At 37.9% G+C, this 288358-nt stretch overlaps 5 protein-coding genes across 10 annotated transcripts in view; 1 reads left to right on the top strand and 4 right to left on the bottom strand.

The window, feature by feature from the left end:
- Positions 1–13417: 13417 nt before the first annotated feature.
- Positions 13418–52982, bottom strand: ODR4 (odr-4 GPCR localization factor homolog). 3 transcript variants are annotated; one of them, XM_045982867.1, is made up of 14 exons: positions 52739–52982; positions 50151–50271; positions 47057–47194; positions 43869–43964; positions 41465–41571; positions 40058–40094; positions 39129–39269; positions 38021–38116; positions 37119–37184; positions 32791–32919; positions 32034–32124; positions 27195–27380; positions 16975–17085; positions 13418–15415 (listed from the first exon to the last, which is right to left on the bottom strand). In XM_045982867.1, the coding sequence occupies exons 2-14, from the start codon at positions 50247–50249 to the stop codon at positions 15348–15350; spliced, it is 1365 nt and encodes a 454-aa protein (XP_045838823.1). In that variant the 5' UTR covers positions 50250–50271; positions 52739–52982; the 3' UTR covers positions 13418–15347. The 3 variants fall into 3 exon arrangements, with proteins under 3 accessions (XP_045838823.1, XP_045838822.1, XP_045838824.1); XM_045982866.1 differs by having other exon boundaries at positions 32028–32124; XM_045982868.1 differs by lacking the exon at positions 16975–17085 and having other exon boundaries at positions 32028–32124.
- A 73-nt stretch (positions 52983–53055) lies between these two features.
- On the top strand, positions 53056–119640 carry TPR (translocated promoter region, nuclear basket protein). 3 transcript variants are annotated; one of them, XM_045982861.1, is made up of 52 exons: positions 53056–53156; positions 53509–53817; positions 55400–55504; positions 57919–57992; positions 59555–59651; positions 60738–60841; positions 61217–61381; positions 62067–62159; positions 62562–62642; positions 62722–62809; positions 63577–63717; positions 64135–64226; positions 64490–64687; positions 67178–67285; positions 68240–68466; positions 69293–69456; positions 70173–70306; positions 70393–70541; positions 71776–71938; positions 73404–73538; positions 74115–74255; positions 75179–75344; positions 76870–77036; positions 78001–78153; positions 78532–78648; positions 83659–83862; positions 83964–84148; positions 84556–84703; positions 88192–88329; positions 88633–88764; positions 90144–90274; positions 91831–92041; positions 93015–93158; positions 93487–93685; positions 94803–95008; positions 95212–95273; positions 97603–97811; positions 98561–98833; positions 99538–99686; positions 100475–100558; positions 103741–103941; positions 104992–105123; positions 105335–105425; positions 107464–107648; positions 109024–109092; positions 109207–109301; positions 112266–112372; positions 113539–113646; positions 113773–113929; positions 115871–115989; positions 118731–118826; positions 119441–119640. In XM_045982861.1, the coding sequence occupies exons 1-52, from the start codon at positions 53087–53089 to the stop codon at positions 119494–119496; spliced, it is 7332 nt and encodes a 2443-aa protein (XP_045838817.1). In that variant the 5' UTR covers positions 53056–53086; the 3' UTR covers positions 119497–119640. The 3 variants fall into 3 exon arrangements, with proteins under 3 accessions (XP_045838817.1, XP_045838818.1, XP_045838819.1); XM_045982862.1 differs by having other exon boundaries at positions 109210–109301; XM_045982863.1 differs by having other exon boundaries at positions 53057–53156; positions 113551–113646.
- Positions 119641–119649: 9 nt separating this feature from the next.
- On the bottom strand, positions 119650–136566 carry PRG4 (proteoglycan 4). 2 transcript variants are annotated; one of them, XM_045982864.1, is made up of 13 exons: positions 136477–136566; positions 133424–133546; positions 132030–132149; positions 129528–129674; positions 128850–128969; positions 126527–127389; positions 124249–126385; positions 123538–123615; positions 122476–122612; positions 121866–122022; positions 121206–121403; positions 120605–120730; positions 119650–119785 (listed from the first exon to the last, which is right to left on the bottom strand). In XM_045982864.1, the coding sequence occupies exons 1-13, from the start codon at positions 136547–136549 to the stop codon at positions 119688–119690; spliced, it is 4377 nt and encodes a 1458-aa protein (XP_045838820.1). In that variant the 5' UTR covers positions 136550–136566; the 3' UTR covers positions 119650–119687. The 2 variants fall into 2 exon arrangements, with proteins under 2 accessions (XP_045838820.1, XP_045838821.1); XM_045982865.1 differs by lacking the exons at positions 128850–128969; positions 129528–129674.
- A 26301-nt stretch (positions 136567–162867) lies between these two features.
- LOC123928282 (ATP synthase membrane subunit K, mitochondrial) lies at positions 162868–163231 on the bottom strand. Its single transcript, XM_045983366.1, has one exon. It carries the CDS (start codon positions 163157–163159, stop codon positions 162983–162985), a length of 177 nt encoding a protein of 58 aa, XP_045839322.1. The 5' UTR covers positions 163160–163231; the 3' UTR covers positions 162868–162982.
- A 68311-nt stretch (positions 163232–231542) lies between these two features.
- The window catches only part of HMCN1 (hemicentin 1), a 498146-nt gene continuing 441330 nt past the window's right edge, over positions 231543–288358 (bottom strand). The window contains exons 83-107 of the mRNA XM_045983171.1: positions 284838–285051; positions 282925–283059; positions 282334–282524; positions 280278–280359; positions 275856–276125; positions 274946–275116; positions 274650–274820; positions 268001–268171; positions 267673–267843; positions 266634–266804; positions 266293–266463; positions 263112–263261; positions 262682–262819; positions 261065–261186; positions 259637–259874; positions 254638–254700; positions 253265–253384; positions 251991–252125; positions 249368–249481; positions 248660–248785; positions 246761–246889; positions 244501–244851; positions 240859–240978; positions 234503–234629; positions 231543–232971 (exon numbers count right to left, since the gene is read on the bottom strand). Of these exons, the coding sequence (XP_045839127.1) occupies positions 232605–232971; positions 234503–234629; positions 240859–240978; positions 244501–244851; positions 246761–246889; positions 248660–248785; positions 249368–249481; positions 251991–252125; positions 253265–253384; positions 254638–254700; positions 259637–259874; positions 261065–261186; positions 262682–262819; positions 263112–263261; positions 266293–266463; positions 266634–266804; positions 267673–267843; positions 268001–268171; positions 274650–274820; positions 274946–275116; positions 275856–276125; positions 280278–280359; positions 282334–282524; positions 282925–283059; positions 284838–285051 (4218 nt within the window). The 3' untranslated portion in view covers positions 231543–232604. The remainder of the gene's footprint in view (positions 232972–234502; positions 234630–240858; positions 240979–244500; positions 244852–246760; positions 246890–248659; positions 248786–249367; positions 249482–251990; positions 252126–253264; positions 253385–254637; positions 254701–259636; positions 259875–261064; positions 261187–262681; positions 262820–263111; positions 263262–266292; positions 266464–266633; positions 266805–267672; positions 267844–268000; positions 268172–274649; positions 274821–274945; positions 275117–275855; positions 276126–280277; positions 280360–282333; positions 282525–282924; positions 283060–284837; positions 285052–288358) is intronic.

A 288358-nucleotide genomic window follows, 5' to 3' on the forward strand; every position in this document is an offset into this window, starting at 1 on the left:
AAGTCTTAAAACATATACCAGAAACCCTATTTCTAAGTTGATAAATTCTAGACATATCACAAAGAGGAAAAAGTGCTAGGAGAGAGACACACAGGATAATTACATATAAAATAAGAATTTTTTTTAAAAGTCCAACATCTTATCTCCCAGCAAACAATTGCTAACAAACTTATTAATCCTTTACAGAGTTCTCTGTTAGGGAATTACTGGACTCAAAAAGTTTTAGCAAGAAAACAGGATCCTTATATGAGATATTTTTAATGAAAACACTCCCGTTTTGTGGAATGTGGAATGACTCATTAGACTGATGTTAATTAATTAATGAGCTGGAAGTAAATACTTGGGCAAGGCAGTGAGGAATGATAGTGAAATGGGTTTCTCTAAAGAGAATAATATTTTAAGAATAAAATATAATATCTTCTCAATCACTACTCATTATAAACTACAATGTCATACAGCATTGTAGGGCAGGGGTAGAAGATAAAGCCAAACAGTGAAAGAAGTGGGTGGAGATAAAGCTAAACAGTGAAAGAAGATTCATCTATGGAAAAGAAGAATAAAAATGAGTGCTTTGAAAGATTCCTTCAATGAAAGCTTTTTTCTTGTATTAACCATGCATTAATTTAAAATAGAGAGCTAGCAAGATTAAGCAGGACTAAACCCAGGAATGTATTTAACCCATAATTGCCAAAACAAAAGTAACTAGGTGGCACCTGTGTAGAGTTTATGTGATGATAGCAACCATTCTCAAAATAAGCACTTGGTGACTAATGGATGCCAGAATGGAGCTTTGATGGTAACACTCAGCAGGAAGAGTCAAACAAAAGGCAGGATTTGACTAGAATATTTGAAACCCGCTGCTGCAGAAAACCTGGATCACAAACCCCCCTCCTGTAAACACTCATTCTGCTTTTATATTTGGCAGGAGGAGAGGAAGAGATCATTTTTGTCTCGGCAAAAGAATGAACTTTTAAATGTAAAGGTCTAAAATGTCATAACATGTCTCATAAGAAACCACCCAAATAATAACTGGAATAGACTTGAAAGAAGACAACAGTGTCAGTTGTAAAGTAGTATTAAAATAATGGGAAAATTTTAAGGAACAGTAAAATTATCTTGGTAAGTGTGAAGCTCATTCATTCATTTGTTCCTGAAATATTTATGGATAAGCTGCAATGTGCCATGTAGTGTTCTTGACCTTAGGAGCTTCAGGTAAAGAAAACAGACATTTAAATAAGAAATAGCTAATACCTGCATCTATGTTTATATCTATAACCATGTCTATATTTGTAGTGGTGGTTAGTATCTTGAGCACTGGTACCAGACTTCTGGGGTTAATTTTGTGATCTCGGGTAAGTTAGTTAACATCTCTGTACCTGTTTGCTCATCTGTGAAATAAGGATAACAATACCACATCCTCATAGGGCTGTGAAGAAAAAAATGAGTGAATCATGTAAACTACATAGAACAGTATTCAAATATTTGTTATTATTGTTATTATTACTAGTAGGTACCTATGAAGTAAAATGGTGTATCCAGTACCTAGATACAAGATCATAAAAATATGCTCCTCTAAATAGAAGCTAATTTATGAAGAAGGTGGGATGCAATTCATCTATCCCAAACACATGACTCAAATTCCTGAGTATAAGGATCTTATTAAAAGTTCTCTACATTTGGGGGCACTGAGCCATTGGGTGGCTCAGTGGGTTAAGCCTCTGCCTTTGGCTTAGGTCATGATCCCAGGGTCATGGGATCAAGCCCCACGTCAGGCTCTCTGCTCAGCAGGAAGCCTGCTTCCAGCTCTCTTTCTGCCTGCCTCTCTGCCTACTTGTGATCTCTCTCTGTCGAATAAATAAACAAAATCTTTAAAAAAAAAAAAAAGTTCTCTACATTTGAATTGAATGAAAGATATCCCAAAAAACTGCTATTTCAAATGGACTGTAGAGACAACAATAAATATAAATTTAATCAGTTCTAAAATATTACACACAAATGAGAAAGATACTTACAGAATTTTGAATTTTTTATATAAGATAATCATGACCATTTACTTAGTTGTTCAAATACATCCAGTAAACTTTAATCTTATGATGAAAGTTTGAGTTCTCCTTGTTTTACTACATTTATTTTCCACAAGTTTCGAGTATCTAATACATATGAGGAATTACATGTTAAATAATAGAAAGAGGGTGATAAAAATGAGTAAGATATAGTCATTTTTACTTTCCCAAAATTTTATAATCTAGGAGAGCACACACTCCTGAAGTTGAAAGACACGGGATCTTGTTTTTATTTTGTTTATGTATTACTGTTTTAGGTCTTATATTTCGGACGCAGCAGAGATTGGATTTCAGTGGCGAAATTATTCTCCATTCATGCCCCTCTAGTGAACTAACACACACTGTCTGTTCAGTTCTTCCTGTTATTTCACTATCAACTCCTTTTTTTGAAATCTTCAATCTCAATATACCACTCTTTGATGAAGGATAGCTGTCTATCCTTGGCTTTCAATGCACACGTTCTACAACACTTCCAGTTTCTCAACCAAACCTCTTTAACACTTTCTCCATTTTCATGGCTGATATTATATATAGTATAATGTTAAATAATATACAGTATCTCAGTTGATTCTCACAGTTGCTCTATGAGGTAGGCAGAGCAATGATTTTAATATGTCCTGTTCAAGGATGGAGACAATTTTTTTTTCAGCATTATTGAGGTGTAACTGACAAAATTGTAAGATGTCTAAAGTATATAACATGAGGACTGGATATACATATATACTGTGAAAGGATCTGTCCCCCCACACACACACATAGACTAAATGAGTTAATTAACCTAGATGATGGAGAAATTAAGGTGTTTATGGTTAGTTGACTTGTCTCAATTTACACAGCTAGTAAAATGTAGAGTCAGAACCTAACCTTGGGCCTCCAGATTCTAATGCCTATGCCCTTCTCATCACATTATACTTTTTACTTACCAGTCATCAATACAAAGCCAAATTTGGGATTGCCTAAAATTAGAAGATCTGTCTTAACATATTTCATGTTCATATGTCAATTCTCCAGGGGAAAAAAATTACCTGAAATCCAGATAAAGCTTCAGTAAGTCTCACAACTCCAAAATCAATATGGTGGCCATGGCTCTGATAGAGAGAACATGTTCTCTCTATGTATAAGTATGTATACATGTATATATGTATATATGTATGTATAAGTATGTATACATGTATATATGTATATATGTATACATATATATATGTATACATGTATACATGTATACATATACATATATACATATGTATATATGTATACATGTATACATGTATAAGTACATGTATAAACATGTACTTAGTTTATGTCTAAGTACATAAACTCGGTTTTCAATTGTGGGTTTTCCTTATTTGGGCAATAGCATTTAAAGAAAACATTAAATTTTATCTTCAGGTTCTTATCTATAACAAGTATCACAGTCTTTTTCTTTGTCTTTCAGGGCTTTTTTTTCATAGTATACAAGACAATGCTTCTAAAAAATCATTTTCATAAAACCAGGTGTTTTACCCTAGGCTATTTTATTTCTCAGAATGTCCACTCCCCACTCCAATCCCTAAGCACATACTATCTTGATTTAATCATGCTATCTCAAAAACAATAATAATTTTTAAGGTTGACATTTATTCATTGCTGACAAGACATAATTATCTCCTCTACAGGGTTCCTGTTCTAACAAATTAATGAACTTTCAACAGGCAATAATAAGAGCACATGAAATTGAACTTGCTAGGTAACTTGAATTACAAAGATGCAATACTAATAAATTGATTAAAACCCACAGAACTTTAGAAGCAGAAAACCATAGCTACACATTTACATTTATTAAAAATAAATACATTTTATTGATGCCATTTTGCCCATCACTTTTCATACTTTGAGCATTTAAAGAAAAAAAGGATTTACAAATTTTATTTTGTGGTTTTCACTTGAGTGGGGGAATAGAGAAAACTTTTAAACCACAATTTGACTTTTCCTGAGGAGAAATAGCACTGAATTCCTATTCATTTGAAACTAATTATTTTACTACTCTCCTCAGTTCCACAGTGAAAATTTAAAGTTGAAATTGTTCCAAATATAACAATAGTAACAAGAAACATAAATGACTTAAGTCCACTAATTAAAAGGCACATATTATCAATTTAGACCTTCAAAAAACCCAGATACTTGCTGTTCAGAATAGATACATTTAAAGTGTAAGGACACAGAAAAGTTGGAAGTAGAATGGTGGACATATACAGATAACTGAGATGAAAAAGATATAAAAATTATGAACAACTTAATGCCAACCAATTTGAAAACACACAAAATGGGAAATTTTCTAGAAAAATATAACTTACCAGAACTTAAGAAAAACGGAAGTCTGAATAATCCTGTAGAAGCAAAGAAACCAGAGAACTAGTTACAAAATATTACCCAGATCCAGATGTATTTATAAGTTAGCCCTATCAAACTGATGAGAAACTGATCATTTTAAATCGTCTTTTCCAGAGAGCAGAAAGAGAGAGAATAATCACCAACTGATTTAATTAAACTAAGGTAATCTTGATAGTGTAATTTTCCAAAATTAGAAAAACAGTAAATGAGAAAAGGAAATCACAGGCTAATGTTACTTATTCATTTGGATGCAAAAATTCTAAATAAGGTATTGGCAACTTGAATCCAACAGTGTATGTAAAAGGTAAAATATGACCCAGTTGAGTTTATCTCTGGGATATAAGACTGAATATTTGAAGTTCATTAACTGTAGACTATGCTCCTACCCTGGCCTTGCTATCTTTAGTTTCTGGCATCACTGCCTGGGCTGCTTCCCACCTTCAAGCCATATTGGTGCAGCTATCAAAATCTGTTGCAGTAGCAGTAACTATTGACTTAGTCTGAGTAAGTCCTCTGATCATCGGACCCAGAATCTCAGCTCCTCAAAATCACTGACATTAAATCTTAAAGGATAATTAACCTTGCATTCATTACAAGAAACATCCAAGAGGGGGAGGTCCCCCTATCTCTGCCCCTCTCACTACTGCGTGCCCGCTCCCAACTTGTCATTGCCATAATACTCCATCATAGCCACTTCCCTTCCTCTCTAAAAGCAGCTCACTTCCCTTTACTTTCTTTCTTTTTTAAAAATATTTTATTTATTTGACGGGGGTGGGGGGGTGGAAGGTCACAAGTAGGCAGAGAGGCAGGCAGGAAGCAGGCTCCCTGCTGAGCAGCGAGCCAAACACGGGTCTCAATCCCAGAACCCTGAGATCATGACCTGAACTGAAGGCAGAGGTTTTAACCCACTGAACCACCCAGGCGCCCTACTTTCAACTGTTCCCCAAACAGGCCTTCCATAGCTTCCATAACTGAAACCTCATTCTTCAAAGAAGGCATATCTTCCCTTCATCACTTTCAAGTGATTATTCTTTCAAAGACCCAAATATCATTCTTAGCACTCTCCTTTACTCTGGGTCATTATTACTACTTGCTTCTGTAAAAAAAAAAAAAAATCATATGTACTTTTAGAAAGGCTCATTCTATTTGTCTGTATCACTTTTCCTCCGTTCTTGTAACTGTCAACTGACCTTCTAATCATCCTCCCTCATTTATCAAAAACTAGATACTCTATTCACACAGCCTTCCTTTGTACTTCAAATTTTATCATGCTGGATGTTATCATTATTTTAGCAGACCATCCTCCCATAATCTGAACTTGCTTTTTGTTGACTTCCTCTTCTCTTGACCTTCAATAACTTACTTCACCTTAACCACTCATGTCATTTGCTATTATCTCTGTGTTTTTTCTTCCCAAATCACCATTCCAGGCATTTTTACTTATGATCACAATCATGTCTCCTTATTTACTTGTCAACTACTATAAAAATGTGGGTCTTTGATTTCTTCTATATTTCCACCACATTGGTCTTTTCACATTTCCAAATCATTAAAGCATTCTCTTGCTCTCTCTCTTTCCATTACATTTCTAACTCATTAAGGCATTCTCGTTCTTCTCTCTCCCCTTCTCCCCATTTCCATCTCTTCATTTCCTTTCATATTCAGCTTAGATTTCACGGTTCACCATTTAAATAATATTTTGACTAATATTCTTGCCAATATCCTAATTTTCTAGCTCTTCCTTGGTTTCAACTTCTCTTTTAGACAAGACCTACAAATCACTTGGAGAAGCCTACAAATCACTTTAAAAAAAAAATCTGAGAAGACAGACTACTGGGGGGAAATCACACAATTTCATTCATTTATTATTACTAACCTCAAATAAGATTGTACTGGTACACTGCCTGGTAATCCCAATTTCTTTGGTCAATTTGATCTCCCATTCTTGGCAACAATTCCTTGACATCTTCTTTATTCTCTTTCTTTCCTCTCAGCAGATGATCTTTCCAACTTCATAGAAATCTGAAGGCATCAGATAAGATAATCTTCAACTTTGCACTATCAAACCTTACACCAATTTTCTTCACCTTCTGAGCTATTATATTAGATGTTCCTTCTTTCAAGGCCAATAGCTACCTATGTTTTAGAGAGTATCCTCAGGAATCTTAAACTTGTTTTCTTGCTTCTGTGCAATCATTCCTCTTGCTTCTACATACTCAGTCACTCCCTTTCATTAATATATTCCCCCTTAATATGTATATGCCCCACCATTAGGTTTAGCATGTCACTTTTTGAAGCTCCCCTTAGTCTCTGAATTGTTAAAATGAAAATATTGTATAAGTTGTAAAGCTCTATATGAGAGTTAGTTTTATGTTATAATTTGAGCAAAGGAATTAAGGGACTTTACAATTTGTTGTTTCTTAATTAGAAGATCTAGACACACAGGTCAACTCTCCCTAATCATTAGCTATTATTTCAGTTATAATTTAGAATTAAAATTTAGAATATGTTTTCCATAGTGCTAACTTGAAAGCATAGGATTATTATTTTTTAAACATTGTTATTTTTGTTTAGATATAAATATTGCAGTTCATTGTCTTAGCTCTCTGACATTCAGAATTTAAATCATGGGTCAGGCATCTGGTGTACCTGTAACTAAATTGGATTTGACTAAAATAGAATGTAAGAGCTGATTAAACTACCTTCATACATTTCATTAAGTTCCTCTTCACAATTCTATAATAAACAAAAGGTCTCCTTAACAAACTGAACAAACTGAGTAAAAGTTCTTTTCTTAAAAGATCGAGACTTTTTCTACAGGTCTCTTTGGAATCAGAATTTCATAAGTTCCACAGAACAGCATAAAGTCTAGTTTCATTTGATGGTGCTAAGTATGTAAAATATTTACAGAATATTTTTACAAAGATGAAAAAAGAAGGAATAATCTATTTCTGATTATCTGATACTCAAATGTCTATTCTTCCTCTGTGTCATTGGATACAATACATAATAATGTGCACTTCATTTATATCCACCAAATTTGGATCCATTAAACAAATCTCTGCCATGTTCACACACAAGTTGTAAAAATCCACTGAGATAATGTGTGTGAAAACACTTTAGAAAAGGCAAAAGCAGAGACAAACTATTGTCATTTCTAATGCCACTTTTATCACTTGTCATTAGCCAATAAATCAAAACCTATTAAAGTATTAACTTACCTTTTAATAGGTTATGAGGTATATGAGAACTCATTGACTACCTTTAGTGACTATTATACTTCATATTTCTAATATAATTATTAGGTTAAAGTCAGAAATCAAGAATAATTTACTAAATATTTATTGTACATTGGCTAGTTTATACTTAGAAAAATATTTTAGGTAAAAGTCAAAGAACAAATACACATTTTAATAGAGCTTGATTATTCCCAACTGTGTTGGTAATATGGCAATGAACCTACTGTCCTTTGAGCATAATAGGTACAGGTAAAAGGGAAAGACATTTATTTACCCACAAATATGTCAAAACAGAAAGGAGACAGGGATGCTATTAGAAAAGGCAGATTGTGGTAAAATAATAAATTAATTATGTTTTTAGAGTAATAATAGTTAACTATTTCCCTAGAGAACTTTTTAAAATTCTCTTTCTCGTGTATTTGACATATACTACAGAATGTATGTGTAATAAATCTCCTGTGATGAATGCCATTAACTCCTTCCCTCACTGTATGTATGTGCTACTCCTCCATTAAGAGATGAGCCTCTTTCCCCTCTCCTATAGGATCTAATCTAGGCCTGTTTGCTTTGACCCAAAGAATACAGAGAAATGACCTTCTGGGATTTCTGAGCCCAGTCCTTTAAGAAGTAACAATTTTCCACTTCCTTTTTGAACACTGATTCTAGGGGTTCTTCCTTTTATAATTCAACCACCATGCTTGGAGAAGCCTAAGCCCTATGGAGAGGTTATATGGAGAATCAGCAGATAAATTGCCAACCATGTGGATGAACTATCTTGGATGTCACAGCCCTTAGGTAATTAAAATCCCAGGCAACATCATGTGGAACAGAAGAACCTTTCAGCTGAGCCCAGTCTATCCACAGAATCATAAATAAATAATAAATGATTAATTAAACCATTAATAAAATGATTAATGCCAATATGTTTTGAGATTTTTATGAAGAGATAACCAAAATAGAAACTGGTACCTAGAAATAAGAGTAGTACTGGACCAAAATCAAAACATGTAGCCTTAAATTTGGAACTGAGCAGTAAATGAAGGCTTTAGGGACTTCAGGAAACAGAGTTGGCTAAAACAATGAGGAAACTGTTATTGAAAGGCAACCCTTGTTATGAAAGGTACTTTCACTTGTAGTAATGTGAAAGGTAGAACTAATGAACTCCTGGAAATCACTAAGGGGAAGAAGTAACTGAATGAACTTGTATATCTGGCCAAGGAGACTTCCAGGAGATTTCCAAGGATTTTTCCAGGCAGAATACTAAAAATGACAAGTGATTTTTAGCTGGCAAGGATCAAATACAGAAAAAGAAAGATGAACAAGTAAGAAACTATTTTGTTTTGAAGCAAATGTTGTAGGAAATATAAGGACCTTGAGCACCTCTTCCAGCCAGCAAGAAATTCTCAAGGAGGAAATGACCTTTGGGCAATGGTCAACTCCAGAGAACTACAAGTAAAATATATAGCATCAGGTTAAGTTACAATCAAGGGTGCAACTGTAATAACTTTTAAGACATCAGAAATATTTAAGCCAGTGCCTCAAAGATCTCTCAGCTGACAAAAAAGACTTCTAAGAATCATATAAGCATGTATTATAGTCCACCCACTCAGTGAGCCAATTGGTACCTAAGATTCTTAAGGATGTTGTCCTTCAGCATCCTGACATTTAGCTCAAAGTAGAAGGAGAGGCCAGTCTCAGATTTGTAGGTTTGCCTTTTGTTGAATGGAGTGGATCATAATTTGATTCATAGAAAATATGCAATATTTTTAAAGGAATTACATAAGTTTGTTATAAAAAGAAGAGACCGTTCAAAATAAAAGAAAGGGTTCTGGTCCTTCAACCTTTGAAAATCAGGAAGCAAGTTGAGAAAGCTATTCAACTTCAAGCAAGCCATTCTCATGGAAAAGGACAACTCAGAGTAGAGTGAAATCTTAGATTTGACTTCTGGGCCAAGGGTTGAGAATTAGACTCTATGTATCATACACTCCCTGCTCCTAGAATCATGATGAATGAGAGGTTTGTGTCTCGTTAGAGTTCAGAATTGCTATGGACCATTTCCTGCTTTGCACCTCCCATTTTCCCTTTTCGAACAAGAAATCTATTGCCCATCTTGCTATTGTTTGCTAGATGAGTATGAGGAAGAAAACTTGTTTCTTTAGCTCACACATCTTCATATTGAGAAGAACTGCAGTAAAGGTGGCTCATATATACCTAAAATGGATTTAAATGATGAGATTATGAGCCTTGGATCTGAATCCGATGACATATTTGGATGCAACTTTAAGGTGTCTTTTGAGGGGGTGAATGCATTTTCCACATGTCAAGAACATGAACTGCTATTTGCAGATGGTATAATAATCTCCAACGATGGCTGCCATCAAGCCCTTTTCTTCTCATAAAAGCATACCCATTGAGAGGTAAAGGTCCCCCCCCCTTCATCTTTAATCTAGGCTGTTCCTATAGACTACTTTGACCAATACAATGTAGTGATGTTGAGATTTGTAAGCCAGGGCCTCAAGAGGACTCAAAGCTCCTATTTCTTTCTTCTTGGAATGCTCACACTTGGGATGTTACTTCTTGAATCCCAATTATCATGACAGGAAGAAGCCCAGCCACCCTGATGGAAAAAAACCCAAGTCACATGGAGGGGCCACACAGAGGAAAACTGAGGTATGATAGCTGGGTTCCCAGCTGACAGCATCAACTGCCAAACACGTGAGCTATTTTGGATGATTCAAACCCAATCAAGCTCCTAGAAAATTGTAGCTCTAGCCACCACCACGTGGAGAAAAAGCAAAATGATTCCTGTCAATTCAGAATTCTGGGGAGAAAAAATTAAATGGTTTTTTTAAAAAAGATTTTATTTATTTATTTTGAAACAGAGAACACATGGAAGACATAGAGAAAGCATGAGCGGAGGGGAGGGGAGGGGAGGAGCAGACTCCCAGCTGAGCAGGGAACCCAATGTGGGACTGGATCCCAGCACCCTGGGATCATGACCTGAACTGAAGGCAGACACTTAACTGACTGAGGCACACAGGGACCCTAAATGTTGTTGTTTTAGGTCAATTAAGTGTGGAGTGGTTTGTTAGCAGTAGACAACCAAAATAATACAAATGTTGATACCAATAAGTGAATAAAATGAAGATCAAGTAACCCATTTCAACTCAAGAACTAAAACATCACTAATAATGTTTCATCTATTCATTTGTTCCTTCTTGCCTTCCTGCTCTGCCATCAGTCCCATCAGAAATGGTAATACCATCCTGAATTTTGGTATCATTCCTTCTAAGAAAGTGTTATGTTTTCCTGTGTAATGTAGTTTAGATTTGCTTGTTTTCAAACTTTATAAAAGCTATCATACTGCATGTGGGCTCCTGAGACTTGCTTTCTCAGGTCATTCGTCCTTTTAAATAGAAGTACAAAGCCCACAGTCTGTCATTCTCTTGTCAATGAACATTTGAGTAGTTACAAACAGGGCTGCTTTGAAAACTCTCATGGATGTGCTCTTGGTCACCTATGGAAAAATTTCTCTAAGGTATGTATGTAGAAGCAAAATGGTCAGGTATTAGACTATGTAAATGGTTAAGTTCACAAGATAATGCCAAATTGCTTTCTATGGCAAACTGTGTTATCGGTTTATAACCCCACCTATAAATGTCTTTTCGATGCACACCTTCATTGATACTGTCATATTTCTTTATTTTTCAATCTATTAGATGTAAAATGTTATTCACTATGGTCTTAGTTGATCTTTTATGAGATTAAACACCTTTTCATGTGCTCAGTCACAGCCTCTTAAAATATCTGATTGGTCTTTTTTTTTTTTTTAAGATTTTAAAAAAAGATCGCAAGTAGGCAGAGAGGCAGGCACAGAGAGAGGAAGGGAAGCAGGCTCCCTGCCGAGCAGAGTGCCCAATGCGGGACTCGATCCCAGGACCCTGGGATCATGACCTGAGCCGAAGGCAGAGGCTTTAACCCACTGAGCCACCCAGGCGCCCCTCTGATTGGTCTTTTGCTTGTTATTTGTACAGTACAATGATGAATAGAAGTGGTGATAAAATAGGCATCCTTATTGAGTTCCTGGTTTTTAATGTATATATACAACTTAGTCTTGCTGCACTATCATTTTTGATAATGTTGCATTTAGCTTATCAATAGTGCTTTTGGTTTTTCACATCTGTTACTATGCATGATGAGTCTGTAACTTACTGAATATGTATGATTCTAGTATCAATAGACGTTATACTGGCTTCATTAGAGCTGAAGACTATTCCCTCATTACCTAGTCTTTGGAAGAATTTGTATGAAATGTTGAAATAGTATGGCCCTTGGAAAAGAAACATCTGTAGATGTGGGCTAGATGTTCTGTCAAAAAAAATACTATTCAACACTATTGAATAAGTCTATGTAGCTTGCCTATTTCTTCTTTGGACAATTGAAGGAAATTGCATTTTTCTAAACCTTGCTCTCTTTTGTCTAAGTTTTCAAATATATTAAGAAGTTCATCATTTTCAGCTCTGCTTTATCTATGGGTTAGGACTCCTTTTCAATCTTTTTTTCATCTACTTGTGCCTTGTGTTCTTCTTGTTCAATTATGTCAATTTTATTGTTGTCAGGAAAACAACCTTGACATTGTGACTTTTTGTTTTCTAATGCATTGATTTCTTCCCTTGCCTGTATCTCCTTGCTTCAACATCAGGTTACATATTTATGTTTTTTTTTCTTTAACTTAAACATTTAATTTCCTGTGGTACTACTACTGTTGCACAGCTCAGTTTTTCCAAATGTGGTACTTATAATTAGATTCTAAGTATTTATTTTTCTTCTTTTGTCCAGAAAGCCTTTAAAACTTGTAAATACATGATATTAAAAAATTCAACCTTTATTATTACTGACCTCTTATTTCTGATTATCCATTTAATAATGATTTTTAAAACTTTATTGTGATTTATTTCACACCTAGTACATGGTCAATTTTTGCTAATATAAAATGTTTAAGAATATTCTCTAATTGCTGATTATTTTAAATTTGCCCATTGAATCAATATTGTTGATTGCATTATCCAAATCTGTGTTTTCATTCACTCTTTGGCTTGGTTTATTTATCAATAATTGAGAACTGCTGAAATCTATCTTGTTCAGTTTGTTGGTTTAGTCTAATAATTTATACATTTTGAGGTCATTTTATAAAGTATATACAAATTTAAAATAGTTATACATTTCTAGTGAATTTATCCTTTTATCATTATTTAGGGTCCTTCTCCATCTTTAATACTACCACCATAAATCTAATTATGATTTAGTATCACTAAAGCTACACAAATTTTATTTGCCTGTGTGTTTTCATCTTTTAAAAAATCCAGCCTACACATAGCTCATTTTAAAAACCTAACCAATCTTTCATTGAACCGGGTTTAGTTTATTCATCTTTATTTTAATTAGCATTACTTGACCTGTTACTGTTTTCTTACTAATTTTGTTCCTCCCCCACTCCTAATTTTTGTGCCAAGTTACTGTCTTCCTGTTCCACTATTTTAAACTTCCCTTTGCAACGATTCATTCTATATCTATTATTTTAGCAGTTACTCTTGAGATTTTAATAACACATTTTAAGGTTAAATAGTATCTTAACCCACTTTCTGAATAATGAAAGCAAAACACAATTCTAATCATCCTTCTCCCATCTTAAAAACTACTATCCAGTTCTTCAAATATATCCTATTTTAGAAGTCCACATTCATGTTGCATAAAATGTTTATTTCATTTTACAGTTATATACAATTTTACTTCTTATAAACATTTAATTATGACTGTTTTATATTAATAACACTTTTGATTTACATGTTTATCATTGTATTTGTTCGCCAGTTCAATTTCAGATCATCCTTGTGGAAATATTTTTCCTTTTCGAAGATCATCCTTTTTGCACTTCCTTTATTGAAGTTCCGTTGATGGCAAAAATCTGTTTTTCATCTGAACATTTCAGTTTTGCTTGGCACAAATTCCAAGTTGATAATTAGCTTTTCCTCAGAATTTTGAAGGCAGTATTCCACCATTGTTTGGGTACATTATTGCTATTGAGAAGCCTACTAAGTACGTGACTGTCTTGCCTTCATTATCTTTTTCTTCCTTTGAATGCTTTTCAAATCTTGTGTCTGGTATCTTGCAGTCACGTTACTTTGGGTTTACGCATGGATTTGATCCATGTATGCTTGAAATATACAGTGCTTCCTGAAATTATGACTTCATGTTTTTCCAACAAATATGGAAAATAGTTATCTTCAAATATTGCCACTGCTCCATCCTCAATTCTTCCCTCCGAATACTTCTAGTCTTTGTAATTATCTCCATATCTCTAAATTTCTCTTAAATATCTATATTTTCTAGCACCTTGTTTCTCCCTGCTGTGCACGGGGTAATTCCTTTAGATCTCACTTCCAGTTTATTTATTGTCTCTTCAGTTAAGTCTAATATAATATTCAACATGTCCGAGGGTTTTTTTTTAAATTTCAAGTGACTTATTTTTCTTTTTTAGCAGTTGTTTTTTAGATTTGTCTGTCATTCCATCTTTCATCGATGTCAGTGATGAGACTTTAGAAAACTGAATTCAAAGTTTATTATTTCTATATGTTCTTTCTCAGGCTAGTTTCACTTTGCCCCTAGTTATCTCCAGTCTAGTCATAATATTGCTTTGTCTTAAGCCATGGAAATCTTGAGTCTACATCTTGCTTCTGCCAGGAGTTATAGGATACTATAAACTAAGTAGCCACTTCAATTGTCTTGGCTAGGACAGCATCTCAGATTCAGATTGATCTCCTTGTTTCTAGTCCAAGGCAAATGGCATATGAATGTATTGTAATTAGTATTTGCCATCTGAGCAACCACTGTCCACTTGCATGCTTAAAACAGTATTCGAATTCCCAACTCAAAATGTGTTCATCTTTGTGGGTGAGTAAAAATAGAGGTATGATTCTCAGAAACTTTCCCTACTTTCTTTGACCTAATTAATGCATTCAAAAATAGATTTTATTTAGGATTTTGTTGTTCTGCAGTACCTAGTATAATGCACTGTTAGAAGTAAAGTCTCATTAATTGTATTAAAACAGGTATGATATTCTAATCTGAGAAAACACATGATTTATGGTAATCCTTAATAATTCAAACCTTTCTGGAAAGGTTTTCTACCTTTGACCAGAACTTGATCAGTCTTTTGGAACTGAGTATACAATAGAAAAGTCCTAGAGTATAAACTTACCCAACAGGTTGTTGCCCCACTTTGTAGAAATTTCATTTATTCTAGGACTATGATATTCAGTCAACCCTGACTATTCACATTTTTAATATCCTGATCAATATGTGATCCAGATCAACAGGACTAAAATCTATGAAAATAAACCATCATTTTGAACATTTTTAAAAATAGATAATAAGGATATGTTACATGCAACTTCCATCTATATGCACGACTTTATTTTTGGAAGCCTGAGCCATCTATAATATAAGCAGGACTAAACAAGGCAGCTGGTGATTTCATTTTAGTCAGAAACCTAATAGGCATTATGGCAGCAGAGGTAGCTGCTCTGGTCTTAAATGCAGATGAACTGTTTGCAATCTTTATTATTCATAATGGTTGCTCAGTGTTCTCTGGTAGATCAGGAAGCTGTGTCTCACCCTAATCACTGAAGTAATGAAAGGAGATACCCGCAGCAAGGACTGCAACCGCAACTGCTGCAATCACACCTACAAGTAAAACAAACACAAAACAAATGGAAATGGGATGAGCAAAAGAAAGGCTTAACTGATCCTAGGCTCTGAAATGTAGGGAACCAATGGGTCTAAACAACAAGTTACACCTGCATAAACACATATGCTTACACACACATATGTATGTATTAAAAGCCAGCTAAGTCTTATGAGGAAAATACAGCAATAAGTTGAATAGATGGCAAAGGCTGGGCCGGTAATTATGTACTTTGCCACTTATCAAAACCTTAAAAAAAAAAAAGTATCTCTCTTACACACATGCACTCACACACATCTGAGAGGAAAACTCACACATACTTTTTTTTTTTTTTAAGATTTTGTTTATTTATTTGACAGAGGTCACAAGTAGGCAGAGAGGCAGGCAGAGAGAGAGGAAGGGGAGCCTGCTCCCTGCTGAGCAGAGAGCCTGATGCGGGGCTCGATCCCAGGACCCTGAGATCACAACCCGAGCCAAAGGCAGAGGCTTTAACCCACTGAGCCACCCAGGTGACCCTCACACATACTTTAAAAGGTTTCTATAAATATTCACACTGACATTACAGCTAGCTTAAACCAAAAGACAGTCCCAATGGGTGGTGGGTCTCAAACATGACAAGGCAAAGTCATTTATGTAACTATTCAAACTAAAAACTCAGAGTCCACCATTACAAAATCTAAGAATTAGTAAGTTTGTGTTGGTAACTTCTAGTTTTACTTATTTTTTCCTGATAATTTTAAGTTAACCAAAACAAACCCGACAGAGCACTCCAGACACAGACATACACATACATATGCACTTCAGTACCAAGAATTAAGGTAATTATCTGGTAAGTGCCAAGAAAGATCTTCTGACCTCTCTCAGTCAAAAGTCTTAATGCTTATAAAGCATTTCTCAAACTGGCACTCCACTGAACAGCTTACATTTTCTTTAACCAGTAAGTCTGAACAACGTTAAAGTGAATTGCCACGCTTCTTGGAGCCTTTAAAATTCAAAGCTCATTATGAATTTGCAGACTTGAATCTGACTTTTTTCATAGAACATGTATCAAAATCTTCTACAATAGCAGTTCTTCAAAGAACTTCAAAGAACACCAATCTGTAAGGTATTGGTCCAATTATAATAACTGATTCCTGAAACTCAGTTTTTCTTGCAAAAACACAAAAAGTTGGGGGCCTGGGTGGCTAAGTTGTTAGGCAACCAAATCTTGATTTTGGCTGAGGTTATGATCTCAGGTTTGTGAGATTGAGCCCTCTGTACTGGGCATGGAGCCTGCTTAAGATTCTCTCTCTCTCTCTGCTCCTTCCACCCTCCTCTAAAAGCAACCAAAAAAAAAAAAAGGAAGTGTCATGTTTGAGGGCAACTGCAATAATGCATTATTTATGAATCTTTCTATCTCTTCTATCTCCAGGGTCTAGCACTTTCCATAATACTCAATAAATACGGGTTTAATCTAGCACATCTAAGAAAGCAAAATGTAATGGAAATAATTTTAAAATAATGAGAAAACTCAAATCCAAATTACTATCTTTTCAATTTTATAAAAGATGTTAAATACCTATGTTTTGCTGAATTTTCAATATTACTGTAGCTTTAATTGGTTGTTTTGGTTGTTCATCATCTGTATTGTCCAATGAAGCTTCGGTATTCACAGAGTAACTCATACAAGCTACAAAAGGATAAAAATAATCAATCCTGAATAAAATGAGTTTTAAAAAAGAACATAAGGAACATATACAATGAGCTCCATTTTCCTTCAATTTGACTTTTTTACAACACAATTAATTTGCTCATTATCAAATGTAGGTGAATTAAACTTCATGGAATATATGTAGGTGAATAAATGGAATAAATGTAGGTAAATTAAATTTCATGGAACAATTTTTAAAGATACAGATGTAGTGAAAAGAAGGGCCATTTGTACCCCAATGTTTATTGCAGCAATGGCTACGGTCGCCAAACTGTGGAAAGAACCAAGATGCCCTTCAACGGATGAATGGATAAGGAAGATGTGGTCCATATACACAATGGAGTATTATGCCTCCATCAGAAAGGATGAATACCCAACTTTTGTAGCAACATGGACGGGACTGGAAGAAATTATGCTGAGCGAAATAAGTCAAGCAGAGAGAGTCAAGTATCATATGGTCTCACTTATTTGTGGAGCATAACAAATAACATGGAGGACATGGGGAGATGGAGAGGAGAGGGAGTTGAGGGAAACTGGAAGGGGAGATGAACCATGAGAGACTATGGACTCTGAAAAACAACCAGAGGGTTATGAAGGGGTGGCGGGGGGGAGGGTGTGGGGTGGGGTGGGAGGTTGAGGAACCAGGTGGTAGGTAATAGGGAGGGCACGTACTGCATGGAGCACTGGGTGTGATGCCAAAACAATGAACACTGTTATGCTGTAAATAAACAAATAAAAATAAATAAATTAATTTAAAAAAAAAAGAACAACAACAAAAAATACTGTATATAGTTTTATAACCGACTGTAACCAAAGAGCCAAAGAGCTAGTTCTGAATGATTCCCACAAATTATGGGAGATAATAACAAATATAGTAAACAAATAATAACAAATATAGTAGATAGATAATTATGGATAATATAGATAATATAATTAAAGACAATTATCAATAATAGCAAACACAGTAAACAAGTAATTTGTTTACCATATGGTAGTAAAAATAAACAGATACCAAAAACCAAACCAGATATGAGCAGGGTAACCTTCACTCTTAATTGGAATCAATTTCTATCATCCTTTTTGATGGCTTGACAATAATTTCAAATAATTATATATTAATATTAAAAGTGGGGATTAGCAACTGCCGTGTGGGCCAGACCTTATGTGCCCCATAAAGCCTAAAATATTTACCATTTGACCCTATACAGAAAAAGTTTGCTGATTGGCTCTAACCTGAAATTTGAAATATAGTAGTCCTCCCACTTATCTGCAGTTTCAGATACCTGCAGTCAATTGCAGTCCAGAAGCAGATGATCCCACTTCTGACACAGCATCAGAAGGTCAACAATGCCCTAATGCTACGTCACAATGCCTGTATCATTCACCTCATTTCATCTCATTATGAGAGATTTTATCATGTCACATCATCACAAGAGGGGTGAGTATAAATATAATCAGATATTTTGAGGGAAAGAACACATTCACATAACTTTTATCTACTGTATATTGTTATAAGTTCTATTTTATTTTTAAGTTTTTAATCTTTTTTTAATAATTTTTGTTTTTAATCTCCTACCATGCCTAATTTATAAATTAAATTTTATCACAAGTTCGCATATCTAGGAAAAAACATGGTATATAGAGAGTCACAGTATATAGAAAGGTACTATGCAGTTTCAGGCATCCATTGGGGTTCTTGGAATTTATCCTCTGAAAATAAGGGGGTCAACTGTATACAAGCAAAATATGATCATAAATTTGACCTTAAAACAACTCAATGTTAACCAAGACAACCACCTTATCTCATTTTACAGATGAAAAATAAAACCTGGAAAGTCAAGTTCATATTTGAGGGTCATGGGCAGCAGACTGAGAATTCAAATACAAGTTCTCTTTCTGTTTCATTATGCTGGCAATAATTTATGTAGATTAGTTTAGCTGAATTTATATAACGCGGATTAAAAGTGTTTGAACTAAAAACATCCTTAGATAGACCAGTGGATTTCACTTTTTTTTTTCCCTAAGTGCTAAAGAATCTGACAGAAAATCCCAGCATTGAATCAGAATTATGCTGGCTAAAGCAAGAACAGAGGGCTCCTTAAGCCATACTCCCTTCATTCCCTCAGAAGTGGTAATCAAATCCTGTTCTATAGAACTCTAGGGAGCTATCTGAAAGCATCTACTCCATGTTGATCCCTCTATTGACAGAGAAGAGAAGAGAACCACAGAGTGAGAGATAGTAAATGTTACCATTTAAATTCAAAGTAAAAGAGCTTATTGCTTGGATTTAAAATGTTCTTATAGAAATCTTTATATTTCAATATAACTTGCAAGTATGATACATAAACTTATTGAAACACATATCTGTGGTACCAAAATGGATAAAAGGAAAAAAAACGCCTAATTTTTATCAATTTCCCATGAATAAAAGTTTACTGTCATTTTCAGAAATCATCTTTAGTAACTACCTCATCAGAATCAGGGGTATGACCATTCCTTTTTCCCCTCTTCAAGCATATGATTAAAGTACTTTAAAAACAAATAAAACCCTCTGCTCTTTTTTTTCTCCCATATCACATTGGTCGCAAAGGCCAAATATTCTCATTATGAACTGTCTCTAGAACCATTTAGTCTTCTATATTTCCATTGTTTCTGTTTTCTTAAGGACTATAACACCTTAGTTCTAGATTACATTAGCCTACCAGCTTCATATTTCCCCTAACTTTATCTATAGATCAAAAAGTTGAATGAATAGTACAGTTTTATTTATGTTAACACATACATAATTTTGGTTTTTCTATTAGTAAATATCAGTACCAAAAAACTTTTTTGGAGGACACTAAAATCTTTATATCAGACAACAAATACAGATAAAAATAACGAGTGAAGCATGAATTACACTTATTTGCTACAGGATCTCTTTTTTTTTTAATTGAGTACTTGTATTTAAAGAGCACAAAAATGGTTTTATCATGATATATTACTTATACATTTAATATTGAATTGTTATATATACAAAAGTCATGCTCTAGTATGTCAAATGTTCTGTACAAGTAATTTACTTCTATAAAAAAGATATTTCATTGTTCTATTTTCATTTTTAATCTGTCATACAAAATCATATTGATTTGATACAAGTCAGATAATTTTACTGAAGCAGAGCATTTTTTCAAGGATGACTAAGACATTGTTATAACTATTTATTTATGTCTGTTTTTGGTGGGAGCTTCTGGAATTTCAATTCAAATCTCAGATGTGATGTCATTTTACTAGTGTCTGAAATTTAAATGCAAATAACATATGATTCAATAGGAAATTAGAACTTAAGCATTCCTTAAAACCAGGTAATTTTAACTTCAGACAAGCCCCAAATAAATCATGTAAGAAACTGTCAACAAAAGAGAAAACAAGAGCAATAATGAATGAATGCTAAATTGTAAATGGGTTCAATTTCATGATAGCTGATAGTTAGGCAAGACTATTTAGATGCTTAAAATACAATGTTAGGACTTGAACTCCTTAGTTGTCTTCTTCCCCATCCCTAAATACTGAAGTAGTGAAATTTCACTAAACTAAGTGATTTAGTCATAAAAATACATGTTCATTATTACTGCCCTTTCCTTTATAGTTAAATTATCAATGTTTAACCAAACAACAAAAATAAATTAGCTCTGATATCAAGACAGAATTGACAAAGATGAGTTTCACCAGATTTTAAAGTTGTGTCTTCAAATTTTTAGCTGATACTGTAGATAAAGTACATCTGAATTATTAACTTAATATCTACTAATATCTAGTAGGAGATGACTAATGCATCTAAGAAATTTTAAAACCATAGTTACCTCTCATCTTAAGTGAGTCATTTTGACAAATTGTTCTTCATCCCTTAAGTCATTTAAAAGTATGTTATTTTAAGGTACTTACCTGGCAAAATATGTATTTCAAACATAGCAACTACTTGGCAAGTATATTACAGAACAGAAATAATTAAACAACAATCAGCAGATAATAACATCAAATACTTAGAAAATAAGCCAGATTCTTATAACAAGTATAACCCTAAATGTATAGATACGAATTGATTTTAATTTTTGAACTTGAACATCTGAACTCCACCTTTTATAGGTTATTATATATGAAAACCCTAATTTCAAATATATAGGAAAATCTATACATACTATAAAATATTATTTTTATACTTTAATGTTAATATCTTTATTATAATTCAGAAAGTTCATTATTTAGAAGTTTTATAATACTAGTTAATATCACCTTACAGTTATGTATCTCTTTTTGTTTAGAAACTATTTTCCCTAATATTTGTACTAAATTCTCTTAACCTCAAGAGAAGCTGGGGTTCAGAGGGGACTTAAAGTTACACAGATGTAGGTAGCATACCTGGACTCAGTTAAAATACTATCTTCATAAAATCATGCATCTAATATTTTTGAATGAATAAATAAATATTAATTAACAATCCATTATTTTATTACTAACAAATAATACATTTTTGAGTAATTAATAAATGAGTAAAGAAGCGAATGAGGAAGTGAATATAATTCAAACAAATAGGATGTTATGAAAAATCACTTAATTTTTCTCTTAAAATGTGTTTTTACCCTAAAAAAATATGCTAATTACCAAATCATTCCTTCTAATTCAACAAATACTTGAAAAACAAAACTAATACAATTCTACACAAGTCATATGCTTGGTCAAAATACAACTGATGCCAGTGTTCAATTCCTGAAAAGCCTAGAGTTACTTTTACTATATTCATCCTTCAAAATGAACTCAAACGTCACCTGCTCTCAGAAACTTTCTCTAATCCCATATAAAGATAATCCCCATGCTAAACATTCTGATAATTCTGTTCATCCCTCTACTACAGAAATAATCACCTAATTTAGAGTAACCCATTTCTCTGTACTTCTCTCTATACTGTGAACTTCTTGAGTCAGGACTGTATATTTCATCTTTAGAACCCTAATGCTTAATACATAATAGGCAATCAAAAATAGTAATCAATCACTCAGATGGGATTTATATAAGTTTCAAAAACAGGGAAGAGTCCTTAAAGAAGCATACTTAACATAATGAAGTAGTATCTTCAATACATCATATAATACTAGAAAAATACATAATCTAGAGATCATAAGTTTGATACAGCATACATTCAAGTATATACACCTAAACTTTCCACAAATTGTTGTGCTGTTTCCTTTGTGTTTGTAATATTAAACTCTTCCTATTCAGTTTATCTAAGTCTACACTAGATTACCAGCATTAAAAAAAGACAGAAGATAATTTTAAAATATAGTGTGAAATATATAAATAAGTCCCAATGTTAAAAACTTAGAAAAATCAAAATCCAGAAAAAAGACTAATGAAGATTTATATATCATCTAGCATTAAAAAGTGGTTTTAAATACCTCAGTTACGAGCTCATACTAATATTTAACGTGGTACAGTGTAAATGATAAAGCTTACTGAAGGAAAGGTGCGAAACAGGATTAAAATATATTTAGTATACATATAAATGATAAAGACAATTATTAGAGAATAGCATTTAAAATTTTATAATAAAACCAACAAGTATATTACCTTGAATTATAAATAAGTCTTTTAATTATTTGCAAGGATATTTCAAAGAATTCCAAGAACCATTCAAAACTATGGAGCTTTTAATATATCTGGGATTATCCACTGAATACAGAGCATCGATTTATACAACAGACATCTATTTTTCAATTAAAGTGAAACATAATGCAGTAATAATTAATAATGAGAAAATGGAAACAGTTTGCTAAAACTGAAAATAGTAATGTTAAAATCTGGTTACTGTAGATTGTTATTGCTAACTATAGTCAAAATATTTTCTTCTCATTGAATAATTAACAAAATCACTGGAAACTAAGGTTTTAATCATTAATGTTAAGTTCTTACTTTTATGACCTTACAACGTGCTCTGCATAATTAACAGTGCATACATATTTTATCTTCCAAATCAGGAAAGGAAATTTCCTTTTTTTTTTTTTTTTTTTTCTTCCATTCATCTTTTTTTTTTTTCCCTTTTTATTAATTTTTTCAGCGTAACAGTATTCATTCTTTTTGCACAACACCCAGTGCTCCATGCAAAACGTGCCCTCCCCATCACCCACCACCTGTTCCCCCAACCTCCCACCCCTGACCCTTCAAAACCCTCAGGTTGTTTTTCAGAGTCCATAGTCTCTTATGGTTCGCCTCCCCTCCCCAATGTCCATAGCCCGCTCCCCCTCTCCCAATCCCACCTCCCCCCAGCAACCCCCAGTTTGTTTTGTGAGATTAAGAGTCATTTATGGTTTGTCTCCCTCCCAATCCCATCTTGTTTCATTTATTCTTCTCCTATCCCCCTAACCCCCCATGTTGCTTCTCCATGTCCTCATATCAGGGAGATCATATGATAGTTGTCTTTCTCCGATTGACTTATTTCACTAAGCATGATACGCTCTAGTTCCATCCACGTCGTCGCAGCAATGTCTACAATAGCCAGACTATGGAAAGAACCTAGATGTCCATCAACAGATGAATGGATCAAGAAGATGTGGTATATATACACAATGGAATACTATGCAGCCATCAAAAGAAATGAAATCTTGCCATTTGCGACGACGAGGAAATTTCCTTTTAAGGAAGGGAATGTGGTCTTTGATTTTTACCTATTACATTGCCTTGAACAGAGCAAACACTTAATAAATACGTAATAGACATACTAAATCCTATAAACTAAAATTAATATGTCTAGTGCTGCATATTGTAATGTTTTAAATGTTCTATGCCCCTTATAATGTTCTGAATTATATCACCATAGAGCTGTGACTATCATACCCTTTTTAAATGTTCATGTTCAGTTACAAACCTTAAAAACCTTGTATCTGGCTAGATGTAAACTTTACAATTTTTCAAGCACAAAATAAGTGACAGAAAGATGTACTATAATTTCCAAAAAATGATCTATTTAGTATGTATCAGTCAATTATTAACAAATATTTAAGAATACCTATCATGTTTGAGGTATGGAGCTCAGATAGAGAGATAAACATTTTAGGTATGTACTATCAAAAATCTGACAGGTGCTTGGGTGGCTCAGGCACTTAAGCTTCTGCCTTTAGCTCAGGGCATGGTCACAGTGTCCTGAGATGGAGCCCTGCACATTGGATTCCTTGCTCAGTGGGGAGCCTGCTTCTCCCTCTCCTCCCCACTCCTACTCTCTCTCTCCATATCTGTCACTATCTCTCAAATAAATAAACAAAATCTTAAAAAGAATATATAAAATCTAAATGAAATCTCTCTCTCCTTACACTTTTATATCCAATTTTTAAAGTAAGCTACAAAAATAATTAGTCAAAAAATTTAAAAAAGTAAAGTAAGTTGTGAATGGGTCAAGTTTTGTATACAGTGCTACCCTTTAATCTTTCATGAATGTAATACACACTAAAAGTGACAAGTAATTCAAAAAGAATATGAAAACCACCTATTATGATAACAGATCCAAGATTCTAGCCAAGAAGTGAGAAATTATACTGACAGAAGCAAGATGAAATTAAACCAGGATAATGTAACATCATTCATTTAAGTCAAAAAAATTTTTGAATGATGCAATGAAGATGGCCATGCTAAAATAAATATCTAGACCATGGAAGGTAGTAGTTCTATAGTCTGTGTTGAATAGGTCCCATTGAAAGAAATTGTTAGAAAAAAGCACAGACTCTAGAACCAAAGTGCTTAAGTTTAAATTCTAACTCTACCATTTACTAGCTGTGGAACCCAGGAAAAATTACTTGACCTTACTGAGACTCAATTCTCTCATCTGGAAAATGGGACTAAGAATAGTATCTATATCATAGGACTATTATAAGAATTGAATAATTTAGTATTTTTAAGGTTCTTAAAACAGTGCCTATATATAGCAGATTCTATATAAATAATAGCTAATAATATTATTAGAGTATTAGGTTGAATTCGGGGTAATGCCTTTCAAGAGAGACACACCAAAGTATATTTAAAGAAATAGTTTTTAATCTTTCTTAGGTCACCAATCTTTTAATAGTTATAGATCTTTATCCAGAAAAAATTATATCATTACTTTTAAGAGGTTTGTGGACCTCCTGAAAGCAAGCTATGATCCCAAAGGTTATGGGTAGCACAGTTTTAAAATTCCTAATCTATAAGAAGACAAACAAGGTGGTAAGAAAGAATGAGGTCTGGTAACTATAATAAAGAGACCAGTTAAAGGACTGTACAAATATTTGACTTCAACATACTTAGAGCATGATAGTTGTCCTCAAATTGAAAGCATGGCCTCAGTAAAAAAGTACTCAGCTCCAGATTACTGAATAAGGTGTTAGTTATAGGAAGGAAGACTAGTATTCAGAATAAGGAAGAATACAGTCTAAGTCCCCATCTCCTACGAATACAGATTTCAATGTTAAAAGAAAGAAAATCAACTAGATTAACTCTAATGATTTCACATAAAATTCATTCAGATTATCAACAACAGAATGGGTCAAGAACTATTGTTAGGCACTAGAGACAAAAGTGAAGAAAATAATCAAAAATCCCTATCCTGATGACTCTACATCTGGTTGGCAGAGATAGTGGGGCCACTCATCTGGGAAAACATTTTTCAGAAAGCAGCAAACATGTTTACCAGTTTACTTTCAAAGTATCTATCAGTTAGGGAATATACTATAGCTATCCCTTAAAAAATAATAGTTTTGGGGGCGCCTCAGTGGCTCAGTGGTTAAAGCCTCTGCCTTCGGCTCGGGTCATGATCCTGGGGTCCTGGGATTGAGCCCCGCATTGGGCTCTCTGCTCAGGAGGGAGCCTGTTTCCCCCCTCTCTCTCTGCCTGCCTCTCTGCCTACTTGTGATCTCTGTCAAATAAATAAAATGCTTAAAAATAATAATAATAATGTTTTTTTTAACACAGCTGCTGTTTTAACATTAGATCCTGAGCAATTTTAAATAAAGTATTTTTTTTCTTTAAAACAAGCTTACTGTTCCACAGCATAATTAACAATAACCTGGAGTTGTTGAAAAAAAAAACAAAAAAACAAACTCACTAGTGTCAAACTAACCTAAGATTTTACTGACAGACTTGATATTCGCCAACGAAATACTTACTTATTATTGTAACAAGAGTAGTCTGACTCAAATACTCTTATGGTGGGAGGCAGGAATTAGTTAAATCACAGAAGAATAATTAAGAAATCAGAAAAGACTTAAAAATTGCTATATTTAAATTTTATAAACTTCCATATTCAAAAACCTAAAGACTTTCTACTATGATATCAGAAATTTTAAATTTAATAAATAGATACACACTCAGTATTTACTGATACTTGCAAATAATTACTTTTAACCCATATTTATAAATGTTTCAGGAAGTCTGTCATCAACTTACACACTTATTTATGTATATGTTTTCATAACCTGCTCTCACTAGATACAAAACAAAAGGAAAGCAACGCAGAACAAAATAAAAGCAGCCTTCTAAAAAGAATGTAAGGTCAAATGTGAAAGTGATGGTTAGGAGGAGAAACTGTTACATAATTAGATAGTATGGCAAATCTATGCTCTATAAAAATAATCTTGATCTAATGTTTGGAACTGCCAATTTCAGCTTGGTATCCCAATTATATGAAGGGGTAAGAAAATAAAGCCCACTAGTATCGAAGAGATGTCTAATAAACTGTTTTAAAATGCTTAACCAAATGATTAATTAAGATAGTAATTTTAAGAAAACTTTCTTACAATAAAAGAAATACCGAAAAGCTATGCATTTCCACCTATTTAAAGCTGAACTTGTTTTATGAAGATCTACTTGCTAGGCTTAGAAAAACCTTAAGCAACTTAAAATTTTGGTAGAATTTTCCAGGAAAACACTGACTGTATGTTTCTATCTGCAGAAATTAAACAGACATATTTTTAAATGCCTCAAAAATATCAAAAAGAACTAATGTTAAAGAAATCTAAAGACAAACTAGATGCCTTAAAGGTCATCTAGCAAAAGTCTAATCAGGTTCTTAAGTAATATCATATAATTACCTGTGTTTATTTCCTCTGCAATTTCCAAATCTTCTATTTGAATCATATGATCTAACATCTCTATAAAATGGTCTCTCATTTCTTCGGCTGACTCATCACCAAATTTATAATCACATAACATTACAGTGGATCCCGGAATGGGGACGAAAACTCGGTGAGGGAGGATATGAAACTCTTTTTCAGAATCTAAAAGGAGAAGGAACATTATCAATATTTAGATAGGTCAGTAACTAGCATCCATGATATATTTGTATATGAGATAAATATTAATAAAAATAAAACCTAAAAGGCCTTTTCATGTCTTAACTGATCAGACACAGAATTGCTCTTGCTGAATTCTGCTTTACCTCAACAACCCTGGCCTCTGTAAGGGACTAAATGATACTCCTATAAAATATAAACTTAACCACTGCCTTCAATGTGAGGATATTGTTATTTATACATTATTTTTTCTTTCTTTAAGTTATATATTCTTGTATTATCCACTGTCCTATGAAGGAATACCCGGGAGAATTTTGTCCCTGGTCTCAGAAATTGTTGTTTTTCTCGTTTAACAGTAAAAGCACTGCATTTTATAAATATTTCTCTTCTTCATGCAAGTTTGGAGTCAAATTAGTGGCCCACCTATGTCAAATGTATAGGACAATTTAACAGCATTCCTTTTGCTCTAATCTTACTGCTGACTCCACCTTACAGATCGAGCCCCCTATATCAAGCATGTGTAAGACATCAAGATACAGGTTTTGTATACTACTCTTACTACTAACTCCATCCTGCTTTCTTTTTCATTTTCCGCTTGCCTTGTTCTTATTGCTAATATTTTTTATCTTGCTAAATTGTAATACCTTTCTGTAAACAGCCTTAAAGTATCCTTAGAAAACATAATCTGAAGCTAAATAAACAATAAATGTTTCATTCTTTGAATACTCACAAAATAAAATACAGTATTTCCCCCAACTTCTAACACTGTCATTGCTCTACATAAATACATAATTATTGTTTGGTTCAACACCATCATCCTATTGAACTATTAACAAAGAGACTTTGTGTAAAGAATCACCTCTTTCAGCAAAGGATATGATTAAGTTGCCAATGAAAAGATCAAGTAGAAAACTAGGGCTCACTTTAAAAGCAATCTACATTTCCTTGTCAAACTAGTGGTAGCTCTACACAATTACAAACAGAAGATGATGAAGAATGCCTTAAGTGTCACAGAAAATGCTATAACTTAAATTATGCACTCCTGTCAGATTCTGCTGTCATAGAACTGGGAGAAGAACTTTACTCTTTGACCAGACTGCCTCCTAGCTATAAAATTATATTACTGCAATTTTCACTGTAGCATGTACATTGTCCACCCACTGAAATTAGGAATGTATTATTTTACTTTGGCCTATAGTTTCTTAAAAAAGGTTAAGTTCAAAACTTTCAAAGATGGCTACAATATGTATATGTAATTGGCATGCAAAATTTTAAAACTACTTCAAAGTGCATTATTCTATTCTAGTTTTCCTGAAAAAGAAATAAATATGCTTGATATAAAATCAAATGTTAAAGCAGTGTTGTAATAATTTTACTCACTGAAAAAAAGAACTTATAATTTTCGAGTTAAAAAGGTAAATTAGCCATTTAGTAGCTAAATAAAATCAAGTTTTATGGTTGATCTGAGGTTAAAAATGAGAGGATCTTATAAAACAACAACAACAACAAAAAAAAAACTCCTCATAAAGCATTCTAAGAAACCTTTAGGAGTATTCCCACAGGAGAGCATCTAGTTAAACACTATCTGAGTAAGTTCAAAACAGAGAAAAAAATTCAAGGTAATGTAAGAATTGGTTTTTTACTGCTTAAGAACAGAATCCTAACTCATACTGGAGTATTATAGAAAATTGTGTAGAATAGTTGATATCGGAGTTGATTCTTGAAGGATAAATAGACATTTGTATGAAACAAAGAGAAGTGCCATCCAGGAAGCAAAATCATGACCAAAGGCGAAGAGGAATACAAATTATGTTCTCAGAGGACAAATGGATGGATGGATATGAATATAGGAATGGAAGAAGGTAAGAGTCCTCAATTTTCACAATGAGTAGGTTATCTGCTGAGAGTAAGTTGAGCAAGATTAAATGCAGGCTGAGAGAAGTTCTGGAATACTTAAGGGGAATCTGAGAAGGAGAAGACCATAGTAAGCTAAGGGATGATTGGACTTCTTACATTTTTATTGTCACTGGATAGCCAGAATTCAGACTATGTTTATTTTAAAGATTAGGAATATAAAGTTAATATGCCCTTTGCAGACTTCCTTAGGCATGCAAAAATACTCTAGTTCAGGTTAATTTCATGGCATACGTTCTACATTTTACCATATTACAAATCTATAAAATCTTACCAGTATAGAAGAAAGATGACCGAAGTAAAATAAAGACCAAATCTAGAATCTAACAATTTGGCATACATATGTTCAACTTCAAATTTTATGTTTGTTTGTATTATTACACTTGCAATTTATTCTTTTATCTTGATATCTTAAGATCAACTAACATGTTGCTGAAATAATTCTATTACTAAAGTTTAAAAATATATGTATTTATATTAGCTTTCTTTTTGAAATATAATGATACACTTCCCCAAAATTAAAGTTAGGAAATTTTAAAGACAACTATCAAGTAAGTCTCATGCTTTATCATCTCCAATATAATAGTAACTACCACTTAGTAACCATATAGCTTACCAATTTGTACTAGGGACTTTACAAACATCATCTTTTTAAATCTCACAACCTCAAAGAGTATCTACTGTAATCCCTGTTTTCTAGGTAAGACAATGGATACTTGGATAGATTAAATCATTGGTCTAAAGCGACCCTGCTAGTTGCAGGGTAGACGTAGAACCCAACCAAGTATGTTAGTAATTATTATTTTTTTTTAAGATTTTATTTATTTGACAGACAGAGATCACAAGCAGGCAGAGAGGAAGGCAGAGAAGAGAGGGGGAAGCAGGCTCCCTGCTGAGCAGAGAGGCCTATGTGGGGCTGGATCCCAGGACCCTGGGATCATGACCTGAGCTGAAGGCAGAGGCTTAACCCACTGAGCCACCCAGGTGCCCCATTCCAACAAACTACACTGACCATTCTCTTCACACAGGCCTCAAAGGCCACTCAACTACCAGTGAAAATTTTTATTTTAAAAAAAATTTTGGGTAACATTAGATGATAACCTTAATTTCTAATACATCAAATTTAATGTATAAGTATCACAACTGCTGTGAGAAGTAATTGTATTGCTTGAACTTCAGCAAAAATTTAAAAATACTAGCTCACTCAATATAAAATAATACCAAAACAGTCATATAATACCAGTTTACTAAGCACCATTAAATGGAACAGAGTATTGAACTAATGTGTGTAATAGGGGAGGTTTAGCACTAACAGTGAGTACAGTTCCATGTCTCTGAAAATCCTAAAATTCACAGTTCAGTTGTAGCACATACTGTTGCCCAGTAAGTGAAGTAATGTTTAGCACCACAAAGAGTTACCACATACGCAAAGTTAAGTAGTAAAAACAAGGCCACCCTGACATGAGGATGATAAGCTGAATGGGTGACTGACCAGGTTTTACATACTTCCCAAAACAAAAATCTCAATCTAATTGCTGCATGTAAGATTCAAATTCATGTCTTGGAAAAACTATATATTATTAGTAAATGCAGCTTCAGGGTTATATGTGAGTATAGGAAGGACAAAAGTTAAATCGGGCAATTATACTAATCTATCATGCTAGGAATATAAAAAAGATTATGATTAGTCCACCAAACCTAATATACTATCTATCAGTATAGGTAACAAGAAGTTAATTATACAGTTACATAGAGTTTTTCCTATTAACATAAAAATATTCCCTAATGTGTATGTTTCAATTATGTACATATTCAACTGTGAATTGCAAGTGCACTCAAACCTGACTGGTAGGAAGGCAGAGAAAAATGTGTAACTTCCAGAAGCACACTCAGTATTATAATTGTGTTTTTGAGTAAAAAAATTATTATTAATACAAATTATGGAAATGGTATAGTTTACACTTCTGAAAATGGAATAATATAAAAGCTTAAAACACCATAGCCCAGGCTTTTTAAAATCTAATAAAGTGTTAGAGTAATAGTGAGTACATAAATTTGTACTCAAAAAAATTTAGTATGAATAGAGAGATCAGTTCCATATATGCCATAATTAATAACTATTAACATTTATTATATAATACTTAAACTAATAAATATTTTTATTTTGAATAATTTTTTTTAAAATCTCAGATTTAATTAAAAATATTAGCTTTAAAATGTTAATAAAAGGGTGCCTGGATGGCTCAGTTTAAGTGGCTGCCTTTGGCTCACATCATGATCTCAAAGTCCTGAGATAGAGACCCACATCAGCCTCTCTCCCTGCTCAGTGGGAAGCCTGCTTCTCCCTCTGCTGCTCTCCCTGCTTGTACTCTCCTCTCTCCCTCAAATAAATAAAATCTTAAAAATAAAACAAAATAAAAATAAAATATTAACATAGTTTATCCATTCTGACAGAAATTTATGCAAAATTTTTTAAAAAAATCCTCCCTGAGACTGTTAAATGTTGACAAATTTGTTATTATACGGGGTTCCAAACATTTTTTTGGATGGCAATTGAAAAACTAAGAAAATTCATTCTCATTCACTAAGAAAAGTAAAGATGCCATATTGTCATAAAAGATAGATCTGGTAGTTACAAAAGATGATGTATCTATTATATTTTGACATCCTATTACTCTATCAATTGAATACACACAAAAAATGTTCTTAATTTTATACTCATAACTTTTTTTTCTGGTATTTCATTCAAAAGCAGATCTTCAAATAGCATTTCACAGCGATCTGCAACTGTATTCAATATATCTCTCTTCATTGCCTATGAAAAAACAAAACAAATTGCAGTAAGAAATAAAACCTGTTACTTTAGATTTACACTATTTTACTATCACCCTCCCCCAACATAATGGACTGTCCTATATAGTCATTCCATTTTTTAATATCCATTTATTTAATATGCTTATTAACCCATTAACAGTTTAATTGCAAATTTGCCTCACCTTCATTTAAATAATTAAAACCAAATAAATTAATGATATTTTCCATCTAAAGAAATACTGCTAGTGTTTCGAATTAGGAAATGTATAACCCCATAATAAAAGTGCCAGTCATCATTTTTAAAATTTCTGAATATCCAGATTATAGAATACTACCTAATAGTATTTCCAATGAATACTTTTCCTGTTATTTAAAAAGTTTAATTTCCTGCTAAAGGAATGATTTCAAATGCACTAATATATCACTATATATAATAAATTTGTATAACCATGAGTTTAACAAAGACATTTTTAAAACAGATATCCTACATATGAAAATCTTGGGACCAATTACATGGTATATTTGGACTAGCCAATAGATTGGGACTTGATTATCAGTTAAAATCAAATCCATAATTATGAAATCTGAGATTGAGAAAAATTTTAGGATTTTTGAATGTTACATTATCGTGTTTCTGTTTTCCATATACCAGTTATTCCTTTTGTACCTGCACAGCATCTTTAACCTTGGGTTTATTGCTATGGATATAGGCTCTGCATTTCACAGCACCCTTAAGGTTTACAGAGCCGCTGCAGATCTGGACTGTGGCTGTGGATCTGTGGTCTGAATTCAGAAGCTGAAAGACAAAATCTATTTAAGTTCTAATAGCCAACAATTAACTATATGAAACACTTAAACATTATATAAGCCACTTCATGAAGTGAGACAGAAATTTTTGACTGAAACAAGTGTTTGAAAATATTTCCCATAAATTATTAAAAGGCCTTCATATTCCTCCTTACTAAGTTATATATTATTTTCTGAGTATTTTAAATGTACTCTGAAGTTAAACACAACTATATCTGAATCTTTTCTCACTAACATGACCATCTGAAATATCATTACTTATTTAACATATTCACTAAAAATATATTATTTGCAGATTACTCATATACTGCTAAGAGGAAAATATGTATAAAGAAGACATATATATATATATATATTTGGTATATCATCTATCTAGTAGGAGATACAAGATATACAATATAAGATTTACACAAAATAACTGGAACACAGAAGTTGTGATAAACTTGGTAAAATGATAAGCAGTGTAAAGACACTCATTTATTTATACACCTTCGACACTTAACTCCCATAGGCTAAAAGTAATGCTATGTGTTCCCCAGCAGCAAAAAGGCAAGTCAACTGTGGTTGTCACCAGAAAATGACATTAGTGGTTGTAAGTAGTCACTTCCAACTTACAATCTCATTCTTCTGTAATCTACAAGGAGTGTTAATTCATGCTTGGTTTCAAGATGTTTCACAGATATTTTTAACCTTATTATTTTAATAAATGCCAAAACAAGGAGAGCATTAAAACAGTGAAAGTACTACTGGAAGCCTATAAAATCATTATGGAAACAAAAATTGTGATTTAAAAAAAAGATACCCCACAAATGAGACATGGCAAAAATAAAAATTCTAAGTATACCTAGAATAAATAGCGTCGATTCTGAACAAAACAAATCCTGCAACTTGTGAAGAGTGCTATATGTGCCTTTGCAATAAAGAATAATCAGGTAATGAAGAGGAAAAATGATGAAGAAACTGAAGGACTTAATCTGTAACTACTGAAAGCACATGAACAGTCAATGCCTAATGTAATTCAAGCAGAGCTAGTTTGTTTTGTGTGTGTGTGTTTTCAGGAATTTAAACTTAAACATAGTTTAAGTTCTTATTGGTAGAAAATTTGTCACAGACTGAATAGTTCAAAAGGTTCTAAATCTGTTTAAAAATGTCTTTCATCAAACCAAACAGCAGAGTGATAATGTTCATATTGTATCTAAAATAAGCTTTCTATGATACTTGTAGAGATCATCGATATATCAACAAGCTCAGGGTGGAGGAAGAGTACTTGACTTCCCTTGTTCACTATGCAGAATTTTATACTATTGATGAAACTATCCCATTTCGGAACATAATGCCCTAATTTATCTATTTAATATCTAACATATGTTTTATAGTATATAACACATTTATAATAATATATAATATAATATAATGTAATATAACATAACATACAATAGTGCCTTCATATATTAGGGCACTATTTTCCAAAAAGGACAAGACTATATATTACAGACTACACATACACACACCTACACATACACACATGAACACACAGAGAGTTTTCAAAAGATATAAGGATTAACTTACTCCTTTCTGGTAGAAATGTACCTGTGTTCTACAAAGGTCGATTCCTCTTGGTTTCTTTGGACTTAGGAACAAACTAGTTTACAAAGAGACTCTGGGAACCTAAATTGGTCATAAGTGGAGGAATTTCTGTGATGATGATATGGTATTTTGGAAAAGAAAAGATTCCTCTGGTTATGATGACCAAAAGAAACTTTACGTAAGCGGTAGCACTTGGGGTAGATCTTAAAGTACAGACAGGATTCTGACTGTCTGAAGGACAGAGAAAAGATGGCACTGCAAGACACATGGCTCAACGTTCATAGCAGCAAAGGCCAGTCGCCAAACTGTGGAAAGAGTCAAGATGTCCTTCAACAGACGAGTGGATAAAGAGGATATGGTCCACACATACAATGTAATATTATGCCTCCATCAGAAAGGATGAATACCCAACTTTTTATCAACATTGACAGGACTAGAGGAGATTATGCTGAGTGAAATAAGTCAAGCAGAGAGAGTAAATTATCATATGGTCTCACTTATTTGTGGAGCAGAAGGAATTAGACGGAGGACATTGGGAAAAGGAGAGGAGAAGGGAATTGGGGGAAATCAGAGGAGAGCTGAACCATGAGAGACTGTGGACTCTGAGAAACAAACTTAGGGTTTTGGAGGGGAGAGGGGTAGGGGTTTGGGTGAGCCTGATGGTGGGTATTAAGGAGGGCACGTATTACATGGAGCACTGAGTGTGATGCATAAACAATGAATCTTGGAACACTGAAAAAAATAAAGTTAAAAAAAAAAAGGACACATGGCTCAGAAAATCAACACAACTTTAAAGGCAGAGAAAGTAAACCTCTGAAACAGTAATTAAGAAATTAATGAGTAAGCAAAGCATGCTGAGGCTATGAAGAGTCTTGAATTAGACTCTTCTAACTAGTCAATATGGAGCACCTAAGGAATTTTAAACAAGGAGACTAACACAATCAGTGCCTAACCCTTATATATAGACAATAAACACTAAAAAAAAAAAAACCTAATAAGTAAATAACAAGTGAATGAATGCAAACTGTGATTCAGAAAGGATAATCTGAAGTTATATGCAGGATACATTAGAAATATAGAAGATATTCCAAGAGATATACAAAGGTATCAGGAGTTTCAGAAAAAGAATCACTTTGGACAAGAATGAATAGATAGAGACCAGTTAAGAGTTAGTTGTAATAATACAGGTAAAATAATAACATTGTAAGGCTAGTGGCTATAGTCCATAAGTAAAACAAAAGATGTACTTAACACTGCAAAGTAAGAATCAATAAGACTTGATGGAAGTTGAGGAGGAAAGTGACATCAAATATTTATTGACTACTTATTACATATTAGTCAGTTTAAAGTTTCCAGCTCGCTGACCAGTAGAACGATTGATAAAAAGATTTAGGGGCGCCTGGGTGGCTCAGTGGTTTAAGCCGCTGCCTTCGGCTCAGGTCATGATCTCAGGGTCCTGGGATCGAGTCCCACATCGGGCTCTCTGCTCGGCAGGGAGCCTGCTTCCCTCTCACTCTCTCTGCCTGCCTCTCTGCCTACTTATGATCTCTCTCTGTCAAATAAATAAATAAAATCTTAAAAAAAAAAGATTTGTACTGTATAATAATATTATCTCTCATATTATCTCTCATATTTATTATCTCTCATAATATCTCTATTTTCCCACAGTCTACACATCTACCAACTCCAATTTTACCACTAAAATAATTTTAAGTAAATTAAAAAACCAAGAAGTCATGTAAGCATATCTATTAAAAAGCATCTAGGTACAGGAATAGTTTTTTTTAAAACAAAGGACATATCTAAACTCAAAAGTACTGAGAAGAGAAATTGAGAACATAAAGTTGAATGGCATTAAGTCCAACGACAATTTAGTAAATACTCTATTGCTAAACACAGAGAAGGAAGAAATTAAAATATCCTCTTATGCAAATTATTGTTACGTCTATTTTACTCAGTTAAAAACATATACAATATTTGTATTATTTGAACAAGATATACAATAAAAAATATCCTGTTCTGCATGCATACTTTTGGGAATAATTAGTGGCTTTAACTTTTTATTATTCAAGATATCCAACTTCCAATTCTGAAAAGAAGAGATGTATAATTTAGAACAACCATATACAAATATAAAAATTGCTAATAATGTGTGATTTTTTACCAAATCAGAGGAGGTATAAATACACTTCAAAACTGAGTATATGACAACTCCTGGCACATCTGTGCACACATCTTTTTAAATCACTGGAACTAAAATTTGCTTATAAAACTTAACAACCCAAGGTATCACACACATATACATGTTCTTATGTATATATTATATATATACATGTTATATATATAAAATACACATATATTTTTAAATTGCTCTCTACTGGATGCTAAAACTTTAATAGCCTTGAGGCAAAAGACCAAAATAGGTTTTATTAAAATTAAAATAATGTTTCTTGTAAATAAATTTCCTAGAACCAGACATTTTTTACATGTCACATAAAATTCTTTGACTCTCTAATTATAAACATAAAAACCAAAACAATTTCATTGTGATTATTCTAAAAAATAACTTATTTTAGATAAGTAGTATTTTAAAACATTTACCAACTGTGTGAGCACTTTGACATCAAAAGAATGACTAGTTGCTTGAACATTTCCTCTAGATTTTTTCTGAAAAAATACAAAAGTTAAAAACTAGATTACTGAGACTGGAGTAGAATACAAAAGATAATTTTGGAACTATCCTACATATATTAAGTAACTTAGAGGAAAAAAATCTTATCACTTGTTTTATATTGGCTTTTTCTATAGATATGTTACTTTGTGTACTATCAATCAATGTGTACTCTCAAAAACCATTAATTTCCTACTTTTATTCCTCTAAAACAAGGGCTGGCAAATGGTGGCCTATAGGTCAAAGCCAGACTACCTCTAGTTTTTGTAAATAAAATTTTACAGAATACAATCAAAATCATTCATTTACATGTTATTTGTGGCTGCTTGTTGAATAATTGCTGGAGACCTTGTAGCCCACGAAGTCTAAAATATATACTATTTACTTTTTTACATAAAGTTCACTGACCCTCGCTCTAAAGGGAGAGATTACCAAAGCTCCTCTTCAGATATATCAAAGCTATTTTAGAAGCCAGTATAGATTCTTTCTATAAAATGGCCAAATTCAGTCTTTAAACTGCTATCAAAGTATAACATGTACCTTTAGTTTTAAGCAAGCAGTTTACAATTGGGAAATTAGAATTTAGATGACACTCCTTTTTTCAGATTTCAGGATTCCAATTAATTCAGAAATAATCTCCAATCATTTTCTGAAACAACATTTATTTGCCCTTTACTTTAAAAGACTTTAGGGGGCAGGCGGGGAAAAGACCTTAGAAATAAGAAGTAGATGGAAAAGGTTTTCAGGAAGGCAAGAACTAAAAAAAAGTCATCTTTTATTTTTCCTCAAGCACAAATAATTTCATTAGTAAGCTGATTTTCTCTCAACTCACCTGTCCTTCTAACAGATCACCATCTTCATCTTTAACTTGTCCATTAATCAAATAAACACCATTTTCTATTTGCTTGGCCCAGCGTGCAAGTCCATTCTCAAAAGGAACACAACATGGTTATCTTTCAAATATAATGTCATTTCAATTAATCTCCCACTTTTTTCCACCTAATATACTAAAATGTTAATGTGGTAATCAGTAATGTGGTATTTATTTCTTGAGTTAACATTTTGCCATTTTTTTTCCTTCATATATTTTTTTTCCTTCATGTATTTTTTAAAAATGCCCCCTTATAGTTGACTCACAATGTTACATTAGTCTCAGGTATAAAATATAGTGATCCAACTTATTTATACATTATGCTATACTCACAAGTCTAGTTACCATCTATCACCACACAACAGTATTATAATATCACTGACTATACTCCCTATGCTTGACTTTGTTCAGTCTCATAAACAACAAAAAAGTATATCCCCAAATTTTGGCAACTTAGCCATATTAAGTAATAGTTTTTCTAATCTTTATCCCAAATAACATTCATATCACACACTTAGGAGGCTTAATAACTACATGATCACAGTCAGATAAAATTCAATAATTCCCATTATATGAAAAATGAGAAAAGAGAAAGAATCTCAAGAATATATAAAGCAGTACTAAAGAGGAAAAAATAAGCAAGCTCCATTTGCTTCCATAGGAAAAAAGAAGAGAAATGAGATATGAATAAAAGAATGGTATAGAAATACAAGAGGGCTGGAAAGAATAAAATAAAACTAAAGACCAAGAGAGGAAAAAAAAAAAAGATCAAACAGTATACTTTTTATATAATTAAATTTTATGTAACTATATTTTACAATATACTTAACTACACGTTAATCAACAAATATTTATGGAGCACCTATTATGCTAAATATATTAGTAATATAATGCTGTCCTATCTCTAAATTTCTAATTTGGCTGGGGTAATACATTAGCCATCCATACTAATATCATTATAATTAGCATGCAATTTTTGAGAATTACAAAATGAATGGCGTAGACAACCAGAATAAAAGCAGATTATCTGTTCAGTGATCACTAAAGAAAATTCGTTTTGCCCTGATACCTTTGTATTTTTCTCCAGAGTATAGCTGACAGAAGTGGTAGACAGCGGGATGTGAATATTAACATGAACTATACACTCTAATGAAAGCCATGAAGTTGATAGTCCATTTTGATACTTCCAATCTGCTGGTTTTGCTGAACTCTTTAGCAGTGGGGAAGGTGGAAAAACATAAGATATGTGATTTAGGTAAAATACATGGATCAAAAAAATGTCATAAACTGTACAACCTAATAACTCATACAAACTGCTATCTAACATATTTGGCCAACTTCTTTCATCACAGGGCAACAGGTTAAAAGTAAATAGAAATAAATCATGCATTAAATTCACTATTCTTTAATACATTCCAGGCAGCCTTGGCAAATCCAACTCCCAGTGCTTTTCCCCCAGTGGAAAAGAATCAGATAATTCATGTAGAATTCTGACAAGTCCTCTGGTTCTCAGCTGCAATTTCAACAGTGTCAATTTGGAAGCTTCTGTGTGGAGCAAATAATCAACTGAGTGACTATCAGGTGCCAGATGTTCTCCTTTCTGTCCTATCCTTGCTAACACAATACTGCGAAGTTAGTTTTTCATATTGTTTTTAGACACCGTAGCAAAATTTTAGTCTGGATTCTTCTAGTAGGTAGCCTGCTTACTAGGCAATGTAACTACCAAAAGCCCAGATGCTTTTACTACCAGCCTCTCAGATATAATATTAAATGCATAAATAGGCAGAGAGGGCTTAAGAAAAATATTTGAACAATGAAAAAAAAAATTTCCTTGCTTGTAATGAAATTAATCATACTTCAAAATAAAAAGTACAGCTGGTTGTGGACATTGGTGGGAAGTGAAAAACCAAAAATTATTAAAACTAAATAACCTAATTTTATTTTAAAAATACTTTGTAATATGTAAATGTAAAATCTTTAAAAAGCAATTTTTCTTACCTTTGGATCACAGATATCATAAGTTCGACAAAATATTCTTTATGGATTAAGGACAGAAATAACCAAAAAAAGAGAAGTAATTCTTGATAATCAAAAGAAAATAAGCCATCAAAAAATAAAAATAAAGTACACACATCCAAGAGTTTTTTAAAATCATACTTCATATGCTAAAATATATACACATACATATCTACATGTACATTTACACAAATACATACACAACTTGTAAATAAGCATATATATATATTCACATTTTGTATAAACTAATATATATGTACACAAAAACCGCTCTGACTATAAAACTTGTGGTGCTTTAAACTATTCCCTATCGCTTAAAATCCTGCTAATCACAATGAATAGAATGGAAGCACTTGCAAAATTTTCCTCAAATACACATCCTCTGTAACAAATAGGACTGCTGGGAAGCCTGGGTGGCTCAGTTGGTTAAGCAGCTGCCTTTGGCTCAGGTCACGATCCCAGAGTCCTGGGATTGAGCCCTGCATTGGGCTCCCTGCTCGCGGACAGCCTGCTTCTCCCTCTCCCTCTGCCAGCTGCTCTGCCTACTTGTGCTCTCTATCTCTGTCAAATAAATAAATAAAACAAATAGGAGTGCTGTTTTGAATGCAGTCAAGTCTGAAAATGTTCACTGGGTCAAAGGCCCAGTGTACATAAAACTTTTAAATACCAAAGGAGTTACAAGCTCAGCTTCTGCAGGAATGATCAGTTTTTGAATTTTGTCTTTTCAAGCCCTAATTTACTGGTTCCTTGCACCACTTCACTCCCCTGGTGTGGCTTCTCCAGCTTAGGAGGTACTCTTGTCCCTGAAAGATGTAGAGAAAAGAACCCTAAGAAGGCTTTTAGTATCACTTGATCTTGGCTAAAGACATAAAAATTTCGTGGATGTCCTACACTGTTCAGCTCAGTTTGGAGGTGAACTACCCATTACTTTTAGTCATTATTTTGCCTAAGCTGTCAGTTGGGCATTGACCTCTCTGCAGAGGACCTACTGAACATTAAAAGATGGGGTAGTTGGCTGGTAAAGAGCTCAGAACCCCAGTCCTTGCCACATTTCTCAAACTCTATAACAATCCTAAAACATGATTAAAGCCATTGTTACGGGGCGCCTGGGTGACTCAGTGGGTTAAGCCTCTGCCTTCAGCTCAGGTCATGATCTCAGGGTCCTGGGATCAGGCCCCACATTGGGCTCTCTGCTCAGCAGGGAGCCTGCCTACTTCCCCCACCTGCCTGCCTCTCTGCCTACTTGTGATCTCTGTCAAATAAATTAATAAAATCTTAAAAAAAAAAAGTTAAAACATATGATATAAATTAATGTTTTGGGAAAAAAACTTGCAGAATATTATTTTGATATCATATACTTTAAAATATAAACTCCTAAATAAAAGATACTTTTTTGTGGAAGAACAAATGTAAAGTGTCACTCGTTCCGAGATCTCCTCTTCTGTGAAATTCCATAATCTCCTTTTATTCATAGATTTTTCCACAGCAAATACTAGCTGAAAGGGAACAAAACACACATCAACTTAATGCAAAAGAAGAGAACAAAAGTAAGTGCAGAAAAAGATAATTATAATGACTCTACGCTCCCAATGAGCTTTAAAATTCCATGATTCTATCATTAAATTTTGTTTTCTTCAAAACAAAGAGTGAAACTGATTATTGACCTTTTGGATTCCATTTTTAGGAATCTATAAAATTTGGGTTCCAAATATAAAAATATAAATCACTGTCATTTATCAACTGACATGAGGAATTAATTGGGGGTAATTAGCATTTAAGTTTAGAAGTGTAGAATAAAGACTTTTAATTAGAATGAGAAATGTGATTTTTAATCTACAAAAATGAAGCATGTCACCCATTTGGGATTTCTTATGAACTACCACGAAAGATGTAAGGCACTATGTAAGTACATATAAAATACAGTAGCAGCAAACTGAAAGTAAATCAGAAATAGGACATACATTAATGTCACAAGTAAGAATTATAGAAATGCATACTTGATAATGAGTAGAGGGGTCATAAATTTGACTCTACACTTCCTAATCATAATGTACACAGGGACAAGCCTAATCTGTTACCTAATTCACATGGTCCATAAACTGAACACAACTGATGAAAAGAGGCACAACTTTCTTGATAATGATATCAAAAGAAATTTCTTCAAAGGTGATAGTAGGTAATATAACAAAGTTCTCAACAATGACCTTATGGGTGACACTAGTTTTATAAGGTCACTTCTTACAAAGTTTCTCACTATAGGCAGGAGAAGTAAAGTCAGAAAACAGAAATTCAATAATGTCTTTAGAAATACAGCATTTCTTAGCATATAAGCCAAGCAGAGAGAGTCAATTATCATATGGTTTTGCTTATTTATGGAGCATAAGGAATAACACAGAGGACATGGGGAGATGGAGAGGAGAATAGAGTTGGGGGAAATTGGAGGGGGAGATGAACCATGAAAGACCGTGGACTCTGAAAAACAATCTGAGGGTTTTGGAGGGGCAGAGGGTGGGAGGTTGGGTAAGCCTGGTGGTGGGTATTATGGAGGGCACGTATTGCATGGAGCACTGGGTGTGGTGCATAAACAATGAATTCTGGAACACTGAAAAGAAATTTAAAAAATAAATAGGGGTGTCTGGGTGGCTAAGGGGTTAAATCCTCTGCCTTCAGCTCAGGTCATGATCCCAGGGTCCTGGGATGGAGCCCCACATCGGGCTCTCTGCTCAGCAGGAAGCCTGCTTCTGCCTCTCTCTCTGCCTGCTTCTATGCCCATTTGTGATCTGTCTGTCAAATAAATAAATAAAATCTTTTTAAATAAATAAATAAAAATTTTTTTAAAAACACCATCACAGGTCTAGAAATACAGCATTTCTAAAATCTTATTTGCTTGTTAGGAACAAAAATGATACAAAAGCAAAAGGAAAAGCAAAGAGGACTAACTGTATCTCTCTAGCACTGAGGCTACGTTCACCTGATTCAATCCAGTGCCAACCACAATAGGATGTACAACCAATGCGAGTAAAAACACATACATTTAGATGATATTTCAAAATGTCAAAGAAGATGAACAACTGTCAAAGATATGTTTATTTAAAATGGAAAAAACAGCAGAAATTTGAATAACTTGCCAGGGACAGGAATATTTCTATTTTCTTCCCTTTCTCCCTCAGGTACAAATTACAAAGATTTAATGTGGGACATTTGACAGGAAAGGTAATAAAACTGGAAGAAAATGTAGAAACTGTGATTCTTATTGGCTGCACACCAGAAAATTTTTTTTGGAGATTCTGTGGGGTTTTACACTTCTCAAGATTATAGGGTCCCCCCTCTCTTGGGTGGGAAAGAACTTTTAGAAGGCTCCTTTGGATACTGAGTACTGAAAGAGATGAAAGCTGCCTGAACAAAGTTTGCTTTAGATTTGGACTTAAGGGGAAACAGCTTGTAGACCTTCATATTTATTTACAGACGATGTTACCCAAGTTACTGATATGGGAATAAAAAAAAAGAGGTGACTAATGATAAATACTCTTCCCAGGAATACAGAATAAGTATCTGATTGTTTTACTCTCAGAATCGTGAGAAAATGGAACAGGTGTAGAATCACAAAATCTGTCAATTTCACAATACAGCAATCACATGGAACTAGAAGGAAGTTCTAGCAGAATACTGCTATTGTACAAGAAAAACTGTTAAACCACTATAATTTGTCTTGTAATAGTAAAAAATTATCTTTAAACTTAAAGCTGTTTAAAAATATATAGCTTTGATTAAAAATAGAATATTTCAGACTTACTCTACGCAGAGCATTTTGACAATCATTTCCCATTTCTAAAGTTGTAATGATAAATACTCCAAGAACTAAAAGTCCTCCTGGTAGCATTCTGGACACCTAAAAATAGAAATATAGTATCAGTTAAGATAAGCATTTGTCATTATATGCAATCTTTTGTGTTTGATAAGCTAAATATTAAATCAGCAAACACTCACTGGGTCCCAACTATATGCATAGCATTGAGGTGGGAGCTTTGAAAAATGGGTTAAAATATTGAGAAATGGTTGATAACCTGAGGAATGAGGCATCATTATATAAACAATCTTCCTAGAGTATCCTTAATTTTTTGCCTTTATAACTAAAGCCATTTAATACCATTAATAATGACAACTTTTACTCCTTTTTCATGAGATCATAGACTGAAATACCTTCTAACATTTTTTCAATGGCTTCTATTGTCACCTAAATAATAAATAAATTTATCTGCTATTGGTATTTCACTCTCCAAAATCTAGCTAATCTGATATTCAGGGCCTCACTTGGCATTATTTTCCCTGAAATACCATATACATATCTGGCTAACTCTATACCTTCATTCAGACTGCTCCCTCAGCCTACACTAACTTTCCCTTACCTTCTATGTGTCTGACCTCTATTGAATACTTCAAAGTCAGCTTGAGGAAGCTGCCTTCCCTGATACTTTTATCTCCCAACTCCCACAAGACTTTGGTGTAGTTTTCCCATGGAATTTATGATTACTTGTGTGCGACGGTCTGGAAGTTAAGGGAAGCCTGGGATTTAAAGAGAGGGGCTCTGACCTGAAAATCCATTGTTGCCTATTTTTTACATTTACTTCAATTTTTTATATCTATTTATTATATTGGGTATAAATGTTATTTCCAATTTTTCTTTAAAATAATATTGTAAAAATGCTAGTAAGGCTTTCTGTGTTCATGGGATTATTTGGTTAGAATCAATTGCTTTAAGTGGATTACTAGTTTATGAAATTATGCCTATTCTTAAGGTTTTTGACCCATATTACCAAATTGTCCTCCATAATATGTTATTTCTCTTCACATGATTGTGGCTAGTTCCTAATAACACATTAACCTCTTTCCACCATCTAAACTCAGAAATAAAGTGCTTTTTGTGTACGTACATAGCACAAACACACACAAAACTGATCAGAAAGTTAAATCTTCTTAGATACCATAATCTATACCCGAGTATATTTACATTGTGTCTCCTTGTGTTTCCCTTTAATTTCATTAATTCTATTCATTATAGTAGCACATATAAAGCAAAGCGTGACATATAAATATAGAACAAAGTTTCCATATTTAGCATGGGAATATGCATATTTTCAAAATCACCAACACATAAAAGTAGCCGTTTCTTTCTAGAGGCAAAAAAGTCAGTCTACTTTGTTATAAAAATTTTCTTTGTATGTGTACAGATATGACATACATCTCTCTATACGTATGTGTGTATATATGCTATATACATTTGTATAAGTATATAATTTTACGAGAAACAAAAAACAAAACCGGAGTCAAAATTATTTGACTGGGAATTTAAGTTTAAAATATTTAATATTTTCATTAGAAGGTGATATTAAAAATTTCTTAGATTCTTTTACTACACACCAACCCCCATCACAAACACATACACACCTACAGATAAACATGTGCCTCTCTGAAAAATTTAAAGTTGATGGGAGATGGAAATGATTACTTTTACCTTACTCTAACATTTCCTATTAGTTGACATAATTCATTCAATGACTACTTTTAAGCGCATTTACTCAGCATTCCCTCTTACTCACTCCCAAATCTGTTTCCTCCTATGAGAAGGCCAACACCATCTTCCTGGATCCAGGTTAGAAATCTCTGTCATCTTTAGCTACTTTCTCAAATGCTCCTCACTCCCAGTCTACTTGGTCCCTAAATCATCTACTAGCTCTGTGACCACAGTGTTTTGGCAATGAAATTTTAGCTCACTGCATTAGTTAATTCATTTATTCAATACTTTGGAGTTCTTGTAAACCATGGAAATAGTATGCGTGGCACTAAGGATATAGTCACAAACAAAACAGATGTGACCTATCCTCATGAAACTAAGTCTAGTATGGGCTCACATCATCTTTTTTTGAACTATTACAGTAAATGATGTTCAGTCTCTCTACCTTCCATTTACACAATATCAAGATATTGAAATTATTTTCTCAATTACTGATCAATCACATTAATTGCTTCTCAAGATAGGGAGCTCTGAGAGCCTACCACAGAGCTACTATCTATCAAAGAAATTCCTCACTTCTTAGGATGGCACTCCAAAACCATCTATAAAATGGCCCCTTCCAGCCTTCTCTCTAAATACATTCTTTTACATACCTGTGTTTCAATTGCTTGCTCTGCCCCAACTCCTTTCCTTAACTTTCATAACGTTGGGTCATTTATTCATACTGTCCTTTGCATGTTCAATGTGTTCTCTGACTTCTACTGACAGTCCTATTCATCTTACAAGTTCAGAAACTTCTGTGAAGCCATTTGATTCCAGCCATTGGCAGGTATTTAATTATTCAGCATCCTATATTCTTATAGCACTTTCCTACTTATATCCCATTTCTCTTGTGGTAATGTCTTTCACTTTGGTTACAACATACATTCTAAGGACATTAAAAAGAACCTAACCAAACCATCATTTTATTCTCTCAGTACCTATGTGGAGTATTTGAAACAATCTGACCAGCAACTTTATTATCAATAACAAGTATTATTTTAAAGAACACTTGGAAATAAGCTAAAGGACCAATAACAAAAAGAGATTTAAAAACATAAAGATTTTTAAACATAAAAAAGCATAAAGGTTAACAATCGAAAAGCACAGCATATAAAATCAAAGGCTTTCAAATCAGACTGCCTGGGTTCAAATCCCAGTTCCATCACTTATTATGTATTCTTGGGTGGGTTATTTGACCTCAAGTAAAAAATGCTTTTTAAAATTAGACACAAGTAGTCAACAAATGAAAAATATAATCATGGACGAAACAGAACAGAAAAATTCTTCTATCACTGATATACTATGCAAGTTTTGAAAACTTAAAAATAGTACTCTGAAGTCCTAGTCTAGTAACCTAAGGATGAAGTGCTTTTGTTTTGTTGGTCAATAAGCACAACTTAACCATATAAAAAAACAAATATGGTAACCTGGTTGGCATGTTCTGTGGCCCACTCTTCATCCAAATTATCCAACTTAGCTTTTTGTTGATGTTTGAGATTCTCATTTTGTTCCTCTTTGGGTGGCGTTCTAGTGGCAAGAATGATATAATCCTTTTGTGAAGAACACTTAAAAACAAATTAGAAAAGCTTATTAGAGTAACATCTTATTGAAGAGTATAAAGCTCTTGTGACATGCAAAAACAGTAATATTCACAGCAGCTTAAATTATTAATACTTATATTATAATGGAATCTATAAGAAAACCAAATCATTTCCCTCACACATCATTTACTTATACACTTAATATCACCTCCGTATTTGTTTGGGTATCTTCAATATGAATCATATAATGGTCCTTATAAACAGCTTACCGGATGAGTCAATGGACTGTACTATAACTAAAATATATTTGATCAATTTTCTAGTTATATTTATTTTCTAGATAATCTAACAGACTGAATTGTTCAGCACATATAAAAACTCAGTAAAATAAAGCAACAAAAGACCTGTGTTTCTTACTTCCATTGAAACAATGGTAGTAGGGAACCTGGATATGTGTGTCCACAGAAGAGCAATGGGGATGTGGGATATATAATTAAAGTGATATCAGATTAATGTTCCTCAGTTTTAATAGCACTTAAATGGTAACCAAAGGTGGGATATCTGAATATAAATTCAGGGAACTTTTAATGGCTCAGTCTCACTACAGTGAGAGTTTGCTATAAAGAAAAAGTAAAAATAAGGCAGATAAAACCAGTTATTGTGGGGCGCCTGGGTGGCTCAGTGGATTAAGCCGCTGCCTTCGGCTCAGGTCATGATCTCAGGGTCCTGGGATCGAGCCCCGCATCGGGCTCTCTGCTCCGTGGGGAGCCTGCTTCCTCCTCTCTCTCTGCCTGCCTCTCTGCCTACTTGTGATCTCTCTCTGTCAAATAAATAAATAAAATCTTTAAAAAACAAAAAAAACAAAAAAAAACAGTTATTGTGGGGTCATTCTCATACATGACCTGAAATCGCCACTATGAGTGTCACTCTGGACTAGAAAATAAAGGAAGAGAAATTATTTCTACAGAAGTTATTTCCAGAAAGTTATATTCAAATGCACACAAGAAAAGGCAGGTGCTGATTAAGCAAGCATGACTTTAAAAAGAAAATGACCCAGAGAGCAGGAAACAGGCAAGCTTGAGGGAAAGAAGAAAAAAGTGATGAACCCTGGAATAAAGAAGAAGAAACATACTGGAAGGGATGAAAAGGCAGAATAAGGAAATCATGGAAGGAAAACCCTAAATTGTGGGAGACTTGTTTGTAAGATGGTAGTTTTGCCAATTTCTAGAAACAGCCTATATAAGTAAGACAAGTTTGGAAGTGGGTATTTCTCCCTGATCTTTTATCTTTACTAAGATGCCTTTCTCTGAGACTCTTATTCCCTTAAACCTTTTCAAATAAAGGGAAATATAAAACCTTAAATAAAAAGTTGCTAACAAAAAGAACTCCATATTGGATGCAAGTAATGTCAATCAAAAAGTAGTTCAGGGAGACTACGTGGCTCAGTCAGCTGGGTGGCTGCCTTTGGCTCAGGTCATGATCGCAGGGATCCTGGGATCAAGGCCACTGTTGGGCTACCTCCTCAGTGGGGTGTCTGCTTCTCCCTTTCCCTCTGCCCCTCCCCCTGCTTATGCTCTGTCTCTCTTTCCCTAATAAATAAATTAAATCTTTTTTTAAAAAGTAGTTCAGATTATTACCAAGAGGGGTAGTTTGGCTGTCTAAGGAGAGGCCTCATAGTGTAGTGTTACCTGGGTGAATAGGACAGGGTATACGGTCCATCTTACAAGTTAAGAAATCACATTTGTGAAAACCCTGAGAATGACCTGGTCTCTCAGGGCTAGAATGACATTAACTAAGCTCATTCAGAATGATGCTGAAAATAAGAATACCATGAAGGGTATACACATGACTCTTCTTGATAGTACACTCTTTATAAGCAGATAACGTGTGGCTTCAAATTATAGGAGGAAGTAGCTTCAAAATCTGGGTAGAATCGGAACAAGAGAAGTTAATTATTCAATTTGAAGGTTGTAAGGCATTATGATAAAATATCCTGAAAGAAAACTGTCACAATAGAACTGTTTTTGCTACTAGGTATGAAAATCAAATCCTTGGGCCACAGTGTACTCTTCTCTAAATAGTGTTTAGGTGGCATAGCCAGTTTGTCCATGACTCTCCTTTTTTATTGCTTTCTACTGCTAACCTATCCTCCCTGCTGATTACATTTGTCTTCAATTATAATAAATCAGCAGGTGCTTATGCTTTTTAAAGTAACTGCCCAAATCTCTGTTCCATTTTGTACTGATTTTTAAGGATTAATTCCAAAAGGAAAATAACATTTGTTTTATTTGCAAATTTCTATTCCCTCTTCCTCTCTCCACTGAAACAACAAATAAAAAATTCAGTAAGATGAGTGATCACCATAGCATGTAACAAAAGACATGACCACTACTGCCACAAGACTGAGATAAAACAGTGGGAATAAAGTTGTCAAAAACTACTTTTGCAAAGAATTAGACAACGAGAAATTAATAAAGATTAGAAGAAAGTACAAAACCCTTGGAAAGACAATAAAATATGCATTATTTGATCAGTGAAATTCTAATTTTGGAGTTTTTTTTTTAATATTTTATTTATTTATGTGACAGACAGAGATCACAAGTAGGCAGAGAAGCAGGCAGAGAGAGAGAGAGAGGAGGAAGCAGGCTCCCTGCGGAGCAGAGAGCCCGATGCGGGGCTCGATCCCAGGACCCTGGGATCATGACCTGAGCCGAAGGCAGAGGCTTTAACCCACTGAGCCACCCAGGCGCCCCTAATTTTGGAGTTTCTACATTATGAGTTACGTTTACATTGTCAAAAGCAAATGTGTTCTGACTTAAGCAAACCTGGGCTAGGTTTGTCCTGCTTCTCCACATTTTTCCTCAAAGACCATTTTAAGTTCTTCTACATTCCATTCCTCCATTCCCTAACCTTGAGCACATTTTAACTCTAAATAAACAAGTAATTTGTTTTATCAATAAATGCACCAAAAGATACATACCTGTCCAATTAAAAGTCCTGAGACAAAAGTCTTTCCTTGAAGATTTATGTTTGAAAGATATTGGCCAACAGTCTCTTCTACAATGTAGGTTCTTCCCATTATCGGGAACTAATTCAATCTCCTAAATTACAAGAAAAAGATACACGCCATTTTTAGGTAAAAATATACTTTGCAATGTTTCTGTCATGGGGGTTATATGGCAACAGAAGTAGTACCATCCTGATTACCATCCCATGCCTTGCAGAGATTGCTTGTTAGGTAAGGTCTTCTTTCCTGCAAAGTTCAAATGTAGCTTCAGAATTCTCAACACAGTGCTGCTGGAAATGACTACCAATCAACTAGAGCTGCCTTAAAAGATAAAACTCACTTCCATTATCTAAGATAAATGGAGAGAATGCTAACCTACTAGTCAACACACCTAATTTATTTACTACTCCTTAGTTGTATCATTTTTGATAGTCTATTCCTGAGCCTTATTGTAATCATTTCTAAAACAGGAAAGAGGACAATTTCTGAACTGCTCTTAGGAGGGAGAGACCAAATTCATTTACTTAATAAGCATACTCTGAAGAATTACTGTGTACTAGAAATTGTGGCAAGTGGGATGGCACAAAGATTAGTAATACTTGACCTATGGCCTTGAGTAACTCACAGCACAATTAGAATTATGGAATTCGATAAGCAGCAGTGCAATAATAATGAACACTTACAGAGTTTTTTCCAAGTACTTTATATATGGTAACATCTGTATTGTTCAAAAAAAACTCCAGGAGGTAGGTACTATTATTATAAATCCTGTTTTATAGATGAAGAAACCAAAAGGAAGAAAAGAAACGTAACCTGCCTAAGCAACAAACCTGGTAAATGGCAAAGGTGGGACTTAAACTCAGGTGAGATTTAAACTCAGGTAGTCTCGCCCTAGAATCCATGCCCTTAAGTGCTATGTTCATGCGGAGGAATCATACCTCCTCTCTCAGTTAAACCTTTACAAAGGGTAGCTCCTGTTCTGCACTCCTGTGCTCGTTCTCTCTCTCCAGTTTGTAAACAACAGTTGCAGCATTTTGAATAGAAATAACAGTCATTTCAATGGTGCAAATAGTTTCAGTCTTATTTAGTACAACAAAGTCAAGGCAACTGCAGATGAGGTAGGGTGGTGTATCTGCCACTAGTAAAGTAAAGTGCCAATCACAATGATTTTGCATTACTCTAAAAGTGAAGCCCAGAGAACCGGTTCCAGTCTGAAATTGCCTACTGGATGGCGTTTTTTCAAAGACCGTGTTCAGTTTTGTCTCAAAATGCATTCAATTTCTTCCCAGCTCTTTTCCAACAACTGCAAGTAAATTTGGTTTGCACAAGAGTCATTTTTAGACTAAGTCTAGAACTGCTATCTAAATCATTACTGCCACTATAAATTTAAAGGTTTTCCACTTTTAATCGTGCCTTAACATATTAAACTTCCCTCTTCTTCGTCACGCTATTCCACTCCTTTTCCTCCTGCCTTAATAATTCTTAATTATTGAGAGAAAAAGGAGTGACAGTGACTCCAAAGTTAAATATAACTTCCCAATCTTACTTTTCCAAGGTGTCACCCAGTAATCATATCACTTTAATGTTTCTTCAAAACTTTAAAATACAGCCAACCATACTTTACAAAGGGCACTCCTAAAAACGTAGATCTTGCCTAAAACAGTTCAATTTATCCTGAAGCGTTGTGTGACGACAGAAGCTATGCAAGCTGTCCACGCATTGTGACTTGAGACAATTCGATCTCTTTGTACTCTGGTTTCCTAGTCTACAAAATAAAGAGTTTGAATCAGGCAAGTCTGAAAATCTATCTAGTTTTAGGACTGTGATTCCCAGTACAGGATATCTACATTTTCCAAAGAGCAGATCACTAATAGTGAGCCAAGGGCATAGTACAGTACTACGCATACCAGCAACCTTAATTAAAGTGCTTACATAAAATATTTTGGGGGGAAAATCAACTTGTCCTTAATAATATTCCCAAAAGGGCTGCTACGGTAGGAACTGAGGGGGGAGTGAATTGGGAAATGCTTTATTTTCACTGAAGACGTTAAGAATTCTTTCGGAAGAATAATTGAACATGAAATAATCTACAGATTCAGCCTAGAAGTCACAGAATCACAATCTGGAAACAAGCAGTTCTAGGACGGAGGCAAGGTGATAAGCGGTTTTTAAGAATGTGTTTTAAAACGTTTGTTACAACAGTGTTTCCACCTTGAAAATATAAGCATATGGTAGCACTCTCTACGGTAGTACCTTAAAACATAAAAACAAAGGCTACAAAGTCCTCCTGCATTACTTTAATTCCTCCCCCTGAAAAATGAAACAGGCTCCGTCAATTCCTGTTGGCTCGCTGTCACCCGCCCCGCCACATACAAAAGGCATCTAAGTGCGCCGCCTTAAAGTAAGTTCTGTCACAACTGGACTTGAATGTGGTACCCGAGGCTCTGCCCATGTTTCCTACACTCGGTTCCTTTTCTTCTTCCTTCAAGAGGAGGCTCTCTGAGCCCGAGCGCACACACTCAGCCCTCACAGACACGTATTACACCCGTAGGCTGACTCACCTGCGCTCAGAATGTGCCCGCGTGACAGACAAATCTGTCGAACCGTCAGTCCTTCTCAGAAGGGGACTAAGGTGCAAGTACTATCCTCCGAGGGCCAGATTCCCCTCGGGTCCAAATTCCACAGCCAATGAATTCATCAGAAAGCGACAAACTTCCCACACCTCACTTCCCACTTCAAACCCAGGGTCTCTGGAGTCGGGTGGCGCAGTCTGATGACGCACGCTGCCCCCCTTCCATCAACGCAGTACCTCAGCCAAAAGCGACTGCGGTCGCCACCCCGCCCCCTTCCGGGCGCCATTGAGAGCGTGGCGGTAGCCCGGCGACTGCCGTCCAGCCCCGCCCGGACCGATGCCCTCTAGTGGTTCAGTGTCTAGAAGCCGCCAAAGAGGACGACCCATGGCATCCCGGAGCTTTGACGGTAAGGCCGCCTTGCTTTTCCCGGAGGGATGGGAGTTGACGAGTACTCTGTGGCGCCACCTCGCGGACAGTGGTCGTGCTGCCGGGGGAGGAGACCGTGGGGGGCGGGGAGAAAAAAAGGAAGCTCAATGGGCGGTGCGCAATCAGGCTCACGGAAGGGGTTGAGAAAAACACTACGTTTCCCACAGGCCCGCGCGGCTTGAGGCGGGTGGCCTGGGAAACCGGAAATCAGACTGGGTCAGAGGCCGTGGCTGAACTCGGATTCCCAGGGTGCACAGCTTCCGGTGGCTGCGCGCGCATTTCGGGCGCGGGCGCGTTTGGTGCCGGCGCTAAAGCAGGACTCGATTTCCCAGGGTCCCGCCGCGGGAGCCTCCGGCGGGCAGGCGCACGCGAGCCACGGAGCGAGGTGGCTGAGGCGGCTGCCCAGGCTTCTGGGTCCTCTTGGTCTTCGCCTTTCTTCTCGGCTTCTGTTGCGCCGGCTGCTGGCCCCGCGGCCTCCGGCCCGATCGACATGGCGGCTGTGTTGCAGCAAGTCCTGGAGCGCACAGAGCTGAACAAGCTGCCGAAGTCCGTCCAGAACAAACTTGAGAAGTTCCTTGCTGACCAGCAATCCGAGATCGATGGCCTGAAGGGGCGGCATGAGAAATTTAAGGTGGAGAGTGGTAAGTGGCGACGCTCTTCCCGCTCTTGATGCTGGGCCCGACTCCTTAGCTATGGCTGGTCTTCTCCCCTTGGAGCTTGCTTTCTGCCTACGACTTCCCTGGTGGCATCACTTCCCCGGCCCCTTCGACCGCCCCGAGGCCTTCTTTTACCTAGTCTCACAGTTTGAAGGCGCCTTTTTGTTTGTTTTAAACGGAATTTACACTTCGTTCCGTTTTCTTCGTAATTACTGTGGTCTTACTGAGGGACACTTAATGTTCGGCCCGTAGAAATTGTGAAGATCTGGGTGTGTTTACTCCGGGCTAGCGGGAGTCTGCGACGCCTGTCTCTAAACTTGGAGTACCCTATCTTTATGTTGCTTTGCTGGTAATTTCCGCTCTCTTTTCTGCACACCTGCCTTCAGAGGTGTTTGTCTAATTGACCGCATCGCGCACTTAGTTCTGTTTTTCAGTCCGCGCTGTTTAGGTGACGAACTAGATGGTCAGATAAAAGAATAGGTGCCTAAGACAGCATTGGAAACACAGCGAACGTAAATGAGTTTGATCCATCGGATTTTACTCTAAAAGTTGGGGTTTAAAGACCCGTTGATAGGTACTTACAGTAGACTCTCAAATAAGAACGTTACCGACAATAGTAACTTGAATATCTGGTTAAGAAAGATTAAGATCATAGTAACTGCCGTTAGTGAAATACAAACTGTTATTTGTCCTGGTTTACCTGGGGCCAAGGAGGGTATGTTGCTGTTTTTGCTAAACTGATTGAAAATTCTGAATACCTTATCACTTCAAAAATGTAATTATCAAGCGGAATTGGTGTCAAAAAGTAATTCTCTGAATCCCAACACTGAAGATACAACGCTTCTGTTCATTAGCTTATACATAAATATCGACTGTCTTCTTTGTGCGTGATACTGTGCTGAACAGGACACACTCAGTCCCTCCTCTGTAAAGTTAACTCATTTTTTACAGAAGGTTAATTATTTTATGTTTTTAGGTATTTGAGTCTTTCAACAGAACCTTTTTTTTTTTCAGTTTTTTTTTTTAATTTTTAATTTTTTAGTAACATATAATGTATTATTAGCCCCAGGGACTCAGGTCTGTGAATCGCCAGGTTTACACACTTCACAGCACTCACCATAGCACATGCCTTCCCCAATGTCCATAACCCCCCCACCCTCGAGAGAACCTTTTAAAACAAAGCAGTTTTTAATCCTTTTTTTCTCCATTTAGTAAGGGTTGTTTTTGTATATGTGTCTGCTTTATGCTAAAATGTCTACTGATGTTTGGGGAAAATACAGAGATAAGTAGTAAGACATGTTGCCTACCTTGAAGAATTTCAGTCTTGTGGAACAAACATAGAAGTTGAAAAATCCCCTGTAGGTCTTTCTTTTGTTATGTTCATAGAAGTCAGTTGGGAATGTTAAAGTTCTTTCTGTGCTCTATTTATCTTTACTCAAATTCTCTTATTTGGAGTGCAATTCAAATACTGTGTCTTAAATACTAAAATCAACATTGTTAAAAATAAGTAGCATATTGACTGTGTGTACATGTGTGTTTGATTTTATTTTTTTCTCTGCTTCTGAAGAACAACAGTACTTTGAGATAGAGAAGAGGCTGTCCCACAGTCAGGAGAGACTTGTGAATGAAACCCGAGAGTGTCAAAGCTTGAGGCTTGACCTAGAGAAGCTCAGTAAGTATTTTTACATCCTTATTTTATTTTTGTAGTATGGAGATCTTTAGGCACTTTTTTGTATGCTTTGGAAACATTGATTTACTGTTTATGAAAATACTGATTGTTGTTGTTTTCATTTATAGTGGTATTTGGAGTTTTCACTTGATGGTAAAGACTTCATTAAGAACATAAGGTTTAATTAATGGTCAGCAGACCTGGGATCTAATTCTGAAAACCATAAAAGCTCTTTTGTTATATGTAAATCATGACATACAAAATGGCTGGAACCACCTGTCCATCTGCTTACATAACTGTACAGATCAAATGAGAGTTGTTTGAAAGCATTTTTAAAAGTCATAATGCATTATGCAACTGAAAATGTAATTAAGGAGAGAATTATTTTTAATTTGTTGAAGATTAAAGCCTATTAATTTCATTATTATGTTTGAACTATTATTTTTTTATAAGTATTTATGAATTCCAGGGTATTTCCTCTTTAACACCTATTTCTTGGGAAAGATGAGTATTTCTTTTTTCTTTTTTTTTTTTTTTTAAGATTTATTTATTTTTAGAGAAAGAGTGCAAGGGGCAGGGGAGAGAATTGTAAGCAGAGCTGAGCGTGGACCCTCACATGAGGCTCAGTCTCGCCACCCTAAGATCATGACCAGAGCTGAAAACAAGAGTCACATGCTTAACATGTTAACAGACTGTTCTCAGGTGCCCTGTGTAATTTCCTTTTTAATAAGTTTCTTATATCATTAATTGTAGAAGATACACAAGATCTTATTTAAAGGTCCTGGCATTTTTTGGGAAAATGATGTGTATTATGTACTTTGCTTATGATGGGAGAAAGCAAATGTCAGAAAAGATCTTTATAGAGTGGGGGCATAATATTTGTTATTAGTTATAACTGGATTTTTAATTTGATTGGGAACACAGGAAACTAATGAAAGAATGGTTAACATTTCAGCCTTTTTTCTTAACCAGGTCTGTGCCCATCAACTATTTAGGTCATAATGTTTTTCCAGCTAATTTTGAAGCACTTAGTTTTTCAAAATATATTATATGTATAATATGTATAATAATATATATACATAGGTAATGAGGGCATAAGTAACTTATGGAGTAGCTAGATCTGGTTCGTTATCTGTATATAGTTTTGCCTTGGCATAATAACTAGGTCTGTAGAGCTGAGGTGCTAAAGAATTTCAGGAAAATTACCATGATTATAGCTTCTTTTATGCAGTATGGAACAGGGAGGAGGAGGAGAAGATAAGGATAAACCTAGACACATATCTAGTATGCCTTTCTGGGGTATACAGTTATGTTTGTGTTTTTTCAGTTTATCATTCCAGATCTATAAGTTTGGAAAACGGTAAATAATACTAATGCAAAATAGAAAATTCAGACTAATTTAGCAGGGTTTTCCCCTATAATAAGCCAGTCGTTTAAATAGAACTAAAGATTGGAAGTAGTAGTAATATTTACTTATTAAATTGCCAGCACATAACAATAGGTGTGTTTCAGAAAGTATATTCTTCCTAGTTATCTGTATGCATTTAGCTGTGCAAGGGGAGGTAGACCATTATAAGTGGAGATTGTTGGGATTGATAGTTCAGTTTCAAGCATAATTTTTTTTCCTCCATGTTGAAGGCTCTTTTTAGAGCGATAAACAAGCTGAGTCACAATTATCCATTGTTGTTACTTACTTTGTATACATTTTATATAGTTTAAATTTATTTAGTCTGTTGATCTTGGTTTTGTTTTTATTCTTCTGTTTTACAAATATAATTCATTGTTATGATTGACTTAGAGGAGTCATTGAAAAATTATTGAGGTGATAATTGTATATGTTTTTTCCTACAAATGTTGGTTAGAATGATCACAAATAAGATTTTGGACACAGGAATAGCATATTTAAAAATCTGGTCTTGGGGCACCTGGGTGGCTCAGTCGGTTGGGCATCTGACTCTTTGTTTCAGCTCACATCTTGATCTCAGGGTCTTGAGTTTGATTCCTGTGTTGGGCTCCACACTGGACATAAAAAAAATAAGAGGGGTGCCTGGGTGGCTCAGTTGGTTAAGTGTCTGCCTTCAGATCAGGTCATGATCCCAGGGTCCTGAATTGAGCCCTGCATTAACCTCCCTGCTCATCAGGGAGCCTGCTTCTCCCTCTCCTTCTGCTGCTCCCACTGCTTCTGTAGGTGTGCTCTCTCTCTCAAATAAATAAAATCTTTTTTAGAAATATAAAAATTTGGGTTTAGGAGTATATTTGGCATATTCATGAATTTGGAATACTGTGTTCTGTAACTCAGCCTTTCTGAGACTCAGTTTCTTCATTTTAAAACATGTATATGGATGGCAGTTGGATGAAAACTGTCATTGTAGTTTTTAAGTTTAAGTGTGTATGTTCATAAAATTCCTTTTATCCAGACAATCAACTGAAGGCACTAACTGAGAAAAATAAAGAACTCGAAGTTGCTCAGGATCGCAATATTGCCATTCAGGTAAAAGTTATTCCTATGAGTAAAGCTAACTATAAACATGATACTTGAGGAAGTATTCTGTTTTGTGTTACTTAATAGGAAGGTGAAACATGTTCTATTAGGAGAAACTACTATCCAAAATGTATATATATAAATTCCTTAATTGGACCTTTAAATGTTTATTGAGTAGGTATTTCTTTTACTCATCAGAATATATTGGTACTTAATATAAAAAAAAACCTTGGTTTTAACGCTATAGCTATTAAGGTGGTGATTTTTTAAAAAATTCACATTGTAAGTGAAGTACTGTAAGTAGGAGAGATATTCATAGATTTGTTTATTTGTCCCCCACTCATCCACTTACCTACCTGTTATCCTTCCTCTCTTTTAGAAATTCTCTATTTAATACTTAATGTTGCTCAGGCATTATTTCAGCTATTGTGATTCATTTGGGTGAATGGATGAATCCATATCGGAAATCATTTCTTCAGAGTAGTGATAACATACTGGATGTGATCACAAGGATTGTTCGTTCACCCATTGGTTTAATGAAGTGATCATACTCAGCGATTCTCTAAATAGAACTTCAGACTCTTGCCATTGCTTTTTAGAAATTTGCGTTTGGAAAAACAAAACAAAAACTTGTATTTGATTTGAGATTAAAGGTACTTGATGTATAAAAGATACGTATAAGGGGAAAGTGGTAAACTTAATCCAATAGAAATTTAAAATTCTCTGCATAAAAAGAACTAAAACACAAACCACTAAAAGTATTTTTTCAATTAAAATATGACTGTTTGGATCCTTAATATATGGCTGCTTTCATACTTTTAAGAGAAATCATTCAAGGGGGAAATGGGCAAAGGAATTAAAAAAAAAATAGGAAGCTGCACAAATGGTCAGTGACAATATGAAATGTTGCTCTGCTTCAGTTGTGATCAGAAAAAGCAGATAAAACAATAAGGTAATTATTTTTCATCTCCCCATGTTAACGTTGATTTCTTTCTTGTCCTTTTTTAAGAATGATCTTCAGTTCTGGCATGAGTGGCTTGAGTTTGGCATTTATGAATCAAAGCATATTGATTGCCATTGTCTTGCTGCAAAGCAGTTTGAGAAAATATATTAAATAATAATATAATTAAATTATGTATTTCCTATGAAAATATATTAAATAATTTAATTAAATGGAATTAAATAATTCCATTTCTAAGTCTCTGTCTTGAAAAATAATTTGATGCAGTCTGTAAATACAGTGCCATCCATTAAAATTGCATTTTATGGCAGCAAAAAATTAAATTTAATGTCTTTTTACAAAGGCATGTTTAAGTAATGAGAACACTTCCAAGTGATAAATAGTAATGTGAGAAATTTTTTCATAAGCCTATGAAAAATAATTTTTAAAAATGTGAAATATCAATAATGTTGCGATTACAGGTAATTTTTAAATTTCTTGATGTATTAAGTTATAAGAGAAAGAAAGCCAACCATTCTTAAACTACAGCTAATGTTAAATAAAGTGACATTTCTGTGCTGGAACTTGAACACAGTTTTTCAATTTAAACATATTCTCCTTTATATGATAGAGCCAGTTTACAAGGACAAAAGAAGAATTAGAAGCTGAGAAAAGAGACTTAGTTAGAACCAATGAGAGACTATCTCAAGAACTTGAATATTTAACAGGTATGAAGAAGTACTTTAGCCTCTAACTCCGCTCTTTCTCTCTCTTCTAATAGTGCTAGGAATTAATCCCCAGTCCATTTCTGTTGCTGGTATTTGTTTGTCATAGCGCAGAATATAGTTCAATGTAATATCCTACTGTGTCTCACACTCATTTATCTTTAGATCATTATCAAGGTTTTAAAGAAGTGTCTAGATGAATATACACAAATGAAAAATACCTAAGAAGTTGTAATTTGGACCAAGATTTACATGTTAAGATACTTGCTACAATGTTATTTGTAATATCAAATTGGAAGCAGTTTAAGTGTTCAGTTGTAGAGGCTAACACAGACACACTTTTTGGTATAACTTGTCCATAAACATTCAATATGTATAAGAACCTGAAAGGAAATCTTGTATTTAAAAATATATACTGAAGGAGTTAGGCAGGAATATAAGCTAACTAATACAAGTAGGATGGATACAAAGTATATAGTATATGATGTAGTTGATATATTAAGGTTTACTTGACTCTTAAGCGGTGTAACGGAATCAAGTTCCCTTTGGTTCCTTTTATAAAATTTTTGAATATTTTTATTAATAGAATTTGCAGCTATTTATGTTGTTATATAGTAATATTCAATTAGATAACTACACTTTTCCAGCCTCAGTTAAGTTACTTCAGAGTATTTATTGGTGATATTGATCAGTTAGTGGTAGGAGTATAGTAAAAATTAAGCATGTAATATTCTGGCTGTTTTGAGTAGATGTTTATATGTATTACTGCTTTTTAACTTAACAGTGGCTATTTATGAAATTTTAATAGATCTATAGGTATATATCAGGAAAATTAATGTTAATTTGTATGTTTAGCTTAAGATACTGCACTTAAAAATAAAATAACCAGTATAATTTACATGTTGGGTTCAGTGCACATATTTGGCTTATCATTTGCTAAAATTAAATTTGTAACTAAGTATGACAAAAACAAATTAAGGAGAGCTACTTACCTTGTATTAAATGCTTGTATTTGTAGAGCTGCATCTTCAATGTTTGGTTCCTCTGAGCATTAGTCATTATTTTTAAATTCTTTTCTGGCTTTTCTAGAGGATTTTAAACGTCTGAATGAAAAACTTAAGGAAAGCAATACCATAAAGGGTGATCTGCAGTTAAAACTGGATGAACTTCAAGCTTCTGATGTTTCTGTTAAAGCAAGTAACAATTCCAAATGCACAAAATACAATTTTTGCTTAAAACTCACCTAAAGTAAATTTTTGCTTAAAACTGACCTAAATTAAATTTTAAGTATAAGCAAGTGATCTGTAAAGTGACTAAAAGCTGTGTTTTTGTTTTTGTTTAATGCCAGGGAAAGAGTTAAACCTTAAGACAATTTTAATTGAACTATTTGATTACGTGATATTTAAGCTTCTTATAATTCTTATCTGACCATCCATTTTCTGTTAAGAATGCATGCAAATGTTTATTTCTGTTAAGATTCTGCTTGTGTTCATTAGCTACAGGCAAAATCTTTTAACTGGCTGTATATTATCTTTAACTGTAAATGTTATGTTCTTGGATATCTTTAGTATCGAGAAAAACGCTTGGAGCAAGAAAAGGAGTTGTTACATAGTCAGAATACATGGCTGAATACAGAGTTAAAAACTAAAACTGATGAACTTCTGGCTCTTGGCAGAGAAAAAGGAAATGAGATTTTAGAGCTTAAATGTAATCTTGAAAACAAAAAAGAGGAGGTAAGTTAGTAAAATTGCATTTTCATTTTGGTTAAAACTTAAATTTGTGTACCAGCTTATTACAGATGTATTCCATGGCGAGGGGTGCCTGGGTGGCTTAGTCAGTTAAGCGTCTTAGTTCAGCTCAGGTCATGATCTTGGGGTCCTGGGGTTCCAGCCTCAAGACAGGCTCTGCGCTGCTTAGAGGGGAGTCTGCTTGTCCCTCTTTGTCTCCCTCTGCCACTCCCCAGCTCATGTTCACCCTCTCTGTTGCGCGCGTGCACTCTCTCTCTCTCAAATAACTAAATAAAAATCTTTAAAAAAAAAAAAAATAGTACTCCATGGTGTACCGAAGTAAATGTATTATATTAGAAACTTGGAAGACAGAATTCATAAACATTTGGCCTAGGAAATGAACCAATTGCATTTAAATAAATACTTTAAGATATTCTGTGATGAATTTTGATACTATCTACGGTCTTTTGATGTATCATTGAGATAAATTTAGAAGTGGTGGTAAATTTTGTTAGCTAAATCCAAATGTGCTGTTCCATAAGCCATTATTTTTCATTTTCTTAAATACACGTTTTATATGAAGCCCATTTTTGGGTGTAGGGCATTATTTTGCTTTCACTTGGCAGCTAAACTTTATATCTGATTTTAGTTAATATAACATTCTCTCTCTACCCAACTCTTCTATTTCTAGGTTTCTAGAATGGAAGAACAGATGAATGGCTTGAAAACATCAAATGAGAATCTTCAAAAACATGTGGAAGAGCTCTTGACCAAACTGAAAGAGGTGGAGATGACCACTTTAAAATTTCTCTTTTATAAAAATGTTAAAGCACTTAGGAGGCTATAATTTTTTGAATGATTTCATGTTTTGAACTGTTTTCTGGCACCTGTAAAATGGGTAGGACACTTTCATATGCTGTAGCTAAGCTGCCATTCAGGAATGGCAAGCACATGCTATATCTAAAGTACTGTCTGAAAATACGTATGGTTAACTTTAATATCATTGAAGTATTACACTCTAAGATAAAAATATCAGTAATACTTTATCGTTAAGGTAAGTCATCTTTATCCTGAAAGCTGATGTTAATTTTTTCTCTTTTAAAAATTGGATTTTTTTGTCTTAAATTTTGATAAGCATTCTAAATTCAATTCAGATGAGTCTGCTATAATTGGGTCTTTTTTGTAGGCCAAGGAACAGCAGGCCAGTATGGAAGAGAAATTCCACAACGAATTAAATGCTCACATAAAGCTCTCTAATCTATACAAGGTAAATGCCCAACCACACATTTTAGTGTCCTAATACTGCATTTTTGGATGTCCAGTAACTTTTTAAGATTAAATTTTAGAGTGCTGCTGATGACTCAGAGGCAAAGAGCAATGAACTGACCCGAGCGGTAGATGAACTACACAAGCTTTTGAAAGAAGCTGGAGAAGGTAAGATCTTTTTAATTATGAGAGGATTATTTTGTTTCTAGATCAAAGGTATTTTTTTCTTTACTTCTGTGTAGATTGTTAGAAGTTAGATTAATCTTATTAGAGACAAAATTTGGTATAAAAGAAAGAATCCTGGAATAAGAAACTTTGTGTTATATTTCCAACAGGTAGGATATTTGAAAATACAAATAGTTACTGTTTTTATAAGTTTTTTTGTCTTAAAATCTTATATATGGTCTGGTTTCTAAAAGGAACCTTTAATTCCATTTATGAAACATTGACTTTGATAAGTACATATGGGTTTATAGTTTGGATTTGCCTCACTTTTTTAGGTTAAAAACTGTATATTTTAAAGTCTTTGATTTTCACGTGTTCTTTTTAAATGTATTTGGTTTTGGGTTTCTTGAGGGTTTTGTTTTGTTGCTGGGGTAATATAAGTTGTTGATGTGATCTTTTCTAGTGATTTTTTGTATTCTAGACTAAAGATTGGAATAAATCCAAAGAGATACGTAGAGCCACTTTTTTACTTTGAGTTCCCTTATTTTCTCCATGGATAAGAGACATCAAAAAGAGAAATAGAGTCAGCAGGCCAGGACATTTCAGGAATTACAAGTAAAGCAAAACCTTTTGGAGGATAACTGGCAACTGTAGCCTGTCTAGAATTTAAAGTCTGCTGAAGGGAAGAGTAGTGACTATGCTGTTATATCTTAAAAATGCCAAGATTCTAATTTTATGTGTGGATATTCTGTCTTTAAAAATGTTTTTAGCCAATAAAGCAATACAAGATCATCTTTTAGAAGTGGAGGAATCTAAAGATCAAATGGAAAAAGAAATGCTTGACAAAATAGGGAAATTGGAGAAGGAATTAGAGAATGCAAATGACCTGCTTTCTGCCACAAAACGTAAAGGTATGGGTTAATAGATGTTTAATAATGACTTGAATGAAATACTACGACTTCCTACATAGTTCTCATTAATTTCCACTATTAGTATCTATCTATCTTATTGTGATACAGTAAACTCCATCTAGTTTTTTTGGTATAAAATTAATACCTATTCATATCTGTACTACATTGTCAAATATAAGTACCATTTGATCGCACATAATTGTGTGTCAATTCCCAGAACATTTTTAACTATTCCTACTGCATGATTTTTAGAATCGGATTATGTTACATGAAATTTGAAGTCGATTTTAAAATCTGCATAGGAATTCATATGTAATGCTTGGTAGGTGTCTCCCGTTTACTTGTCTTGGGAAAAATATTACTGGCTTTAATATGAAATACTACAGAAATATACTAGATTTCTCTGTGTTGACACAGGAGCCATACTATCTGAAGAAGAGCTTGCAGCCATGTCTCCTACTGCGGCAGCTGTAGCTAAGATAGTGAAACCGGGCATGAAATTAACTGAGGTAAGAATGATATTAAATCTTACTATTCTCCATCAGCAAAAGGAAGTTTGCCAAACTTTAATGCTCAGAAAAATTATTCTTAAAATCATCTAATGCTTAATGGATCATTCTAAGAAAAGTTTTCTTGGTTCCTGATTCTTGCTACAGATAGGAAACATTTCCATTTTATGTAAGTTCTATTGTATGTTTATTATGAAACTAGATTGATTATATGCTTCTGTTATTACGCTTAGATTTGAAACAGCCCCTTTTTCTCCTTTCAGCTATATAATGCTTATGTGGAAACTCAGGATCAGTTGCTTTTGGAGAAACTAGAGAATAAAAGAATTAATAAGTATCTGGATGAAATAGTGAAGGAAGTTGAAGCCAAAGCACCAATTTTAAAACGCCAACGTGAGGAGTATGAACGTGCACAGAAAGCTGTGGCAAGTTTATCTGTTAAGCTTGAACAAGCTATGAAGGTTGGTTCCATTCTTAAATTAGAACTATGGGAAAAATATATATGAGAAATTATTTAAGAGGTAATTTTTTCTTAGAATTTAGCTATTTAATGGGACACCTGGGTGACTCAGTTGGTTAAGTGTCCAAACTCAGTTTTGTCTCAGGTCATGATCCCAGAGTTGTGAGATCAAGTCCTGCATCAGGTCCCAGCTAGTGTGGAGCCTGCTTAAGATTCTCTCTTTCTCAGGGCGCCTGGGTGGCTCAGTGGGTTAAGCCTCTGCCTTTGGCTCAGGTCATGATCCCAGGGTCCTGGGATCAAGCCCCGCATCGGGCTTTCTGCTCGGCGGGGAGCCTGCTTCCTCCTTTCTCTCTCTGCCTGCCTCTCTGCCTACTTGTGATCTCTGTCTGTCAAATAAATAAAAATTAAAAAAAAAAAAATAAAGATTCTCTCTTTCTCTCCTTGCCTCCTTCCGCTTACCTGCACTTGCTCTCCCTTTCTTTCCCCTCTCTCTCTCAAAAAAATAAAGTATTTGAGTCAGAAAAGGCTATAAGGCTATTTATGCTTTTCAGTGATAGGGTAATTCTACATTATTAAACACCTGTAATCATGAAGTGTTCTTATTCAGCTAAAACTATGGGAGCCTTTTCAATTTTTTTAAGACATTAGAGATATTTTTGTAGTGGATGTTGAATAGCCAAATCTCCTTGGGCTATTCTTCAAATTAAAATAGCAACTCTCTTTGTAATAGAACTCTTGTAAATTTGTCATAGTCATTCTTTGTGGGACAGTTCTGATATTCTATCTAGAAATGGTAACATTGTTTGACCATAGGGAAGAATTCCTCTTTTGTAACATTTCACAATTTGGCAAACTTTTGTATACATTATTTTTTTACTCTTCCTTTGCAAATTTAAAGTACCAAGGATATTCATAAATATCTTATCTCTTAAGATTCCTTTTTATTAGATAATAATTTAAAAAGACTATATTGACGTAATTTTGCTTTTAGGGTACAACTTAATACTTATTTTCTGTGAACTCAAGATTTATTAAACAATTTTTATGAGAAAATTCAGTAACCTTTTGTATCTGCTCTTCTAAACTGATTAATTTTTTCCTCCTGGGAAAAAATAGTATAAATAAGTTGTATCCTTAATTGAAACTGAAAATTTTGGTATGGTTGCTATTACAATTCAGATGTCAGTTTAAATCTGGGTATATTATATCTAATGGTCTTTTTCTCCTGAATCATATGACACCTAACAGTCTTGCCTTGACAGACTATTGGTTTTAATATCTCCCCTCACCCCCCAACCCTGTGGTTTGAGAAGAGGTCCCTTGGGTATAATTAGATATCAAGTTTCTCACTGTTGAGAGTGTTTCTCCTAGAGCTTATTGTCTAAAGAAAACAGTGAAGTACAAGGGCTTTCAGGCTCAAATGATAATAGGTGTTCATTATGGAAAAAACCTAGTAAAATAATAAAAATCCCTTACATACTTTTGTCAAAACCAGCAAAGAATTTAGATAATTTCTGTATCTTCTTTATAGCAGAATCTTATGTCTGTGACGTACATCATGTGTCCTCTAGTCTAGATTCTTTGATGTTCAGATTTTTATAACCAAGTTATTTTACTTAGCATCTTAGTTAGCCCCATTTTGAACACTGCCATGTCTCATGAATATATGCCTCCTTCATTTTGTCACATACTTGTTTCTACTGAAATTGGCGTATGAATACCTTTAGGGCAGTGTACTCAAGACTTGAAACACCAGCATAAATATGAGCCATCTTTCACTTGGATAGTACTTAAGACATTATAATGTAAAAACAGCTCATTAAGAAGCAAAATTTGTATGAATTTGAGATAAAACCTAAGATTTCAAACATATTTTGTGTTTTTTATCAGTTTCTTTTAAACTGTGCCCCTAAATCCTTAGTGATACTGGGATGCAGAACTTACTAACAGAGGTTTGCATACAATGTATCCTTTTAACAGTCTTGTAACATTGGCTGCTGCTGTTTTAGAATAAATTCTGTTTCCTTTTTTATAAAATCAAGTCTTCCACATCTTACCCAACATTGTTTAACTTTGATGTTTATTTCTATGTAAATAGTGTAGTAATGATTGGCATTGTAATATAGTCCTTTATTTTCATCTCAGTAACGCAGCTTTTGAGAGTTACATTTTACATAAAGTGTTAATTTGGTGTGGCTGTAAGATTGTAATTTACAATTAATTTGGAGGCAAGTGGCAGATCCTCCATTGTTTGTATATAGTGATAAACAATGATGAGCAGTACTTGAGATATTAAGATAAGCAGTACTATGCGTTCATATTTGTGGGGAATTACTCTTTAATAACTACTGGATCATAAATAGAACGTTTTTAGTTTATCACTTGACTGTAGTATTTGGGCACTGTATATTTTTGTTATTTATATAAATGCTTCATTTGTATAGATTTTAGAAGGGTATGCAGAATTTTCACTTTAATTTACATTTTAAAGGAGATTCAGCGATTGCAGGAGGACACTGATAAAGCTAACAAACATTCATCTGTGCTTGAAAGAGACAATCAAAGGATGGAAATACAAATAAAAGATCTTTCACAACAGGTTAGAATTTTCTGTTTCTTTTCCTATTTTTTTCCTAAACAGACTGCCCAATAATGTTTAAATCTATTTGCAGGTATCTAAGATAGAACTACTGCATATGAAATTCTCATCACTTAGGACTATGACTGTAGCAGCATTGTAACCTAGTCATTGCTTTTTGTTTTCTCATAGGCCTTCCCTTTTTTTTTTTTTTTTTGTTAAGTATTTGATAAATTTTCAAATTGTAACTACTGGTTGTAATAAATGAAATAATTCAAGAATAAATAAAAGTCTTCTGTCCCCTGCCCAAATCCCAGAATATAACCAGTGTTAACAGACTGGTGTATATTCTCTCATGTCTTTCTTCACATATATATATATATATATACACACAGTGCATTCACGAAAATGTAAGCATCCTTTGTTTTTACTAAAATAAAACCATGCCTATAGATTACTCTGCCACTTTTTTTTCTTCAACTGAACAAGTCAGAAAATATAGAACTATTTTGTTCATATATTTTATCCTCGTTCTGGTATGTGGATTTACACATACATCACACATACATAAAAACTTCATATGAGTTGAATTAAATCTTTTTCATGCTGTCCTTCTGCCCCACAATATGCTACATACATAAGCATGCAAGTGCAAGCATATGCACACATAGGTATATATTTCTTCGTGTTTTATTTGGTCGTTGTTTTACAAAAATGGAGCCATACTTATAGAATCATGAATTGGTAGTTTTTTGAAAAGTACTAGCCTTTTTTATACACTTCAATAGAAATGAAAAATAATTTTTCCCATTAAAATTTTTCTGGGTGTTAATATCTGAAACAATATTTTTAAAATCATTTAATACTTACTGATGATATTCATAAAGTAATATTTTCACTTGTAAATTTCTGTTCTAAACATTTCCAGAATCAAAGTCAATACTGTTTGGTAACATATTAAAACTTTGTTTTTAGATTAGAGTGCTTTTGATGGAACTTGAAGAAGCAAGGGGTAATCATGTAATTCGTGATGAGGAAGTAAGCTCTGCTGATATAAGTAGTTCATCTGAAGTAATATCACAGCATCTAGTATCTTATAGAAATATTGAAGAACTCCAACAACAAAATCAACGTCTCTTAGTGGCCCTTAGAGAACTTGGGGAAACCAGAGAAAGAGAGGAACAAGAAACAACTTCATGCAAGTAAGCAATTGACTACCTTGATTTGTTTAGCCAATATTTCTTTTCTGTCCGTAATTGTGCTGTATACTGGGAATATAGTGACTTAGGAGGAAAAAAATTTTTACTCTCTGGGATCTCAATTTGTAGATATGATTGATAGTAAGAATAAAATAGGTAGGGGCGCCTGGGTGGCTCAGTCATTAAGCATCTGCCTTCAGCTCAGATCATGATCCCAGGGTCCTGGGATCAAGCCCCACACTGGGCTCCCTGCTCAGTGGGACGCCTGCTTCTCCCTCTCCCACTTCCCCTGCTTGTGTTCCCTCTCTCTGCTGTGTCTCTGTCAAATAAATAAAATCTTAAAAAAAAAAAAGAATAAAATAGATAAGTGTATAATAGTTCAGTGTGATTAGTGCTGTAACGGATAGAAGCCTATCATTAGGAGTATAGAGGTAGAGGACCTAGCCTGGATTTAAAGGAACAGATCAGGCTTTGTGGAGAAGATAATGTAGGAATTATCCAAGCATAGTAATAAATTTTTTCCAAAAAAGTGGTGCTAAGAAAGAGCAATGGCTATAAATGTAAGAAGACTGGGGTTTGGACTGAGTGGAATTGGTTTGATTTTTGCAAGTAGATTTTTCGGATAACTTCGGGGAGTACCTGAGTCCTGTGTGGTGAAGATTTTAAAAGTGGTTCTTAAAATACCGACAGAAGAAAGAAAGGATAAGAGAGGCAAAAATATTATTCTTAATATGATAGATGGTAAAGTGCTTATTGGTCAGTTGGTAATTTGAAATTACAACTGTGTTTCAGTCTGTCATGGGAAATACACTGATTTCTTTTTCTACAGAATTGCTGAGCTGCAGCTAAAACTTGAGAATGCCCTCACTGAATTAGAACAACTCCGTGAGTCACGACAACATCAAATGCAGCTTGTTGATTCCATAGTTCGTCAGCGTGACATGTACCGTATTTTGTTGTCACAAACAACAGGTGTTGCCATTCCTTTGCAAGGTAGGTTTTCATATATTATCTTAAAAAATTTTAAATAGTTTTTGGGAAAACAGGTGTTGCCATTCCTTTGCAAGGTAGGTTTTCATATATTATCTTAAAAAAATTTAAATAGTTTTTGGGAAATGTTTTTTAAATGTATATTATAGAATAGATTTGTAACATCATAGGCACTGTCCATTCTACTGAATGGTAACTTCAAATTGAACTACCATATATGGTTGATCATAACATCACCAGTTCTAAAACATAGTTATTTTAGGTATGACTAAAAAAGAAGAAATGCTGACCATTGTTGAAAAATGTGTATCTTAGAGTCTATGAATTGCTGTATCTATGTATTTTTAAGTATTATTGACATGCAGTATGCTGTTAATTTCAGGTGTACCTCATAGGGATTTGATATTTCCATACAACATGAAATGATTCCCACGATGTCTGGTTACCCTCTGTCACCATACAGAGTTATCACATTATCACTGATGATACTCCCATGCTGTACATTGCATTACATCTCTCTTTTAGTTAAGTTTTAACATTTCATCTGCGAATATTGTCTCTAACCAAAAACCAAATATAATTTTAATAGTTTATTTAGTAGATGCCTTCTCTCATGATCTCTGTAATCTTTCCATTTCACTTAAATAAGTCTAACTTGTTTATTTTGGTAGTGATATTGTGATGAGAAATGTTATATCATTCTGTTTACATTTCTGAAGCTTCAAGCTTAGATGATATTTCTCTTGCATCAACTCCAAAACGTTCAAGTACATCCCAGACTGCTTCCACTCCTGCTTCAGTATCTGTAATTGAGTCAGCAGAGGCCATAGAAGCCAAGGCTGCCCTTAAACAGGTGAGACTACATCATTACGACTTTATCTTGGATTAGATTCTTTGAGAACACAGGTTGTCATCTTTAATAATTTATCCAATATTTAGTTGCAGGAAATTTTTGAGAATTACAAAAAAGAAAAGGCAGATAATGAAAAAATACAAAATGAGCAGCTTGAAAAACTTCAGGATCAAATTACAGATTTGCGATCACAAAACACCAAAATTTCTACACAACTAGACTTTGCTTCTAAACGGTAAGTTTTCTGTTGTTCAAAAACTAATAGTCTAAATAAATAATCCAAACTTCAGTATTCAAATGAATCAAAGGATTAATTTGCAAGAGTGTTACTTATTTGTGGACCATACTCTAGGGTGAGAAGCTGTGGGGGTTTGTTTTTTTAATATTGGGTTATGATTCTCGGGCATTCCTAAGGAGTCCAGATAGTTATTTATTTAGAAAGTTGAAGTTGATGTGAGGAATGTTGCTAGTTTTCCTTCCTGAGATTGAAGGATGTATTGTTTTTATAGGACTTAATTATTTATAAATACATCAGAGAATGAGAGGTAGGTGAACAAATTTCATTCAGTCTTCTCTAGAAGAGAAGCAAATAGTAGATAGTTAATTTTGGGAAAATTGACTTTTTTGATCATTTATCAATGAATAATAGTAAATCTCATTTTATAGTCATTAGTAGATCCATTAAATACTTATTAGTTTAGCAGATTAGGACAAAATTTATCCTATATATACTACAGGATAAAAAACAATGTTTTTATAAGGTGTGGCAGGTAGTTTTCCTCCATACACTTCAACAATTTGATACCCCAAGTAAAAGCACCTTCTTTTTTCTATGCTGATAGCTGTAGCCAGCCATTTTGTAAGCTTTCAAGAAATGTAAGAAATTAAGAAGAAAGAGAGGCTAAAAGGATCTCCGGTGCTCCCTCTCTAACCATCCATAAATACCTTAAATCGCATACTGTATCATGGTGAATGTTTGATTTATCAACATTATATTGGCATTATTTTGAATGTGATTAAAGTTCTTATAAATGAACTAGCTTAAAAAGTTAATTCAGTGTGAAAGTAGAATTTAAAGATTTAAAGCTTATTCAGAGTTTAAATTTAACTGTTAAACTTGGAGGTGAAGGTTTTACATTATTATACAAACTACTCTTTTCCATATTGGCTTAAAAAATTTTTTTTGAAGATTTTATTTATTAGAGAAAGTGAGAGACAGAGCATGAGCAGAGGGGGAGGGATGGAGGGAGAGGAAGAAGCAGACTCCCTGCTAAGGATCCTGATGTGGGGCTCCATCCCAGGACCCTGGGATCATGACATGAGCCAAAGGCAGACACTTAACAGACTGAGCCAACCAGGCACCCCTCATATTGTTACTCATGTGAAATTAAGCTGTTGTGAAGTTCTTTAAGGAACTAACCTAGGATGTACTATTTTAGTTGCTTATAGAAATTTTTTTCTCTCATAAGTTATGAAATGCTACAAGATAACGTTGAAGGATATCGTCGAGAAATCACATCCCTACATGAGAGAAATCAGAAACTCACTGCAACAACTCAAAAGCAGGAACAGATCATCAATACAATGACACAGGATTTGAGAGGAGCAAATGAAAAGCTAGCTGTTGCAGAAGTGAGACCAATTTTCCTCATCTGACTTGCATTATAAATTTCATTTGACATTTGTTTTTTAGTTACTACTTTGATTTTACTGGTTGACATGATACAGATGTTGGAGAGGTTTGTGGATTTCAAGTCCTTATTACATAGTTTCCAGATATCCAGTTGTGCATCAATCCAGTGCTTATTTCTATCAAAACTAAACTGGGAAAAGTTTGATTTTTTGGATTAAGACTTCCTTACAAGTCTTTAATTTCATACTAAATTTGTAAGTTGCCGTTTCTCCAGTTACAGCAAAAACAAATGAATATTTCATTCATTTTTGCTCATTTCTGATAAAGGACAGTATAAAAATTTTATTAGCATTAAATTATATTTCTGAATTTCTACATGAATACAAATTCCTGTTAGAAATTGACAGTACTTTCAATTAAATACTAGATTTTTTTTTTAAGATTTTATTTATTTATTTGACAGATATAGGAGAGAGAGAGAGATCACAAGCAGGCAGAGAGGCAGGCAGAAGGAGAGGGGGAAGCAGGCTCCCTGCTGAGCAGAGAGCCAAATGTGGGGCTCGATCCCAGGACCCTGAGACCATGACCTGAGCCGAAGGCAGAGGCTTTAACCCACTGAGCCACTCAGGCACCCCTAAATACTGGATTTTTGATGAATTTTTATATAACATTTTACCTTCTTATAAAATTACCTCACAACTTTTCGGCCATTACTTATGAGCAAGGTGCAGTTTTCTCCCATTTTACCTGTGGAGAAACACTCAAAAGTTAAGTGATTTCCTGTTTAGGATAGCGAAAGATGGATTGGTTGGGACTTAAGCCTAGGTTTTCTAATTCTGTTGGCTACATTCTTTCATTGTTAATGTACTCGCACTCATTTGTGGGGAATGGAGGCATCACTTTTTCAAACTGTGGAGGAAGTTTTATGATTGTTTATGATTTATTATATAAATTTGAATACTTTGAAGATATTGATTTTTAGAGCAGCCTGCCAAATCTGAGAATCAGATTGTACTCTTTATGAGGAAAAAAAAGTTGGAATAAATTAGTCAGCACTCTCAAACAGGTACTTAGAAACCAAGCTAGGATTCAAAATGCATAATTTAGTAGTATGTAGGTATGACTATAGCAAAATTTTGCAATTTTGTTTCTTTTACTCTGACGTTTTAGTTTTTTTTGTTTGTTTTAATATCTGATTTGTTAAGAGCAGAGAAATCATAAATACTTGTGGTAATTACAAGATTTTTTTCCTTGATCTGTTGATAGTCCCAATAACTTTTGCTTCATATTTCAATACATGAAACTTCAAAGAGTTATAAATCCTTGTATAATGAAGAGATGACCTTGTCTCTAAATAACATTAAGAATACATAGTAATGAAGATTCTCTTTAATTTTATAATGGTATTATTGCATTTGACACGTATTTCCAGCATTTTTTTCTTTTACTTGTATTTGCCTCAAGGTAAGAGCAGAAAACTTGAAAAAGGAAAAGGAAATGCTTAAATTGTCAGAAGTCCGTCTTTCTCAGCAAAGAGAGTCTTTATTAGCTGAACAAAGAGGGCAAAACTTGCTGCTGACTAATCTGCAAACAATTCAGGTAACCAAATAATAACATCTCTAGAAAAAAGTTCTTGATGTTAAAATTAACATTGAATCCTCTGGGTTCTTAATTAGAAAAATTTTCTGTTACTTTTGTCATGCATTATGATGATAATTGAGTTTTGAGATTTATTAGGACATGTCAGTATTCTCAATAAAACCTTTAAACAGATGATTAAAACTGTGTTTGGCAGTTTTCATCCTCAGATCTATATTTACAGAGTCCTATGTAGTTTAATTATTTATTAAGATTAATTCTTTTAGAAATGCCTGGGTGGCTCAGTCGGTTGTGTTTGCCTTCACCTCAGGTCATGGTCCTGGGATCCTGGGACTCAGGGACTCAGGGATCATGACCTGAGCCAAAGGCAGATGCTTAACCGACTAAACCACCCAGGACCCCAAAACAGATATTGTAGTATGAAAAATGTCAAAAGACTCTTGGTAAATATTCTACATTTTAACTTCCTCATGTAGAAGTGGGTTGTAATCCTGTAATGCTATATAGCCTTTAATTTTCTTTGCATTGCTTTTTAACTTTTTCCTTAAATATAACCAAAAATTTTTTTTACCTTAGGGAATATTAGAGCGATCTGAAACAGAAACCAAACAAAGGCTTAGTAGCCAGATAGAAAAACTGGAACATGAGATATCTCATCTAAAGAAGAAGCTGGAAAATGAGGTGGAGCAAAGGCATACACTTACTAGAAATCTAGATGTGAGTCTAATTAGTATTACGAATATCTGTAAATTGTTTATTTCCAGACGTGAAGCTGGTATGTAGGTACACTGCCATCTCCGGTTGAATCATGGTTTTGGAGAGACTTCTTTCAAGCTGTTAAGTTTTTCTTGCCTTTGTGTGCCTAGTAATTTTGGGGTTCCATACATTGTAAGTTTTATCAGGTGCCAGATATTTTTATAATCCTGTAAATCCTGGGTTTTGTTCTGGGATGCAGTAATTGAAAATAGTTTGATTCTCTTGAGTGTTACTTTTTATGATTTATTAGGTAGGCCCAAAGCAACGCTCAGTCTATAACTAATTATTCTCTACTATTAAGCTGAGACCTTCCTGGATACTCGTCCCAATGTCCAATGAATTGTGTGTTTTCAGTCTGGCTGCTGGTAATGGGCATTATTCCTAACTCTCTGTGAGCACCAGACACTCTTCACTCTAGTCCCTTTGGGTGATTCTTAACCCTATCTAGGGTAATTTCACATGTATGCACTGATGACTATTTTGCTGAATATTCAAGAGGGATCCTCTGCAAATGTCGAGGGTACTCTACCTGTGCAGCTCTCTGTAGAAGTCTGTCTGAGGAATTTGAGCTAATTTATTCTTCCTGTACTCTGAGTTACATGTCCTCAATTCAAGGAGTCTGCTGGCCTCTGCCTTATTTCCCTTATTTCCCTGTGTTAAAGCCTGGACTTCTCTAAGTGAGGAAGCTAGGGAATTTGTGGGGCTTACTGCTTTTGTTTCCTGTCTCAGGTATCACACAATTTTTTTTTCCAGTTATTTCAGATTTGGTTTATATTATTCTATCTGGGCCAGAGTTTAAAGTATTATAAAAAGATAACATGAACCTCTGATTACTTAAGAACCTAAAGATAGTATTTGCAGGATTAATGTATTTTTCTTTTTAGGTTCAACTTTTAGATACAAAGAGACAGCTAGATACTGAGACAAATCTTCATCTTAACACAAAAGAACTATTAAAAAATGCTCAAAAGGAAATTGCTACATTGAAACAACATCTCAGTAATATGGAAGTACAGCTTGCTTCTCAGTCCTCACAGAGAACTGGTAAAGGTAAATCAATAATTAAGTAGGCTGATAGTAAACTACTTCCTCCCCCCCCCTTTTTTTAAGGATTTTATTTATTTGAGAGAGAGCAAGCTACAGAGAGAGAGTGAGGGAGTACCAGCAGGAGAGAGGGGCAGACAGAGAGGGAGAAGCAGACTGTTGAGCAGGGAACATCACTCGGGACTTGATCCCAGGACCTTGGGATTATGACCTAAGCCAAAGGCACCCCAGTAAAGTACTTTTTTAGGCTGACAACATACCTTGTAAATAGCCTATTTTTTGTGGATAGTAGCAAAAGAGAAAAAAAAACCTTTTATTCTCATGTAGTAAAGCTTAGTTTTAGGCTTAAATTAGTAAATTTGCAGACTTAAAAGATTCAGAATAGTTCTGTATGGCACCTGACCAAGGTATGCTCTAGTTTTCCAGTTGAACCATTTATTGATATTTTTAAAATGTTTCCTTTGAGGAGAGTTAATACTTAAATTCTTCATTCTTCCTTGTTAAAGCCATAAGGCTCATTTACAGAAAGAATTAATTTGTTTGGTCTCTCTCTTTTTTTTAAAGATTTTATTTATTTATTTATTTTTTCAACATAACAGTATTCATTGCTTTTGCACAACACCCAGTGCTCCATGCAGAACGTGCCCTCCCTATTACCCACCACCTGTTCCCCCATTATTTATTTATTTGACAGACAGAGATCACAAGTAGGGAGAGAGGCAGGCAGAGAGAGAGAGAGGAGGAAGCAGGCTCCCCGCCAAGCAGAGAACCTGATGCGGGGCTCGATCCCAGGACCCTGGGATCATGACCTGAGCGAAAGGCAGAGGCTTTAACCCACTGAGCCACCCAGGTGCCCCTGTTTGGTCTCTTTTAGAGTATTATTCATAATCACTGTTCATTGATAGTCTTAGTTTAAAGATTTGTTTCATTAGCGTATGCTTCTCTTTATGAATACACCATTTCAAATGCAAAGCCTTTAATCCAGGTAATCTTAAAAGAAGATATAGTATATATGTGTTTGTCTATGTATTTATGTGTACATAATATATAAAGATATAGTGGATATATAGTTTTTCAGTAGTCAGTAGTGCTTTCTTATAGATATATGATAACAAAACATCCTTTTCATTCTGCTATTTCTTCCTTTCCCATGGATTTTAGAATGAAAATTGGACTGAATGATTTAAGTGTTTAGTGTTTTAGAGTAAGCAGTGTTTGAATAATACATTAAAAGCCTGGTAGTATCTTCAAGTAGCTCTCTCAGTTTAGTCTAAATATTTAGTATTCTTCTCATTTAAATATCTTTTTAATATTTGTAATAGCAGATTTCAAATTTCAAATATTTGATATTTTGAAGAAGAAAGAACAATATCCTGGCAAAATATTTGGTATTTAGCATGGGTTGAAATACACTTTTAAGATAAATCCTTCCTCATTTGAGCCTTAATCCTAATTTCACTAATTCTTAGACAACAGTTATCTCTAATGTCATTTAAAATGTTAATTGTAAGAAAGCTCTTAAATCTTTTAGGTCAGCCTACCAGCAAAGAAGATGTGGATGATCTTCTGAGTCAGCTAAGGCAGGCAGAAGAGCAGGTGAATGATTTGAAGGAGAGACTCAAAACAAGTACTAGCAATGTGGAACAGTATCGCGCAATGGTTACTAGTTTAGAAGAATCTCTTAACAAGGAAAAACAGGTATATAAAATTTTTAAATTCATTTTGAATGCACTTAACATTTTTTTTTAATTAGGAGCTTGCTGTGGGTAAGCACTGTAGTAAATGTGAGTTCAAGTGACATCATTGTGTTTACCTCTTACACCTAAAAGTACTTATGTCTAATAAGCCAGATAAAACAAAACAAAACCCACAAAATTTATAAAACAAAGGAGAGTATAATTGCTGTAAGAAAGGTACAGATCAGATGTTAGTGTGAATGGGAAGGAAGTGGTCTCCTGCATTACTTCACAAGAGAGATGGCATTTGTTCACAGCCTTGAAAGACAGTATCATTTGGATATTCAAAGGAAAAAGACTATTCCATACAGTAGGAACCCTCAGCCAAGTAAAAAGACTTCAGATGAGGACAGGTTGGCTAACGTATTGACTCTGTGAAGTGAAATAAAGAGACATAGAATTATAAATATACCAAGTACCAGATTGGAAAGGTTTTGAACATCATATTAAATTGTATTCTGTTAGATTATTAAAAGCTCTTGATTTTTCTCATCATGTTATAATCAGAATTTGTTTTAATTAGATTAATGTGTAGATTGGAGGATAGTGTTTCAGTGGCTATTGTAGTAGTCTAGGGTCACAGTTTTAAAAGATTCTTTGGTGCTTAGCATCATGAAAATCAAGATATGTGGGGAAGAAAACCTTTCAGTGGAGAATGGAAAAATTTAGCGGCAAGTGGATATGAGGATTGAGAGAGAAATGGGGAAATGGAAATTTCACTTCAAAAGAAAAATGGCGAGTAGCCAAGTTAAGAGGTAACTTAAGATTTTAAATGCTGTTTTTAAACTCTTTGATCAGCATTGATGATTTTTTTAATACAAGGCAAATGTTAATTTTAGTACTTCTCAAATTTAATTTAGACTTAGAGAAGTTCTAATATTAAATGTATATAATTTTTGTATCCTATTATTTGGGTGTTCGTAAAGGTGACAGAAGAAGTACGTAAGAATATTGAAGTTCGTTTAAAAGAGTCAGCTGAGTTTCAGACACAGTTGGAAAAGAAGTTGATGGAAGTAGAGAAGGAAAAGCAGGAGCTTCAGGATGACAAGAGAAAAGCCATAGAGAGCATGGAACAACAGGTAAATTGGTTTATTGACCATATCGGTCCTTTGTGTATGTAAGGATTTGATTAGCTCATTAGTATCATCTCAGCAGATACTGATTGAACACATTTAATTATAGTTTCATGTGTTACTCTGCTCTTTAGGTCTGTATGTGTTTTCTTTTGAGAATTTTAGACTGCTTTATGGTAGTAGGTATCAGTGCTGCTTTTTAGAAGCCTCTGCCCCAGCATTGGTATTTTAGTGAATATAGACCTGTAAAGTTTGTGCAAATAATATCAAGTTATCTTTTAAATTTAGTAAGAAGTCCCTTTGGACTAGTTGGATATTTAAAATCTGTCTTTACTATAAAATAAGTTTGCAGTTAACTCTGCTTTTAATGTTCTTCTGGTTTAGTTATCTGAGTTAAAGAAAACACTCAACAGCGTTCAGAATGAAGTACAAGAAGCTCTTCAGAGAGCTGGCACAGCTTTAAATAATGAGCAGCAAGCCAGACGTGACTGTCAGGAGCAGGTAAGTGCTGATCTTGGAGCCATTTATTGATAAATGAGATTTGATCCAAGGGAATGGTTCTTGGAGTATACAAATACATCTTGGGGATGGGTGAACCTCACAGAAAGGCAAAGTTATTTACTCTCTTGTGGAACTTGGATGAAGATCAGCTGAAAAGTGAAGGCTAAAAGTAAATAGGGCAAGAATCACAAATCAGTCTTCACAAATGGGGAAAAATATAAAAATATGACTGAGAATAAAACTGAAATAGAATGGGAAAGGAATACAAGTAAGCAGATTAGTAATGTTCTCATTTTTAAGTTGGGTAATATATGAATAACCATTCATTTCATGACAGTTTTTTTGGGGGGGGGTGCAAAATTGTGGTCATCACATTTATTGCTTACTTGTATATAGTGTATATATGTGAGTGTGTGTGTGTGTGTGTGTACAAAGATTACTTTAAAAATTGAATATGAGGAAAGTACTTCAAAGTGATTAGACGAAAATGAATTATTCTTGGTTTATTGCCAAACGTAATAATGTTGGAAATTAAAATGAATGTATCCATAATTCAATATTAAAGTAAATTATTCTCATTTCCCTTTGTTGACTTCTGGTTTATATGCATGTGTGCATGTGTATTTTTACATATCTGAGTTATACTTAGCTTTTATTTCATAAAACCTTCTTCAGATTGCTACATGGTCTTCATAAGTTTTGTTTTGAACAGTTCTTTAATATTTCTTCTTTGGGGGGGCGCCTGGATGGCTCAGTTGGTTGAGTGACTGCCTTCGGCTCAGGTCATGATCCCAGAGTCCTGGGATCGAGTCCCACATCAGGCTCCCAGCTCCATGGGGAATCTGCTTCTCCCTCTGACCTCCCCTCTCATGCTCTTTCACTCTGTCTTTCTCTCAAATAAATAAAAAATTAAAAAAAAAATATTTCTTCTTTGTTTTTGTGGTGGAGGTTGTTTTTCTCCAATTTTTAAAAAAATTCCGGTAGGTTAACATACAGTGTAATACTATTTTCAGGTGTAGAACTTAGGGGTTTATCACGTATATACAATACCCAGTGTTCCTCACAAGTGCCTTCCTTTATCCCCATCACCTATTTAACCTATGCCACCACCCACCTTCCCTTCAGTAACCCTCAGTTCTCTATAGTTAAGAGTCTGTTTCTTGGTTTGCCTTTTTTTTTTTTGGCCCCATGTTCAGTTGTTCTTTTCCTTAAATTCCACGCATGAGGGAGATCATATGGTATTTGTCCTTCTCTGACCTGTTTCTTTTAGCTCAATACTGTCTACAGTGTTGCAAATAGCAAGATTTCATTCTTTTTTATGACTGAGTAATATTTAATTGTGTGTGTGTGTGTGTATATATATGTATATATATATATATATGTATACATACCATATCTTTATCCTTTCATCAGTCAGTGAACATTTGGGCTCTTTCCATAATACTGGTATTATTGATAATGTTGCTATAAACATTGGGGTACAAGTGTCCCTTCGAATCAGTATTTTTTTATCTTTTGGATAAATACCTAGTAGTACAATTTGCTGGATTGTAGGGCAGTTCTATTTTTAACTTTTTGAAGAACCTCCATACTGTTTTCCAGAGTGGCTACACCAGTTTGCATTCCTGCCAATAATGTAAGAGTGTTCCTCTTTCTCCACATCTTTGCCAACATCTGTTGTTTCGTGTATTGTTCGTTTTAGCCATTCTGACAAGAGTGTGGTGGTATCTTCATTGTAATTCTGATTTTATTTCCCTAATGATGAGAGTGATGTTGGGAATCTTTTCATGTGTCTGTTAACCATCTGTATGTCTTGGAAAAATGTCTGTTCATTACGTCTTAAGCCCATTTTTAACTGGATCACTTGTTTTTTGGGTATTGGATTTGATAATGTTCTTTATGTATTTTAGATACTAATCTTTATCAGATATGTCATTTGCAAATACCTTCTCCCGTTCTGTAGGTTGCCTTTTAGTTTAGTTTCTTTTGCTGTGCAGAAGCTTATTTTGATAAAGTCCCAAAAGTTTATTTTTGCTTTTGTTTCTGTTGTCTTAGGGCACCTATCTAGTAAGAAGTTGGAACAGCCAGTGCCAGAGAGGTTACTGTCTTTGTTCTCCTTGAGGATTTTGATGGTTCCTGTCTCACATTTAGGTCTTTAATCCATTTTGAGTATTTTTGTGTATGGTGTAAGAAAGTGGTCTAGGTGCATTCTTCTGCTTGTGGCCATCCAATTTTCCCAGCATCATTTGTTGAAGGGTCTTTTTCCATAGAATGTTCTTTACTAGTAGTGGGTTCATCCCTAGGTTCTCTGTTCTGTTCCATTGATTTATGTGTCTGTTTTTTGTTCCATTATCATCCTATCCTGGTGACTTCAACTTTGCAGTATAGCTTGAAATCTGGAATTGTGATACCTCCAGCTTTGCTTTTCTTTTTTCAAGGTTGCTTTGGTTATTCAGGGTCTTTTTTGGTTCCGTACACATTTTAGGATTGGTTGGTCTAGCTCTCTGAAAAATGATGGTATTTTGATAGGGATTTCATTAAATGTGTACACTGCTTTGGGTAGGATAGAATTTTAACAATACTTATTCTTCCAATCCATGAGCATGAAATGTCTTCCTATTTCTTTGTGTTATCTTTAATTTCTTTCATCAGTGTTACGTAGTTTTCAGAGTGCAGATCTTTTATCTCTTTGGTTAGGTTTATTCCTAGGTGTCTTAACGGGTTTTGTTGCAATTGTAAATGGGATAGATCTCCTTGATTTCTCTTTCTGCGGCTTTATTATTGTATAAAAATGCAGTGGATTTCTGTACGTTGATTTTGTGTCCTGTAACTTTACTGAATTCATGTATCAGTTCTAGCAGTTTTTTGATAGTCTTTTGGGTGTTCTATAAGACTATCATGTCATCTGCAAATAGTGAAATTTTGACTTCTTCCTTGACTCTTTGGATGCCTTCTCTTTTTGTTTTATGATTGCTGAGGCTAGGACTTCCAGTACAGTGTTAAATAACAGTGGTAAGAGTGGACATCCTTGTGTTGTTCCTGACCATAGAGGAAAAGCTGTCAGGTTTTCCTGTTGAGGGTGATATTAGCTGTGGGATTTTCATATATGGCCTTTATTATATTGAGGTATGTTCCTTCTATCCCTACTTTGTTGAGGACTTTTATGAATAGATGTCATACTTTGTCAGATGCTTTTTCCACATCTATTGAGAGGTTCATATGGCTCTTAACCTTTTTTTGTTAATGTGGTATATCATTTTAATTGATTTGCAAATATTGAACCACCACTGCCACCCAGGAATAAATCCCACTTGATTGTGGTGAATGGTTCTTTTAATGTACCGTTGGATTCATTTTGCTATTATTTTGTTGAGGATTTTTGCGTCTGTGTTCATCAGTGGTATTGGCTTATAATTCTTCTTTTTAGTGGGGTCTTTGTCTGGTTTTGGATTCGGGGTAATGCTGGCCTCATAGAATGAATTTAGGTGTTTTCCTTCCATTTCTATATTTTTGGTATTTAGTATTCTATTTTTTGGTACTTAGGTATTAAGTCTTCTTCAAATGTGTGGTAGAATTCCCCTGGAAGCCATCTGGCTAGACTTTGTTTGGAGATTTTTGATTACTGATTCAATTTCTTTGGTGGTTAATGGGTCTGTTCAACTTTTCTATTTCTTCCTGTTTTCAGTTTTGGTAGTTTATATGTGTCTAGGAATGCATCCATTTCTTCCATATTGCCTAATTTGTTGGCATGTAATTTTTCATAATATTCTCTTACAGTTGTTTGTATTTCTGTGGTGTTGTGATCTCTCTCATTCATGATTTTATTTATTTAGGTCCTTTCTCTTTTCTTTTTGACAAGTCTGGCTAAGGGTTTATTAATTTTATTAATTTTTTAAAGAACTAGTTCTTGATTTCATTGATCTGCCCTACTGGGTTTTTTTGTTTCTATGTGATTTATTTCTGCTCCAGTCTTTATTATTTCCTTGCTTCTGCAGGCTTTAGGCTTCATTTGTTGTTCTTTTTCTAGATCCTTTAGGTATAAGGTTAGGTTGCATATATGAGGTTTTTCTTGCTTCTTGAGGTAAGCCTTGTTATTATATACTTCCTTCTTAGGACGACTTTTGCTGCCTCCCAAAGGCTTTAGACCATCGTATTTTCATTTTCACTTGTTCCCATGTATTTTTAAATTTCTTTAATTTCCTGGTTGATCCACTCATTCTTTAGTAGTATGCCCTTTAACCTCCATGTATTTGTGGCCTTTCCACATTTTTCTAGTGGTTAACTTCAAGTTTCCTAGTGTTGTGGTCAGAAAATATGCATGGTATGATCTCAATCTATTTGTATTTGTCTAGGCCTGACTTGTGACTTAGCATATGATAAGATTCTATTCTGTAGAATGTCCCATGTGCCGTCAAAAAGAATGTGTATTCTGCTGCTTTAGGATGAAATGTTCTGAATATATCTGTTAAGTCCATCTGGTCCAGTGTTTCATTTCAAAGTCATTGTTTCCTTATTGATTTTGTGCTTCAATGATCTGTCCATTGATGTAAGTGGGGTGTTAAAGTTCCCTACGATTATTGTATTATTATCAATGAGTTCCTTTATGATTAATTGTTTTATTTATTTGGGTGCTCCCATGTTGGGGGCATAAATATTTACAATTATTAGATTATCTTGTTGGACATTATGATACAGTGCCCATCTTCATCTCTTGTTATAGTCTTTGGTTAAAAATCTATTTTGTCTGATACAAGTATTGCTACTTTGGCTTTCTTTTGACTTCATTTACATGATAAATGTTTCTCTGTAGGTGTCTTTAGGTCTAAAATGGGTCTCTTGTAAGCAGCATATATTTCATTAAATAGGTACAGTATAACTTCTACTTATTCTCCTATTTGGTACATTTAGGTGTCTTTTGTTATAAATAATATAGTGTGCATCTTTTCAGAAAATATTGACTAGGTTTATGAGTTTTTAATCTTGTATCACTGGAGGAATAATTTCTTACAGGCTAAAATAGCTGTGGAAGCTCAGAATAAGTATGAGAGAGAATTGATGCTACATGCTGCTGATGTCGAAGCTCTGCAAGCTGCCAAGGAGCAAGTTTCCAAAATGGCATCAGTCCGTCAGCATTTGGAAGAAACAACCCAGAAAGCAGAATCACAGTTATTGGAGTGTAAAGCATCTTGGGAGGAAAGAGAGAGAATGTTAAAGGTATTACTGTAGATCATGATAGAATATTCTGGAGAATTTAAAGGTTTGGGGTTTTTAAATGTACACTGGAAAGTCTGCTATTATAATAGACTTGTTTACAGGATGAAGTTGCCAAGTGTATGTCTCGCTGTGAAGATCTAGAGAAACAAAACAGATTACTTCATGATCAGATTGAAAAATTAAGTGACAAGGTTGTTGCCTCTGTGAAAGAAGGTGTACAAGGTCCGTTGAATGTATCTCTCAGTGAGGAAGGAAAATCTCAAGAACAAATTTTAGAAATTCTCAGGTAAATCCGATGCTTCATCTCTGTGGTATATCAGCAGCTGTGTAATGCAACTATAAATGCGTAAATTAGGGAAGTGGGGGTTATGAGCTATTTACTTATAAAGCCCATTCCATCCCTTAGTGATCATTTTTGACGTTTAGATATATGCCAAGTTAAAGAAATGGTTAAGTTAAATCTGATAGTAAGAGCTTGAGTGGATTCTTTGAAAAACTAAATGCCTTTTGAGTATTTTAAAGATGCACATTTGTAAAGCCACTGTTTATAATTTTAAGAAGCCTCATTAGTAAAAGATATAAAAATAGTTATTTAAGTCAGTGGTTTTTGTCATCTTAAAAATTAAGTTTTGAAATGCTGTGTTGTTGGTATTTTTTTTTTTAATTCAAATAAAATCTTACATGTTCTTACAGATTTATACGACGAGAAAAAGAAATTGCTGAAACCAAGTTTGAGGTGGCTCAGGTTGAGAGTCTGCGTTATCGACAAAGAGTTGAACTTTTAGAAAGAGAGCTGCAGGAACTGCAGGATAGTCTAAATGCTGAAAGAGAGAAAGTCCAGGTATGTATCCTAAGCTTTAAGAAAGCAGTTGTTAAATCAAAAGAGAGCTCATTTTTTGTTTCTTAGGACATAAAATTTAATTTGAAATAAATGCTTTTCCTAAACTCATAAACTATTAAAACATAAGTATTATAACAGTGATACTACATAATGATAAAAGACTAGTGGCAATGAGACTGCATGGTTTTAAATTCTAGCTTCATACTATAAGATGTGTGTCTTAGGTATATTAATTTCCCTGCTCTTAAATTTCCTCATCTGTAATATCGGAATGATAATAATATTAAGGATTAAGTGAGTTACGGTAGCATTTAGAAATGTGTCCGGTGCATAGTGAGTACTTAATAAATTTCAGTTATTTTTATTATTATATTGTCATGTATATGTCTGAGTAGTTATTCTTGGATAGGGTTGTAGATAGAAATTGCTACAGAATACTTCTTCCTCAGCAAGGGAGTAAAAAATAGTCAAAACTATCAACCAGGAAAGGAAAAGGAGATATAATAGTGAATGGATGGTCATAGTACAAGCTCAACTCCTTAACCTACACTACTGCCCAAAAGCTTATAATTGCAGTGTCCTCATTCTGAGGATATGCAGTAATACAATTTAACATCTGGAAGGAAGAAAATTAAGACCTAGAATCATTTATCTTCTTTTAACAACTGATTGAGAGTTGTAATGGCTGTTGGAATGGCTCCTAGAGAAAAAGTGTTGAAATCCAGAGGAAAGTGAATAGATTTATGGGATTTATGTTTTCATACAGAAATGAAAAGCTTCAGAATTACATCTTGAGGAAACAATCCAATTCAAACATCTCATCATGGAAATAAACAGACCCTCCAATTCTGTGACATTAACATTTGGAGGAAAAAGAACAGAATCAGGGTTTTTAAAAATATTGCATATTCACTTAATGTTCCTTCAGGCAAATACTAGGAAATGCCCAACTGACAAAGTTAGGGGAAAACCAACACCTACACAAAATCAGAAGAGGCAAAAAGTAACACGTTATATCAAAAATAATACTAAAGCAAGGGGCGTATGGTGGTTCAGTCAGTTAAGTGACCAACTCTCAATTTCAGCTCAGGTCACGATCTCAGGGTCCTGGGATCAAGCCCCATGCCAGACTCATCAGGAAGTCAGTCTCTCTCTCTCTCTACCCCCCCCTCTCTCCCTCTCCTCTCCCTTCCTTTTCTGCCCCTCCCCCCACTTGCACATGCATGCTTCTTTTCTCTCTCTAAAATAAATAAATAAATTTTTTAAAAGTAGGATGGCAGTGCTGAGCCATAACTTTTTTTTTTAACATATACATTTTTTTAAAATTACATTAAAAGCAGGCAGTAGTCTGTCGATGAAAAGGCTGCTCATGCAATTCTGTTACATTAAACTTTATTTACAGGATGTTAAGCCGTTAGACCTCAGGTTTCCCCCCAGAAAAAGATTAATGGAAACATCAGTTGCTTTTCGGACTTGACAGTTGCTGCTTTAAAAGCTGGTCTTAAGCATTAAATTAAAAAGAAAAAAAAAACCTTAGAATGCTTTTATTTCAGTATGCATCCTCATCTCAGCATCTACTGGTCTTGAACAGAAAAAGGGAAAAAGCAGCAATTTGCTAAGAAATCAGGCCCACCAATTTTAGGCATCTGCCTTGCACACTGAGTTCTTTAATAATCCCTACTGAGGACTGCGAGAAGCAGCAGCACTGAAACCAAAGGATGCACCGAATTCAAGGTTTTTTTTGTTTTAGTTGTCAGATTCCATACTAGACTCAAATGGATTACAGGGATGACCAAATGAGAGCTCTGTTGAAAAACTTCTTCAATTTTTAAAAGTAAAAGCAATTATAGGAAAGGAAAACAGTTCATTCAGAGGGCACATGTGTGCTTACAGGTTTCTTCTGTGGCTTTTCTCCAAGTTTAACCTCCAAGAACTTTGAGAACTGGCTGGTCTGAGAACCCCTGGTGACTGACTGTTTCACTTCATCAAAACCTGAGCTAAAGAACCATATCAGCCAACGATGACCCCAGAGGGTGGCAGGGCTAAGGACCCAATATTCATTAAAAGGCTGGTGGAGAGGGAGTACATGTTGTTCTAGAACTAAACATAGGAAGTCAGAGACTTTCCAGCCTTATCTGATGGCTTCGTTCCAAAGCAAGGAAGTGTCGTGGAAAGTGGAGTGGTGATGGTGCACAAAGGCACTTGAGGAGGAAAGAAAAAGCAGAACCCCTCAATTAAGGTGGGGGAAAAGATACAGGCAAAGCCCCGAATTCCTCACCAAAGGCCAATTTCGGAGGGGAGAGAGGGGATTACAATCTGTGCTTTGGCCAAGGGTGGTAGTGGGAAGTAAAGAAAGGACAGTGGCATTAGGGGGGTAGGCATTATTTCAGACCTAAAAAAGAAATCGGGTGTATCTGGAGCACCCCCACACACCCAGCAGTAGCCCCACAGCCTGTGACCTGAAACCTTCACACCTACTCTAGCAAGCTACCCACCTCAAGCTATTATAGGGAAAAGAGAGAAGCAGGGAAGCAACGGAAGGAAGAGGGGACAAAGCAAGAGACCCTAGCTAGGCCATATAATCAGCAGCATGGTGGTTGCAAGATGTGTCTATTCACAATTGAGTTGGATGTGTCCCACCTGGTTATGATGGGAATCAATTTCAGTATACTTTCCTAAACCCAGAAGTTCAACTTTATGGATAGTGGTTATATTTGACAGGATAATTTCTTACAGCATAGCATATATTTCAAATGGACAAAAAATTAGTATTATTTACAGTATCTCAAGATAAATTGCCCTTGAATGGGAGCTTCCATCTAGTACTTTGAGGTCTACAAGGCGCATCTAGAAAATGTACTCCTGTGGAAAATTGCTCCAGTTGAATGGGGAGGAGGGCCCGTGGTTTCTCTTTTTGATTGGTTGCTGTAACTTTGTCCTTTGGCCTGAGTCATAGCTTTAAAAATGCTGAGGGAATAAAGTAATGTGTAATTGATAGGTAATTACACCCAGTGAGAACAGAAAAGAAGTTCCTCACAATTGAACAGATATTCAGGAAAGTTGCTTACAACCAAAGTGATGAAACAACCGAATGAAATGAAGAATTTCTGAACAAGGCAGGGAGGGGACTGAGGACAAATAACATCATTTTAAAACTATTAATAAATTCATTATACCAAGAAAAAGAATAGATAAGGGAAGATCAATAGAGATCTGGACTGATGTTTTTACCCAGTGTTAGTACTGATTACTTGTTGGTGGAATTTGTATCTTTCCACTTAAATCACTGTAATTTCTTGCATTTGTTTAAACTCTGTCATTAGCTTGCATCATAGAAAAAGAAACATGGGAACTTTCAGAAATTTCCATTTTAAAAGCTGACATTTAAATCCTTTTTACTTTTTGTATGGAAGATTAGAAGTGGTAGGAAAAGATAGGTCTTCACCAAATGTTGGATGTTGCTGTACACATATGTTTGAAATCTTTAGGTAACTGCAAAAACAATGGCCCAGCATGAGGAACTGATGAAGAAAACTGAAACAATGAATGTAGTGATGGAGACCAATAAGATGCTAAGAGAAGAGAAAGAGAGGCTGGAACAGGATCTACAGCAGATGCAAGCAAAGGTTTGGAACTTACAAATCAAGAACAAAGTCATTTTTAATAATATTAGAGTTTTGGGGCACCTGGGTGGCTCAGTGGGTTAAAGCCTCGGCCTTCAGCTCAGGTCATGATCTCGGGGTCCTGGGATCGAGCCCCACATTGGGCTCTCTACTCAGTGGGGAGCTTGCTTCCTCCTCTCTCTCTGCCTGCCTCTCTTGTCTATTTGTGGTCTCTGTCAAATAAAAATCTTAAAAAAAATAAAATAAATAAAATAATATTAGAGTTTTTACATAAGTTGTTAAAAAAAATACTGGCACTATTTTCAGGTAAGGAAACTGGAGTTAGATATTTTACCCTTACAAGAAGCAAATGCCGAGCTGAGTGAGAAAAGCGGTATGTTGCAAGCAGAGAAGAAGTTACTAGAAGAAGATGTCAAACGTTGGAAAGCACGGAACCAGGTAAATGCAGTTAAACATGGAAATGTTGATTAGTAAAACAGAAATTTTTTTTAGGAAATGGCTAATTTCCTTAAATTCCAAATTTGTGTTTTTCCTTTATTTCTAAAATATTTTTGTGCATAATAAACTGGATTTGTCTATTTATTGAAGCACTTTAAAAAGATTTGTTCGCAGGAAATGTTAGAAACTCCAGCTCTAGATGAAAACAAAAGGTGGAAATCTGCCTTGCCAGATACTAGTTACGTGATTTGTGAGAGCTCCTTAATCTTTCTGAACCTGTTTTTCTCATTTGTAAATATGAAGATATAATGCTACTTTTCATTTTACAAAAAATTTAATAAATGTAGTCACCTGGCACCTCAAAAATGAGCTAGAGGGGCACCTGGGTGGCTCAGTCTTCAAGCAGCTACCTTCGGCTCAGGTCATGATCCCAGGGTCCTAGAATTGAGCCCCTCATCAGACTCCCTGCTCAGTGGGAAGCTTGCTTCTCCCTCTCCCACTCCCTCTGCTTGTGTTCCCTCTCTCGCTGTGTCTCTGTCAAATAAATAAATAAAATTGTTCAAAAAAAAAAAAAGGAAAAGAATGGTCTAGAATAGTGACTGTTATTATCTGTATAGGATTGTCAAATTTTAGAGCCCATTTATTCCTATTTTTTTTTTTTTTTTTAGATTTATTTATTTGACAGACAGAGATCACAAGTAGGCAGAGAGGCAGGCAGAGAGAGAGAGAGAGAGGAGGAAGCAGGCTCCCAGCCAAGCAGAGAGCCCGATGCGGGGCTCGATCCCAGGACCCTGGGATCATGACCTGAGCTGAAGGCAGAGGCTTTAACCCGTTGAGCCACCCAGGTGCCCCCCATTTATTCCTATTTTTGTCACACAAGCAATGTGAAGAATCAAGAAAGGAGGGTGATCTGTCCCAAATCTAGATATATTTCTTAAATTTTGCTGCTCTCTTTCCTAGCTAATGGTATCAATTATATTTAGGATTATCTTCATATTTTTGTTTCAATTATAATGACTTCTAGGCATTTTTTTTCTTATAAATGTCACTTTAGTGGAAGTAGATATTTAATATTAAAAGCTTATAATTTCTCTGGATGCCTTTATTTGGCTCCTTTGTAACTGTTTTGAAATAGTTGTTTGCAGTTGTGAAAAAATAATGCATAATGACATTTACTTTATTTCTCTTTTCCATTTTGGCTAGGCTTTTTAGCTAAACAGACCAAAGTTTCAATCTTATTTTGTAGTTTGGTGCTTGATCACCATGTATATAAGGCATCTTACGTAAATGTAATTAGATAATGGTGTTGTTTTATTAGCACATTTGTTTTATAGCACATTAGTTTTATAAAACCATATTATACATTTTTGCTACTCTAGCACCTAGTAAGTCAGCAGAAAGATCCAGATACAGAAGAATATCGGAAGCTCCTTTCTGAAAAGGAAGTTCATACGAAGCGTATTCAACAGTTGACTGAAGAAATTGGGAGACTTAAAGCTGAAATAGCAAGGTAAATGGAAAGAAGCCTTAAATTGTGTATTATTATATGAATTCTTAAGCAAGTTTATTTCTACTCTTTATGTATTGACTCTCCAAGTGTGTCCTGAGTTTAGAAAAAATGAAACTTGCTAGAGCCCTTACATGTGGCTTTCCCTTTTTTACTTCTGAAGCCAAGCAAACCATAATTTAATTTTATGTCTTTATATATGATTATTTTTAAAAAATCTGTACCTTTGGTTCTAAAGTGTTTCTAAATAGAATAACTTCTGCAAGTAGGTTTTTCTTCTTTTGGTTACTGTATATTTATGAGTATTTGGAAGTGTGTAATAACAGAAGTTTTTGGAAATTTTTTTTTAATGGTGGCATCTGTGTGGCTCAGTTAAGTGTCTGCCTTTGACTCGGGTCATGATCTCAGAGTCCTGGGATCAAGGTCCTCATCAGGCTTCCTACTCAGTCAGGAGTCTGCTTCCCCTCTGCCCTTTGTCCCTGCTTGCTCGCTCTCTCAAATAAATATAATCTTTAAAAAATAAATACAATCTTTAAAAAAAAGGTTTCTTTAAATGAACTTACAGTGAACTATTGTCCTTTAAAAGTTAAGATAGGAGCACCTGGCTAAGTGGCTAAGTGGCTAAGTCGGTTAAGCATCTGACTCTTGATTTCAGCTCAGGTCATGGTTCTCAGGTCCTGAGATTGAGCCCTACATTGGGCTCCATGCTCAGCCAGGAGTCTGCTTGCTTTGAAAAATCAAGTTAAGAAATTTAATATTAAAATTGATGTTTCTGGTTTACCTTTTTCAAGTTTTTATGTCATTTGTTTATGTCATTCCCTACTTCTATAAAGCTTGACAACTTAGGAATTTTTCTCATCTATATTCTCTTCTCTTTTTTTATAAGTCTGGCATTTTGAGTAGGAAAGATAATACTTAATTTCAGAGATGAGTAAACTAAGATTCAAAAACATACCCAAGGTCACAATTAGTAGTTGTTAAACCCATACTCTTAAATCAGGTCATCTCCCCTCAAATTCAGTTTATGATGAATACGGGGTTGGCAGACTATAACCTAAATGCCTGTTTTTGCACAGCCTGTAAGCTAAGGAAGATTTTCACATTTTTAAATTCTAAGAAAGGAAGAACATGTGATAAAGACTGCAAAGCCTAACTTACTTTCTCAACACCCAGTGTGGTAGAGAGAGTATAGATTTGATACCAGGGAGAAGTAGATTAAAATCTGTGTACTAACATTTGATTACTGTGTAAAGTTGTGCATGTTAATTAGCCAGTGGTAGCTCAGGTTTTCTCTTATTTAAAGTGGGCATGTGTGCTCGCTTCGACAGCACATATACTAAAGTGGGCATGTATGCCTTTACAGTAAGGGAATAAAACCTTTCTAAAGGACCACAAATTCATCATTTAATGAATTATCTTCTGGAGTGTGTGTGTGTTTTAGTATTTTAAAATACCAAACGTACTAAAGCATATAGTAATATAAATTAAAGGATTTTAAAATTTGAAAAAAGTCTCCTATATTTATCTTTCTCCTTTATCCCATTTTTTTCTTTGTTTAGATCAAATGCATCTTTGACCAACAACCAGAACTTAATCCAAAGTCTAAAGGAAGACTTAAATAAAGTAAGAAGTGAAAAGGAAACCATACAAAAGGACTTAGATGCCAAAATAATTGATATCCAAGAAAAAGTCAAAACTATTACTCAAGTCAAGAAGATTGGGCGTAGATACAAGACTCAATATGAAGAACTTAAAGCACAACAGGACAAGGTATTTTGAAGTAATTTTCTCTCTCTTTCTATATATATGTGCATATATATATGTATATATATATAAAATTTTGGCATACACAGTTTTGGCTTATATACTTTACACACATATATAATGATTCCTGAAAGTCTTATTTCTTTATTATTTTTACTATTGGTCTTTAGATTGTGAACATGAGTTTAAGTTTATATTGGTATCTTTATTTGGTTTTAAGATTTGCTCTTTAATATGCCTCAAATTACACTGTAAGTTCATAAAGAAATTTTAGTAAATGCTAGATATTTTTCGTTCAGTTTTCCAGTCTTTAGTATTGCCCCTTTTCAAACCTGTTCTTGTAACTCACTGCTGAGTTATACAAAATTACATATGTCAAAAAAATTATTGTTCTTTATAATTAATCAGGCTTTATTCATAGTGTTATATCAATAGTGTACATTAACCACCTATCAAAAAGAATTTTTTAGTTCTTACTACATTTTGGATCTGAATTAATTCCCCAAAGTAAAAAAACTTGTATGTTGACCCAATTACATATTTAGCACCTGTTAGATTAGAAAATATATTTAAAAATCCAAAATTCATACCCCTTGGTGTTGACTGCTATTAGTACTTCAGTATGCTATCCTTAACATGTATGTAATATGTTTTTCCAAAGAAATAAGATCATGTTTATATTTCTGTAGCCTGCTTTTTCACCTTACTCATTTCTGTGAAAATACATTTCTGTGTCAAACATCCATCTACAATGCAGTATCATTTTGATTAGATGGCTAACATCCAGATGGAAAACCCTAACTTCTTTAACTAATAGCCTTACTTTCAGGCAGTAGAGTTATTCCATAGAAAGCTCATTTATGAATACTCTTTAAGATAAATTTTTTGTGTAGTTGTGATTATTTCCTTAGATGAACTTTTAGAAGTGGAATTACTAAGTATAAATGTGAAAGTGTATTATTACTGCTTGTCCTCTTAGGTCATGGAGACCTCGGCTCAGTCTTCTGGAGACCACCAGGAACAGCATGTCTCAGTCCAAGAAATGCAGGAGCTCAAAGATACCCTCAATCAAGCTGAAACAAAGGCAAAATCACTAGAGAGTCAAGTAGAAAATCTGCAGAAGGTATGAGTGTGAGAGTACTTAAGAGTACATGTCCCTAATTATTTGCCTGTTAAATACTAGAAGAAATATATTAAATACTCTCTCGTCAAATGGAAATATGTAATCTTTGTTATGCATATTTATCCTTTTTACCTGAATGATTTGTGTATATAAATTGTATCCAGTCATCAGGTATCTACTTTAATGGTGGTTTGACCACCATTTTACATTTATACTTCCGTTTAATCTAAATAAGCAGATTAGTAAGTTACATTTTAATTCTGTCTGACATACAGTTTATATTGATTTAATTGAATTACATGGTGAATACTTTGCTTTTCTTTAAAAGACATTATCTGAAAAAGAGGCAGAAGCAAGAAATCTGCAGGAACAGACTGTGCAGCTTCAGTCTGAGCTTTCACGACTCCGTCAGGATCTTCAAGATAGAACCGCACAAGAGGAGCAGCTCCGACAGCAAATAACTGAAAAGGAAGAAAAAACAAGAAAGGCCATCGTAGCAGCAAAGTCAAAGATTGCACATTTAGCTGGTAAATTTCTGTATGTGCTGAAGTTTGAACTTGAGAGTGAAAGTTGATTATTTGATGCAGGCTTAAAATTTAAATGGGAAAGAAGTAAATACTACAAAGTGGTTTCTGTGTGTGTGCTTTAAATACTAGAGTGGGATGCCTGGGTGGCTCAGATGGTTGAGCGACTCTTGGTCTCGGCTCAGCTCTTGATCTCACAGTTGTGATTTCAAGCCCTGCATGGGCTCCACACTGGGCATGGAGGCTACTTAAAATGTATATAAGGCTTATTTAATTAGACACAGAATTAGAACAGTCTGAATTTTCAAATGATGAGGATGTTCCTCATCTATTTATGAAGCCTTTCCTAATTGTTGGCTAGTAATAGGAGGTACTGCTGGCCTTCTGCTTTGTTGTGTAAACTGTTAGTACCTTCTGTTGGTGATCCTTTGGGTCCACAGTGTGCTGTTCAGAGGCCTTCTGTAAACTCCTAGATGGCATTGGATCTTACCAGCCCAGTGATTTTACTTGCCTCACTTCTCTGAGGGCCCCTCCAGCCCTTCGGGGAGAATATCATATCCAGTTTGTGAAGGGCCCAGTGCTACAATGTTCTGGACCTTACTGCACCTTGCTTGCTGTTCTTCTTAGTGAGTGGGTAAATAAAATGACCAGTCAGCTAGGTTTTATTGTAAGCAATTTTTTAAATGATCTGTAATACAGTGTTTCAGCAATTATTTCATTTAAAAAAGTTACCTAATTATTTTTAGTATGTGCTTTAGATACATGAAATGAATATTTGACAATTTATAATATCTTTGTATTTTAATAATGTTTTGAAATAGTAAAGGCCATGTGATAGGACTTCTGACTGCAGTTTATGAACATCCTTTATCTTAATGAGATCTTAGAGAAAGTTACGAATTTTTATGTTGCAGTACGTTCATTTCATATTGGAGTAATAAATATAGATATGTTTAGAATTTTGCTTATTCAGATATATTGTATATCAATTAATTGTAGATGTTAAAGCTCAGGAATAGAATCTGATAACAACCTTAGTGTACCTGTTGAAGTACACAAATGTTCTTTACTTCCAGTGTTTGATTATAGTATTAATAGAATCATGTGGTTACTTCTTTAGGTGTGAAAGATCAGTTAACTAAAGAAAATGAGGAGCTTAAACAAAGGAATGGAGCCTTAGATCAGCAGAAAGATGAATTGGATGTTCGAATGACTGCTCTTAAATCCCAGTATGAAGGTCGAATTAGTCGCTTGGAAAGAGAACTCCGAGAGCATCAAGAGAGACACCTTGAGCAGAGAGATGAGCCTCAAGAACCTACTAATAAGGTGGTTGGCTAATTCTGTGTAAATAAATCATTCTGTCCTTGTACATTTTGCTTGAAGGTATCTGGTGATTTAGAAGCTTTTGTCAGTGAATTTTGGCTAAACAAAGTATACAGAGAGAATTAATAAAAGTAAACTATTTTGATGGCATTGTTTAGTGAACTCTTGTAGGGCAGGCAAAATAATCCATAGTTTTCTTTTTATAGGTCCCAGAGCAGCAGAGACAGATCACTTTGAAAACAACTCCAGCTTCTGGTGAAAGAGGAATGTGAGTTTTAGTTCTCTCACAGTTTGTTAATCTGTTTTTTCTTTTAAAGTTTCTTTTAAACTTAAAGCAAGAGTTAGTGATCTTCGAGGAGAAAACATCTATATTATAAAAATATGTACTAAATAGCTATTTATCTGTGCAAAACTGCACCATGTAGTTACCAACCCTTTTTTCCAGAACTCTTGTTTTCACCATACTGTGCTGTCAGGTAGAGCTTTGTGACCAAAAAAAAAAAACAAGATATCTTTCATCTTTTAGACTTGTAAGAGGCTACTGATTTTCTCTGTGATGTTATGTGATAACAAATGTAGGAAGCTAGGCTAAGACTTGGATTCAGTGATCAAAACTGAATATATTCTACTTGGTCAGGATGCACCATTATAGAGCATTTCTTGCATAGTTTTTAATCCTTAAATTCAAAACTTCTTCAGTAAGAGTTTTAAAATATTTAGTGAACAAAAAATGGAGAATTATACTCTATAATAATCTTTTTATAATCTGCCAAAAGTACCCAAAGCACATTAGGAAAAATAGAATAGGGTCTGAGTTTATATCTCTGTCATACTTGCTGAACATTTATTGAAGAAACACATGGTGCCTTTTTTTCCTTTTTAAAGCTTTATTGAGGTATAATTAACAAGCCCCACAATTCACCTATTTAAAGAGTACAACTGGGGTACCTGGGTGGCTCAGTGGGTTAAGCCTCTGCCTTCGGTTCAGGTCATGATCTCAGGGTCCTGGGATTGATCCCCTCATCGGGCTCTCTGCTCAGTGAGGAGCCTGCTTCCCCCTCTCTTTCTCTCACTGCCTCTCTGCCTACTTGTGATCTCTGTCAAATAAATTTTCTTAAAAAAAGAGTACAACTCAGTGTTTTTTGGTTTACTTATTTATTTATTTAAATTTTTTTTTGGTTTATTTATTTTTTTAATTCCAATATAGTTAAAATACAGTGTTATATTAGTTTCAGATGTATTATAGTGGTTCAGTGATCCTGTATGTTACTTGGTTGCTCATCACAAGTGTACTTTTAATCCCCTTCACCTATTTCATATTCTTTGTGTAAATACCCAGTAGTGTAATTACTGGATCATATGCTAATTCTACTTTTAATTTTTTAAGGACCCTCCATACTATTTTCCAGAGTGGTTGCACCAATTTACATTCCCACCAGCAATGCACAAGGCTCCCTTTTCTCTACATCCTTGCCAACACTCGTTAATTTTTGTCTTTTTGATACTAGCCCTCTGACTTGTGTGAGATGATATCTCATGGTGGTTTTGATTTCCATTTCCCTGATGATTAGTGATGTTGAGCATTTTTTCATGTATCTATTAACCATCTGTATGTCTTTTTTGGAGAAACATCTGTTCATGTCTTCTGCCCATTTTTTAATTAAGATTATTTGGGTTTTTTTGGTGTTGAATTGCATGAATTCTTTTTTTTTTTTGAATGCTTTAATTTAGATGTTAACTCCTTATCAGGTCCATCATTTACTGTTTTTTTCTCCCATTCCCTACGGTGTCTTTTTTTTTTTTTTAAGATTTTATTTATTTATTTGACACACAGAGATCACAAGCAGGCAGAGAGGCAGGCAGAGAGAGAGGAGGAAGCAGGCCTCCTGCTGAGCAGAGAGCCTGATGCAGGCTGGATCCCAGGACACAGAGATCACGACCTGAGCCCAAGGCAGCGGCTTAACCCACTGAGCCACCCAGGCGCCCCACCTACGGTGTCTTTTTGTTTTGCTAATTGTTTCCTTTACTGTGTAGAAGCCTTTTATTTTGCTATAATCCCAGTGTTTATTTTTGCTTTTGTTTTCTTTGCCTCAGGAGATATAATCTAGAATAATATTGCTATAGCTAGTTTCAGAGAAATTACTGCTTGTGCTCTCTTCTAGGCTTTTTCTGGTTCTAGGTCTCATATTTAGGTCTTTAATTCATTTTGAGTTTATTTTTGTGTGTGGTCTAAGAATGTGGTCCAGTTTCATTCTTTTGCATGTACCTGTCCAGTTTTCCCAACACCAATTCCTGAAAGACTTCCATTGTAAATTCTTGCTTCCTTTGTTAATAGATTAATTGACCATATAATCATCGGTTTATTTCTGGGCTCTCTGTTCCGTTCCATTGGTATTGTTTCTGTTTATGTGCTAGTACCATACTGTTTTGATTACTATAATATATCTTGAAATCTGGGATCATGATCTCCAATTTTATTCTTTCTTAAGATTATGTGGTGGGTTTTTTTTTTTTATGAAGTATATGTACTTTATAAGGGATATTTATAGTAGTTTTTTATGAATCATTATTCTTATATTTATTTTCCCTTCTGTAAGTGCCAGCACATCAGACCCACCAACAGCCAATATCAAGCCTACTCCTGTTGTGTCTACTCCAAGTAAAGTGACAGCTGCAGCAATGGCTGGGAATAAATCAACACCCAGGGCTAGTATCCGCCCAATGGTCACACCCGCAACTGTTACAAATCCTACTACTACCCCAACAGCTACAGTGATGCCCACTACGCAAGTAGAATCACAGGAAGGTAAGTAAGATGGTAACAGATCTGATTGGATTGACTGCTTATTTAGATTTATTATGAGAAGATGATAGTAACTTCAAGGATAAATGAGATTTCCACTAAAGCTAAAATCAAACATATAGTAAAAGTGGATAGTTAATATTTTCAAGGGTGTAACTCCTAGGATACTCATTAGTGCAGTGAATTTCTTCCCTCTTTCCATTCCCTTCCTTTCTGCTTCGTTTTGAAGCTGAAGGAGGAGGAAAATAACACATTTTTAAGTATACAGCATGTTTTTCTAAGGCCAGCCGTTCTACTTTTAATGGTTAAAGACAATGATATGCAGTCCACCTTGGAAAACCATACCAAAACACTGGTTCAACTCAAGACCAGTTTTTCACTGAAAATGTCTGACTTTTTCCACTTTGTTCCCCTGGGTAGCTTCTTACTCATTACTGATGCTTAATAAAAATTTATAATTTGTCTTTGAGCTTCTTTATCTTATTTAATTGTAATTAAAATCTTAGAAAGAGTTTTAGATATTTATTTATTTAATTATGCCACCATATACACAGTACCATAGCAGGCACATAGATATCACAAAAAATGCATAATATATTAGGCTTACCCACACTGCTTTTGCTTAGTGAATGGTAAGAGGTATGTACACAAATAACTATGCAAAACATTACCAGTTACACAGTAGGGAGGGAAAATCCAGCTTTGCTAGGAATAGAAAAATTAATACATTAAGTATTGCAATTATTTTTCAGCTATGCAGTCAGAAGGGCCTGTGGAACATGTTCCAGTTTTTGGAAGCACAAGTGGTTCTGTCCGTTCTACTAGTCCTAATGTCCAGCCTTCTATCCCTCAGCCTATTTTAACTGTTCAGCAGCAAACACAGGCTACAGCTTTTGTGCAGCCCACCCAGCAGAGTCATCCTCAGATTGAGCCTGCAAATCAAGAGCTATCCCCCAACATAGTAGAGGTTGTTCAAAGTTCACCAGTTGAGCGGCCTTCTACTTCCACAGCAGTATTTGGCACTGGTAAGCTTGGTTTGATTGATTGATTGATTGATTTTTATTTTTGGGGAAGCTTAATTTTAAAACAAAGTTAGAGTAGACCTGTGCATTTATAGTTTCTTGAATGTAAAATACACATCTTGAGTGTTCTTTGGACATACTTGTTTTCTAATAGGTGTTAAAAAGGACAAATGGATTCCTAACACTTGATTTCATGTTTATTACTAGATCACTCGTTTTCATCATTCAGATCTTTCTTCTCCTCCAGTTATTTTGACTGATTTTTAAAGTGATACAACCCCATAATGTTATATGTAACTTAATACAGGTCCTGAGAAAAAAGACATGTAAGAGAAGACCATATAAGGATTTTCAAATCTAAACATACAATATAAGTTTTGTTATCATAGGAGTCCTGGGTTTTATAACTATAGAAGGGCTTATGTAAACTTGGCAATTATATCACTACACAATGAATCAAATGCATTGCTGTAAAAGTTGATGGCGTTTACTAATCACAGGTGAAATTGATACTATAAGACCATTGATTTAGAGCCTAGGTTGCCCTTTGTTTACAGATACTAGCAGAAGTAAATTACATTGAACCATTCAGTTAAGTGTTTACTATATCTTCCTTTAGTTAAATGACCAAAATATTTCAAAAATTAACTGTCTCATTGAGTTCACTATCATCCTCTGATTCGAGATTTAAATTATGTATTTCAAAGTGTCAGCTACCCCAAGTTCTTCTTTGCCTAAACGGACACGTGAAGAAGAAGAGGATAGCACCATAGAAGCATCAGATCAAGTCTCTGATGACACAGTGGAAATGCCTCTTCCAAAGAAGTTGAAAAGTGTTACCCCTGTAGGAACTGAGGTAAAATACTCTTTCACTTACAACATTATTAGGTGAATGGACCAGACTCCATTACCTAAAAAACTCCTGTTGAAGTTTCAACTGACAGCTCAGGTGTTGTTGCTAACATTTTTTTCTAATTCTTAGTATATCTTTAATTTAATTATTTGTCAATTCAGTTAAAAAACAGTTACGGAACACCTAGGTGGCTCAGTCAGTTAAGCATCCAACTCTTGATTCAGCTCTCTCAGGGTTATGAAATCGAGCCCTATTTTGGGCTCTGTGCTGGACACGAAGCCTGCTGAAGATTCTCTCTTTCCCTCTCCTTCTGTCCCTTCTCCCTGACTTCTCTCTCTCTCTCTCTCTTAAAAAACAAAACAAAACACAGTTATAAAAATTTGATTTGTATTCCATTTCAAAGTTGGGTGTTTTTTTAATTCAAAGAATAAAGAGTTTAAGTTTCATGAACATCTTAAACCATTGTCTGCCTTCTTTTTCTCAGATTAACCAAAGCTATATCTCCTTTATTTGCTTTTATTGAAGCTGAAATTGTAGTGAATTAAGTTTTACTCCAAAACATTAAGACTACTCAGTTAATATAATTAGCATGTATTTAATTAGTGTTTGTAAGTCTTGTTTATACTGAAGAGGAATGTGATTGATTATATCATATAATGTAAGAACATTTATATTGTACTGCTTCATAAAATTAGAGATTTAAGCTTTATTTTATTGAGAGAACTAGCTGAGCAGGTGATCCCTCATCTAGTGAATTGATCTGGTTAACACACTTGTGTGTTACGATTCAGGAAGAAGTTATGGCAGAAGAAAGTACTGATGGAGAGGTAGAAACTCAAGTATATAACCAAGATTCTCAAGATTCCATTGGAGAAGTAAGTAAAACATACCTAAAATAACAAATTGTTGCTTTTAATGAATGAAATTTGCTTTGACAAATTGAAACATTATTTGGACTTCTTTTTAACTTGATGCTTTTAAACTTAATAGAATATTGGAATTATCATCACAGTTTCTGCTTTGCTTTACTCCTAATTAGTATACTGCCTTAGAAATATCGTTAAAGAAATTTTTTTTTAACTCAGTCCATTAGGCATCTGTCCATTGGGCATCTGACTCTTGATCTCATGATCCTCAGGGTCATGAGAATTGAACCCTGACCCAGCAATGTTCTCAGCATGGAGTCTGCTTGACCCTCTCCCTGTGACTGCTCCCCTAGCCCCTGTTCATGCATGTGCACACGCACTCTAATAAGTAAATAAATAAAATCTTTAAAAAAAAATTTTTTTTGTTTATACTTGGTACAGATTTTGGCAAGCCAAGAGTCGTCATGAGTAAAGATTAATCCCGTTGATGATTTGGAGGTATAAGTGCTGGCTGAGTCTTGAGTTAATCTGTAGTGCCCCTTGATGGTCCTCTGTTGCTCTCCCCTCTCTTGCTTCTCTTACTGAATTAAAATAACCTATGAAAGGAAATGCACTTGTGTATTTTTTTAATTTTCTGAACTCTAAGTGAGGCTTTTCCAGAGGCGCCCTCACTAGGGGAAATGTGTACACTCTGAAGCTACAAACCATTAGGTTCCGTTCCTGACTATACCACTTAGAAGCTATGTGACTATGGAAAGTCATTGATTCTCTCTAAGCCTTAGTCTCCTTATCTGTTGGAATAATATAACATGATTTTTAGTATTATAAAATACCTAAAATAGTACCTGCCACACATTAGGTGCTCAAAACATTATTTTCCTTTCATCCACTCTGCCACACGAATTGAGAATTCAATTCATAATTTAACTACTACTAACAAACTCATTACTGTGTATGCAAAGTGTTGTTGTAAGAAGTTAGCATTTATTAACAAACTTAATCCTTAACAGCCCTATTGTATGGGTAAAGAAACTGATAGTCGAATAAGTAACATACCGAAGTTCTGGTAGCACTGAAACTGGAACTTGAACTCAGGCTGTCTAGGTTCTAGTTATGCTCTTTACCCTGAAAGAGTTTTTTCTGGATTAATTTTCAGGATCATTTATTCTAAAATTGTCTGTATGAAATTAAGGAGTTATCTCAAGCTGATTACAAGCAACCATAGATTGCAAGTGAATTTTAGTTTCTTAGATGCATTAATTTTTGTTAATTTTCCCCAACTAAGAACAGAAAACCAGACCTTAGAGATGAATGCATAGTACTCTAAATGACCTCTATTTCATGTTTCCTTCAGAGTGTCGTATCTGAAAAGTGTAGTAACAGTTTTGATATAATATGTGAATTTCTAATTTATTGCCAGACTTCGTTAAGTTACACTAAAATCTTTACAAAGCTTTTTCTTGAGATTGGCAAAATTGTCTATGACTCAGAAGTACCATTTGGCTTCCATTCCACTTTTAGCTCTATCTACTGAATGTGTAACAGTTCGTTTTTCTGATTTTCTGACAGTGAAGCAGATGTTCTTTATAAGTGTTGCTTTTCTTGAAATAAGCACGTCCCTTTGAAGCCCATTTTTAATTATATCATGAATTGCTCATTTTTTTCCATGACAGCAAATGTAATCTTTATGAATGAGTTCATAAGACTTTGTTTCGGGCTTGTACAAAAAGTAGATTGCCATGTGCTTAACTAAAAAGTAGACATTTAATTTTTTTATAGTAAATAACAAAAATAAGTTTTAAATTAGTTTATTTCAGTAGCTAACAAGATGGAATTATGAGGATGAATTAAGCAAAGAATTGTTTTCGTTCCTGATGTCTTTAATATGGTTTGAAGGCTTAGAATAGTGAGTTTTTAGGAGGAGAAGTGCCTTTGTAAAATTACAGCGATAATAGCTTATTTTGTTTAGTGTGTTTCCTAGACTATTTCTGGTTTGGGGAGTAAACTTTTTTTTTTAATAATAATAAGTTGGAGGCCCATGGATATTCTTTTTTCTGACATTGGTTTGCAACTGCATTGTCATTTCACATTGGCTGTTGAGCACTTCAAATATAGCTGGTCTGAATTGAGATAAGCTGTGAGTATAAAATACACATTGGGTTTTAAAGACTAATTACAGATTTTAAAAGGTAGAATATCTGATCAGTAATTTTTAGTTTGATAACATATTGAGATATTTTGTATATATTTATACCATTACACTAATTTCACTTGTTTCCTTTTTTAAGTTTGAAATGACTACTAGAAAATTTAAAATCATGTATATGACTCACATTGTGGATGACAATATGTTTCTTTTAAACAACATTGATCTACAGTATTCCCCTGGTAGTTTTGAATACACATACATTTATGTTTATATAAATGTAAAAATATGTATTTTTATATATATATGTATATATATATATATATACGTATATATATATATATATATATATATATACATATGCATTTTTTTCTTTTTTAGTGACTAGCCAGTGAGGCTTTTAATAATTCTTCTATAGGAAGACAGTAAAGATATCCAATGATTTATTTTCTTTAGCATGTGTTTCAGATTAATTCTGCTTTTTTTGGTTTTTTTAAGATTTTTTCATTTGTTTTTAGAAAGAGCACGTGAGTGAGGGGAGGGGCAGAGGGAGAGGGGGAAGGAATCTCAAGCTGACTCTGTGCTGAGTGTGGAGCCTGACTTGGGGCTTGATGCCAGGCTCAATCTCATGACCCTGAGATCATGACCTACACCGAAATCAAGAGTTGGACACTTAAACTGAGCCACACAGATGCCTCAAATTTATTCCTTTTTTTTATTAAATTTTTTAAACAGATTTTATTTATTTACTTCAGAGAGAGAGTGAGAGTACGAGGTAGGGAGGGGCAGAGGGAAAGAGAGAAGCAGACCCCTGCTGAGCAGGGAGCTCTTGGGCTCAATACCAGGATCCCGGAACCATGACCTGAGCCAAAAACAACTAACTGAGCCACCGACTCTAATTCTGCTTTTAAAACCATATTTTAAAAATAAAATGCTACCAGTCCACAAGTATTTTTCTGTCTTAGATATATGGTATCTCACTGCTAGTTTTAGGTATATTTAACATTCTAAATTTTTTTAAGTTTTCGTTTTGTTACTCTTAAAGGGAGTTACCCAGGGAGATTATACTCCAATGGAAGACAGTGAAGAAACCTCTCAGTCTCTACAAATAGACCTTGGACCCCTTCAGTCAGATCAGCAAACAACAACTTCATCCCAAGATGGTCAGGGCAAAGGAGATGATGTCATTGTGATTGACAGTGATGATGAAGAAGAGGATGATGATGAAAATGATGGGGAACATGAGGTAAATCATCCATTGTTTTTAAACTGCTGGATGAAATGCTCAAATCCTTACAACTTCTAATTCATCAACCAGTAACATCTGCTTCCCTGTCAGTTTAAATAGATCATTTTGCCTTTTTTATCCATATAGTTCTGAAATTAACATTTTATAATGAAATTGAGCATAGAACAAGTGATGAAAAAAATCCATCTTTTTAAATTGCTAAGCCCTTTAGGATTTGCTAAATTTGTTAATTAAACTTAATTTTAAATCTTATTGATAAGAGACTCGGTTTAATTATAAGCTCTGTCATTTCTAGAGATAAGAAGAGAGTAAGATTTTTTTTCTTATATAGTCCTATAATTTTTTTCAAAAAATAATGGAGGATTTTTTTGTTATTGTTTCTTTGCTAATTGAAGCATATTTTAAGTGAAACTATATTTTATTTTGGGAATTAAACCTATATTGACAACCACTCATTTTAGAACCTTTCATTAATCAATGTTTTTTAAAAGCTCATAGTGTAGTATAATTTCATGATTTTTCTTTTTTTTTTTTTTTAAAGATTTTATTTACTTGACAGAAAGAGATCACACGTAGGCAGAGAGGCAGGCAGAGAGAGAGAGAGAGAGGGAAGCAGGCCCCCTGTTGAGCAGAGAGCCCGATGCGGGACTCGATCCCAGGACCCTGAGATCATGACCTGAGCCGAAGGCAGTGGCTTAATCCACTGAGCCACCCAGGCGTCCCCATGATTTGTTTTCTTTGATGCCACCCTTCAAATTTAGAAATAAAGTGACATCTGACACTTTGTGGACATTTAGGAGCTTTAGTCTTTGAACTGATCTCATGTGAACAGTTAGAGTACAGAACTGATTATTATTATACTCATTCCAGTAAGCCTCACAATTTTGATACTTGCTTCCACTGAATGTATTCCATACAGTTCTTGGGACAGCTCCTGTGTCCTGATCAGTGATATGTCATTGAAATTTTTAGATATGCTGTCAAGAAGTGCAGAATATGCGTGCTACATCTAAGATCTTTGTTTTTACTTGGGCATTTGTCTACCAGGATTATGAGGAGGATGAAGATGATGATGACGATGATGAAGATGACACAGGGATGGGAGACGAGGGTGAGGACAGTAACGAGGGCACTGGTAGTGCAGATGGCAATGATGGATATGAAGCCGATGATGCTGAGGTAACTGGCTAGAATTTTGATCATCCACTTTCTTCAAGAACTTGGTAGAAAACATAATGTTTTCCAAGGATATTCACAGATCTATATTCTCAGAACACTAAAACTTTTTATACCTTTGGGGTTTTTTGTTTGTTGTTACTGTGGTTTAGTTGTTATGTTTCAAGATAATTGTTTGATTTATTTGCTCTTAGTCATCATATTTTGTTTATAGGGTGGTGATGGGACTGATCCAGGTACAGAAACAGAAGAAAGTATGGGTGGAGGTGAAAGTAGTCAGAGAGCTGCTGATTCTCAGAACAGTGGTAAGACCTTTTTTCATCTCTTTTTAATTGAAAGCTTCTGGTAGTGTCTTCTAAACTAGGATTGCATTTAATTATGTAGGAAATAACACTCAGTAAATTGGCAAGAGATTAGCTTATTTCTAGTTTTGCTACTATTATCTTACAAAGTCTACTATATTTATCACTCTGGAGTCATACTGTCTTTTCTAATATGTCAAGCTTTAAGATTCCGGCGTTCTGAAATCTGTAAAGTATTACAAGTACAGTGTGTTGCTGCTCTTTTTACTAAGTGGAAAAGGTAAAGTAGGGACCTCTAACAGCAGTATTAGCAGTTCACAGTCAGAAGAGGTTGTCTGAATCAAGCCCACATTTGAAGGTTTATGGGTATTGGAGCTTTACTGGTTGACTGGTTTTCCATTGAATAAAAGATATTTTGGTCACTGTGACATGCTTTTGTTAAATATTTGAAAGGATAAGTCCAGACCTCACTGAAATGTTAGGTATTAAAGGATTATGGAAATCATAGGAAATAATTTTATTTTAGAATCTTTTTAAAATGTGTTTTAAGGAATTGGTAATCATCTGGTATATTATTCTGATTTTACAGATAATACTGAGCTAAAATCATAAATGGTAACGTTGTAAAACCTTACGTATTTCGACTGTTGAGAAAACAGTGTGTCTGAGTTTCCATATAAGCCTGTGTGTATAAGATGGCAAGGTACATGCTTCTTTGAATTAAGATAAAGCAAGGGTATAAGCAACCTTTCAACTTTAAAATTTTTTAAGAAAAAAATATTAATCCGTATACTAAAAAATATTACTGCTTTCTAAGGGACATAAGGAGAGAGATTAATGATACTTTGGCCCATAATTTATATTTTATAAAACACTTTGTGGATTTAAGAAACATCTTGTGTGTGTCATATAGTTGGGATACAGGAGGAAGTATTTTTTGCCTCCGTTGGTATTATCACTAAAAGTAAAGTTTTTGGGGGACTAGTGTTCATAGCCATTTTTCCCATATACAAAGCATACAGTAGATGCTCATTGAATCCCTTTGAAGACTTTGTTATTTACAGTCATGCAAAAATAGGCCCAATGCTCTGGATAAAATTAAATTAGTGGATGGATTTGGTATATTGCCAGAAAGTTATAAAAAGAATGCTTTTCTTGAGCAACTGTACTTGTATTAAATTACAGTTGACCCTTGAGCAGTGCCGGGGTTAGGGACTCCAAACCCCCTGCATAGTCAGATATTCACATATAACTTTTGATTTCCCAAAAACTTGACTACTAATAGCCGACTATGGACCCAGAAGCCTTACTGATACCATTAAAATAGTTGATTAACATGTACTTGTAGTTTATCGTACTGTAATCTTACAATAAAGTAAGCTTTAAGAAAACATTATTAAGACAATCATAAGGAGGAGAAAATACACTTACAGTATGTACTGTAAAAAATCCCCTGAAAGTGAACTTGTGTAGTTCAAAGCCATGTTGTTCAAGGGTCACCTGTGTTCAATTCTTAAAATAAGCTTATCAGTTTAGGTACCAGTTAAGGATCTGAGAGTGAGTGCCTGGCTGGCTCAGTCAGTAGAGCATGTGACTCTTGAGCTTCGGGTTAATAAATTTGAGCCCCATGTTGGGTGTAGAGGTTAGCCAGAATCCGATTCCAGACCTTAGACTTGTAAAACCACTAAATTCTGATAGCCTGCTTTCGCATGAGAGACAGCTTCTGTTGTTTCTAGCATGTAGAAGACTTAGACATGTGAAGAACCATTGAAATTCAAAGTTTAAGAAATCTGGAATACAAATGTTATCTTTTCATTGGTTCCATTAATTAACCTAAGAAATAGACTTGAAGAGGTTAGGGGACTTGATTTAAGCCACACAGCTGATAATTGCACTCCCATTATCCACACCTCACTTCTTTCCTTCTGAAAGTATTGGTGAGGTGAACTTTCCTAGTGGTGGGATTTATACCTCTAGGGAATTGTCCCAGTTATTCTGTGGTAAATTTAATACTTCAAAATAAGCTTCTCTTTTCCTGTAGGTGAAGGTAATACAGGTACTGCAGAGTCCTCTTTTTCCCAGGACATTTCTAGAGAACAGCAGCCATCATCTGCATCTGAAAGACAGACTCCTCGAGCACCTCAGTCTCCAAGACGCCCCCCACACCCTCTTCCACCACGACTCACCATTCATGCTCCACCTCAAGAATTGGGACCACCAGTTCAGGTAGTAAAAGTAGTCAGTCTGAAAAATCTTGGCTTTATCTTTCCTTCTTTGCATTAGATACTACTTTTTCCAGAAATTAAGTGAATGTTTTAATGTTTTAGCGTACTTTTATAAACTTTTTTGAACTGAAATATTTTTCTTGAAATATAGCAGTAGTTTAGTTTACTTCATAAGTAAAGTGAACTTTGGAAAGGGCAAGGCTTACTAAAAGTTGTGTATAAATTGAAATAGTTACAATTCTAGCAAATAAAGATCCGGTCACTCTTTGTACAGATTAAAAAAGAAAAAGGGTTTCTTGGATTTTAATTAAAGTAAATTTTATTTTAGCAGCTAACTACTATGTATTTTGAAGGTTTCTTTCTCTAAGGTGCATGTGTGTGTTTGTTGTTGTTGTTTTCAAAAAAGAAATTTCTGTTCTGCTTAAGAGACATTTTTTTCTCTCATTTTTTTTCAGTAGTACATGTTAGCTTCCACTCTTATAATTAATGAAAGGATGCATGACCCTCAACATGTAGCACCCTTTATAATAGGGTTGGACGTCTCTTAATCAGAAACTTGCAGAAACAGCAGGAAAACTACAAAGGCTTTTAGTAATCTAGCTTGAGTCTTATCCTGTAACATAGTGTACTAAAAACTGCCAAGTGAGATTCTACTAAAATACCACAGATGAAAATAACCTCATTCTTTAAAAATACAAAGTCTTAATGGATTGTGTGTGGATCCTGCAAAATACACCAATCTACCAATTTAGAATTGTCCAAATTGGGAAACAGTTTGTTTGAAGACAGTATTGCTATTTGAACTCCAAAGGATAATTAAGCTTTAAGATCCAAAGGCATACTTAACTAATGTTTTAGGTTCAGGAAATAGAAACTAGATTAGTTACATACAAATAAAATAGGATCAGAGATTGGTTTTAAATATTGGTTAATATTTTGTGTTGATTAATAAAAATATTTGGTGGTTTATATAGTCTATACGATTAAAAATTTATCACTATTTGCATATTTATTTAAAGATTTTTATTTGAGAGAGAGTACGAGAGCGGGGAGGGTCAGAGGGAGAAGCAGACTGCCGGCTGAGAAGGGAGCCCGATGTGGGACTCAATCCTGGGACTGCAGGATCATGACCTGAGCTGAAGGCAGTCGCCTAACCAACTGAGCGATCCACACGCCCAAAAATTTATCACTATTTAAGACAGAATTCTTTAGTGCAAACATTAGCAATTTTTCCTGAGAAGATATCCTGATGGTTGTATTATCTGCTAACATTTCAGTTCTCTTGTTACCATTGTAATAAGCTGTATCTGTTGGTACTTGGTTCTTGTTTTATTGCCTGATTCCTTGAAACAAATATAATTCCTTTCTTGATACAGAGAATTCAGATGACTCGGAGGCAGTCTGTTGGACGGGGGCTTCAGTTGACTCCCGGAATTGGTGGCATGGTAACTATCTACCCATTATGTAGAAGTGACTCATTTGTTTAGCAAATAAATGTATAGTCCATATGTATGTTTCTGTCATACCTGTTTATTCCCCCATTTCTGTCTTTGTTTTAGCAGCAGCATTTCTTTGATGATGAAGACAGAACAGTTCCGAGTACTCCAACTCTAGTGGTGCCACATCGTACTGATGGATTTGCTGAAGCAATTCAGTAAGTTAATGAAAGAGAAACACATTTTATGACTAATAATTTTCTTCCTGTTTCCCTGTCAGTTTCTTTACATTTGGTAGATTCATTACTTGTTGAGTCCTCTATTGTGTACTAAGCACTTGTGGTAGGAGGGTTGAGGATATAGTGTTGGGGAAAGTTATATAAAGGTGAGTGAAGTGGGGGCACCTGGATGGCTTAGTGGGTTAAGTGTCTGACTCTTGATATCGGCTCAGGTCATGATCTCAGGGTCGTGAGATCGAGCCCCGTGTCAGGCTCCAAGCTTAGCATAGAGCCTGCTTATGATTCTTTCTCCCTCTTGCCCGTACATCTACCTCCCACCCCAGCTCATGCACTGTGCACTTATTCTCACTCTTAAAAAAAAAAGGTGAATGAAATATAGTTGCTGCCATCAGGAATTTGAAACATAAAGGCAGAATAATAGTGGTTGAGACACAGGCTTCAGGGGTACCTGGATGACTTAGTCGGTTGAGTGTCTGCCTTTATCTCAGGTCATGATCCCAGGGGTCCTGGGATTGAGCTCCACATCGGGCTCCCTGCTCAGCAGGGAGTTTACTAGTCTGCTTCTCTTTCTGCCCTTCCCCCCAATGCTTGCAATCTCTCTCTCAGATAATTTTTAAAAGAACAAAACAAAAAAATACATAGACTTCAGAGTCAGAATATTGTACTGATTACTAGTGTATCAGGTTATTTAGGTTCTCTATTCCTGAGTATCCTCAGTTACTAAGGGGAATAATAATACAATAATTCCTACCATGTAAGTTGTGAGAATTAAATGAACTGAATTTATGCTAACGTATATATTTTTTTTTTAAGATTTTATTTACTTGACAGACAGAGGTCACAAGTAGGCAGAGAGGCAGGCAGAGAGAGAGGAGGAAGCAGGCTCCCTGCTGAGCAGAGAGCCCGATGTGGGGCTTGATCCCAAGACCCTGGGATCATGACCTGAGCTGAAGGCAGAGGCTTTAACCACTGAGCCACCCAGGCGCCCCATATGCTAACGTATTTAAAGTATTTCCTGGCACATAGTAAACGCTGTGCAGATGTTGATGAAGGTGTTGGTAATGACAGTGATCATGATGAGATGATACTATTTCAAAAGCCAAGCATATGAGGAACTAATTGTTACCCAAACAATCTAGAAGAGTAAAAGCATAAGCAGTAGGCTTAAGACAAAAGAAGTGATTTATTCCAGCAATCAGGAGGAAGGAATCTGAGACGACTTAATGAGGACAACATTGAGTTGAGTCTTGGAAAAGAACACCTGACACTTACTGAACATTTCCATGAATCAGTTTAATCTTTATAGCTATGCGAGTGCACACCATTAATGTTCAGTGTGTTCAGTTTTACAGATTAGGAAGCACAGAGATGTTAACAAATTTGTCAGAGTTCAGACAGCCAGAAAGTGGCAGTTTTTGGTTTAAACCAGTCGGTCTGGGTCTATAACCTAAGTTAACTGTGCTGTACGACTACTTTTAAAGGATAAAAAAGCTTTCTGTGTGAAGTACACGTTTAATTGTGGCTGAAGTATTAGCTGCATACCAAGGTGTAATTGACTATCAGAATGCAAAAGTTTCCACAAACTTGGGAAAAGATTGATTGTTCTGTAGTATATGGTAACATATAGCCAGACATTCAAAACCTTTTTTTTTCTTAAGATTTTATTTATTTATTTGAAAGCACAAGCAGGGGGAGTGGGAGAAGGAGAGGGAGAAGCAGTCTCCCCGCTGAGCAGGGAGCCTGACGTGGGACTGGGATCATGACCCCAGCCAAAAGCAGATGCCCAACCAACTGAGCTACCCAGGCACCCCAAAACCTTTTTTTTAAGATTATTTATTGATTTATTGATTTGAGAGAGAGAGCGTGCATGTGCACGCAGAATCAGGGAGAGAGGGGAAGGAAGAAGAATGAGCTCCATGCCAAGAGCAGAGCCTGAAACAAAGCTTGATCCCATGACCCTGCGATCACAACCTGAGCCGAAACCAAGAGGCTGACACTCAGCTGACTGAGTCACCCAAGGCCCCTATCAAAACCTATTTTAAACTTGTGCAGTTAACCATAACTCATCTTAATTAACACAGTTTTACAGTCACCGTCTGCCCCTCCCTTCTGGAAGTCAGCCTGTCAGAAGCAGATACCAATAAACAGGTTCTGAGTGACAGCCAGTCGGCAGATTCTTGCATAGCTCAGAATGCAAGATTCTTTTATAGTAGGATAATTTTATGAAAATAAATTTTAAAATCCACCTAAAAGAGAATGTCCTTAACTAAAGCAATAATGTTGATGTGGCAAAGAAAATAAAGAGTTAATTATAGACAAAAAATCCATAAACATTAGTGACTGGCTAGTGAAGAAAGGTAGGGTTGGGAGGGGGCAAAGAGAGATAATGCTGTTTTATATCCTAGATTGTGGGCGGGAAGATGGATGCCAGTGTTACTAGAACAAGGGGAAAACAGGTGTCTAGCCAGCTAATAATAGAATTTTTCTAGACTTTGGGAACCGTCTTGTGAGCTCTTTCAGATAAGAAATGGACTAGAGGTGACTTGATTGATCTATGACTCAGCAGTGAAAACGAAGACAAAACTTTGTCTTGTGACTTCATTCTCTTTTTCTGGTGCATCTCATTTTAGATTTATGTTTTTTTTAGTGTATCTACATGGAATTAGATACCCAGCAGATTCAGGAAATGTGAGGCATAGTTCAAGAGACCTGAAAGTTACATGTAAATTGCATATATATAAATCATGTGTAATATTATTAAATTCATTCACAACTCATATTTTGAGAATATTATTACAAGGATTTCTGTATCAACTTTACTTCGGTCTGGTTTTTTTTTTCCTGCTTTATGATTATTCTTCCTCCTCTTGGATTGTTTTCCCTTCTTGTGGTTTAAACAAGGTAACTTTAAATTTTATCTTAAGTTCATTTTTTTCTCTTTAGTTCCCCACAGGTTGCTGGTGTCCCTAGATTCCGGTTTGGGCCACCTGAAGATATGCCACAGACAAGTTCAAGTCACTCTGATCTTGGCCAGCTTGCTTCTCAAGGAGGTAAGTAGATAAATAAATGCTTAGATCTCCTGGGTTAATGAATATTCAGTAATAAGCTATTCTGATGGGATTTTTTTTTTAAGTGAGCAAATACAATTTTTTTTAAGTTGATATCTAATTTCTATGCAAATTTATAGGAGAAACTATATTTACTACATGTTCAATGTTGTTTTACATATAAACCTTACCTTTTCAACAAAATTCTCCGTTCTTTGAGCATAAAGAGTAGCTTTTACATTTATTATCTCTGTTGGCTCCTAGTACAGTGCTGTATGTCTACTAAGTATTCAGGAATATTTATTGAACCAGTATAAATACATAGGTACTATGAGCCATTTTTAAAGTTGTTGGAAGGAATGCAGCCTATTTTATATTTAGTTTGATACTTAACATTCCTAGTTAAATGTATAAAACTAGTTAGATATTTTCCATGAACATTAAAAGTAAGAAAAAAAAATACTTAAAGTATGTGGAATAAAATGACCCCGAAATTAAGTAGTGGTAGTTGGTTGGTGAACATGAATAGTGCTCTTTGTGGAATTAATTACCTTTTAATCCTCAGTCAGCATCCATATAACCAGGTAGATTTGTGGGAAGCTATATGGCATTTTATTAAATGAGTAAGGAGCACATACCCTGTTACAGTAAGCCCCAAATTAAAGATTAATCTGTTGCCCTCATATAAGTCATATATCTTTTAATTTAATTTTTTGTATGGCTCTTTATTTTATAGGACAGTTAAGGCTTGGAAGACAAATCTAGGCTTAAATTGGAATTCTGCTATTTACTACCTTTGTAACTTTGGGGAAATTAATCAACCTCCTAGAAATTCCTATTTCTTTAGCAAAAAGGGGAAGAGTAATACCTTGTAGTTTTGGTGAGTAGACTCTAACATGGTACCAGATTCATAGTTGAGTACTCAATAAGTTGGCTTTTATCAACCCATAAAGAGCAGCATTTTAGGTATTTTTTCGAAGGATACTGAATGTTTGTAAACTTAAAGGATGTGTTTCAATTACATTTATATTTTTGAGAGATTAATTTTTGCCTGATCAGGCGAATTAGTGGGCTTCAGCAAAATTGGGTGTCTACTGATTTCTGTTTTTCTTTCAGATACCTGGCATATTGACAGTTCTGTGTTCTTTCAATCATTCATTAATATTTAGAATTGTCTTTAGGTTTAGGAATGTATGAAACACCCCTCTTCCTAGCTCATGAAGAAGAGTCAGGTGGCCGAAGTGTTCCCACTACCCCTCTACAAGTAGCAGCCCCAGGTACGTACCAGAGGCAGACCAATAGATTATGTGCTTTAGGGGTAAAATGGAAAACTGTGTGACACCTGCTGGCTAAAAATTAGGTAAACCACCAAGTTAAAGTATTCTTTTCTTTTCATTTTTAAGTGACCGTGTTTACTGAGAGTACCACATCTGATGCTTCAGAGCATGCCTCTCAGTCTGTTCCAATGGTGACAACATCCACTGGCACTTTATCCACCACAAATGAAACAGCAGCAGGTGATGATGGAGATGAAGTATTTGTGGAGGCAGAATCTGAAGGGTAAGTATTTACTTTATAATTTCTGCTTGCTTTAGACTTTGACACTTGTTTTCCTTTAGCCAAGAAACAGTTTGTTGAGCTGTATTTTTAGTAGCATCCCATTACAAAAATAAACCAAGCCATACATTTCAGAAGACTAATTTTTGCATATAGTAATATATCTTAGGGCTTGGATGTTACTACAGCAGACAAGTAATTTTTGAAATGTTTATCGCCCTGAAAATTACATGATGTAGTCTAGAAAAATGATTTCTTTAAAATCACTGCTGCCTTTCAGTTCATGTAGCTGCTTGAACTTTCCCTAAGAAAGAAGTCTTTCTGTGAAAATTAGGAAATGACTAACTTTCTATTTTGTAGTGGGCTCTCAAGTGAACCTCACTTACTCTTTCTTTATGTGCATTTAGATTTTGATGTCTGAAATGTTAACGTCTTAACAATTAGAAATTTTCTAGTAGTTTTTAAAACCTGATTGCATTTTAATACAACAGTTATAAACAGAGTTTAACAGAAGAAGTGTTTTATGACACAGCTTCTGGATTTTTTTTTTTTTTTTTTTTTTTTTTTTTTTTTTTTTGGTAAGTCAAAGGGTGTAGAGTTATTTCATGCAAAGAACTACTAGACACTGGTCTTGGAGAAGTATTTAGCTTTCAAAGCAGAACCTAATTCTTTACAAAATAAAAAAGTTGGACTATGTAGAGGCACAGCTAGAAGTAGAAAACAAATTTGCTAAGTAGAGCTCAAAGATTTTGTTTTATTTAGCAGTATTTACTTGCATAATTATAGACCAATTCTAATATATGAGGGAAAAAGCAAGCCCATTATTATGCTCTAACACAGTGCTGCTTAATTTTGGGGGGACTACAGACCCTGCTAAGAATACCAGCTGCCATTAATTTTATATCATGTATGCGAGTCACTTTAGATATGACCTTTCTGGGGTGCCTGAGTGGCTCAGTCGTTAAGCATCTGCCTTCAGCTCAGGTCATGATCCCAGGGTCCTGGGTTCAAGCCCCGCATCAGGCTCTCTGCTCAGCGGGAAGCCTGCTTCTCCCTCTCCCATTCCCCCTGCTTGTATTCCCTCTCTCACTGTCTCTCTCTCTGTGTGTCAAATAAATAAGTAAATAAAAAGATATGTCATTTCTAACCTACACAATATCTTTGCAAAGTATTCCATTTTACAGTGAGAAAGCTCAGACTCAGAACATGTTAAAATAACTTGCTTAGGCCACTGGTAACTGGCTTAGACTGGATTTGACCTGTGACTTCAGCCCCATGCCCTTTGTCCTTCAGTAGCACTTCTCAACTTCAGCAGGCAGTCCTGAGAGAGATCTTTCAGATACACTGTTACCAATGACTGCCCTGAAGCTTGCAGATGACAAAACTGGAGCAGATTGAACTTATTTTTGGACTATTCTTTCCCTTACCTGTGTTTTGATGTGCTTTATTGAATGGGAGAGAGACTGTTTTATTGAATGGGGGGAGAGTTAACAGCTGTTGAGCCAGGAATTCACGTACCCGCAGCATGTCTCATCTGGGCTAGAGCCCATGGTGAGTTAGTGGTAAGTTGTTTAATTGACACTTGTGAGTTATTTTAGTACTTTGCCTTCCTAGAAAACTGTTTTGAGATTTCAAAAATCTGTATAATATATCTCATACGAATATTGTCAAGAATGTGTACATCCTTTGGCAAAAAGAAAAAAATAACAAAGAAGGGAAGTAAAAACTAAAATCGGAACATGTCTTAGTGAGAAGAAGAATAAGTAAAAAGCAATTTGAGCTGTCTTTTCCCCTGCTCCTTTAAAAAAAATTACAGTTACCAATACTAAGAGTCTAGTTTTTTATTTAAGTGATAAACTGTATCGGAAAAAGTTTAGGAACAATTTAGGATACCTCAAGGATCAGTTTTGTATTTTCTAATCAATTTTTGTTTTCTTTTCTTAGTATCAGTTCCGAAGCAGGCCTAGAAATTGATAGCCAGCAGGAAGAAGAACCTGTCCAGGCATCTGATGAGTCAGATCTTCCTTCTACCAGCCAGGATCCTCCATCCAGCTCTTCTGTAGGTAAGTTCCTGCTCTGAGTACAGCACAACTGATACACCAAACTTGTTTGCGGAAGATGATTTTGTTAGTAACAAAGAGATCATTCATTTTTTTCCCCCTGAATTAAAAATGGTTTATTTCAAAGGGAAATTGTATTTTATTAAAGGAAATGTAGTTTTAAGACTTGGTTGTACTAGAGGTGCCACAGGGCTGGAGGGGTGGGTCACTGGGAGGGCAGCTAAGGAGCAGTACTTCAGGTTTCCTGCCTCTTTAAAGGAGTTTCTTGTTACTTGTTCTACATATTAGGATTCCTACGTGAGATTTGATTTGGAGAGTTGAAGGGTAGGAGGTCTGTTACTCAAAAAATATTTGAAATTTACTGATTAAGCAGTTTCTAAGTTTGGCTTTCAAGGTTTTGAAGTTAACTTTGAAAAAGATTGTTTTATGTATTTTTCTATAATAAAAATTATTTCTGTGGTACTTTCAAAAAAATAATTAACATTTATTGAGCATTTAACTATGTGTCAGACAGCATTCTAAGCCCTTTACATATATTCACTCACTTCTCACATCAGCCCAACGTGGTAATCACCCATATGGAAATTGAAGCACAGAAACGTGAATAACTTTTCCAAGGTACATAGCTAAAAGATGACGGGCAAGCAAGGATACGAACTCAAGAAGTTTGGCTTCAGAGACTCCACTCTTAAACAATACACTATACTAGCTTATCTGTCTCAAAATTTTTAGGTGGGGAATTACTTTTATTAGTTGAAGAAATACAGTACCCAATCATCCACACTAATTATTTTTATTTTGAATTGTTTATAGCAGTAATTCTCAAATTCTACCAGGGAACCTTCACATTCTATGGAAGACCTGCTTAGTTATTACTTTCTTTAGTCATGGGACTTTGCTATCTCAAGATCTCTCTTGCCTATCAGCTGCTTTTCCCTGACACAGCAGCCTATAAACCGATATCCATTGATTCAGATCCCACATCTACCTTACTAACAGCTAGTAACTTTAAATGTCTGCACAGTTATTTTATTATTGCAGTCAAGATTAGAAATAATGTATATAGGGATGCCTGGGTGGCTCAGTCAGTTAAGCGGCTACCTTCGGCTCAGGTCATGATCCCAGCCTCCTGGGATCAAGTCCCACATTGGGCTCCTTGCTCCGAGGGGAACCTGTTTCCCCCCACCCCTCTCTCTTCCTGCCTGTACTCTCTCTGACAAATAAATAAATAAAATCTTAAAAAAAAAAAAAAAAGTATATAAATTATATAACTCAATGCATTACATTCAGAAAGACTCAGAAATTGTCAGTTATTAATTGTCAGTAATATACAATTGCTGTTATTAATTGTCAGTTATTAATATACAATTGCTGAAATGCTCTTCTCCCAATTATATTCTGATATCCCATGAAAATTTTCTTTGACAGTAGAATGTTACACCTTACCAAGACTTGCACAAGAAAACATGGTTTTTGTTCCCTTTTACAGTTTCTGTAAAATTAGAATGTCTTTAAATTTATTTGATAATATCAATAAGCCTCCTCAGGGGTGCCTGGTGGCTCAGTGGGTTAAAGCCTCTGCCTTTGGCTCAGGTCATGATCCCCGGGTCCTGGGACCCACATCAGGCTCTCTGCTCAGCGGGGAGCCTGCTTCCCCCTCTCTCTGTCTCTGCCTCTCTGCCTACTTGTGTGATCTCTGTCAAATAAATAAAATTTAAAAATCTTTATAAAACAGTAAGCCTCCTCATCTGAGCAGTTGTTGATTTGGTCAGTAAATATTTGAGTGCCTACCGGGTCCCAGGTGATTTGATAGAAAGTATTACCAAGGAAATGACTTTTAAGTAAATACTGGAAAGGGCAAGGGAGCAAAGCTGTACAGTTTTTTGAGGAAGCAGTGTTCCTGATGAGATCTGTAGCAGGTATCTATAAGGCAGCGGGTGGTATATTCAAGATCAGCAAGAAGGCCAGTGTGTTTAGAGCACATAAGGCCAGGGAGAGGCAGGCGAGCAGGAGATAGGAAGGGGGTAGGGAGGAGAGGCCCAGTAGATCATTTTAATTGCTTTGGCTTTTGTGGATTTAGGAAGCTTTTAGAGGGTTTCAAACAGAGTGGTGAGAAGTTCTGACTTAAAGATTCAACAGTATCAGTTTGGCTGCTGTGTAAACAAGAGACTGAAAATGTGTAATGAGCAGAAACAAGGAGAAAGTTCGGAGGATATTGTAAATTCGAGGTAAGGACAAGGATGTTTCAGACAGGATGGTAAAATGAAGTTTGTGAGAACAAGTCAGATTTGGGAATATGTATTTAAATTCGAGCTGGCAAGATTTGCTAATGATTGGATTTGGGGTGTCTGGGAAAGAGGATTCAGATTTGACTCACATCATATGTGGGGGTCTGTTGTTTCCTGAAGGAGGTGGTACGTGGTTTTTTTATTGTAGTCCCTGCCTGCTAGCACAGTGATACATGGATAGGCACCAAGTGAATATGTATTATGAGTGCAGTGAATGAATGAAAAAAATCAAGAACTTTTTTTTAATAAGAAAAATTTTTTTTACTTTTTATCCTTTTTTTTGTTTGTTAAATGTCTCTTGTTAAAAGTCAAACAACTTTTAAATATTGAAAATAAATGGACACCTCTGCATTTTATCCATGCATTCATTTAGTAACTAGATTTTGCCATTATAAATGCTTTTCTTAATTTTTAATTTGCTTTCTTATCTTTTAATGTTTGGGGTTTTTTTCTTAGATACTAGCAGTAGTCAACCAAAGCCTTTCAGACGAGTAAGACTTCAGACGACATTGAGACAAGGTGTCCGTGGCCGTCAGTTTAACAGACAGAGAGGTAAATTTCTGACATATTGATTACATGATAGGATATAGGATAGCAATACATGGAACAAGTTTTCTAATCCTTAAGCTTCTAACTTGTATCTAGTTTGTTTTTTTTAATGTTCCAAGGATTGATTACACATTGAGCATGTGATATTTACTCATCTGTAAGCTTCTTGCAGAAAGACTTGTAAACTATAGTTATATAATGAATATGTGCTTATATTTCATATTTATTCATTTCTTCCTTGAATTCAAAATAAGATTTGCAGAAGCTAAAGTGTTGCAGTTAGTTATTTGTTACATCCCTGCCTGTTGTTGTCACACTTTCTACACAACAGAATAAAGCTTTGTGACTTTTAACTAGTTCAAAAAAATTAAAAATTTTAATATCCCCATGTTTTCTGATGTAACCCTTAGAGATTGTATTCATGCCATGAAAATATTAATTTAATTGCAGTAATTTTTAACTGAAGATGTGTGAAATGTCTAACAGTTTTATATCTATATATCTAGATATTTGATATTGAAAGCAATTTTTATAGTGACCTAGGGTAAGCGAATACTCCAGTTTTGAGGTAACTTCTTAAAAGATGCATTCAGTTTGGTTATTTTTCTCTCTTATAGGTGTGAGCCATGCAATGGGAGGGAGAGGAGGAATAAATAGAGGAAATATTAATTAAATGTCCTGTAAACTGTAATAATTGTGAATAAGATTCTCAAGCCTGTTTTAGTGTAATGATTGTCGAGATTAAAAACATTTTGTATTTAAATTGGTATGCTTCTCTCAACATTCTTTATTAATAAAATGTATTTCAGTGTCAAAATTTTTCATTCTTCATTTAATTAGTTGACTCTTCCTTTGCCCGTGGGTCTAAGGACAGTTGTACCAGACATTGGATAAGCTCCGCCCAGAACGAGTGGTAACGACTCTTGCTGTTCTACTGGGTTCATCGACGTTATAGTATTGATCTAAGTAGAAGAGAAATCATTTTTTAATTAAAAAGAAAAGAAGACACCTGAACTTAAAAAAAGTTTGTGTTGATTACTGTACTCAAAGATAGTGTTTATCATTTTAATATCAGAAATGTTTGTATTAATTAATTTGAACTTTCTGACAAAAACAAAAACAATTGCCTTGACAGATTGACCTGTCACAAGCTTTCTATAAAATTAGGTTCAACTCTCCTTTTTCAGTGTAAGAGTTTGAGAAAAACTAAGTCTAAAAAACAATAATTTACTTCCTTTAAGTAGAATAATTTAGATTTCTTTTATCCTTTAAGTAGAATAACTTAGATTTCTGAGTTTTTCAAAGAAAAGTGCCCCAAGTAACATAATTCAATTTTTATTAATTAAAAACAATTGGTTTCTTAAAAACTTCGTTGTGAACTTCAGGACTTGTGAAATGATTCAGTATATGTGCTGCCGAAGCGAGCACTTGTGAAATGATTCAAATAGTATTTTGTGGCACCCAAAATACCCTTCATTAAATGCCACAGGTAATGTAAAATATTGTTTTAGTAGCAGTTTTACTCAAATAATTGGATGATTTATCACAATAGGCTTTAATCTCATGAAGGATAACACACAATTTTATCACAGCCCATTCAATTTAATTAAAAGTAAAGTGAAAATCTAAACTCTGTCTTCTTCAGAGCAATTGGAATACGTATTATAGTTTAACTTCTCACCTTTAGTCACCATTGAACACTTGTTTTTGCTTTGGCTATATTCATGTTTTAGAGATTAGAGCACATCTTTAGGAAGCTAAGAAGTTGCTTAATAACTTACTCCTAGAAAAGGCGTAGTAATCATAGCCATCGGGTCTTCTGAAGTTGGGCAGTGCTATAGCTGAAGTAACCACATTCGGAAATCCTCTCCACTGTAAACTCACTTTAACTTCATTATGGAGGAAACCTGTAGATTTAAAGACACCAGACTAAATGCAGTGTGCTGTAGGGAAGAGCAGCCATAAGAATTGGACAGATCTGGGTTTGAATCCCAGTGTGGTCACTGAGTAGCTCTGTTACGTTGGGTGACTTATTTAACTTAGGTGCCTCAGTTTTTGCCCCCTCTGACATGGTACAAATACCTACCTGTTAGGACTCTGCTGAGGTTTGTAGATTTGTATATGATGTTCTTGGTAAGACATATTTGATAAATGGCATTTATTACAAATAACAAACCTGAATAAATTGCATTCTTTACTCACAAAAAAACAATATGTACATATTGATCGGTCATTCACTGAGGCAAATTGATGTTTTGAATCACTAAGTTTTAAATTATTGGGTCTATTTAGTCACTATATTCAATAAGCTTCATTCTGTGAGATAAACTGTACGACGTCTATTTCATGTTTAAGAATTTTTAACGCAGGAAGAAACATTACCTTTTTCTTGATAAGAGACCCTGATGGGTGAATAGTGAATTCTGATGGTGTGTGTTTGAGAAGGTCCTATGGCACGTTCAAAGCGCCGTCTCCTAACCTGTGTTGTTTCTCCATACACTGAATAATTGATAGCAGGCCTTCTTCCAGGGCACTTTCTGATGGGTTCCTGTTTATAAATATACTGCTGAACGCCGCCACCTATTATGTAGTCAAAAATCACGTCATGAGAAAATTAAGCTTAATCCCCTAGAAAAGTGGAAAAGAGCTTTACAAAGTAAAGGAAATGATCAGTGTTTCTCATAAAGTATGTCCAGACATTAATAATGGCTAATAGTCAAGGGTATTAAAAAAAATTGCTAAATGCTGAAGAACTTGTTGAATGAATAAAACCAACAAATTGCATAATTATTTATTTAACTTTGTTTGAAAGTAAATGATAGCCTTTATATAATGACCTGAAAATTCAGGTGAAACTGTAATTTGCATGCTGAGAGCTCTGAATATGTTTTACTGTCCTCAGTTTTTTCATTGAAAGCAATTTGATTGTAGCCATTAAAGATCTTTTGACAGTAAACTCAGTAATAAATGAAAATACTGAATAAAATTTCCCAGGCAAATCAGTTGGAAGTTTTGTAATTTTGTCAGTTATTGTAAACATACCTCTCTTGAAAAAATACACAGATTCAGGTCTGTCCTTGTGTTTAGCTATTGAGAGAGCTGCCACTATTTTTCCATTTAGTCCTCCAAATCCTTTTACAATTTGTTTGGGGTACCCGGGATCTTTTATATCATTGGTGAAACGCCAGTACTGGGAATCCTGTTGATTTAACAGAGGAAGTAGTGTTAACATCTTGGAATAGAAAAATTAGGGATTCATTCCTAAATGTAAATATAGGGAGAAAGTTTTAACTTTTGTTAAGTGAATAAATTGGTCTTTGATGTTCCCCAATTGTTAGCTTTTTTTAAAATTTTGATGATAGAATAGTTTAATAAAATACATGACCCGGGGCGCCTGGGTGGCTCAGTGGATTGGGCCTCTGCCTTCAACTCAGGTCATGATCTTAGGGTCCTGGGATTGAGCCCCACATCAGGCTCTCTGCTCAGCAGGGAGCCTGCTTCCCCCTGCCTCTCTGCCTACTTGTGATCTCTCTCTCTGTCAAATAAATAAAATCTTTAAAAAAAAAATACGAAGACTTCTGAAATGGAGGTTAAGCTAATTTATGCTCTTAAGGAATAGCTAGTTGCTGATTTCTCTCAGCTGATTTCTTACCTTAAAGAAGAAAGTTTTTCCTTCACAATTGCATCGAGTAAAAACAGTATCAATGGGAGAAGGAATACCCCAAACTTCAGTAATTTTACGAGGTGGAGATGGTGGATTGAATGGACTCAGCATCCAGAAATAATGACCTAAAATTGAAAGTGGTAGATCAGCCTCCAAACTGAATGAATACTATAACTTATCCCAAAAGAAACCAAAATGAAAAATTGTTAATTCATCATTTTAAAAAAATAAAAAGTGTATTAACACACATTATATGACAAGCTTAGCACTGTGAGGATTAGTACAGAAGTTAGTATTTGAACATTTCTGAGAGTAGATATTTCTCAGATCTGAAGTTCAGTATAGCCTTTGAAATATTTTAGTTTTCCAGTTTCTCTAGAAAGATCCTTTTGGCTTTGTGAGTTACAGAAAGGCACTTATCTCTGTTTCTTTATCTTTTAGAATTGAGTTATAATTCAGTGACTGCTAAAATCTCTTTGGCCTCTGTAGTGCCTGTATATGATTTGTTTCCTTTCAGATTTAATCTACATATAAGAGGACTGGACCAGCAGAGAAACAACATGAAGTAACTGCTGTTCTCCTGTTAGGTTCCCACAGGATGTAGCAGTTTTGAACACGTTGCAATCAAGATGTTATTTTCATATAACATAGAGCAGGGAATACAAATACAAGATGTTATTTTCATATAACATAGAGCAGGGAATACAAATACAAGATGTTATTTTCATATAACAGAGCAGGGAATACAAATACAAACCTGGATATCATGTCACTTGATATGAAATTAAAATTTGAACTACCTTTTAGTTACTAATGGAAAGAAAAAATTTAGTAGTATCAGTTCAAGCTGTTTTATTTGTTACTCTAATGTGTTTAATTCTGTTAATCCTGTATTTTGGTAATTACTTTCACGTTCCCATATTGTGTGAGTTAAGTTCATCACTCAGGTTCCCCTCCAGAAAGCTCAACCCAAGCCTCCGCTCTCCTTTGGTCCTCATAAATGCCAAGAATAAAATGATGGGCAGAAGAAAAAATACGTGCATAGCTCACCTCGAAATGCGACCAATGTTCCATTGCGCAAAGTCGTCAGTCCATCTACTGGCTTACCGTTGCATAAATTAGTCTCATCTAAAACAAAAGATTAAGCCGATACAAAAGAAAATGAGAAAAGAGTTCTTTTCAAATCCTCCCACAGGGCTGTTTCCTCTGTTCACATTTTCCTAAGCTGTTGAAAGAGCTAGTAAGAGGTGTGCATATTTCAGAAACGAAAAAGAAGAGCCATGTTTCATAATTGTTTTACTTAAAGGTGATATTATTCAAAAAGTAATGTATAAAAATTGGAATGGGCCAGGTTACCTGATCTTCATGTAAATTAGATAATTACTAGATGTTTGATCCCAACACAAAACTTCATTTTTCAGTTCTGATTGCCCTTTGGAATTGGTTTGGAAAAGAGAAAAATGTTGCAGACTTTTGCCTTGCATTGTGCTGTTACAAGAATACGCTCCCAACTAAATTTTTTTGACATTCTGTACACCATCACTGCATATAGACACAAATGCACTAAATTCCTTATTATTTGATTTTCCAAATACCAAAGAATCTTATGGTGATGACTCCTCTGCTTACCTACAGAGAAGCTGTAAAACTCTGCAAGATAATACATATCAATAGCGAGATACTAACTCAGGGTATTCTGGCTCGGATAAATTTAAGTTAACAATACCAGTTTTAAAACTGGACATAACTGGTGCTTATTACCTGAAAGCATGGGATTGATGGCGATGTCTTGATTGGATCCTCTCACCACGATACCAGTACCTGGGATAAATATAGGGGTTAACGCAGGGGGCCTGGGGATCACGTGAAGTTTTTCTCCAGCAATACCTGCATCTTTATTTGGATTTACTTCAACTATTTCTGAGTTAAGTCTCTGGTTGGGGCTGGTGGTAGTTTGGAGCATGGCTTCCTCTGAAGAGGTAGGGTGTAATGTAGGCATTGTCGATGTAGTCATCTTTGGGGGAGTTGTTGTAGTCTTTGGTTTTCTCCCTTTAGGTACTGTTTTTGGCTTTTTGGTAGAAGTAGGCCTTTTTGGTGCTTTGGTTGGCTTTCGGGGTTTGGAAGTTGACACTTCAGGTTTCGTGGTTGTATCTTTGGGCACAGCTGTGGTTTCTTCAGGTTTATTCACAGTCTCTTCCATTGTAGTTGTCTTTGTTGTAGTCATTTCTTTGGGTGCAGGAGTTGTTGCTCTAGGAGTACTTTTGGACGATGTGGTAGGAGTTACTTGTGTGGTTGTACTTGTTTTGGACTCAGTGGTCTCTTCTGTTGGAATTGCTGTCTCTTGGGTTGTAATCTTAGGTACAACACTTGTAATTTCAGGTTTTGTACGTGTGTCTTTTTCTGTTTTGTCTTTAGCTGTTGTCATTTCAGGTTTGGTCACTTCAGGAGCCTTGGTTACAGGTACAACAGGTTCCTTGGGACTGTTCTCAGGAGCCTTTGGTGTGGGTTCTGCAGGCATTGATTCAGCAGGGTTCTTGGGAGTAGTGGGAGGAGGCTCCATGGTGGTAGTTGTAGTAGAGGCCTCTGAAGTGGTTGGAGCAGGTGTCTCAAGAGGAGCTGGAGCAGACTTCTTGGGGGCGGTGGGTGCAGGCTCCTTGGGGGCGGTGGGTACAGGCTCCTTGGGCGTGGTGGGTGCAGGTTCTTTGGGGGCAGTGGGTGCAGGCTCCTTAGGAGTGGTAGGTGCAGGCTTCTTAGAGGTGGTGGGTGTTGGCTCCTTGGTGGTGGTATGTGCAGGTTCCTTGGGGGCAGTGGGTGCAGGTTCCTTAGGGGTGGTGGGTGTTGGCTCCTTGGTGGTAGTGGGTGCAGACTCCTTAGGAGTGGTGGGTGCAGGTTCCTTAGGGGTGGTGGGTGTTGGCTCCTTGGTGGTAGTGGGTGCAGGCTCCTTGGGGGCTGTGGGTACAAGCTCTTTGGTGGTAGTGGGTGCAGGCTCCTTGGGGGTGGTAGTTGCAGGCTTCTTAGGGGTGGTGGGTTCAGGCTCTTTGGTGGTAGTGGGTGCAGACTCCTTAGGAGTGGTGGGTGCAGGCTTCTTAGGGGTGGTGGGTTCAGGCTCCTTGGTGGTAGTGGGTGCAGGTTTCTTAGGGGTAGTGGGTGCAGGCTCCTTGGGAGCTGTGGGTGCAGGCTCTTTGATGGTAGTGGGTGCAGGCTCCTTAGGAGTGGTAGTTGTAGGCTCCTTGGGGGTGGTGGGTGCAGGCTTCTTGGGCGTGGTGGGTGCAGGCTCCTTGGGGGCGGTGGGTGCAGGCTCTTTGGTGGTAGTGGGTGCAGGCTCCTTGGGGGCAGTGGGTGCAGGATCCTTAGGAGTGGTAGGTGCAGGCTTCTTAGGGGTGGTAAGTTCAAGCTCCTTGGTGGTAGTGGGTGCAAACTCCTTAGGAGTGGTAGGTGCAGTTTCCTTAGGGGTGGTGGGTGTTGGCTCCTTGGTGGTAGTGGGTGCAGGCTCCTTGGGGGCTGTGGGTACAAGCTCTTTGGTGGTAGTGGGTGCAGGCTCCTTGGGGGTGGTAGTTGCAGGCTTCTTAGGGGTGGTGGGTTCAGGCTCTTTGGTGGTAGTGGGTGCAGACTCCTTAGGAGTGGTGGGTGCAGGCTCCTTGGTGGTAGTGGGTGCAGGTTCCTTAGGGGTAGTGGGTGCAGGCTCCTTGGGAGCTGTGGGTGCAGGCTCTTTGATGGTAGTGGGTGCAGGCTCCTTAGGAGTGGTAGTTGTAGGCTCCTTGGGGGTGGTGGGTGCAGGCTTCTTGGGCGTGGTGGGTGCAGGCTCCTTGGGGGCGGTGGGTGCAGGCTCTTTGGTGGTAGTGGGTGCAGGCTCCTTGGGGGCAGTGGGTGCAGGATCTTTAGGAGTGGTAGGTGCAGGCTTCTTAGGGGTGGTAAGTTCAGGCTCCTTGGTGGTAGTGGGTGCAAACTCCTTAGGAGTGGTAGGTGCAGTTTCCTTAGGGGTGGTGGGTGTTGGCTCCTTGGTGGTAGTGAGTGCAGGCTCCTTGGGGGCTGTGGGTACAAGCTCTTTGGTGGTAGTGGGTGCAGGCTCCTTGGGGGTGGTAGTTGCAGGCTTCTTAGGGGTGGTGGGTTCAGGCTCCTTGGTGGTAGTGGGTGCAGGCTCCTTGGGGGCTGTGGGTACAAGCTCTTTGGTGGTAGTGGGTGCAGGCTCCTTGGGGGTGGTAGTTGCAGGCTTCTTAGGGGTGGTGGGTTCAGGCTCCTTGGTGGTAGTGGGTACAGGTTCCTTAGGGGTAGTGGGTGTTGGCTCTTTGGTGGTAGTGGGTTCAGGCTCCTTGGGGTCGGTGGGTTCAGGCTCCTTGATGGTAGTGGGTGCAGGCTCCTTAGGAGTGGTGGGTGCAGGCTTCTTAGGGGTGGTGGGTGTGGGATCCTTGGTGGTAGTGGGTGCAGGCTCTTTGGTTGTAGTGGGTGTAGGCTCCTTGCTGGTGGGAACAGGGGATTTGGTTGTAGTTTCAGCTTTGGGCGTAGATTTAACAGGAGCTTTGGATGTGGGTACAAAATCTTTAGCAGGTGTTTTCTCTGCACTTCGTGTCTCTTTAGTTGAAATAGTCTTCTCTTTTGTTCCACTTGAAGTCTCTTTTTTTGTTAAAGAAATCTCTTTAGTTTCAGCTATTGTCTCTTTAATAGGTTTTGAAGGTGTCTCTTTGGATGGATCAGAATTAGGTGGAAGACTGGGTTTAGGATTTATTGGTTTGCCTGTTGTAATCTTGGGAGATGTGGTAACTTTATTGCTTTGGGCAGTAGGAGTATCAGGAGTTGGGGTGAGCTTGATGTCACCGCTATCCAGTCCACTTCCAGCTTCATTTACATCTGGTGGTTCTGGGGTAGGTTTCTTTTTAGGAGTTTTTTCCTTCTTGTTTTCTGTTACTAGAAAAAAATATACACATCTTTTATTTTTGAGTAGTTTTCTTTTCAATAGTGACCTAAAGTTCCCATCCTTATCAACTAGCTGTGTATCCCAAGCAAACTGCTAACCTATAATATGTCTATTAATTTATTTTAAAATGGTGACTACTGAACTTGATGTGATTGGGCTATTTGGGGGAATTAATGAGAAGGGGTAAAAAGCACAAGTTAAAGTCTATACAATTAATGGAGAGAAACAAGTGGCAACTTGGAAATTACCAACATGATCAACAACACTGATTCGTCTCTATATGAATGCCCTTTGCCCCTCACTTTCTCCACTCCTCTTACTTTACGTTGCTTAGTGACCCGTCTGCCCCCCTGGAAACCTAGTTCCAACGTCTTGTAAATTCACCGCACCAGTTGCTTCAGAGGCCTCTACAACTACACCCCAGGAATCTGCTCCAGTCCCTCCAATGGTCCCTACTGAACTCTGTGTCCATACACATGGCTGTTAGCAGCTCTCTTTCCTGGGCGCACCTAAATTCAGCAGCCCACCAGGGGATACAGAGAGGAGAGTAGGATGCCATGGCAGCAAAAGAAATCCTGTTTTAACGGGATTTCTCACAGCAGCTGCCCCACAGGTGAATTTCAGAGTCCAAAGAGCGTATCATGAACTCATCACTGAGATGAGTTCCATTTAGCAAACATGGACTGCACTTCTGTGGTGTGCGAAACTCTTTGGATGATTCAAAGACTATGTATTTGGGTATTCAGCCAGAGAAAAGGCTTCAGGGGAAATAACCACCCAGGAAATAGAGTTCTTCAAAACTCCAGTATCCAAAATTCGGTATTTCCTGGAGAAAGAGAATATATTTTAGAATTTCAGGAAATAATGAAAAGCAGAACAAAGGGAATCTCTTTTCAGAAGGTAATAGCCTAATCTGTAGTACATTCTCTACTACAAAAAAAAAAAAAAAAATCAGCCGGGATGACATAATTTATTAGAAAAAAAATAAAAAGGACCTGTAAAATGTGGATAATAGTATTGGCTTTCCCAGAGATTCATATGAGACGTTAATGGATTAACATTCTAAAGCACTTAAAGCAGCATATAAATGTTTGCAAAATAAGTAAAAGGAAAAATAACATAAGGAACAAGGAGAGAGAAGAAGAAAGAAAAATGGATCAGGTGGACAGGAATTAAAAACCAAAACCAAACATCTCTGGTGTCATCTGTGGTTCCAGAGCTGCCGCTCTAGCATCTTCTTATCCTTTGTTTAAAGAATGGTTTCTTAGCTGCTTTGCACAAGTTTCCTATAGGAAGTTCTCATTAGTATTGTCTACAATAATTTTTACAAATCTATACACGCCCCAAGTACTGAAATGTCCTCAAATCATTGTTCCAACACACATTGCCTTTAGGTAACTATTATTAATATGGCATTGATATAGTCTTTGATCTTTATCAATGCTCAAACCTTTGGGTTTCTTCTTTAATTCTTTATTAGCAGCTGAATTTTTGGAAGACTTGATTTTCCGAATAGTTGAAGAGGAAGAGGAAGAGGAGGAAGACTCTTGATTTTCAGAAACAGAATGTTCTATAAATCAAATAAAAAGGTTGATCACACCAACTGTAATTTAAAGCCAAAAAAAAAAAAAGCCATTCCAAACACAGCAAGAAATAATGTTTACTGAGCTATAAACCTCCCTGTTTTGCTTTTATCAGTAATATGATCAACGCTTCTTTAGACGGTTAAAAAGTAAGGTAGCTAAGCTCATCGTAGATACTAGTAATGCAACTATTTTACTTTCTCTCAACTTTCCCCACTCTCACAGAATATAATTATTCTGCAGAAAATCACCTGGGATTTTTTTTTTTCAGTGAGCTATGTTTTCTGATTTTTTTAACCTACACCCACGCTGGGTTCAGTTATAAGAAAAATAAATAGCTGATGGTTTATAATTTGGTTAAAGAAAAATAAACAGCTGAGAGCTTATAATTTGGCTTAAACTTTGACTTAAAAGCACATTTTAAAAAGTGTAAAGAGCCCTTCATGACTCGCACGATTCCCTTATTCTATGAAGAGTCATAAAAAAGTAGTCCACCTACAGCTCGTCCCTCTCAAAACCTTTCATGATATCTGCCATCTTCCTACCTTCTGTTATTTCCTCTGACTCTACCACTTTCTTAGTCTTCTTCTTGTTTGGTGCTTTGGGTGAACGTTTGGTTGTTGATTTGATGGTTTGAGATGCTCCCGGAGGTGGAGGTGCAGTCTTTGAAGATGGTGATGGGGGATTATGCACTGAGGCCAAGCAAGACAGGTGGATTAACATCCTGTTGACATTCATCAGCAACTCTTAACTGTGGAAGGCACGGATGCACCTGGCTTCAAGAATCAACGCTGGTGAAAACCAGCGTAGGCAGGCTCTTAGCCTAACACTAATGACTCTAAAGCGATGAATTCTAAAGATGCACTGCTAGGAAATATTGCTTCTGGAATTGTTGTAAGTTATGACAAGGGGTAAAGGCTCAGAAAGGGTCAAAAAACCTGAATTCCAGTCTTAGACCTGCATGGTGCTACCCTTGTGACCTTGAGCAAATGAGCTAAGTCCCTCTTGAACTTCGTTTTCTTATCTGCAAATTGAGATGTTTATTCTGATGATGATTTCTGAAGGTATTTCCTGGCCTAAAACATACTTGACTCTCTCAGTTCCATCTCATATGCCAGTTTTTGTGTTGATGGAAGTAATAACTGCTTGTGAACCACAGGTGTTTGTGCTCTCAGGAAGAGAAATATAATAATTACATTTATCCTGTTTTCATATTCATTTAAAAATCAGACAATGCCAATTCACCTTTTTTTTTAATTACAAAAGATCTACATGAATAGTTACTCTTGAAAAAAGTTCACACCAAAGAGCTCAATTTGAGAACCAGTTCTGCCATACTAGCTAGTGATCTTGAGCCAAACAACCTCTCGGACTGTTTTCTCACCTACATTTCTTCAGTTCTTGAAAAGTTAAAATTTGGGGATACATAGATGCCTATAAACAGTATCTATAGCAAACCTGAAACAACTAAGGGGTGACTGGTAAGGTAGTTTGGTTGCTATTTTTTAGAAAATGAAGTAGTGGGGCACCTTCGGCTCAGGTCATGATCTCAGGGTCCTGGGATCGAGCCCCACATCGGGCTCTCCGCTCCGCAGGGAGCCTGCTTCCCCCTCTCTCTCTTCCTACCTCTCTGCCTACTTGGGATCTCTCTCTCTCTTTGTCAAATAAATAAATAAAATCTTTAAAAAAAAAATGAAGTAGTGAAGCTCTGGGTGGTTCCATCCTTTTCAGTGGAAACCCTGTCTTTGTGAATTCTGTAAATGAAGCGTGACCTTCATCAATTTTTCTGTTGCACCTAAGCCTCAGGTAACCTGACCCACCACCTGGTGGCATAAAGCATTGTCTTTATTAACATGTCCTTGCAGTGCTTCATCACTCTAACTATCCTCCCTCCCCACCCATCCTCTGCCCAAAATAAAGTCTTAGTTTTTTGTCTCGCAGCCAAAACAATTATCAGGGCACTGAGCAAATATGTATCCTTCATCATGAGATCCATCTGAGAGCTGCAGGAACTCTGCACTCCGAGGTTTTGATTATATGGGTGTTGTCTCCATCATTTCTGGAATGCTGTCCAATGAAAACATTGAACAGTTAAGAAATAGCCCTCAACTATGCTGATTAACAGTTTTTTACCCTATTTCTCCACTGTTCAAAGGAAGCAGGATGTACAGCCTTGTTTAAATAAAATGATATTATGCAAGCAATGCTTATTTTCACCTTTACCTCCACAAATATTGTTTTAAAGGAGAATTTAAGAGTGAACATTTGGTGAAAGAAAGGAATTCGTTTTTGGTGGGTTTTTTTGTATTTTTTATTTATTTATTTTTGGGGGAAACTCTGAAGAGTTTTGTTATACTCTCAGAGTATTGCTTTAGAACCTATAACCAGAGAAGAGGATTTTAAAATGGAACAATATCCTTTTTTACTGACTCTGTCACACAGAGGGATTTAGATAGAGATGACAGTGGACTGCAGAGATGAGAGGACACATACAGCAGAAGGTCAACAACTTGATAGGTTTGCCTATAAATTTGCCTATAAATTTAATGTCTTTAACTCCTAAACTGACTCGTTTAGAGAGAAGCTGAAAGTGTCATTCTGTCAATATATATTCAATATATATTCAATATACACTCAAAAACACTAAAGCCAAAAATACAGCTAGCTCAAAGCACCACTGACTTTGTGGGGTCGGCACCACTAGGATGAGACAAGAAGTCACTGAGTGAGCTCGTTACCATTGACTTCACCTGAAATCGGACCACACTGGAGGAAAAAGCGCGTCCAATCAGCCCTTATCCTCTCTGTTCCTTAACCAGCCATCTCTGGCTCTCCCGGAGCCTGGCGGAGCCAGGCAGTGCTGTTGGTAGAGGGTTTCCTTCTTTAATTCATTCTTGGTGAAGCAAAATTAAAACGAAATGGCTGTTAATAAAAGCAAGTCCCTAGGTGGAGTGTACATTAGACATCATCAGCGAAGCTAAGGCAGGTGTGCAGGTTTGCGGCATAGAGAGATGCTGAGAGACGCCGGTTGGCACCATGATGCTTACCTTTTCCACAAAAATTCTCATAATCAGGACAGCACTTGCCATACTTCTTACAATCTGAGTCACAGTCACACTCCCTCCCTCTTGCGAAGGACTCGAAGCAGCGGCCTTTACAGGAAAGCTCTACCCAGAGCAAAACAAAACATGACAGATTACTGATTATGCAGCCACGCCCACGTTCTGATCACCATTTCCCACCTGAGAGCCAACTAGAGTTCCAGAAGTGTATTTCTGAGTCTTTCATTTGGAATTTGGAAAACAGGTGGTTTTCCAAGTAGAGAAGTCAAGAAAGAAATATGATGACTCAGAGAAGCTTTACTTGCCCTTCAAGCCTCCAAGAGATGCCACAGTGCCGTCTCAGTCATTTCACATAGGCAGGACAGGAAGGCGGGAACCCTTCACATGGAATCCTTCCACCCTCCACCTCGCACCAATGCTTTGTAAGAGATGTTTATTAAAGGAACTTTCGGAACTCACAACAATATTCCAAAGAGCTGACTTAACACAGATGGGTCCCTGTTTAGGCTCAAAAATCATTTATAAGATGCAGAGACTTTTATCTGACAAACTGAGCAAGGTGTACAGTTGAAAGATTTCAGCCTAATTCCATGGCATGGATTATGCCTGCTCCTGTCAAAACAAGCCTTGGTTAGAAACAGACTTACCAAGGCCTCTTTGAAATGATTACCTTATAGGACACATAACTGTATAGCAACATATTTATCAACTTCATGTGCAAATTCTAAAGTGAACATAACTTTGAACCACTTTTAATTACAGTTTTCAAAAGGTGGAGATGAAATGTCCTTGTGTTGGAAAAAAATGATCCAAAATGTGTTCAAGGGAAATACCACTCGTAATTTACAATTCAGAGCCTTTGAGTTCTAACTGAAATTCCTCATGAAACATGCATGCTTCATATTTAAAGTGCCCTTTTTCAGGTACTCTAGAACATTCTCCTATCAAAAAGTCCAACAAGTAGATAAGGTTATTTTATATGCATGGATTCTTTTGATGAAACTCTTGAAGAACCCCAACACGAAGCAATTACATTTCTGATTGGTAGTGGATAATTACTCACTGCTATCTACTTAATGACTCCAGAGTCACAGTATTCTATATTTAAAAGAAGACATTTTGCTTGGGCTAGTCAACAACCTTGTGCACCTGACAGATTTCCAGGCTCCCCTCCTCCTCTCCCCCCTCTCCCCGCCCCCCAGAGGCACAACCTTTGATACCATGCTTAGGTACGGCACACTGCAACATGGATGCGAGGAAGGGAAAGGCACTGGAGCAAAAAGAAGCACAAGAGCGTGGAAACAGCGCAGCAAGGGGGTGCGAGGGGACTCCGGGAATGGTGTGGCGAGACGGGGGAGACACTAGCTGTCGGGACTTACCCACGGTGCAGACTTTCTTGAAGTCAGGGCAGCACTCCATGTAGTGTTGACAGTTATAATCACAGTTGCAGGTGGCGTCTCTAGAATACCCTTCCCCACATCTCCCTGCACAGCTCGGTAAATCTAAAATTATACAACACTAGCGTAAACATGGCCAAACCGCGGCCCGGGAAGGAACAGATCTCGTGAGCGGGGATAAAGCCACTTGGCGAGGGAGAGTTTTATCCATTGGAAAAGGTCGGGAATGATGGGTAGCAATGGGTCCAGAGGACCTTAGCCTGATCGCTTACGTGACCTTGATCATGCCACTTTATGCTTCACGGAGTGAGAAGATAAATACACTTTTGGTGAAAATTAGGCAAAGTTAACAGTTTTGCACAAAGTGGGTGACATTCCTGGGGGAAAGGGGGGCAACTATGGCTCTCCTGAGATGGCTACAGAGGAGGACTAGCTGATGTTTATTCAGCCTCTCTGTGCTGGGCACTGAGTCATACGTTCTCTCTCATGTTTATGAAAATGTTGCCAGGGGAATATTAGTAGCCCCTTTTGAGAGATAAGGAAGCTGAAACACAGAGACTTTAATAACCAGCGGGACACCCAGTTAAGACTTCCAGGATATATGTATTACAGATCAATTAATACCTATTAATTATTCATATTGAACTCATTCACTCTCCAAAGTGTCCTGATTTGGATAGTACACTCTATGGTCACCTAGAATCTGAACTCTGAAATCTCTGATTCTAAAGCCCACACTTTGTCCACCCAATCACATTGTCTCTCATCTCTCACGTTGAGTTTAAAGCAAGCTGATCATGCCAGCACCAACTTCCCTAGGCTTCCTCTTTTTGTTTTGGAGGATAACCGCTTTCTTTAAAAGCTGAGGAAGTCACATGCTTACAACCACAGCTACAGCGAGTTCAGTATAGGTTAACTGTTCAATTAGCACCTGGGCTCGAGTATAAAAGTCAAAGTTATTCTGGATAAAACAAAACAAAAATACAAACAAAAGTGTAATGATCCTCAAATGTATTTTTAAGAATCACTTGGAAGGGGCATCTGGGTGGCTCAGTGGGTTAGAGCCTCTGCCTTCAGCTCAGGTCATGATCTCAGGGTCCCAAGATCAAGCCCCGCATCGGGCTTTCTGCTCAGCAGGGAGCCTGCTTCCCTTCCTCTCTCTCTGCCTGCCTCTCTGCCTACTTGTGATCTCTCTCTGTCAAATAAATAAATATAATCTTAAAAAAAAAAAAAAAGAAGCACTTGGAAAACACCTTCCTGAGAGAATAAGCACAAAAATGTGACAATGGAATCCATCTCTGGATGGAAACCGTCAGGTGCACTGTCCTAGAGCCACACGGGGAAGCTGAACCACACTGGAGAAACCTCAAAATAATGAGTCCGGGGAAGTTTAAGTCTTCGCGTACAAAGAAAATAGTAAATGTTAGGACAACCTTCACAACTTTTTTGCATACATATGTGCACGATACAATGCATATATAGTGTATGTATATAAATACATATATTATATATATAAAGGAAAAAGAATGAGAAGAGGTTGAGAAGGCAAGACAAGCAGACAACAAACACAAATTAAAGGCTTATATCCTTTTGTAGTTAGCAGATTTCTGAAATAGGACATCATTACCTTTATAAGAAGTGCAATTATTTTCATAGATTAAATGACTGCCCTTCTTTTATTGTTAATTTTAATTAATTTTAAATTCAAATCATTTAAAGGAAAGTAAAAGCATTTTAGAGAACAATTGATCTTATTACAGAGGAAAGGTAGCTTAGGAGATGCTCTCAGTGTTGTGAACCCAATAATATACATCACGAGAGAGCAGAGGAGTCTAGAGATACATGGTGGCCATCATTCCTTATTAAATATTCACGTCTGCTTTCATGTGTTTTTCCGTCTTATCTAAGTGATTCTGAAACTATGTCCATGGCAGGCAGTTATCTCTCATGCTTAGGCTGGTGGGAATTTTAACCATTTTCCTGGAAGTGTCTATTTTATAAATATAATAATTTCACCATAATGATCCTGCACCTTGATTTTTCTTTTCTCCTGTTTTGCTTTTCAAAGAAAAAAAAAAGGAAACAAAAATCCAACGTTTGGTATTATTGTCACTCATCAACTTTGATCTCATGTTAGAGACGTGGGCTAAGGTGATTGCATTGAATTTATCTTCACATTCCCTAAAATGAGTAGCAAGGACTGTTCATCCAGGACTGACTGTTTTTGGAAGACTGAGTAGTTCAATGTCATAATATATAAGATGACATGTATGCGAGTGTAAGTCCATATCTGGATGACTAGTCCTTGTAAGAAAGACAAACTTTCAAGATTAATACAAAGCCATTTGAAACTTTGTAAATGTTCATTGTTACATGATACCTAGTTCTACATGATGCCATGATAAATCATCAATAATTTATGTGATGTAAAAGACTAGTTAAATTTATCATACATGGGGGGGCGCCTGGGTGGCTCAGTGGATTAAGCCGCTGCCTTCGGCTCAGGTCATGATCTCAGGGTCCTGGGATCGAGCCCCGCATCGGGCTCTCTGCTCCGCAGGGAGCCTGCTTCCTCCTCTCTCTCTACCTGCCTCTCTGCCTACTTGTGATCTCTCTCTCTGTCAAATGAATAAATAAAATCTTTAAAAAAAAATTTATCATACATGGAAGTGAAAATTACATGTTATTTCAACATTGTTCTTTTCAGTTCATCTAATGATACTCTATCACACTAGCATAGTTGTATCCTGTGTCTGTGTTTTGTTGAAATTTTGGAAGAACCATAAAAATAAGGAGCATAAAAATTATTCTACAGGAAAACTCAAAACTTAAAAGATTTCATGAGACATCAGAAAAACGTGAGAATTCCAAAATGCTTATAAATATACCACATCTGCTTCACATAATTTAAAATTGTACATTAAGCTCAAACAAATACATGTCTTTAGAAATCTATTTCTTTTGTTGTCTTAATGGTCAAAACAGAATGATTAGCAGCAGCTGTTAAATAAACGTCTCTTTGATAGTTAAGGTACCTTGAGAGGAAACTTGCTGAATCAAGAAAACAGAAAGTAGCAGCAAGTACATGGGAAGTATTTTCCACTCCATGGCTGTTTCCAGGTATCGAGCCCTCACTGAAAAGAAAAGAAAAGTATCAAAACTGCTCTTTAATCTCACCACTAGTTTATGTCTGTGTTACTTACTGTCAATAATTTTTAAAAGGAGATTTAATGATAAAACCATCCCACTCTTGAAACAAGACTTTTAAAAATGATCAGCCTTAATTCTATCACAAATATTTGGCCATTAGATTTAATCTGATACAGAAAAAAATCATTAAGTCACCATCTCAATCATGTTACCGACCACTTTAATACTTTTGAATCCCCCCAAATGGAAAACAGCCTGATTTCAACACTATTTAAATTACAGTATATACTTACAGTGCAAGACTTAAATCCCAGCTTGGGGAAAAAAAGAACCAGCTTCAGCAAAATGTAATTTGACAAACAGAGAAGTGACCATTCCAACTTTCCCTTAACTCTCCATTCAAATCTGTGAGCTTCCAACAGGTGTACTGCCGAGCTGTGGTCCTTTTCAAAACTTTCCTACTACTATCCTTCTAAACCTTTTTCAAACTCCTTGACTAAAGCATATCCCTATTGAATTGAAAACACATTTAATTCCATGAAGCAAGTTAACTTTGACACTTACCCGTAAAAGCAATAATGAGTTTTTCCAGTGTCCTGGAAGTCTTATATATCAGTGCAAATAAATTGGGATGAACCAATTAGTCCAAAGGTTAGACAGAATCAACAGTGACAACCTATGAAATCAAACTTTCCTCATTTGTTGGAAGAGGGCCCAGACAGCTAGACTTAGGCAACATCTGGAAAACACTTCCATTAAGAAAAATGACTACTACAAAATAAATTTAGAATTATTGGCCAAAACACACTTCTAATTCTGAGTGAAATGAACAAATTGTTCTGAGATGGTAAATAGTCCTGGCAAGTCTTGACCAGCATATCAAAGCATCAGTGTCAAACGCTGCTGTCCCTTCTTCCTTGTTTTATCCTCCCCCACCACCCCCACCACAGCTAAATCTAACAAAGAGTGATTTTGAAACTTACCTACTGTTTGTTTGTGGCGTAAATTTTCTTAACTGACACGATCAAACCAAATATATGTTTCTTGAGTGTTTGCATTTTCACTGAGCCCCGAAAATACGCTCTAATTGCCCGGAGGTGGATGGTCCGCTCTGTGGATTTCCTAGCTTCCTTTACCAAGAAAAACCCTGCTTCAAAAGTGTAGATTTCTCCCTGACCCCCTTTATTTAAGCACAGCAGCGTTTGGGAATGGTCTTTGAAATTACTAATTTAGCTTCCTTACCCCAGAAAATGTCAACTCTCGTCTTGCAGAGCTAAGTCAGCTCTGTTCAAGGTTTTACCTCAGTTTGATACAAAATGTTCCTGTTAGAATCCTATCTCCCAGGACCCCTAGGTGGTACAGTCGGTTAGGTGCCTGACCTTGCTTTTGGCTCAGGTTATGACTTCAGGGTCGTGGGATCGAGCCCCTCGTCAGACTCTGCACTCAGCGTGGAGTCTGCTTGAGGTCCTCTCTCTTCTCCTTCAGCCCCTCACGTATGTGCTTGAGCTCTCTCTCTCTCTCTCTCTTGAATAAATGAATAAATCTTTAAGGAAAAAAAAAATCCTATCTACATGATAAAGACCTAGCTTGTGTCATACTACCTCCCTGAAACCTTCCCAGATCAACCCTTCCCATCCAGAATCATAGTCAACAAAGGTGCTGCCTTTCACGGCAATTATCTGTTTGTCTCTTGCCCACTCCAATGGCCACAGACTGTGGTTTTCCCAAAGACCACCAATGCCTGTGCCTTCCTTCCATTGCCAACATGTAGTCTAGTGCTTTACCGAAGTTCTGGGTCTTACCGCGTGCTCATCCAACCAAACAGCTGTACTCCACTGCGTAGTAGATATTTGGTAGGTACTTCATGTAAATATCACAAAATGTCTTTAAGTAAAATAGAATCCCCCACAGTTTACAAATAAAATGAAGGCCACAAATGAAAAATCTCTGACCCGTTGAGGATATATAAGAAGTAGGAGCCAGAGCTAAGATTTGAACCCATGTCCTTTCATTGCAAGTTCCCCCATGATTCTACAAACTGAGGATTGCTGGAGGAGAGGTGGGTGGGGGCATGGGGTAACTGGGTGGTGGGCATTAAGGAGGGCACTTGAAGTAATGAGCATTGGGTGTTGTATGCAACTGATGAATCACTAAATTCTACCTCTGAAACAAATAATATATGTTAATTAAATTGAATTTAAATTAAAAAATAAAGAAAGTTCCCTCGTGTCTCTACTATATCTAGTCCCTTTTGGTCAAAGCCATTACTCCATCCTTAATCATAGTAGTAACTTTTACTCCTTCATGTATATATGTGGGTTTATGAGATTGTGACCTTTGTTAAAACAGATTATAATATAAACATGTCTTTTGTTCCCACAACGCTTATTCTGGGCTAAATATATAGTGTAAGAGGACAGTTTAGAGACTGTCTGCTCACTTCTAAATCGTCTCCTTCCTTTGGGAACCACCTCTCCATCTTTTTTTTTTTTTTTTCCACCTCTCCATCTTTAGGGGATTTTCCCTTGTAGCCACTTCAACACGTGTGATTTTGCCACACCCACCAGAGCTGATAGAAACCTCAAATAAACTGGGCCAATATGTTTTCCTACCCTGGAAATTTGGAATTGTGAATCAGACATGACAAGTCTGTCTAGGTAGACCTATAACAGGTCAACTTTTGTCCTCTGTCTGAAGAAGCAGAGAAAATCCTTGAGAACCGAGAGGTGCAAATGCAGGAAGGAGTCATGCCGAGAGAGGCGGACGGAGCCCTGCCAGCTTTCCAGTCTTGCTGGCTCCTTCTTCCCGAGACCCAGATGCCTCCTTGCTCTACGTCGTTATGCCAGACCCTCCTCTGAGGCTGAAGCTGGCTAAAGATGCTTTTTGCTACTTAAAATCACTAATCAGTAGAGTAGACATACAAAAGATCCTGTTGGGTGGAACTGAACCCAATTCTCTTCATTTTTCGCTTTCCTCAGGCCTAGGGGGGAAGCCAGCAGCTTTGTAGCTTTTATAAGTCACACTTTCCATATAGTGTTCCCTTGTTATTTGCCCAAAATGCTGAGGATACCAAGAATATCAGAAACACACATACACACAGACACATACTCTTAAAATATAAATTGCTTTCTCGTTATTGCTTTTTAGAGCTATCTGCACTATCACTTTTCTCCTTTGGACAAATTCTTGAAATGACGGCAAATGATGTTCTTAACTTCATGGAAAAATCTGCTCCAGAAACACTTGTTCTTCAGCCCAGGTTTTATTCCGACATCGGAAACTAACAAATAAAGCAAAACACACACACACAGTGATGACCAATCATTACTCTAAACATGTCCATTAACACATTTTCATCAACTATGTTTTCTCTGCATAATAAAGCATGGAAAAGAATGAAAACCTTTATTAAATGCCAAGTTCCTGAGGCTTAACCTATCAATACCTGATTTTCATAATTCTATTGGGTAAGGAGGCTATCTGGGTAAGTAAAGTTTGCCCTTGGGACTTGGAAGCATTTTAATTTTATCTACTAACTATATCTTTATAAACTGTATTAAATGCATCCTTCTGTGAATATTGGGCCATTTAACCTTTCTTCCTGATCACATAGCAATCATTCCGTTAGGTTATAGGGACCCCCTTTGAGATTTTTTTTCTCATTAAAGCTTTTTTCTTTCTTTCTTTCTTTTTTTTTCTTCTTCTTCTTTTTTTTAGCATTCGCTTACATCTCATTTAACTGGGACAAAAATTATCCTAGGGTTGGTTTCTGGTAAGGGGAGTTGGGGAGAGGAGAGGAAAGAGAGATGGAAACGACGTAAGGGATATGGGATCCTATCCTCATCTTCTAGAGAGGACCGCCACACAGTTCGTCCTCACAAACATCACTTGGCGGTGATGTTTGGCAGCCACACAGCGAGGCCTTCAGAAAACATTCAAGGGTGCTTAGGGATATTTGCTCTGCATTAAATGATCCCAGACTGTTGTGCCTTCTCCTTGCTGTGTTCCGTCTCCATCGCTGCCGTTAGCTGTCACTTCGGCCTGTAGCCGCTGCCTCTGTTCCTCATGGCTTCCTCCCATCTTTCCACATCTTTGATGTGTTTCATTTTCTTCCAGCAGCAGCCTAGGAAAAACTCCAGCATGCCATGGGGAAACCACAGATGCAAGCTGGCTTTTTATTGCCCTAATTTTGCGCGCAAGGCTGTTAGAGCATTCTAGAAGTGGAGTCACTCGCTCTCCCCTCCTATGGAATAGGCACCAGGATTTGGAGACTTGCTCTGTCTGCTCCGCTCCTGGCATTTCCGCATACCGGAAAGGGTATGGTTTTCTTTCCAGATGTTGATCCAAGTTTACAACAGGTAAGAAAAGTATTACTGCACTTGCTCTTAAAGAGTGCTGATAATTGTCTGATGATTGCTCCCGAGTCTTTCTACCTTTTCCTACCTGCCCAGCTAGAGATTTCACGGCCCAGCTTCCTCTTCAGTTACTGTGGCCTGGCGACTGCATTTTCTCCTGTGACATGTGACCAGAAGAGATAGGCGCAACTCTCCCCTACTTTCCTAACAGAAAATCGCTTCATCTGGACTTCCTGTTTTCCTCCGTTCTTCCCAACTAAAAGGCAGACTTCAGAGACCAGTCTGGATCCCGCAGACCAGGATGGCAGCCTAGGGAATAGTACCATTTATGGTACACACAGGCACTCCCTTTCCCAGAACGACTCAAGAGAGTTGCATACAAGGAAATAAATCTTCATTTTATTTGGAAAACTCTAATTTGGGGTCTTTTCATTACACCAACTTAGATATTACCCTAACATAGAAATCTTATGAAATTCCCAAATACTTAAGGGATTGTATTCTAAAAGTTGATTTGGACACTGTACAACAATGTGAAGAATGAACTACTGGTTATAAACGACTGATATTAGAAAGAGAGAAGTAAACTTTTTTTACTTGCAGATGCCATAAATGTACATGCAGAAAATCCTAAGGAATCCACAAAAAGCTGTAAAAAATTAATTTAGCAGGATCACAGGATACAAGATGAATGTTGAGCCGTGCATAAACTTAGATGTGTTGCCTCTACTGAATATTTTAAGCGTTAAATTTCATTGGTTTATTTGTTCATTCATTCAATTCTTTTTATGAGCAAACAGTGCTCACTACATGTCAGCTCTTGTGTAAATTGCTGGAGATATATAGATTACATCGATGTGCAATGCAGAGCCTCTGGTCCCTAAGAGTTTTTGGTCAGGGAGCCAGACATTTAAACCAATAGCTTAAGTAATATGTGGAAAGGAGGAGGCAATGTGGCGAACAGCTAAAATTGGGCTTTGGCATCAGTCAAACCATTGTTCAAATCTCAGCCTCATCTACCTGGTGGGCTTATACAACTCTCTTGACTTAGCTGGTGCTCAGTTTCCTTATCTGCAAAGTGGGAGCAATCATTCCCATTATAATTTGGCATTGTAGGGATGCACCAGAGATAAGAGAGAATTGCATTGAACAGTAGTGACATGTGCTCAATAAATTGTTGGTATTATGACTGTGGTTATGGTAGTGATTCAAGAGCTGGACCCCAACGGCTATGGAAACCTGGATGAGCCAGTTTTAACTCCACCCAAGGAATTCTTCACGGAAGGATGACATGTAATCTGGACTCAGAAGGCTCTTGTGTCTGGGACCAGGGGCAGTAAAGACCATGACAGTAGGCAAAATGATTTGGCTCGTCTTTTTTCATACTTCTTGCCTATTTTGCTTTTTAGACCTTGAGAATCTGACTTCTTGCATGGAACTGAACGGTAGAAGATATCTTATGATCTTATGAGATAATTATTAGTATTAAACCCATTCTACATTTGAGATAATAAGTTGCTTAAGATCACAAAACTAGACAACCAATAGATGGCAGAGTAAGGATTTTAACCCAGGCCTTTCTGTCTACAAAGCTCACAATTTTAACCAGTGCCGTCCCCCACATGTTATCATATGCAGGGTTAGTCACTCTTCACTTTGTGCTCCTACTTATGTTTGTATTTCTCAGTGGGCATTTCACACTTAATATCCATCCTTCTCACTACGTCATAAGCTTCTTTCCTTCCTGAAGGTTCCAGAAGGCTTACATCTTCCTCATTTTGTAGCCTTTTTCACAACTGGCATAGCTTTGTACATGATTGGTATCTGTATCTGCGGTTCAACTTTGGTTTACCGTTTTTCTTCTCGTGGCCACTTTGCCCTCCTGGTTCTGTTTTCTAGCTCTTATCACTATAGCATTTCGATTGTTCCAGGCTACCTCACCTGGATTGCAGAATTCGAGGACGCATATTCTGTGATAGTCCAGACAAAATCATTACAGATTTATTTTCCAGTAGCTAACAACATGACTAATTTCCCCACAAATATTTAAGTGTGTGAAAGTGAATGGGGGTGTTCTAATAACTCAGGGTGACAAATACTCGAGAATTGGGAAATTCGAAGAGTGGGAACAACGTTCGGGTGCGGTTGAAGAACCACAGATAGGTGGGACAAGAGGGAAGTCTCTCGAGAGACCATGTGGAGGACATTTCATTGAGTCATTCCAAAGCAGGAACATCAGGCTCTTCAAAGAGATTGAATATCATGCAGTTTTGGCTGATCCGTATAACATTGCATAATCATCCTTGTAAAATCCCTTTCCCTGCCATGGTGGCTAATTTCTGTCAAAAGGATTAAAAAACAGGATATTTGCAGTGATTTGCTCCAATGAAATTTAAGTAAGCCTGATATGAAAAACCCGATCAGAAACTGAAAATAAAACTCAACATGTCTCCCCTCTCTTGATCCTTTGTGCTGATCCCTTATGAACTTTGACACCAAAAGGTCTTTACACCTCTGGGGGCTCCAGACATGAATGAATGAATGAATGAATGAATTCCCTCATGAGTGAATGAATTAATGAAGACATGTGACTGCTAATGTTAACCCTTGTTCTGCCTTCCCCAGAATTTTATAAATAATATGTTCCAGATCAATAATTTGTAGTTTTACTTTTTTTTTACTTACTGAATTAGGAAACATACTTACAGAATTGTCCTGCTAATTCTTGTGTAATACTCTATGTACTTGAGATACCATAATTTAATTTCATTCAGCTGTTTGTCTTCATAAGACTATTTTTTGGCTGTTTTTTAATAAAAATGTACATTTAGCATTTTTCTCCATTAAAGAAAATTAGGGGTTCTGTGCAGAAAATATAGGTCACTTGTACTTTTTTGTATTTTGGAGGTTAGAAGAAGAAGTCATAGAAACAGTCTGAGCTTCAGCTGCATAAATTTAAACCTTGGGTTCCAAAGATAATGTTTATATCACACAGCCTGTAATGCGCTGTTCCCCCAAAACTTTGTGTTTATTATGTTATGGAGTCTCCTCTCTCAGTGGCCACTGTACAATTACAGTCTGTTTAAAAGAAATAGCTTCTCCTTCTCCTGATTTCCATACACTCCCTGGCCCTATATAGCCCCATATATTATACTTCTTAGAGTATATTTGTTCTTAAATCTGTCTGATTAACTATACAAATGAGATTGAGCATGCTTTCATAATGAAATCGAATTTAGTAAATATGAGCAGAATATCGGTAGGGTTCACCTTTTGATTTTGTCTTCACAATTATTATTTTAAATGATGATATTTCATTTCAATATTTATTTAGCTATACCCTACTCTTGACCTCTATACAAGTTCTTTCAGTTCTTTTGCTTGTGATTAATGCTACAATTGAGTTATTTTCATGTCGTTTGTACTGAATTTTACCTAGAAAACAAATGGCTGTGGGAACATCTTTATGACTCTTGATAATTATCGGAAAATTATCTTACTGTCTATATCCCTCATTCATCCAATCATCTCATATGCCTTTGTATCCCAGGACCTAGCAAAGACCTTGTATACAAGAAGTGTTTGATAAAATATCAAATTGAATTTAATAAAAATGTAGAATTGTCATTTGTGTGACAGGTATTTTTAAAATTCCTTTTTTTAATCCTATCCCAACTTTGGAAATGAGTTAGTACTAAGACACACATTCCTCATTTATTCTTCCATTCAATAGGATGTATTTGTAGAAGGGAGACTTAATGGATGGATATGATCCCTGGCCTTGGAAAACAGGTTATAAAAACCTGATAAGGTAAGGAACAGTGCTGGGAAACAGGTGACTTCCATCAAATGATCCCAGAACTCAAAAAACTTAACAATCAGCCTTCTTAGCATTGAAACAACACTGCTAGGGTGCCTGGATGGCTCAGTAGCTTTAGCCTCTGCCTTCGACTGGGGACCTGGGATCAAGCCCTGTATCGGGCTCTCTGCTCAGCAGGGAGTCTGCTTCCCCCCCACCCCGCCCTGCCTTTCTGCCTCCCTCTCTGCCTACTTGTGATCTGTCAAATAAATAAATAAATAAAATCTTTTAAAAGAAGAAAAAAAGAAACAACATTGTTGTCTGCTTGGGTTCTTCTTTTTTTTTAAGTTGTAGAGTATAAACTAGATATGCAAGTTAGCAGATGAACTTAGGAAGTAAAGCTGAGGCAAGTAGCCAAAAACTAATTTCTTGTCTGCCACCCTTTATCTCTTTCATGCTTCTTGTAGAAGAGGAATGCGGGTAGAAGAGGAATGTGGGGGGACTTACGGTGAAAAGAAGTGAAAGGCCAAAAACAGATAAGTCTAGGTGTAAATAGATGACATAGTCTTGCACAGAATCCTCTATCTTCCATCTGGTGGAAGGCAGGTAGGCATACCAGAGGGGAAAAGAGCCCAGTAATTTATACGAATGCCAGTAAAACTAAACTAGGAATTGTTTAAACTTTTGTGAAACCAATTGAGCGATTTTATGGCTCTGTTTGGGGATCTTAAATAATTAGTTTCACATGGGAGAGTAGAGAAGCGAGTGTGCAACAGAATGATCTGGAAAAGTTACTATTTTTTATCCAGCGACTCATTTTGCAGCCCCCATCTTGCCTTCCTGAGAGAGACTGGCTTGTTGAAATAAAACTCAATAGGCGCTAGATGGCTGGGTGGCTCAGTCGGTTCAATGTCTGCCTGTGGCTCAGGCCACGATACCAGGGTCCTGGGATCCAGTACTGCATCCGCTCCTTGCTCAGTGAGGAACCTGCTTCTCCCTCTGCCTGCCTCTCCCGCTGCTTTGTGCCCTCTCTAACAAATAAATAAAATCTTAAAAAAAATTAACAGGCCCTTAGCAAAGTAAAAACTAGCCAGCTCTCAGGTACTCTGCATTAAAAAAAAAAAATGGTAGAAGGAAGCAGAGGGAACTCGTGCTGTGTTAGAGGGAAGAGGGAGAGGGACAGGATCTCTGACGGGATGAGGGTGGGGCTGAAGGGGGAATTTAGATAAACAGCAACTGGCTAACGGAGATTTATTAAGTCTGGTGCTATGTGTGTGCACGGCAACTCCTCCTTTCCTGTTCCTTACATAAACGGTAATAAATCCTGCAGTGTCCACAAACGCTTTTGATATCAATGAATTTGATAAGCAGATTCTTTAAAAGTTATATATATATATATATATATATATATATATAGGGCCCTTGAACAACATGGGTTCGGACTGTGCGGGTCCACTCATTTGCAGACTTTTTTCAAAACTAAAGGTATTTTCTCTTCCTTATGATTTTCTTTATAGCATTTTCTTCTTACTAGCTTACTTTATTGTAAGAATACAGTACATAACACATATACAAAATGTGTACTAATCAACTTTATGTTATCAGTATAGCTTCTGGTCTGGCTGTTAGTAGTTAAGGTTTGGGGACTAAAAGTTATACATTGACTTTCGACTGTATAGGGGTCAGTGGCGTAAACTCTCGCATTGTTTGAAGGTCAGCTCTGTGTGTGTGTGTGTGTGTGTGTGTGTAGTCATGGTTGGTCCTTGGCAAAACCAGAAGATATATATGAACTACTTAATACTTTACTCTTTTAAAAAAAGATTTTATTTATTTGAGAGACAGAGTAAGCGAGAAAGAGCACGAGCAGGGCAGAGGTAGAAGGCTCCCTGCGGAGCAGCGAGCCCAACTGGTGACTCAGTCCCAGGACCCTGGGATCATGACCTGAGTCAAAGGCAGACGCTTAACCTACTGAGCCACCCAGGTGCCCCTCTAATATTTTACTTCTAAGGAAATTGAACAATGAGATGACATTACAACCCAGAGTCCTGGGTTGAGGTATCTAAGGACTGGAGAGATCTCATTGTGGGTTTTTGTTGTTGTTGTTTATACTTTATTTTATCATTGAAGAAAACAATAGTTAATCATGCTATAAAGAAAACAATTCTAAAAAGTGAAAATTTTGAAATACAAAATGAAAAAGTAAGAATGGCTATTTGTTGATCATGGATTATGGCCAGTTCCTTCTTTCTCGATGGTGATTCTTATAAGTGATGCACTGTTACGAACCGGAATGAAGTCGGACAGCCAGAGTGACTCACCAAAAGGATAATGAGAAATTGGTCGACAAACTACAGCAGCTTTTGGGTAATAGGTCACTTTATATCATCTGGCTGAAGTTGCAATGCCTCTCCCTTTGCTCTTGGAATTTCACCTGAACATCCCTTTTCTGTTTCACTGCATTAAGAAAAGTTGGGTTCAACTTGCATTTTTTTTAATTAAAATAAACTTGTTATATGACCTTATGTAAGTTTCAGGTGTACAACATTATAATTCAGCATCTGTATGCACTACAAAGGGATCACCACTAAAAGTTACTTACCATCCATCACCATACAATTGACTCCCTTCACCCATTTTTGCCCTCCTCTCATCCCCCTTTCCCCTCTGGTAAACTCCAATATGTTCTCTGTATCTATGTGTTTTATTTGTTTGTTTTGCTCTGGTTCTATATCTTTTTTTTAAGGTTTTATTTATTTATTTGTCAGAGAGAAAGAGAGAGAGCACAAGCAGGGGGAGCAGCATGTAGAGGGAGAAGCAGGCCCCCCGGTGAGCAAGGAACCCAATGTGGGACTCCATCCCAGGACCCTGGGATCATGACCTGAACCGAAGGCAGACACTTAACTGAGGACCCACACAGGTATCCTGAGATAGTTTTGTTTTTTTATGAGTGAAATCATATAGCATTTTTCTTTATCTACCTTACTTTAGCATAATACTTTCAGGATCAGTCCATCCATGTTGTTGCAAATGGCAAAATTTCCTCCCTTTTGATGGCTGAGTAGTATTCTGTTATAGATAGTACATCTTTTTTATCCATTCATCCATTGATGGACATTTAAGTTGTTTTCATTTTTTGTCTATTGTAAATATTGTTGCAATGAACACAAAGGTGCATATATCTTTTCAAATCAGTGTTTTTGTATGGTTCAGATAAATACTCCGAAGTGGAATTCCTGGGCCATGTTGTTGTTCCAGTCTTAGTGTTTTTGAGGAATCTCCGTGCTATTTTCCATAGCAGCTGCACTAATTTATATTCTTACCAATAGTGCCAGAGCATTCTCTTTTCTCCACATTCTCTCAAATGCTTGTTATTTCTTGTCTTTTTGATAGGTTGTCATTCTAACTGGTGTGTGGTGATATCTCACTGTGGTTCTGACTTGCATTTCTCTAATCTTTTGTGATGTTGAACATCTTTCTTTGTGAATGTTGCCCATCTGTATGTCTTCTTTGGAAACTTGTCAGTTAGGATCCTCACCCATTTTTTAATTGGGCTTTTTGTTGTTGAATCATAGGAGCTCTTTATATATTTTGGATATCAATCCTTTGTTGGATATATGATTTGTGAAATCCTCTCCCATTGAGTAGGTTACCTTTTTGTTTTGATAATGGTTTCTGTCACTGTACAAGGACTTTTTAGTTTGGTGTAATCGTGTTTGTTTATTTTTTGCTTTGTTTCCCTTGCCTTTGGAGTTGGAGCTACAGCAGTATCCCTAAGACTGATGCTGAGGAGCTTACCATCTATGTTTTCTTCTAGGAATTTTATGATTCAGGTCTGACATTCACGCATTTCATCCATTTTGGGTTAATTTTTGTATATGGTGTAAGAGAGTGGTCTAGTTCCATTCTTTTTCCTGTGGTTGTCTACATTTCATATAGCACTTACTAAAGAGATGGTTGGTGTTTTTTTTTTTTTTTTACATGGTATGTTCTTGGCTCTTCCGTTGTAAATCAATTGTCCATATGCGTATAGGTTTAATTCAGGGCTCTCAGTTCTGTTCCACTGATCTGTGTGTCCGTTTTAATGCCAATACCATACTGGCTTGATTATCCTCGCTTTGTATTATAATTTGAAATCAGGGAGTGTGATACGTCCAGCATTGTCCTTCTTTCTCAGAATTGCTTTGACTATTCAGGATCTTTGTGGTTCCATACAAAGGTTAGAGGTGGGGGACAACCCAACCCCTTTGATAGTCCAGGAACAAGAATAGTGAGTGGACATTTTAGATTTGGTAGCAATCCTGGGTAGAAAGGGGATAGAGCTGAGCAAGGGAAGGCGGTAAGGACACTCCAAGACCTGACTAGATACAGTGCCATCTGGTGGACATTTGATAACACCCCTCTGGAAATCTATACCACCTACAACTTTTCTCCACAGACAAATGTTTGTTTGGAAAAACCAGGAAGTCAAGAGAGGTGTCTTTTCTACTTTCTGAATCAAAGCTATTTGACTGATTGGTGTGTCAAAGGATTATGTTATAATTCATAGTTTATAATTACAATAAATATAATAACAAAAATAATTATAACAATACATTTTTGTGACATTAAGGAGTTTTCTTATATTTAAAAAAAATCTTTGTGTTTTCAGAAATATACATTTTATAGTTCATGTCAAGATAGACTAGGGCAACACTATTCCGGTCATTCAGAGGGCTGACATCAGAGTTAAATCATTCTTCTTCTTTTTTTTTTTTTTTAATTTGACAGAGAGAAATCACACTAGGCAGAGAGGCAGGCAGAGAGAGAGAGAGAGAGAGGAGGAAGCGGGCTCCCTGTGGAGCAGAGAGCCCGATGTGGGGCTCCATCCCAGGACCCTGGGATCATGACCTGAGCTGAAGGCAGAGGCCTTAACCCACTGAGCCACCCAGGCGCCCCTTTTTTTTTTTAATTTATTTGACAGAGAGAGAGAGAGAGATCACAGGTAGGCAGAGAGAGAGAGGAGGAAGCAGGCTCCCCGCTGAGCAGAGAGCCTGATGTGGGGCTCGATCCCAGGACCCTGGGATCAGGACCTGAGCCGAAGGCAGAGGTTTAACCCACTGAGCCACCCAGGTGCCCCTCTTCTTAATTCTTGTATGGTACAAAGGGAGTTAGCGAATAATACCCTGCAATAAATGATGTACAGGAAAATTTAGGGTTTTTTTAAAGTTAAGTTGTATTAAATAAGTAATATTCCATAAACTGGAAACCTTCCATAACTTACCTTGACTTTTAGGGTTTACAGTCAAAGAGTAGGAGAGAGCAACTTTGTGTCAAACTGCGTTCCATTTCTCTTGGTTTTCTAATTATGCGGACTTTTGAATCTAATACTTTCTTCCTTTAAGCAACCCCCCTCCTTTACCTCCCCTCAGGCATCAATGTCCTGAGGCTCTGGTCCCCTATCGAAGTCATCCTATCAAAAGCTAGTCTTTGGAAAGGAAAGGAGTAAATTCAACAATGCAGCTAATAAAATTTGTTACCTCCCTCAGTTCAACTTGAATTTTAATAAAAATCAGAGTCCCATTAAAAATATATCCAAACCAATGTCCCAGACAAAGTCATTCTAAGGAGTCAGATTTTTATTTCAAGACTGCTGCCAGGAAAATGTTCCCTGAGAAAATGACTGAACGATGCATCTCCTAGTAGAGATGTTTAATAGGAAAACAGAGAGTTTAAACTCATAGTTAGATTAGATTAGCCTAAACTCATTACATTCTTTGAGGAACTAAAGATTATAGGTTATTAAATTTCTCTCAGGGCTGAGAGACAAGGGCTGGGTATAACCGAAGTGGCTCTTCACCTCATAGAAGTTTATCGAGTACACTTCTGATTTATTTCTTGGAAGGAGTAGCTCATCACATTAGATCATAAACTTCTGTCCAGCTCAAGACTAGGACTGTTTTCTTTCTCATATTTTAAGGTTTTTTTCTGTTTTGTTTTGTTTTGTTTTGTTTTTGACAGAGAGAGAGATCACAAGTAGGCAGAGAGGCAGGCAGAGAGAGGGGGGGAAGCGGACTCCCCACGGAGCAGAGAGCCCAAAGCAGGGCTTAATCCCAGAGCCCTGGGATCATGACCTGAGCCAAAGGCAGAGGCTTTAACCCACTGAGCCACCCAGGTGCCCCTCTTTTTCATATTTTAACCTGGATTTTTTTTTTTTTGTAGTTTTCCTTAACTGTCTTTTTCAGAGGTTAAGAAATGTCCAATTCAAGTAAAGAACCCCCCCCTTTTTTTTAATAGCATGGAAACTTGCAACTGCAATTACAATGTCAGCCTTTGCCTGTGTGAATTTATTAAGCTAGGCTTCACACCTCAGTTCTAAACTATGGGAAAAGGAACCTGGCTCTTTTGCAACTCAACTCCAAGCAGGAGTGGACACGAGTAAAGTTTCTGACCATTAGGAATGTTAACTTGCATAATCATAAAATACGGCACAGGAATGGAAGTTTGGAGGGAAATCCAGATAGAATCGAACACTTCGTAAATTTAAATATATGACATTGTCCCTAATAAGTAGGCGTATTTAGTAGGAACTGGGTAAACAAAATGATAACACAGAGACGAGGTAAAATGGGTGAGGTACTTGTTTCGTTCCACATAAGTTTTAAAAAGGCATTCTGTTACATTGTGAACTATCAGGGAACTGTGAATTTGTAATCTAATCTGTGCTCTGTAGTAAACTTTTAAAGGCTATTGAAAAGTGCCTCTGTGGATAGGAAGAGTATTGTACGAAAATTCCCATAAAAAAGTAACTCAAATCTAGGCTCTGCTAGTTACTCGCTGTTGAGAACTTGGGTGAATTTTTAACTTGTCTGTGCCAATAGTACTTAATTTTAGAAGGATGTTGTAGTGATCCACATGGAACATTTGAATAATACTAACTGCACAGTGAACACTCAGGGAAAGTTACCTCTCGTTATCACTGTTGTTTTTACTGCATGAGTTTTAAGAGTTACTTGATGTGATACCAAATTCGATAATAAAAAGACTGTCTTCAGAGACTAAACAGATGATCACATGCAAGAAGATGACATTTTCCATTAGAATTTGGGTTTCAAGAAGAGAAGGAAAAGCGTAAGTTGGAATCAGAAGAGTTCACTGGTACCTTGTACAATTTCATCTTAGAATCTTAGAATCTTCATCTTAGAATCTCACTGGGCTTCTCCCCACTCCAGAACCCCATCCGACCCTCACCTGAGTCAAACTTTAATATGAAGCTCTTCTCCTTCATTTTTTTTTTCACACAAAAAAATGTAATCAGTACATACAGCATTTGTATAAGTGGGTGCACTTTTGTGACAATTTCACAAGAAGTAGAAAAGAGATTCCTTTGTGTTCAGTAACTCCTGCCAACTCACCCGTTCTCTCCTCCATTTTCCACCGCCATTCCCCAAATAATGTTGATGATCAATAATTAGGATCTGTATATGATCAAATAATACTTACCTATTCATATTGCTTACTAGGAAGTTGAAGGCTAAATTTATGGCTTAATATCAATAGTCTTTTGAGTCACATAAAGTGTAGCATATAACTCAAACACTTTAACAAATCAGTAAAATCAATTCTTTGCTAAGAAAAAGACATAGGAGATGTATTCAAAAGGTTTTAATGACACCTCTCATTTCCTTGTCCACCATATCGAAATAATATACACAGCAAAGAGCTTATGAGAAAACAAATATATGAGAAGATTTATAATATGAATGTGAAAGTCAGGACAACGTCCAGTCAATATCTAAAGGATAGCGTACGACTCTCACAACATCTCACGAAAACATTACTGGAATAAATCAGAAATGTGGGGCTAGTTAAGGCAAGTTCTCACGTAGAAATTAAAGGAGAAACACTGGGCACGCAGCTGGATTGCCTTTACTACCATTCTGTACGATTGGGTGTGGCCCTGTCATTGTAATGGATCACAGGCAGAAGCAAAATATACCACTTTTCATCTGGCCCAAAGCAGAGGGCTCCAAAGTCCTAGGTGATGTCAAGTCACCACAAGGAAGAATCCTGATTCCCTGAATGTGTACGGACTGGAAGCTCCCTCTCCTAGCCTCTGCATTAGATGGTGCAATTAACCAGAAAAACACTTCAACTGTGTTGGAGGGGGCGACGGTGGTTGTTAACAGCACTTAGCATCCCCTCAATGAATCCTACACCACTGGTAGGTAAGATGGAAACGGAGTTTTCTTCCAGTGAAGTAGATAGAGCACACCCTTGAGATAAAATTGAAAAACACTCCCACCTCCGGTGAGTAATTTTATGAAGTGTCTGTGGCAACTGGTAAGAAGACTGAATGGAAAATACCCTTGGATCAAGCTGTGAGAGGTGTTATGCTTTTTCAGTCAGGCTGCTCAGAACTGATTCTGCACTTGACCGGTTTGGAAACCTCAAAATTACCCCATTCCACAGTGCATTAAATTGTTTTCTCTCCACCCTCCAAAGCACTCTCACTCCACGCTCTTGTTTGTAGAGTTCTAAGAAGTCGGACAGAATCCTTTTCTTTGTTCCTCTGTAGGTAAGGTTTTCTGCCCCTCTGGCTTCTCTCAGGATTTTTTAAACTACGACATGCCTAGGTGTAGTGTGTTTGTTTTGTTTTGTTTTGACATTTATCCTTGCTGGGTATTCTCTGAGCTTCCTCAGTCTGCAATTCGGTTTCTGACATTAATTTGGGGGTAATTCTCAAGCATTTATTATCTCAAATATTTTTTCTGTTCCTTCTCCCTTTCTTCTCCTCCTGTTCCTCTTATGGGCATGTTATCTCTTCCGTAGTTGCCCCCAAATGTCGCAAGTTTGCAGGGTTCTTGTCTCGTGGAGTCGAAGAATGAAATCTTGCAGACACAAAAGAGTGAAGTGATAGTTTACTTATTGAGCGATGGTGAGAACAGAAAGAAAGCTCTCTAGCGTGAGAGGGATCCCAAATGGGTTGCCCCTGAGGGCTTTTATGGTTGGTCTTTCATAGAAAACTGACCAGGGAACTTAAATCTTTTTGATGTCACCAGTGATAGCATCATGATTACTTCTGCTTTGTATAAGACAAAGGAGTTGGTCTGGTTGTGTTCTCTTATCTCTGGTTTCATTATGCCTCAGCATTTCTGGGATTTTTGGTGGGCCTGATGGCATGGCCCCTCACCTAGCTCTCCCTACTTAGCCCTGCCTGTCCCTACTCAATACTTCTGGATATTCTGTGTTTTGTTTTGTTTTTTCTTCCGTATTTGTTTTCTGCTTTACAATTTTGAAGGATTCTACTGATACACCCAGTGTATGTATAATGCTGTATCAACCTCCAAGTGTCTTTCCGCAGCCATGTCCGGTCTACTCATAAGCCCGTCAAAGGCAGTCTTCATTTCTGTTCCAGTGTTTTTGATTTCTAGCATTTCTTTTTGGTTCTTTCTTTCCAGTTCTCTGCTCACTTTGCTATTTACTTTGTCCTTTAGAGCCCTTAGCATATTAATCATGGTTGTTTTAAATTTTTGGTCTGATAATTCCAATATCTCTGCCGTATCTGGTTCTACTTGCTCTGTATCTTCAGACTGTATCTTTGTCTCTTGTTCTATCTTGTAATTTTTGCTTTTAGCCAGAAATGATGTCCTTGGTAAATGGAACTACTGTAAATAAGCTTTTAGTAATGTGATGATGAGGGCTCAGGGGAGAGGAAGGGCTCTGTAGTCTTATGATGAGGTCACAGTCTTCTGGTGAACCTTTACCTCTGGACTCTGAACTTCCCACGTGATTCCCTGATTCCCCAACCCCCACCCCAAATGCACACATACATGGAACAAGATGGTAAGAACAGGCTGGAGTTGGGTATCTCCCTTCCCCTGGCTCAGTCAGCCTCTGATAAAACCCCTCTGGTTAAATAGTTCTCCTGAGAGCAGCTAATGTACGTACAGAGTGCTCTAGGGGAGTCTGCGTGGCTCAGTTGGTTGAGCATCCAACTTGATTTTGGCTGAGGTCATGACTTCAGGGTTGTGAGTTGGAGCCTGGCTTCAGGCTCTGTGTTCAGTGCTGAGTCTGCTTGAGACTCTCTCCTGAACCTTCTGCCCCTCCCCCACTCAAATACATCTAAAGAAAGAAAGAAGGAAAGGAAGGAAGGGAGGGAGGGAGGGAAGAAGGAAGGATGGAAGGAAAGGAAGAAGAGGAAAAAGAGAGAGGGAGGGAGGAGGAAAGAAGGAAGGAAGGGGGGGGAGGAAGAAAGAGAACAGAGTGCTCTAGTGTATTTCAAAATTGTTTCAAATGGTTTCTTTTCCTCACCAGCGGAGGGTAGCACAAGATTTTTCTCTAATACTTATTGTGAGAACCTGGTCAAGCTCCTTAAGGTAAAATTCACAGAAGGATGGGAACCTACCCCCCCTCCCTTAGCTTAGTCACCTTGTGGAGTCTGCGCCTGCAGGATTTGTCAATTACTGTCCTGGTTTTTCTGGGCTGGTATTATTTCCCACAGAGGTTTCGGCTCAGGGTTTCTGCTCTGGTAAGTGGCGATTCTCTGTATTCACTCTTAGAGCTTTCCCATTTGGGGCACAGTGGTTTCTCCTGTGAGCTCACTTCTCATGAATCCAAAAAGAGTTGATTATTTAGGCTATTTAGCTTTTTACCTGTTAGGATGGAGTGACTTCTAGGCTCCTTCCGTGTAGAAGTGGAAACTGGAAATCCCATTATATTTTTTTAAAGTATTCATCACAATGATGTTTGTGAGGAAGTGGAGATATTTACTTACCATAAATCCTTGGATTCAGAGGCAGAGCCAGTTTCTAACATAGAAGGGAAGAAGCCTGGGGAGAGCCGTTGAGTGTTGGTGTGCGAGGCAGAAGAATCTTCTTAGCTAAGACAGTCTCCTTTGATCTTCATATTTGATTTCATCATCTATCCATCAGAGCGGTCCACGAGACTCAGCAAATTGGGAGGATCACTGTGATATTGGGGGGCCAGGATTAGGCAGAAGGAAGTTGCTCTGACGGAGAGAGGGTCTGTGAACAAAACTGTAAACTCCTGAGGACTTATACACTGAAATACAATCATTCTCTGGAAAGAGCCATGCCCCTGTGTCCTCAGAATAATGTCCAACATCTCAGTACAGAATATAAGGTCCTTTGTGCTCTGGCATCTGCTCACCTTACGTCGCCACCCCTTCCCGCTCACTCCTATCAGTCTGCACCGACCATACCGAGCCTCTTCTGGTTTCTGCGATTGTCCATATTCTCAACTCAATTCCACTCTTCCTTGGATATGTTGTTTCCCTTCTCAGGCCCAGTAAAGGTTTATCCTACCTTCACCATGACTGGTAAATTGAACAGAGATTCAGGGAGGCAACCGGTCATCATGAAGGAAATGGAAAGCGGAGAAGATTCAAGTAGGGTTAGGAATTCTGACCCTTCTAGTTTCCACTTAGATGTCCTTTCCACCAGCAGGACATTTGGCTAGGTGTCCTCCAATAGCCCTGTGTATGCCAACATCATTTCTCCTTACCCCCTCCCCCAACAAACCCCAGCCCCCCAGGTGCCTGTCTGCACACAAATGTGAGCTTCTTGAGAACAGTGCTCATGTCTAGTCTATCCCTGTTCTCTCCTGGGCCTCAGTGCCTAGAAATTTGTTGATGAGGTGAATGCACCTACCATGGTCACCAAGATAAAAGGCTGAAATGGCCTCACCCTTCGACTCTTCCTACACCAAGCTGCTCCTTACATTTTTTGTGGCTTCTTTTCTCTTTGCGGCCCTCACCGACAGTCACTTAATATTTATATCTTCTGTGTTAAATGCATAAGGAAGAAGAAATATATGCTGTATTTTATCCACAGAATTCTGTTCTGGGCTGTGGGCCACTATATTTATTACTCATTGACTTTAGTAATGGCAAATTTTCTTTCTTCCTCCCTTCCTTCCTTAACGTGGGCAATTCCAACAAAAATTAAAATGGTTATTATTTGCAATTTTGAATTAAAAATAAAAGGCTTTAGGTGAACGTGGGTGGCTCAGTCCAGTTAAGCATCTGACTCTTGATTTCAGCTCAGGTCTTGATCTCAGGGTCGTGAGATGGAGCCACGAGTCGGGCTCTGTGCTGGGCACAGAGCCTGCTTAAGGTTCTCCCTCTCCCTCTCCATCTGCTCACCCCAAACTGCTTTCTCTCTCTTAAAAAAAAAAAAGATGGTAAAAAATAAGAAGCTTTATTGAAGGAAAAAGTGTACATTCATGTAACTCCAACATATTATCAAAAGAAAATTATCAATAAAAAGCACTACTTTAAAAATATTTTTGACTTTTCATGGGAAATAATTTCAGACCTACTTAAAAAAGGTGCAGAATGATACAAAGATTCCCCATATATCTTTTGCTCAGATTTCCTAAGTGTAAACATCTTATGCCACTACCAATTCAAAATTAAGAAATATTATTATTTTGTACTGTTATCGAACTTAAAGACTCTGTTTCTGTTTTATTTTGTTGTTCCACTAACATCCTTTTTCTGGCCCGGGATCCAATCTAACATCATATATTGCATTCATTCACTCATTAATTCATTCATTTGGGAGACAGTGAGAGCAAGGGAGAGGAGCAGAGAGAGAGGGAGAGAGAAACTTTAGCAGACCCTGCGCTCAGCACAGAGCCCTACGGGGATCCCAATCTCACGATCCTGAGATCAGACCTGAGCTGAAACCAAGTTGGATGCCCAACCACTATGTCACCCAGGCACCCAAGGGACACTCATTGCATTTACATGTCCTGTGTCCCTGTTCTTATTTGCTTTGGAAAAGTTCCTCAAGTTTTGTTTTTTTTTTTAATATAGTGACATTGACAATTTTGAAGAACACTGGTCAGTAATCTTGTTGAATTCCTCTAGATTTGAGTCAGCTTGATTTTTCCTCATGATTACATTCAGATTATGCATTTTTGTCAAAAATAACACAGAAGGAATATAATCTTCTCCATGAATCACCCCAAGGGGTATTTGGTTAGGGCCAGATTTCTCTGGTGTAAAATTACTTAAAAAAAAACAACAAAAACTTTGCAATTAATAAGTCTCTTGTGAGGAAATAATTTAAGACCACATGTTGTGTTTCTCATTAGGTTTTCATCCACCTATGTTAGCATCCATTGGTGATCTCTGCCTACAACAATTATTATAGTGGTTCTTGGCAAACAGTGATGTTCAATCTCTTCATTCCTTCTACATTTATTAGTTGGGATTCTACTGAAAGGAGAAGTTTTCCTATTTATTCAGAATGGATTCATGGATTCTTATTTGATTAAACGGATTAGACTCTATTACATCATTATGTAATTATTCAAATTGTTCCACATTTGGCCATTGGGGATCCTTCCATGTTGGTTTCCATGTCCTTTAGACACAACCCCATCATTTCTTTGAGTATTTCCTACTTTCTCACATTGCAAGATGTTTCAGTATTGTATTTTTCCTGCAGCCCTGAAATCAACCATTTCTGTAAGTCACTTTCATTTCTTTTCTCTTCATTTTCCTCTTCTTTTTTTTTTAAGAATGTTCTTTAGAAATCAAAGCCTGAGCACTGGCTGTGCCCCGTGGTGCTGGGACGTCCTTGCTTCGAGGCCCTCTCAGAGGACAGAACCAGAGGAAAAATCACACACACACTCACACACGATGTCTGTCTCTATCCATCTGCATGTGTGTGACAACCGTGGGATCGTGCCGATACCTTCAACCTCAACCCACCACCACAGTGTTCATTCTGTTCTTTACCCTTTCTTTATTTGCGACCCCTCTCTCCAGCAGTAGAAACTTGACTCTCATTATCCACAGTGTATTTGCTTATGTGCTTACTCCTAGAATACACATAAAGTAGTTTGAAGTGCTCACCTATATCCTCACAAAAAACAAATCTCCTAACTGAATGCTGTGTTTCTGGGTAGTTGTTTTTTTATTTTTTTATTTGTGTGTGTGTGTGTTGTTTTTTTGGTTTTTTTTGTCTTTAACTTTGCAGTATGTCCTTTATTTATTTTTTAAAATATTTTTATTTATTTATTTGAGAGAGATAAAGAATGAGTGAGAGGCAGAGGGAGAAGCAGACTCTATACTGAGTGGGGAGCCCAAAGCAGGACTCGATCCCAGGACCCTGGGATCATGACCTGAGCTGAAGGTTGACGCTTAACCGATTGCCATCCAGGCACCCTGGAGTTTATTCTTTAAATGTACAATTATCCAGGGGCACCTGGGTGTCTCAGTGGGTTAAGCCGCTGCCTTCAGCTCAGGTCATGGTCTCAGGGTCCTGGGATCGAGCCCTGCATCGGGCTCTTTGCTCAGCAGGAAGCCTGCTTCCCCCTCTCTCTCTGCCTGCCTCTCTGACTACTTGTGATCTCCCTCTGTCAAATAAATAAATAAAATCTTTAAAAAAAGTTTAAAAAAATAAAAAATAAATTAAAAATGAATTAAAAAAAATAAATATACTATCATCCAAAGTTATTTAGGTTAGCCTGGTTCCCACTTCATCAAAAGTTATTAGGTTAGTTTCATCCCCCTTCAGCGGGATTCTGTTTTTCCCACATCCCTTTGCCTTTTCCCACCATGTTTATCCCTGTTCCTTACAGGCAACCAATCTTAGGAGTTTCAGAGTTATCCATGCTTTGTTTTTGTTTATTTACACAATGCAGCAGAAATATATATTTTCTTATTTCTCCTCCCTTTCATATTACAAATACTTATTTGGACTTCAGTTTTTTAAATATTTTATTTATTAATTTATTGTATTTATTTGAGAGAGAGAGAAAACCTGAGCAGGGGGGAGAGGCAGAGGGAGACGGAGAAGCAGGTTTCCCACTGAGCAGGGAGACTGACCAGGGGCTCGATCCCACTACTCTGAGATCATGCCCTGATCCAAAGGCAGGCACCTAATCGACTGAACCACCCAAGCGCCCCTGCACTTTGAATTTTTATTTAACAATTATCTTGGAAAACAGTCTGGAATGTTCATAGAGATCTTACTTCTTATTTTTACAGTCGGGTAGTACTCCATTGTTCAGATGTACCATCACTTATCCAACCACTGTTCTCTATATAAACAATTCTCAATTATAGGCAGTGCTGTAGTGAATAACCTATGCATAATGCTTAATGCTTTTGTATTGTTGGTGGTATATTTTCAGGGTAAATTGCTAGAACTGGGATTAACTAAATCAAATTACTAAATAAAAAATTAAGTGCTTGAGGCACCGGGCTCGCTCAGTGATAAAGTGTGTGACATTTGATCCCAGGGTGGTAAGTTCAAGCCCCAGGCTGGCTGTGGAGACTACTCAAAAAAAAAAAAAAAAAAAAATTAAATTAAAAAAATTAAGTGTCATGTTGTTTTGTTAGATTTGCCAAATTTCCCTCAAACATTTCACTAGCAATATATAAAAGCTTATTTTCTCAATGCTCTCCACCAGAATATATTGCCATGTTTTTCAATTTTTTGCCAGTACATAGAAGACAAATAGGATTTAAGTGTAGTTTTAATTTGCATTTCTCTAATTATAAATAAGGTTGAACATCATTCCCTATTTTAAAGCCATTATTATGTCTTTGTGTGTTTGTGTGTATGAATTATCTGGTCCTGTATTTAAAAATGTTTTCAATCAGGTTTTTTTTATTCTTTTGTCCTTGATTTTTAAAGTGCTACTTACATATTATAGACAATACAACTTCATATGGATGGCACTAATTTTGAGCCACCAAAATATTAAATTTAAACAAAGCATCTCTCGGTCTTTCATCTTCCTTCCAATTTATGTCTTAAGTCAAGGAGAAACAACGTAGGCAGCGTCTATGAAAGTTTTGTCTTTGTCTATGAAATCTGATTGCAAATCGTTTTGATAAGTGGCTTATCACATTCCTTTCTTCATATCACCTTCGTGTTACTTACTTTGAATTTTCCATAATTGCATAGTTTACCTACCTAATTGTTCTATCAGTACTTAGGATAAAAGTGATATAATTTTTTTTAAAGATTTTATTTATTTATTTGACAGAGAGAGATCACAAGTAGGCAGAGAAGCAGGCAGAGAGAGAGGGGGAAGCAGGCTCCCTGCTGAGCAGAGAGCCCAACGTGGGGCTCCACCCCAGGACCCTGGGGATCATGACCTGAGCCGAAGGCAGAGGCCTTAACCCACTGAGCCACCCATGTGCCCCAAAAAGTAATATAATTTTTTGTATCTCTGATGCCTTCCATAAGGCAGATACAGTATATTCTCAAATCTGTGGGGTGCCCGGGTGGTTAAGCGACGGATTCTTGGTTTCAGCTCAGGTCATGATATCAGGGTCGTGAGGTTAAGCTCCACATTGGGCTCCTTGTGACAGTCTCTCTCCCTCTGCCCCTGCTGCTTGTGCTCTTTCTTTTTCTCTATCAATCAATCGGTAAAATATTTGTTAAAGTATAAAGGATGTTGAAGGAAAAAACAGAACTTGGTTAATCTTTAAGAATGAATAAGAGAATGCAAATTAACCTTTATTTATGTATTGTTTCTAGAAATTTAAAGCAGCATGGTAAAAACACATGATCAGTACAATGTAAGTTAGAAGAGAGAGAATGTCAGTGCAAAGAAACAACTAACGTAGGAGTAAACACACTTCTGGGAGGCTCAGTCCATTAAGCGTCTGCCTTTGGCTTAAGTCATGATTCCAGCGTCCTGGGATCAAGACTCACATTGGCTCCTTGCTCAGCGGGGAGCCTGCCGCTTCCCCCTGCTTGTTCTCTTCCTCTCAGACAAATAGATAAATAAAATCTTTAAGAAATAATTATAAAAAACTAAAAGAGGATAGGGCACAAATATATAACTTGATCTCTACATTTGTTAAGAACGGAAAGTAACTTTTTTGCTTAATAGAGCACAATTAGGGTTCCATTTAAGAAGCCTTCAGGATGGTTTACTTCTTCAAGATCAGTTTGAAACTGAGGTTTCAAGCCTCAGTGGGAAGTAGTATGGGTTTTTTGTTTTGTTTCTGTTTTAGAGACCGCAGTATGACTATCAGATTCTTCAATCATTAATTGCTTCCTTAACTGTAAACAGATGTTCAAAGAGCAACAGGTGCATTTGATATACCACAAAAGAATATCATACGAAGAATGAGAATGAACAAGAGGAAGAATGTTCCACTCTTGGCTTTCTTTGGTCTTTTTCAAATATTGCTAATGAACCCCATCTGCACCAGCTTCTGAGTCTTTGCAGCTTGTCTCTGGTTGGACTCATATTCCTGTTTTTCTTTATGGAAAATAGTCTGAAACCAAGCCTTCCCATAGAAAGAGGTTGCCAAGCCATGTGGGGCCCCTCTGGGGACCAGAGCAGCTTACTATACCCCATTACAGGCAGGCGGACAGATGTGCCCAATCATAACTGCCCAGCAAGGCAAGAAGAGAACACAAATTATCACTAAAAATAATTTTTACTACAGTGCTTAAAGGAAAAACAGATTTGGTCTCTGCACACTTAAGTTATAGCTCCAGGAAAGCAACAAACTGCCCCCGAGGGCACTGTAATGTTTTGCTTTAGTCCTCTGGGGTTCCCGGGCTTTCTTTTTTCCTTCACTGCAGTCCTACTCAGAGCCTTTAAGATGCAGTTAGTGTGCAGCCTGATTTTCTACATGAAAAATATTTTCCCAGTGTACTTTGGGATATGTGGGCACATTCGCCCAGGCCAGTGGTTTTCAAACTTCAACAGGCATCAGAATTCCTGAATGGCTTCTTAAAACATCATGCTCCCCGACCCTGAGTGGAGCTCCTGATTCAGAAACACCGTGGTGGGGTCCAAGAATTTGCATTTCTAACAAACGTGCATGTAATGTTGATGCTTCTGGTCCTGGGACCATTTGCGGGAACCACTGGCCTCTGTATATGGTACCCAAACCATTTTGGTTTAAATATATTTTCAGGGGTCCTTTGTATCTTTCAACTCCCCACAAGTCTCACCTCATTGAAATTTTTGTTATTGTCACTAAACCTCATTCTAGTATTTTCTTTTTTTCCCCCTCAACCTAGTATTTACCAAAACAAGGCCAAGAGCTACTAATAATCTCTTGACAGTCTTCAGACAGGAAAAAAAATTGACTTAATGCTGATATCCCATTATTTCAGGTTTCATCCCACTGGTTTTTTTTTTTTCCAGGTTCATAATTTATTGTACAAATTGAATACCACATGATGAGCTGACAAAAGCTTCTCCACGCATGGGAACTTAACAGATGAGGTACAAGTTAAAATCTGTTTATGTTGCTTTCACAGCTGGTGTTTTTTTAGACCTTAACTTGAAGTATAAGATCATCAAAGCAATACCTCCATATGTGGCCAGTACACAATTCATTCTACCTGTGAGAGTATAAGAGTTGAAATATTTTTTGATACCAGTGAAATGGAATTGGGCATCAGCTTCTGGACCTGCCATGATTTCAATCTTGCAGAAGACACCAGTTCCGCGGGTTGTGACCTTCAACGTACGCAGCTACCCCACAGCCGGCCGGAAGAAGCCTCCTTCCCCCACACGCGCTGGACTACCCCCCCTTTTTTTTTTTCTCTAAAGCATTTTTTTATTTCTCTGTTATTTGGTTTCTACTTTGGTACACATGAGCTGCGGCTCTATTTCACACAGAAGCTGACAGCTTTTTTTTTTTTTTTTTTTTTACAAACAATGGTGGAGATTTTTACATCAGAAGTACTCATTGTACAAGAGTGTGTTCTGGTTTGTTTATTTTTGTTTTTCTTTTAAATTTTGGTCCCCTTAAAGGAGTGTTTAGGAAAAAAACCAACAACAGGGATAAATTTTCTTTGCGGTCCAGATTAAAGATGGGAGGCAGAGGAGTGGTCAGCCGCACAGGTATGACTCCTGTGAATCGGGTACCAAACCTGGTTTACAAACCAACTTCAGATAACAGTAACTGCAGAGATCATCCATTTGTCCCTGTTGGTTCTGGGGGTCTAGAGTGCTTTCAGGCCAGATATCCCATCCTAACCTCTTTATTAAACATGCATCTCTTTGCCCGGGTCCCCAGAAGGGAACCACATTTAAAGTTCAGTATTTATTATGATGTGAATGATTATTAGTAATAATGCAGGTTTATGTTGTTCTTCAAAAACCTCGGAAACCTGATGCGTTTCAGAATTCAGAACTCGGAATTTCTAGTAGCTTAGAAAAGTTAACAGTGAACCCGTTTTGTAATAGGTAACACCTCTAGCAGGATCCGGGACAGCAGCTGATAAAGAAGTGCATTAATAGTTCTGCAGGACGATGTATGAATAGTCATACTAAGTGACAAAAATGAAGACGTTATTAAAGTCTTAAGGAAGGGGTTTCTGGGAGGTTCAGTCATGATCTGGGCTCAGCTCATGATCCCAGGGTCCTGGGATCGAGCTCCACGTCGGGCTTCCCACTCAGCTCCCTTGTGCTTTCTCTCTCTCAAATAAATAAATAAAATCTTAAAAAAAAAGATAAAGTCATAAGGGAGAGAAAATACATTTACTGTACTCATTGAAACAATCTGCATGTAAGCAGACCCAGGCAGTAACAAACCCGCATTGTTCAAGGATCTACTGTAGTCACAGATGTGGGCAACCGTCACCAGTATCTGATTTTAGGATTTATTCATTATTCCCCATTTCTCCCTGCCCCTCCCCCAGGCAACCATGAATCTACTTTCTATCTCTATGGATTTGTCTATTCTGGACACTACGTAATTGCAATTATACATGTGGCCTTTTGGGTCTACCTTCTGTAATTTAGCGTGGTGTTTTCAGAACTTCCTTGAATGGTAGAATTGTAAGGTTTGTCTAAGAATATAAATCATGCACTCCTTAGCACCCCCCCTTTTAAGCTAACTCACTTTTCAATGTACGTATGACCTCCTAAAAGAGATAACAAAATTGTATGACTGAAAATATAATTTTTCCCACATATAATAAGAATATATTGATGAGGAGGTGGTAGGTAAGCATGAGTGTTCAATTTGTATGTCAGTATTACGGAGTATCATTGTGATAATATTACCTGTCTGAGAAGATAAAAGCAATGTTAGTGCTGATTTGTACTTATTTTATATTAAGGAAGATTTGTGTGTTTTTCATAAGACCAAGCTAAACTAAACTGTTTTGGTTTTTACTGGCAGAAAGTAAAGTCAATATAAAAATTTAGTTAAAGCTGTAAATCTTTTATAAATTTACAAGTTTCACTGACACCTAATTACTCTGTTTTGATATTCTTTGCCCTTTTAAAAATATGGCTTAATTATACTCATTGAAAACACTGATTTTAAATACTAAGCTATTGAGAGTTTCAAAAGACATGTTTTGCTGATAGATTTTTATTTTATTATTTTTGAAGATTTATTTATTTGAGAGAGAGTGCGTGTACGCGAGTGTGTGTGCTCGCGAGCGGGAAGGGCCAGAGGGAAAGAATCGCAAGCAGACTCCACAGTGAGTGTGGAGCCCAGCGAGAGGCTCGAGCCCATAACCCGGAGATCATGACCTGAGTCGAAACCAAGAGTTAGACACTCAACCGACTGAACCACCCAGATGCCCCTGCTGATAGATATTTAAATGTCAGAAAAAGATGCCAGGAACAGGCTTACTGGGAATGTAGACCATTATTCAGGATATACTACGTACTCATATCACGTGTGTCTCCTTTATTTGATCATTTATCTCGTTAACGTGCTTATACTGAAGTAGGTAGATGGGATTGGTGAATAGATTAGACAAAATGCCTACTCTGGGGAAAAAGTATGCCAAAGTATTAGTACTAGTAACTAAAAAACTCGGATAGCATGGATAGAGAAATATGGTGCTTGTGTGTGAGGGGGCATGCTATCTAAAACAGCGTGCTTCAGGGAAGATGTCTCTGAGTAGATGACATTTTAGAGACATATAAAATGAAGGGTGGGCATCTGGCAAGAGAATCATTCCAGAAAAATGTTACAAGAACCAAGTTCTGGGGTTGGAATGTATTTGTCACCTCACATAATAGCTCTTATACTTCAGTACCAGGAAAAACAGATACACCTTCCAGAAAAAGGTGGGTGTGGGGTTACTCGGCCTCACAGCACTTCTAGGCTCTTGGAGCAATTGAGGAGACTCATGCAGATCCCTTGGATCTAAGGCTGTTTTGTAACTTAACTCATAGGATTCACATTTCTCAGAGTTCTTTAGTGATATTTTTTGCCATTGTTCATCTTTCATTTTAGCGGCAGAGTAGTACCTCCAAGGAGGTGCTTTTAAAAACTTTTTTTAAAAAAGATTTTATTTATTTATTTGACAGAGAAAGATCACAAGTAGGCAGAGAGGCTGGCGGACAGAGAGAGAGGGAAGCAGGCTTCCTGCTGAGCAGAGAGCCCCACGTGGGGCTCGATCCTGGGATGCTGGGATCATGACCTGAGCTGAAGGCAGAGTCTTAACCCACTGAGCCACCTAGGCGCCCCTAAAAACTTTTTTTTTAAACATAGAAGTTTTATTATTATTACTAAAAACATTTTTCTTAGACCAAAAATCTAAAAACAAAAAAAAAAGTCTATAAAGTTGAATACATAATTAAAATGAGATTTAAGATCAGCAGAGAGGAGGTGTAGAGCATGTGACTCTTGATCTCAGAGTTGTGGCTCAAGTCCTGAGCTACAGGACTTGGTGTGGAGATGACTTAAAAATTAAAAATTAAAAAAATCAACAAAGAGTAAAATTTTACCTGATTATGAATCCCATTCTTTTAAATTCTAAAATAATGATATAGTTAGAAACAATAGAAGCTTAAATAAATTTCAAACCTTAGAGAAGATTCTGATGGTTTGGTTATGCAACCTATGGTGTCATCTAGTGGTAATTCATTCAAATTTCAACCAAATGTCCCAGAGGGCTAAGCTAAATTGTTAGACAACATGACTAAAGCTCCCTCAAATTAAATAGCTGTCAAATTACAGTCACCATTTTTTAAAAATAATTATAGATTCAGAGGAAATTGCAAAGATTATACAGAGTGAAGAGCGTACTCTACATCTACTGACCCTTGTGGTTACATTTTTTTAAAGATTTTACTTATTTATTTGAAAGAGAGAGAGTATGCATGAGAGAGGGCACCTGTGGTGGAGAGGGAGAAGCTGGCTCCCCGCTGAGCAAGGAGCCCGATGCGGGACTTGATTTCAGGGCTCTGGGATCATGACTTGAACCAAAGGCAGACACTTAACTGACTGAGCCACCCGGGCACCCTATAATTTGTATCTTTTAAACGTCTAATGATCTTGGACATGTTTCCATGTGCTTACTTGACTTATGTAATTCTTTTTAGCAAAATAACATTTTATGTGTTAGAAGGTGGGGGAGGGACAATAAAGTATCCCTCAAACTTAGAAGGCATTTTGAGACCAGAAAACAAAGCAGGAGACTCCGCTAGCTTACATAGCGTTTTATTCAGGGCAACTATGTAGCTGCATAACTATTTTCCACAAAGTCTAGTCCACAGATTTTATAGAATAAGGGGTGGAGAGGAAGGGGGACTGCAGTGACTTGGAAGGGTTGGCATGCACCCAAGGGATGGCTGGCCTTCAATTAGATCTTGTGGTGTTGCTATGCATCAGGAAGGAAAACTACGCTATCTCTAACGGATTCCTGGGAGGCCAAGCTTCCTCCACCCCCACCTTGGTGGCCATTTCTGAGGCGTGTGTATTAATCTCCCAGGGTCCCAGAACAAATAGTCTGAAGGAAGTCATTGCGCAAACAGGAACGAGACGGAGGGGCAAAGAAGGAGTCAGTATTGTGGGCTCTCCTACACCACGTCTTTTGTCCAAAAAAGGATTGCCTTTTTTTTTTAACTCTTGCATGTTGAAAGGTTTTTTTGAACATTCTAGGTATGTGTCTTTTGTAGTATATGTGGTTTGTAAATATTTTCTCTCAGTCATTAGTTTGCCTTTTTATCCTCTTAACTGGATCTTTCACTGGGCGAATATTTTTCATTTTGATGAAATCCAGTTTATCAATCATTTCTTTTATAGATCATGTTTTTGGCATCATGTCTAATAACTCTTTACCAAGCCTATATCTGGAAGATACTCTACTATGTTTTCTTTTATCTTGTTCAGGGTCCACTCAGTTACAAGAAACTGTAGGTTTCTGGTTCTTTGCCAAATGTGGGGAATTTCCAGCCAGTATTTCTTCAAATGCCTTTTTGGACCCTTCTCTTTGTCTTCTCCTTCTGGGACTGTGATGATATGAAAGTCAGATCTTTTGTGTAGTTCATACCCACACAGGCCCCTAAGGCCCTCTTCCCTTTCTGTCGGTCTGTTTTCTCTGTTGTCATATTGGGTAATTTCTATTGTTCTATCTTCACATTGGCTGATTCTTTCTTCTGTCCCTCAGTTCTGGTGTTGAGCATAGCCATTAGGTTTTTTATTGAAGTTCCTGTATTTTTTCAGTTCTAAAATTGCCTTAATATCTCTGTCAGAGAATTCAAACATCTCTGTCACCTTGGTTGTGGTGTCTGTTGATTCAAGTTGAGGTTCTCCTGGTTCTTAGTATGACAAGCAGTTTTTGTTTGAACCTGGACATTGTGATCTTCTGTCATGAAACTCTAAATCTCACTTCCATCTTCTGTTTCAGCAGGTTTTCTTTGACACGACTCTGGTGAGGGGAGAGGGTGCTGCTCCATTACTGCTAAGTGGGTCTGGAGGTCCAGATTCCATTGCTATGTGGGGTGACGAAGGGCTCCGCTTTACAACTGGGTGCGGATGGGTGTTCCTGTCACTCTAGACCTCCAGTGATCTCACCTTGCCTGGGAAGAGCAGCAGGGTTTCATCTCATTCCTGTTCCCCACGTGACCTAATGACGCTGTAGGGGGTGGCTATGTTACCACCACACAGTAGAGACAGTCCTGACTCCACTAGACCTCCTCTGACACCACTCAGTGAGGAGGAGAGTGGCTTCTCTGGAAGGTGGAAATCCAAGCTCTGGAGGTAGAAACCCAAGCTCCCCTTTCTTGGTCCTTTGGCTAGGAAGAGGAGGCTTTTCTTTGGTTGGTTGGTGGGTTTGGTTGGTTGGTTGGTTGGTTGGGGGCTTTTTTGTCTGTACTGCTGGGATTTCCAAGTTTCTGGCTTCTCCATTGCCTAGTGTAAGATACATGAAGCAAAAAGAAAACTGAAGAACCAGACTTCCATGTTGTTTCTGAAATCCAGAGTTCCCCTACATGGTCTGGCATTTTCTCTATACCTTTTAGAGTTTCATTATATTTGTTTTATATATAATATCCAGGGCTTTTCACTGCATTTAGTGGGAGGAATGGAGAATATATGTCTACTCCATCTAGTCCAGAAATGGAAGTGGAAAATCAGTTTTTTTAAAAAATATTTTTATTATTTATTTATTTGACAGACTGAGATCACAAGCAGGCAGAGAGGCAGGCAGAGAGAGAGGAAGAAGCAGGCTTCCTGCTGAGCAGAGCCCGATGCGAGGCTCGATCCCAGGACCCCAGGATCATGACCTGAGCTGAAGGCAGAGGCTTTAACCCACTGAGCCACCCAGGCACCCTGAAAATCAGTTTTAAAGTCAACTTTAAAAACATTGTTTGTTGGGACGCCTGGGTGGCTCAGTTGGTTAAGCAGCTGCCTTAGGCTCAGGTCATGATCCCAGTGTCCTGGGATCGAGTCCCACATTGGGTTCCTTGCTCCGCAGGGAGCCTGCTTCTCCCTCTGCCACTCTGTCTGCCTGTGCGCGCTCTCTCTCTCTCTGACAAATAAATAAATAAAATCTTTAAAAAAAAACATTGTTTGTTGAGGTGAATTTCACTTAATATAAATCAACCATTTGAAAGTGAACAATTCAGTGACATTTAATATTCACAGTGTTGTATAACTGCCACTTCTATATAGTTTCAAAACATTCCCACTTGTCCAAAATAAAATCTCTTGGGGCACCTTGGCAGCTCAGTCGGTGAAGGGTCTGGTCTTGGCTCAGGTCATAATCTCAGGGTTGTGAGATGGAGCTGGATGTGGAGCCTGCTTAAGATTCCCTCTCTCCCTCTCCCTCTGTACCCCACCCACCCCCGCCGCTGGCTTGCATGCTCTCCCTCTTTAAAACAACAACAACAACAATTTAAAAAAATCAAAACCAAGCCAAACCAAAACAGGCAATCAATCAATCAGGGTGCCTGGGTGACTCAGTTGGTTAAGCGTCTACCTTTGGCTCAGGTCATGATCCAGGGTCCTGAGATCAAGCCCCACATAGGGCTCCCTGCTCAGCAAGAAGCCTGTTTCTCCCTCTCCTCCTGGCTTCTGCACTCTCTTGCTATCTCTGTCTCTCTCTCTGAAATAAATACATAAAATCTTAAGAAAAAAATAGGCATAGGTCCTAGCTGACCAATGGGCTACTTACAGCCAGGCACAGGTACCAATAAAGGGAAATTCCACACCTTCTGGTGCCTCCACAGTTTCCCCTTTAAGGCTAGCCCCCACCACTGACTCCTGGTAGGCAGTCTCTCCTCTGCTGTCCTCTCACTGTCCTCTCACTGCTGTGTGTCTCTCAGTGTGTCTCTCACTGCTCCCTCACAGTATAGTCAATAAACTTCTATCTCCTTTGTTCCACTTTGAGTGAATTCTTTCATTGCCCACAACTCCAGCTCTACTTGATGGGAACACAGAGAAATATCTGGTCAAAACCTTTGCCCGTTTTTACACTGAGTTATTTATCTTTCTATTGTTGAATTACAGGAGTTCTCTATAAAGTCTGGATAATATCAGATACATGATTTGCAAATATTGTTCCTGTTGTGCAAGACTGTCTTTTCACTTCCTTGATACTAACTTCTGGTGCACAAGGGTCTTCCATTTGGCAAAATCTCATGTATCTGTTTCTTATTGTGTTGCTCATGCTTTAGGTGACATGTCGATAAATCCATAGCTAGATCCAAGTTAGTTAAGATTTACTCCTGCGTTTTCCTCTAAGAGTTTTATGATTTTAGTTCTCATACTTCGGTCACTGATCCACGTTCAGTTAATTTTTGCATGTTGTGTCAAGGAGGGTTCTAACTTCGTTTCTTTTCATGTAGTTTCCAGTTGCCTCAGCACTATATGTTATGCTCTTCTTTCCCTAGTAAATGATCTTGGAATCCTTGTCAAAAATCAATTGTTCATAAATGTATATGTCTATTTCTGGACTGTGAATTCCATTCCATCCTTCTATACATTTATCTTTATAGAAAAAGTGAGTCATCACTTTTTCTACATAACGTATTGTTGCCCTATTGAGGAAACACAAACATAAAAAATTAATGTCACATAATTATGAAGTTGGTTTAAAGATCATAGATTAAATACATGCTCATCTCTGTCTTATCAAAGTCTCTAAAAATGGCAAATTATTAATAGATACGTAAACTCAAAAATAAAAAGGGGATCAGAAATAGGGTGAATCATGGGCGCCTGGGTGGCTCAGGGGGTTAAAGCCTGTCTTCAGCTCAGGTCATGATCCCAGGGCCCTGGGATCGAGCCCCTCATCCGGGGGGCTCTGCTCAGAAGGGAGCCTGCTTCCCCGTCTCTCTCTGCCTGCCTTTCTGACTACTTGTGATTTCTGTCTGTCAAATAAATAAATAAAATCTTAAAAAAAAAGAAATAGGGTGAATCAGAAACTGTGAAGAATGATGAAGCAAGGAAAAATCTGAGATGTAATTATAAATCCACCCCTCTGTGGTCGCAAGACGGATGGGACTCTCAGCAAAGTGAGTGCAGACCACGCTTCTTCCTAAGCAGGCTGACCATCGAGATACAACAGAACAGCTTAGAAGAAATTCTTAAATGCAAAGAAGAGCACACAAATGCATATCATTAAATATTTGAGAAAATGTAACCTAACTCATGTGAGTTTGCTCCTTGGTGAGTTACAGATAGAGACTATCCCAAGGGGATTGGTTCACAGGAAGCAATTTTTATTTGCAGCAAATGAAGGACATCACAAGGAATAACTTCCAAAGCTGTGACTCCCCAGACAACAAAACTGGGGAAGTTTTAAACTAAGCGTGCATGCATATTCATGAATGGGCTTGGCAAAGAGACCTCAGTACAGAGTTGGGGCAAAAGCCCTTCCTAGCTGACAGAATACAGGTCTTAGTTGATCAAAGTCACAAGTGCCAGCCAAGGTCAGTATCATCAATTCTCTGGCTCCAGTCAATCCCGTCTTGGAGTACTCACAGCGTTTAACTCCTGCAAAAACTGACCCAGAATGTGTGTTGTCAATCTTTACTTTTGAAAAAGCCCTGGGAGTTTGACTACTGATTTACGTCTGATATGGTTAGGCTAGCTCTTCGCCTGTAGAGACTATTATTTTTTGCATTTTCCTTGTCTCCTTAAAATCCTTAAGAACCAAGGTTTTTACATTCCTTTGTAATAATTCCCAACACCCCTTAGGAAGTTCCGCAAGTACTGTCCTTGGTAGATCACAAAAACAGCTGGGGTCTAAAATGACTTCTGTGTCCTGAAAGCTTTGTCTTCTCTTTTTCTTTTTCAGGGGACCCCTAACTCTTTCTGCTTACAAAACGCCACTCCATGGGGAAAAAAAATGGCAGAAAGCCTACTTGAATAAACAAGTTAATAGGGCAATTAGAACAGAATTTAGAACAAATACAATTAATGACGTCTTTGGAGTTATGTAGGAGGAGTTCCAGAGGTACGATTCTAAAACAGAATCAGCTTGAGTTCGAACAAATTAAGATCTGACGGGTAAAACTAACAGCCAGTTTAGTGGCATCTTTGGACCCAGTAGAGAAAAAAACTATCATGTTCATAATTCATAGTAATTGTTTCTCTAAACTACAGTGCAAAAGGACAAAATATAGACCATATGAAAGAAAGGGTCATGGAAAACAAAAATTCCACTGTTTATAGAGACAGAAAAGACACACAAGGAAGAAAAGATATAATGAAGTGGACATTATTTTTTTGAAGACTTATTTATTTATTTATTTAGAAAGGGAGAGAAGGGAGAGAGAGAGAGCGAGAGCAATGGCAGGGAAAGGCAAAGGGAGAGGGAGAGGGAAATCTGACTTCTGAGGGCGGAGCCCAGCGTGGCTCATCTCACAATCCTGAGATCCTGACCTGAGTCCGACGTTTAACCAGCTGAGCCATCCAGGCGCCCCTGTGTGGACCTAATTCTTAAATAATGGGAAAAACATTCCCAGAATTTAAAAAAGACACGATTTATCTCATTAAAAGGACCCACTAACTGCTAAGCAGAGTCCATTCATTAAAAATCTCTTACATAACAATATAAAAAAAAAGTTTACTAAAAGTTTTTGAGAGATTCCCAATGAGACTATGAAACTAAAGGGATCGCCGTGAAAAATTGCTTTTCACCCCATTTCTATTATTTCTAGGACCTGCACCCCTGCCCTACACACAGCCTTATAGAACAAATAGTGAATGTCCTCTTTGTAAAGGTCAAGGATTTAATTTTTAATGAATGAATGAATGAATGAATGAATTTTTATTTTTATTTTTTAGTATTTTATTTTTAATTATTTTATATTACATTTATATTTTATATATTTTATATATTTTTTATTATTTTTATATATTTTTATTTATCATTTTATATTATATTTTATTATTTTATTTATTATATTTTTATTTTATTTATTTATTATTATTTAAAACATTAATTAATTACACTAATTTATATTTTTAAATTTTTAATTTATCTCATCTCACATTTGATTTCTATCCTGTGTTGCATTTCAAGTCTATTGTCTTTTAATAAGAACCCCCAGACAACTCATATGTGCATACTCAAGTTCGAGAAGCATTACCCTATACTTTTTTTCGGGACATTGCACATGCTTTTTCCTTTTTCTGGGAGACTCTTGCCCATTTTATTAATCTTCCAACTGAAACATTTTATCTCAAACTCAAACTTCCCTGACATTTTAACCCAGAACAGGTCCCCCTAGGTGTTTTCTCGAAGGACTCTGTACTGTATCTTCATAACACTTGTCACAGGTCATTCTTAAATGCTTCTGTGTATGACTGTTTGGTTAATGTCTGGCTCTTCCTCTAAACCAGAAAGTCCTCGAGAGAACATGTTTATTTCGTTGACTCTTATTTCCAGGGCACAAGGCCTGGCTTACAGTAGGCACACAATAAATCTTTGTCGAATGAAAAGAAAAACAGTGGAAAGTCTGATCTACATGGCACCTTTCTCTTGGTTATAAAAACGGCGTTTATTGTCCTTGTGACTTAAACCTGGCCTCAGTTATTTTGTTAATTCACACAACAGGATAATTTTACCTGAAAAAAAAAGTTTATTTTCCTAAACAAGGTTTTCTATTTTTGTTTTAGGTTATAGACATGTAAACTAGTGATTCGCAATCCTGGATGAACTGAAAATCACCCCAGATTTTATTGGTGCACTCACTGATGAGAATGTTATCTCTGGCACGCAGCTGGAGAAGCCCCCCAAAGTTAAGAAAATGGAAATCAAATAATATTACCTCTCAGCATTCATGTAGGTAAATAACTATAAGCTGGTGGCAAGGGCAAACCTTATCTTAACCTACAGTTGATACATTACAACTTCAAACATGAAATTTAAAAAATTTGCATATAATTTGAAGGACCTCATTGTCTGTGTTAGATGCACTAAGATCTTGGTGTCTATGTCATATTATTTTGTTTGTTTCCAGGACCTGATGACTATGTATAGCTTTAAGAATCCCTGAATTATAGGGGCACCTGGGTGACTCGGTTAAGTGGCTGACTCTTGATTCCCGCTCAGGTCACCATCTCAGGTTGTAGGATTGAGCCCTGTGCTGGGCTCCCTGCCCAGTGGAGAGTCAGCTTCAGGACTCTCTCTCTCTCTGCCCCTCTGCCTTTCTTGCTCTGTGCATGCTCTCTCGCTCTCTCTCTCTTAAATAAATAAATAAATCTTAAAAAAAAAAAAAGAATCCCTGAATTATACAGTTGTTATTATTAGCTTATTCAGATGTATAAGTAGGCACTAAGTGTCTAAAACTTCCCTAGATCATTTAGATGACCCACACTTCTCAAAAAAATCAGATGTCATGTTCTTTCTCCTAAGTTATTGTGTCTACAATGGCTGGAAAGCCATCAAGTCTTTCTCATCATATACGGAGGGAAATGATCCTAACTCTTTCACTGAATTGTGTCAAAGCTACCAGCCAAAGATGACAAGAAATACACTTTTAAAGTTAGGTTTTTTTATTTAGCTCATCAGCAAGGAGAACCACTTGAAGAAACCATGGGGTGTTTGGGCTAGTGTTGACTGGTTCTAAGGAGGGATTAGGGTTGAGGGGACGTGTTCTGGATTGGCTAATCTGGAAGCAAAGATGCATTAGCAATTTGGTATTTCAGGGACACCTGGTTGGCTTAGTTGGTGAAGCATCTGCTTTCAGCTCAAATCATGATCATGGTGTCCTGGGATGGAGTCCACCATCGGGCTCCTTACTCAGCGGGGAGCCTGCTTCTCTCTCTGCCTGCCACTCCCCTGCTTGCTCTCTCACTCTCTCTTACAAATAAATAAATAAAACCTTAAAAAAAAAAAACAAACCCAGAGCCAAAAAAACAATTTGGTATTTCTCACCGGAATAACCCAGAGATCAAAACCTTTCCTTCTTCTTTTTCCCCCCCAGCATTTAGGAGTCCACATCTGGTAATTCCGCTATGTGAAGGTCCCCATTGGTTTGGTTTTTTTGCTTCTAGTTTTATTCACATCATGAGTCTATGTGCTTGGTTATTTTCGATGATGCCAGCCTTCACATTTACAAAGTTCTTGAGATAGTAAGAATCCTAGGAAGATATAATATTCCTCCAGGATGGGTTTACGTTTGCTTCTGTCTGCCTTCTTCATATTATTCCAGTTTTAGGCGTTGAGATAATTTGAAGCTGAACTTTAGGTTTTTGGAGGGCCATTTATTTCTAGTTCACCCGAATCTTAGGGTGCAGCTCTCTCATTCTGAAAATGAAGAAGACGTTCATGGAGGACACTTCTGGTAGACTCTGGACCTCATTCTCTGTTTCCCAAGCCATGTGAGGCTGTGAAGTGTGCCATTCAACCTCACTCTCCTTTTCTAAGATCGGCAAATGAGGCTTTCAGGATTGGCAAACATCCCTAGGGGCAAAGTGACCCCAAACTCCAGCTCCCTTCCCAGGCCTATGTCCTCCACTGGCTTCCAGCTCTATAACTCTTCACTATTTTATTAACTCCGATCCCATCAAGCCATTTTTACAAAAAGATTTTGTCCAGATTTTCCAATTTGTCTTTGGTGGAAGTCTTGGTCTGTTATTCCTAGAAGCACAAGTCCATACCATATAATTTTTAAAAATTAATTTTATTTTATTATCCTTAAAGTTCTTTCACAAAACTAGCAAACTAGCTCTGACACATTTACAAACTCTTTCATAGCAAGAATGAATTTTTTTTCCAGGGCTTCGCTCTCCCAAACATGGTGAGTAACCAAATTAATTTGACTTTCTCTAGAAGAGGGGTTTGCATTTATTTAAAGGCAGAGTCAGTTTTATTAAATTTAACTTTTAGAGACTTGTTACACCCCAAGGCTTCATAATTAAGTTTGCCAGCTCGATGTTTCTCCTCCGGGGTCCTCTTTCATTAATTTAGAACGCAGCTCTTAATTAACAAAACATTAAGACACTCATGAGGGGAATTACCTGTTACAGACCTTGCACAAGCTGAAGTAACCAATTTATTCATTGAGCTGTTGCTTTTGCAAAACTTGCCACCAAAGAAGGTAGGATGTCAATGGTCATTTTAGAGACATTACTTCATTACAAATGGATTGCAGACCATAATTCGTTTCCTTCCTAAACCATGTGTATCATGCACATCTGTTAAAAGAAGGGCTGTTTGCCGTCAATGCAATTTGCCATTACAAAATCCTCAAAGGGACACAACAGAATCCCTTCCAAACTTACAGCTGAAACATAATATTTTTCTTTACCCATTTGCCTGCTGAAGTTAATTGAAATGTAAAGTAAGCTAAAGAACGTTTATAGTTTGAAGGAAAATGCCCAGTTGGAGCCACAGGGCCGATGTTGCGGGGGATGGAATCTTTCCAATCTGAAACCATTTCACAGTATGATTTAATGGTGACAACATAGAAGTTCCCAGAAAAATATAATTTCCATTTCCCTTGCTGCAAGTGTTCATCCAGCTTGAATTGTTAATATCCCTGAACTTAGACTAACACTGGGAAGAGTCCCGAAAATAAGTGATTTTTTAGTTATTTTCCCCCAGATGTGGCCGGCAAGAACGGAGCAGAATAGAAATGGGCACAATCCATATTATAAGCGTATCTTGGGAAAATTGCTTTGTGAGAGGCCAGAAGTATTAGAGATTGTAAAGTATACATTTAAGAGTATTAGAGAAACTATGGTGAGCGTTGTGAATTGTGTAAGCCTGATGAATCACAGACCTGTACCCCTGAAGCAAATAATACATTATATGTTAATTTAAAAAAAAAAGAGTATTAGGGAAATATGAGATCAATGGGAATGTGAATGGCCATCTGAAAGACTGGGCAAATTTAGGCCAGATAGTTATTCTGAACAATATTAACTAAGAAAGACATTCACTATGGAAATGTATCAGATCAGCAAGTAGAAAACAGAAAAGGAGCGGATATTGGCATTTGATAATATAGTTGCCTCTTAAGATTAACCACAAACAAAAACACCTCAAAAATACAAGAGTGTGGGCAATCTAAACTAGAGAGAGGGGGTTGCCTAGGTAGCTCAGTCCATTAAGCATCTTCCTTTGGGTCAGGTCATGATCCCAGGAGTCTTGCATAGGGCTCCCTGTTCAGTGGAGAACCTGCTTCTCCCTCTGCCTCTGCCCCTCCCCCCTGCTTGTGCTCTCTCTCTCACATAAATAAGTTTAAAAATCTTTAAAAAAATAAAATAAAAAATAAATAAACTCAAGAGAGGAAAAATGAATTATCAAATCGCAATCTGGCCTCCAGCACCAAGGCAACATGCAACTTGCTGGTTGGCGTCCCTATGCTGTTTCTGGGAGAAAAGTCCCTTATTCTTTCTGTTCCATAGGCCCGCACACCAAGCAAACACAAGCAGCTCTTTAAAGGTTCTATAAGAAGGCTGGGCTGGTGTTGGGCCGACAGTATATCATTTTATTACATTGCCCCCAAGAGCAGAGCTAATTGAAAGTGTGTTATATGTTAGAATTTTCCTTAGCAATTGTGAAGGGAATCAATTTCAGTAAAGATGAATCAGCCTTGGGGCTGGTTCCGGCTCAGGTCATGATCTCATGGGTCATGAGATCAAGCGCCGCGTCAGGCTGTGTGCTTAGCGGGAAATCTGCTTGAAAATTCTTTCCCCTCTGCCCCTTCCCTCATTTTTGCACTCTCTCTCGAAAATAAATAATCTTAAAAAAAAAAAAAATCAGCCCTGTTTAAAGTGCTGAGAAAAATGATCATGACTTCACCCTTGTATGTCTGTCAAGAAGTTCCACTCAGTCTTATGCAAGTTCTCTGGTATCCAGTATGTATTGCGTGTTCCCAAAGAAAGATACGTAATTTTGAATCACAGACCTACTTGAAGATATCTTCCTTAGAAATATGCTGATGCCAGCCTGCTACGAGTTCCAGATTGTCCATGGTCACAAAAATCCATAAGGTGGCTGTTTCGATATTATCTCTGGTGGTTATATGACATTAACACACTTTGGGCTGATCTTGTAGCACAGATGGCTTGTTAGTTTCCTACGGCTGTTACATAACATATCACTGCAAACTTAGTGTCTGAAAATAATACAGATTTGTTACATTACCGTTTGGGACGTCAGAGGTCTGAGAAAGGTCTTATGGGGCTGAAATCCGGTGGTCCGCAGGCTTGTATTCCTTCTTCTTCTTCTTCTTTTTTTTTTTTTAAGATTTTTTATTTTTTATTTGACAAAACAGAGATCACAAGTAGGCAGAGAGAGAGGAGGAAGCAGGCTCCCCGCTGAGCAGGGAGCCCAATGCGGGGCTCCATCCCAGGACTCTGGAATCATGACCTGAGCCGAAAGCAGAGGCTTAAACCACAGAACCACCCAGGCACCTCAGCTTGTAATCCTTCTCAAGGCCGTAGGGAGGAATCCTTCCTGGCCTTTTCCAGTTTGAACAGAATGGTTCACAGCTGATCACCATCTCTGCTTCGGTTGTCTCCTCTTCTGGTTTCGGATCTTCCCACCTCCCTCTCATAAGGACCCTGGTGATTTTACATCGAGCGCACTGTCAAAGATAAATGCAGTCAGACTTTAATTAAAGCAGTGAAACCAGATTTTGTTCGGTGACTACTGAGGGTAGGAGAAAGAGCTGAGCTCCGTTCCAAACTGTGCAGAGGAACTGGAGGTCTTCGAGGGAGACTGAGGGAGGAAAGGGGGAACGGCTTCCGCACAGTCAGGGAAATGAAAATCTTAAGAAGCAGGAAGTGAAGGTTGGTCCACGTGACCATCTGGGTTTATTAACTAGCCCTCTGAAAAGTTAGGCTCCTCCTCTCCCCCCAAGACTGCAAGACGGGGGCTCTATCTTCAGGAGTTGACTGAAACATACAGTAAATTCTTTTGGCCAGCTTGAGTTTTCTCAGGCAGGCATTTTAAATGGGGGCTAGAGGCATCCTAGGGATGTAGCTTCAAGCTGTTAGAAACAGAGGCTTAGTTGGGAAGAGGGCTCAGAGGAGCCTAGCTAGAGTTTGATCAAGGAGAAAACCCTCGTCACCACCTGGATAATCTCTCTATCTTAAGATTCTTTTTTTTTTTTCATTTTATTTATTTTTTCAGCGTAACAGTATTCATTGTTTTCGCACAACACCCAGTGCTCCATGCAAAACATGCCCTCCCCATTACCCACCACCTGTTCCCCCAACCTCCCACCCCTGACCCTTCAAAACCTTCAGGTTGTTTTTCAGAGTCCATAGTCTCTTATGATTCGCCTCCCCTTCCAAATTTTTTTTTTTTAATAAACATATAATGTATTTTTATCCCCAGGGGTACAGGTCTGTGAATCGCCAGGTTTACACACTTCACAGCACTCAGGATAGCACATACCCTCCCCAATGTCCAAAGTCCCCTCCCCCTCTCCCAACCCCACCTCCCCCCAGCAACCCCCAGTTTGTTTTGTGAGATTAAGAGTCATTTATGGTTTGTCTCCCTCCCAATCCCATCTTGTTTCATTTATTCTTCTCCTATCCCCCTACCCCCCCATGTTGCTTCTCCATGTCCTCATATCAGGGAGATCATATGATAGTTGTCTTTCTCCGATTGACTTATTTCACTAAGCATGATACGCTCTAGTTCCATCCACGTCGTCGCAAATGGCAAGATTTCATTTCTTTTGATGGCTGCATAGTATTCCACTGTGTATATATACCACATCTTCTTTATCCATTCATCTGGTGATGGACATCTAGGTTCTTTCCATAGTTTGGCTATTGTAGACATTGCTGCTATAAACATTCGGGTACACGTGCCCCTTCGGATCACTATGTTTGTATCTTTAGGGTAAATACCCAGTAGTGCAATTGCTGGGTCATAGGGTAGTTCTATTTTCAACATTTTGAGGAAACTCCATGCTGTTTTCCAGAGTGGTTGCACCAGCTTGCATTCCCACCAACAGTGGAGGAGGGTTCCCCTTTCTCCACATCCTCACCAGCATCTGTCATTTCCTGACTTGTTCATTTTAGCCATTCTGACTGGTGTGAGGTGATATCTCATTGTGGTTTTGATTTGTATTTCCCTGATGCCGAGTGACGTGGAGCACTTTTTCATGTGTCTGTTGGCCATCTGGATGTCTTCTTTGCAGAAATGTCTGTTCATGTCCTCTGCCCATTTCTTGATTGGATTGTTTGTTCTTTGGGTGTTGAGTTTGCTAAGTTCCTTATAGATTTTGAATACTAGCCCTTTATCTGATATGTCATTTGCAAATATCTTCTCCCATTCTGTCAGCTGTCTTTTGGTTTTGTTAACTGTTTCCTTTGCTGTGCAAAAGCTTTTGATCTTGATGAAATCCCAATAGTTCATTTTTGCCCTTGCTTCCCTTGCCTTTGCCGTTGTTCCTAGGAAGATGTTGCTACGGCTGAGGTCGAAGAGGTTGCTGCCTGCATTCTCCTCAAGGATTTGGATGGATTCCTTTCTCACATTGAGGTCCTTCATCCATCTGGAGTCTATTTTCGTGTGTGGTGTAAGGAAGTGGTCCAATTTCATTTTTCTGCATGTGGCTGTCCAATTTTCCCAGCACCATTTATTGAAGAGGCTGTCTTTTTTCCATTGGACATTCTTTCCTGCTTTGTCAAAGATTAGTTGACCATAGAGTTGAGGGTCTATTTCTGGGCTCTCTATTCTGTTCCACTGATCTATGTGTCTGTTTTTGTGTCAGTACCATGCTGTCTTGATGATGACAGCTTTGTAATAGAGCTTGAAGTCCGGAATTGTGATGCCACCAACTTTGGCTTTCTTTTTCAATAAATAAAATCATGAATGAAAGAGGAGAGATCACAACTAACACCAAAGAAATACAGACAATTATAAGAACATACTATGAGCAGCTTTACACCAACAAATTTGACAATCTCGAAGAAATGGATGCATTCCTAGAGACATATAAACTACCACAACTGAACCAGGAAGAAATAGAAAACCTGAACAGGCCCATAACCAGTAAGGAGATTGAAAGAGTCATCAAAAATCTCCAAACAAACAAAAGCCCAGGGCCAGATGGCTTCCCAGGGGAATTCTACCAAACATTTAAAGAAGAACTCATTCCTATTCTCCTGAAACTGTTCCAAAAAATAGAAATGGAAGGAAAACTTCCAAACTCATTTTATGAGGCCAGCATCACCTTGATCCCAAAACCAGACAAGGATCCCACCAAAAAAGAGAACTACAGACCAATATCCTTGATGAACACAGACGCAAAAATTCTCGCCAAAATACTAGCCAATAGGATTCAACAGTACATTAAAAGGATTATTCACCATGATCAAGTGGGATTTATTCCAGGGCTGCAGGGTTGGTTCAACATCCACAGATCAATCAATGTGATACAACACATTATCTTAAGATTCTTAATGAGATCTGCGAAAATCCTTTTGCCCCAGAAGATAACATATTCTCAGGTTCTGGGAATTAAGACTTGTACATCTTCGGGAGCCCACTATTGTGCCTACCACAGACAGCAATGATATTCTACCTCCAGCAAAGTATGTTTCTCTAGTCTATTTTGAGTTTTGATGGATTTCTATATCTATGGTTGGTCAACCAAACCCCATCACATTCTTTTTGGACAAAAAGACAAATATCTTTCACATATTTGCTGCATAAGGAAACTTAGATATTAAGAACCTCATTCAAAGATCTGAAATGATGGTGATTATACTAGAACCTGTTTTTGATTTCTTAGTTACGAGTTTTTATACCATATGGCACTGATTTTAAAAGCATGATACACACACATAAATGCAAAAAGGTGAAAACAAAACAAAACATACTTATGGCCTGAAAAAAGACTGTTTTATTGCTTTAAAAAGCACGTTCAATTTTTATGAAGAGTTCATTTTCTCATATTCTGATTGCTTTCTGTTTCTTTTAATTGAAAATGTGTTTTAATGTCTTCAAGATTCTAGGTCAGTAGACATGGAAAATTTTTCAGCTTTTGGAGCCTTCTTTATGCTCTGCTGCACTAGTCACGGAGGATAATTACACTCACCCACGTAAATATTTTATGACCGACTCTGTGATAACAGTGATTTTTATCTAGTCTCCAAATTAATTCATTTATTCATATAACTAAAAAACAGTGAAGATGGACTATAAAAGCTCTATTTCCTTAAAAAGTTTTGCACATAGGGACTATTTTTTTTAATGCTGTATGTGCAGCCCCTAGCAGTGCCTTGGACTTTGGTAATCAGTAATGGACGCAGAGAGGTAAACAAGTTTGATGTAGCTAGGAGAGAGATAAAGCGAATGAGAGCGCTATGGATAGGACAGCACCTGACTCAATCAGGAGGAAAGGGGTCAATGAAGGCCAATCCGTGAGGGGACCCCCCCCCCATGTATGCGAAAGTGGAATAACAATACAAAGAGTAACAACTACAGAGCAGATGGGGAGGGGGAATGGCATTGCAAGGGAAGAAGGGAGACCATGGTGTGGATGAAATTGAAGAAACACTCCAATGACTGTCACATAAAATGATTCAAAAAATTTTTTTCTATTTGAATGTTAGTACAGGTTAATTCCTTAGGTGTGGCCATGTGTAAAAATGATTTGATCATTGATGTCTGATAAGCCACCGTCACCTATGTTACTATTTAATAATGTTATGAATCTACTAGTAACTGACACGGTATGAGATCTTAAGACGGTGGTTCAGTTGGTTAAGCATCTGCCTTCAGCTCAGGTCATGATCCTGGAGTCTGAAGATAGAGCCCGGTAGTCTGAGCTCAGAGGGTAGTCCGCTTCTCTCTCTCCCTCTGCCCCTCCTCACTTGTGTTCTCTCTTTCTCTCTCTCTCAAATAAATAAATTAAATCTTAAAAAAAAAATTTGGAGACAACCTCCTAATTCTTATATTGAAGTACTCTCTTGTCTTTGAAATGAAAAGGAGATTCATTGAGCTACAACTTTGAGGTGCAGAGAATAATTATAATTAGAGGATGCTTGGGGCTTTTGTAAAAATTTGGGTAGTTAGTAAAATGAGTTTGTTTAAGAGACCCTATAAAATGCCTCTCAAAAGCTTGCACGCCCAGTTCTCTCAGTATCTCAGACAAGTTAATAAATTTAAATCCGAAGCTGCAAAGAGCTATGGAATTTAGAAATCCTTTAGTTTTCAAAATTTTTTCTTCTGATAAATAGTGCTTAACTCATTAGACTGAAAATTTTTTAAAGATTTTGTTTATCTTATTTGAGAGAAAAGAGAGAGACCAAGAGCAGGAGCAGGGGAGGGGTGGAGGGAGAGAGGCAGATTCCCCACTGAGCAGGGAGCCCAAGTTGGGGCTCAGTTCTGAGATGCCAAGATCATGACCTGAGCTGAAGGGAGACACTTAACTGACTGAGTGACCCAGGCGCCCCTAGAGTGAAATTTTTATAATAAAAACTTTTTTTCATGATGTGGAGAGATACAGGGAATTAAATAATATTTTAATGTCCTTAGCCAAGTATCAATCCCAATGACATTTGTCTTTCATGTGTGTATTTCACACATATTACTTGATCAATAACCTCAATGATTTGAAACACTTTCTTCCTCTCTTCGTAAATGACATCATAGTCTCAGTTGTTCAGACCATCTTGACTCCTCTCTTCCAGTCCCACCCCACATTCAAGCCAGCAGGGTTTTCTTTCGTGTTTATTTTCTGTCTCCTCTCCTTGAATGTAAGCCCTGAGGCAATAGGGATAGTGTCAGTCCTGCTCATAAACAAATCATCAGTGTCTAGACAGAGCAGATATTAAATGCATATTTACTGAATGAATTAATAAAAAAACATTAATAGCACCTTTTTTTATAAGATCTATATGCTCTTAAATGAGATTTTTGAAAAGTACAAAGGGGTGTAAAGATAAAACAGGAGCCGTTGTAATTTTGTATCCAGAGTTAATCACTATTAATATTCAAACATATTCCCTCCAAGAATCGAAGAGTAAATATTTTCAGTCACTTTGCAATAGATGCCTAAAAGATGAATTAAAACATCAGAAAAAAAGTAATCAGTTTTGGAGATGATTTTTTGAATCTGACACCAAAACAAAAGCAACAGAAGTAAAAATAAACCAGTCTGACTATATCAAACTAAAAAACATCTGGACAGTAAAGAAAACTATCACTATCAACAAAATGAAAACACAATCTATTGAAGGAAAGAAAATATGTGTGAATTGTATATCTGATGGGCTAATATCCAAAACACATGAAGAATTCATACAACTCAATAGCAAACCCCCCAAAAATTCCATTTAAAAAACAGGCAGAAGATCTGAATACATTTTTTCCAAAGAAGACATATGGAAAGCTAATAGGTATTTTTACATCTGATTCTTTACATCATTAATCATCAGGTAAATGCAAACCACAACTATAATGAGATATCATTTCACACTGTTAGAATGGCTATTATTAAAAAGACTAGAAATAACAAGTATTGGTGAGGGTATGGGGAGAAAGGAACGCTTGCATGCTATTAGTGGGAACATAATTGATGCAGCCATTATGGAAAACACTATAGAGGCTTTTCAAAAAATTAAAACTAGAACTACTATACAGCCCAACAATTCCATTTCTTGGTATTTATCCAAAGAAAATGAAAACATTAACTCAAAAAGATATACACACCCCTGCAGAATTATTTGTAATAGTCAAGGTATGAAAACTACCTAAGTGACCTTTAATAGATGAATGGATAAAGAAATGTAGACACAATGGAATATTATTCAGCCATTAAAAAGTGAAACCTTGCCATTTGCAACAACACGGATGGACCTCAATGACTTGATACTATGTAGATAAGCAGACAGAGAGGGACAAATACTGTATGCTCTCTCTTATATGTGAAATATACATGTTTATAAGGCTAAGCTCATGTATACAAAGAACATATTGGTGATTGTCAGAAGTCAGCATGGGAGAAATATGTGAACTGCTTTTGGAGGATTTTGGTTTAAATAAATTGAATTTTTAAAAATATTTTATTTCTTTCTTTGTCAGATAGACAGAGAGAGCATAAGCAGGGGGAGTGCTAGGCAAAGGGAGAACCAGGTTCCCCATTGAGCAGGGAGTCTGATGTGGGCTTGATCCCAGGACCTCAGGATCATGGCCTGAGCTGAAGGCAGACATTTAACCAACTGAGCCCTCCAGGTGCCCCAGTCATCTGTTTTAGATTCCTCTGTGAGTTCAACAGTGACAACTTCTCAAACTTTCCTTATTTTGATGACCTTGATAGTTTTGGAGAGCATTGGTCAGGCATTTTGTAGAATGTTCTTAATTTAGCTTTATTTGATATTTTCTCATGATCTGACTGGGGTTATGGTTTAGGGAGGACAATCACAGAGGTGAAATCATATCAAGAGTATATGCTATCAGGATGCGTGGGTGCCTCAGTCGGTTAGGTGTCTGCATTCAGCTTGGGTCATGACCCCAGGGTCCTGGGATCAAGCCCCCATATCAGGCTCCTTGCTCTGTGGGGAGTCTGCTTCTCCCTCTTCTTCTGCTGTTCCCCTCTGCTTGCACTCTCTCTCTCTCTAACAAATAAATAAATAAAATTTTTTTAAAAAAAGAATATATGCTATCAACGGGACTCATCATTGATAACGTCAACCTTGATCATCTGGCTAAAGGTAGTGTTTGCCAAGTTGCTCTACTCTAAAGTTTCTTTTTTCTCCTTTTCCATACCTTATGGAAATAAGTCACTAAGCAGAACTTGGACTAAAGTGTTGAGAAGTTATATTCCACCTTCTTGAGGGGGTGTGTATCCATGTAAATGGATAAATATAAATATAAATTTATCTATTTATACAATCATGTAATTATGGTAGTAGATATTCATAAATATTTATTTATCTATTTAAATTATTTTTATTAATTGTACTTAATTATATCTCATATATTTATGTAATTGTATTTATCTATTGTACTTAGTTAATTGTATCTAATGTATTTATATACCTTGATATTTTGCCTGTAATTATATTGAATCCATAGATTATTTGGGAAAAATGGATGATATCCTGAATCTTTATATCCATGAGAGTGGTATGTCTCTCTTCATTTATTTTTTTATCTTTTTATTGTCTTTGAATGAAGTCGTTTTTCTTTCCCTTCCAGAAAGATCTTGCACGTCTTTTGTTGAATTAGTTACTGGGTTTTAATTTATTTGCATTGTCATCTGTCTCAGTCAGAATTCATGCTGAAGATAGAAATCGGAACTGTAAGTGAAAAAAGAAAATTTAATATAAAGATTTATTAACTAGTAATATAAAAATGGCAAAACAGAACTCTAAACAATACAAAAATAGCAAATGTAGGTAGCAGTCATTACCTTTAAGGGCTTAGGGAAATTTTCAAAAGGAAGAATACATTTACAAGAGCTCTCCTCCCCAGGCTGAGATCAGTTCTCATTGGAGAGTGTTTGTGACTCACTGAATGGCGGAGAAGTTCAAAAAGAAGCTAAAGACTGAGCTAGGTGAGCAGGCCGTTAGAGTGCCAATACCTGGCAAGGAGGAATCTATCTCTTGAGGTGCCCAACAAACCAGTGTGTGGGTGTTTTACGCTGCTTCTCCCACACATCTCTGGCAAAAAGTCTCTGTCTTGGGTACCAGCAAAACTTGTTGAAAGGTGGGCATCACTGAGTCTTTTTTCATACCTTGAACATCCAAACTATAGAGAAACAAGGAAGGTACACTAACAAGGAAGACAAGCTCTTCCTCTGGGATGCCTTATAGTAACCCACTAGTGCCCCCTATTGACAAATGCTAACATTGTGCCTGCAGGCCAGGGAGAAGTGTTTACAGGAGCCAGATCCACAGTAACCAAGACAAGGAGGGGTAGATAGAGGAGGCATGCTATAAAACAGGATTTTTTTTTTTAAAGATAGAATATTCTCACTATGACTTGTACATAGAGTTATCTTGAATTTTTGTCTATTGATATTATATTTGGCAACTTTTATATAGAATTTTTTCATTGTTATTGATACATAGGATTACCATGAATTTTTGCCCATTGGTATACTTGTCAGCTTTGATAAACTCCCTTCGCTGGGGCACATGGCCACTCAAAACAGAGGTGGCTATGTTACTTTGTTCTGACCAGTAGGACGGAAGTCGGAAGTGTCATGAAGCGCTTCCACAGGACTCTTTTTAAGGAGATAGTTGACGTTATGTGAGGAAAACATCTGCATCCTAGAGACTGACTGGAAATCCAGGGCTTTGGGTGAAAGCACTAACCTCTGCCTCTAGACTTCTTCCAGCCTCTTCCTCCCTACAGGTTCTGGGCCTGAGCCTCGGCCGCCAGCCCAGCCATCCCTGCTGCGGAGCAACTGCCCCCGCAGCCCCAGGCCTTCTGTCCTGCCCATTATCCCTGCCTAATGGGGTTTTGTGCAATACTGGGTTTCTCTATAAACTGACCCTTGTATTAGTAGAACCTTTACGAAATTCTTGTTAGAAAGCAAGGACCTCCCTTCAGCTCTGAACAGGTTTTTCCCCTGATTCCAACCCAAAGAATTATGTACTTTTCTTGTCGACTCAAATTTGTGGATGGCTTCTCCCCCTTTCCTATTCTACATTCTTAGTCCTATGTTAGCTTTATGTCTCAGAAAAGGCAAGATGTTCATCAGTCCAATAAAATAAGAAATAACCACGAAAAAATATAGTTGATGTGCTCCCTTTGTCTCTTTCCTCCACTTTGCTGCTGAACATAGATAATACCGTTTTGGGCCATGAGCATGAAGGCTGCCCCTCATGATATGAGAAGAGTGAGCTGGAAGAAACTGGATTCCTGAGAACTCTGGAGCAGAGCCGCGGTACCAAGTCATTAATGTACTTTTACATGAGAGAGAGAAACCAGTTTTGTATCTTGTTCAACCTACTCTTACTTGTGCTTTCTTCCTTTATTTATTTGCAAGAGAGAAAGAAAGAGAGTGTGAGAGAGAGCACAAGCAAGGGGAGAGAGAAGCATACTCCCTGCTGAGCAGAGAGCCCTACTCAGGACTTGAACCCAGGACCCTGGGATCATGACCTGAGCCAAAGGCAGATGCTTAAATAATGGAGCCACCCAGGCATCCCTTACTTGTGTTTTCTCATATTTGCTTCTTTTATTCAAGAAAGAGAAGAAAATAAAAATGTTTGTAAATGTATTTGCTAATGTTATGTATACGGTAAGAGAAACTATTACATTAAAAAAATGTAGTTACCGGGGCACCAGGGTGGCTCAGTGGGTTAAAGTCTCTGCCTTCAGTTCAGGTCATGATCTCAGGGTCCTGGGATCGAGCCCCGCATCGGGCACTCTGCTCAGCGGAGAGCCTGTTTCCCCCTCTCTCTCTGCCTGCCTCTCTGCCTACTTGTGATCTCTGTCAAATAAACAAATAAAATATTTTTAAAAAATTGTAGTTACCAATAAGAAGCTGGAAGGAATAAGGTGGATGGAACAAAAATAAAATCTAGGCTTATGTGAATATATTTTTTTGTGCAGATTTACCCTGAAACCATGTAAATATTTGATATACTTGTAAACATAAATTAAAATATCAGTGGCTAATATAAAAGCAAAGGGAAACCCATGAATGTTGTGTACTGAGTTAGTGGTATATCCAACAGGGAAGGACTATTTCAGATGATTTTGTAACACAGCAATGTGTCTGTGGATCCCTAGTGTAATATATCCTAGTAACAAAAAGAGTTGTAACAATATTTTAAAATGTATTCAATAATCATACTGTTATTGGCAGTGTTGGTGTTTCTGTAGGTGCTTTTGTGTGTAATTGTGGGATAAATTTAATGGTTTATTTATGTTGGTGTTGCTTAGAATAATGATTTTTTTTCAGGAGAGAAAGAAGATATAAATTAAGATTGATAAAGTTAAATAAATATCATATAGTTCTAATTTGACCTGGAGTTAAAAGTATGAATTCATCGTGTGTTTTACCTTAAAAAGTAGTGTTATCTTGCTCTGTTCACCAAAAGGTCCTGAAACGAAGGCCAACCCAGTAATATAGAATACCTACAGTGCCAGAAGTCTTCTAAATCCTCTGTCCCTTTAAAAGTTACCGGGGCTTCGGGGTGCCTGGGTGGCTCAGTCTTTAAGTGTCTGCCTTCGGCTCAGGTCATGATTCCGGGGTCCTGGGGGGGAGCCCCAGTTTGGGCTCCCTGCTCCATGGGAAACCTGCTTCTCTCCCTCCCACTCCCCTTACTTCTGTTCGCTCTCTAGCTATGTCTCTCTCTGCCAAATAAATAAATAAAATCTTAAATAAATTAAAAATAAATAAAAGTTACCAGGGCTTCTTGATAAAAAAATGGCAGATTCCAAATCCTCGGCGGAAACTGTACAAAATGAGACTGTCCTTATTGTGAAAAGCAAGATAACACTATTGTCATATATTATTAAGGTCATATCACAAAAAAGCATGAACCAACCCATAGATGGTACAATCTCTCAATAAGGATAATAAAAGAGAGACATCCAGGGGCACCTGGATGGCTCAGATGGTTAAACGTCTGCCTTCTGCTCAGGTCGTGATTTCAGGGTCCTGGAACTGAGCCACGTGTCAGGCTCTCTGCCCAGTGAGGAGTCTGTTTCTCCCTCTCCCTTTCCCTCTGTGATCTCTCTAGCTCTCGCTCTCTCTCAAATAAATACATAAAATCTTAACCAACCAACCAAACAAACAAAATAACAGACACCCAAACATTACAAATGCACTACTACTCTGAAGCATCCTTGTAAAAAATTGAAACTGGAGCCAAATAACATGATTTACCTGATTTCTGACAAAGAGGAAATACAAAGGACAGAGAGACATGGCAGAGGATATTATAGGGATGAAATCAGCAAAATAAAGACTAAGGGAAAATCTACAGAAAAACAACCTGGTTCTTCAAATTAAGAATGGAAAGAAGATGGGGTGCCTGGGTGGCTCAGTGGGTTAAGCCTCTGCCCTGGGCTCAGGTCATGATCTCAGGGTCCTGGGATCAAGCCCTGCATTGGGCTCTCTGTTCAGCAGGGAGACTGCTTCCCCCCGCCCCCCGCCTGCCTCTCTGCCTACTTGTGATCTCTCTGTCAAATAAATAAATAAAATCTTAAAAAAAAAAAAAAGAGAATGGAAAGAAGAGACTGATGGATGAGGAACCTGTAAATTAGGAGTAGCTAAAAAATTATGTTCACAATTGGAAGGTATAGATTTTATTTGGATCCTATTTAAAGATTTTATTTATTTGTTTATTTACTTACTTACTTATCTGAGAGAGAGAAAGAGAGAGAGCAAGCATGCACAGTTGCAGGGAGGGGCAGAGGAGGAGGGGGAGGGTGAAGGAACGAATCCAAAGTGGACCCTGCAATGAGTGGGGAACCCACTAGGGGCTCGATCTCATAACCCTGAGATCATGACCTGAGCCAAACCAAGAGTCCCCACTTAACTGACTGAGCTACCCAGGCACTCCTGGATCCTGTTTAAAACATTAGTGAAATAATCAGGGAAATTTTAACTCTGACTGGATATCTGCCAGTACCAAGGAATAAGCATGAATATTTTTAGAGGTGATAATGATATTGTGGTTTGGCTTTTTAAGAGTCTTATGCGTCCTGAAGTATTTACTGTTGAAATAACATACTATTTGGAATTTGCTTCAAAGCGAACCAGAGGGGATGGAAGAAGGGAGCCCACATACAGATGAAGCAAGATGGCTAATTAATGAAACTGGGTGATTTTTTTCTATTAAACTCAATTACACTTTCGTATAAGCTTGACGTGCTCTTTAAAAGTGTATAAAAACAGATACCAATGACTTGATTCTTACTCCAGATTCCAATTTCAGTGGTCTTGGAGGCAAAATGAAATCTTTAGTCTGTGTTAAACAGGAAACCAGGAGCTGCCCGGCTTCAGGTAGGCAAGGGGGACTGAAAAATAACTTTGCAATGTAATAGGATGGCTCTGGTGGGAGGTCAGGGGAGTTGGTTCCCGTACCTGGTTTTATCACAGCCAGTTGGTGAAATTAGACAAGTTTCTTCACTTCTGTGGGCCAAGGTTTCTACATCTGTCAAAGGAGAGTTTAGGTGATTGAATTCCTACATTCTTTCCAGCTTTGGTGGAGTAGGAGAGGACTGGATGACATTTAGTATATGATATGCCCAGTCTTGTATCATTCTTGCATTTTTTTAAGACTTGATTTATTTATTTGAGGGGGGAGTGAGAGAAAATGAGAGGGGAGAAGGTTAGAGAGAGAAGCAGACTCCCCACGGAGCTGGGAGCCCGATGCGGGACTCCATCCGAGGACTCCGGGATCATAACCTGAGCTGAAGACAGTGGCTTAACCCACTGAGCCACCCAGGTGCCTTGGGTTTCTTAACTATTTGTTTTTCCTTCCATACAATCCCTTTAGCCTTTGGGATAAATGTACTTGCTTCTTACTGAAACCTAACTGAACTCCTATACTCTTAGATGGTAGCTCTCAGCTCTGGTCCCCCATCCCGTGTCGGGCTCCCCAGCGCCCTCCTCTTCTTCTCCTGCACAGATATTGCACAAATCCTAGCACAGTCAAGGAAGGCTGTTAGAAATGGGGACAAAAGATGGAACAAACAGTAATCAACTGTGGGTTTTGTCCTTGAGAATTTATGATTCTCCAGTGAGAGTTACACACGTGTAAATGCCATACGGTGAGTTGAAGGTGTAGAATGTATAACGCCCAGCCATTTGGATCAGTGGGGATGTATTTGAGGTTTATCGACAGAGAAATGTCAAGATCATTTCTGTGTATTTGAAATTTTTAATGGTGGTGTCAAGTGATACCAGTTTAGAGAAGCAGCCTGGTGTGGTAGTAAAGAAAAGGGACTTCTGAATGCTAAACTATTCACATGCTTGAGGGACACGTGGGTGGCTCAGTCAGTTAAACGTCTGCCTTCAGCTCGGGTCGTGATCCCAGGGTCCTAGGATCCAGTCCCTTATCGGGCTCCCTGCTTGGCAGAAAGTCTGCTTCTCCCTCTCCCTCTGCCCCTGCCCGCCTGCTCCTGTTCTCTCTCACTCTCTCTCAGATAAACAAATAAACTCTTTAAAGAAAACAAGCCACGTTTATGTTTGAAAGCCTGCTCTGCGGCGATGAGCTGGTGACTGGGGCGGTTACGCAGTTCTCTCTGCGTCAGGTCCCTCCTCTGTAAAGTGCAGATTATGACACTGCCTTCTCCGAGGGCCACTTTCAGGGTTAAATGGGCGAGTACACGTAAAGCACTTACAGAGCCGCTCAGATCACACACTGTGGAGCACTGGGTACGGAGGTAAGCTCTGTGCTTTATACAGTATGTGATAATTAACTCCAATTGTTCACCTACTTCATGGCATAAAAATACCTTAAGGAGTGCCGATTTTGAGGAGACTCACATTCCTGAAAACGATAATCAGGTTGTCTTCATTCTGCTGCACAGGACACACAGTTATAGAAGGGGGGATAGATTATACTCACCACTTACAAAGAACCATAAAATAGGGAGATTTGGCAGCCAATCATTCCGAGGGGGGAAAGATGAAACAAATGTAGACAATTATAAAAATGTGTCTGGAGGGAATTCATATTAGTTTGAAAATTATGGTGAGTAATTTAATTTGACATATTTTAATCAAATGTCCTGAATTGGAAGTTACAGGTCAATATGCCCAAGAGGAAATCTCATCAGCTGTGAACACACAGAAATGTATTATAGTAGAGAAACATTCACTTTTTCTTTATTTGAAAGATTTTATTTATTTGACAGACAGAGATCACAAGTAGGCAGAGAGGCAGGCAGAGAGAGGCGGGGGAGGCAGGCAGAGAGAGAGGGGGAGGCAGGCAGAGAGAGAGGGGGAAGCAGGCTCCCTGCTGAGCAGAGAGCCCAATGTGGGGCTCGATCCCAGAACCCTGAGATCATGACCTGAGCTGAAGGCAGAGGCTTTAACCCCCTGAGCCACCCAGGCACTCCATCATTTTTTTCTTTATTTTAAAAGCAAATATACTGAGGTTTTAAAATTTTTATTTGTGCCTGTTTATTACTTGAGAATATTAAAATCACCCCTTCCTTATGTGAATGGAATCTGTTTCACTAGAAGAATCACGGCTTCACGTTAGGAAGGGTATTCTCAGATGGCCAGACCTTGAAAACATGAGCCACAGCTTCTTTTAGGAGGTTTTGAGATGGAGAGAAAACCATTTCTGAGGGGCTAGTTGGACCTTCTTGAGGTCACAGAAGAAGTCTTTTAGAGGAAAGCAAATGTTCTTTGGCTCTTATGGGATGACTGAAGCCTTAACTATATCACATAAACCCATGTCTGGGTTGGTGGTGGGGGTGAAAACTGTTCGTGTCTTTGGTCTTACACTTAGAGTTTGCTTTTTTCTTAGGACAACATCCAGTGACATATATAACTAACTTGTTAAAGGACGATGATAAAAGACACGTAGCCACCTGTTCATGGAGTTGAACTGAACATACAGGAAAAGGCCATTCCCCTGGTCTGTAGTTGGTTGTTTTACTGACCCATTCTTTTTATTTTTTTTTAAAGATTTTATTTATTTATTTATTTGACAGAGATCACAATCAGGCAGAGAAGCAGGCAGAGAGAGAGAAGGGGAAGCAGGCTTCCTGCCGAACAGAGAGCCCGATGTAGGGCTCGATCCCAAGACCCTGGGATCATGACCTGAGCCAAAGGCAGAGTGTTTAACCCACTGAGCCACCCAGGAGCCCCTTACTGACCCATTCTTGAAACCATATGCTTCTTTTCCCTTTTCTCTTCCCTTCCCTTCTCTTCTCTTCTCTTCTCTCCTCTCCTCTCTTTTCCTCTCCTCTCCTCTTCTTTCTTTCGTGAAGCAAAAGACATCACAGGGTACAAGTTCATGTGTAATCTTTAAATCATCTTCCTCCTCTGTAATAAAGTAAAATATGTTCCTCTTGCACAGGATTTTATTGACTATTTGAAATGGAGACTTTGATCACTGAGGGTCTTCTTATTCATATATGGTTTCTTAGTTTAAAGACTGGAATTTTAATGGCTTGTTTGTGAGAATTAGGATCCCTCCCCCATCTCTGGAGTCATGCAGCAGACTTTATTTAGCACACTGAGGAACATCGTGTACTTTATTACAGGGGGGAAGATGATTTAAAGATTACACATGAACTTGTACCCTGTGATGTCTTTTGCCAAACAGTGAGATGCCTACTGGAGCCCACAGAATGCGGTGTGATTGAGGGGTGCGAGGGAGGTGTCTGGGTCATGGAGGAGATTCATTCTTTTAATAGAATTCCCTGTTAAAATGCATAAATTGCACAAGGAATGGGTACAGTTATCGACTGGCCCTGTATTTGGGATCAGTGAGCAACAAAGTAGTTATGCACATAGGACTCCAGGAAGGGATGTCAGGGGCGGGGTCAGGTGCCGGTTTGAAAGGAGGAGGGCATTAAAAGTATAAGCGGAATGTCATAATTTAGTCAAGACTGATTTTCTCTGTGTATTCTTTTCTACTTCTTGCCTGCCTCCTTTTCACCTTCTCCATGTGGATGGCAACCCACTGATTGTTCGTATTTATCACATGTATTGACCCACCAGAGACTTTCGGTGTGAATCAGGGTCGGGCTACTGCTGTTCATTCATCTGGTGCCCACATCCTCCTATGGCTGGGATTAAGCAATCTATGCTAAAGACTTCGAGCAAGTGACCTGCCTTCTAGGGATTAATCGGCTCCTCTGATTTCTTCTTCTTCTTTTCTTTACATTTATTTATTTTAGAGAGAGAAAGAGAGAGAAAGAGTGAGTGTGCAGAGGGGCAGAGGCAGAAGGAGAAACTTCAGCAGACTCCACACTGAGCACAGAGCACGAGGCTTGATCCTACAGACCCCAAGATTATATGACCTGAGCCAAAATCAAGAGTCGAATGCTTAACTGAATGCTTAACCCAGATGCTTAACCCAGAAACCTGGGAGATAGATTACCATAGCACACAGATGCTCAATAATGATGATGATGGGGATGCCTGGGTGACTTAATCAAGTGTCTGCCTTTGGCTCACATCATGATCCCAGGGTCCACATCACGATCCCAGGGTCCTGGGATGGAATTCCGCATCGGGTTCCCTGCTCAGGGGGGAGCCTGCTCCTCCCTCTGCCTGCCGCTCCCCCTGCTGGTACTCTCCCTCTCTCTCTCTGTCTGATAAAAAAATACATAAATAAAGTCGTCAAAAAATGATGAGGATGATGATAATTAACTGATTGCTAATGAGAGCTTTGTGTCAGGTATTCTAGGAAGTGGTTTAGATGTACTAATATTTAAATCTCACTGTCAGGCTTATGACCTTAGGAACTATGATTATTTCCATTTTACAGATCAGGGAATTGAGACCCATGGAACACAAGTAACTTGCCCAGCACCCCACAGGATGCAAGTCGGGCTGTGTGGTGCTGGAAATCATGCTTTTAATTCATTCCTTTGAAAGAGTATGACTTTCACTTAAAGTACTCAGCTCAAATAACTAAACAATTTCAATATCACAAGCTACGGAGTATTTTGGGCAACTTTGGGCTAGAGAATAGCCCATTTATGCCTTTTCATCTGTTTGCCCTTCTTGGGAAATCCTCAAGATCGTTGCAGGTCATGAGTGTCCCTAAATGAGGGCCTGGTTTTCTGTTGGCAATAACCACCCTATGTTCTTCAGCTTTTGTCTGCGCCCTTGGTCAGAGGAGTCATTTCCCAGAGGCTCCGTCCATGAGTTGCCCGTGTATCTCCTCATTAGGAATGGCCCAGCCAACCCTAAAGAGAGAGTGTGTCAGAGATCAGAGATGTGAGACTTCCCCAGTGAGTCACACCCTCTCTCCCTCTGAGCTCCTCTTGTCCTGGGTCTGCCTGCTCATCATCAACCCTGTTTCTCCACCAGGAGTGACTCAGCTCTGTTGTCCTTTCAATTGACCGAAAAATGGGTGGCTGTGTTGTCCCAATAGAACAGTCTGGCTGAATCTTCTTTAGTTCAAGTCCGTAAAGTGCTGAGGTACTTCATACAAACCAATAACATGCGTATACAGCAAACATGCCCTTCCTTATAACAGTCATGGATTATCCATGTGCAACACGCTTTCAGCCCATGCCAATCCGTGTACAGGTTTCTATTTCTCTAAGTGTAGCAGCAGTGCTGGCCACCAGAGAGGTCTCCACGACTGGAATAGGGCAGGACAGAACTCACCTTGGAATAGTTGAGGATAGCCCTCTTCATTCTGAGGAGAGAGCAGAATTAACCCTGTTATACCATGAGTGCACTTAAAAGTTGATAATTCAGCTCTGAAAGCAGCAAACATCGATCTAATGCCGAACGGTCCTCCTGGAGTGAAGTGTTCGGGGAGATGGCTGTGGAGGTGAATTGTCTAGTGAACTGATCGATAGGCACTATATCAACGGTCAGATCCAGTAGAGAGAGATAGCTTGTGAAACTAGAGATTATCTTTTTTTTTAAAGGTTTATTTATTTTTAGACAGAGAGAGAGCAACTGCGGGGTAGGGGGGTGCCCAGGGGCAGAGGGAGAGGGAGAGTCTTAAGCAGACTCTGTGCCCAGCATGGAGCCCAATGTGGGGCTCAATCTCATGACGCTGAGACCATGACCTGAGTGGAGACCAAGAGTCGGATGCTTAACTGACTCTCCCACCCAGGTACCCCATTAAAGAGATTATCTTTTTCCAAAAGCATTGTTCGTACTCATAGGAGCAACTGTCGCAGAGGATTTTGTCTTTATCCCTAAGATCTAGATCAAACATGTGAATGGCCTTCTGGGCATGTAGAATGCTTTTCTTCCCAGCATCTTCCATCCTGAGACTCATTCTGGATCACCTTGTGTTCTGCCAAAGTAGCTTCACACTGTTATGCAGCATGGTTCTACCACACCCCTAATTTCCACATTGTCACACCAGCAGGGAAAGTGGGGATTGAAAGAACTTCCATCAATGGGACCCTGGCCAACTTGGCTGGGTGTTCCCCCACTGAACGTAGCACAGGGGTGTGAGTACCCTACCATAAACAGATGGGCTTGTGCGCAGAACTATTCTGCTCTGCTGGCTGAAGCTCTTATCCGGATTGGGGCTTGTGTGTGATTTTCTAAACTTTAAGACATGATTCGCCAAGGATAATTTCTAATCAGGAGCAGAGACTCTGCCATAATTGTACCGTTCAAGAGAGGTCTGGGATGGACTGGTCTCTCTCTCTTCCAGATCCTTTGAAGCATAAGGAGAGCCTCTGGAGGTAGGACCCTAGAGGATGACAGTCTGGACTTCTAGATAACCTACTATGGTCTCCGGCCCTAGCATTTGCATTTTGGGAATATATAAGGAGAAGCTAGTGTGAACAGACACCCCAGATATCATATGTTTTCAGCCATACATATGTATGTGGCTGTTTACGTGTTTGAGCATGGGGCTGGGGAGGGAAGGAGAAAGTGTACTTTGACTATTGAAATATATTACTGGGAAAATAAATACTAGACTGAAGTTTAAAATTGTATATAAGATTTCTTTTCTATAAATACAGAATAGCTATCGGTCCTCCAGATAAATTCAAGCTATAATTAAACTATAACTCATAAATCATCTTGTATAGATACAACATTAGTATCATGATTTCATAAAAAAACAAAAGGTGGAGAAAAATTTCAGACATACCAAGCAGTTATAAGGATTTTATATGTCTCTATCATGCCTTTCTTCCAAATTACTAAATATAGAACACCACCGACCATCCTGACGTGTTGGTCCCTGTCAAAGTAACACTTAAGCTGCCTTACCAAATAAATCCCCAAATTTCAGTGGCTTTTCCTAGTGAAAGCTTGTATCCAGCTTACCTAACGTTCTAATACAGATGCTCCTCACTGTAACAGTGACCTACTGTCCTGGTTTGCCAAATCTGGAAACATGAGATTTTCAGCCTTAAAACTGGGCAAGTTCTGGGCAAACAGGAACAAGTTGGTCACCCTCCTGGTAACCAGCTCTTCCTGAAAGAGGTGGTCAGGGTTCCTGGGCTTCTTCCATGTTATGGCTTCCAAATCTTTATTGCTTGACTTCAGGATTGCCCTGAGAGCTATCTGCCTTCCCATCCAGCCAGAAAAGGGAAAGAACATGAAAGATGCCATGGGAGGTTTTGTGAGCCGTCTTCGAAAGTGCCATAGCTATCGTCTGCTCTCATCCCATTGGCAAGACTCAGTCACGCGGCAATACTTAACTGCTAGGGCAACTAGGAGATGGCGTCTATCTGTGTTTCCAGAAAGATCTTATTTAGCAATTAACTGGCAGTCTCTGGCTCGTCAGCATGCACACGTTGTGATGAATCTGTGAGTATTCATATAGATCCCAGCCAGTGATGTGAGAGTATTTCCTCCAAAGATTTTTTTCTCTTACCATTTCTTTAAATATTTGTTTGGATGACCTTAAAAATTTTCTTTATTGTCATTTAACCTGTTATTTTTCTGTTTCTTCTATTGGCTCTACCCCATCAGAAATGGGTTTTTTTTGTTGTTGCTTTTGTTTTTTAAATCAGGGAGCACTGAGTCTGTAGTAGGCAGAAGTAGAGCTCTGACCCAGCGCTGGTGGAGAAGGAATTCAGCATAATGTTGTTGGGTCCACGGTCACAGGAGCGAGATGATACAAAGCGAAGGTCAAGCAAAGCTTTATTTCGCGCCAAGCATCAAGACTCAAACTGACCGGCCAGGGCCGTCTCTTCAAAGAGGCGACTTCTCTCTGCTTCACAGACTAACTTTCAAGGGCAAACGCCATGTGGTTGGGCCTGGCCACGCACAGGTGGCCAATGAGATTGTAACACACAGAGAAAGCTGCACAGTCATGCTAGGTCACACGTAAGTGACCACTTGAATCAACTGAATTACAATTTACACTAGTAGACATCTGAACCAGCCTATCACCTTGGTCAGAATTAGCCCCCAAAAGGCACCCAAAGGGCAGGGCCCATACTCCTTGGTAGCTAAGGAGACAGTATGCAACCCCCCACTGATCGGATGTCTCCAGCTGGCCTGACCCACCCTTGTATTTGGGCTTTGTTACCTGGGACTGGTTTCCAGGGACTTGTTTTTAAGTAAGTCCACTGCGGGGTCGGGGGGCAGGGACAGTTCAAGTTTTACTGCATGGACAGCAAAATCACTGTTTAACCAGATGGCATCGTTCTGGCTAAATAGGCCCTTACAACGTTGCTTTCCACTTGTCCAGGGTACCCGGTCAAGAAGGTCAGGGAGCCTGTTCTGGGGGCGTGTGTGGCAGTTTCCAGCCCTGGGGTAGACTCTAGTCCTTTAACCCAGACAGAGCAGGAAGATGGAATGCTCCTGGAAGGGTGTCTATCAGAAAAAGGATCAGAATAGAATACCGCAAATGATGGAGCTTTTGAAAGACTTGAGGATTACTCTCAGGAACATATTACAAGAAAAATAAGACAATGAACAGCTCAAAAAAAAAAAAGGCTGTATAAAAAATAAATGTGATCATAAGATGCTTCTTGGTTCTTAGATGGGCCACACATCTATAACTTTGCTAATATAAACACGATGTAATTACATTAGAATAAGTGGCAAGAGGAGGTTGAGCTTAATGTAAAAAGGGTCATATCCTCATCTTATCATAACAGACAGTAAAGAGATCATATTGACCATTGATTAATCAGGATAAATCTGGATAGGCATATCACTTAGCTATATGAATGAGTTACTGTACAATTTAACGAAGAGTTCAAATGGGAGACATACCATGGGTTGGGAAGGTAGGACTGGGGAGAACTGTTTCTCATCATAATCCTCTTGATGTTTTAAAAAAATAACCTGAATGTATATGGCCCTGATAAGATGAGGACCCTGGGATCATGACCTGAGCTGAAGTCAGACGCTTAACCAGCTGAGCCACCCAGACGCCCGACATAAAGGTTCATTTTTTAAAAAACAGTGCAATGTCATGTGGGTCTCATCCTACTGGTAGAGACGGCCTCAGCTAGGAATGCCTGAGGCGTTCCCTGGGGCCGATGTTGGGCTGGACTGGCCATTGTACTTATCATCATGATTGCAGGGTGCATCTCAGCAAAACCCTCAGGGATCTTTTTTTTTTTTTTAATATTTTATTTATTTATTTGACAGAGAGAGAGGTCACAAGTGGGCAGAGAGGCAGGCAGAGAGAGAGGGAGAAACAGGCTCCCCACTGAGCAGAGAGCCTGATGCGGGGCTCAATCCCAGGATCCTGAGATCATGACCTGAGCCGAAGGCAGAGGCTTAACCCACTGAGCCACCCAGGCACCCCACCCTCAGGGATCTTTGAAGAAAGATGCATTACTTACCAGGTCTGGAGGATACAGGGCACAACAATGGAGAGAAAAAAGAGAGAGAGCTTTGACTTGAGGCTCGTTTATATGAATTGAGGGTGGCGTGCTTAGGGTCTCAGGAGTTCACTCTTTTTGGGGAACTTTAAAGCATAAGAGCAGGAGTTAGGGTTTGAGAAGGGAAAAGCAGGGTCCCTCAAGTGGTAACCCTTTCCAAAAGGGAAACTTCACGGGTATGGCACAGCCTCGCTCTTTATTCCTTTGTTTTTCTAGCAGCTGTATCAAATAGCTGGTAACCCGCTTATTCCAGATGGACGTCTTTGAAAGGGGTGGTTCAGCGATCAAAAGCTGGATGTCAGGCACTTACATTACAATCAGAAACTTAAAAGTCGGGCATTTACACTCTATTCCAAAAGCTTATTGTGAGGTACTTACACAATATATGCATCCTTGTGGATTCCTGTAAGTATCATGCCAGAGGACAGAGGATATTACTGAGGTGCCGTGATATTGTGATATTAGATATTGTTGTTCTTCTTTGAACACAGGAATGAAATGAAACAAAGAGTAGAGATCATCAAGAACGTTTCTGGATGTTTGTTACACAGTAAGTAGATCAGGTTGCTCAGTACTGGGGGCATAGATGAGATTGTATTTATTACAAATCAGTACGTGGAACGTGAAATCTATAGATTCTGAGCTCAACCAAGGTGTTTTTCTTTTTTCTGCATTCCTAAGTACTGAGTTGGTAGAGACAAGGGATAGGAAAATGCTACAGGCATATAATTAGATAATTAGATAAAAAGTAGAAAATGGAATTATTGCCGACAAAACTCAAGATAATGCAGTGAGAGGAAAAATGAAAAGATGTCTATTTTAGATTAGTGAAAGTAAGTTACTCAAATATATTCTAAAGGACAACTGCAAGTCTCTTTAGAACTTAGGTTCTTTCAGGTTTTAAGGAGAAGATGTGGTAAGATTAATCTGGGTGATGACAGATGATATCAGTGTGGCAGGAGAATTCACTGAAATTTTTTTTGTCTGTTAATTTTTCCTGATGGTGTTCTCACTGTCTTTCCCAAGAATGTAGACCTCGCCATTTTAGGATAAAATGTAGCAGTTGCTACACTTCAGGAGGTCAACTCCTCTTTCCCTTCCTAGCATTGCTTCATAAAGCTTAGATTTGGGATTCCAGGGTCCTTCCACTCCTATCTTTAATACGTGGCTTCTAAGGTAGCCTCGCCATCCATCCACATCCAGCCAGTATGAGGGCAAAGAACATGGAGGGTCATCTGGAGATGGGTTTCGTCAATGAATCCTGAAGGTCATCTATATGACTTCCACTAGGCTGTGACTTGGTCATATGCTTATTTTAACAAGTTCAGGAGGAAAAGAATCTATTTGTGTTCTGAGGACAAAAAAGAGAACGGCTGGCCAATCTTTGCCGTACCTAAGGAGACTGGACCCCAGGAGCCAGGGTTTCAACCTCGATAAAAATCCTGGTGCATAAATATGGAATTGGAGCAGAGAAATCATCCTTTTGGGGGGACCATGCTTTCATGGATGATTATTTACTAGCAGTCACTTGTGTGGACTAATAACCAGAGGTTATTAGTGCTAATAATGCTAATTATTATTAATGAGCTCTGTCCCTTATGTAAGACCCCTGTGATCTTCAAGAAGGTAACACCCATCAATAATGAGTTGTTTGACCTTTCCTCCATTCAGGGAAAAGGAAAATTTTAGCTATGGCTTCATAGCAGACAAACACAAAATGTCAATGGCTTATCACAATTAACTTTTTCTGTTATATGTTGGTGGATGGGCTGAAAAGTATCTGATTTAGGCTGGGGTCAGCCATATGCAGCGGGTTGTACACAGGTCTGCTCCATGTGTCTCTCATTCTGCTTGGACTGGCAGCATGTTCTCCTCATGGAAGAAGGCAGAAATGCAAAAGGAGTGAGCAGAAACATAGGATTCTGCTTAAGGCCTAAATTCAGAACTGGTTCACCATCACTTCTCTTGTATTTCTCTCATATTTCATTGGTCACAGCAAGTCACAGGACCAATGTAACATCCAGGGAGTAAGGAAGTATTCTCTGTCCATGGAGATGGGGAAAGGAAAGAATCACTATCTACTTGTTAACAATTTAACCCAAGACAGAAATGAAGTAAAGTTTGTATATTATCTGGAGTTAGGATTCTATCTACTACTTAAGGGAAAATCAAGTAAGAAAAACTGGGAACCACCCCAGAAACAGCACAAAATTTTGGTGTAGAGGTGATGAACTTGAGTGTAGACCTATTTGAGGTATCTAGAAGACATTCAAGGGGAGACAGCCCCAGTAACAAGAACATAATAACAAGAACATAAGCGAACGCATTATTCCCGTGTGTTACAAAATTACAGCCATACTTGGCATATTTCAATTCTAGTTGCCTTCTCCCATATGCACCTCACACCAAAAATGTTTTTCTGAGGAGTTCTAGAGATAGACCATGACAAAAAAAATCAGGTGTTAGGCACCTAGAATTTTCCATGTGAACATAATAGGAACTTCATTATGAGTATATGGAAAAACAGATAGCCCAAACCTAGAATATTTTAATGAAACTAGATGAGGCAAAATTTGACTTTGTAATCAAAATTCCGTATGATAGTTTTAGGGGATCTGAGGTCTCAAAAATTGCAAAAAGTAGTCTTAAGATGAAAAGACTAGCGGCACCTGGATGGCTCAGTGGGTTAAGCCTCTGCCTTCTGCTCAGGTCATGATCTCAGGGTCCTGGGATGGAGCCCCATCTCTCTCTCCGCCTCTCTCTCTGCCTACCTCTCTGCCTACTTGTGACCTCTCTTTCTGTGTCAAATAAATAAATAAAATCTTAAAAAGAAAAGATGAAAAGACTAAAGTATTCTTGCCCTCAGAAATAGTCAATTTATAGACCTAGGGTTACAAAGATAAAATACAGGATATTTTTTTTTTTTTTAAGATTTTATTTATTTGACAGAGAGAAATCACAGAGAGGCAGGCAGAGAGAGAGGAAGGGAAGCAGGCTCCCCGCTGAGCAGAGAGCCCGATGCGGGACTCGATCCCAGGACCCCGAGATCATGACCTGAGCTGAAGGCAGCGGCTCAACCCACTGAGCCACCCAGGTGCCCCTAAAATACAGGATATTAAGTGAATTTCAGATATTTAAAAAAATGAATGTTTTTAGTATGTCCCCAATATCACATGGGACATACTTACACTGAAAAACAATTACATGTGGTTTATCTGAAATTTAAATTTAACTGTGTGTTCTGTATTTTTATTTGTTAAATTTGAAGCCCTATAATAAGCTTTCATTTTATATGAAAATACAAAATCTAATAGCTGCATTAGTTTCCTATTGGTGTTTTAGCAAATTACCACAAATGAAGTGCTTAAAACAATACAAATTCATTTACTTACAGTTCTGGAGGTCAGACTTATGAAATGGGTTTCACTGGGCTAAAATCAAATTGTCCTCAGGCCCACATTGGTTCTGGAGGCTATGGGAGAATTCACCCCCTTGTCTTTTCAAGCTTCTAGAAGCTTCCTACCTTCCTTGGCTTTCAGCCTCTTCCTCCATCTTCAAAATCATCCATGTTGCATGTTCCCGTCTCTATTTCTGCCTCTTCTGCCTTCCTCTTATTAAGACTATTTACAGTGAGTCACCTGGATAATCCAGGATCATCTCCCCATTTTGTGGTCCTTAAATTAATTGCATCTGCAAAGTTCTTTTTGCCATATAAGGCAATATTTCCACAGATTCCAGGGATTAGGGCATGGGCATCTTTAGGGCCACTATTCTGCCTAGAACAGCAGCTTTCCAAAAATATTAGACTCATGGATGTCAAGTGTACAAGAGGCTAACTTTTTGTATCCTGCGTGACATGCCATCTCCAGTTTTTCGAGATTTTTCAACAGTTTTGTCTGCCAGCCTTAGGATAGGAGCCTATAAAGGCTATCCTATCACTAGCAGGGCAGTAAGTCCTCCCGGGCTGAGTGTGAGCAAATCCAACTCTGATAGGGCAGAGGATTGTCCCGCGTTATAATGGAGGGGATGAGATGAAGGGTGGGGTCGATGGAGAACTCATTATTTTCAAGATGCCCTCGAGCTCCCTTTTGGATGTTGCCAAAACTATGACATTAGAAGGCAAAGGGATGTGACTGGAAGGAATTTTGATGAATAATTCTCTTGGTTTTGCTTAACCTTTTCCTTAAAGAAGCATCAGAGAAGAATGTGGGCAACATAACTAAAATGCCCCCATGTGGGCTACTGTAACAAAGTATCACAGACTAGAGGGCTTATAAACAACAGACATTTAGTTCTCACAGTTCAGGAGGCTGGAAGTCCAAGGTCAGGGTGTCACCTTGACCGAGTGAGGGTTCTCTTCTGGGTCTCAGACTTCTCCCTGTGTCTTCACATAGTGGGAGGAGCTAGGGCTCTGTGGGGAGGGGGATGTCTCTTATAAGGCACTAATCCCATTCATGAGGGTTCCAACTTTACAAGCTATTCACCTCCCATGGGCCCCATACCCCAACACCATCACACTGGGGACCAAGATTTCATCAGAAGAATTTGGGTGGGGTGGGGTGGGCACTGACATCCAAACCGTCGAAGCTGGGGCAGAAGGAGCCCAAAGCAACTGAGGGATCTGATCACTTCGACCAACTGGACAGTTTCTCCAACTTGCTGAAAATACGTCCGAGATCATCTGGTGTCAGATAGAGAGAAAAAGAAAAAAAAAAAAAAAGTTACTTGTTCTTGCTTTATCGTTGGTTATGACCACACACTGGTTCTGTTAAATGATAGGTATTATGCTAGATTGATTTCACCTACATCATTTTCTTTAGTCCTAACTCACTTTCCAGGTAGATAGTACATTCACCAGCTAAGCAGATGCTGAGGAGCAGAGAGATTAGTCTGCTTGTCCAGGGTGCAAACAAGCTTAATGTCAGAGTCAGATTTAGCTGCTGGTATGTTCTTACCCCAGGCCACTTTTATGCACTGTGTCATGTTTCTGGGATGTTGTTACACATTCTTTAAAAAGATGTTAAAAGGAGCAAAGAAGGGGACGCCTGCATTGCTCTGTTGGTTAAGCATCTGCCTCTTTCTCAAGTCATGATCTTGGGGTCCTGGATTGAGCCCTGCATTGGGCTCCCTGCTCAGTGGGGAGTCTGTTTGTCCTTTTCCCTCTGCCCTCCGCCTCCCAACTCATGCTCTCTTTCTTTGTCAAATTAAAAAAAAAAAAAAAAAGGAGCAAAGAAACACCAATTAGGGTGTTGTAATTGGGAGAAAGTCCCCTTGATCATTTACAAATTTCCTTCAGCCACATGAAAACAGCCACATAGCATTTACTTAATTACCAAGGATAATTGTGTCCCTTTCTAGAAGAGGAAGCACCTTGTTTTCTATTTTCTTCGTAGCCCATCCTCTCCTTTTCCCATGTAGCTTAATATCTGTTTCACAAGAAGATTATACCGAGGTAATACATTGTAAATATTAAGGCATATTTTAGTTTTCTCTGGAAGAGACAGGAAATTCTGGCTCTTCTTCATGTTTCTCTTTTGTTCTTTGTACAGTGAAGCTCCAGGGGAGCTTTCTCTCTTTTTCCACCAGTATTTCACTGTCCTGAGGCGCTCAGGGTTTGGAAATCCCGAACGCCAGTGAGCCATGAAAGGCGTTGGCCCATGGTCAGACCCAACCCAATGACATCAACTGAGACAATCTTGCTCTGCTGCAAATATGTTTTTCTGAACACACCCAAATCCCAAAGATTTTCATCTCCTCTGAGCTCCCTAACATCTGCTTTGTCAAAAAAAAAAAAAAAAAAAAAGAAAAAAAAAAAACTGTTACAGAGAAGTGAACCCAGTCTAGATTCCCAGAGACGACTCTTGGGGACAATGTTCCTCTTTCTAACACAATATCGAGCGGTGATAGGTCCCGAGATCATTCTTGGACGTTCCATGGAGTGTTTTGAGACAAACTCAGTGGGGTACCTGGGTGGCTCAGTGGGCTCTGGTCCTGATCTCAGGGTCCTGGGTTGGAGCCCCATGCTGGGTTCCATGATTAGCGAGGAGCCTGCTTCTCCCTCTCCCTGCCTACCCCCCTCCCCCGCTCGTGCCTTCTCTTGCTCTCTCTCTCTAATAAATAAAATCTTTAAACGAAAAAAAAAAAGTAAGAAAGAAACAAACTCAGTGATTTCTTTCCTGTTTTTGACTTTCAGTTTTCTTTTCTAAGTAGCTGCATCACCTGCGGGCAGCGAGGGACGGCAGGTTGAACCCCAGCACGCTCTCAAGCCAGAAACGGCACCAGGTGGCATCAGGCATGCCTGGGGTTCGGTCCCAGCGCCGTCCCTCACCAGAAGTGTCACCCCAGCTAGATGACTGGATGTCACAAATCTCCTGATCTCTCAATGGTGGCTTCATAATACTCTTCTTGGGATGCCAATATGAGGATAGAATAAAATATATGCTAAGTGCCTGGTGGGCAAAATATATAGCAGTAGCTACTCTTGTCTGTTTTCCTTTTTCCTCCTCGGCACCGTGAACAGAGTTGACCTTTTAATCAATTTTGGTGGCAAGGAAGGAAAGAACGGAAGAAGGAAGACAATGCCTAGAGTCACAAAAGCTTCTTTCTCTTCCTCAAAGTATCTTCTCCCTCCCAAGCAATCACTGAACTATTCACATTCTCCGACTTGCTTTGTCCATGCTCACCCTGTTCGCCGTCCACCAAAATTTTTACCTCTTGATCATGAAGAATTCAAACGTTCCTTGATCTCCCATGCCCCAACCCCTCAGCTAGGTATTGCAGAGAATATAAAAGTAGATAAGATGACGTCCCTCTCTTCAAATCGCTTACTGCTTACTGCTCAAGAAAAGATACAAGACGCAGAACTATAATATGAGGGGAGGAGAAAACCCATGTAATATAAGAATCTTCTCAGATATAATGGGAGAGAGAGAGGGAAGGGCTTCATACGGGCCGCAGTGTTTGTGCTGATCTTAAATGGCATTTAAAAATTTTTTTGTTTATTAATTTGAGAGACAGAGAGAGCACAGAGAGGCAGAGAGAGAGGGAGAAGCAGGCTCCCACGGAGCTGGGAGCCCAATGTGGGGCTTGATCCCAGGACCCCGGGATCATGACTGGCTGAGCCACCCAGGTGTCCCTTGAGTGGCACTTGAACTTGCAGCCTAATGATATCCAGGAAAGGAATCCGCAAAAGCAAACCCATGCTGAATGAAGAGGCTAAGACACGTAATCACCGTGCCATACCCATGGCTGCAACCTAGCACTTACTGTGCGTCAGACAGAGCTCTATTCTAAGTGCATTACATGGATGATTTCATTTCATTATGAAAATGAGCCGTGGTGATAAATGTTTATAGGCTCAAAATATCTTTGTTGCCATCTTGATTGAAATTAATATGCACCTGGGGGGCACAGGCTCCAACAGAAGGAAGCTGGAGCCCATGTGTAGAACAACGGAGCTGTTAACCCGGGACTTTGAGAATACAGAGTGCTAAATAATCTCACCTTCTTTTACTTTCATATAACAAACAGAAAAAAGAAGACAAGAATATTAACCACTCAGGTAGTTTAAATGTATAAGAGGCCCGAAGAGACCAAAAAAATTTCTTTTCAGATCTATACTAATCCTGTGTCTCGTCATTTTAAAATTAGGTTGCTTATTTAGAAGAAGCTTCTGGTAGGAATCATCTGCTCTAACTGTAATAATCTGACCTTTGAGTCTATGATAATTGTTTTAATTAAGAAATTATATTCATTGTTAAATAATCCTGCATTTACTTATGAATTTTGTAATAACAACTGATTTTCTTACACTTAACCTGTGTAAAAAGCTGTCATATTCTCTTGGACTTAGGAAAAATGTTTTTTTTTTTCTTGCAAAATTATACAAGTGAAAACTCAACAGTGATTATAGTAGAATTACCTTTAACAGGCAGGGCGGCTGTCTGGGCATTTCACCTGCACGTAATTTCAGTAGTACATGACCCCCATGTTAAGGATGAGGAGACTGAGATTGAAGCCTTAGTCCTGCCTAGGCTCTAAGGGTTTCAGAGCGGGGACTTCTGTTTTAAAGTTCAAGGAGTGAGCTTCGTAGAAGTCCAACCCACTCCAGCTTTGCTTTAAAACCCTCTTCTGCCATTGCTGGCACCAAGTCTGGCCTTGTCATCAGCTGTTCCCTGCCGGACCGAGCCTGCAGGGTCATCAGGCAGACCCATTCCTGGGGGATACAGGGCTCCTCTGACAACCAACTTCTGCTTGAGAATGCCTGGTGGCCTTGCGGAAATTTCCCTTCTCTTCCCTGTCACCCCTTTCTCTCCTCTCTCCATCACTAAGGGTCAGGTTGGCATCATGGTCTAATGCCTCTTCCGGTCTTCCCCACTTTCTCTTACAATCTTTCCTTATTTAGTTCTTTGGTGGCATCTGCTGCTCCGGGTACCTGGGCTGACACCTTGAGTGCCTTCCCCATAGCCATGCGGTGATAAAGTGGCAAATCAGGGACTCACGCTCAGGCTGGATCCAGAATGGGGGAGTGAGCGGGGGTTGGGGGAGTGAGCAATGGGATCCAAAGCCAGAGGAGTGGTTACTAATAACACAAATTCTATAGAAATCTTCTCGGTGGAGAAATTGATCAGATTGCAGTCAGAAATTCTTAAAGGACCTTGTCTTAGAGACAGGATAGAGACACACTATTTTGGATATTCTGTCATTACGAGTCCCCTTTTGGAGGGTAAATGCTGGTGCAGGAGCTCTTAAGTTTTCCCACACCCTTTAGCAAACACTTCAGCTGAGGAGTGTGTGCGATTGAAACTCTGCTCTAAGTGGTCAGAGAATGCACTAGCAGCGGAAGTTGGAAGTTTGGATACCCAGAGGGTAAGGATCAAGCCTGCTAGGGGCGGGAAGAACTTTTCAAAAAGGTGGGGAGATAGTCTTCCCTTCATCTTCGTGCCTCAAGTGACCAGATGAGCCTTTGCAAGGACAGGGAACTGGGTCCTACTTAAAAACACTAAGGGTTTGGGGGCAGGGACTTCTGTTACAAAGTGCCGGGCTCCTTAAAATGGAGACCAGAAGCCCATGTTAGAGTTCAATGACAATGCATGCTGGTCACCCAGAGAATTACAAGGCTGATACCAGTCCGCTTTGGGCAAGAATGTGAGGTTGGCGCTTAAGCGGGCTCTTTCAGAGGCTGTGTGACCCTAAAAAGTCCTTCCCGAATCTCAAGTTTCTTCCCCAACATAAAGCAGGTTATTGTGAGGATTAAAATAAATAAGGCAGAGGGGCACCTGGGTGGCTCCATCGGTTAAGGGTCTGGCTCTTAATTTCAGCTCAGATCATGATCTCAGAGTCCTGAGATGGAGGCCAGTGCTGGACTTCTCTCTCTCCCTCTGCCCAACCCTCCCACCCCCAACGCCTACCCTATCCCCCCTCCAATGCTCAAGTGCACGCTCTCTCTCTCTCTCTCTCTCAGAATAAATGAACAGACCCATAAATAAATAAGGCAGAAATTTAAAAAATAAATTAAAAAGAGAGAAAAGAAATGCTTTTATTCTACTGACCCCTCTTTCCCCGTTTCCTTCTCTCTGTCTCTTCTGCTCCAGCCCACGCTAGTCTTCCTGCTCATCTTCAAATTGCTTAGCCCATTGGTGCCACAGGGCCTTTACATGTGCCTGTTACTTTGCACAGAATATTCTTCTCTGTATTTTCATGGCTTCCTCTTCCTCACCATGCAGTTATCATTTAAAATTTCTCCTTGGAGTGGTTGGTTTGGACTTTACTATCTAAAATGGGGCTCATTCACTTACCACTGTGTCTTTCTTTAGCCTGAATTCATTTTCTTCATAACTGTCATCATGAAAAGAAATTTTACCTAATTTATGTATTTATAGGCTTACTTGGCTAGTTCTCCCATTAGCTAGAGTCTCCAAGGGATAGGGTGTTTTTTGTTTTTTGGTTTTTTTTTTTTTTTTGCTGCTGTTGTTCACAGCTGAATCCCCTGGCGTAGGAGAGCGCCTGGCACAGGGGAGATGTCATTAAAAATTGTTGCATGAATGAACAAATGAATGAGTGAAATGAATGTGCTTAGCTCCAAGTAGATCTTGTGAAAATACTAGCTCTTTCCAGTCTGCTGTCCCATTAAAGGGTAGCAAGAGTTTTTTGTTTTTTTTTTAAGAGTTTTTAATTCAACAGTTTTCCAGGCATATGTGCATTTCAAAGGAGGAAGCGATGTCGAAGTCATACCCCAGTAGGATGACTGTTCAGTGCTAACAGTTCAGAGCTGGTGCCAAATAGATGTTTTTGAGCAGAGATATTAACCCTTGTCTTTACCCAACAGCTAATGGCTCAGCTGTGTCAACACTAAACATGATACAAGACGACAATTTGAATTTTAACCGATTCTAGAAAACACTGAGGGTTCAGAAATCTCCCTTCCCTTCGTGTTCTGAAAAATGGCTTACAGCCAAGACCATCCTTCCTCATATGACTTAGTTAAGACTCACGGGCACCTGGGTGGCTCAGTGGGTTGGGCCTCTGCCTTCGGCTCAGGTCATGATCTCAGGGTCCTGGAATCGAGCCCCGCATCGGGCTCTCTGCTCCGCAGGAAACCTGCTTCCTCCTCTCTCTCTCTCTCTCTGCCTGCCTCTCTGCCTACTTGTGATCTCTGTCTGTCAAATAAATAAATAAAATCTTTAAAAAAAAAAAGACTCACGGATGTCCCCCTGTTTACCAATCACAAGGCCAGACACAGTCCCTTCAAATTCCCATTCTTGGCCTCATAAATAATTAGCTGAACAACTTGTCCCCATTGATCAAAAGACATGAAGTGCTTGTTACTTTGATCATGTCCTTCTCTCCTTTCCCCAAGGGCCTGAGCTTTGCTCCTTGTAGTGTCCTCCTGAGAATCAGCTGGGCTCTGGGGAAAACTATCTGTGACCTGCTATTGGATCCTGCCACCCTGTCATCCCACGTTCCCACATTTGGTTCCTGGCAGCCCTGTTTCTGACTCTCTATAGAAAGCCTCCCTCAGCCTCGTTTTTGAGACTTCTGCAGGTCTCAGGGTTCTCCTTATTGCAATATTCTCTTCTTCCCCCTGGGGAAATTTCCCTCCCCCTCCCCCCTGGCAATAATCCTTTCTGAATGAAGTCTCTCCTTACAGAGTCTGGATTTGTCATTATTTAACAAAGAATCAAAATACTGCTTTATGATAATGGGCTGTGGAAGGGCTTGGGTCAAACACAAATGAGCTCAGACAATACAGTCTTTATTATGACACCACTCTAACACCTTTTAGACTCTTAAGCTACTTTCTTTTTTTTTTTTAATACCAACTTCCACCAGTCTCCATACCAGACTGCTTTTATTTATTTTTATTTTTTAAAGATTTATTTATTTATTTATTTGAGAGAGAGTGAACAGGAGGTGGGGCAGAGGGAGAGAGAATCCTGAAGCACATTCCCCGCTGAGCAGGGAGCCTGATGTGGGGCTCGATCCCAGGACCCCGAGATCATGACGTGAGCCAAAATCAAGAATTGGTAGGCTCCTTAACCGAATGAGCCACCCAGATGCCCCAAGATTCTTTATTTACTTTCATAGTACCAATATCCCAGGGTTGCTCTGATTATTCGAGATCTCAACAAGGAGCATCACTGACACTTTCCTTCTCTGACCCCCAGCAGTCCATAATGATGTCCTTGGGTTTGACCTTCAAAGTATGTTCACTATCCCTCATCTCCGCTGCCGTTGCTCCTTGTAACCCATTACCATCTACCTGCTGTTGCCCAGGTTACTGTGCTCCCCGATCTCAGGTGGGTTTTTAACCCACCCTCGTCTGCAGGTTGTGCCTACAGCCACTGTCCTAAACAGCAAGGCTGAGCAGGTCACCAAACTGTGCTCAGTACTTTGGGGGCAGTATAAATTTTTGTGAATATAATGTAGATTTTTTTCCCTTTAGAATTTTTCTTTTTCTCCATTTGAAGAGGGAGGTAGCTCTGGCTTTTTTGGCTTTAGGAGACGTTTGTGGCATGGCCCTTGTATTTTTGCTTTTGTTTTTCCAAACTCCCATAGAAGAGATCCTGTGATATATTCTGGCTGCTTCGAGGACAGAGGGAGTGTCTGTGAGGAAAACTTGGTGAGGGATCCTTTCCCACTCCCCCCTTGGACAAAGGAAAATATAATAAAAGACTCTGGGAGTGGGGCACCTGGGTGGCTCAGGCGGTTGAGCGTCTGCCTTTGGCTCAGGTCATGATCTCAGGGTCCTGGGATGGAGCCCCACTCTCCCTGCTCAGTGGGAAGCCTGCTTCTCCCTCTGCCTCTGTCCCTTCCTCCTGCTTGTGTGCTTTCTCTTGCTCTGCTCCCTCCCACCCCCCAAACAAGACTCTGAAAGAGGGGATAGAGGTTTGGGGATTCCAAAATCTCCAGGGCGCCAGAGCGGGGCTCTGCAGCAGAGAGTTGGTACCCAAAGGCTCATGACAAAGGAGCACCCGGGCAAAGCCAAGGCCAGCGGGGGGTGCGGCGTTGCTGTCAAGAACAGAATGGCGTCCTGCAAAGAGTGTATGGATCTGGAGTCAGAACGACTTGGATCCCAAGGAAGCTCTTCCACTTACCACCTATAAAACATTATTTCACTTCTATGAGCTTCAACCTCTTCAAAGGTAAATAGAAAAGATAGAAAGAAAGAAAGTAATGTTGTTATAGGAGATCAATCAGAAAAATACACAACTTAGTGTGTGGCATAGAAGAGGCATGTAATAAATATGAATTTCCCTTCCTCTCTCAAGAATATAAAATGTGGAGGCGCCTGGGTGGCTCAGTGGGTTAAGCCGCTGCCTTCGGCTCAGGTCATGATCTCAGGGTCCTGGGATCGAGTCCCGCATCGGGCTCTCCGCTCAGCAGCGAGCCTGCTTCCCTCTCTCTCTCTCTGCCTGCCTCTCTGCCTACTTGTGATCTCTCTCTGTCAATAAATAAATAAAATCTTAAAAAAAAGAATATAAAATGTGGTTTAAATAAATGTGAACATGACTGTGTTCCACTGAGCATATCAGAGAGAAGTCCTCTTGGTATAAATCTTCTTCAACAGAGAAAAGTAGTAAGGCCCTATTAGATCTGTGCCATCGGTGAACAATTTTGCATTCTGTCTTCCAGGTGGAGCCGAAGCCACACTTTAATGAATCCACAAGGACACTGCACCATCCGTGCATTGAGCCTTCTTTTTGTAGAAGCTCCCACAGCTTCTCTCTCATATCACCCAGTCTTTGGGTACCCATTTGTGTTAAGCCTTTATTATTCTCTGAGTCCCTGAATTTTTAATGCCTTTTAGACATGGAGGCATGAGTTTTGAGTGATGCTTTAATATTATTTATACAATATGGTTTCTTTTTATTCTGATGTCAGTTGGAAGGCTGCTCTATTTGTTTGTCATGCAACCACGGACTTTTGCACAGAAATTTCTGTTGGCCAAATGCGGCAATGCCTTGTATTTTTGTGCTCAGCGTTCTGGTATTTAATAATCCCTTCATACTCCAATTCTTATGCTATATAATGAGTTTACTTTTAAGAATTCGTTTTCTACCAATAGTGGTTTTCAACATGGAATGCAAAATATTGATTTATTTAATCTCATACATTGTGCTATATTCTATACATGTGGCCTAAAAATATAATTTAAACGTAATACTTTGATGTGATTCCAAAGTAATCATAATTAGCTCACAAGTGTTGAGTGTCTAGGGTGTCTCAGCTTGGAGTATGCAAAAGGCAACTATGCCCTCAGCCTAATTAAATCATGATGATTTGCCAACATAGGGCAGTTTCGATACATGTGATGAAATTTAGTAGAACTTTTCTTTGGCTACTCATAGTCTCCTATCCACTGAAGTATAGACTTCTGAAGAGTATGATATCTGGCTTCCTTAAGTAGTCACATGGAGACAGTATTATATTTTGACCTGTCATGTACTTTATTATGAAATGTGACTTACAAATGAAATGTAACTGAAAGAACAGAATGGAATTAGGTAAACTCATTATTTTAAGGTCCACTGAGAACCAGAAAACTATAGCTAGTACTTAATTCTATGCTAACAGACATTCAAGTTGTACATGGATTACTTTCGTAAGAATTAAGCTGCTTTTGGGGGCACTTGGGTGGCTCAGTAGGTCAAGTGTCCGACTCTTGATTTCAGCTGAGGTCATGATCTTGGGGTCATGAAAGCGAGCCCTGAGTCAGGCTCCACATTTGGTTGGGGGGGGGAGTCTGCTTGAGATTCTCTCTCCTTCTCCAAATACATAAATACATAAATAAATTAAAAATGATTGAAATGTTTAAAATATTTTAAAAAAGAACTAAACTGGCTTTGATTAATAAATTATGAGTTTCCCTTCAATCCACCGCATCTGTGAAGAGCTTTTGGAAATAGCTGAATGTGAGAAAGTCCATTGTAACCACCAGAGACACATTCCACTGCTGTTGGGGTCCCGGTCTCAATGAAATGCTGTTGAGGAGTGTCTCCCTGAAGAGTTTTGGAAGCCTCCAGGATTACCTGCTCTGGTTGCTACCTCAGTGATGCCAAGGAGGGGTTAGAGGGGGGAAGCCTGTGTGTGGCCACTGTGTGTACAGAGTCATGCAATGCATAAAGGGAGGGTGTAGCCTCGGATTCCAGCTTCATAAGGTCATGAGCAGATGGAATCTCATGATGTAAATGGTTGTATTAAAAAAGCCTAGGCTTACAGTTGCCAAACTGTGGAAAGGACCAAGATGCCCTTCAACAGATGAATGGATAAGGAAGATGTGGTCCATATACACGATGGAGTATTATGCCTCCATCAGACAGGATGAATACCCAACTTTTGTAGCAACATGGACGGGACTGGAAGAGATTATGCTGAGTGAAATAAGTCAAGCAGAGAGAGTCAAGTATCATATGGTTTCACTTATTTGTGGAGCATAACAAATAACATGGAGGACATGGGGAGATGGAGAGGAGAAGGGAGTTGGAGGAAATTGGAAAGGGAGATGAACCATGAGAGACTGTGGACTCTGAAAACAACCTGAAGGTTTTGGAGGGGTGGGGCGTGGGAGGTTGGGTGAGCCTGGTGGTGGGTATTAAGGAGGGCACGTATTGCATGGAGCACTGGGTGTGGTGCATAAACAATGAATTCTGGAACACTGAAAAAAAATTTACAAAATAAATAAAAATTAAAAAAAAAAAAAAAAAGCCTAGGCCTCCGGCCAGCCTAACTTAAGTAGTACGTGCTTCTTGGGGTGAGCACATAGGAGGAAGTCAGGTGCATTCGCGATTATTATTATTATTAAATATTTTATGCATGCATGCATGCACGTATGTATGTATTTGAGAGAGAGAGCATGGGAGCGGAGGGAGGGGCAGAAGGAGAGGGAGAGAGAAGCAGACTCCCTGCTGAAGGCAGAGCGGGTGCGGGGCTCCATCTCCCAACTCTGAGATCAACACCTGAGCTGAAATTGAGAGTTGCACGTTTAAATGACCGAGCCACGCAGGTGCCCCCCGGTGGATTTGAGATGGTTGAAGAATTTGGGGTTTTCTCAGAAGGCAGATGGCTTTTGTGCCCATTTCCTATTTCTCTTATTCCCTACAAGACACCTTCGTTAGGTGAAACAAAGTGTTCATTCTGTTTCTTCCTTATGACTGGGAACACATTTTCTTAGTTATTATCTGGCCCTTAGACTGGAATTGACATATGAATTTAGCTAAATAAGCCACAAATTGGCCTCAGCAATGATTTAGAGAGAGAAATAACTCATATTTAAATAAAACATCATGCAAAGTAAATCTGGTCATGTTTCGTATTTTGTTTCATCTTCTGTCCATGTATTCAAGCTGGAACCGTGTTTCGCAGAATTTCCCTCACTGTGTGGTTCCAGGCTAGTGTGGGGCACATGATTTGGATGATGGAAATGAGCAATCACACTCCGGCGAATTGTGCAGCTTCCATTCATGTTCCTGGATCTGCCGGCTCATCTTCTCTACGTGGGACCACTGTGGACATCTCCAGCTCCTGCTGGACTTGTCCTCAGACTCATCGTTCCGCGCCGACGTCTGGGCCAAGCGCATGTTCAGGTCTGTAGGGAAGAGCGCTAGCTCCTCCGCTGGGGCCACTTGCGTCACTGAAGTTGGTGGCTTGGTGGCTTGGCTCCTGGAAAAGTTCAACACGGATCCCCGCTTTCCCTATGGGTTCTGATGTGTCAGTGCTCTTCCTCTCCCTCACTTGACAACCCTCTTTCCTCCCTGTCTGTCTGTCCTGTGACCACAGGTCCAGCAAGAGCTGTGGATTAACAGCAGAAAGTAAATTGCTTGTCCAGCTCCCATAGCTGTGAGGTCAAATCTCTCCAGTAATTCCCTATTACATACATAATGTCCTAGTGGGTTTGCTTTTCTGATCAAACCATGACAAAGTTGGGGTGTGTTTTGGGGACTACGAGGGTGCCAGGCAGAATTTCTTTTCCTCGGAAAGTTTAGGTCACAAGAAATTACAGACAAGAAATGATATTGTTGCAACAAGTCTGCTAATAGAGAAGCTGGTAGGAAATTTAACAAGAACGTGAATATAAAGAATATGGTTTACCGATTCTGATGACTTTCAAGATTTCTTTTTCTATAAATTTATAATGTTGCTATGTCTGCAAGTAGGTTCATAGGGGACTAATTCTATAGGAATGGAAATTTCTTTTTTTTAAAGATTTTATTTATTCATTTGACAGACAGAGATCACAAGCAGGCAGAGAGGCAGGCAGAGAGTGAGGGGGGAAGCAGGTTCCCCGCTGAGCAGAGAGCAGGGCTCGATCCCAGCACCCTGGGACCATGACCCGAGCCGAAGGCAGAGGCTTTAACCCACTGAGCCACCCAGGCACCCCAGGAATGGAAATTTCTGACTGAATCTGTGATAGGTATCTCCTTTTCAAACCAAGACACAGGCCAGAGAATAATATGCATCAACTTTGATCTACGAGTGAGGCGGAGGCATTGGATCAGGTGGTGTTGGAAGCTTGGACTTTGGAATCCAGCTGAATTGTAATCAAACATTTATTGTTGTGTAGCTGGGGCAGGCCACTTGACCTCTCGGAGCCTTAGGGTTCCTATCTATATGTTACCTTCTGCCTATTCGGGAATTGTGAGAATTACAGGAAATAATGTATCAAGACCAAGCAAGTGCACAGATGAAAGCAAGATTTGCCATGTCCTATCATCAGGGCACATGTCTCATCTCTCTCTCTTTTTAAAAAAGATTTATTTATGTATCTTGGGGAGAGGGAGAGTGAGCCCAGAGTCCGAAATGGGGCTGATCTCACAAACCGGAGTTCAGGACCTGGACCGAAATCAAGAGTTGGACCCTTAACCCACTGAGCCACCCAGGTGCCCCGCTCATCTCTCTTTTTTTTAATTTGAAAATATCCTTGAGGCATGACTGTTTTTTTCATCTCCATTCCCAGTACTGTGTGAGGCGCTCGGTAATGGGCACGGAGTCATGCTAGATCTTATCTGTGTTGCAAATGAATGCATGTCCAGGGGTAGCATAACTAGACCTGGTGTTCATTAGATCTTCTTTCCTAAGCTCCAAAGTAGGCAAGACTGGTCACTCTCCTCAGAAATTCGGGAGTATTGCATGGATGAACGTCTGATACACAGGGTGCCCCGCATAACGTCTAAGTTAAGGATTTCTCATTTGCAGATTTTTTTTTTTTAAGATTTTATTTATTTGACAGAGAGAAAGAGACAGCAAGAGAGGGAACATAAGCAGGGAGAGTGGGAGAGGGAGAAGCGGCCTTCCTGCTGAGCAGGGAACCTGATGCGGGGCTCGACCCCAGGACCCTGGGATCATGACCTGAGCCGAAGGGACGCTTAAGGACTGAGCCACCCAGGTGCCCCACTGCAGATCTTAGGAGGCCTGACCTACTTGCAGTTTTAATTGTGCACCAGTGGATGTCACCCTTGGAACACACAAATGTGCTCTCTGACCCTCTGGAAAGGCAAGGCAGACACTCCACAGATGTTTGTTACTTTCTCCAGAGTGTGGGAAGTGATGTTGGCCTCCAGATGTCACCCATCATCATGGAGCCCTCCACGCTGAATCTTTATCCAAGGGTAGAAAGAGGAATTGTGGAATGTTCTGCAAAGCATGCTTTTATCTATAGGAATGGTGTTCATTGATTGATGGAATCTGGGGAATGCTTCTTAGTGCATTGATATCATTTAAAAATGTTATTTGGCTGTAATGGTAGTTGCCTCTTGGAAGCAAAGCAGGCAATTCAGGCACAGAAATGGGAAAGAGATTTACTTTTCACTTTTGTATCTGATGTTTGTGACTGTGTTTGTACTTTGTTAATAAAGATGAAAGAGAAATAAAATAATATTTGGCAAAAATCTTGATAGCATACTCTTTCTTGTTGGAATTGTTTGTCCTATTACTGATTAAAGAAATTTCTATTTTGAAAAAAAAAAAAACCACTGATAGTGTTCTCTGCAATATTATTGATTTCCATTCAAATTGGTCACTCATTCAGACATTAATTCATATTCATTTATTTACATTTTTGTTATGCACTACCTATCTGTGGTCTGCTACACAGGTGCTGAGGTACACCGGCAAATTAAAAAAAAACAAACAAGTTTTTAGGGGCACCTGGGTGGCTCAGTGGGTTAAGCGTCTGCCTTCAGCTCAGGTCATGATCCCAGAGTTCTGGGATGGAGCCCCACATCCCCCACAACAAGCCCCACGCCGGGCTCCCTGCTGAGCCAAGAGCCTGCTTCTCTGTACTACCTACCCCCACCTCCAGCCCCACCCCCGCCCTGGCTCATGCTCTCTCTCTCAACTAAATAAAAATCTTAAAAAAAAGAAAAGTTTTAAAAAGAGAACTCTAATAAAGATTAAAGAAACGTGTCACCTTCAAAATGATCCTTATCGGGTTTGTCGTTTATAGGTAGATTCGCAAATAGGTGCGTTTACTATAAAATGCACATATTTTGCCATTTTAAAGAGTACAGTGTAGTTTGAACTTGACAAAATCAGGTATTTTCTATTTGGGAGTGCAAGTTGAAACAGTCTGTTCTCAGAGCAACTTGGATATATGTTTCAGAAATGTCGGGAGGTACGATTTTTGACTCAGGAATTCTGCCTCCAGAAATCTTTTTTTTAACTTGTTTATTTGAGAGAGAGTGCATGAGTGAGTGCAAGTGGAGGAAGGGTGAAGGAAGGGGGAGAGAATCTTCAAGCAGACGCCCCGCTGAGTGGGGAGCCCCACACCGGACTCTATCCCGGGACCCTGAGATCATGACCTGAGCGGAAATCAAGAGTTGGCGGCTTAGTCAACTCAGTCACCCAGGTACCCCTAGAAATCATTCTCAAGGGACAAAGATGTACTTTAGAAGTACGTACAAGAAACAACTATTAATATTGAAGAAAAATAAGAAGAAAGAAGTAATCACATCTTAGCAGAACAGTGTGGCCGGGATGTAGCTGTTGACAACGCATAAGCACAACGTTGCCTTGAATTCTTCAAGCATCCCTTCCTCTTTGGGTCACTTTGTGTCACTGGTGTCACCTGCAAAGTCCCAGGCAGGAGGATGGTAGAAGGTGAGCTCTCTTTACTTTGACTTTTGTGTGGGGGGGGTGTCTAGATAAGGCCCCGTGAGGACCAGCAGTCCTACACACAGCGCGTGACTCCCACCCTGTAGGCAGAGGGATTGACCTTAGGTAAAAAACCGACCCACTCTAATGACCTCATCTTAACTTCGTTGCATTTGCAAAGACCTCATTTCCAACTAATGTCATTTTCACAGCTATTAGGTGTTAGGACTTCAAGGGGGACAAAATTCAACCTATTTCAACCAAATTCAACTCTCTTCTTTTTCTTTATTCTTTGTCTTATTCTGTTCTCTATTCTATAGTCTATTCCTTATTCCACTCTATACATATGTTTTTAAGATTTTATTTATTTATTTGACAGAGAAAGTGAGAGAGCACAAGCAGGGTGGACAGTAGGGAGACAGAGGGAGAAGGAGACTCCTGCCGAGCAGGGAGCCCGATGTGGGGCTCGATCCCAGGACCCTGGGATCATGACCTGAGCCAAAGGCAGATGCCTAATCATCTGAGCCATCCAGGCAGCCCCCTTATTCCACTCTATACCACATGTCCACACCACCACCCTCACCACCTCCAAAGTCTTTCCTGTGTTTATTTTCATTAGGATTATTTCCATTATCCAAACTCAGGTGACCAAGGTAAAATTAGAAATTTACAAGTGTGACAAAAAATGAAAAGACTGTGAAATGCTCTATTGAGTGGCATCCAGACCAAGGCAGGACCCAAATACTTGACTTGACCTTACCCATACCATTCGTCCTTTCTGGACCTCAGCTTCCTCATGGGTAAAATGACCTTCCGCTTCTCAGCCTGAATAGTTATAGTATGTGCGAACAAACTGGGGTAGCCAACATTTCTGAAACAGAGGTCTTTGATTAGGAGCAGAGATTAAGACAGCCTAAAACAACCCTACTGTTTGGCACACTGGGGTCTCCAGATAAACCGTGGTGTGTCCTCAATTCTCTATTGGAACAGACATATCAACAATCTCTCCCTCCCTGAATTTGGCTCACACTTCAAGGTTTCCTCCAACCGGACATCTGAAGCAAGCTCTGAAGAATGGAGGAACTCTGGAAGCTACAGTCTGAAAGAGACTAGTAGGCCAACAGTCAAGTTCAGTCTGTAGGTCTGGTCATTGTTTCTGTTGCATATCAAAGGATGCCTATTTTTCATCTCTATACCATGTTGCCAAAGAGGTAATCATGACGAAGTGTTCTGCTGTAAAGGAACAGCCCCACCTCAAATGCACGTCCTTCTTTGATTCAACTGAACCAGATGATAGTTATTGCACTCTCAAGAGAGCAATGACAAAAGGCCAGCCAATGCTGCAACATTTTAGCTGGATGTGTGTCAATTGAGGACAGATGCATGTGTCTGTTTTAACTGGAGGGGAAGAGAGCTCAGTTTCATCTGTTCAGAATCCAGATGGAGCAACTGGTACTGAAAAATCAATTTATGGGAACAAGACTCCTGAGGTGTGAGAAAGATTAAAGTGTCTCCATTTCTTTTTTTTAAACCTTTAGTTTGTGCGATAATACTCTGAAGACAGGAAGCTGAGAGGATGGATAGGGACATTAATTCTTATTCATTCTCATCTGCTTTGAATGAATGCTAGTTTTTGGTACTACGTGGGAAAAAGTGCAAGTGTTCACTTTCTCTTTGTGTGTGTCTCTCTGTATGTACATATTTCCTTTATATGTAACATATAAATACGTATTTCTCTTCTTAAGGAACATTTTCCTAGAATGCAATCAGATAATTTGGATTGTGGGGTTCCTTTCAAAGGGAAATACAAAATTGCAAAAAAGATGGCTCGATGATGTCAATTTAGTAAATTTCATTCTTGCATTTATTTACTCTTGCTTGATAACAAGTAGTTAGGAATTTTGCCACCTATTGTAATGGCGTTCCAAATGCTGCTCAGTGCTCTATTTCTTTCTGCAACATTTCTGTTATTGTTGGCCACTTTGTCCTCAGCCTGGGAATGAAAATTAACACGAAGAAAAAACACCCCATATATCAGCAGCAGTAAGGGCACTCTTTGCCTTTTAATGGAAATTCTGGCTTTGTAAGAGAAGCAATGTTTGGCAACTTCAGATATTTGAGGTAGTCACATTTCTGAGACAGATAGTCCTGGTTTGCTGGGGCCAGGAAGTCTACCTCTAAATTCCTGGACTCTTTGGCCAAGTGTCTGGTACCTTCTTATTTGAGACAGATGAGACTAAAACTCATTGGACTTCACCACCTAGAATCAGAGCCTTCAGTCATTTTGTTTTATAAAAGATAAATGAACGTTAGCAAAGTACAAAACAATCCATTCCTGAATCTCCTATAACATTCCTCAGTTTGGGAGGAGGACCAACATCGCAGGGTTGCTCTCATGCAGCCTAGCCCTTTTGGGTCTCTCAAATTCTGTTTCCCATTACTCTGGACATAAATCTGAAACTCCTTAAAGGATTTATGGGACCCTTCATACTTTGGCATCTGTTTGCTTCTGCAGCCACTCAACCGTCCTGAACCACTAACTCACCTCGGGCTTCTGCAAAACCCGATGACCTCTTCAGAGAACAGCCTTCATCTATCCATTCTTTGTCCCTGTCCTTCTCCTTCCTTGCTGCCTGGGGAACTCTTGGTCATCCCTTGCACAGCGAAGCACAGAGAAACCAAAGATGACCTGGTTTTACATCCTGGCGCTGCCACTTATTAACTTCATTCGGTTTGGGCAGCTGACCTCACTATTTATGCCTCTGTTTCCTCACTATAAGCTAGCAGTAAGTTACGGAGTCTCCCTCAGGGGATTGCTGAAGTAGTCATTAGAAAATTCAGGTAATGACACATAAAGTGTGTAGAGCTGTGTCTGGCTCAATAAGGGGTAACTCATTTTTGTGATTCAGATTTTTAGTTTTGCTGTGACATTCCTTGGGGACCCCTTCTTCCTGGTTTAGGGACCCTACCTGTGCCCTAATTATACCTTGTGCTTGTCCTTATCACATGACTTACCATGCGGTGCTGGAACATGGGAAAGGAGTCTACGGTAAGCTGAGCTACCGCAGTCCTGTTTATAGGTACTTAATACTGTCGCCCAAGAGTGATTAGACTTTGTCTCTTTTTCACTCTCTCCTGTATTCAAGTCACTTGAAGAATGCCCCTTGAATAAGCCAATAACCCTCAAAGATACCACATGAAAAAGTTCAGTTTTCAAAGGAGGACAAGAGGAAAACCACGTCTGTGAACCATCCCTTCTTTCCCCACTGGGCCCACAGACCCTCTTTTCATATGCTAATTCAGGACACTGAGTCTCAAAAGCTGTTTCCTTCTTGGGCATATTACACATTTTTTCTACCGTGTTTGTCTATCCCGAGAGGAGGATGCCTTCTGGAGTGCATTATGGCAGAACGCTACCTCTGTCTTCCAGCTTGGCCTCACACGCGGTGGGAAGCAGTCAGAGGTACACAGTGCCCGGATGGGGCTGTATGTCTCACTGCCCATCTTGGACTACTGTGTGTAGTACTACTGTCCACATGCTAGAATGCCAGAGGATACACACAAAATCTTGTCCAGCTGTAATCATTTGGCGCTAGTAAGTTGCTATGTTTTAGGCCCTGAATATACTGGGAGTCAAGAGTATGAGAAGCTTGACTGCCTGAACACAGGAGAGAAATCCAGGAGGAAGATGAAGCATTGAGCCGCTCTTACTGGGGAATGTGTGGACCAAACATCTGGGAAAAGGGACTGAATTTTTCATTTGCTGTCCAGATGTTTCTATGTATTGCCCCTGATTTCTTTAATCTCCTTTTGTCTCCTTGACATCAAAACAGCTGATCTCTTTAGTTCCCATCCTTCTCGGCCTCTCACTACATTTTTCATTTGGTCTTCTCCTGTACTCCAAGATTTTGCCTGTATTCCACTGAACTCTTAACTCTTTGAACGGTTTTCATGCCCCAGTCCACAGGCAGGCGAACCTGAGTATTCTCTGAAGATAACACAGTGCGGCAGAAACTGGCAGTTTTACATCTCGTTAGCCATAACTTCAGAGGTGTTCCTTCTGGAGGCAAAGATGCCATCAAGACGAGCTTCTGAGGAACTTTCAAGGGCCTTGACATTCATACTTAACACAGAAGCCTTTTTCCTTCCCCTTAAAGCTAAGCACATCCCTAAAATTCTCCCCATTCTCCCCACTAACCACTACTATGTTAGGCAAATGTATATTCACCCATAAACATTCATTCAGTCCCATTGTATGGATAGTTTATTAACAAATGCATTGGTACAGACTTAGAGGAAGAATCATGTAAACAGATACTTACCAGATCCTATCATTATAGATGAACTATGTCCCCTCCCACAGCTCATCTAGTGAAGCACCAGCCCCTAATCCTCAGAATATGAATGTTTGGGTGCACCTGGGTGGCTCAGAGGGTTAAGCTTCTGCCTTCGGCTCAGGTCATGATCTCAGGGTCCTGGGATCGAGCCCTCTCTGCTCCACAAGGAGCCTGCTTCTGCCTCTCTCTGCATGCCCCTCTGCCTACTTGTGATTTCTCTCTGTCAAATAAATAAATAAATAAGACTTAAAAAAAAAAAAAAGACTATGACTGTTTGGAGAGATAGCCTTAAAAAATGTGTTGAAGTTGAAATGAGGTCATTAGGACAGGCCTTAATCCAATCTGACTCTATTCTTATAAGAAGAGGAATTTGAACGCACAAAGAGATGGCAAGGCCTTGTGTGCACAGAAGGATGACCATGTGAAGACGTGAAGATGTTAATTTTTTAACATTAAAAAAGTATACTTTAGTAAGTATAAAGTACATAAATAATTTGTAAGTTTGTGGAGAAGCTGACCAAGATACGTTAAGAGATACAAGTGTTCATCTAAATTTCAATATTTCATTTTTTTAACAGAATGTTTAGTAAAGTTGTTTCGTGTACAGTTTCTCATTTGTCATTGTGGGAGTTCTTTATTGTAAAGACAATTCTTTTTTATTATTATTAACATATCCTGTGTTGTTTGCTTCAGGGGTACAGGTCTGTGATTCATCTGTGTTATACAATCCACAGCACTCACCCTAGCACATACCCGCCCCATGTCCATTGTAAAGACAAATCTTTTGTCTGACGGCAAGCAGCAGTCTTACTGGCCGTGATTATTCTGAACCTCCCGCTGGTGCCAAGGAGCGAAGTCTTTAGTGGAAAGAACGGAAGGGTTAAAAGCTGGGGGTTCTATTCGGGGTACTCTCTTTAAGCTTCCTCCCTCGAGTTCCACAATTTCTCCTGAGTTCTATAATCCATCTCTCATGCAACTATGGAAGTCCCAGGAAAAAGAAGCCAAAAATGTCCCTTCGTCTGATTTGGTGAAGTCCTTGGCCTGACTCAGTGCAAGCCGAAGGTGTCCCAGCTCCTGACCAGCCCGGGTGGTTGTCGTAACTTCGCTTGTTCATCTGTGCAAACCAATTGTGACTGGGAGCAGACGGCTGGTTGAGGGTCTCGGTTGCTGGCTTAATATCCTCTTTAATCACCTGTGAATCTTACCGCAGGTCCCAAGACAGAGAGGGACAAATCCTGATAGAACATGATGCGGCTACGAGGGCAGGCTGACGTGAAATGAGGGAGACTGGACAAGGATGGGAGACGATGCGGCTGAGGTGCGTCATGGCCGGCTTGAGGGTTGAGGTGGTACAAGTGGGGAGGGAGGAGCTCCTCCAGAAACCGCTGTGAAGAACTTGCAAATTCCCAGGCCGTTCCTCTGAGAATAGTGAATTTGAAACAGAATTTTGGCAGAGGACGAGGATGGGGAAACTACAGTCTTTCTGACCAGTTGCACGTTCTACTGCTGCTCCAGCTTGGCGGTGAGCTTTCTGACTCAGTGCAGAGAGAAGTGATTACATACCAAAAACTTGGCCTCAGCTTGTCCCCTTCGAGGACCCCTGGGACACTGCAGTTCATCAGCAGACCGGTCATCAGGGGTCGCTTGACATTTTGAAAATGTGTTTTAGATACCTGGGCAAGTCTGTTGGTACATTCTTTCCGTCTCCCTACGGAGTTGGAACAACCTGTGGCCAACGGGACATGTCAGGCGCTGCCTCCACACATGGAACTACTTTATCTGGGAACCCGGGCCAGAGCTCGCAGAGCTTGTCTCTATCCCGCTGTCTGACTCAGAGGTGGAGGAAACTGGAAACATCAGGACCATGCGGATTACAAGCCTGAGAATCAGACATGCGGGGAACCTGAAAACCAGTAGGACAACAACCATGTGGCTCAGGGCACAGGGACAGCCTCTTAGTGTCAGAAAAATCATGTAACAGCTAAAGACTTTCTGTTTGTCCCATCGGGTCAAAGTGCATGGTTGTCATTGGGAACATTCTTAGGGTAGCTAGAACAAAGGGCTTCTTTCTGGGCTTGAGTCAAATGATACTTGTCCCCCTAAGACATATATAAATACACACACGCACACACACACACACACACAGACACACACACACAGACACACACACACACACCCTTCTACGGGCACATTAGTCTGTGAAATCAATTAAAAATGCACATAAGCTTAGAAGAGAAAACCAGGTTCAAACAGGAGAGGAAGATAAAAGAATAAGGCTTTCTTTAGCAATTTTTTGTGGTGCATAGTGAGCAGGGGTTTGTGATGGTTGAATGAATGTAAAACCATTTTTTCTTTTTTTAAAGGCTGCTGGTGGAGCTAATATTTTACCCCTTTCACATGTTTTCCTAGTAAGTCTTATCTTCCCTGTTCCCATCAGCACCAGTGCTATCTTCTTAGCCCCCACCCACCCAAAGCAACAAAAACACAACTCAGGGCAATCCCACTCTTTTAGAGAATTCTTCAACTTGTAACTCTTTATCTCTAGTGACTACATAGTTCCTGGCAGAACAGGAAATGACACTATGGTAACAACAGCTAAGAAGCACTGTCCTAAGGACTCCAGAGAAAAAATATCTTTTGATTCTGAAGAAGTAGAAGCAGGTATAGCTAATAACCCCATTTTAAAGATAGGGAAACTGAGGTTTAGAGATTCAATTGCCCAAGATTATGCCATAGGAAATGAAACTGGCTGTTCATCTGACTCCAGAATCTATGTTTGCAACCATTTTTTCTATGATTCAGGAATAGTTTTTATCCCCCCAACTTGATCTACAGATTCGAGTATAACTCTATCCAAATCTCAAGGCTCTTTTTGCAGAAATTTACAGGTGGATCCTGAAATTTATGTGGAAATATAAGAAACCCAACACAGTCAAAATAATCTTGAAAAGGAAAAAAAATAGAGGACTTCCATTCCTAGTTCACAAAACTTCCTATAAAGCTGCAGTGATCACTTTTTAATCAACTGATTCTTGACAATGATGTCAAGACAATTTAATGAGGCTAGCTTTTTCAAAAATGGTGCTGGGACTTGGTATCTATAGGCAACACAATGAATTTAGACCTTTATCTCTTATCATGCACAAAAATTAAACCAATGCATGAAGAGCTAAATTAATTAAGCCAATAGAAGAGCTAAAACTCTAAAGCTTTTAGAAGAATATAGGAGAAAATCTTTGTGACCTTAAGGTAGACAAAGACTTCTTAGCTACAAAACCAAAAGCATGGGGCGCCTGGGTGGCCCAGGGGGTTAAAGCCTCTGCCTTCGGCTCTGGTTGTGATCTTGGGGTCCTGGGATCAAGCCCCGAATCCAGGGAGCCTGCTTCCCCCACCTCTCTCTGCCAGCCTCTCTGCCAATTTGTGATCTCTGTCAAATAAATAAATAAAATCTTTAAAAAAAAACACCAAATGCATAATCCATTAAAAAATCAATAAATTGGATTTAATGAAAATCAAATTTTTGCATTTCAGAAGAAACCATTAAGAAAGTGAAAAGATGGGGCGCCTGGGTGGCTCAGTGGGTTAAAGCCTCTGCCTTCGGCTCAGGTCATGATCCCAGGGTCCTGGGATCGAGCCCCGCATCGGGCTCTCTGCTCCGCAGGGAGCCTGCTTCCCCTTCTCTCTCTGCCTGCCTCTCTGCCTAGTTGTGATCTCTCTCTGTCAAATAAATAAAATATTAAAAAAAAAAGTGAAAAGATAAGCCACAGACTGGGAATGACAAAGAACTTATATCTAGAACATATAAAAAACTCTTACCTCCCTCCTATTAAGAAGGCAAATAACCCAATTCAAATGGGTAACATATTTGAATAGCTATCTTGCCAAAAAAGATATCCAAGGGGCCAAGGAGCTCAAGAAGAAAAAAAAAAAATGCTCAACAACGCTCCCTAGTCAGTAGGGAAATGCAGATTGGAATGCTCACTAGAATAGATAATAGTGTGTGTTGGTGAGGAGATGAAGAAACTAGAATCCTCATGTATCACTAATGGGTATATAATGGTACAGTCACTTTGAAAAATAGGTTGACCATTTCTTTCAAATTTAAACATAAATTTACATCTAAGTCTTATGTGGATATCTCTTGAATAGACCCCTCTGCATAAAATTACTAGGTTCTTGGGAATTCAAGGTCTCTATGCAAGGGAAATGCAAATCTATGTCCACACAAAGGTGTACATGTAAATTCTCAGAGCATTATGAGCCATAGTAGTCCCAAACTGGAAACTGAGGACCAGGTAAATAAAAGTGGTGCACTCACACTATGGGACACTATTCAGCAACGAGGAGGAAGGAAATACGGGTAGTATGGTAATATGGTAATATGGTAGTATGGATGAACCTCAAGAAGTTTATGCTAAGTAGAAAGAGTCAAATGTAAAGGGCCACATATTATATAATTTCACTTATATGAATGATCTAGGAAAGGCAAATCTATAGGGACAGAAAATTAATGACTGGTTGTCTAGGGCCAATTGCACTTGGAACAGACTTTTATTATAATTACCATATTGAATTATAGTTCATTTTTACATTTAAATTCTCACTGGGCTATATGTATCTTTGAATTTTTTGTATTCTTCACGTTTATCAGTATGAGCCGAAGGTAGATGCTTAACCAACTGAGCCACCCAGGTGTCCCAGCAACATATATTTTTTTGAAAGAATAAATATATGAATGATTTCTATGCCCAGCTTTGAATTTAACTATAAACCTTGGGCATTTTTAATATAAATTTAGCCAATCCACCAGTTATCCTTGTATATTGTGAGAACAAAAATATTTCAGTTCTTGAGAACTTTCAGATAAACAACCAGTTAAACTTTCAGTCTTTTTTATTTTAGTTGACCTAATCATGATTTTATTTTATTATTTTTTTTAAGATTTTTTAGTTATTTATTTGACAGAGAGAGATCATAAGTAGGCAGAGAGGCAGACAGAGAGAGTGAGAGGGAAGCAGGCTCCCTGCTGAGCAGAGAGCCCGATGTGGGACTCGATCCCAGGACTCTGAGATCATGACCTGAGCCAAAGGCAGCAGCTTAAACCACTGAGCCACCCAGGCGCCCCCCTAATCATGATTTTAAAACCTTAGTCTGCAGGACAGGAAAGGTAGAGTGCTTAATTTTTAAAGTGCCTTCAAATCTCATTCTTTCGGGTTCATGGTGGGGAGGTCCACTGATATTACTTCAATGTCAAGTCAGAACACCAGAATGCTAATGCTAATGGTTGAATTCCCATTGATGATTTTCAAGGATTAGTGATCACTACAGGTACATGTCCAGAGATGAGGTCCCAGTTCCGTGGTAGATATTTTTGTCAAAGCTGCAACCCGGGCAGTTGTGGTTCATGCTCATGCTGCAAACAGAATGCTTGGATGTAAGTAAATGTTTCTGAAGAAGCTGAGAGGGGTTTCCTCATTGAAAATATGGACAAGTGGCATGGCTTTGTAATTAGTGGACCTGGGTTCAGACCCTAGCTCTCCATTCCCCACCAGTGATTGCCTCTGCAGCAGGTTATTTAATTGGTTTGAACTTCAGCATTCTTCTCTGTGAAACAGTAGGTTGTCATTTTTGTTCTTGGCATCCTGCAGTGCTTCTCAAACTACTGTGGTAAAGGACCAGATTTAAAAAATTCTGTTGTAGATGGCTACTTTAAAAAATATAGTATATATGAATTATTAAGAAAATACAATCTTCGTTTTTTGGGTTTTGTTTTGTTATTGAAATCTAAAGATACAAATCTGGTCATGGTTCTAGAAGAAATGAAAAGTGAGAAGGGCTGGTCCTGAGAAGGCTCAGAGTCTTTTGCAACGACTTCAGAAGAGGCCATTACAGGTTGTTTAGACAAGACTAACTTCCTCAGACAAAGAGGAAGGGCTGTTTCTATTGGCAGAGAAGACTTATCAGATTTGGAGCTGAAGGGTTCCAGCTTCATCAAAATCTGTTCCCATGTCTCTATCCCAAGTTGTGGAGTTATACTTCCTTTTCTTTCTTTCTTTTTTTTTTTTTTTTTAAACATTTTATCTATTTATTTGACAGAGAGAGACAGAGACAGAGAGATCACGAGCAGGGAGAGGAAGAGGGGGAGAAGCAGACTCCTGCTGAGCAGGGAGCCAGATGCAGGACTCGGTCCCAGGATCCCAGGATCATGGCCGGGGCTGAAGGCAGACGCTTAATCGACTGAACAACCTAGGCGCCCCATCATATTTCCTTTTCAACCAGTGCTCTAACTTTAACACAAGAGAACCTGTGAGATTAGGAACTAAATTTGTATTGTAATCCAGTCACTGTCAGAGTTGGACCTTTGGTTTTGGTTTTCAGAAAACTTGGTGCTGCAGTTCTAGGAAATAAGGGTTTCCCTCAGATCATCATTCAACTTTGTATCCTTTTGGCAGAACTTCAGTTGAGAATTTAAAGCCCTCGACTCATTATTTTCTTTCTCCATGTTCTCCAGTGTACTTACAAGCAAGCAACCACTACTGATGGGCATTTAAGTACTATTCTGGCACTGTATCCCATGAACAGTGTTCACTTTACCACTTGAGACAGGTTATTAATTCCATTAAATGTGACTGTATCTCAGAACCCATTAAAGTTAACTCAGACCCAGTTCAGAGAATCCATTTAAAGTCTGTTTCAGTCAGGCTACGTGTGGTAGACACAGATGGGTGTGTATATGTGACTATCTTCACACCTAGGACAGCTATAAGGAAACAAATTTTAAGTTTTCAAAAAGGTTAAGAAAAGGGATGTGAAAATTTTATTCAGGCTGGTTTGACTGTAACATTGTTTTTTGTTTTATAAAATAATTTTATAAAAAGTCCATCAAGATATTATATAGAAAATACACCAAGGTAATATATATATACATTTCATAAAAATAGAATACATCTTGGCAATTGCTTCCAGAGTCTGTTACCACCACGTACAGTGTATTGACGTTCAACACTTATGCTAATTTGAACATAGAAGATTTTTAAGAAAAACAAAGAAAACTGTCTCATTGGTATTTGTAAAAGTTGTTTCCACTTGACAGGAAAATAAAATACTGGAATGTAAAAGTTATGGAGCCCATGGGAAGGAAGGTTATAGCAAAGATCCATGCCATGAACAATAATCTGAGGACAAAGCAATATTTTTTTTTCTATTATCACAAGCGGCTCATCTCATTTCACAAAATCACTGAAAATAATATCCTTATTTTGGATGCTCAGTCCATGTGAACACTATTTGGTATAAAGAAACATTCTAGAAGCCATACTGTATTTCTAAAATGAGTGGTGTTTCTTTTTTCCCTTAAGGTGAAAATAGGTGTAGAAGTCCCATTATAAAGTATCAATACTTAAAAAAACATCTTTATAAGTTATTTAATAAGTTTTGATCAAAACACATAGCAAGCAGTTTTATTATTCTAAAAATGGCCAAATGCTCAAAAATTCACTTGGCTTTGAGTGCGGTTTTTTTGTTTTTGTTTTAAGGAAAATGGTCTTAGTTAGCTACTATGCTACTCTCTAACGTCACTGATAGGTCCTCCTGTGAGATATTCTGAATAATCTTCGGAATAATCTTTGGAAAGTAACTGCTCCAGTGTAATAAATAGAGAAAAATAATAAGGGACTTCTCTAGACCTTACCAAAATATATGACCATGGTGGGATCATGAAAATACCTCAGCAGTACCCAGGAAGGCACACAAAACAGAGCATAGCACCATTTTCAAGTTGCCAAGATTGCAACTGTTCAGGAGCTGGTAATCTGGAAGAAGACTGGACGCTCATGATTAATGCAGTTTAAATATGTGAATTAGGCCCTGGAGAGCTTCTTAGTAGGGATAGGCAGACACAGCTATATAAACTATGAATGTGGTCTGATACTCAATGGTCCCATTGGCACTGTAGGATGAGGCTCGAACCCTCATGCGGTAGGTCTCTGGTTCTCGCAATGGTCGTGTTGTATACACCACTCCTTTCAGGTTTTCATCCCTTAAGGCAAAAGGAACAGTCTGTTCCTCATCTACCATGAGGAAAGTTGTCCTGGGATGCATCACTCCATCCTGTGTGTATGCTACCAGCCGGATTAAATCTTGATTGGCCGCTATTCCAAATGGGAGGGAGACAAGTTTGTATTCCAAGGCATATGGGCTCAAGGCACATTCCAGATCATTGGGTGGACAGTTCTTGAGGCAGAACCTAAGGACCAAAAAAACACACAGAGTGCATATTGTTATCTGGCTTGGAAGCAGGAGAGGGCATGTGGCAGGTGACCATGATCCATGACAACTCTTAGGCATTAAAGGCAGCAGACAGTCTGACAGCGAGAGCAATAGGCCCACACCATGTGCTATACCACTAACTCAAACCAGAAGCCAGATGCCTACGAGAGAACGTAGAGTCCAATCTCTTTCTCTCAGCTTCAGTAAAATCAGAAGTGCTTGAACCACTGAAGTAAGTATGAGTACCACAAGGGTGACTCTAAAATGAAAAGTTAGTTTTGGAAATAGAAGGATCTGTACATATACTGGAAACAAGTAGTTTTTAAAGAGAGGAATACAAGGTATTCTTAAATTGTAACATCTGTCCTAAAACTAAAAGCTGGAGTAGAATTTATTGGTATTTGGTTTATTTTCCTAAAAGTAATAAAAAGTCAATGAAGATTCCTGGGGGGAAAAAGCTCTTCCTTTTATATTTGTTTTCCACATTATCTTATACTAAAAAGACTACATTTTCTGTTTTCAGAGCCCACATTGGCTGCTTTTGAGGCACGACTTTTAAATTCTGTCAGAAATCACTGGTAATGGAGAATAAAAATTTTTAAAAATGCACAAAGGACCATTTTCTACAGATACGGGTTCTTCAGTTATAGTATTTTTAGATGTTTCTTAAGTCAATATTTTTAATTTTTGCCCTCCCCTTCCTATTCCCTTCCTCTTCCCCCTAAAGCAATTACAAATAGGTTTTTGCTGGATCCGAGGCAGTCCACACTTGATCATGTTACAGTAACTTGGTAGTCACTGCTGAGAGGAAAAACAAAGTGTGAGCTCCAACCGGCATCTGGTTTCAGAACCACCTTTTTATTAGCAGGTCCTAGTCATGATGAACATTATCTCTGTTTTCAAGCACCCCGTTGACTTGGTACCTGAACAGAGTATGATATTTCTGTAAGAGGAGGGAGAAAAATGGAAGAGTAGTTTATTCAGAACCCATAAAAGATAGTGTTTCAGACAGCAGGGAATGTAAGCAAGACCATATATGAGCAGGCAGCCAGCTGACTCATCCTCGCTCATCTCCATTCTCTCATGGAGTCATGGTGAGTCATCACGATTACAGCCAAGGTACTTCTTGGAATGCTCTAAGCCCTGAGAGCTCTTAAAACCCTGAAGCGACACAAACAAACTAGGAAATTTCAAAGGAGGTGAGGTTCTATCACCCCATAAATTGCTCACCGCTGAGGCAGAATTCTAGATGTGGTATGGCAGATTACCTACTGGGGAGACGCTCCGGGAAAACCTTGGCAGCCAACAGTGATAGTTTAGACTACAGCGGCTGCCGCAGGATGAACTCATTTCATACCCATCCATTGAAGAAGGAACACACTGTAACTCCACATACCCCTTGGTATTATTGACTTCCTGTGAGGTACATGTGACAACAGCCAGGGTGTGTTGGTTGAGGAGAGAAAGCTTTTCGAAAGGTATTTCTGAGAAGAGAAGGCAGGACATACCCTGAAACAGGATCCCGTTGGTAGTTGGGCGGGCAGGGGGTATCGATGCACTGGTAGCTTCCTCTCATGTTGAAGCACATGCGATTTGGCCCACAGCGCACGCTCTGCTCCAGACACTCATCAACATCTAGCAAAAGCATGAGGGACACACAGTGTCAGCAACTCGGGTCAGAGCAGGCTATGAGAGCAGGCACTGCGAATGCTTGACCATAATGGCAAGTCCCCATGGATGAATCTGGTAACCATACCTAAGCTTCTTCAACCACAAAATGGGGATCCTGACACCTGGTGTGCTAATTCCTGTAGTGCTTTGAGGATAATTTCTAACACCTGTGAAAGGACATTGAAAAATAAAAGCTATAAAAGTAGAAGGGAAGCTATTGAGAACTCTGGTGTTTTTTATATTTGGAAAATAGAGTGCGTTGGAGTTTTGTAAAGCAAACAATCCTTTAAATTCATGAGAAACAAGCTAAAAATTTAAAGGACCCTTGTGAGCCTTTCTGTAAAGGGAAGAACCTCTTTATAACGTGAGTGATCCTTCCTGGTATTTTGTTTTGTAAGTTCAATGTGTTGAGTGGGAGGTAGGGTCATGGAAATTAAAGGAGTCAAGTTATAGATTCGAGTCAGTCATTTCTTATGGAGAGAGAGGTTCTGGGGGTGGGGAGGGTGGACAAACAACACAGGATCAAATGAATGACCGAAGAACCATAATCCAAGTTTAATCAAAACTGAACTGTGGCAAACCCACCCTCAGGGGTTATGGGGTTGGGATGTGCTCTCTAGGGTGCTGGCTACCCCTTGGGTAGTGGGGAAACATGCAAATGAAATGCTGTTTATTTTGTTGTTTTCTATACAAAGTTGTTAAATAAAAACACACTCAAATCACTATAATTAAGAAACATCAAGATGGAACTAAAGGAAACTCTTTTTGAGCTTTCTGAGAATGAATGTTTTTGAGCCGATTTTTTAAAAAAAGATTTTTTTTTATTTAACAGACAGAGATCACAAGTAGGCAGAGAAGCAGGCAGAGAGAGAGGGGAAGGCAGGCTCCCTGCTGAGCACAGAGTCCAATGTGGGGCTCGATCCCAGGACCCTGAGATCATGACCTGAGCTAAAGGCAGAGGCTTTAACCCACAGAGCCACCCAGGTGCCCCTTGAGCCATGATTTTTAACTTGGGGTCCATATTTGAGTACCAGGGGATCTGTGAATGAAAATCTTTTTGTGTGTGCATGTATGAGTGTGTGTGTGTGTGTGCGAGAGAGAGAGAGAGAGAGAGAGAGAGAGAGAGAAAGAGAGAGAAAGAGAGAGACAGGGACAAAGACAGATGGAGAGACAGAGAACACAACACTGAAATTGATGGATTTTCTGGGAAGTGGGTCCATAGGGTTCTACAACATTTTTAAGGGATTTTGAGATCTTCACATTAAGAACCATATTTTAGAGCAATAATCTCCAACTGCGGTACCTACATTCCCCTGGTGGCGATGGAAGCTTTCCAGTAATATGAGAGCAGGCAAATATTTCATGGAATCGTTCATATCCAGAAACTTATTTCCCACAAGTTCTCCTTCCTAAAAGCACTCTTCCTGAGAACTTCCTGTGGCCTGGAGTTCTCTTGTCCCCGTTCCCATTTTATATCCTTCTGCTTTACAAAAGAAAGGTTTCCACTAATCCCTAGTCTCTTTATGATACTCAGGGGTAAAATGCTTCAAGGCACATAGGAAGGGTGAGAAACTGGTTACTCGTATTGATGGGTGGCAGGCCTTATTTCATCATGGCTACGAACCAATGGTCTTGGCTCTCTCTTGTAAATTAGATTTCAGAAGCGAGCTGGTTGTCATGGGAACACCTACTAACACTTCTACTTGAACAGAAAAACGACCTTAGACTTTTTCTGACAGTCAATCTGGTTGGTTTAACAGCGACTGCAGACTTTTAAATGATAGAGTGATCATTCCCCATTAACTAGGTTACCTACAGCTCCAAAGTATTGATGAGAATATATTTGAAGCACATGGACATCAAAGCCAGAATCCACACCCTTTACAACAATTTAAATGATAAGAAACTTTAGAAGTCAGTTCTAAAATGTATGAATAAGTGTAAGGTTTCAAATTTTTTTTGGAGTAGGCAAGCAAAAATTGAAGATGACTTACTTTAAAGTCTTAAGTCAACTGGCGCTTATTGGCACTTATAATTCTCCTCCTTCTTTGGTATTTGAATAAATATAGATCCTGATGTATAGGAGGGAATGATTACAATGAACTGGGCCCAAATCTGTCCTCTGCAGAGGCAGGACCTAAAGGTCAAATGCACTTCCATGTGCAACTATTGTATCATTTCATGGTAGCAGGTGACTTGGTACCTGCATAATTGTGTGTATGTCAGACTTGGGTTAAAGTTGTAAGTTCTTTAGTGAATTCTTAAATAACTTGAAAAATTGCTATCAACAAAAGAAAAAGAGAGAAGCAGTTCCAAGAAACAGTATATATTAATAATGAACAATAAATGTTAAATTTTTTTCTTTTTTTTAAAAAGATTTTATTTATTTATTTGACAGAGAACACGAGTAGACAGAGAGAGAGGAAGGGAAGCAGGCTCCCTGCTGAGCAGAGAGCCGGATGCGGGGCTTGACCAGGACCCGGGATCATGACCCGACCTGAAGGCAGAGGCTTTACCCCACTGAGCCACCCAGATGCCCCATTAAATTTTATTTCTGAATTATTTACCATTTCCATCTCAAAGCTGAGAATTTTAGATTTGGTTTCAAATATATTCTGTTTTCTAAGGAAATGCAGTGTGATTATTTACTTTAAACTTGCTAATAGTGTGCACAAAGTAAAACATTGAGCTAGAGTGATATGGAGTGAATCACCTACGTGGCTTTTTAGTTACTTAGATGTGCTGATAATAACATAACGTGCTTTGTATGACTAGTTTTATATTAGGACTAATTTCCCTACAGGAATACAACACAGTGTGAAACAAATTTATATCTCAGTTAAATCCTGCATATTGTCTCTGTGAACCAAGTTCTAATTATGATTTTATCTGTCAGGAGGGCATTATCTCCTTGGCAAAATGAGACTGTCTCAGAATGAAGTGAAAAGCCTTTGAGAAAATGTGAAAGAAATGTAATTAGCCTTATCTTCTTTTTTTTTCCTCATAAAAAACATTCCCTTCATACTTATCCACCAAATTTCATTTTAGCTCTTATTTTTATGGTGAATTCCTGCAGGCACATGAAGGCCAATGGGCTGCAGGGGCCCATCGAAATGGTGGCATGGAGACCAGAATCTGGACACATGCCTATATGCATAATAAGAGTAGCTATCTTGGGGCACCTGGGTGGCTCAGTCGATTAAGATCTGCCTTCGGCTCAGGTCAGGATCCCAGGGTCCTGGGATCAAGCCCCACATTGGGCTCCTTGCTTGGCAGAGAGATTGCTTCTCCCTTTTCCTCTGCCTGCCGTTCCCTGTTCTTGTGCTCTCTCTCTTTCTGTGTCAAATAAATAAATAAAATCATTAAAAAAAATGTAGCTATCTTTCACAGATTTCCAATGGCTGAATATGAGTCTACAAAAATATATCAAAGTCTAATATTCAAAGTGTTTGCCTTCTGCTCCATAATAATGAACACTTCCCACTGAAAAGCTTTCTTAAGTATTTGAGCTTCTGGAAGGTGGCCTTCTTTTGTCTTCTGTCTACTATTATCTCCTCAGGCTTAAACACCCTATAGGCATTCACTCTACTCCTTTAGTCTACTGCCTGGTTTTTAAAAAAGGAGCTGGAAAAGATGGAGAAATCATGCTTTCTTCTGTTAGCTGACAAGGTGAAGCTATCTGTTTATTATTAAATATTATAAGAAAATTACTATGGTAGAAATTAAAGGGTAAGCATTTTATAATCTATATATTCTATAAGAAAAGATTACCAGGATGAGAATCTTTTATATTACTAGCTTTAGAACATATGACTGCATTTAACCAAGTGCTTCTGGATACATTACACAATAATTTAGAATAAACATACCTGAAACATTTGTCTTATAGAGAGAATAATTTAGATTCTTGATAACATTATGGGTTACTTTTTAAAACCTTGGATAGATTAGAACTCATTTCAAGTGCAATGCCAATAAAGTATTTCTAAATGTTCAGAATTAGATTAGTGGGGCTTAAAATTAGCAGAAAGATCTTTTAGTTTCTCCTCTCTGCTTCTTGGGCAAATCATGATCAGTCATGTTTTTGTTTCTCATCTTGTAGTCTGCGACTTCCACTTTTGACTAGAGTCTCTGTCCTTGTTCAATGTCAAATTCACTCTAATTTCCTTTTTGTCACTGACATTTGTATCACTAATGTATAAAGCTTCAAAAATGCACATGTAAATGGAAATCAACTTTTTTTCCTCTCATGAATGCCCGAAACACTTCCCAAAGCTATAAAAAGACTCCAAGTTATTCTTCAGATTAAAGACTGCTTTAAAAGATGTAATTGTTTTCTCTCAAGTCTTTTTTAAAAACCACAAAAATATGTAACCCATTTAAATCGCAAACATTTCAAGTGACACCTGTTTCTGATTTGTACACATTATTTTCCACTCTCCGAAGCCCAACTGAAAGCTGAAAAATGTTTGAACTGAATGAACGGCAAGGGCAATCAAGGAACAAAATGGCATAATTTGGAAAAAAAGAAAAATTCTCTAATGAGGAGATAACATAATATAGCACTTAAAAATCTGGCTAAGGGCTTTTGTACTTTGGTTGATTGGTCCAAATGCTTCCTCCTTGGTGCCTGGTGCACTCACAGGAAGTGTAGTGTCGATGTTGGGCACTGCCACCTCTTCAGAGGATTCTTGGGGCGACGCCCTGGGGAAAGTTGTAAAGCATGGACAGTGTAAATGCTCTCACCTCACCCTGCTGCCACAGTGCAATGACCCCGGTGTTCACAGCTTGACAGGAGAGACAAAGGACCACTCTAGACATTATGAGATCTGTGATCAAGTCCTACCCTTGTTCTTGATTGTTCTAGAACATTCATCTTATTATCTGTAGAATGGGTACAAATTATTGTATTGTATAAATACCCTTGACGTATCTGTACTGTTGCTTAAAATGAGTTAATAATTGCTTTGGAAAAACATGACCACAACGTCAATGTGTTATTGTCATACTTCAAATCTCAGTAGAAAGTTCTGCATAGGGTAAGTTCTTAACAATCATTTGTGACAGATGGCTGGAAGCGAAGGTTATTATGGTGTTCACTTTATTTCTCCAGTCCATGTGGTCCAGTGGAGACTCTCAGGGAGGGAATGGGTAAAGGGGTGTGGGACAGGTCATGGTAGTCTGGTGGTCCCATTGCCCATCTGGGTCTTGCTTCCTGGAGCACCCTTTCCATGACCTGCATCCTAGCAAGTCTTCTCTGAATCTCCCAGAGAAGGCAAATTTAATTTGGTTATTACTGATAGAGCACTCTTTTAGAGATACTATCTGATATGCTTTAGAAAAGGATAAAGGTTGTATGTGACAGAAATTACTAAAATTCAGAGTCTTGTTAATACCTATATAATACTTTTGATTTTGACCACAAAATTGAGGGGACTTCTTATAAAATTTCCAAGATTTATATAAGTTCTTATTTCTTTTTGATCTAAGTATGCATTGCAATATAATATACCTTATCAAAGCAAAATGTCCCTTTCACATTTTTGTGTAAAGAAGGTAATATTGAGATTGATAGTTTCTTTCTTTCTACCGTCACAACACATTGTCCCAAACTCTGTTCATAGTACCTACAACCCTGTATATTATGCTTTTATTTACATATCTGTTTCCATTGTACTAAGATATCAAAGGGAAGAGACTATATTATTTGCATTCTTCAAAGCTAGCTTATGACTGTTTCACAACGTTTGCAGACTCAAAGAATAGATCATTTAATCAATTACCCACGGTTGGCCAAAACAAAAAATAAAATAATACCTAATACTGGAGCAAATTAACTGAGCTCTGCTCCTATTTCATCTTCCATCTTGGCTGAATTTTGAAAAGATATTTGAAGAGATTTATTCCCACTTAGTTTTAAAAATATAGAACATGAACTGATTTAGACATTCTTGCTCCTTCTGTAAGACTACACCGAAAATGATTCTCAACTTTTTTCCTCTGCCTAATGGCTTTCTCTCCAGTTCTCCTACTTAAAAAGCAATGATAAATATGACCAATGGGAATGAGAAAGAAGAGAAAGCAACCAGGAGAAAAATTATTAAAAAAAAAAAAGAAGACATTTAATTTCTCACATTCTCCTACATTGATTTTACGTCAAGTAGCCACAATACACATTCCAAGATTTTCTCACCTTGACAAGTCTTTCCATTGAGCATGAGTTGATAGCCAGGTGGACAGATACACTGATAGCTCCCGAAGGTATTTTTACACTCATGTTGGCAAATGTCTCTATTTTCACATTCATCAATATCTGTGCAGAAAGAAAGCAGAGTGTATAACCATGCAAAAAAGGGCAGAAACTACGACAGAACCAATTACACACAAGTTGTTGATATACGATAGAAAAACTTCTTGGTGATTTTACACTTGTGTGTTTAAACATGCTCAGAACTGTTTTATATCAGGATCTGCTTTTAATGAACCCAACGTCAACTGTACTATTTCATAAAATATGAACATCTCTTCTGTGTATAAGTGTATACGAGCTGAAGCCCCAAACTGGCCAATTTCTATATGAGTTAAGCAAGCCTGGAATGGCAGATGGAACAGATTTATACAAGATCCTAAACCACCAAAGTACTGAACTCTTGACAGAATAGTAGAATTTACCAAAAAGGCAGTTTCCATTGAGGTTAATTGGAACGAGGAATGTTTTTATTTTATTTAAACTTTCCCTACACCTGCTTCCAACATCCATGCATTGCTTTCCCATACAGAGATATCAAGTGGAGGTGTTTTTAATTTTGTGATAAGGATATTCATCAAACTTCATACAATTGTAAAGTACTAATGACAGCAACGTATCTACGGTTGATGGGACACCTTGGGCAGCTCACTTTATTTCTCAAGGTCCCAGTCAATTCTTTGTCAAAGGACTCACTGATATGATCTCTCCACTGCACAGATTTGTTGGAAGGTCCATAGAGCACAATACATGGGAAAGCACTTTATCATTAAGAGCTATCTATCCGCTAGTATTAAACAAAGCCAAGAAAGTAGCAATAAATAGGAGAGGAGAATGGGTGATAATTAAGCATTGCTATTTGCTTTCAGGATAAGGGATATGATTTGGAGCACCTCAGATTTCTTATCCCAGTTGTGTTTTGCTCAGACTAATGTTAGAATTGGTTCAGAGTCCCACCAACCAGTGGGAGAATGAGAAGAGAACATGACATGAAGTGGGAGCAGGGGGCCCGTAGGGCGGAGGCAAAGAGAAGACAAGGTGAAAACTTGTGACTCAGAGCAAAGAGATGTATGTGTTCATTGTACATGTTCTGCATATGCTCAGAATGTAATTGCGAAAATTCAAAATCTGTTCATGATGAACACTCACCAAATATCTGCTACTGTTTTTGCCCCACTGTGAACCAAAGCATTTATTCAACTTGTGTGTTATTTTTACTTTTTCCTTTTGCTATCTGCTTCCACACAAAATCATCCCAGCAGTGTCAGTGATGTGGAACTCCAATAAGTCAGCTCACTCTTCCCAGAGCAGGAATTTCAATGTGGCCCCACGTGCAGTTTTGGTATTCAGAGGCAACACAGTGTTCATTTCTCCTGTTAAGCTTTGGAATAATTTCCTTAAAAAGCCCAATTTTGCCCAAGTCTAATAAGACTGCAGAGTGTTGATTTGAATCTTTTGTGAGTTGTCTATCCCAGATGGTTAATTAAAGGCATTTGGTGTTTATTGCAAGTTGCTTGTAGCATAATTCCAAAGCTGTCTGCAATCTTAGTGCAAATTTCTTTATTAGTATGAATACTACAAAATACTCACCATATTTTAAAAAATATTTCTAAAAGTCTATTAACTGCCCCCAAATAAAGTTCAAACATCAAGTAATCGACTCTTATGGAAATTTACTTCAGATTCTCCAAGATTGGCCCTCTGAAAGAGTAGCTGCCTCAGCCAATGGATTGGGGAGGACAATTCTTATGAACACGATATTAGTGTAATATAAACACACAGACACAGAATACATTTATAAGACTCTACTGTGAAACTGCAGAGCTTAGATAGTGATGAATAAACAGAGAATGGGGTTATTAATCAGGAATGCTTTCTTAAAAGAAATCGTCATGATGGTGTGCCATGTTGGGGGTATGGTTTATCTCATGTGTCACCACAGAAACCAGGGTTGGGGCAGCGAGAAGAGAAGAGCCAGTTTAAGATGAAGTCAGAGAGTGGGACGATAATTGGAGATGAAACCCCTTAGTGGGAATGACTATTTGGAAGAAACTTTGAAAGACATGTCAAATTTTAATTCTATCAATAAAAAAATGGTGAAAAGTTTTAACTAACAAAGAGGTCAAAATCCTGGGCATGAAAAATTACCAATGCTCAGGATGGTTTGGAGCAGGTTGAGAGTGGTGGTTGACTTCCTCGTAAGGATTGTGGAGTCCATAGGGTTAGGAATTAAGCAGTGTTTGACCCTATGGACTAAAGGCAGAGAACTGGTGATGAAGGCATTAATGTTTGAAATTCAAAGGGTAAAAGGAACTAACCTTGCCGACAGTTCTAAGACTGATCACAGGGAGGTTTCATGTGCATCATATTAACCTTCAGGTACATCAAGACAGGTAGAGAGAAGAGCTCTGAGAAAATATAGACTTAAGGAGAAAAATTTAAAGTTAAAGAATCCAGTGAGTCGGGGGTCCAGCTGATAAGGTTTTGGGAGTCTGGGTCCACGGAAGAGTGATTAAGGAAGCACGTCTGAGACGATAATGATGCGGAACAAGGCTTGGGGTGAAGGGTAGAAAAAAAATGATAATTGAAGTCAGAAAAAGACATTTTTTAAATGTCTATAAGAAATGTGTAACAAAGTATATTTAGGCAAGAAAAAGTGAAATTCAGAATACTTAAGAAAAATGCAAGAAAATGAAGTTGGAGTAGAGGTCTTAAAATTTAAACAAATTTCTTTCTTCCTGCCTTCCTCCCTCTCTTCCTTCCTTTCTTCTGTCATCTAACCAAAAGTGGGGCTAATTCGTGTTTGCTAATTTCTCTTGGCACATAGCTCAATGGCATGCAAACTGTGGATGCTCACAGAAAATTGAATTAAATGAATGACAGATGGTAATGTTTGCAACTTAACTGAAAACAAAGTCTCAATTATTGAGTTGGAAATTACACTTCGCTTTTGCAAACAAATTAAATTGTAGATGAGTTTAGATAAAGATATCGAAAGCACATATTTTAGAGAAATGAAAGCAACTTAATTTTGTCCTGGCTCACATTATCTTTTCAGTGATTTCCATATATACAAAATAATCAAACTGAGAAATTCCACAGGGAGTGCGGGTCAACAGTCAACACCGTTTTGGTTGTCCCATAGAACAAGCAGTTGATGGAGTCACTGAAAGTTTCACTTTTAACCCATTGCTTTGGCATCAACCAGGCACAGCCATAATCTGATGCTAGTATATTATGTGGCAATACTCATATTTTCTTTTTTTAAAAAAACGTATTCTGAATGCCACTGAAATTTATTTCCACGTAGCATTAGATTTAATAACACTTTCAGGAGTGATCAAAAGAGAAGAACTGTCAATACAAAACTGTATTTCGGAATGTACACATGTAAATACATCATTTACTTGAATAAATTTTGTCATAGTTTTAGGTGCCAGAGTAAATGTCTTGGAACTTTGAGTCAACCCAGGGTGAAGATCAGATGTAGTTCACAGCACCCAGACAACCACGGGTGCGGTGTCTATGCTTAGACTCTGGCCCATAAGCGAGCCCACCGGAAGGAAATGTAATATGGCTGACATTTACCTACACATGTGTCACGGCTCGCCTCAGAACCTTCAGGGCAAATTTTCCTAATAGTCCTTCTAGTCCTGGAGAGAGATGTTCTGCTGTTTCTATACTCTGAGTAGGAGCTGTAGAGATGGGAGTATTGTCTGTAATGCTGTTGAGGTTGATAGTTGTTTCTCCCAGAGGAGAACCGTGCAAGGTTATAGCTACTGTACTGAGTGCCATAATTAGGCAGCCTCTCCAATCCAGCGCAAGATTTCCCGTCCCCTAACAAATGTTGTCCTGGTGGACAGATACACTTGAAGCTGCCGGGGGTGTTGGCGCACTGATACGCACAAGGCTTAGGCACTTGTTCACATTCATTAATGTCTGCTCGTGTGCCATGATACATAAAAAAGAGAAAAAAAAAACACATACATACACACACAAAACACAGGAATCAAGAATCAGTCTCTGGAACAAACTGAAGACATTATGTTACCCTCCAAAGCTATGAATACAGTAATTTCTCCATTGTTGTGAACTTTAGAGAAAGCTTTAATCATTCATTCATGAACGTATAGAAAGGTTCTAGGACTTCTCCTAAAGATCGCTTCACGTGGACAGTAGAAACATAAAGGGTCATATGGGAAAATGTGGTCTTGAATCCAGAAAAACTAGAGTTCAAAGCTAATGCATACCTTAATCCTGGAGGGAAGGACTCAGTCACGTTTCTAGTTTGCGTTTTATTACAACATTCTCACTAGTACTGCCAACCTTTCATAAAATTACAAGCTTCGGATGTGATAATATTGGTATAACTGCTAAAATTTTTCTTTTATTACTTTTGAATCAATAATTATTATGTAATAATCAAGCTAAGCACATTTTTTACAAAAATTTAAAGAGAAGGAAACTAAGAATTATTTTTTTACTAAGATATAAACTCAAAAGCCCATAAAATTTTTAAAAAAGTTGTTTTTCTTCCAATACCTAGGTCAACATATAGTATACACTCCCAACTTTTCCTGTAAATTGGAAAGCAAATGAAAACCAGAGAACAAAAGCAAATTCTTTAATTCGTTACCACAGTGACATGAAAGACAGCAACATGAATAAGCAGCATAGAAGTAGTAAATTTTGTTGTAAAAATTATTTTAGTAGGCAAAGGTTAAAATTAACATTTTAAATCTCTTTAAGGCAATGGCTCTACCTTCTTCATTGATGTATTTCCCAGGCCAAGGTCTGACATTCAACTTCAAGTCAAATTAGTGAACAAATAAACATTTCATTCTGCTAGGTCACCGCTATGACTAATCAAGATGTTAAGTTATATATAAATTACAATACCTAAACAAAACACTAAAATGCTATGTTATACACTTCTGCAATTAGAGAGTGTTTATTTTAAAAGTGTTTCTAGTAATTGTATTATTTTCAACATTTGCTCTGTGCAAAGTACTAGGCTAGGGGCTGCATAAAGACAGAACTAAGTCTTTATGAGAGAATTTGTTATAAATTGTTGTTAAGACAACCAAGGAAACCAATTTTAAAAGCATAGTATGCAAAATGGAAGCCAATATGTAAAGCCCACACCATTTTTTTTTTTTTGCGCTGTCTTTAAATATTCCAGGGGAATATAATTTCATAGGTTGGTTTTCAGGTTTTGATTATTCAGTGCATTCATTAAAAAGAAGTATACGGTTAGCTTCTTACAGATCTCTTCTAATTGTCCGTTACCTGCCTTATTTACATTTAGTTATAACTAAGATAGAAATAAACTGGTGATTGGGAGAACTGAGTGAGATTCTTAGCACAGGAAATGGCACATAGTAAGCACTTAATGTATGATAAAGTAATAATTATCAATTTATTTAAATTGTGCATTCACATTTTAATCCCTCACGCCTAAACCTTTGTGTTACATTGAATTATGCTTCACATTCAACTAGAATGTATCTGTGCAAACATCTATGCCATGCACATAGATCATTGATGAGAGAACCTTCATAATTAAGTCATCATGGTAAATATATTGGCACCTCACTCTGATATGTGCAGGGTATAGTAAGCACTATGTAAATGGTGATTATTATCACGTTAAATGCCAGTGCAAATGGAACTCGATATGAAATCTTTAAGTAATTCAAATTATGTTATAAATTACTTAAACCAACGTACACATTTTCTAATTATTCCAAGAAAACATTTGAGATGGGAGAATGGTCTAATCAAGTTGATAAGGCTAACTAATCATGTTACGAGCTCTACTACTCAGTAAGAGTTGCTGGTAACTTACCCATACAGGGTCTTCCAACTCCTTGAGACCGGAAACCTCTGGGACATACACAGCGATAGCTGCCTCTTGTGTTCTCACATATCTGGTTATATCTGCATTGATGGGTCCCATCTTTACATTCATCAATATCTACAGACACAGAGGCAATAAAAAGTAATAACACTTCCTCTTTCAAAACTAAAGTCATTGTATTTAAAACGATAGTCTTTAGAATTGTCAATGGTTGCATTTCTCACCACGTGACTGAGACCTGGGTTCAAGTCCTAGCTCTGCCACTTATTAACTAGTTCCTTTCCCTCCTCTTGTGGCCTACTATGGAAAGAGCTTGGTTCTCAGCTTTGTAGCTCTCTTCTGTCTACTCCCTTCACCTTTGGCTGTCTTATTTATACTGGTGACTCTAGTAAGCTTGTTGATGTAGCTTACAGCCACAGTACTGCATTGTGTCTACACAATCTACAATGTAGATACATTGTATCTACAACCCCACATTTCTAGCTGCTGGCTAGTCCTCTCCACGTCCATCTTCTACCAGTACTTCAAACCCCACATGTCCTCAGTGTGTGTTTGCTTTTTTTAAAAAGATTTTATTTATTTATTTGCGAGAGTACAGAGAGAAAAAGAGAGAGAGAGAGAAAGAGAAAGAACAAGCCGGGGCGGGGGGGGGGATACAGGGGGCGGGAGAAGCAGACTCCCCGCTGAGCAGGGAGCTGGATGCAGGGCTCATTCCCAGGACCCTGGGATCATGACCTGAGCCAAAGGCAGACGCTTAACCCACTGAGCCACCCAGGTACCCAGGAAGGATGAATTTTATTCGGTTTTCTCCAAGCCCAGCCCCTTCCCCTTCTATGGGACTCTCCTTTCTTTTTCTACCATGTCCACCTATTATTACTATTCCATTCAAGGCAGTATTTAATGCGATCACTGCCGTGACATCTATTAGATATGACCACTCTTTCAAGTGCTCTCATGTAATTTTATTTGTTTCTCTTTTATGGCATTTCATTTTCCCTTGTACTATAGGATTTTTTTTTCTTTTGGTGAGGAAAGTAGAACTAGCCAATCTGTTCCAGAAGATTGTAGGGACACGAAAGGGGGAATGCTATCTGTTTCATTTTTGTTTTATAGTTCTGCTAATTAAGGCAGACTGGCACAGAAAGAATAAACACGGGGAGAATATAATTTATTTTATTTTTCTGGTCATTGATTTGACGTTGATAGAATATTTAGTTCTAAAATAAAATACCTTGAACCTTAAATAAACATGTATAAGCTTTTCTTAACCACCTGTGAAATTAACATATAGACACCGAATTTCAGAGACATAATGTGAGATAATTTATGTGGATATTAAACTGTGTAAAGTGAATGTGTAATTGATGGGAGCTCAAAATGGTAATAAACTTCCATGGTGAGCTTCCATTTCTTGGTATAGAGCCTGGGATCCCACAGCTCAAACACACTAGAAGGTGGGAGTAAAAAACCTGTGAGAAAAGAAAAACTTCCTTGTGAGATTAAATGTACTTTAATCATTAGTTTTAAAAATGGATCTTTTCAAGTTGAGAGGCAACGTGGGAGGTTTGGGGGGTAGGAAAGGAATAAATGAAACAAGATGGGATCGGAGGGAGGGAGTCAAACCATAAGAGACTCTTAATCTCACAAAACAAACTGAGGGTTGCTGGGGGGAGGGGGGAGGGAGAGGGTGGTGGGGTTATGGACATTGAGGAGGGTATGTGCTATGGTGAGTGCTGTGATGTGTGTAAACCTGGTGATTCACAGACCTGTACCCCTGGAGCTGATAATACATTATATGTTAATAAAAAAATAAAATTTAATAAAAAAAATGGATCCCTTCCTTGGTGGGCCAGTGGATCTCAATCACGGAAATAGCCATACACTCACCAACGCAGGTTCCGTTTTCAGCCTTGGTCATTCCGTTGGGACAAAGATCAATGCACTTATAGCCCCCGCGGGTGTTCTTGCAGTGCTGGTCTGGTCTGCACACGTTCTGCCTACATTCATTCACATCTTGATAAAAGAACAAAGGTAATGAAGATTGAGAAAATGATTTCTTCTGCTTTTCCACAGAAATCATACCTTGGGATTTTAAGGATAAAGATGTTAATTATATAATCACTGTGTGAGGGTAAAATGTTTAAATCCATCAAAGTTAGTAACAGTAACAGACTATTTTAAAACGAAAGGATTTCCCTCAGAAGGATAAAAATTTAAAAAAAAAAATTAGTCCACATACCTGGTAACCATACCAACCACCACTTCTTAGAAAAATAAATAAAAAATATATGTAAATATGTATGTGAAAGTGTGTGTGTGTATATGTATCTTTATATATGTAATCATATACATTATGCTTCACTGAAAAAATATAGTAAATAAAATAGGGAAATGCTAAAAAAATTGCTATGTAATTGGAAAAGGAAACCTGTAAAGGACAGCATTTGCTTCGATTTTGTTTTTGCATGGATTACATACGTGATGGATAGAGGTATCCTATGTATGAATCCAGCCCAGGACACAGCATATGGATTAGATCAAATACCTAGAAATTACAAAGATGTCATTGCTTTGAATTTAAAGCCCTTTTCTTACCTATGCATTTTCTGCCTTTGAGCTGATACCCAGGTTCACATCCACAATGAAAACTACCTATGGCATTGAAACAGCGGTGGTGACAGGGGCTGGATTCTTGACATTCATTAATATCTGTTAAATAAAATGAAACTTTTATTGTATTTTGTTAGGAAACTTGGGTTAATTTATTTCAGATGTCTAACATTTTGATGATCTTTTATCATTATCATGTTTAAGATCTTTCCTAAAATGAATCCAATACAATTGTTCTCATGTGATCTGTCAGATAATTGATTGGATTAACTGCTGGAGACCGTATCTCTCTTCAAAGGTAGACAGTTCCTCGTGACTTGGAACTTTGTGGATGAAAGAGTCCTCTACTTTAATTATCCTACCAGATGGGTCCCATGTCTGGTTCTAGGAAGTTACAGCCCTGGAATGTTGCTGACAGACTAGAATTCTGAAGATGGGGTGGGGGGAAGCCAAGGTCTTGGGCAGTATCCTTAGCAATTGGCCTTTCTTCCCCATTTTTGCTGCTGCTAGCCTGTTGTAGATCTTGACCACTTTGTGCCTGACACCAGCAACTTCAGCATTTCTTCCTTGTCCACAGTTATTGCCCAATTAATCTTCCCAACACCATGTGGGGCAGAGTATAATAAAAAAAATGCAGGCATGAATTTCCCAAATTCATGAGCATTTGCCTGTTTTATGTACCTTTTCTAAAACTCCCCTTCCTTCTAGTCCCATAGGAAGAGAGAACTTTTCTCCCATGTAAGAAAAGTCCCTCTATTTGAGTGTTTGAGTTCTGAAACCCATCTCCTCTTTCCTCACCAAGATGAGGACTGTGGTCCATTGATAATTCTCTCCTTGTGTGCATTTTTAAAGTCCTTCGTCCTTATGGTCATCTTTCCCATAGCCCTACAGACATAATCAAATCTTTCCTACCCTAACATAATCCCTCTCTCAGGTCTGTACTCAAGTTTCTTCTACTTCTCTGTTCTATTCATTCTATTCAAACCCTCCAAAGCAACAATTACCATACTTAGGCTCTTTACATCCCCCTCTTACATTCCCAAACTGAAAAGATCGCCTGTGTCTTATTTTGTACTGGTTTTCTATTTGAGCTCTTTTATTTAAAAAATGTTTAAAGTTTTTATTTAAATTCCAGTTAGATAACAAACTGTAATATTAGTTTCAGGTGTATGAGCTCTTTTAATCTTTCAAAATCTACATGTTACCACAACTGCATACATGTGATCATATACTTTAAAAATATTTTCTTAGTGTAGCTTTCTCTTCTTTCTTTTTTCTTGGCTTCCTTTATCGCTTCTCACCCTCTTGCCCACCAAAGCCAGTCTGCACTGACAACCTAGTATAAATATTAACATATCTCTACATATATATCTCTATGTAAATATATCCATTTCCTTTATTTTCGGTTATTGATTGTTTTTATGGCCACATAATCTTTTACACAAAAGTTATGTACACTTTTCTACATCTTGGTGTTCTCACTGAACAACTCAGCAAGGAAAGAGTTGAGTCGCATTCCATTCTTTATAATGGCTGCACAATGGTTGATGGTGTGGATGTACCATAATTCATTCTCTCTTTCTATACTGATAGACATTCAGTTTTGTATCCACTATTTCTTCCTCTAGAAAAAAAAAAAACCAGAATATCTTTCAGTAGCTAAATGGATTAAAAAACGATAGTACATTAATACAATGGAATAATATTTAACAGTGAAAAGAAAAGAGTGATCAACCCATGAAAAGGCATGGAGGAAAATTACATGCATATTATTGAGTGAAAAAAGACAATCCTAAAAGGCTACAAGTTATATGACATTCTGGAAAAAGTAAAACTATGGAAACAATGAAAAGCTCAGTGGTTTCCAGAGGTTGGGGGAAGTGAGGGATGAAAAGGCAAAGTGCAGAGGATTTTTATGAGAAACTATTCTTATGATACTCTATATAGGATACATGTTATTACTTGTCAAAAATCATAGAATGTACAACACCAAGAGTGCATCCTAAAGTAAATGATGACCTTTGGGAGATAATGATGTGTCAAGGTGGGTTCATCCTTGGTAAGAAAGAATTTTGCCACTCTGGGGCAGCATGTTGATAGGAGATGCTATGTGTGAGTTAGGGCATTTTGCTGTAAATGTGAAACTTCTCTAAAAAAGAGTCTATTAAAAATCCTGCAGTAGGGCACCTGAGTGGCTCAGGTCCTTTTCTCTGGGTCGTGGGATTGAGCCCCACATTGGGCTCCCAGCTCAGCAGGGAGTCTGCTTCTCCCTCTCCCTGCCACTCGTGCTCTCGCTCTCTCTCTCTCAAGTGAATAAATAAAATATTTTTAAAAACCTACAATAAATATCTGGTAGTCTTACGTAATGAAGTTTAATGAAACAAACTATTAAGATCGTGCTGTATAATCTCTTCTCTGAAATATAATAGGCAAATACTTTTCAAAACCGCTGTGCTATAAATATTTAAAATAGCCTTGGACTATTACATCTGAAAACCTTATCAAGAAGCTCTATCTATAAAATGGAGTTTACATTAAATGATTCAAAAGGCAGAGGGTTTTCATTCTTAGCATAATGAAGATAAAGGGAGGAACTCCATTTTTATACCTTGGCAACTCAGCCCATCAGGGGTTCTTCGAAAGCCAGTTCCACAACGGACCACACAGCGATAGGATCCGATGGTATTGTCACAGTCCTGACCAGCGTGGCAGGTGTGTCCACCTAAAGCACACTCATCGACATCTGCAACAAAATGAGTCCCTCACCTAAGGCGGGGTGAAGAACTTCAACCCAAGAACCAGGGATAAGAGAAACAATAAAATGATACTTGAAAATATATCAGAGCAAGAATGCTGAATAATTTGGTGGAGTCATGTCAGGTGGGTTATGTTGATGATAAGCACATAGGAGCCTAGTGCAGTATCTCTGCAGACTAACGCAACCATTAAACCACCGACAAATTACTAAAGAAGTTACTTCTCCTGACACTCCGTTTTCTCATCTGCAAAGTGAGGGTAAGACCTGTATGTCAGGATTACTTTGGAAATTAAAGGAAATAATATACACAAAGTGCTCAGTCCATGCCAGACACTGCACACGTTATTCCTCGCCGCCCCTCCCCCCATTCTCTGTCTCTGTTTTGCATTTAGAAGGGTGTCTGCTCAGACAGAGGGAGAAATCCTTTCCTCTTTTCATCATTTTAAAATTTACTTATAAACCAGATTCTCACACAATTCTAGTTTTGAAGTCTATGCGGAGTCTGATAGAAAGTGTTTTTTGAGGTGAGGAAATGGGCAAAATAGGTGAAGAGGAGGGGGAAGTGTGGGCTCTCGGTTGTGGGATGAATAAGTCATAGGAGTAAAAGACACGGCGTGAAGAGCACCGTCAGTGATACCGTAACGGCGTACTGGCGCACGGGCACAGACGGGAGCCGTGCTCGTGGCGAACACAGTACAGTGTATATGCTTGTCAAATCACTCAGTTGTACCCCTTAAAATAATGTCACAGTATGTGTTCACTTTACTCAAAAAAACAAAAACAAAAACATTTTTTTAAATGTTCCCAAAGTGTTACCAGGATTGTGCAATTTCCTTAAATTCTTTATAACTTTTTATTTCTTAGTTTTGTCACTGTAAAATGAACACGATGCTGGTCCTGCCTGTCGCTCCTCGGGGTGGGGTGGTGGGGCTGAAATGAGTGGCCGCAGGTCTCCCGGCCCGGGCAGCGCCCCTCGTGAAGCCAGCTGTGGCAGCAGATCTCAGGCTGTCTGAAGATCTGTTTACTGCCAGCGTGGGGGCAGAAAGAGTACGCGAGAACAGCACTGTTCTACCGCCCTTTTCCTAGGCGAGAGCTTTCCGTGACCATTGCCTGACGGGGACTACCTTGACAAGTCCTTCCATCCGCGGCTATGGTGAGGCCTTTGGAGCAGGAGCAGTAATAGGTTCCCACCGTATTGTGGCAGATCTGGGAGCAGGGACTCCCCGCTGCACACTCATCTTCATCTGAAACAAGAAACAAAAGGACCCATGAGTGTGTAAACCCCCGGCTTTCTAGGAGTTTTTTTTTTTTTTTTAATTTTTTTAAATATTTTATTTATTTATTTGACAGAGAGATCACAAGTAGATAGAGAGGCAGGCAGAGAGAGAGAGAGGGAAGCAGGCCCCCTGCCAAACAGAGAGCCCGATGTGGGACTCGATCCCAGGACCCTGAGATCATGACCCAAGCCGAAGGCAGCGGCTTAACCCACTGAGCCACCCAGGTGCCCCTTTTCTAGGAGTTTTTAAAGGCCATGATAAATAGCTGTTCATAAAACGATTGTTTACAGAGGACAATGCATTGAATCAAATGTAGCAGAAAATGCTCTAAATGCCACAAAATAGAAATGCTAAATAAAAATTAACTTTGGGTCCCCAAATTATCTTTGATAGTGACTAGATGTTTAGCTTAATTCTAAAACAACAAGATGACAGCTAAGGTACAATGACCATTTCCTGTGCTCTCAATGTTTTTTTACCTACCTTAACTCATTCCTCATAACATTCCTAGGAGACAGATATTTTTAGTAACATCCCCATTTTGCATGATAAAATTGAGGAAGAAAGAAGTTAAGGAAATTGCCCAAGGTCACACAGGTCATTAGTGGCTGAGCTGAACTTTGAACTTGGACAGTACAGTTTCTAAAGACCACTTTTCTACCACCATATACTACATTATATCACCTACCAGGGAAAGGAAGGCTCTGGGTGTGCAAACTTGAGCTACTCTAGGCATTTACTCAGCTGCTTCCTTACCTGTGACTCTCCTGTACGGGTACTCGGATGGGGTGAGGCTGGCTTAGTCAGTAGTCCTTGGCGCATGGTGCTGCCCTATCCTCTAAGCGTTAGGGTTAGGTGACTTAGAGTTGATTATTATTATGTTTTACATCCATGGCAGGTAAATGACCAGACAGCATCCAGAGTTTTGTCCCTGTGCCCACTCTACCTCTATCCTTACGATCCCTGACACACTCGATTGTGGTCAAATTGAAATTAAACTTCAAATTAAATTTAAATCTAGCTCTGACACTTGCCAGCTGAGTGATCTCAGGCACCCCACTCAACTTCACATCTCAACTTCCTCGCCTATAAAATGGGACACTTATAAGCCTGTTGTGATAATTAAGTATCTAGCAAAATGGCAATAGATGTCCGTTAAATGGATTCCATTCCTAATATTTTTTTTTATAAAAATAAACATGCATTATTTCTGTTCTTACCAGCACAAAAAGGTCCAACTGAGTCTAAGGCAAATCCCGAGGGGCACTGATTACTGCGATCTCCTACCACAGAGAGAAAAGCCAAATTAACGGGCTTGTTAGAATGTTAGCACCTTGTTTCCTTCCAGGACGCTCTTCCCTGGGAAGATATGCCAAAGATGGAACACATCATGCAACATATGCAATAGGTGAAAACAAGCAGGAATGGAAAACTTTTCCTGTTCCCCAACCAAGAACTAAATGAATCAGAGTCCACATTGTTGGCAAGCAGCCATTGGAAGCAGATTTTGTTTATATTAATAAAAAAATGAAATTAAACCGTTCTGTGATAATGAAAAAAGGATCCAAGATAAATGTGTACGCCAGGCATAACCGCAGGCAAAGTCCTATTCCTCTAGCCATTACTTACTCTGTCTGTTCTAGAGTTAGGAGCACTATTTTCAAGCCACTTAAAATAATTTATGCCAGTGAAAACCAGAAGCTCTAATGAAGAAACCCTCTCCTTTTGTGGATCTCCTCCACTTGCCATGTGAAGCAGCTGAGTCAAAGTCTCCTACGTGTGACCAAGTGTTTTCCTTTCCTGTGTATCCAAGCAAAGACGAATGGGTATATTGTGATAGAACAGGTTTAAGTGAGATGTCAGAAACAAACATATTAAGAATAAATAAGCTAGTTAGGGAATCTCTTTCCTTAGAAAGCAATTCTGCCTTGACTGGTTTAAGCAATTTAGCTAATATTTTTCAAATATTATTGACCTGTAGAAACTTAAATAAAAAAAAAAAAAAAGAAACTTAAATAAAATGCCTTTTAAGTTACCAAAGTAATATGTGTGTGCGCACATGCTCAAACACACAAACTAAAAGATAATCATTAATATGGTAAATTTCTTTTGAAGGAAATTTTATTTATTTATTTTTTAAAAGATTTTATTTATTTATTTGACAGAGAGAGATCACAAGTAGGCAGAGAGGCAGGCAGAAAGAGAGGAGGAAGCAGGCTCCCTGCTGAGCAGAGTGCCCAATGCCGGGCTCGATCCCAGGACCCTGGGATCATGACCTGAGCCGAAGGCAGAGGCTTTAACCCACTGAGCCACCCAGGCACCCAGAAATTTTATTTAATTCACATCGTATGTTCAGTTCATATTCAATCTCTTAGAAATTATCTTTGATTTTCTTTCAATTCTAAATGCATTAAAACCATGCTTGTTTTTTTTATTATTGCTTTAGGTGCTTTTAATAGAGGGAGTCCAGGCATTAATTTTTCAAATTCATTTTACTTTGGAGAGTTTCTGATAACAATATTGTTTGAGCTTTGCTGAGGACATGAAACTGTTCAAAACTGTTTTATATATCTGTATATTTGGAGAATGTAAGAAACACTACTCCAGTGAAAATTTGACTAAAAAGGCGAGCCCAATTTGCTCTTTTGAGGTAACCGAACTGCTTGAAACCTTGACAAGAAAGCAGAGGTTCCTGATCCATTTCTACCCTGAGTATAAAAATGACCCTGAAAACAACAACAACAACAACAACAATGACCCTGAGAGCATGCGTTTTCCTGTACCTGCAAGATAATGGAAGAGAATGGATGAGATCGAGATGTCCAGCGTGTCTAGCTATCTGGTTATTGGATGGTTTCTGTGTGTCACACAGGGCTTTGGGCTTCCTGCACTTTATTTCACTCAAAGCTTACAACTCACATGAGGAATTTGAGACAGAGATTATGTAAATTGCCTAGAGTCAGAGCTAATAGAAACCAGAGCAAAGATTTAGATGCAAGTGTGTTTTAACCACCGAACTCAAGAATACAACTCAGGTGGTCCTTTTAATTCATGCTTCAGTTTTATTTATTTACTGATTCGTACATTCCTTACTACAGCCAGTAAGTTGTGTTGGAGGCTATAATTGTGAAAAAAATGTGTCATATAATAAGTTGTTATCTGATAGTAGTTTTAGATTTTAGATTCTCAATGGGGGAGATACCATCTATCAGGGTAACATTTGGGATGTTTTGCAGAAATACTTTGGTTGTTTTGATGATAGAGAGGTCTATTAAAATTTGGTGAGGGGGCAGAACCTGGGGAAGTTTTATCACACAGCAATGTGTGGGATAATGATGCAAGATGAAGATTTGTCCCTTGCCTTGAAAGATTTTCATGTAATTGTCGAAGGCTAGAACCTATCTCGCACATATTAAACATTTTTGTGTGTGATTCAAATATACAATGAATTTTCCAGGAATGCAACTGTCTTATAAATTGATGGCTGGTTGTACACTGTTTTACTCCATATATTACCAAGAATTACTAAATGTTAAAAAAAAATCATATCATAGGTTCAGCCATTATAAATCCTTCTCTCATATCTTCTAGTACAGTAATGTCTAAAGATTTTCATATTGAAATACAATGCTGAGTGGTTATCATATTTTCATATTTCTAACAATGATAACTGGAAAATAGTAACTCATTATTTTAGTCTATATTTCTTTTGCTTATTGATGAGGTTAGGTAGTTTTTCACATTCATTTTGTCATTAGTATTTCTTCCTGTTCATAAGAATTTCCTGTTCACAGGCTTTATGTATTTTTTATTGGGTGTTGTCTTTTTCTTATTGATTTTTTTACAGTGCTTTTTATTTTATTATTTTTTAGCAAGATCTACACCCATGTGAGGTTTGAACTCATGACCCCAAGATCAAGAGTCACATGTTCTACTGACTGAGCCAGCCAGGTACCCTTTCTTACTGATTTTTAAGGGCCTTGTACATATTAAGGTTATTTATAGTTATTTATAATACATAAAGAAGATATTCTTTCTTGGTGTATATCTTAGTTTCTCAATTTTGTCATTGTCTCCAATCAAGAAGTTTTAAAAAACGGACTTGTAGTTAAATGTATCTTTCCTTTACTGTTTCTGGTGCTTTCTGATTAGTTTGTAAGATATAAATATATTTTATAATTTTATTTTAAAAATAAATCCATTCTATTTTAAAGATGTAAAATTTTAAAAAATTTACATTGATTCATGTTTGTGAGTTGACTTGACCAGCAGTTTCCAAATGCCAGTGGACAGATTAGATATATTAGGATCATTTAGGGGCTGTGTTAAAAATACAGACTTCTAGGCCCTACCTTAGACTAGCTAAGCCAAAGCCTTTGTGCCTAGAAAGATGAACTTTCATCAAGCTCTTTAGGTGATTCTAACTGCATTGTAACCATAGCTCTAGACTAGACCCAATACAGAGAAGAGAGAACATGCCGGTTAAAGCGACCAAGAATGCAAGCTTGCCCCCTGGTGGTCACTTAAAAAACAAATTGTAAGCACCCAGTTGTAATTCACAGGAACCTCGACAAAAAAATGTGCACAGATATCAGATGTGATTCATAAAATCATAGTATCTAAGAATAGTTAGGGGTTGTAAGTGTCCTATAGTGTGTTTCTGTCTATTGTGGGATCCAGATTCCCCAATTACACCATTACAGATCTTCAAGTAGTTCCGGTTTAGAGAATTTACATGACTGAATAAAAAGTGTACATGATTTTTAAAAATAATTTTAATTCTTCTTGTCCGAGAGTGTGTAAACTCATTTTTAACCAAGGGTTTCTTATGCAAAGCTGTCTTCTTTTAATTATATGGAGTACTGGGAAAATAGAAACAGAGGCTAGACCTGAAAAGTGGGCATTGCTGAGGGAGAGAAAGAGTACTCTTCATTCCAGTGGCTCTTTTCCTTTGTCCCAGTGGCCTGAACATGCGTGACAGCAGTAAAATGAGGACGTGGTAGCAGCAGGGGAGTGGAGGTCATGTGGGGCTAGGGACTCCACTGGCTCTGAGGCTTCAGGAATCTGTGATCATCTCAAAAAATGTGAACATGTTCTCCTAGATGACCATGATCTCAAACTCAGTGATGCGGTTACGACGGGTGTCGATGAAGAACACAGAACTCAAATGTGCCCCAACTGATGAAAGCAAGAGTATACGTGAAAACGAGTTTTTTTTAGTGTATCTGCTGAGCATGATAAAACAAAATGATGCTACTTAATATCTACTTGGATCTATTTTAGGAAAGCCAGCACATAGCAAAGGCCAGTATGAATAATTTTAACGGTATTCATAGGAGCCTAAAGTTCAAAGTTAAAGTTATTCAAATACTTAGCGTCCATAACATAATCACATGCCAGTCTCCCGTAGCATCAAGACTTCATGAACATGGGACGCTGATTGTTTGGGTGCCTCTCATGACCAGAAAGGGATTTCAGGGTACAGACACAAGAACCACACAGCACAGGAAGACCACTGAGATCAAGGGTTGTAGAACTATGCTTAGAAAATGAAAAGCAGTTGCAAAACTATCATGTCCAGGAGTAAGAAATGACAGTTGGAATCCTGATTATTGCTGCACAATTTTTGAAAGCTGCTCTTAAAATAAGGAAACTTTTTTTTTAAGCTAACTTAGGTTGAGATATACTTTACTTTTACATTATGTTTCAGGAATTTAAAAAAAATTCCGTGACAAATACAAGAGTCAGGAGAAGAACAGTGACCTCGAACACCCAAAGAAAACATTATTTTGACAAGGAATATTTTCTAAACTTTTCTGCATATCCAGAATAGAACAATAACTCTGCCATTAGTAATTTAAATGTACTAGAACGCCTGTGGGACTGCCTTTCTCACAGGGGTTTACCTCCCACAACACACAGACAACATACATGAAAACATGGTATCATTAGGTTCAGTCTGTGTCCTAATATCCCTATTCTGAATGGCATTGATATAATTCTTTTACCCCCTCCCCCTTTTTTAGGTATTAAATACATCCCCCCTCCCCCGCTTCAGTTTTATTTTTAAGTAATCTCTACATCCAATGTGGGGCTTGAACTCACAACCCCGAGTTTGAGAGCCGCATGCTATACCTGAGCTAGCCAGGCACCCCTCTTTTACCCTTTTATAAAGGACTGGATGGGAAAATGATCTGGGCTTTCCTTTACCCAAGGTACCTTTGGAAATTGAAGCATGGATTTTAAAGCCCAGTGTCTCTTCCAACTGGTTGTAGTCCGATTCCACAGAGGAAGCGTGAAGGGTTTCCACCAAGAAAGGCATTCTTCCCTGTGCCTCATCATAGAACACGGTGTGGTTCCACGTGTATGGGACACTGACGCCATCAATGGTGAACAGCCGCGTTGAGTAGGCATACAGCTGCCCGGGACCTGTCTGAACGTAGTCCTCTGTGTAATCCTGAGGAAGACAGTATCAATTTGAGGGTCAGTATGGCTCCTCCTATTAATTTTCCTGAGGGTACGGTGAGATCCAGAATGAGAAAAATAAAGGCTAAGGGGCTAAACATATATACAGTTGATCCTTGATCAACATGATTTGAACTGTGTGGGTCATTATATATGATTTTTTATAAATACAGTACAGTACTGTTCAGTGCAATTTCACTTCCTTATGATTTTTTTTTTTCTCAAAGATTTTATTTATTTGACAGACAGAGATCACAAGTAGGCAGGGAGGCAGGCAGAGAGAGGGGAGGTAGCAGGCTACCTGCTGAGCAGAGAGCCCGATGCAGGGCTCAGTCCCAGGACCCTGAGATCATGACCTGAGCCAAAGGCAGAAGCTTTAACCCACTGAGCCACCCAGGTGCCCCTTCCTTATGATTTTCTTACTAACACTTTCTTTTCCCTAGATTACTTTAAGAACATAGTATATAATACATATAACATATAAAATATGTGTTGACTGTTTATGTTATTGGTAAGGCTTCTAGTCAACAGTAGGCCACTAGTAGTTACATTTTTGGAGTTAAAAGTCATACGTGACTCCTGAATGCCCATGGGAGCCGGCATCTCAACCCCCACATTGTTCAAGGATCAACTGTAGCTCTAAATAAAATCGTAATTGTAAAATAGTGCTCAGGAAATAACTTAAAGTTTGAAGTTTTTAATTGTAACTGCATTGATTTCATGATTTTACTGTCATCAGTTATAGTTTAATAAGGAATTCAAAGTTGTAGGTCAAGACTAAAGAAAAGGACATGAAAGGGTGATTATCATTCTTTAGTTTCTGAAATACTTTTACAGATGATATACAAAACTTCTTATATAACAGTTAGTATTCTTTTTATCTGCAGAATATTAAACAGATGACCTAAATCCAGATAGCAGTGATTTTGGTCGTGGTAAGCAGGACCAGTAATAAACCAGTAAGTATTACTGGTGACGAAACCAGTAAGAGCGTGTAAAGACTTATTCCTGAAGATTTCTATACAAGCCAAACCAGGTATTTCTAACCTTAGTGGTTTATTTATGCCCCTAAGCAAACAAGGGAAACTACATAAGGTCTCTGTGCTCTTTCTATGAATCTTCGATTTCTACTCTTACCATTATTCCAAAAAACAGTGAAGACAAGTTATCCTGACATTTTACCTTTATGGTGACTTCAGCAGGTGACTGAAGCTGCAGGACATGGCCACTCACAACGATATCGAGGAGCAAAGCACCATCAGAATCCAAGCCCCGGGCAATATGAGTCATCCGCAAGATTTCTCCTGGAGATTACAATTGGTTCATTTTAACAGCAAAAAATATATGGTTGGGTAAGCAGATTTACCTCACGTATCAGTTCAGCTGTTATTTTCCTTCAAACTTCAATAAGCATAGGCCATAAAGAATTAAATTCGCATTTAGCCCCTGAATGAAAGAGGTGGGCTTATTGAATGGTATGTTCTTAAACTTCTTTTTCTGTAGCAAAAATGTGGCATGTGGCTATGTGAAGGATTCTACACTTTATTTATTTTGTTATTATTTTGTTTGTTAAGTGGGCTCCATGTCCAATGTGGGGCTTGAACTTATGACCCTGAGATCAAGAATCGCAGGCTCTACCAACTGAGCCAACCAGGTGACCTGGATGCCACACTTTAAACTCACAAGCAATAGCAAGACAGTTCTGCAAAGACTGACTATGAGAAGGGACAGATCACTTCACCAGGTGGGCTGGCAGTAACCGGAAGTCTGGCCATAGGGCTTTGTTCTTTCTGGTGCTTCCAGAAGCAGCAAAGGGGCATCTTAGTAAGCGGATGACCAAGAAAAGACCCACTTGTCTTCCAGGTTGGTTGAAGCCCCTTTCTCAGCCCTTCTTCCTTACAGAGCACTAACACTGAGGCTGTTCACCTTTCTGAGGCTTGTAATGGAGGTAATAAAAATACGTATGCACTTGGAAAGGGCCACGAATAGCTAATATATATTCATTAAGACTAACATAAAGTGAAATGCCTGTAAATTTGCTTATTTTTACTTCCACCTCTTTCATAAAAAATCGCTCTAAGGTATCCTAGTTGAACCTCAGGTTCGAGACACAAGTCTTTGCTTAATAGCAATGACTCATTTTCCTGCTGTGTTTTGGCCTTTAAAACCCTCTCTGAGGATTTAAAGAGAAAAGATATAGAAAAGATGATAAAAAAATCACTATAGTGTTTGAAGAAACATAGCCTCGTACAGATCCATGCCAGTAAAAGTTTACAGGGAAACATGAAATTGCTTTTATATCGTTTATGAAAAGACTACATCAAAAACTTTAAAATTATTCTCTAGGGGAACATATAAATGTATTTTTCTTAACCAGCAACATTTTTTTAAAATTTCAATTTATTTATTTTTTCAGCGTAACAGTATTCATTGTTTTTGCACAACACCCAGTGCTCCATGCAATACGTGCCCTCCCTATTACCCACTACCTGGTTCCCCCAACCTCCCACCCCCACCCCTTCAAAACCCTCAGGTTGTCTTTCAGAGTCCATAGTCTCTTATGGTTCGCCTCCCCTTCCAATTTCCCTCAACTTCCTTCTCCTCTCCATCTCCCCATGTCCTCCATGTTATTCCTTATGTTCCACAAATAAGTGAAACCATATGATACTTGACTCTCTCTGCTTGACTTATTTCACTCAGCATAATCTCTTCCAGTCCCGTCCATGTTGCTTAACCAGCAACTTTTAAGGCAATCGCATTTTTTATAGTAATACAATATTAAGTTTAGCTGGCACTAACCAGTTGCAAATTCCACCTGGGTTTCTCTTTTGAAGACTGCATTGGTGAGGGTAAAGCCATTGACTGCTTCTCCTATCTCCTTTGCTGTTGTCCAGTAAATGGGATTTAGAATAGAAACTATTTTTCTCATTGCTGGGCCTAAAGAAGAAAGGATAAATAAGGTGACAAGGAAAGATATTTACAGCCCATTGTTATTCTTATTTTCAGAGCCTTCTACTTATAAGGATGAATTCCAAATAATCTTGAGTAACAGTAAAATAAGTATCAGTATCTCACCTGTCTTTAAGAATTTACCATTGGGATAGAACTAAGGACTACCATACAAATCATTTAGTAGTAGCATCATCTAGAAATTTTAAGCAGAAATAAGTGAAGAATAACATAAATTTTAAAAAGAGGCTATTAACAAATTTTCTAAGCAGAGACTTACCAAGACTGCGAGGTACGTTGGTAATTTTGGCTTGTATTATTCTAGTATCAGAGGTAGGACTATCTATTACTGTGGCATTAAGGAAAGCAATTCCAAATTCAACATCATTAATATTTCCAATAACACTTCCTCTGGCTCGCTGGGGCCCACCTATTGCGGGAAGAGAAAACATTCTTGGATAAGGAAACAATTTCATCAATGTTACAGGGGAGGAAAGAAGGCCAGTATTCAAAGATGTTACAAATCTTTCAAACATTTAAAATATCATATGACATCTGAATTTAAGAGTGAAATAAATAAGTTTTCAAAACATTCTACTTTCATGGAACACTCATCATCCCACATAAATCTAGGGTCCTTTCAATCTATGTATATCATGGCATTATTTCACAACCCAAAGACTACAATCAGCACCCAGTCTCAAAGCCAAAATAAAAAAGGTGTTTGTTGATGGTGATGAAATGATGATGATAATGAGGGTTTATTGAGCATGTCATGCACTATACTAAGCACTTAATATGAGTTAACTCTTTTAATCCAGTCAAAAATCCTACAAAGTCATTTTAAATGGCCCCAGTTTATGGACTAGGAAAATAAAGTTCAGGGACACGAGTGGTGGAAGGAAGATCTGAACACAGATGTGCTCGGCATCAAGCCCATGTTCCTTCATCTACTGCCTCCTTCGTGAGAGCACAGAAGGAAAGGAGGGATCACGTCCAAACAACTCCTGAGCTCGTTACAGGTCATTGTCTACATATGTGTGGAGGGTCTAACAGGTATCGTTCAGGCTTGGGTGTCAGATGGAAGGCTTACCAACTTTTCCTTAATATCTATACTTTACTTTTAAAAGCAGAAAGTGCTGTAAAATTCATACAGAGACAATTAGGTTGAAAACAACTACACATTTTTTAAAAAGCATCTCTACAGTCCCTTTATGCCTTCTTTCCATTGTTCAACAAAATTACTAGTTACTGACACAGAGTAGTAGTTAACGAATGCCTTTTAAGGGAGCTGCATGCTTTAGCAAGAAAAGGAAACATACTGGGAAGAAGCTGATAGCGAAGTTCATAAATATTCATTACTTGATATTTATATATATATATTTTAATCACTAGGTATTTCAGACATTGTTCTATATTATATACTAGGGAGAAATACAATTGTATTCAATCTCAGAAAAATCAGTAAGTATAGGATTTCACCATTTCAATTTGCATTACTTTGATTATTTGTGAGAGAATACATTTTTTTCACATTGACTCAGCCTTCATGTTCTAGATTACATTCATTTGTTCATTTACACATAGAATACGATTTACAAGGATACAATAATAAAAAAGAAAAAAGTCATGAGGGCTGCCTTCATAGAGCTTATATCTGAAAGAGGGAGACAGACATTAATCAGAATTCCACGAATAAATGTAAAATTGAAATGCACTAATATATGAGATACCTACTACCTGGGGGAGTTTGAGAAGAAAGTAAAAATAGAGTGGAGATCTGAAGAAAGTTAGGTCTTAACTAAGCCAGAGAAGGCAGGACAAGGGCTTTCTGGGTAGAGGAAATAGCATGGGGCACCCTTTTGAGAGGTGGTGGCTTGCCATATCTGAGAAACCAAAAGGAGCAAAGGGTGGAGAGTGCTGGAAACTACTGCAAGATGATGCAGGAAAGTAGACGGTAGGGCCAATCAGGACCTGGGAGGCCATTCTGGTTCTTATCTTTAGTCTTGAGCAGGAAAGGGGGTAGAAGGATCACTAATTCATTTAGTTCTCTGGGGCATGTGACCTGGGTCATTTTACCATTTTGACCTTGGTTCTCTAGTCTCCAGAGGAGCTTGTGTCCCAGCATTCAACAGATGTCTCCTAGTTCTGGGTAGTTAATTGAGATCCTCGAAGTTCTCTGCCAGACTCCGTAATCCAAATTGTCTACCTATTTGGACTTCCTTCTGCAACTGGGGTCCTTTTACCCATGATGGAATAATTCCCCTTAGATGAACAATACCCCTTGACAGTGTTCTGTAATAAGGTTCAGGAGCTACAAAATGTCTCAATTAAAACTAGGACTGTCACCATGCCTACGTGTTAGAACCTCTAAACCCCTGATAATCAGTTGACACGTTGACAAGATATGTTGAAAGCTGACTGATAAACACTCATCCTTTTAGCTTGTCTAGATGCTATAAACCTCTTCACGTAACTCTTCTCTCTCACTCTGCCAAATGAGCCTTCCTGATTTTCAGACATTTTATTTCTAAAGCACCCTTAAGACTTTGGAAATTTCAGTGGTATCTTAGCACTTTAACAATGTGAAACTGTTCTTTCTCATTTTCTTACAGCCTTTAGAAAGTCTGTTCTGAGACAAGCAACCTTAATATTATCCACCATTTCGTGGGACTCCAACAAACTCTTTCTAAGGTCCATATGTTCTAGAATTCTGGCTTCATCCCTTCTGCAGTTTTTTGTCTTTTTTTTTTTTTTTTAAAGATTATTTATTTATTTGAGAGAGAGAAAATGTGTGTCAGCAGGAGAAGGGGCAGATGGAGAGGAAGAAAGAATCTCAAGCAGACTCCATACCCAGTGCAGAGCCCAATGGGGGGCTCCATCTCACAATCGTGAGATCATGACCTGAGCCAAAATCAAGAGTTGGATGCTTAACCACATGAGCCACCCAGGCACCCCACCTTCTGAAATTTTACATCACTTACAATATTCAGCCATGCTGTATGACTTGGGTTATCATAGTTGAACTCCCCCTACTCTTTTTTCTAGAACTGAACTTGCCCCTATTTTACTTTCCACATTCATGTTCTCCCTATTTCCATCCATGAAAAAATAGTTCCCAATTGCGTATTTCTGTGAAATACTCAGTTTCTGTCCCACTCTCATTTTTCAGCCTGCAATCTCAGCCTAGCTTTCCCCAGTTTTCCAAACCCCTGTGTCCCTCAAGCCTAGGACTACTACTTAGAGCTGTACAGACCATATCCTTTATAAGGGGGCCTGGATGAGGGTGAGCAGTGGCTAAAATTGGTTTCAAGTTGGTACAGACCAACTTGAAAGGGAAAAAAAAATACATTTTTCCTAATTCTTCCTTATGGAGTTGCACCATTTTGCAATTTGTAATCTTCAAGAAGGCTGTACATAAGCTAACAATGGTTCTACCAAATCCTCACTTAGTCGCTCACCTGGACACGCTTGCATGTTGCATCTGGACACCTGAGTAGCATCTCCTGGACAGGGGCGCCCACTGTTAGAAGGCACTGGATTGTTGCACAGCCGCTTCCGAGTCTTTTCACCTCCTCCACAAGAGGCAGAGCACTGGCCCCAACCATGCCAGTTTCCCCAACTTCCATCCACTATGAACAAGAATGGAGTGGCCAGTATTAACCCAGCGGTTTTCAAATCTCCAGTTCGGCTGACCCCACCTATACAACTGTCATTTTAAGAAAGGAAATGATAGAGCTGCTACAAGGAGCAGTAAGTGAAACGCTTTACTTATCCTACTGCCAGGAGTTGGGGGGCTCACCAGGACACATGTCAGTGTTGCACCTCTGGATCTGCGAGTCTGGACCCCCACAAGCTCTTCCCCCGTTGGAGGGGTGAGGGTTATCGCATGTGCGGTACCGCCGCATCTGCCCTCCGTTGCATGTCCGGCTGCACATTCCCCAGCCACTCCAAGGACTCCAGTTACCGTGAGCTACAACAGAGAACCGTTGGAGAAGTGCTAAACAGTGACATTCATCCAAAAAGTACGGTAAGACGCTCCCCAGGAACTGAAAAGAAATATATGAATCTATGACTTGGCAACTTCTGAAGGCAGATGGTTTAGCTGTTGTTCTGACTAGAAACTGGGGATACATTCTAGTCATTGAGAAATTCTATTTAGTATACGTTTATTAAGTCTTAATAGTATTTCAGGAACGAAGGATATGAATGAGACAAGATCTCTGTTCTTGATGAGTCAAGACTATAAAATCTAGACACAGTGGATTCAGATGCTGTTAGGGTCTTAAAATCTAGCATGGTGACAGAATTAAGGCAAAGAGCCACTTGCTTGGCTCTGTAAACATATCATCAACGTCATTAACAGTAGGTACGTAAGAGTGCCCTTGTCCTTGCACTCTGCCCCTGGTCCTAGAGAGGAAAATGAAATAGGACACAGCCCTTGCCTATATAAATCAACTACATCAATGGTATTATACAGACACAGTGGCAACTATAAAACATTTTTGATATTCTAAACCAAAGGCAGATGAATCAAGTAACAGTATGATTTTTTCTTTTTAAATTTTTTTTTTATTTTTAAAGATTTTATTTATTTATTTGAGAAAGAGCACATGAGCAGGGGGGAGGGGAAGAGGGAGAGGAAGAAGCAGACTCCCCACTGAGCAGGGAGTCATACATGGGACTCCAACCCAGGATCCTGGGATGATGACCTGAGCCAAAGGCAGACACTTAACTGATTGAGCCACCCAGGCACGCCAATATATTATAACTTTAAAGACTTAAGGGCATAACAAAATGTTAAGAAAGTATAATGTTGACTCACTATTTCCAACACTCACTTGGACAAGGGTCATTATTGCAAAAATCACTCTGGACATCACTCCCTTCACATCTGCTGCCTCCATACTGGGGGACAGGATCAGAGCACTCCCTTGTTCTCTGTCTGGCACCCCCTCCACAGGACACGGTACAGGCACTCCAACTGGTCCAAGTTGCCCACTTGCCATCAACTGGATTAAGGAAAAACATATGTGCACTGTTACAACAATACCCTGAGCATTGTGAGGTTGGGTGATGTTCTCATTGACATTGATTCTTACTGACATACCACTCAGATAAGAGGGAGATGTCAATTTACTAGGGGTATAAACATTGTATTTCTCTTACCTGGACAGTGTCTTTCATTACAAACTTGCATCTGTGTTTCTGCCCCATCACAATAGGATCCATCAAATGATGGTGGTGGATTATTGCACAGTCTTGTCCTGAACTGCGTACCTTTGCCACAACTTTCGCTGCATGCACTCCAAGGTTGCCAAGTGCTCCATGCTCCATGAACTACAAATATCCCAAGGGACATAGTTGCAAGTCACAGAACCACATTTGTTAAATAAACAAAATTATACAAGTAAATTAACTCAGTAATAAGCTAAATTAGCCTGGAATCTAAAATAATTGAAATTGAACCAAAGGAAACAGAAATAATGTTCTTCCTTTCTCCTTCTGGTAAGATTTTCATGGGAATTAGTGTTTGTAGGAAAATTCAGAAGGCTACCTAATGCCAAAATGAATGCTTATAATTATCCAAAAGGACTATTTTATTAAAACAGAATGTAATCAAACTACCATATGTAAACACAATCTAAGTTTAAAAATCCTAGATAAGCATTAGTTTGTGCTTTGTGCTCTGGGAAAAGTGGAAGGAACCAGAAGCTTCGGAGCAAGGCTGTATAAACGATCTCGATGCAGTTATAGATAATACAAATGTTTCCATAATGATAACTTGGACTCGAGACTCAAGACCACATCTTTAAGCCTGATTCAGCTTCATGTTTAAAAATACACTTAGAGGGATGCCTGGGTGGCTCAGTTGGGTAAGCAGCTGCCTTCGGCTCAGGTCATGATCCCAGCATCCTGGGATCGAGTCCCACATCGGGCTCCTTGCTCCGCAGGGAGCCTGCTTCTCTCTCTGCCACTCTGTCTGCCTGTGCTCACTCTCTCTCTCTCTCTCTCTCTCTGACAAATAAATAAATAAAATTAAAAAAAAATACACTTAGATCCTTCAACCACATGATGATTTGCACAGTTGTAACTCTTTGAAAAATTGTCTCCATTACATAATGTTCATGAATTAAAAGTTCTGAATAACTCAATCACCTGCTTCCTAAACACCAAAAATCTGAGCAGTAGTTTCCATGGAGTGATATTAAGGCCTTCCTTTTGGTAACTAACATATTACAACATCTAACCGCAAGACTGAAACAACCTTGTGTTTCCTACCAGGTGCATGGGCTAAGACTCAACATTATGGTTTCTCTCATGTATAAGTCCAGTACCAAGCAATATTTTTGTTTGAAGGGTACTTTCTAGAAATGGGCTCATAAAATATGTTTTTGTGGTTACCCAGTTGAACCAAGATATGAACCAAGATAGGAACCAAAATAAGCCTTCAGGTCAGTGTATAAATATTCTCTTAACACAACCCATCAGACACAAAAAGTGTTAGCTGTAAACCAAGTAATGAAATTACCATTTGGTTGCCTTGTTTAGAAAATAGTGTATTTTTTTATTTGTTTTTTAAGATTTTATTTATTTGACAGAGAGAGAGAGGCACCGTGAGAGAGGGAACACAAACAGGGGGAGTAGGAGAGGAAGAAGCAGGCTTCCAGCCAAACAGGGAACCTAATGTGAGGCTCAGACAGGACCTGAGCTTAACCAACTGAATCACCCAGGAGCCCCTAGAAAATAGTTTAAAACACACCTTAGATTATCTTTCAGTTAACTATTCCCTAGTTGATTTATTACATATCTGTGTACTTTGTAGACAAAGACGAGCACAGTCACACAAATTTATTTTAGCTGATGAGAGTTTGGACTAAAAAGTATTTGACTAACCCTAAAAAGAAAGAAGAAGAAAAAAGAAAAGAGCAAAGCCTTTAAATATAAGGCAGATATTACTCAAAACTACTTTTTTATTAATTTGGATAACTGATATATGGACTATGTGATTGAAAAAAAATCTGCTGTTCCAGAAAATATGCCCAATTTTCAAGGCTGTTGGTTAACAAAACCCACTGATGCATTTTTTTAATTGGAGGATTACAACTGGGTGATGCTTATTCATTTATTATCTGTGTAGTTTTTATTACATATAAATAGAGGTGTTTATTGTAAGACATTTTATCTTTTTTTAAATCAGTACAGAACACCCCAACCAGAATTTAATTTAATGACATAATATATGGTGGAGTTAAAATGTTTCCTTTTTATAAATGAAATAAAAATAAAAAAGTTAGGATGATAACATAAACCAGATAAAGTATAAAACATTGTGGTATATAAATAATACAGAAGAAAACAACTATGGAGGAATTAGTATGAAAGAAAAATGCAAAATATAATAGATGAATTTATTACTATATTAAGTTGCAGTTCTGATTCTGGAAAAGCAACAGGGCATGGTGCTTAGGAGCAGGGACTCTGGACCTAAGCAAGAATCTTACTATTGTACTGTACTATTCCTGTAAGTTTTCTGAAAGTTTGACGGTTTTAAGAATTCTTTTTTAAGATTTTATTTATTTATTTGAGAGAGAGAGAGAGAGAGATCACAAGTAGGCAGAGAGGCAGGCAGAGAGGGGGAAGCAGGCTCCCTGTTGAGCAGGAGCCCAATGCAGCGCTCAGTCCCAGAACCCTGAGACCATGACCTGAGCCAAAGGCAGAGGCTTAACCCACTGAGCCACCCAGGCACCCCTTAAGAATAAATTCTTACTAAAAAGTGTCAAACTTTGTGAAGCAAAAACTAACAGAACTACAAAACAAACAAACGAACCCCTCCCCCCCACACACAATGAATCCACTACCATAGCTGGAGACTTTGACACTCCTCTATCACAAATGCACAGAGGTAGTAGGCAGAAAACCAGTAAGGAAATAGTTGAACTTAACATCACAATTGATCAGCCGGATATAATTAAATATTTACAGGATTCTCTATCCAACAACAGCAGAATACACATTCTTTTTTTTTTTTTCCCATTTTATTTATTTTTTCAGCGTAACAGTATTCATTCTTTTTGCACAACACCCAGTGCTCCATGCAAAACGTGCCCTCCCCATTACCCACCACCTGTTCCCCCAACCTCCCACCCCTGACCCTTCAAAACCCTCAGGTTGTTTTTCAGAGTCCATAGTCTCTTATGGTTCGCCTCCCCTCCCCATTTCTTCTCAAGTTCACCTGCAACATTCACTCAGACAGAACACATTCTGGATATAAAATACATCTTTAACAGATTTAGAAGAATAGAAATCATATAATATCTGCTGTCAGACCACAGTGGAATTAAGAGAATCAATAACAGAAAGATAACCAGAAAATCTTCATATATGCAGAGATTAAACAACACACTTCAAAGTGATACATAGGTCAGAGAAGAAATCTCAAGAGAAATTAAAAATATTTTGAACTAAATGGAGATGAAAGCACAACTTAAGGAATTTGTGGGATGCAGCAAAAGCAGTGCTAAGAGGGAAATTTATTGCATTGAATGCATATATTAGAAAAGAAAGATCCAAATCAATCATCTAAGTCTCCATCTCAGGAAACTAGAAGAACAGAAAGTTAAATCCAAAGTAGGCAGAAGAAACACACAGACACACACATGAAAAAAAAAAGAAAAAAAAAAAAAAGAATTAGAGCAGAAATCAGTGAAATTGACAAAAGGCAAAATCAATAAAACCAAATGTTGGCTTTTGGAAATTGTCAATAAAGTCAACAAGCATCTAGTCAGAGGAAGAAAAAGAGTGATTGAGGACACAAATTACTAGCATCAGAAATGAAAGAGAGGCATTAATATGGATCCTGTGAACATTAAAAGGTTAATAAAGTGACACTATGAATACTTTATATTTAAATTTGATAACCTAGATGAAATGGACCAATTCCTTGAAAGACACAATTTGCCAAAACTTGCACAAGAAGAAACAGACATCTGAATGAGCCTGTATCTATTAATAAACTGAATCAAAATTAATAACTTTCCAAAACAGAAAGCACTATTCCAGATGGGTTCACCGCTGAATTTTCCCAAACACGTAAGGAAGAAATTACACCAATTCTTTACTATTTCTTTCAGAGGACAGAAGCAGAAGGATTACATTCTAATTTATTCTATGAGTCCAGCATTTTCCTAACACCAAAACCAGACAAAGACATTACAAGCAAAGAAAACTATGGGTCAATTTCTCTCATTAACCTAGATGAAAAAAAAATCCTCAACGAAATATTAGCAAGTTGATTACAACAATGTATAAAAAGAACCCCCCCCCATCTCTAAGAATCTGACATACCCCTGGAAGAGAAAGGCTTTCGTAGGCTACCTGCTCATTTTGCAATGGTATGATGATAAATTTAACAACCACCTCTCAGGAAGTAGGGAGGGTAAAGTCTTCCAAAGGTGTAAATGCTCCCACTATAGTCTGTGCCCAGCTAGCAATATGATGTCACTAAACTTTTTTTTTTTTTAAAGATTTTATTTATTTATTTGACAGACAGATCACAAGTAGGCAGAGAGGCAGGCAGAGAGAGAGAGAGAGAGAGGAGGAAGCAGGCTCCCCGCTGAGCAGAGAGCCAGACGTGGGGCTCGATCCCAGGACCCTGGGATCATGACCTGAGCCGAAGGCAGAGGTTTAACCCACTGAGCCACCCAGGTGCCCCTGATGTCACTAAACTTTTAACTGGAAAGAGATACATGCTTTCATTTACTGTTCCAGGATACCACTGACATTATGCCAAAATAATAGTTAAATTCATTAATTTAAGGACTGCGATATAACTAGGTAAAGTCTCAAAAATAGGAAGCCAGTAGAACAATGAACAAAACATCAGTAAACCAATGGTCATTCAATATGAAGAGAAAAAAAAAAAAAACACCTGACTTTTATTTTAGGACATCTCCAAATATCATTTTGCTTTTCATTATGTCAAGTAAAATAATTGACCATTTGTACAAAGACTGCTCTAATCAGATGTTCTGGCTCTTTTGACTTTGATGTATCATGCTATTATAATCAGCTTTCTAATTACTTAAGATTAGAAGAATAGTTTTGGCTTTGACTTTTTTTTTTTAAGATTTCAAGACAGCACTTATTTTTTTTTAAGATTTCAAGACAGCACTTTACTTATATTTATTAATGCAATGTAAATTCTGAACTGTAAATCAAGATACCCAGGATCTAAACAAATAGGCTTAGGAATCAGATGGACCTGTATTCAAATCCTTGATTCACTTTTTTTTTTTTAAAGATTTTATTTATTTATTTGACAGACGGAGATCACAAGTAGGCAGAGAGGCAGGCAGAGAGAGAGGCAGAGAGAGAGGGTGAAGCAGGCTCCCTGCTAAGCAGAGAGCCCAATACGGGGTTCGATCCCAGGACCCTGGGATCATGACCTGAGCTGAAGGCAGAGGCTTAACCCACTAAGCCACCCAGGTGCCCCCTGATTCACTTTTTACTAGCTATGTAACGTTAGTGAATTATCATCTATTTTCTGAATCTTGGTTTCCTCATTTACACAATAGGATATAATACTCAGTGTAGTGAACATGTTTTATTTTGGTTTCTCAGCATCCCCCCAGACCCTTCTTTTAAACCATCTCAGCTAAGGGGTCTCTCCCAGGTGTGCTCTATCACTGCAACTCTTGGCATTTACTCAGTATGCTTATCAATATCTGAATGATATTATCTACTCATTCTAAATGCAGCAGTTAAAACAATGCCTTGAGCACAGAGTGGGGGCTCAATAAGTATTTGTTGAATAAATGAATGAATAAATGACTGAATTAATGAATGGCCAGACACTTCTATTCCATATGATTTCTTTCTGGCTGTCAGACAGGAGCCCCACCCCTCTTGACACACCGTGGGTAGGCAGCTCAAGCTGGTTATCCAAGCATCTGGACTTAGTTGAGTTCAGAGGTGAACATGGAACCCAAACAAAATCAAACAGGGCTCCTTTTCAGAGGCTGATAGGAATTCTGAGAAAGAGAGCAGAAAACTTTTTTTCTGAGGCCTCAGATTATAAGACCCCTGTGAGCCAGTAGCTGCCAGTAGTCAGTTTTTCCACTGCACGGAAAGAGTTTAATGGACAATAAAGCCAACGAGAGGAAAGCAGAGACAAGAGATAGATACCATGCTAGTAAAAATACTGGCCAAATCCAGTATTTGGATTTTATTTTCATCCCTGAAAGTAGAATCTTCTGCTTAAGTTTATTTAGGTTTGATTTCTGTCACTTTAATCTGAAAGAGTCCTGAAATATCTATGCTGTAGGGTTGTTTCACAAAGTACAAAACAACATGTACATAAAGCATCTAGCATGGTTCCTAGAACATGACAGGTGCTTAGTGAATGGTTGCTCTTATTACCTTAGCACTCCCTAATTGTGTGTTTCTGGGAAAGTCTTTCAATACCTTAGAATTCATTTTTCTTACCTGAAAATGAATGGCTGCATTAGATGTTAAGGTCCTTATTACTTCTAAAATGCTATGATTTTATAAATACTTATGTTTTCTCTACATGATTAAAAATACACCACACTTTATACAACCTTAAGGTATTCAATTAAATAAGGGATTTTACTTAACATTGATTAATGTCATAGCTTTCATAACTTTATCAGTGAGACAGAACTAATAACACAGAGAATGAATATATTGCAGGGTAAAAGCCACGACATCTTTTTACAACAAAGAAGCAAAGGTAATTATAACCCCTTTACTGGAGTTAAAAATAGCCAAGTTTTGGTCATCAGGGGATTCTCACCTGGGCAGGGCCTAATGTTGCACATGATTACTTCTACTGCATTTCCTTCACATGGCCGCCCACCATACTGAGCTGATGGATTACTGCAAGTTCTGGTCCTGGTTCGGTTGCCGCGTCCACAACTTCTTGTACATTCTTCCCAAGGGCTCCATTCTGACCAGCTACCGTCCACTACACAAAGATGAAACACTACACTGTCAGCCATTTAGAGCATTAACACTGAGGCAACCCATAGTTAGGGAAGAGAGATGAGTATCTATTGAACATGTGTCTGTCCGTTGAATAAAGACGCGTACCTGGACACAGCTTACGCTGACAGTTCCGCATTTCTGAATCTGACCCTTGGCAAGGCTTCCCTCCGTTGGCCGGAAAGGGGCTGTTGCACAGACGACTTCTCTTTTGGATGCCTTTTCCACAGGTGACACTGCAGGCCCTCCATGTAGACCACTGGGAGTACCCGCCATGAACTGCAAATAAAACATTGTACTGTGTCTCTGTGTGTGTTAATAACAAAACATAAATTGCATTTCATTTATGCCCTGGGTCTAGGGCTGAATCTCTAATGGCTGAGCAGCTGCCTATGGATGCTCTCCTTGATGGTAAAATTAAAATCTGAACAGGAAAGAAGAATTTGAAGTAACTAAATGGCGTTTCTTCCCAGCTCCAACCCTGACTCACGTGGACATGGCTGCTGGAAGCGCGAGAGACGAAGAAGTTCAAGTACTGTTTATCTTTTGGAAATGTCATTCTTTAAAGAAAAAGAGATGCACTGATTTCTTTTTTAAAATTTTTTAAAATTTGTTTTCAGTGTTCCAGAATTCATTGTTTGTGTACCACACCCAGTGCTCCATGCGATATGTGAAGTGAATTATTAGCATGGTATTTTACTGCTCTAACCTCTGTTGTTTTATTCCCTCCAGTCTGTAAATTATGTGATTTTTGTTCTATCTCCACAATCTGGAAATATCTTAAGGGTAAAGGAAACTTAGACTAAGATGCTTAATAATTTTTATGATTTGGTTTGACCCAGGTGCTATATATTTATTTTTAAAGTTTTTTGGTTTTTTTTTGGAATCTCTGCACCCAAAATGGGGTGCAAACTCACAGCCCTCAGATGAAGAGTCACATTCTCTTCCAACTGAGCCAACCAGGGTAATAGTACCTCTGGGTGCTATTTAATAAAAGTATCCCTCTGATCACACTCACCCTGGACTGTGACCGGCACTCTGACAAGGACAGAACCCATCAAGTTTCGAGCAACACATTCATATTCAGAGGTATCTTCTTTCTGAGCAGCAGCAATATGTAATGAGTTGTTGGACAACACATGAACTCGGTCATCCCAGGGGATAGATTGCCCTTGACGGGACCATGTAATGGTTGGATGAGGCTCTCCAGTTGCCTGACAATCCAATATGACTTTGTCACCAGCATTAATAATGGTTTCTACGGGCTCAAGGGTGATAATAGGAGGACCTACAGAAAAAAGAACATAGTGTTTCTTAGTTTTTGTAAAGTTATATTAACATTTTAATTAACATCATAGAGTAACATAATTTTGAAAAAAAATAGGCTGATTTGTTTATAAAACACTGTAGTTTCTCAACTACCAAGATTGCAATGGGCATTGATAGACTTTTCATAGCTCTGTTTTACTTACTAAATGTCCAAAAATGTAAACCCCTAAGCCGATTAGCCTGTAGCTTGGGCTCTGCTGTCGTACTTTCTGGGCTCAAACTCTGCTTCTGTTCCTTAGGACTTCTCTGAGCCTTTGTATTCTCAGAGAATTCTTGTTAAGACTCCACTAAGATTATGTAAGCCTAGCTCTTTGAGAGGGGAAGTACATTATATTATTAGTACTATTGTTTTTATCATTGTTTTTGTCTGTTTTACACGGTGCACATACACTTCTTTCCTTTACATCACTTTTCGAGGTAAAGAGTCATTATTAACTTTTTCTTTCATAACTGGTTATCATTCACGCATGCAGTAAACATGTATTGAGCACCTACTATTTGCCAGACATCACATTAGATGCTGCAGGTACAAAGATAACAGATACAACTTCCAGTCTCAAGGAGTTCACAGTCCACTGATAAGACAGGCAAGTGACTGTAATTATTTAGCTATTCTATAATATAGCTATAGAATTTAGTAAAGGACTAGGTAGAATAAATATAGTGGAGAACAGGTAAGTATGTGGTAATACAGAAACATAACCATAGTGACTTAATAGATCAAACAGAGGCATTCACTGAAAATGGAGAGGAAAAGGAAGATATTCAAGAGTCATTAAGAAAGAAATAACAGAGCTTGGTCATTGAATTGACAGGAGCTGGCAACTATAGGATTTGACTTGGACAATACAGTGCGGTTTTGGGCACTTCAGTAGGTACAGGAGGAAGAACATATTTGTTTGGAGGTTGTAAGGAATGATGATTTATATCCATTTGGAACTACTGAGCTTGAGATGATCTGTGGGGACATTCATGTAGGGATGTCTAGATGATAAGAGAATATTCCCATCTGAAGCTCAGAAGAGATATGGGCTAGAAGTACAGATCTGTGAGTCTTTCACAAGTGGGTAAGATTGTTTGGGAAATGATTCTAAAATGAGAGGAAGAGGGCCAAAGACAGAAACTATTATAACATCATTATTTAAGAGATGAACAGAAGACAAGCCCATACAAAGTTCCTAAGAACTGATCACAGAAATAGGAAGAAAATCAAGAGAGAATGGTATCCTGGCAATCACAGCAAGGAGCTTCCAGAAGGGAGGAGAGGTTGACAGTATCTTATAGTAGATCATAGCTGCTCAAGTGAAGTGGAAAAAATGTAAAAGTAGCTGTATATAGCTACTGGCAGAATGTTTATACTGGTCTACCGTGTCAAGACAGATAGAATATGGGACTTCATGGAAAAGAAGTTTGAACTGGATTTTAAAAAATGGGTAAGATTATATACAGAAGAAGGAAGTCTACTTGGAGAGAAGGAAATAGCATGGAAATGGATTTAGCTTTGAAAGGATGGTTCACCCCGGGCCGCAGCAGCATACAAGGTTTCAAATACATATTTAATGAGAAGGGTTCACATTTGAATAGGGACGCTAAGAGGAGCCTATATGTTCTTGAAAGGTGAAAGCTGTGATGTAGTGGGCTTGAATTGAGTGGTGGAAAGATTTGATCAATGAGAAGTAATGAATATCAGATAATTCAATGTCCTGGCTCCATTTTAGACAGAGAAGTATATCTGGAGTAATAGAACATAAAACAAAAGTAGAAGTAAAATGTGTTTTATTGTGACATTAATATGCTAGGATTTTATGTAAAGATATTACTGACATGTTGTCTTTTACAAGTATTTCATATGAGGTTTGGATCTCTCAGTAGGTATCATTAATGCACCATTTGTGTATATGCCCACATCATCCTACACAATATGTTCTTACTTGATGTTTATATTAACTTTAGGAACTTTTAGGGCTGGGACTTTTAATTCTCTCCCAGTGTTCAGATTACATCATGTGTTCAATAAACTGCTGCTGAATAAATTAAATGCCTTAGATTAATCATTCAACACTAAATGATAACATAATGACTAAATGAGCACCTGTGCTCCATCTACTGTGGTCAAAGAAAGTGTCAAATAAAACTCAGAATCATAATTTCAATACCATATTTGAACATTTCCAATTGCTCACAAGGCTATAAATTAACTCAACAGTTAAATTCCATATGTACATCTTTCATGGTTGAATTAATTCTACCAGTCCCATAATGATCAGTTAAATATGGGTACTTTATCTAAATGAAAACATTGCTTCTGGTGCTTTAATTTTAATTTTAAACAAATTATATTTTGTTATTTTTACATGCCTCATTTATTTAAATCAACTTATTGTCAGTACATGTAAATAAGCTAATCTAATGTTGCTTTTCATAAGCCAGATCAGTTGTACACTCTTCCAGGAGAGATTAATCATTGTGACCCCCTACTTACATTCACCCAACAAAGAAGGGAGGAAGGTTTCATGGGTATAACATTTATTTGGGAAACGTGGCATATTATACCCTTCTCTTGCTGAGTTATAACACATAAACATATTAACATTTCAGGAAAGATCTGCAGTAAAGAAACCTGGCAACTAAACAGGGTTTGGCATATAGTAGAGGCTCTTTATATACTTGAAAATGAATGAACTTTGTTTTATCAATTTTTTTCTCAGACTTATTGGACCATGGAACTCTAGTTCTTTCTTAATAACATCCCACAAGGCTAATGTTTGATAAATATGTACTTTAATAAAACATAGTCTTAGCAAGATATAGAAACAATCTAAGTGTCTGATGATGGATGAATGGATAAAGAAAATGAGTATATATCTATATAATGGAATGTTATTCAGCAATAAAAAGAAGGAAATCCTGCCATTTGCAACCACATGGCTAGACCTGGAGGGCATTATGGTAAACTAATTCAGTCAGACAGAGATAAATAGTGTATGGTATATCACTTATATGTGGAATCTTAAAAAAAAGTTGAATTCATAGAAACAGAGTAGTTTGGAGTAAATGGGTGATGTTGGTCAAAAGATACAAACTTTCACATAAAATGAATAAGTTCTGAGGATCTAACATTTGGCATGGTGACTATAGTTAATAATACTGCACTGTATCCTTGAAATTTGTAAAGTGAGGGGATCTTAGTGTTCTCACCAAAACAATCAAAACCAAAAAACGGTAATTGTGAAATGACAGATGTGTTCATAAGCTCCGTTCATGCAATCATGCCACAGTGTATATGTATATTGAATTTTCAAATGGTGCACTTTAAATACATACGGTTTTATTTATCACTTATACCTAAATAAAGCTGGGGAGAAAACACTGTCTTAGATATTTACTAAATATCTATCACTAAATTCTAGAAAAGATTTTAAGAAGTTTAAGTCTTAGATAAGAGTAGTTTAGCACATAACGTAGTAAATGCTAGTCTATAGCATCTCTCAAAAGTGAAAGAAGAAAACATAAATGTATCCCATTAAATACTGAGCCTATTCACAAAATAAGTTAGTTCACTTAAATTCTCAACCCAATGATGCTATCTCCAGGTTGATCCTGAAGTGGTTCTGGAGACTGTCCTTCTGATGGCTTATACTGAGGGGCCTCATGATGAGCATGATAGTCCTGCCCATGACGCATAATTACTTCATGGAAGATTGACAGCAATCAACCTAGAGCACTTTTGAATTCATTTATATTAGTCCTTACTTCTAATACATATTTTTAAAGTGCCACAAAATGACATTTTTGTAAGCCTATTACCAGAACCATGGCAAACTACGTGAAGGGTTCTTGACTGAATCAAACCAAAAGAAAGCTCTGCCGCCAAGCAACCACAATCTTGAACTGCATGTATTAGATAAAATAGAAAAAAAAAATCTATTCAAAACTGTATCAGTTTTATGCTTGATAACAAACTGCTCTATCAGCAGCAGAAAACTAAATGACACACACTCTGAAAGCTACCGATAATACACTTGCTATAAAGTTAAAGAACCTGAACGTTCTTCATTAGGCAACATTCCTCCAATCAGGTATTTATGTAGAGTTTAATAAAGCAGCTTACTCTGCAGAGTCAGACTCATGCTGCGCTCCACCACCCCAGCGTCATTGGTAGCTATGCACGTATAATCACCAGCATCTTCATTCTATGGAAATAAGCAGCTTTATAAAAATGTGAGCCTACAGAGCAGGGTAAATAACTTTTTTCACCATGAGGCTACTATATAATTTTTTTTTTGAGAAGGGATTTTTCATGGAAATAGACAAAAACTATATATATTTATCTTCACAAATAGGTTTAAAAACAAGAAAAAGAAGGAGAAAAAAAATTCACAGCTGAAATGTTTTCAAAACAGCCTGTTATTGTTCTCTGGGAATAATATTGCTAGGAAACTGAAGCAAAATAATATTTTTTATAATCTTCTATCCAAAATTATCTCACCAAAGAAAAATGCCTAGGCTATCCTTCCAGATATCTTTTTTTTTCTTTCTTTCCTTCCCCCCCTTTTTTTTAAGAGAGAGAAAGGAAGGAGGAGCAAAGGGAGAGAGAGAAAATCTTAAGCAGACTCCATGCTCAGCATGGAGCCCAACATGGGGCTCGATCTCACAACCCTGAGATCATGATGTGAGCTGAAATCAAGAGTCAGACACTTAACAGAATGAGCCACCCAGGGGCCCCTCTTGTTCCAGATACCTTAAAAAGCATTAAAATAATGAGGACAAATTAACAAATGTTGAAATCATTCTAGTGGGGGTTATTAAAACAATTAAGGGTCGTCTCTATCTAGAGAGTGTGAACTTCAGGAGAGAAAAGAAAAACTAAATTACTAATAATGATAAATCACAGAATATGTCCCAAATTTATAGATATATGGTATAAAAGATAATGCTCCATGGGTTTAGGTTTGGTGACTAATCAGAGTCACAAATTTTGCTAAAAGTGTTGTGAATAGGAGAATTTGTTAATACAAACACCAAGTCAATAAAGGAGAACTGAATTGCAGGAAGTAGATAGAGGAGGATGGGAGAAGGAAGACAGATATTTAATTGGGGGTGTCAATGTGTTATCCAAATTGAAATTTTCAATAAGAAACTGTAATTGGAACTTGGAAGAGTTGCAGAGTTGAACATAAATACTTAAGAATCTGAAATTGTATGGTAAAAATAATTAGTGTTAGTATTAACATTGGTGGTAGTAGAAGAAGTACCAAGGACTTCAGAAGTAGCAATACTTGTGTAGAGGAAAAGGAAGAAAATGATAACAAAGAAATCTAAGTCTCACTAGTGTTATAGCAGCTAAAGGTAGAAATCATCTCAAAATTTAAAAGACAAGGAACAACATCTGATCTTGAAATAAAACCCAAGAGAATGAAAGACTAAGAGTGGTTCATTGGATTAGATGATTAAATATTGTATATTAATTATTATTCCAATTAATTCAACAATGTGATAAAAAATTACCCATATGTAGTCCAGTTGAGAAATTTTTAGATAAAATATCTCATTCACTTGACCCCAAAATTAGAATAACTTAAAGCAACCCTCATTTTCTGAATTTCTGAAGCTTTGGAAAGCCCGAAATAGTTATCAGCCTAGTAATGAAAGTTATCATGTAACTTATTTGTAACTGTGTTTGTAATCTTCAATTTCCTTGCTCTAATACAGATGTGAGGAAGTTATCTAATGATGCTAAATAATAATAGATCAATGATTGAGAACAAAACAGCAAAAATATTTTGTTGCTTGTAGTTCTTTGAAGTCTAAAAATAATCAATTTGAACCACTGTTTCAGTTCTTTATTTAAAAAATCCATTCATTTAGATTTTATGATTTTTTAAAAGACTTTATTTGTGAGAGAGAGAGAGAGAGAACAGAGAACACAAGCATGGGAAGCAGCAGGCAGAGCAGGCTGAGGGAGAAGCGGGCTTCCCGCTGAGCAAGGAGCCCAACATGGGATCCTGGGATCATGACCTGGACCTAAGGCAGCCACTTAACCAACTGAGCCCTCAGGTTTTATGATTTAATTAGGAATACAAGAGAAATTTTTCCATTTATGGAACCTAGACAGAGGCATTACTGTGGTGCTTAAAGTGCTCATCAACAATTTCAGTGTGACTTACTACAGTGCCATAAATGGCCAGGGAGCCATTGACCAGTTGACGGATTCTGTGGTTTATTTCAATATCCATCCCCTTCCTGCTCCATTGGATGGTTGGGGCAGGATCTCCTTTCACTTCACAGTTCAAGACTGCATTACCACCAAGTGGTTCAATCCAGTTAGAAGGGTAATCACCTTTGAAGACTGGAGGTTCTGGGAAATACAATAAACAACTGTAAGGAAAAGGAAGCTCTGACCATTTCTTTGTGATGTTGGCCTATGTAGAGAGAGAATTTAGTGAAGAAGAGAGAAGCCACTTTTGAACCCCATGAATTTTCAGAATCAACTGCTCACGCTAATCCACCAGATAATTCGGTTAGTTTTAATAATCTAAGTAGATGATTCCATTTTGTACGAAATGATCTCTTTGCTTACCTACTTTTGAGTTGAATGTTGATAATTTTTTATTTCTTATGAATTTGCACATCTGTGAAACAGGACTACATGGATTAAGAAACTGAACTTATAGTGGATTACTACATAATAAGGAAGCAAAATACAAACTATTCATTAAAAACAAATGATAAATTAAAAATAGAGCATGTTTACCTACCTTTCACATAAACAAATCCAATCGCCTTCACAAAACCAACGCTGTTCTCTGCGGTGCACACGTAAGTACCTGAATCCTCCTTTGACACTCTTTCAATAACAAGTTCACTGTGTCCGTTCACACTGTCAAAGTAGGCTGAAAGAAACAAGCCAGGAAATGGCACAAATGCCTCTCAGTAACCTAAGAAAATAACCACAACAGCTCAATATTTTACAGGTTGGATTTATGAGTTGGTCAGCAATTGAACTAGAGATCTCATCATGACATTGGAGAAGAGAGCCTTTTCCACAGATTTCTTCCCCGGAGCTATTTGCTATGTCTCTAGACACTTGTTTGAAGAATGAAAAACAGCAGAAGGAACAGGAAAAGAGAATGAAAATAAACATCTTTTAAAATTATTTTAGATTTAAAGTACACCCTTCATCTCAAAGCATTGCCTGAATCTGTCTCCTAGTTCCTCTGGGTTTCAACAATCTTTCATTCAGACCTATGACATTTTCCATTTCATTTATCTCACCACCCCTCTTCCTCCCAAACACTTTACATCAAAAACATGAAAACCTTTTCAGTTGTAATTCAATGGACTTGGCAGGTCAGAAGGGAAATAATGAAAACATATGCTAGTTAGGTAATAATGACAACAGGATTAAATTTGTAATAATTTACACTTCTCCATAAGTGGTGATGATATAAATATTTATAAAGGTAGTTATAATATTTGGAATAGAGAATAAGGTAAACATGTTAATCCTGAAACAACTATACTAAATAAGATTCTGATTAGACCAGCAAATTTCTAATTACATTAGTATGTTTACCTTGCATGCTTTCCCCATTCAAATTATTTCAGAAGATTTCATACTGCTGGATATTAAGTGGAAAATGAAGCTTTAAAAATGTAAATAGCTGAATTACTATTACACTTTCAGAAAACAGTACTGATTAGATTTTTTAGACTCTGTTTTTCCTTAGTGACATATACTATTACCATTAAGGGAAGAGAGTTGATGAATTTCAGTCATTAGCATAAATCTTTATAACAGAAGAATTCAACCTTATTATTTCTTTTCTAATAAGGCATTTATGAAATGCTAATAGTGTAGTATTTCAGAACTCAATTTTGGGTATGACAACTTCTTATTAACTGATAATATCTTTGTGCTGACAAAGTCTAACAAATAAGGAGATAGGTGTCCTCCCAGAGATGAGTGTTTCTGGCTTCCAGGCACTACTTTAACATGTAGTGCACACAGTGACCAAAAATTTTCTACATAATTGATTGACATTATAAGAGAGATTAATAGATATTAATTCATACAGTGAGAAGCAGAGCTCTCCTCTATAAAATTAGGTGAATCTTCAGGACTCCAACAGTAGCCACCTTAATGCATTTATCAGGGAGGATAAGTTTAGGTACCTGTGTATGCAAGATTGTCTTCTCCTGGGGAAGGGAGATTAATTTTAGGTAAAAATGTCTACTAATATCCTGTCACATATGGTCCAGTGATTAAATTATCCTTCAAAAAAATGAAAAAAAAAAACCATATATACTGGGTATAGGGTAAAATCCAGGCAAAGGTACATATTTTACAGAACTTAAAGCAATCAGTTCTTCATGTAACATTTAATTTTATTTTATTTACTTGAGAGAGAGCGAGCAAGAGTACAGGGGGAAGGGCTGAGGGGGGAGAGAGAATCTCTCAAGCAGATGCCCTGCTGAGCACAGAGCCTGAAGGTGGGAAGATGGGGCTGGATCCCACACCCTGAACTCATGACCTGAGCTGAAACCAAGAGTCAGATGCTCAACCGATGAGCCACCCAGGTGCCCCATCCCTTCATGTAACTTTCAATCAATTCCCGCAGCTGAAGGAAATGGAGATTGATTTAGAGTTCTTTATGGGGAAATTACCAACCTGGGATAATATTGTTATTGAAGGTCCATGTTAACTTGGGCAATGGAATCCCAGTGGCTTTACAGCTGAATCGTAGCTGTTCTCCTTTATTTAATGACACATCTCCAGGAAGTTCAGTGAAAGTGGGGAGAACGTGTACAGTCAGGCTGACCATGTGGGTGTCTTCACCTGCAGCATTGTTAGCAACGCAGGTATAGGTGCCAGAATCCTCCGGCTTAAATAAAAAAAATCGTAGTGTTTAAAATGACATAATCTTACATCATATTCCATAAAATACATAAAATTGCATAGCTTGGTTCCCAAAGGAGCACTCTTATTTAATAAGACAGTTTAAATTTCCATCTTGTAGTCTGAACCATCTGGCTGGCTTTTGCATAACATAATTTAAAATGTACAGGAGTTGAAACAAAGGCCCATATCCTACAGAACTTGAGCATTTTATAGTAATAAGATCCAGAAAACTTTACAAAAGCTCTCGTTTACTAGACATCAAGTGTATTGCAGCTCTACAATGTACAAATAAAGAACACATAATTTCAAAGGTTGGTAGCATCTTGACAGCATAGCCGTCTGTCTTGGTAACGTGGCACCGAAGACCACCAAAATTATCAAAGGAGATGGAAAGGATATAGGCAACAGTACCTGCAATTCTGAAGTTTCACTTGCTAAATGCAATGGCCAGTCTTGGCACTCATCTTACTAGATGTACCGGGATGGCATCATTTGACACCCTCTGAAACTATGTCTTCACTTGGCTACCCCCTTCTCCTAGTTTCCTTCCTACCTCACTGGTTGCTCCATTTCCATTTTTTTTTTTTCCTGGCTTCCCTTCATTATTAACGTCTTGATGTTGGCATGCAAGAGGGCTCAGTTTTCAGTCCTCTTCTCTACCTACACTTGGTTCCTTAGTGATGTCATCCAATCTCATGGTTTTAAATACTATGTATACTCTGAGGAGTACCAGTATTTGTAGCCCAGATCTTTCTTCCAAACGCCAGCTACGCTGAACTTCCCATTTTACCTCTCTGCTGGTATGACCAAAAGACTTCTCAAACTCATGTCCAAAATGGAACCCTGACTTTCCCTTTCACCATCCTGTTTCATCGGTAGCCTTCATCATTTCAGTTGATGGCTATTTTGTCCTTCCGGTTGTTAATGCCTTTTATTCTCAGGCATCTGAGTCATCTGTACTCTTTTCTTTTTCACATTGTAGTGGCAGTCTAGCTAGGAAACCCTAGCTTCAGAGTATATGCAGAATCCAGCCCCTTCCCACCCCTTCTCTGTCAGCATAATCTCTCCTCGGACTCCAAATCATCTTCCCAACAGGTCTTTCTGCTTCTCCCTTGCCTCTGCTCATTATAATAGTCAATGTAGTATTGCAGAAAACTAAGGCAGATAACATTGATCCCAGGCTCAAAACCTGCACTGGATTCCAATTTTTTCTAGAGTAAAAAGTGAAATGTTATAATCTACAAGACACTACATGATCCAGTCTCCGTTTTCTTTTCTTTGTTTCTTTTTTGATTATTTTTCTTTCTTGCTTTTACTAGGCTCCTGTTCCTCCAATATATTAGGTGTGTTCCCACCTTAAGTTCTTTCCTGTAGATATCTGAGAGAGAAACATCCCAGTTCTACCTGCTTCTCATGCTCTTCCTTCAAGTTTTACTCAATGTCCCTTCCTAAAGGAGATTCACCCTGACTATCCTATTAAAAAAAATGTAACCAGTGACCCTCCAAATTCTGATCCCCTTTACTGTTTTTTATTTTTCATACTTCTTATTTTCTTCTGACTTATTATACACATTATTTATTATTATTCTATATATTTTTATTATTTTTTTCATTGTCTATCTCCCTCCTCTAGAAATAAACTGCATGAAGGCAGGGATCTTTGAGTCTTTTTTCCCCTCATGTATTACTAGTGCATAAATAAGTTCTGGTCACACAGAAGGTATTCAATAAATATTTGTTGAATTAATTGTTGAATGCTTCTGAATGCATTAAGTCCCACTGCAGACTTTATATAATCATATATAAAAATACATATTTTTGCATTGAAACAATAAAGAATTGATTGCTTAGAGATGTAGCATAAAAATTGTTATCACTAATAGTAGATATAATCTAAATTTGGTTGGCTGCATACTTTTTTTTAAAGGGCAAACAAGAATAAATCATATTCTCTATAAAGGTCTCCCCACCTCCATATCACTTAGCTATTCTTAGATTCTCAAGTTATAATAATTGAAGCTTACAATCAAGGATTTTATGAAAGTGAAGCATTTAAAATCTGGATGGTACATACTATTCACAAGTAGATCTCTATTTATCATTTGAATCCTTCATCTGGTATTTATAAACTACTTTATTGTTTTGTTTTTTAACATATCTGAGCCATTGTCCCATTAAAAGTCTAAACTTTTCTTTCTCCTTTAATTCCTTCTAGTCTATAAGTGTAATAATGGGCCCAAATCCAACATTCCTGAGCCTGGGGGTAATCTCACTAAAGACATTTACTAACTTAAGCAAATGAATTTATCCTTATTTTATCAGTTCTAAAATTAACATTTTTAAGTTTTCATATCCGTGAAACTGGGATACAATTTAAAAATTGATGACCTTCTCTAGTTTACTTAACTGTACTTTTTCTTTCTTAGTGGTACCTAAAATAATGGCACATTTTATAACTGATTTGAATAAATACAATTTTTGCTGGCACCTGTGGTTGAGTTAGCACCCTAGTGGCACAGCCAATTACTAGGGTTATTTACCTGATAATCCCAGGAGTCTGGCTAACGGCCGAAATTACACTGTAAAATGAATGTAATCAATTTTATTCCTTTATTCTGTTCAAATTTAATTCCACAAAGATTTTGTAATGAAGTTTAGGTATTTTGAAGGGCAAGGAATAGGAATAAGATATGCACAAAAGCCCTGAAAGTGATTCACATTTTAATCATGTTTCATATTTGGTACCAAGTATTGATACTCTCAAACCACACAGTAAATTTTTTCAAAAGTCATGTAGTGTACATACATTGATTCCTCTTCAGTTGGGAGACCACTGAAAAACTGAGATGCTTCTGACAGCTACTGTTGTGTAAACTGGGTCAGTACCACGTAAGAACAAAAACCTTAGCTTGCATAGATCCCTAAGACTTTAATTTCCTTGTCAAAGATTAGAAAGGGTTATTCAAAATTCTGAAAAGAACAGAAAAATTGCTTTTCATATCTGCTTAATACTACATCATCAGACATTCTTATATCTCCTGTCTTCTAATCATTCTTATACTTGGTTACATGCATGGAACATAACAGAGGAACTTAGAATTTTTCCTGATAAACGGATTTCCACAAAAGTAAAATAATTTTAGAAGGAGGCCATTTATGAGTTCCTACTATCTGTTAAAATATTATTCTTAGACCTGGGCCATAAAATGAAACATGTGTAAAATTCATTTTTTGGCCTGAATTTGTAAGAGTGTTTTTCTTTCATTATTAAAGAATATATTTCCAGGCTG

The sequence above is a fragment of the Meles meles genome, chromosome 17 (genome assembly GCF_922984935.1).
Source record: "Meles meles chromosome 17, mMelMel3.1 paternal haplotype, whole genome shotgun sequence".
In the NCBI taxonomy this organism is placed as follows: domain Eukaryota; kingdom Metazoa; phylum Chordata; class Mammalia; order Carnivora; family Mustelidae; genus Meles; species Meles meles.

Excerpts from the sequence above, each read along its gene's own strand:
- ODR4 (XM_045982866.1), bottom strand. The coding sequence starts at position 50,249 with ATGGGAAGAACCTACATTGTAGAAGAGACTGTTGGCCAATATCTTTCA. Across the intron at positions 32,920-37,118 it reads TCAAAGTGCTCACACAGTTG|CTTCTGAATTCAGACCACAG; the intron begins GTAAATGTTTTA and ends TTTGTCTTTCAG. Across the intron at positions 27,381-32,027 it reads ACCAGAAAAAAAAGTTATGA|ATTCTGAAAAAGAGTTTCAT; the intron begins GTATAAAATTAA and ends TTCTCCTTTTAG.
- TPR (XM_045982861.1), top strand. The coding sequence starts at position 53,087 with ATGCCCTCTAGTGGTTCAGTGTCTAGAAGCCGCCAAAGAGGACGACCC. Across the intron at positions 60,842-61,216 it reads CTTCTGATGTTTCTGTTAAA|TATCGAGAAAAACGCTTGGA; the intron begins GCAAGTAACAAT and ends GGATATCTTTAG. Across the intron at positions 95,009-95,211 it reads CTCAAGAACCTACTAATAAG|GTCCCAGAGCAGCAGAGACA; the intron begins GTGGTTGGCTAA and ends TTCTTTTTATAG.
- PRG4 (XM_045982864.1), bottom strand. The coding sequence starts at position 136,549 with ATGGAGTGGAAAATACTTCCCATGTACTTGCTGCTACTTTCTGTTTTC. Across the intron at positions 126,386-126,526 it reads CCACTACCACCAAAGAGCTT|CCTGCACCTACCACTCCTAA; the intron begins GTACCCACAGCC and ends ACCCCTAAGAAG. Across the intron at positions 121,404-121,865 it reads TGTGTATTTTTTCAAGAGAG|GTGGCGGCGTTCAGCAGTAT; the intron begins GTATGTTTACAA and ends ACTACATAATAG.
- LOC123928282 (XM_045983366.1), bottom strand. The coding sequence starts at position 163,159 with ATGGCAGGTCCAGAAGCTGATGCCCAATTCCATTTCACTGGTATCAAA.